Here is a 238,709-nt window from a genome sequence, read left to right as displayed (position 1 = left end):
GGAGGAAAACAGGATTCAGTTGACAGAAATTTTGTGTCTCCTTCTCAGAAATGCATTGTTGTGCAAGCAGAAGCTTGGCAGTGATTCTCCCTTTCAGCTGCAAGCTAGGGAGGGCAGGATACCTCTCAGACTGTTAGGGGAGGAAAGGCAGGAGGAAGAAATCCCATTCTGGTGTGAGCTTCCATCAGCGTTCGCCAGGTTGGGCTGCCAAGGGGGTGGAGGGAGGAGATGTGGCAGGTGTGGAACAGTGAGGAAGTCCCCTCACCTGGGCAGCTCCTGACACAAGTTGGCTGTGGGTATTGTCTGGAACCCTTTGGCCTATGGGTGGAGCTTGAACCTCATCTTCTTCCCTGAGGGCAGACAGCATGTCATAACCACCTCTGCCTACTCATGGCTGGCTTGTAGCAATATGCCAAGATGTAGTTTTACCCTATTTAGTTTGGTTTTTGCTTTAAAATTTAACATATAATAGGTTTGTAAAAGTTTTTTATTGTCAGAAAAGTGCAAACAACCATATGTACAGCCTCACAAATAATTACACAGTAAATGCTATTTTTTTATATATAAAGAAAAGTACAGAGGGGTGCCTAGGTGGCTTAGTCGGTTAGGTGTCTGACTTCGGCTCAGGTCATGATCTCGAGGTCCTGGGATTGAGTCCTGCATCCGGGCTCCCTGCTCAGCTCTCCCTCTCCCTCTCCCTCTGCCCCTCCTCCTGCTTGTGCTCAATCTCTCTCTCTCTCAAATAAATAAAATAATCTTTTTTAAAAATATAAAGAAAAGTACAGAAAAAGAAATAAATGACCCTTAAACCTTTGCCTGGACAACTTCCACTGAAATTCTATTAACATGGGGCTGAAACTCAGAACCTTAAGATCAAGAGCCACATGTTCTACCCATTGAGCCAGCCAGGCACCCCTTCACAATACATTTTATTTTATTTTTTTTAAAAGATTTTATTTATTTATTTGCGAGAGAGAGAGAGCATGTGCATGAGTGGGGGGGCAGGCAAAGGGAGAGAGGGGGAGAAGCAGACTCCCCACTGAGTGGAGAGCCCGACACAGGGCTCAATCTCGGGGCCCCGGGATCATGACCCGAGCCGAAGGCAGACACTTAACCAACTGAACCACCCAGGTGCCCCATGATACATTTTAAAAGAGGATGCAATCATGCCTCTCCTCAGATATAAAATTAATATGTGTCGAAGATTTATTTTAATCCATCAATTAAGCACTAAAATATTACAACCAATTCAAAGGAGAACTCAAAGTATCACCCATAGATATTCAGATAAGGAATGCTGAAGAGATTTTAGAAATGGATGCGAAACTAGTCAATACCCACAAGACAATAGTCAGTTGTGCTCCACCAGGCAGTCTGTATTTCTGTGAACAGGAATTGCTTGCATTCCTATCAAGCTTCTACAACTTAACTTCCATCTTTAGAGTTGAGAGCTGTCTAGTCAAAGACAACAGAAGGCAGAGAGAACCTAGGTGCGTTGGTTACTCAGGATGCCCACTCAATTTCAACATCTTTCACTGTTGTTCCCTCCACTTGTAATTGGCTCCCTACCTACATCCTTCCTAGGATTTCCTCTACCCACTACCTCTGCTACCCACTACCAGCTCACCCAACCCCTTGCCCATGTTCCAGGTGATGAGCCAGGACTGGAAGACCAAACTGAGAGAACAAACCATTGCCTGGGCTGAGCCAGCCAAGTGCTCCCAAGGCTCTAACTCTGCTTTTGTGGTGGTGGGCCCTGGAGTTGTGAGCCAGGCCAACTCAGGGTTGGCAGTCACGTTGGGCCTTGTTAAAAAATGGTTAAGGTTTTATGAAAAGGGATCAGATTAGAAAAGCTGAAAGAAAAGACTTGTGGTCCAGCACAAAAGACAAAGTGCTTGTCTAGTTCCAACCGTCTAGTTCCCAGGATGACTTTGTGCATTTGGGTTCTGTGAGAGTCCTCCTTTATGTTGGAGTCAGCTTGGGTGGGTGTCTGTTCCAATAATTCCATACCTAAGAGAATAGCTGACATGCAAGATGTATTATGACTGAGGGGCGGCAGGTAGCGTCTCAATCCTCCCTGTCTGAGGCCATTTCCCACAGAGCTTGTGGTCTGTGTTGGCACCATGGAGCATTATAGCAGCCCCAAAGGTCGGGGACAGAACAGTCCGTGATACAGTGGAAAAGAACAAATACCTGACTCACTTTGCACCCTTGGACCATCACCTCACCTCCTACGAACAAGTTTCTTTTCTCTTTTTTTTAATGTTTATTTATTTAGTAATCTCTATACCCGGTGTGGGGCTCCAACTCATGACCTTGAGATCAAGAGTCACATGCTCTTCTGACTGAGCCAGCCAAGCACCCCACAAACAAGTTTTCTTATCTTAAAAATGGGGGGCAGTGCTCCTTTCTGGCTTGCCTCCCAGGACTGCTATAGGGTTCCAGTGAGAGGGTTGGGTATAAATCTACTGCCAAGGCCAGTCATGTGGTGGGAACTGAGCCCACAGCTCTGGCAAGATGGGAGAGCTCACCCCCTCTGTGCAAAGTGCTTTGGGAGAAGAGGTTTTGTGCAAATGGCCAGTCATGATTAATTGATGGGGAGGCTCTCAGGCAAAGGATCAGATTTCACAGATAAATACACACACACATACACACACACACACACACAGAGGCACAGTTTGGCTCTCATGAGAAGAAAATGTTCATTCAGGGTAAGACAAGCATATCTAAATGAAGGTTTTGCATACCTTCAACAGGTACCTTCTCACAACCTTCATTCATGAGCACGTACTGAGCACTGTCCCAGGCACTGAGATACTGAGGTAAAGAGTTAGCTCCTGCCGTTACGGTCCTGGGAGGCAGACATACAAAAAGCTTTACCAAGGAGTGTAATAAGCACAGACAGAGGATATACTAGCAGCACCAAGGCGGGGCACCCACCCATGACCCCAGTGGCTTCAAGGATTTTCAGAGCATGTACAGAGTAAAGTCGGGTGTTGCTGGAGTGTTGAGGGAGGTGAGGGGCTGGCTGAAGTGGGCAGTGGGGCCATGGGTCATGTGGGGACTTGGGGCCTCAGAGGGAATTCCATACTTAAGAAAGTAAGTGTTATGGTCAGATATGTACAGATATAGAACAGTCACTGTGGCTGCCCATGGAGCACAGGTTGGAGGGAAACAGACTAGAGGCATAAGGACCCATCAGGAGATGGTTACAGGCATCCAAACAAGAAGCGATGACCTGAGGAAAGGAGTACAGGGAACTGATTCAAGAAATGTTTGGGCCAGGATTTAACCTGAGAAACAAGACAAAGATGACCCTCAAATTTTTAGCAAGGGTGACCGTGCGGGGAGGATGGCACCATCATAGGAGAAAGGAACCACAGGAGGAGAAGCAGGTGGGGGTGGGTGGGGCTGGACAATGTTGACTCAGTTTGAGACATGGTGAGTATGAAAGACCTATGTGCATCCAGGTGGAAGCATCCAAGGGGAAGGTGGATACATAGGTCTAAAACCTAGGGAGCAGTTTGGGCTATGAAGCTGGAGTGACTGTGGGCACAGACAGGTTTATAAGAGTGTGGCAGGGAGGAGAGAGCAGGAGAAGAAGTGGAGGAGGCACCCTTTGGCCCCAAAATGCTCTCCTGCTGAGAAGGAAGGTGGGAGGAAGGGATAAGGGCAAAGAGGGGTGTTTGGAAGCCTCCTTATGGGAAATAGGAGAGAATCTGACCCAGGCCTAGCAACACAGGGTCCCTACTGGCTTTGGAGGTGATACATCTGCATTGGCACAGATCTGTCCCCCTTAGGATTTTCTACAGGACCTAGAAGCCAGGAAAGCACGCTGGATATACTGCCTGGGCTGTGGTCTCGCTAGAAGGTGGTGGCAGAAGGAAGTAAGAGGTGTGGAGCAGAGACAGCTAACTGTTCACCAAAAAACCATCATCCTTTGCCCTTCTATAGAATAGATATGAGGGTAGGAAGGGGTTTCCCAGCAGAGACTACATTTCCCAATATACACCCCTCCCCTCACATCTGTTGCATCTGAGAGGAGTCCATTGACTTGTTCTTGCCAACAGAATGTCGATCAGGGAAGACGTGTCATTTCCAGCCCAAGATAGTTAAGCAGCAGACATACCATCTTCACCTTTTTTTCTCTTGCCTCCAGATTGAGATCCTCTTAGAAACCACATGTTGGAGGTGGCAGAGCCACAAGGTAGAAGGTTCCTTCTCCCTGACTCACCACTTAGAGGAGAGATACCAACTGAACAGGAACACCTGTTTGGGTTTAATGTGAGCAAGAAATCAACTATATTGTCTGAGCCAGTATACAGTTTGGGATTTGTTTGTTATAGCATCTAGCATTACCTTAATTAATACAGAGCTTAAGAAGATTTTTGGTTGTTCAGATGGTTCTGATGGGGCCAGGCTGGGGAAACAATTGAGGCCTCCAGGGACTTTTTGTTAAAGTCCAAGAGCAGGAGTGGAAAGAGGACTGGAAAAATCTAACAAGTAGGAGGTCAAGGCCTCTGGTAGAATTCGGGAGGCTAAGATTTCAGAGAGACTCTATCCTACTGTGTGGCAAGAGCCCAGTGGGAGAAGGTGAGGAAGAGTAAGCAGATCCAGGAATTGTGATGCTGGGGGTCAGGAATTGTGTTGGCTGGTTAGTCCACTTGGATGTCATAGTCTGTGGTGAAGCAGGACATGGGATAGAGAGGAAGCCTCAGGGGGCTGGCTATTGTCTTGCAACCAGGACACCAGGAAGGAGTGCTTTAGTAAAAAGAAAAGACTAGCAGGACTGCCATACCTCAGTCCTGTGCCATGGCTGACTGGACCTGAGCAGGGCATCTCGTCACTGCTTAGGATTTGCTCACTAGGCCACCTGAGATGCACACCTGAAAGCTGGCCCATGAAAGGAACACCTGTAAATGCTGAGCTAGGCTCATTCCATCCAGAATCAGCCTGAGTGCTAACTTCAGTTGGTAGAGCAGCTTGGCACTCTCCAAAGTGCTTATTTACATATCCTTTTGAACCTCATGGACATCCCAGGAACACCCATATGAAGACAGTGTCTCTCTGTACCAGGTAGAGTCACCAAAATGTTCAGTGAGATCCCTCAAGGTGGGGTAGAGCCAGGATCTCCTGATCCTTGGCCTGTGGTTCTGTGAAATTCCTTTTACAGACATTTACAGAAATTCCTTTTACAGACATTTGTAGACATTAACTGCCCATCATTTTAGGAAGATTTAGGCCCCGACATGCCATTGGCAGCAGGCATGACTGAGACGGTCTCCAAAGGCACTTCCAGCTAGCAATTCTTAGAAGAGTTTCTAAATGAATGGTGCCAAAACAGGAGTAGGTATAGGAGCGGCAGAATGCTAAAAATAATAGTTGTGGAAATAAGAGCAGTTTATTTCTCTTTAAAAAAAAAGTCTGAGGGGCACCTAGGTGGCTCAGTGAATGAGCATCTGCGTCTTGGTTTCGGCTCAGGTCATGATCTCAAGGTCCTGGGATCTGGGATCAAGCCCTGCATCGGGCTCCCTGCACAGCAGGGAATCTGCTTGTCTCCCTCTCCCTCTGCCCCTCCCATTGCATGCACTCTCTCTCAAACAAATAAATCTTAAAAAAAAAAGTTTGAGGGGTGCCTGGGTGGCTCAGTCATTAAGCGTCTGCCTTCGGCTCAGGTCATGATCCCAGGGTCCTGGGATCGAGCCCCGCATCGGGCTCCCTGCTCTGCAGGAAGCCTGCTTCTCCCTCTCCCACTCCCCCCACTTGTGTTCCCTCTCTCGCTGTGTCTCTCTCTGTCAAATAAATAAATAAAATCTTAAAAAAAAAAAAAGTCTGAGGTAGATCAAGGGTCAAGGGTTGCTATGGCCTTCCACAATTTCAGAGGCTAAGTCTCCTCTTTGTTGCTGTCCTGTATTGTTCCATAACAAATCACTTCAAAAGTCAGTGGCTTTAAACAACAATAAACATTTATTATCTCACACTTTCTGTGCGTCAGGAATTCAGGAGTAACTTAGCGGGGCGCTTCTGGCTTGAGAATCATGAGATTGCAGTCAGGATATCAGATGGAGCTCTGGTCATTTGAAAGCTTGACTGCGACTGCAGGTTGGTTCCAGCTGTTGACAATAAGCCTTTAGCTTCTCACCACCAGTCATCCTCCATAGGGTTGCTTGAGTGTGCTTACAGCATGGCAGCTGGCTTCTACACACCTAGAGCAAATGATTCAAAAAGGAGTAAGACAGGGGTGCCTGCGTGGTGCAGTGGGTTAAGCGTCCAACCCTTGGTTTCGGTTCAGGTTGTGATCTGGGGGTTGTGGGATCAAGCCCTGCGTCAGACTCAGCACTGACCACAGAGTTGGCTGAAGTTTCTATCTCCCTCTCCCTTTGCCCCTCCCCCTCCTCCCCACCCCACCCCCGCTTATACTTTCTTTCTCTCTCTCAAATAAATAAATAAATCATTAAAAAAAAAGGAAGACAGAAGCTGCAATGTCTTTTACGATGTAGTTTCAGAAGTCACACTGCCATTGCTGCAACATCCTATTGGTTATACAGGTCAGCCCTATTTAATATGGAACGAAACTAAGCAAAGACATGAATACAGAAGTTGAGAGTCACTGGAGGCCACCTTGGAAGTTGGGCTGCTGCATCTGCTGTCCTCAAAGTGTGACTTCAGTCTCATGTTTCAAGATGGCTGCTCTAACTCCAGCTATCACATCACCAAAGGTCTTTAGCTCTTTAGCTAGCACGAAGAAGGTAGAAAGGAAGAAGGCATGCCTTTTCCCTTCAGGATACTTTTCAGAAGTTGGATACACCATCATACTTATATCTCATCGATCAAAACTTAGCCACATAGCTGGAAAGGAGGCTAGGAAATTTCGTATCTGTGTATCTATCTATCTATCTATATTTATTTACTTACTTACTTACTTATTTATTTATTAAGTAGGCTCTGTGCCCAACTTGGGGCTTAAACTCACGATCCCAAGATCAAGAGTCTCATGCTCTACCAACTGAGCCAGCCAGACACTCCCAGTATTTATTTTTGATGGTCATGTGCTCAGATATTGCGGGGCAGTTGGCAGTTGGCAGTCTCTGCCACACTAGCAATGTTCCTGTATGTATTTCAAAGGATGGGGTGGGGGGGAGCATAGAGACCATCCCTACCTTGGGTTATTGACCTAGCTAAGGACTCGTGACCTATCTTGTCTGGTAAATAATTGTGTGTGTGTGTGTGTGTGTGTGTGTGTGTGTGTTTCAGCCATGGGGGAGGAGTGCAGATTAGTGTTTTACCCTGTAATTAGTGAATCTCAATGTAAAAAGAAAATAGTCCTTAGAAGAACTCAGGAGACAAATGAGCATTAAAAACAGACCTAGTCCTAAAACCTAGTCAAGGGTGGTCCCCAGAATGAAGATGATCCAGAAAATAAGAACATTATCACCGGAGGCATCGTGAGGGCAGCCTCATTCTGCACTCAGACCTGCAGGTTTAAATAAATTCTAGGCAGCCCGATTTACTGATCCAAATGCAGAAGCACAGATGGGCAACTCTACCAGCTGTGTTTTTAAAAGATCATATGATTCTTGATCAATGAACCGAAGAGACCAAATGCAGACATGTTTAAAGCTGAGCTGCAGATTTGCCCAGAGACCTCTTAGAGACCAGAGCCAGGGCTTGAGCAGCCAGCTGGGTGCTGACTCAAGATGGGGTGAGGGAATAGGGAGGGTGATGAGCCATCAGACAGCCAGAGAATTCTGAGGCCTGAGAGGTCCACAGAAAAGCTGCCCTGGCAGAAGTAGGGCAAGACTCTGACTTGGCCAAGTGGCCGGTGACAGGAAGCACTGTTGTCCTAGAGGAATGCAAAGTCTGAAGCAAGAAGCCTGGGGCTGAAGCACCCAAGAGGACAACTGGTACTGCTAAGGCCCTTCTGACAGGGGCTGGCTTTCTCCTTGCTACACAGCCTGCCTGGGCAGTAGGTCCTTATCCAGAGGGTGAAAGAGGTAGACTGAGGACTCTGAGGTCCTTGCTCCATGAGGGTGGATAGGGGTTTCCTACCTTTCTGGCTGGTCTCACATGACCCGCCCATGGCCCAAGCTGGAGGACATACCTGGGTCCTGAGTCCCCACCTGGCCATCTCCCGATGAGGTTGGCAGGACACCCTAGGGAGACAACATACTTGGGCCGCAACCCATGTTCTTTATTGCATGTGGGTTGTCAGTCATCACCATAATGTTGTTGTCCAAGGGTCAGTTTCCAGAACAGGGAGGGGATCACCAAAGTTCCCAGCCTTCCCCACTCTGCTTTGGCCTGAGTCCCAAGTTCAGCAAGAACTTGGGGGACCTCTACTGGCTCCTAGTTTGAGGACCCTTTCAAGAGAGACACCTCCAGGAATGGCCAACATTAGGCTCCAACCTTGGGCAGGTTCCTGGAGGCTAAGGGTGGGCTGGTGAGGGGGGTTAAAGCATCTTAAAGTGGACTTGAATTGGCTTGGGAAATCTGGGACTGTTCATCATGGCTCTGTTGCACCAGTGATTAATGAGCTCAATGGGGCAGACACTAGGCTACCCCCTGGGGACACAGAGCAGAGGAAGCTTCATATGACATCACTCCAGACACATAAATAAAGCAAAACAGAGGAGGGTGTAATGTGCAGTGATGGGTACAAGTACAAGATACAGAAATAATGGTGGAGGGGAGTGTGCTAGCAGAGCCGTCAAGGAAACCTTCACAGAAAAGGTGATACCTGCAAGAAAGAACTGGAGTTCCTCAGCTGACAGTGGGGCCAGGTGAGGAAGACCATCCAGGTGGAAGGAACAGCAGCCCCCAGAGCTCTGAATTTGAAACCGCCTGTGGTAGAAGAAGAGAATTTCCTTGCCTTTGTGTGTACCATACTCTGAAGTTTCTGGGCCCTTTCAGGGTACACTGTGGACTTGATCTCTTCCACTAAGCCACTGAAAGGAATGAGACAGAAGATGCTCCCTTTCTTCAGGATTTGTTGGCTTTTCTTTCATCTTTGAGTCCTCAGTACCTGGTCATGACAATGGAGGTACCATAATGAGGAAGGAGAGAATGCTTTTCTGATCTTGGAGAATCTACCTCAAACCCAGTCCTTTTCTATGTTAAGTCTCCAGGTGACCTTCGATGGCCCCTTAGGCATGACTGTCCCCAGTAGCCTCTGATGGGGCAGGAGGTAGGGCTGGGAGGTGTACTGGGTGGGGCATTCTGGTCTCCCCTCCTTGGTGTCAGACCTAGTCTGTCTCTCTGGGATCCTTTGGAGCCCCCAGCATTGCTGAAGTACCCATCCTGCCTCTTGCAGGTGGCCCTGAAGTATGAGAAGCATCATCTGGCTGAGGCTGGCACATCCTCATCTCTTATTTTGTGGTGTACCAGCTAGCTTTTCCTCCAGGACCCAGGAAAATGTGATATGCAGGAGAATCACCAGGTGACCCAAAACCAAACAGTTGCTCTGCAGTTCTTCTATGAAGTCAGAAAGAACTAGAGGCCCCAAGAGGTCCAGTGGGCACCATCTCCTTCCTAGGTCAAGGTGGGAAAGTGGAACAGAAACAGAGCCATGCTGGGATGCTCCCCTGTCTCCAGCTCCAGGTGGACCAGGAACCTCAGGCACAGAGCTACCAGTGCCCAGTGAGGCTATGGGAGGATTTTCAGTGCAGGTAGAGGGTGGGCCCTCTCCTAAGTATCAAGGTCCTGGCCAGCCCAGCTCATTCATTCACATGCCTCTTTCCCCTGATTATTGTTCTTCTCACTGGGATGTACAAATAGTCTCCTGGCAGCCCTGGTCTTTCTCTCACCTTTGCCAGCTCCAACCCCAAGGCCTAGCTCAGATTACATCCCTCTGGCTCAGAAATGCCTTAATTACAAACTCCTGGGTCTGGCATTCAAAGCCCTACCCACTACAGTACTAACTCACCCCTCACCCTGGATCTTGCCTTTATCTGGTCCAGATACCCCCTTGTTGCTGCTGATCTCCTGGCCCAGCTCCAGTGCTGTGTCACCTATCAAGTCTTCCTTGTCACCCTCTGCCCTCTGAACCTATGGCCTAAGGGATGGAGCTTTTTACTAGATTTGCATCTTTAATTACAGGAGTGATACATGCTTGTAAAAACATTCCCACATTATAGACACGTACACAGTAAAATGAGTGTGTGTCATTCCGACTCTCCTTTCCCTAGAACTGGCCCCAGTTAACAGTCAGGCAGGCACTTGGGTACCCATTTTACCCAGCAGGAGAGGGGCCCTTAGGGGCCTTCCATAACCACTTGACGATGGTGGCAGGGTGGGGGCGGGAATGAGCAGAACTGACCAAAGGTTTCAGAGGTGGTGATTTGGGTTGATGATGAAAGAAAATCTTCAAGATCGCCCTTGATTTCTTTCAAAGAACAGAGCCCCAGGGAGGCATTTCTAGTTCATATGGGAATATCCATTCTATTCACCCAAGAACCAGAAACTCAAGTTCAAAGGCATCCAGGCTTCTGGAGAATCCTCTTGGCCTAGCACCACTCCCACTACAAGCCCAGGCTGAGCTGAACTGGAAGTCTGACTGTGGTTTTTTACAACTGCCTAGGTGTACAAACCTCAGGGCTTTGTCCCAACAGCCAAGGGGAGTCAAAGAAAAGTTTTCAGAAGAAGAGTAACATTTTATTTTATTTTATTTTATTTATTTTATTTTTTTAAGATTTTATTTATTTATTTATCAGAGAGAGAGAGAGAGCACAAGCAAGGGGAGTGGCAGGCAGAGAGAGAAGCAGGCTCCCAACTGAGCAGGGAGCCCGATGCGGGGCTTGATACCAGGACCCTGGGATCATGACCCGAGCCGAAGGCAGGCGCTTAACTGACTGAGCCACCCAGGCACCCCAAGAGTAACATTTTATTTATTTATTTATTTTAAGATTTTATTTATTTATTTGACAGAGAGAGAGACAGTGAGAGAGGGAACACAAGCAGGGGGAGTGGGAGAGGGAGAAGCAGGCTCCCTGCCGAGCAGGGAGCCCGATGCAGGGCTCGATCTCAGGACCCTGGGATCATGACCTGAGCCGAAGGCAGATGCTTAATGACTGAGCCACCCAGGTGCACCAAGAGTAACATTTTTTTTTTTAAAGATCTTATTTATTTATTCATGAGAGACAGAGAGAGAGAGAGGCAGAGGGAGAAGCAGGCTCCCAAGGAGCAGGGAGCCCGATGCAGGACTTGATCCCAGGACCCTGAGATCATGACCTGAGCCAAAGGCAGACGCTTAACCATCTGAGCCACCCAGGCGCCCAAGAGTAACATTTTAGACACAGATCATGAGCTGGAGGTGATAAGTTTGGAGGAAGTGAATGCCTTTGAGTGAACAATAATGTTGGCCTGGACTTGGGCAGACACAGTGGGGTATGAGAAGAGGGATAATATAACACAGCAGATGAGGGTGAGCGACAGGAAGGAGACTAGCTCTGGTGCTATGGATATGGGTTTCAGATCAACAGTTCCATTTAGCAAAAAGTTGTTGACTGGATTGGACTCAGAGTGTGAGGACCTGGGCGTCCCTACACCCTTTCATAGGTAAAGAATTGAAGGAAATGATAAACCCCAATCTGGCCATCTAGATGACTAGAGAGAACTAGCCAATCAGTGCAGACCTGACTGGGCACCCAGATCTTGATTCAGGCATATCAGGTACACACAGAGGCTCCTAGACACCATAATCTTGAAGCAGACATTCCAGGTACACAGCTGACCACTTCCAGCCAACCCAATACCCCCAGTCAATCAGCAACACTCAGAAACTTTGCTTTTTGAATACAGAACACAGATAATACATTACCTACTCCATTTCTCCCCCTCCCCCAATGCTGAGCCTAGATTCTGTGCTGGAATTGTTTCTCTGCTTGGCTGTAAAACTTTTCCACTCAGCACTCAATCTTTAGTCTCTCATCCTAACTCAAGCCAGGGACTCCCACCAGCTCCCACAAAGTTGAACATACCCTATATGTTCTTTGCACAATTCTGACATTCTGCACTCTTCAGTTTGTCTTTGAGCTCTCCTGGGTCCCTGGGGGTGCAATGAATGGCCCAAGAGGAGCCAGGGGTGTTGTCTGAGACCATGAAGGTTGCAGGGTGGGGGGCGTTGAGCTGGGGTTTGGGGGGAAGAATATAGGTAGGAATCCCAAAGCTTCAGTCTGGTCTCCAACTCCCCGGATGACGTTTCTTCTCTGGGCCTGTCCCTCCTCCAGCCCCCAGGCCTTTGCACATGCTGCTCTTTCTGCCTGGAGTATTCTTCCCCTTCTTTGTCTGTTTGGCTCATCCCTCAGGTCTCTGCTCCCTCAGGGAAACTTCACTGACTTCTTGGTTCAGGTTCGATTCCTTAGTTAAATATTCCCATAGACCCCTGTTCCATTACTTCTTTCCTTTCATTAGTGGTGTTTGTTTGTTTGTTTGTTTGCTACCATCTGCCTTCCCCAGCAGACTGTGCCTTCCATGAGAGAGAGGTTCTGTCTGACTCTCTGCTATATCCCTAGCCTCTGCCAAGGGACTTGTTCAGGAGTAGGCACTGAATGAATGAATGAGTCAATCAATCAATCAGTGGACCAACAGATGGACAGATGGATAGCTTTCACCTGATAAAACAAAAGGCTCAATTGGATGAGATCTTCTCCAGCACTGATATAATTTTCTAGGCCTCTATTGTTTCATCTGTGAAATAGGAAGAATGTTCCCTGCTTGCTGCTTTACTTCTGTATCTGAAGTGACCCCAGTCAGCCTGATACAATTTGGGATGCTTTAAAAACAACTTGGATAAAGGTTCCCATTTGGCTCCAGAACCTTATTTTCTGACACCCAATAACATATATATGAACCTCAAGATAGAAATTCAGGCTGTGCCTGGAATCCCAGGCCCCACTGTCAGAGCTGGAGTTAAATGCCATATTCCATTTCTAGAATTTCTAGAAGCCCCAGCCATGCCTCCTAGAGTTAGGGCAATAAAGGCTCTTGTGTGTCCCCACGGCCAGGCAGGAGAGGGGGGTGAGTGTCACAGCTCAGAACTGGGAATTATGCCCCATGAGGGGCCCAGAGTGCTTATTCTGCTTGTCTGTCCATCTGTCTGTCTTCAGTGATGGACTGAATGCAGGAGTTTTTCTGAGGCAGAGCCGGAGGTCTGGCGTACGGCCAGGTGAGTCATCTCTCAAGAGTCTGGGCTTCACAGGAAGGCTGCCTATGCCTTCTTTTGCTTTTGCTGCTGCAGGTGGACCTCACATACTGAGGTCTGGGCCCGCCTGTAGGGTGCAAAAGGAAGAGGAGACCATATCTCCAATCTTCACCAAGGGATCTACCCAGCCATCCTCTCCCGAAGGGCCAGGAACGCTCATTCGTATTCCCCTCCAGTCTTGAGGGAACATGCTCCCCCTGGACGGGATGGCCGGCTGGACCAGAAGGATGACCTGTCCAGAGGTAGAAGTGAGACAGAGTCCCAGCCACTTAAAAAATAGCACTAAAACTTCTAAGAGCCGGGGTAGGGAGTACCATCTCCTAGCAAATCAACAAGAACATGGAAAAGCTGAGAAACCTCAGTGAGGGAAAGGAGGAGCCTTTTGATTCTGGAGGAGCTTTTTCACTGGCTTGGGAATGCAGTGCCCATTATACAGATGGGTGAACTCCTTCCCATGAGGATCCGTCCTTTTTTTTTTTTTTTTAAAGATTTTATTTATTTATTTGACAGAGAGAGACACAGCAAGAGAGGGAACACAAGCAGGGGGAGTGGGAGAGGGAGAAGCAGGCTTCCTGCCGAGCAGGGAGCCCGATGCGGGGCTCGATCCCAGGACCTGGAACCATGACCTGAGCCGAAGGCAGACGCTCAACGACTGAGCCACCCAGGCGCCCCGAGGATCCGTCCTTGATGGAGGCCTGGGAAGAGCCAAAGTATTCACTATTCTAAAAAAGGGTAGCCCCTTGACCCCACTCTTTGATGTGCCAATCTGTGCTTCCCCTTCAGTTCAGATCTCCATTCATCCTCACCAAACTGCTGGTTCCTGACCACTTTGGGATACCCTCGCTGGCCCAGGCCCTCCTTAAAGTCCCAAGGGTCCATACAATCACTACCAAAATCCCAGCAATGTGTTGTTGTTGTTGTTGTTGTTGTTTAGATATAGAAAAAAATCCATCCTAAAATTCAAATGGCATCTCACAGGGGTGCCTGATTGGCTCAGTTGGTAGAATGTGCAACTCCCAATCTTTGGGTTGTGAATTCGAGCCTCACATTGAGTGTAGAGATTACTTCAAACAAACAAACAAAATCAAATGGAATCTCACAGAATCCTGAAGAGCGAAAAGAATGATGTTAGGGGCATCTGGGTGGCTCAATCGTTAGGCTTCTGCCTTCAGCTCAGGTCATGATTGCAGGTTCTTGGGATGGAGCCCTACATCAGGCTCCCTGCTCAGCGGGGAGTCTGCTTCTCCCTCTCTTACTCCTGCTGCTTGTGTTCCCTCTCTTGCTGTCTCTCTCTGTGTCAAATAAATAAATAAAATCTTAAAAAAAATAAAATAAAAAGAATGAAGTTAGAGGTCTCATACCTCCTGAATGCAAAACTTGCTTCAAAGCTACAGTAATCAAAACAGTGTGGTACTGACATAAAAACAGACATACAGAGGCGCCTGGATGGCTCAGTTGGTTAAGTGACCGACTCTTGACTTTGGCTCATAATTTCAGGGTTCTGGGATCAAGCCCCGAGTAGAGCTCCATGCTCAGCAGAGAGTCTGCTTAAGGATTCTCTCTCTCCCTCTCTCTCTGCCCCTCCCCCATCTTGCTATCTCTCTCCCTTTCTCTCTCTGTCTCTCAAATGAATAAATAAATCTTTAAAAAAAAAACAACGGACATACAGAAAAATGAAATAGAATATGCTTGCCCAGAAGTAAATCCTCACATATATGGTTCAGTGATCTTTGACACTTGACAAGGGTGTCAAGACTATCCACTGAAGAAAGGACAGTCTTTTCAACAAGTGGTACTGGGAATACTGAGCATCTGCATGTGAAGGATGAAGTCGGATCTTCACCTCACAGCATAAACAAATATTAAAGCAAAGTAGATCAAAGACCTAAACGTGAGAGCTAAACTATAAAACTCACAGAAGAAAACATAAAGGAAAATCTTCATGACATTGGATTTGGCAATGATTAAATTAATATGATACCAAAAGCACAGGCAACAAAAGAAAAAACAGATAAATCGTCTTCATCAAAATGAAAAACCTTTGTGCATGAAAGGACACTACCAACAGAATGAAAAGGAAACCATGGAATGGAAGCAATATTTGCAAATCATATATCTAATAAGGGGTTAATGTGCAGAATATATAAAGAACCCCTATAACTCAATGACAAAAACAAAAACAAAAAAAAACCCCAAATAACCAGATTTAAAAGTGGGCAAAGGACTTGAATAGACCTTTCTTCAAAGAAGATATACAGATGGCCAGTGAACACACAAAAGAAGTACTGGACATGACTAATAGGAATAGCAAAATCAAAATCACTAGGAGAGACCACTTCACACCCATCTGGACAACTATTAATAAAAAACAAAATACATATTACACACCACACGTGCTGGCCAGGATGTGGAGAAATTGGAACTCTTGTGCATTGCCAGTGCGAATGTAAAATGGTGCAGCTGCTGTGGAAAACAAGGCCCCAAAAAACATTAAACACAGAATTACCATATGATCCAACAATTCCACTTCTGGGCATATGCGAAACCAACCGAAAGCAGGGACTTGAACAGATGTTTGTGTACTCCAAGTTCATAGCATTATTCACAACAGGCAAAAGGTGGTAACAATTCAAAGGCTCATCAGTGGGTGAATAGATAGGCCAAATGTGGTACATGCAGACAATGGAATATTATTCAGCCTTAAAAAGGAAGGAAATTCTGTCACATGCTACCACAGGATGAACCTTGAAGACATTATGCTAAGTGAAATAAACTAGACACAAAAAGATACATGCTGCATGATTCCCCTTGTATGAGGTACCTAGAGAAATCAAATTCATGAGACAGAAAGTAGAATGGTGGTTGTGGGCCAGGTGGGGAGGGAGGAATGGGGAATTATTGTTAATGGGTATAGAATTTCAGTTTGGGGATGATGAACGAGTTCTGGAGATGGATGGTGGTGATGGTTGTACAACAGTGTAGTTGTGCTTAATGCCACCGAACTGTACACTTAAAAATAGTGAAAGTGGTACATTTTATGTTAGGTATATTTTACGGTAGTAAAAAAAGAAAAAGTCACATGGGGATGGGGCACTTAAATTTGTAAGTGTTCTCCTCTGGGAGCTTACTCAGGACCCTGGGAGATATTGGGGGAGATGGCCGGGGCAGGGTCAGAGGAGGGAGGCTGCGTCCACCCCATCCCCCACCTCCCCTTATTTCTACTTCCCTAACTCCTGCCTGTCCTTCAAAGCCCAGCTCTAGTGCTCTCCCACTTCCTCTGGGAAGGAGCCTCCAGCTCTCCCTGCTTCCCCTCAGAGCTCAGTAGAGTGTCCACTCCCTCCTGCCCCAAGAGTCTGCTCTCCTTGCCCTGGGCTCTTTCCTCAGGGGACAGAAGTCTGTCTGTGGCTGGGGCAGCTTGTCTCCCTCCCAGGCTGGGGGAGGCCAGCGGTAGTTGCTCAGTGTCTTTGTGTGCAAAATGGGACTCGGAGTATCTACTTCTCGAGGTTGTTGTAAACATCCAACAAGATAATAAATATAAAGCTCTGAAGCACAGCGAAGGGTCCAATATACTATTACTACTAGGAGTATTCTTCATACTGGCCTGGAGGACTTCCCCTGTGCCTATCTAGCATTTGCTCCTCATCCTGTGAGACCCAGCTTCACTCCTGCTTCCACCACAGTCTTCCTGTCCACCTCAAGCCCCCCTGACTCCCCACAGCGCATCTTGGAAATGAAGGACAACCTGACTTCATAGGACTGTCATGAAGGTTAAATGACTTGATCCATGTAAAATGCTTATAACAGCGCCGGGCACATAAAATGTGCTCAGTAAGCAGTTAGCAGTGATGACGATGATGCCATTAATGATGGGCTGTGGTCATTTCACATGTCTGTTCTGCATGTTGTCTTGATTGTGACTGACACTCCCAAGTAGGTAGACTGAAGAGTAAAGAAAGATGACAATAAGAGGTGATAGGTGTTGGGGAGATGGATTCCAGTTTGGCAGGGATTCTTAGAGCCTTGGATGGGTTTGGCAGATCAGAAAGTCTTCCTGGTTTTAGAAGATGAGTAAGTGACAGTCTAGAGGCCAGGAAGATAGGAGCGTCATAGTGAAGCTAGGGGCATGTGGAATGAGGTCACTGTAGCTGAATGTTGCAGTATAGGTAGCAAGAGATGGCCTAGAGCCAGATGGGGCAGGGCCTTTACCCAAGAGGATCACAGCGCCCTGGAGGGTTTGCAGCAGGAGACATACCCATTTGGCTTAAATTCTGAGCTCTCTCTGGCTGCTGGGTGGAGAACGGACAGCAGGGGGCATGGATAGGATCAGCAGGCAGACAGGGAGAGGCTGCTACAGGCCTCTACAAGGCAGGAGGTGGTCGCTTGGCCTGGATGATAGCGGTAGACGTGGAGGGCTAGGGACAGTTTCTGGAGATGTTTCAGAGGAATCGAAGCTGGATTGGCCATGGGGCTGAGAGGCTCACTGCCCAGGGGGCTTGGGTGGATACGTGAATGGTAATGCCATTTCCTGAGGTCTGACCAGTGGAAAAACAGGTTGAAGGGACAAGGCTGGCACATGGTTATTGAGAGTTGAGTGATTAGTACATCTTCTCTCGCCCATCACAGTTCTTATATTCAGAAAGTTCCTTGAGTCTAGCTCTGAACTTCCAGCTGCAATGTGAGCTCAGGCCATTCTATACCATTCTTGGTGAGTTGGCTTGGTGCTGAGAGGCAATGGGACTGAGGCATGGGGCTGGGGGCCAAGGGCTTGGGTGGTGGACATGCTTCTTGTATGAACACCATCAAGCATGCCAACCTCTGGTGCCCATCAGACTCAGACCCAGAGAGCCTGTGCCAGGGTGCGTGGGCCGGAGGACCTGGTACAGAAGCCTCCTGCCCCAAGTGATTCAGGTCCACACATGCCCCTCATCCTGCCTCTGGAGGCCTCTCAGATCAGAAGTAACCCCCAGGGCCCTCAAGAAGGTCCTTCTTCATGATTCGTTCAGAGGTAGGAGGTGGAGAACAAAACCTCTGATCTTGATGCCAGACACAAACTCTAAGAAATTACTCACCAAAGGGCAAAGTTTCAGAAACCCAGGCAAGGGGCCCTGCACCATGGTCTGATGAGAATGGCTGGTCAGCAGGGGCTATGGCACTAGGGAGCTTTCAGGAGTGGGGCCAGAACCCTGCCCAGGCACAACTCCTTCCAGGCACAACCCTGCCCTACACCTCATCTTACCAAACTGCAGGTGGGGGACTTGGGAACCACATGCTGAGCACACCTTCATCCTGCCCCTCTAGGTGACCAGTTGGGACCCTCAAAGCCCCTAGACCTACTGAAGACTGGCTTGACATGTATTTGGGGTCCCATCAGCAGCTTCCTCACCCCTGATCTCCATTTTGTCCTTCTGGAAACCTGCTTCCCAACACCCTCAGGAAAGTGTCCCAGTCTTGGCCTCCCATGAGCTCCCCATCCCCAGGAGTCAGGATTGCATAACCAGCTTGCCCATGGTTCTTTCTCCTGTCCCTCCGCCTGCCACTCAGCTCTCCTGGGCCTGGCTTACACGCATGCCTGGTGCAGTCACAGGACTGCCAGAAGAGTAAGGAGATGAGCACCAGGAAGAGAGTCAGGTGACCTGGGTTCCAGCTGGCTGAGACAGAGCCAGGGAGTTGTCCCAGCAAAGGTAGCATTTTGGAAGTCATTAAATCTGGAGGGGCAGGGTGGATTAATGAGAGTAGTAGCTCTCCCTCACTCCTGAGCAGAAGCTTGTCTGGTGGAACCTTGAGAGGCCGGCCTCTAGGGGAATAGGACATTGACAGTATGTTCTGTCCCCATGACTCCTCCTGCCCTGTGCTTTTGTAGCTTGAGTGGTGAGGACACCTTCCTTATAGGAGTGGAGTCTCTTGGATTCTCAGAGCCAGGCCTGGTTCTGCCCTGAAGTCAAACAGAAACATCTTCCACAATACGCCCTCCTCACAATTCTGTGAACTCCCCCAAACCACCCTCTCCTGGCTGGGCTCCTGGATTTGCTCCAGAGGGCTGGATGGGGTGGGGGTGGCCTCACAAAGCGTGCAAAGTCCACTTCAGTCCCTGGGAGTGTAATGCGCCCCCCCCCCAACTTCCATGTCCAGATAGGGACTCTGGCCAGGGTGAGCCTTCCACCCCCTGGGAGCTCCTCAGGGCTTCCCAGGGGTCAGGCTGTTTGACTCTGTTTCTGGTACTGCCCTGTGATATGAAACCCAAATTTCCCGAGCATAGAAGATTAGGCAGTTAGGGAGAGAGGAGGAGTGAGTGGAAGGGTGCAGACCCTTTCCCCCTTGCCCCTTGTTCACACTCCTCTCTGGCCAAATGATCCTCTCACTTGACACCACAGCAGGGATCTCTGGGAAGAAAGAGACTGAAATCTCTGGGGGCTCTGGATATTTGGGTACATGGGGTCAGGGATGGCAGGATTGCTAGAAGAAACCCCCAGAAAACAGTGGTGACCTAAGAAGGAATTCCCACAGACCTGTCAGCCCATTCTAAAACTAGATGGTGGGCAACCTCCTTTGGGGACTTGAGGGACCCCCACCCTTCCAAAGGAGCCTGACCTTTGCCGAGTCCTACAGGGTCAGGCTAGCAAGAGCCTGGTACAGCCTCCCACACAGCTGTGAAAAGAGCCCTCAGGGAGTCTGCTTCTGCTGGGTCTCAGTGTCACTCTGGCCGTTTGCCAAAGCTTTGAGAGTTTCTGCCCCTCTCTGAGCCTTACTTTCTGCATCTGTAAAATGGGTATTGTCATTCCAAGAACTCAAAAGAAGTCTATTTTATTCCTAAATATCTCCCTTCTCCGCCTGTTGTTCATTCCAAAAGCCCACTCTCCTTAGCGAGTCTTGGTTAAGCATTGCCCTAGTCAGATACTCTTGAAAGGTGGGGCACACTAAGCTTCTCATCTTTGTGGGGGGAATGCATTTTTTTGATGCCACTGTGCCCTCCAACCCTTTTCTCCCAAGCTGGCTGTGCCCTCATAAATTAAAATCTCTAGACAACACTCTTGCCTGCTGTCTCTTGCTATGCCCAGATGATTCCAATCCAGTGGACTGGAGTTTTGGCAAAGATGTCAACACTACATTCCTTTGCTAATGGGAGCCTAAGCTGTCATTGGCCCAAGCAGGACTCTAACACTCAGCCACACTCTCTTTCCCCATCCTCTTTGAACCAGCACCTATTGGCTGAGCCCTTATTTTGTGCTAAGCCCCTTCATAGGCTGAGAGTCCCGGAGTGGGCAGAGAGGAAGGTTAGCCATGCCACTGCCCCCAGTGGTCTCCACAGGCCAGTGGTATCCTCATAGACACAGCGCCGAGGTTCCATCTAGCAAAATCCTCAAGGAGGGGACTTGTCCCTGTGAACCAGGTACGGAGAGCATGGAATGTTCAGCCAGGTTGCCAGGCCCCCTCACACCCTTAATGAGATGGCAGTGCCATCGGATGTCTGGTCCAGGAGGCTAACCAGAGAGCACAGTCTGCCAGTTTAATGGAAAATAGAATGTTGGGTTTACTATCAGGCTCAAAAGCGGGGAGCTGGCAATAAATCAAGAACTGAAAAGCAATGTCAGTGCTTCAAACTAAATTTCCAAGCCTGGGAAACAATTGCGCATTAAAATCCATCAGAGGAAAAAAATCTATTAAAACTTCAGGAGAAATGCTTTGCTATAAATTAGATTTTTCTGCCAACCAGGATAATTCAATAATTTCCCCTTGACATTCTCAAGATTGCTCTTTGGGGGGGATTATGATGCTTTGAAGTTGGGAACGATTTGTTTCCAAGGGAAGATGAAGAGTTCACTGGGAGTAGAGGTGAGAGGACAAGGAGGAGTCTCTTCTAGCTAAAGGCAGGGGACCCATTTGGGACTCAGAGCCACTGGACAGAGGTTTTCCATGACAGCCAGGAGGTCTGCAATACAGGGCTTTGATCAGGGGATGCCCCAGGCCATGCTATGATTCTGACAGGAAAATAGGGTGTGGGGGGCTTGGGGCCCTCCAGTATCACCTTGTAGCTGGGGCAGCCCCAGTCTTATAGCTTCCCTGATGACCATCTAAAACCTCCCCCAGGGCACCTGGGCGGCTTAGTTGGTTAAGTGTCCAACTCTTGATTTCTGCTCTGGTCATGATCTCAGGGTCCTGGGATGGAGCCCCATGTGGGGCTCTGCACTCAGCACGGAGTAGGCTTGGGATTCTCTTTCTCATTCTCACTCTGCCCCTCCCCCCCTCACTTGCTCTCTCTCTCTAATTAATTAATTAATTAGAATAAAACCTTCGCCAACCCTTATGGAACCAGAGCTGGTCTCAGGTAACAGGGTGCCTAAGGTCATTTTTAGTTCCGAATTCAGGGTGGGTGGGGGTGGCTTCCTGCCTCCCAGTCTTCCTTTCTTCCTTTGCTGTGCAAAGCTGAGCACCAGTCAAGACCCCTCCCCCATATCCTATCTCCTGTCATTTGGGGCTCTGATCCTAGTCCCTGTCTCTCTGTTCAAGGTCCAACACAGCCATGATGCCACACTGTTTCTGGTTGGCCAGGGCTGCTCTCGCTGGACAGAGCAGAGAGAGGGTGCCAGGCTAGGGCAGGGATCTTGGGGAACTGGGCACATTCTGCCTGGACACTGGGTACCAGCCTCCAAGACAACTGTTGGGGGAGGGACAAGGGACCTGAGTCAGGATTTGGGTAGGCCAGGGCTCCAGAGTAATGTGACTCCTGACTTCTCCACTGACAGCTCACCAAAGCTCTCTAAGCCTTGCTTTTGCTAACTGTAAAATGGGGTGATAACAATACCTGCCTTGTAGATAGAATGAAATGTGACAATGTTTGTGAAGCACCTAGCACCATGCTGGCCCACAGAGGCAGTATTTAGTATCTTTAGGACAGGTCCACTGACCCCAGAACACAGCCCTTCCCACTGCAGGAAACCCATCCCCAGCAGCCCCCAGTCAGGTCCCTTTCTCTCCCCCTCTTTTGCCACCCAAACTTGCCTGTCTTTGGGGACTTACTTCCTCAGAGAGAACCATAAAGAATGGTGTCTGCTTATAGAGCTGAGCTGCCCACTGGGCACCATCACAGAATCGTGTTTGGGATGACCTTACCCATGGTGGTCATTCGTTGTTGCTACAAACAGCCCTCCCAAGAAGGGTGGTTGATGTTAGAGTTCTCTCATTTTGCAGAGGCCCTGGGAGGTAAAGTGACATTGCTTAAGATCACGTATCTGGGGGAAGAGGATGGAATTGGGACGGGGCCAAAGGTCAAACCAACTCAATCACAGAAGCAGTCTCTGGTCTCCAGATTTCTCCCTCTCTCTGTCCGTGTTTCCTTCCTTCTTTGCTTCCTTCCTTACTTCCCACGAGTCAGAACCTCCCAGAGCCCATGCAATGGCCACTGAGACAGAGTCACAAACTGAGGCAGGGACATGTGGGCGTGATCTTCTTCCCAATATTCTCTGAGTCTCCAGGAGAAAGATCACGGGCCCAGAAGAAAGAGGTCAAAGGGGAAGGAAGTGGGAGAGTCTGGGAAAGTTTCTATTTAAGCGGCTTTCAGAACAAGCCATTCACTTGGACACTGCCTGACTCATAGGACAGACGAATCTGGGGTTTAAAAGGTCATCTCATCCCACCCTCTTTTTGAATCATTTCTTCCACAGGTGCTCCTCCACCCCAGATAACATGGAGCTCGCTACTTCCCAGGACAGCCCTAGGGTACAGGTTGCACTCTGCTCCTTGACTTCTTCTGGGCTCAGATCGGCTTTTTGTGGCACTGTCCTGTCCCTGACCCCATATGGGCAGGGGCCAGCCAGCGGCAGTGGGGTGGTGTGCGCCTGCGGCTTCCCACTTGGCAAGGCCCCAGGGTTGGGGGACTAATCTGTAAGCGAGGTAGGGGCTTTCTAGAGAACTGCATCTCTCCAGAGGGCAGGGCTGTGTTGGCGTGGCAGTGTTCCCTGGGGGCCCAGCCCTGTGCCCAGGAGTTTCCCTCTGAGTGGAGGTCAAAGGGAAACTCAGGGCTGGGGAATTTTGCCACCACGTGACACCAGGGTGGGAGTTCAGGAGAAACATAATCAATACCACTGGATTTGCCCCAAGATGATATTTGTATTGTGTTAGCCGCCAAACCAGGGGATGTCCTGGTTCCCTGGGAAGGCACCACCAGGGGACCCGCTAGCAACAGGAAGGACAGGAGGACATGGCACTCACAAGGGGTAAGAGGTATCTGGGGTTTTATAAACTCTGGTCCCCACCACTCAGTAGCCGTGTGGCCTTAAGCAAGGAGTTTGGCCTCTCTGAGCCTCAGTTTTCTTGTCTCTAATAGGAATAGTGGTGCCCGCTTCAGAGGCTCGTTGGAGGTAACAAAAGACATGATTCCTGCTAAGTACCTAGCACAGTGTGAGCGCTCTGAAAGTGCCAGCCTTTGTTACTATTTGCAGCAGGTGGGGAAACCCGTGGGAAATCCGGGCGCCTCTGGGAAGCTGGGGGTGCTGGGCGGGCTTTCCCGGAGCCAGGGGGCGGGGCGGGGGCGGAGCGTCGCAGGCCAGGCCCCGCCTCCCCCGTCCGGCTCCCGGGGGGCCCGCGGAGCTTCCCTGCAGCCCAAGGGAGCTGAGTCACTGCGGCCTGTTCGGCCGTTGGCCTTATCTCGACACGTCGCTACCCCCCGAAAGCCCCCAGCCTGCCCTGCTACATCTAATTTGCGCCAAGTCCCTCCGGCAGTTCTAGAAAATTTCCCAGGGGCCCAAGAGTTTTGGGGTCCCGAGGAAAGAGGGAGCCTCCTTCCGGGCTGTCTGGAGGTATCCAGGAACCCCTTGCCAGAAAACTGTCCCTGCGCCTGCCGGCTCAGTGCCTATCTTTTCACCATTAGCTAAACTTTCCTTGGGACTAAGCGTGGTCTTCTGCAGATTTCTCTTTTAAAAAGCGCATTCCCACCCAATGTTTTGAAAAAGAAACCAGAAGACTGGAGAACCGGCGCGGAGAGACCGTAGGCGCCAAGAAGGGGAGGAGGACTGAGGGGCTGGCCTAGGATTTGGCTGCCTCCTAGTCTCCCTCAGGCCCCGCCTGCCCCTCTCCCAGCCCCCAGGACTCTAGGGGAAGTGCCGGGTGGGGGAGGGGGAACAGAGCTGACAGATTCTGTAAACAGAGCCGGTTTGGGCCTCGGCCAAGGACGGGGTGTCCTGGCCCAGCCTGGGTGTGAGGCCCATCCGCGGCTCTCCAGGACACCCCGCCCTGCCCGGCTGGCCCGGGGGTGCCCGGCCCACAGCCAGCTCCAGCCAGGATGCGTCTTGAGTTTTGGGAAGTGTCCAGTACCCTCATGGGGTATGTGCCCCGGACTCGGGTCCGGGGGAGTGGGGGGCTTCTCTCTAAGAACTGTCATTGATCTTCATTCACCAAGTGCCAGACTGAGGCATGGGGACAGCCCTCTGGTCCCTGCCCATGGGAGAAGCTGGTACTGGGTTGTGGCCCCATGCCCATTTCCACCTCTGATCGTGCCCATACCCTGCTCTTCTGCTGCGTGAGGCAGAATCCCTATGGGGTAGAGAAGCTGAGAGACAGGGCTCAGGTTCTGAGAACACTTCGAAGTGCACTGCTGCACCCTTGGCTTGTTGCCAAGTGTGGCATCTCATGCCATAACCTCACAAGGACAACCCAGAGAGCAGCAAGGAATGACCTGGAAGGAGGATGGGTAGGGACAGGCATACTGAAGGATACTCGATGTTGGAAGCAATGGGCAGATGTGGATATGAGGTGGGGAGAGGGGTCTTTGGGTGTTTAAGGGAACAGGTGGCTCAGAGATGCTGGCACCCCAGCAGGTGGAGAGAGCTGTGGGCTCTGCCTTGGAGGAGAACGTGTAAGGTAGGGAGAAGAGTGCAGGCGGAGGAGAAGAGAGGTTGGCCATTGAGATTTGTAGGCTGGGCCACAAGTACCAGTTGCAGGTTCTGGACTTTATTGTTACAGTGATATGTCCCTGGATGATAGTGGGTGGGGTGGACAAAAGATCCCAAGGACAAATATATTTGGGAAACATTGTGTTCGAAAAAGCTAAACACCACTTGCTGGACTTTATCAGAGCCTTTATTTCACATGCTCATTAATAAGCATCTTTGTTTTCCAAGAGTGGGGAGAATATGGAGAAGGCCCCCTCACACCTTTAGCCCAGCCTCATGGGACTTGTGCTCTTCTGAGAACAGTGGGGTCCAAGGATTAATAAGTATGTCTTTCTTGCTAGCTCTGGCCCACATGGAATAGGTGGGCACCTGTAGGCACTAAGGAAAGTATGACTTTCTTAGAAACCCAGATTCAATGACCATCTCCTCAAAGGGAGGCCAGCCCATAGAAGGCTTTATGCATGAGTTTGGCAGGCTCAAGGTTCTGCGTCCCAGGCTCTAGGCAATGTCCTACTCCCCAAATCAGGTCCCCAGCCCAGCATCAGTACTGTGAATCAGAATACCTGACCATGTATGATACAATATAGTGATATTATCTTGTATGCAGTATGAAAGCAGGCTGAGAAGGGAGAGGTCAGTGGGAGCTGGCACCTCCAGGGGAGGGCTCCGGGATGAGGCAGGGTGTGGTAAGACTTTCCAGGTGGCTAAGTTTTAGTGGTATAGGAAGAGAGGACTGGCCTGGCCGGTCTGGCCAGCGTCAGGAGAGAATGCTGGAGAGGCCCAGAGAATCAGCTTCACCAGCTTCTCTGAGGAGCTGGATCTCAGGCTGAGGAATGTGATGTGTCTTACATGAGCCTACAGAATACATGCCCCCAAGCCCTCCCTTCCATCAAGTCTCACTTCTGCCTTCATGGCCAGATGAGCCTCCCAAGTTTTTTCCATGTATTTTCCTTTCTTCCTTGCTCACATCACTCCCTGCCACTTTTCAACATCCCACCATAGCACTGAAATGCCTTTGGTTGGCTAGGGGTCACCAGCGTCCTGACAGTCAGGTCCATTGAAATTTATTTATTTATTTATTTATTTATTTATTTATTTATTTAAATAATCTCTACACCCAACCTGGGGCGCTAACAACCCCAAGATCAAGAGTCACACACCCCTCCAACTGAGCCAGCTAGGAGCCCCTGACTTTTTTTTTAAATAAATAACTTGATTGGGATATAATTCATATACCATACAATTCATCTATTGAAAGTATAGAATTCAGGGGCGCCTGGGTGGCTCAGTCGTTAAGCGTCTGCCTTCGGCTCAGGTCATGATCCCAGAGTCCTGGGATCGAACCCTGCATCGGGCTCCCTGCTCAGCGGGAAGCCTGCTTCACCCTCTCCCACTCCCCCTGTTTGTGTTCCCTCTCTCGCTGTCTCTCTCTCTCTCTGTCAAATAAATAAAATCTTAAAAAAAAAAAAAAGTATAGAATTTAGTGGTTTTTAGTATATTCACAGTGATGTGCAATAATCACTGCAATCAGTTTTAGGACATTTCATCACCCCTCCTCCTCAAAAAATCATATTCATTAAGAGTCATTTCACTTTTCCCCCCATGCCCTACTTCCAGTCCTAGGTAACCACTAATCTGCTTTCTGTCTTTTTTTTTTTAAGTAAGCCCTATGCCCAACGTGGGGTTTGAACTCATGACCCCAAGATCAAGAGTCACACGTTCCACCAACTGAGCCAACCAGGCCCCCTTACTCTCTGTCTTTATGGATTTGCCTGTTTTGGGTATTTCATTTAAGTGGAATCACACAGTATGTGGTCTTTTGTCACTAGCTTATTTAACTTACATTTTGTTTTCAAGTTTTATCCATGTTGTAGCATGTATTAGAACTTCTTTCCTTTTTGTGGCTGGATAATATTCCATTGTACAGATATACTTCAGTTGGTTTATGCATTTATTGGTTCATGGACACTTGGATTGTTTCTACTTTGGGGGTATTATAAATAATGCTGCTATGGACATTAATGTACAAGTTTTTAAATAGACATAAGTTTTCATTTCCCTTGGGTATATCCCTAGGAGTAGAAATTCTGGATCATATGGTAACTATACATTTAATCTTTTTTTTTTTAAAGATTTTATTTATTTTTTGACAGAGAGAGAGACAGCGAGAGAGGGAACACAAGCAGGGGAGTGGGAGAGGGAGAAGCAGACTTCCCGCCGAGCAGGGAGCCCGATGCAGGGCTCGATCCCAGGACCCTGGGATCATGACCTGAGCCAAAGGCAGACACTTAACGACTGAGCCACCCAGGCGCCGCACTATATATTTAATCTTTAAGGAACTGTCAGATTATTTTACAAAGCAGTTGCACTATTTCATTTTTCCTTTCCTTTTTTTTTTTTTTTTAAGATTTTATTTATTTATTTGAGAGAGCGAGCACAAGGTGGGGAGGGGCAGAGGGAGAGAGAGAGAGGGACAAGCAGAGTCCCCACAGTGCAGGGAGCCCGATGCAGAGCTCAACCCCAGGACCCCAAGATCATGACCTGAGCTGAAGTCGGATGCTTAAGTGACTGAGCCACCCAGGCACCCCTTCACATTTCTACCAGCAGTGTATGAGGGTTCCAATTTCTCCACATCCTTGTCAACATTTGTTATTATCTGTTCTTTTAATTATAGCCGTTCTAGTGGTATAATGTAGTATCACATTATGGTTTCATTTGCTTTTCCCTGATGGCTAATGATGATGAGTATTTTTTCATGTGCTTATTGACCATTTATATATGTTCTCTGGAGAAATGTATATTCAGGTCCTTTGCCCATTTTTTAAGTGAGCATTTGTCTTTTGACTCTTTACTTTTAGCGTTCTTTATATATCTAGATAGAAGTCCCTTGTCAGGGATGCCTGGCTGGCTCAGTCAGTTAAGCACCTGCCTTCAGCTCAGGTCATGATCCAAGGGTGCTGGGATCGAGTCCCACATCAGGCTCCTTGCTCAGCAGGGAGCCTGCTTTGTTCTCTCTCTGACAAATAAATAAATAAAATCTTTAAAAAAATTCCCTTGTCAGATATATGATTTGTAAAAATTTTCAACCATCATCTAGGTTGTCTTTATACTTTCTTGATGATGCTCTCTGTAACACAAAATTTTTAATTTTGATGAAGTCCAGTTTATCTATTTCTTCTTTGGTTGCTTATGCTTTTGGTGTCATAGCTAAGAAATGATTGCCTGATCCAAATAACAAATATTTACACCTATGTTTTCTTTTAAGAGTTTTAGAGTTTTACTTCTTACATTTAGGTCTTTGATCTGTTTTGAGTTAATTTTTTTTTTTTTAAGATTTTATTTATTTGACAGAGAGACACAGTGAAGAGAGGGAACACAAGCAGGGGAAGTGAGAGAGGGAGAAGCAGGCTTCCTGCTGAGCAGGGAGCCCAATGTGGGGCTCGATCCCAGGACCCTGGGATCATGACCTGAGCCGAAGGCAGACGCTTAACAACTGAGCCACCCAGGCACCCCAGTTTTGAGTTAATTTTTACATATGGTGTGAGGTAGGGGTCCAGTACAACTTCATTCTTCTGCATGTGAATATTCAGTTGTTCCAGGACTATTTGTTGAAGATTTTTGTTTTCCCCCATTGAGTTGTCTTGATGCCCTTGTCAAAAATCAGTTGACCTTAAATGTAAGAGTTTATTTCAGAATTTTCACTTTTATTCTATTGATCTATATGTTTATTCCTTATGCCAGTATCACGTAGTCTTGATTTCCATAGTTTTGTAGTAAGTTTTGAAAGCAGGACATGTGAGTCCTCCAACTTTTTGTTTTTTACCCAGAATGTTTTGGTTGCTCTGGGTCCCTTGCATTTCCCTCATGATTTAGTATCAGTTTGTCAGTTTCTGCAAAGAAGCCCGTTGGAATCTGATGGGGATTGCATTGAATCTGAAGATTAACATCTCAACAATATTGTCTTCTGATCTATGAACATAGGATATCTTTTCCATTTATTTAGGTCTTACTTAATTCCTTTCAAAAATGCATTATAATTTTCAGTATATTGCACTTAAATTTATTCCCAAGTATTTTACTCTTTATGAATTATTTTCTTAATTCACTTTAAGAATATATTGCTGGTATATAGAACTACAACTGATTTTTTGTATATTGAGCTTGTATCCTGCAAACTTGCTGAACTTATTTATTAGTTATAATAGTTGTTTAGTTAGAATTTTCCTTATACAACATCATGTCATCTGTAAATAAGTTAGTTTTACTTTTTCCTTTCTGGTCAGGAACTTTGTTCTTCAAAAGGGATAATAAAGGGGTACCTGGGTGGCTTGGTCAGTTGAATGGCAGACTCTTGATTTCGGCTCCTGTTGTGATCTTGGGATCATGGAATCAGGACCCACATCCTGCTGAATGGTCAGCAGGGAGTCTGCTTGTCCCTCTTCCTCTGCTCCTCTTCCCACTCATGCTCTCTCTCAAGTAAATAAATAAATAAATAAAATCTTAAAAGGGATAATGAAACGATAAAACTTCTGGTGAGGCCAACAAAGAAAAAAAAGACAATGAACAAATAATAGTAAGAATGAAGAAAGGGACGTTACTAGAGATCCCATATACATCTAATAAAAGATACTAAGAAGATATTATGAACAACTTATTGCCAATTGATGTAACAAGTTTGAATGAAATGGGAAAATTCCTAGAGATAATAACTTACTGAAGGTTACTCCATGAAGAAATGAAAAACCTGAAAAGTCCATAAGTATTAAAGAAATTCTATCAGTAATTTAAAATCTTTCCACAAAGAAAATTCCAAATCCAGATAGCTTTACTTGTGAATTATATTCAAGATTCAAGGAAAAGAAAATTCCATTCATATACAAAGTTTACAAGTTTCTACTTCCAAAGAACTAAGGTTATCCTCCTCAACTCATTTCATGGAACTAATACAATAATGACCCCCAAATCTGACAGGGTCAATATAGGAAATTTGAAGGCCGATCTTGTTTTTGAACATAGAAAAACTCTAAACAAGTATTACTAAACAAAATTTATCATCACATAAAAAAGATAGTGCATCTGACCAAGTTATAATTAATCCTAGAAATTTAAGCTTTATATAACTTTCCAAAACCAGTTAATGTAATTTATCACATTAACAGATTAAAAAAATATATTATAGTTATCTCAATGGATGCAGAAAAAGCATTTGATAAAATTCAACATCCACTGAATTAAATGGATAATAATGGGTGGGGGAAACAAGCTTGAGTCAAACTGGAACTGGAAAGAAACTTCCTTAATTTTATAAAGGCTGTCTTTTAAACAATAACTAAGGCAAGCATCATACTTAGTGGTGAAACATTGGAAATTTTCCCTTTGAAAATTGGAATAAAACGAAGATATCCATTGCCACCACTTTTTTTTTTTTTTAAGATTTTATTTATTTATTTGACAGAGAGAGACACAGCGAGAGAGGGAACACAAGCAGGGGGAGTGGGAGAGGGAGAAGCAGGCTTCCCGCCAAGCAGGGATCCTGATGTGGGGCTCAATCCCAGGACCCTGGGATCATGACCTGAGCCAAAGGCAGACACTTAACGACTAAGCCACCCAGGCACCCCACCACTTTTTTTTTTTTAAGATTTATTTTTTTTATTTTAGAGAGCACATGTGCTTGAGGGCAGGAGGGGGCGGGGCAGAGAGAGCGGGGCTGAGAGTGGAGCCCAACTCGCTCTTGATCTCATAACCCTGAGATTATGACCTGAGCTGAAATCAAGAGTCAGATGCTTAACCAACTAAGCCACCCAGGTGCCCCCCATTACCACCACTCAACATTATACTGGAGATCCTAGCCAGCACAGTGAAGAAAGAAAAGGAATAAGCATTGGAAAAGGAAGAAACAAAACTTCCAGTATTTATAGATGATATGATAGTGTACAGAGGAAATTTTTAAAATGCTCTACAGGTAATTGGAATTATTAAGAGAGTTCAGCAAGTTTCTTGGACTTAAAAAAAGGAAATATGTAAAAATCAATGTATTTAACAGCAACAAAGAGAAAATTACGTTTTATTTTTTTAAAGATTTTATTTATTTATTTGAGAGAGAATGAGCGAGAGAGAAAGCATGAGTGGCAGGGGAAGAGCAGAGGGAAAGGGAGAAGCAAACTCCCTACTGAGCAGAGAGCCCAACTCGGGACTCGATCTCAGGACTCTGGGATCATGACTTGAGCCAAAGGCAGATGCTTAACCAACTAAGCCACCCAGGTGCCCTGAGAAATTTATATTTTAAAAAGATAGCATTTGTAATATCATTTTAAAATACCAAATCACTAGGAATAAAGCTAATAAACTTGATTAAGTCTCCAATGCAGAAAAATTTAAAGCATTATTGAAAGAAATTAAAGATCTTAATAAATGGAGCTATGGTGTTCATGGATTGGAAGACTAAATATTACAAATATTGTCAGTTCTTCCCAAAGTGATCTATAGATTCAATTTTATTTCTATAAAAACTCATGAGGATTTTTTGTGGAACTCAACAAGATGATTCTTAAATTTATGTGGAGATGTGGAAGGCCAAGAATAGCTAAGCCGTTCTAGAGGAAGAACAAGATTAAAGGGATTGCCATTACTATAACAGATTACTATAAAGCTATAGTAATTAAGAGAGTGTGGCATGGATTTGGAAATAGACAACTCAATGGAATAGAGATGAGATTACAGAAACAGACCTGCACACATCTAGATGCTTGATTTGTGACAGAGATGGCATGGTATAGCACTGGCAAAAAGACAGACTCTTAATAAATTTGGCTGGAACAACTGGGGATCTATCTGGGAGAAGAATGAAATTGTACCCCTACCTCACACCATACACCAAAATCAACTCCAGGTTATATGGACCTAAATAAAAAAGGCAAAATTGTAAAGTTTTAAAATAATAACATAGAAAAAATAATAATAATGTAGAAGGATATCTTCATAATCTTGGGTAAGAAAAATTATCTTAAACAAAGCACAAAAAGCAATACCACAAAGGAAAGATGGATAAAATGAAGAATTTCTATTCATCAAAAGGCAACACTAAGAGAGTGAAAAGGCAATCTACAGAGTAGCAGAAGATAATAGGAACAGATAAAACTATCAAAAGGCTTTTTTCCAGAATATATACAAGACACATAAGAATTCATAACAAAAGACAATCCAGTAGAAGACTGTGCAATCCAAACTCATCAAATTGTATACATTAAATATGTACAGCTTTTTGTATGTCAATCATACCTTAATAGATTGGTTTAAAATAAATAAGTAATAAAAAATAAAATAACTTGGGAAAAAGAAAAATGGGCAAAAGATAGGCACTTTGAAAAAGAAGAAACCCAGGTCATGATCTCAGGGTTGTGAGATAGAGCCCTGCATTGGGCTCTGCGCTGGACATGGAGCCTGCTTAAGATTCTCTCTCTCGCTCTCCCTCTGCTCCTCCCTCTCTAAAACAAAGAAACAAACAAAGGCCAATAACATAAAACATTGTTCAGCTTTTTGGGTAATCCAGGAAATGTCAACTAAAATCACAATAAGATACCACTATACACTTACCAAATTGACTAAAATTTAAAAGTCACAATACCAGATAGTAGCAAAAACATTCATCTATATAAATTTACATAAACATGTACAACCATTTTGGAAAACAGTTGTGCATTATCCAAGTAAACTGAAAATAACATACTCTGAGCCAGCAATTCCATTCCTAGGCAAATATCCTACAGAAAAGAGTGTTAATAGGGCAGGAAACATGGACAAGAATGGTCATAGGAACTCGGTCTGTCATAGCCCTGTCATAAATCTGGTTCCCAGGAAACAGATGCTGAGATGGAGTTTGGAGCACAAGATATTTATGAGGGACATTAGGGATCACCATCTATGAAAGGAAGGGAGAGGAAGCAGGATTGAGCAGAAGTCAAACTGTGATGCAGGTTCATGGACGTCTAAGCCAAGTTGGCAGGGAACTCTGGAGCAAATATTGTGCATCTGGATTGTCCTAGATTGGATTAAAATGGCCCAGCCTCTCTGTCCCTGCTTTGTTCAGTCACTGGATACAAGCTACTCTGGGAAGGGGTAAGGCAGCCCTCTGGAGCTTATGCAGACCCTGAATAAACTATCAGCTGCAGGTTTCTGCTTATCACACTCCCTGCAACTGGACAGCAAATCCTTCCTTGAGGAAGGATCTGGGTGACACATCTTTGCGTCAGCTACAAGCCCAAACTGGCAACAACTGAAATGTCTATCAACTGAAGAATGGAAGGTTTAACTGAAGGTTAAACTCTGCCTTGTTCATACAACATGCCGGTAATTCCCCAATATTTCCTCGTGCACTTTTGTGATCCATCCGTCCCAGGGCAACCACTGATCCCATCCCTGCCAGTACTTGATTTGGTCAGTCTTGTTAAATTCCAGTCATCTAGCGGGTGTGTAGTTTTAATTTATTTTTACTTCCCTAATGACAAATGATGCTTTGCACCTTCTCATGTGTTTGTTATCTCAATATCTTCTTTGGTGAAGTCTTCTTCGATTCAAATCTTTTGCCTATTTTTACATTGGGTTGTATAACATTTTTTTAAAGATTTTATTTATTTATTTGAGAGAGAGAGAGAGAGACGGAGCATGAGCGGGGGGGAGGAGCAGAGAGAGAGGGAGAAGCAGACTCCCTGCTGAGCAAGGAGCCAGATGTGGAGCTCCATCACAGGACCCTGGGATCATTACCTGAGCCGAAGGCAAGAGCTTAACCGACTGAGCCACCCAGGTGCCCCTGGGCTGTATATCATTTTTGTATAACATATGTATATGTAATTTTGGATATGGCTCATACCTACAGGCATATAATTCATATCAAGTTAATTTTTGTATACGGTATAAATGGTATATGCATGTGTCATAAATTTTACATGCAGCTATCCAATAATTCCCGCACCATTTGTTGGAAAGATTGTTTGCTCCACATTGAATTGTCTTGGTACCATTAGTTAAACATCAATCAATCGTATATGTGTGGGTCTATTTCTGTCTTTACACTAATATCACATTTTTTACACTAGCTTTTTAGGTCACTTGAATTCATTTAGTATAAGATTTAAGGTAAAGATCTGGATTTATTTTTTCTCAAATAGTTAATGAATGGTCCCTGGGGGGGGGGAAATCATACTTTTTATCGTTACTGTTTTGACGGCAAACTTTATTAGATACAGATTTATTATGCAGTATATAAGGGTCTATTTCTGGGTAATTCTTTCTTTTTTTTGTTTAAAGATTTTATTTTATTTATTTGGGAGAGAGAGAGAATCTCAAGCAGACTCCCCACTGAGCACGGAGCCCAAAGCGGGCTTGATCTCACTACCCTGAGATCATGACCTGAGCCGAAATCAACAGTCGGTCCCTTGACCGACTGAACCACCCAGGCGCTCCTGGGTAATTCTCTTTCATTGACCTGTCTGTAGTTTTAGTATCAGTTCTATGATGAGTGTTTTTTTGTTGTTTTTTGTTGTTTTTTAAGATTTTATTTATTTATTTGACAGAGAGAGACACAGCAAGAGAGGAAACACAAGCAGGGGGAGTGTGAGAGGGAGAAGCAGGCTTCCCACCAAGCAGGGAGCCCGATGCGGGGCTCAATCCCAGGACCCTGGGATCATGACCTGAGGCGAAGGCAGACGCTTAACAACTGAGCCACCCAGGCACCCCTATGATGAGTGTTTTGATTAATATTCCTACCTGGGAGTAAAGAAGGAGTCCAGGGCTCCACCTGCCCTGGGAAGACTGCTCCTCCTCAAACCTCCAGACCACCATCAGCAGGAGTGAAGGGGGCTCCTGACAGGTGCTTTCTCCTCCCACCTCCCAACGAACCCAGCCTGGCCACCACCCTCTGTCTTGGCCCCTCAGGACTGCTCTCACCAGTCCCTTTATCCCTGTTCATACCAGTCCCACGAGAGGTCCAGAATTTTCAGGGCATCCCTCACCCCAGGAGTCTCAGCCTCATGTGGCTCTGCATTACCCTTTTCTGACCTCATTGCCTACCCTACCCCATGTCTAGAAATCCTTTCACTGGTCTCTGCAACTCATGGTCTGGCATCAGTAAACTTCCCTATCCTCAACCTCATTTCAGAATGTCCCCTTTGTTTTCTTGCTCTAATGGAAAACTACCTCTCCTGTAAGGACTCCGCCTCGCCTTCAGCCTCTCAGAGGGTGGCTCTTCTCCCTCTTGTGGTCCTCGTGTTCCTGGGTTTGGGGTGGGGAGTGCCCATGGTGCTCCGCAGTGTCACAGTTTGCCCTCCTCCTTGGAGACACCCATGTCTGGGAGCCGTGTCATCAGACAAGACCACCTGTCCCCTCGCTTTTGGCAGCCACTGACAGGCCCCCTGGTTCCCGCCCCCCGCCCCTTCCCGTTCCTGAAGATTTTATCTCCTGGCCCACAGTCCCCCTCTCCAGGGGGCACTTCTGCCTTAGTTTTTAATTTTCGCATTCATGTAGATGAACAGGCTCCTCAGTCCTTTGGCCTCCTCTTCACAACCTTGGCTTCTTCACAACCTCAGCCTCTTGCTCCCACAGCCAGACATCCAACGAGTCGTCATCTGTCAGTGAAGTCCCTTCATTGACTGGTGTCCTGTGTCCCCTCTCGGTAAACACTGCCTCCCTCTCTCCAGCTCACTCCCTCTAGTGCCCCAACTCCAATAGCTCTGCATGGAGCCTACTGATCTGAGCAAATGTTCATGGTCCCTCGCCCCCTCAGTCCCCCTTCCCTCCTTACCCAGCTCAGAATCCATGGTCCGATGTTATCATCTCTCCCTCACCCCTCCTTGCAGAACAGTCACCTGGCAAAACCACAGCCCTGGTTCAACTCAGCCCTCTACCCACCCTCTACACCTGCATCCACAGGCCGCCTGAGACTAAAGAAAGATCCACAATGGGCTGCCCAGTCTCACTTTGAATTAATGAGCCCAAGCCTCCCTCAGCGGGACCTACAGGCTGCCCAGCAGTCATACTACAGCCTCAAGGGCACTTACACCCTCTCTCCCAGCCGACTGCCTCACACCTCCTCTTCTGTCTCACTCTCAGCTGACAACCTGTTCCTAGTTTGCTAAGAAAATAGAAGCCCTCACCAGAGAAGTTCCACGGGCTCACCACTATTTCCCCCACCCACTTGCATCTGTGCTCATCAACTCTGGCTTTCATCTTGCTAATATGGATGAACTGTCCATGCTCCTATTTAAGGACAGGCCTCTTTTTTATACACCAGATGCCATCCCCACCTGTCTACTCAAGGACTTCACTCCAACATTTCTCCCCTTTCTCACCTACGTCATCAAAATTCCCCTGTCTCCAGGATTATTCCCATCAGCACACAAAAATACTGTGATTTTTCCATATTACAGAAAAACCTCCCCTTGGCCTTATATGCCCCTCAAACTCTCACCCAATTTCTCTGCTCCTTTTTACGACCCAACTCCTAGAAGGAATTGTCTCTTCTTGCTGCCTCAAGTCCTCTCCCTGCTTCTTTTCTCCCACCACTACAGCAAGACTGTGTGTGTCAAGGACTCTCCGTGTTCTCAAATATCAGGCTTCACCTTCCCTGCTTCTCGATAGCATGTAAGAGTTCATCTCTCCCCGCTCGGCACCCGGATCATCACCACCCTCTCCTGATTCTCCTCCTACCTTTGTGGTTGCTCCTTCTCTGTCTCCTTTGCTGGCACCTACCTCCTCATCTCCAAGGCTCAGTCCTTGGACCTCTTTTAATCTCTTATCTTCACTTACTCCCCTGATAATCTCCTCCAGTGTCCTGGCTTTAAATAACATTCCATTGCTGACAATTTACAAATGTATATCCCTGGCCTAAGGCTTTTTCTGAATTCCAACTTATATTGTCTCCAGGCAGACTTCTGAAGCTGAATCATGGCTGCCCCCTCTCCCCCTGCCAGTCAGGTTCAAGCTCACCAACTCTCCCCCATCCATAGCTGGCCCACTTCCATGTAGACATTTGAGTTTTGAACCTAAATCTAAAGGATGAAGATTAAGACTCTCCGTCTGCACAGGCCTATGGAAGCAGGGCAGTTGGAGGGGGAGCCCATGCTCCATGCAACCGCAGGCTGCTTGATTCACTGTCCACTTTGGGCTGGCTGAGCAGCTCTGTGTGGAGCACTCCTGGCTCGCTCAAGGTGGCCACTGAGAGTGCATCTCATGGGCATACAGGTACCTGCCCCCCAACCGACACCTGGATACTCTGCCTGCCCTGTGTCTCCTTCCTGCCTTCCTCCCCAGGTGCAAGGACACAGTGACCTTCCAGGAAGGCCCAATCCTGAGGACATTGCCCATCCATCTGTGGCCTCCATGCAAGCTGGGATTATGTCTCCTCTGGACTTCATAGCTCTCTGGGACTCCTTAGAAACCAGGCCAACTGGGGCCAACTGGCCATCCTGGCTCCTTTCCCACCTTCTTGGGGCTTACTCCCCTGGAGCCATACCTGACCTGGGAACCCACCTAGGCTTTCAAAGTAGATTACATCCCCTGAGCTCAATACCCACAAATGGGTATTGAATGTGGTTCACTGAAGCAGGAGGTGTCTGTCTTCCAAGAAGCCTCCTGAGTAGGCTTCTCAGCAGCAGCTGGGATGAAGGGCAGTTTTCCCCTCCCCACACCACTCAAGGCTGCAATTTTGCAAACCAGGAATTAAAGGCTGGAATACTCAACGCCCTGTGGTCTCCCAAACTGGGAGGACCCTAAAGGAGGATCAGCTTCCCTTAGAAGTCAGGCACATTGGCAAGAAGTACTGGATAAACAAGCGATCTTGGGGCAATGCTAATCTGCTTTTTCCTCTTCTTCACAGTGTCTGACTGAGTCTAAATTGAATTATTAATCCAGTCCTGTGTGCCCGTGTCACTTTTCCAGACAACCAGTTTATTCTTGACTCGCCCACTATCAATTTCAACATGCAATTTGCAATGAAATTTGACTGATCAGCACTACCATAATTAGTTGCAAATGTCTGTGCTTGTATTTGTTTGGTGTAGGGGCTTTTTCATTAAAGTGACGGAGGCCAGTAAACGCCATGACTTTGCTCTGGGACATAGGATGAGCAGCAGTTGTGTTTTGGGCCAGGGAGAGCCTGGCTCGTAGGAGAGGGTGGGGACTTGGAGCTGCAGCACCAGGAGCTGTGTTTTCGCCTTAACACTTTTGTGTTCACAAAGAGTACTCTCAGCTGGGCAGATGATAACATGTGCAATCCACGAGGAAGAAAGGAACTGGAGTTCCCTTGCTTGGCCTCTCCCTTAAATCTCCAGAAATCTACTTGCACGCCTCCAGTCACAGGGGGCTTGCTCTCCTGTGAGGCGGCTCTACTTGTGAGAAAGTTCTCCCTTGCCTGGGCTCCCACCTGCCAGCCATAGGATTGTTCCACCCGGTCTAGGGTTCTGCTCTCAACTCAGCGACTGTCACAGCTGCACGAACTTGGGCCAGCCTCTAAGCCTCAATTTATCCATCTGAAAAAGGGGAATTACCTGGTGGTTTTGTCTCCAGGATTATGACAGTCAGAGTTTCTAGCTATGAGCAACAGAAATTGGCTCTTAACTTAAGGAAACTGACTTAATTGACTTAGGTGAAATTGATTTCAGCAGAAAAATAATAAGGCTATTGAGCAGCTCAGAGAATCTCTGGGCAGAGCAGAAAAGCAGCAGCTCTGAATACACAGCCGTGAACAGGGCCCCAGATCATCCTGCCAACTGGCTCCGTCAGGACCTCCCTGCCCTCCCTGTCACGACCACCACCATGCGCTCCGCTCTGCAGGCTGGGCTGCTGCCTTGTGCCCATGCTCTGTGCTGTCACCATCTCTACCCCCTAGCGACACTGACCTGCTGCACCCACAGTAACCACCAAGGAGAACCCTCTGTGATCCCTGCTTCTTTGGGCCACTAGCTCCTGGGTCACAGTCTGGAGCTGGTGTGTCTGATTGTCAGAGCCTCGGTCATGGGCCTTTGTCCAGCCACGGGGAGGCTGGGAAATGGATGCACATGGTACTTTCAGCCTCTGTAGTGGGAAGTGGGCTCTGCCTCAGAATGAGGGGAATTCCCCGTCACAGGAAGAGGGTTCAGATCCTAAGTAGCCAAAAAGAAGAACAAAGAATCAAGTAAGATGGTAGGTGTTAAAAGCGGTTTGAAAAGGTATCAAGCTCAACACACCTGCCAAAGATGATTATTCATTCCATTAATATCTCTGCAGATACAGAGGGGAGAAAGTTGTGATGCCTGCCCTCAAAGCACAGGACAATCAGGGAGGGAGCAGGCACGGGCCAGATGACTCCTGTTCTAGGCAGGGGTGTTCCCTGTTGAGAACTATTGTGGTTTCCCTGCTTAGTACCCATCCCTCCTCTTCTGGGAATTGCACCCCAGTTTTCATCTGAGGAACTGCTCCTCGTATCATTTTCAGCTTGGGTGCTTCAGGTGGAGTAACGCCCCGGCTTGAGAGTCTCCTGTGAACCAGGCCTGGCCGGTCAGAGTCGCAGAGTGCATTATGCCTTGTGCAGACTTACGCAATGGTTGGTTTAGGGACGGGCATGTGACATAAGCCAAGCCACGGGGTCCGATCAGAGCCAATACCAAGTATCTGAGTATCTTAGAAACAGATGTTGTCCTTTCATTTGGACTTGGAGGTGTGAGGGTGTCAGCTTGGAGCGCTGGCAGCTGTCTTGTCACCACAGTGTAAGGACAGGCCCAATCCTTAAGGAAGCAGAAATGAAAAATGGCCTGGTCCTGATGACATAGTTGAGCCCCTGGATCAAGGTGTGCCCTGAACTTTTCCATTATGTAAACCAACCAAACAAACAAGCCAATACATAGTTCTCTTTTGCTTAAGCCAGTTTGGGTGAGTTTCATATCACTTGAAGCTAAAAGAATTCTAATTGACTCTCCCGCATACACCCTGCCAAAGCATCAGCCTGGAACCAATTCCTTGGGAATGTCCACAGTGAAATCATCAGAGGGCCTTCTCTCCGGGACAGTTCTTCAGAGCCCCGTGATAAGGCAGGTCCCCCACAGTCATCCCATTTTATAGATGGGAATACAGAGGGACAACAGAACAGCAGCCTGGGGTACTCAGCATGGACCTAGAGGCCCGGTCTCTGGATGAGGGGCCTCTGGTACCATCCCCAAGCTCTCCACATCTCAGCAGTAAGTCCACAGAAGCCAATCTGGGGATGTATGGCCTAAAAACAACCTGATCATGTGGCTGATGCAGTGGTTGGTAGGATACTTAGCCAAGCACACACATTGTCTATGTAGAGCTAAAGAACCTAGCCCAGGCCTATGACAGAATTCTTCCTGGCAGCAGGGTAATAATCAAACTGGCCCAGGTCTTCTCCATCTCTAGTGCTCTCTCTCACCCCCTCCCCCACAACCTGCCTTCCCCAAGGGGGCCGTGAGTACTAGTGAAACTTCATTGCTTCCCACAATGAGCAGTAAGCTAACCATGGTGTTTGCTCTCAATGATCAGCCCTTCAAAGTGAGGGAAAGCCTCACTCAAACCTTAAGGAAGCCAAGTAAGATGCTGATGGGGGTTTTTTGCAGAGATGCGGTCAGCTCTGTCCATTCTAGGGTTTGAAGAGCTACATGAGGGCAGAATCCACCTCTAAGAAACCCTGCTTGTAGGTCTTGCTAACGGCAAGGAATCAGGGTCCCATGAACTAGAAGCTGCTCAGAAAAGAATCAGACGAGGCCCTTCCCTAGCAGGCTCTGGGAACAACCTGCCAGCGCTGCAGCAGTCCAGAGCTGCTCAGTCAGTTACACAGGTGGATGGGCCTGGGACAAGCGGAGAGCCATGTTGAGGCACCTGGGGCCTCTGCTCTACTTATAGCACCCGGGGCCTCTGCTCTACTTATAACATAGTGTGACTATGTTGGGATGCCAGATCCCACATGGAACCTTACTGTTCTTGTCCACAGTCAGAAAAGTAGGTTTCATAAGATGGTCCCGGCTTCAAATATGCTGTCCAGTTGTCAGACCCCATGTTCTGATTTCGGGTCCTGAAACTGTAGGCCCCATTGATGCCTCAACAGGACTCTTTGGCCTCCAGGCCAAGGATCTGGTACTGCAGGCCCCAGTGCCCCCCATAAGCCCAAGCTCAGCAAAATTGTTAGCAGGCTGGGGGTAGGGCCCTTGGGTATATGCTCATCATTTCTGAACCATTTTTGGAATTGGGCTGGCAAGTATTTGCAGCCCGAGAAATGTTGAGACATTACCTTTCACCAGTGATAGAAGTAGTTCTAGAAACATCCATCTGCAGTTTCAGCCTGAGCTTTGAAAAAATCATATGAAAACTGTTAGCAATAAGTATGTTTTCAAGCTAAACGTAGGCATGTCTGATAGCCCAACAATTCCACTCCTAAGTATACATACCCAGCAGAAAGTATACATACATGTCCCAAAAGACATGCGCTATTTGTAATAGCCAAGGCTGGAAACAACCCAAATTTCCATTAGCAATGGTATCAGTAAATCAGTCGTCGTGTATTTATAAAACAGAGAATAGCAATGAAACTGAGCAAACTATTTCATAGCCAGTAACATGGATGAATCTCACTGAGCAAGAGAAACCAGAAAGAAAAATAGTATGTACTATCTGATCCCATTTACATAGTTTTCAAAAACAGGCAAAACTAATCTGTGGTGACTCAGGCTACCATAGAGGTTACCCCTGGAGGCAATGACTTACAGAGGGCACCAGGGGGCTTTGGGGTTGGCGATGCTCTGTTTTTTGGTCACACAGGTGATAGTTAACACAGGCTTGTTCACGGGAGCTGTACACTTATGAGCTGTGCCCTTTTCTCCATGTATTTTGGACTTCAGTTAAAACGCCTATTTAAAAAAAATAAATAACCCCTCTGACCCAATCTACCCCAAGCAGAGTTCCAGAAAGCCTGGAAATTGAGCATCTCTTTCTGTGGTACCCTCCACTGATCCTTAGATATTTGGGTTCTCAGATGTCCTACGAACTAAGGTCACCAACCAGAGCTGTGGGGACATGGGCAGAGAGGAAGGTGGCCTAGTGGGACAACTGTGTCCGGGAGGGAGCGGAGAGGCTTCAGGGGCATGCAGGCCTCCAGAGGGCTTGCCCTAGTCTTGTACGAGAAGACCAGACAGACTAGTGCAGGGGCCGAGCTGGGGCTCCTCAAGGTCCCCACTGAGGTCAGCCCCTGCAAGCCTTCTTGCAGCCTGTGCTGCTCAGGTAAACTCCTTCCCCAGGCCTCTGAAAGAAGAAAGGGAGCACATCTTGTTGTAGGGCTAAGGCAGGGAAGGGGCAGAGGGGCCAAGTTAGGACCCACTTTAGACTTGGCATTGGGTCCAGTTTTCACTAGAGTTTCTTTCCACATTGTTCAAGCTCTCCCGGACGATCAACTGCCTGCTGGCTCAGCTGACCAGCACATAGTACATGACCTGGCACTTGTGAGGTTTCTAGTGTGTTTGTCTAAGAAGTGGAGGTCATGGAGCCAAAAGCCCTACTGCACCTTCTCTTGGAGAGGAGAGCTCCCCTCCTCATATGTCTGTGTGAAAGGGACAATTCCAATGTTGGGAGGTCCTAAGAGTACCTTGCACACAGTAGGTGCTTCCTGAGCTTTGTTGAAAAGTTGGTTAAAATAGAGTTTCCAGGCCTGGGAATAGGATCTGGGTCTGCCTTAAAGCCAGATAAGTAAGTACTTCCTCTGTGGGCTGGGCCCAGAGGGAGTAGGACCTGCCCTAGGCCACATAGAACTCTCTGGAGTGCCTGAGTTGTATCAGAGAGGACTGTGTAAGCTTGAAGCACGAGGCACTGTACTCAGAGAGAAGCAGAGCCTTCCTACCTTCACCCCACTGTACAGAAAGGCAAACTGAGTCAGAAAAACTCAGTGCCTCGTTGCTACCTGACAGCTAATCTGCTAAATCCTGGATTAGTGCTGGGCTATCAAGCCTGCTCCAGCTCTGAGTTACTTCACAGAAGCGTCACTGCCCACTCAATATACACCCGTAACCAGTCCAGCTCAGGCATCCCCACCCAGCCTGCCTCGGGAACAGGGGTCAGCAAACTGTTTGCATAAAGGGTGAAGTAGTAAATACTTGAGACTTTGCAGTCTATGGGTCTATATAGTCTCCATCACAGCTCCCCAACTCTGCCTTGTAATGTGAAAGCAGCCAGAGACGACCTGTGAGTAAGTGAACGGGCATGGCTGTGCTCCTTGGTTTATGAATGCTGAAATTTGAATTTCCTGTAATTTCCACGTGTCATGAAATATTATTCTTTAATTTTGTTTTCAACCATTAAAAAATGTAAAAACTGTTCTTAGCTCATGGGCTTTACAAAAATAGGTACAGGGCCAGATCAGGCCCTCAGGCCATAGTTTGCCAATTCCCTGTTCTAGAATGTGCTGTCCTGGGGCCCATACTCCCAGAGTCACTGAGATGATAAGTCATGTCCTCCTGAAATATGGGTAGTAATAGAGTGACCTACTGTTCTGGTTTGCCCAGGGCTGAGGGGTTTCCCAGGATGTGGGATTTTGGGTGCTAACAGCAGGACAGAGTCAAGGAAAACAGGATAGTTGGTCACCCTAGGTGGTAATCATTAACCCAAAGAGGAGACAGGCTTCAGGAGGCACCAGTCAGGGTTCTAGCATGGCCCCCTACGGCCTGCCCCACACACTGCCTAGTCCCTGCGGTTTGTGGTGGAGATTTGACCCGCTCTGCCTGGCCCGAGGCAGGGAGATGCCCCCCTCCTCCAAGCAAGAAAACCTCTGTGGTCTGGGCGCTCTCAAAAGACAGGAAGTTGAATCATCAGCTCCGGTAACGTCTCCGTCAGCCTGTGGGTCTGCCCAGGGAGCTCAGGGCTCTAGGCCCAGGGGGCTGGCTCTACGCTTTGTTTGCTGCTTTCTCTGAACAGGAAAGCTCCAGAGTGAGGTTTCCAGTGAAGCTTCTGGAGAAATGAGAGCTGTTGAGTCAGGCAGTGAGAAGAGCTGGATGGCAGGTCCACTGGGGCTCTTGGCCAGCGCTGGCCTAAGCTTGCTGTGTGGCCTTCAGTGACTCCCTCACCCTCTCTGTTTCTTGGCTTTGCCTTCTACCACAGAAATGCTGATTCTTGAAATCCCCTTGAATGGTGACCTAAGTGAGAGCATTCTTGGTCTGTGGACAACTCATTCTAGGTTCTACAACCAGAATGCTCAGACACACATCCCTGTCTCCCACTCACCTGGGAATAGGACTTGACCAGCCACCCCCATTTAGACTGCCGAGGCCTTAGGAAGGTGACAATTCTGAATTCAGGGGTCTAGAGGAAAGGAGCAAAAGAGGAGAAGGAGGTTAAAGAGGGATACCCACAGATAATGATGATAATCATACCACTTGTTTATTAAGCTCTCTCTATGTGCCAGCCCTTGGATGATCTGTTTGATCCTCACAATGACTCTTTAGGATAAGGGCTGTCATTATTTCTACTTCATAAGTGAGGCAAGTGAAGCTCAGAGAGGTTAAGTATCTTGCTTACAGTCAAACAGCTGCCAAGTGGTGGAGCAGGCATTAACCACATTGTTAGACTGTACCTTTGAAGTTCTGGGGCTCAGGAAGCCTCAGGGGGAATGGGGGAGGGATGAGCTTCCCAGAGAAGTCAAGAGTCCAGTGAGGGAGAAAGTGTTCTTCCTGGTGCTGCACAAAGACCTCCGGAGAATGGGGAGTAGTTGGTGGTTGCTGACCTTAGGGACTGTACCCCTGGAGGAGGCAGATCGTGCCCCCACAGATTCCCCAGATGGTCTCTGAGAGCCTGGTGAGGAAATAGGACACACAGCAGGATTTTGCTGCAGAGAAGGAGCTGAGCATTTACTTTCTGAGAAGAGGCAGCAGGCTCTGCTCCAAAGGTGCCCCCTGGGTGTCTCTATGCTATTCCCCGCCCTGGCATAGGTGCTATGCTCAGGGTTCAGAACGTGGGCTGCAAGGCCCATGCCACACACTGCTTGGTCTCCCGCTTCCTCTATGAGAGAGGGGATCAAGAGAATTTGGCAGGTCTAACCATGCTTAACAGAGGACCAAGCCAAAGCGGGATCAGGGGGGTGTTCCCAGGGTGGGAGGCAGCCCCCAACTTAGCCATCCTCGGTAACCCAGTAGGTAGATGATCTGGGGCAAAGAGGCCACCCCAGCTCCCCAGGCTACTGACTGGACCCCCCGCTTAGGCTCAGGCCAGGCTTGGAGATGCCTTCTCTCTAATGAGCAGCAGGTTCAGAGCAAGGCTTAGCTAAACCCCTGACCATTCCTTACCCTCTCTGGGGCACCATGAAATTCTCCACACAGCTCTTAATCTAAAAGGGGCCTTATTAATGCTTGCTACGTAAGCACTAGCTGGATAGGTAAGAGTGGGGATTTGAGAGGATTCGTTAGCCTGAGGACCTGGTAGGGGCTAGGCCTGGACTGGTGCCTTGGGGTTGAGGTAGGGGCCTGCAATCTGGGTGCAGGGGTTGAGGCTACCCTCCTGACCCCCACCTGGGCATGCACTGGACCCCAGGCCTCAGGAGCCAAACCATCTTTGCAGACATTTGGCTTCTATACCTGGCTATTTTAGGCAGCCCAAAGCTAGACTTGATTATGGCAGAACTGAAATAGCTCATTAGACGTGACTGGCTCACCCTTCCAAAGGAACCTTTTGGAACCCCTGGGATCTTGTGGTGAGCACACCCCCCCCCCCCCAATCCTATCCTCTAGTCCCTCTGGCAGGAAAGAAGGAGCAGCCCAGGCAGCCCGGCCTCACCTAGGGCCTCCATACAGAGTGTGGGCTCCATGGGCACATGTGGGGCTGAGGGCCCCTGGCAGGACAATGTCTCTGGCCAGGTCGAGACCCTGCCTTCTTCCCTGCCCCCAGCTCCTCCCCACAGGAGAAAGGATAGAACAGGACTGGCCAGTTGAGGACACTGTGGGACTGTGCCCAGGGAGTGACAGTTCTGGCCTCTCCCTGTTCCTGATGATTGCTAACATGGGTGTGGGGCCCAGGACGGAGGCCCCAGGCCTTCCCCAGTCCAAAGGCCACTAACAGCCCAGTGGCTGAGAGTCTGTCCGAGGGGCTGGGTCTTCAGGCAGGGAGGTGCAGGACAAAGGAAAGAAGGACAGGCAAGAGAGAAGGAAGAGGCTGGGCTTAGTGCATGTCCTGGGGCCTGAGTGAGTTTCTGCCTGGGCCAGGCTGGGCCTGGGGCTGCCCTCAGCTGCCGGCAGTATACAGCCTACAGCCTCTGGACAAAGCTCTGTATGATGGCCCAACTTCTTTGGGCCCTCCTGCTCCTGGGTAGCAAACCTCCTGTGGGACTTGAGTGAAATATCACCAGGCTGCTGGGCTCCCAAGGCAAGTCCCTGCCTAAGCTACTCCTGGCAGAGAGTCTCCTCTCGGGGGCATTTGCCCTCATCAGAGGTGGATGCTATCAGACTTGTTCACGGTGGAATTTCTGACCCAGGGCAGGTAGGTGAAAGAGATCTTTGGGTCCGGGGGCCCTTTGTGAGCCCCCCAAATTGCCTCAGCTGGGCAGTGCTCCCTGCAGCTCTGGTCACTGGTGGGGGGGTGGGGGCAAGTGGACTCCATGGGGCCCCGAGTGATGGATTTGGGGGGGACCTCACAACTCTCAGGGAGCTCCTAGCAGATGCAGTGTGGCTAGAGCAAGGAAGACGATCTGGCAGTTGGGGCCATTGGTGCAGAAGTCAGGGCTCTGCCTCCCCCTTCACGGGGATACCCAGGCTCAGTGAGAAGCCTGGGCAGGGATGGTGTTGAGGGAATACAGAGATGGCTGAAGGGCTAGACTCAAAGCCTCTGGCTCCCTGACCCTGGACTTGGCATGGGGCGGGGAGGACGCTGAATGGGACAGACTATGAGCCCAGAGCCTGAGCATCTCAGAAACCAGAGGAAGGCCTCTTGAAGAGGTGGGCCTGCCGAGTGAGACAGAAAAGTCATCAAGACAGGGAAGCTGGGAGCAAGTCTGGAGGTAGGAACATGCCAGCAGGTGTACGGACCAGTGAGTCACCCTGGGGGGAAATATGTACAGAGCTTGTGGGTGATGAGATGGCAGGTGGCAGAGCACTCTGGCCCTGAGCTCCAGGCCCTTCCAAGTCTTCACCCACTGTTAGGGGTTGAATTGTGTCCCACCAAAAAAAGCCCTAACCCCCCAGTACCTGTGAATGTGACCTTATTTCAAAATAGGGTATTTGCAGATGTAATCCAATTAAGATGAATCATTAGGGTGGGCCCTAATCCAATATGACTGATGTCCTTATAAGAAGAGGGGAATTTGGACATAGTCACTGGCACCCATAGAGCATGCCATTTGAAGACACACAGACACAGAAGGAAGACAGCATGAAAGATGAAAGCAGAGATTGGAACGTTGCAGCCACAAGCCAAGGAACACCTGGAGCCACCAGAAGCTACAAGAGGCAATGAAGGATCCTCCCCTTGAGGCTTCAGAAGGAGCCTGGCCCTGTCAACACCTTGAGTTTGAACTTCTAGTCCCCAAAGCTGTGAAAGAACAGTTTTCTGTTGTTTTAAGCCACTCAGCTTGTGGTACTTTGTCATGGCAGCCGGGAAACTAACAGAGCAGGCCAGTTCTGCTGTCTGGAATGGCTTTTAGCCAGCTCTGTCACTGCCGTCATGCAGGCCGTCAGGTGCGGCTTCTCTGTGAGCCCTGATGGGGAACCCTTGTCCAGTCGATTGGGAAGGTCTGCAGGCCAGCCTGCCTCCCCGACTAGACTGTAAGCTCCTTCCAGGCAGGGCCTGACCTATAGTAGGGCAGTATGATTCCTGGTACATCATGGGAGCTAAGTCAATGTGAGGTGAATGAAGACATAGTTGTGGAGTAATGAGACCCTCTCAGAGCCATCTACTCTTCCACAGCCTGTTTTAGCTTGGATGGACATAGGAGAGTCCACAGAGAGGTTATAGCGTCATCCCCACGGCACATTCCTAGCTCTTCCACTGTCCAGCTCCCGCCTGGCCCCACGTGAGCCTGAATAACTTGGGGAAATTCCTAACCTTCCCTTTCAATCTGTCCATTGGCTCTAGGAGTTTGCCACAACATAACTGCTCAGGTCCCTCCAACAAGGGGACTGTGTCTGTGGCTCGATGACTCATGCACACTGCTCCATCCCGCAGCCTTGGGCGGGACCCAGGGCTGGGGATACTGCCAGCCAGGGCAGGCTAGGAGCTGGGACATCCCATTGCACCAGCCCAGTCCCCAGGAAGGGAGTGTGCTCAAGGCTTCAGGACAAAAATCTGGAAGCAGGGAGGCAACACTCACTTGAGCTGAGATCTGAGTGACAAAAAGAAGCAGACAGAGGGTGCAGTGAGTTCAAAGGCCCTGAGGTAGGAATGAGCTTGGCATGATCAGGAACTGAAAAGAAGGCAGAGGAGGCTGGGACATGCTGAAAAGGAGGTCAGTGGTAGGACATGTGATAAAACTGAGCTCACCTGGATAATCCAGGATAATCTCTCCATCTCGAGGTCCTTGATTTAATCATGTCTGCAAAGTCCCTTTTGCCATGTAAGGTAACATATTCCAGGTTCTGGGGAGCACAGCGTAAACATCTACCCACCACAGTATCTCTCTCATCCTCTTACCTGCCCCTCTCACTCCATTGCTACATTTCTGTTTACCTATCCATCTACTTATTTGGATCTGACCATGGATCTACTAACCTCATCACCTGGCCACAGTTTATCTCTCTTACCCCTTTATCAAGTATCAACAAGTTATTTATCGATCTCTCATTCCTCCATGGCTTTCATCTTTCAATCTGATAACTGCATCATCCCTCAGCCATCGGTCTAATAAACTGATTTTTAAACTCAGTCAACCATTCAATTCTCCTCTGTCCATGATGAATTGTCAGTCATCTAGCTCCATATTTGCACATGCGTCGCATATGTAGACATTCTTTCTCAATGTCTACAAACAAATTCAATAAATATTCATGACTGCTTGTCATGTGCCCAATTCTAAGTCATGCGTGGGTGAGAAAGCTGGTTGATGACACCTCCCAGTAGCCACGCTGGGCCCTTCTTCATCATCGTCCTCATCACAGTCAATGCCATCACTGTCAATCCGTGCACACTCTCCAGTTTTGTTCTCCACATAGGGATCATTTTTATATGGACTTACGAGACAAATCCAGACTGTTCTGGTCTGCCTTTTGCTCACTAGCCATCCTGTGTATAAATAATGCAGACTCATTTTAACTTGATCTTAGATAAACTGTAGGTAGAAAACTCTATCTGCTGGGCAAGCATCTTATGCATCAAATAACAAATCCTAAAGTTAAATGGAAATTATTTTTAGGTTGTCTGGGCAAATAGCACAGAGGATGGCAACTCCAGAGACGTTGCATCAGGCAATGTTTGGGCACATGCAAACACAACACACACATACACATGCACATGGGCACACACAAATGCACACATGGGAATAATCTCTCTTTCCCCTGCCCCCACATAGTGGCTCCTTCCTGGCTCATTCACACTCTCGTGTGCATGTGCACACACGGCCAAAGTGGACAGTTCGACGCTGACTTATGCCCTACCTCATCTTGTTTCCAGTATAGGAATCTCACCCCCCCACCTGGACTGTGAGGTCCTCTAGGGCAAGGTGGTGCCTGCTCTTTCTCGGGCATACCCTTCCAGCCTGGCCAGCCAGAGGACAAGACACTTAAGAGCTGTTGGCCTTTCCTTGAACTCTGAGGGCAGCTGGGGATCAGGGAGATAAGGAGCTAGATGCCCAATGGCAGAGGCTCCCCAGGGAAGCCCCTACTGCCCAACACAGTCCCCTCTGCCCCCTGTGAATCTGCCTCTCTTGCTCCAGCCGGATGCCAGGGTAATGCATGCTTTCCTTCCTCTGTAGAACTCTCCTAAAGGAACTGTATTAGGTGGATTATCTGCCTGGAGCTGGTCTAGCTGGGGATCAGTTTGACAAGAATTCCCTTGTTTCTAAGCATCTCTGCTGCACAGGCATCCAGGCCAGTTCCTGTCCAAGCCTCTCCCCAGGGCCCTGGCTGGAGATCTAGCACATTTGGAAGCAGGTTGGCACCTACCAGAGCTGCAGGTCCTGGATGCCCACCAGTTACAGTGTCCAAGGCCAACCCAGACTCACAAGTCACTTTGTCCACAGCCCTAAGGGAGGAACAGCTTGCTCACTAGTGCCTACAGGAGGCTCCCAAGGCATCTACCTTGTACCCTGGAGCACTTCCCAGCACTGGGAGGCTGGTTAAGGCCAAGACACCATTAATGAAGCCTTGACTGGAGTGAGGCATCTCAGGGCCAGCTTCCCTTGCTGCTTCCAGTTCCACAATGAGGCTTGGTTCCATGCACATACTTGACCCCATCCAAATCCAATTTATGTCCCTCCCCCATCCTGTGGTATCCTCAGGACAGGGACCTCATCTAACATCTCTGTAACCTGAAGCCTGCCCAAACCAACCACAGGAATTGTATGCAGAACAGATCTGCACCTGTGCACAGCTCACACCAACATCCTGCACGCCCAGAGCCCAAATCCTGGCCTCAAGCAGTCTCCACATCTGCCTCCCAGCCCAGAGCCCTCACTCAGTGGGTTTCATTAACTGTTGAGAGCCCAACAGGTAATGAATTATCCCCACATTTGTTTCCTGAGGAGCCAGGCTGGGCCAGGTATCCTCAAGCCAAATGTTCTGGGAAGAAATGATACTCCACCTGTCAGAGGAGGGAGCTCCTCCAGGGGGCCAGGCTACTCAGAAACTTCTTCTCACACTGGTTCCCAATCCCAGCCTGGCCCATGTTCAAGTCCCAGCAGGCTAAAGGCCAAATGGAGCTTTTCCATGCCCCTGCTGGAGTTCAGACTCCATGGGAAGGCTCTGGAATGGACTTAGAATCCCAGGCTGGGCCAGCTGGAGAAGCCCAGAGAGATCCTGACGCTGGGGACCAGAGAGGGCCAAACAGAACCCAGGCCACCCAGGAGTCAGCAATGGGGCTAGGCTAGAGGGCAGGTTTCTTGTCCCTGCCCTCCAAGACCACACTGTAGCCCATCACTGGGCTAGGGAAACATGACACCCCCCCACACACACCGGTGCTTCCGTCCCTGGAGAATTCTAAGCCCTGTGGGGCAAGCAACACTACCCAAATGCAAAGGGCTCCTTAGGGCTCCCTCAACAACCACAGGGTTGACTCCTCCTCTTCGTCTCCACAATTCCTACCCCAACCCTTCCCAGCTTCCCTCCCTACGCTACAACACAGGCAACCGGTCACCAATTTGATGAGTCTCTTTCCAGATGCTTTGTTTTTTCTATGAAATTACATACGCCTGTGTGGCTGTGTTCAAATAAAAATGTAGGCTTTTTAAGGTATTTTTTATTTATTTATTTATTTTTAAAGATTTTATTTATTTATTTGACAGAGAGAGACACAGCGAGAGAGGGAACACAAGCAGGGGGAGGGGGAGAGGGAGAAGCAGGCTTCCCGCCGAGCAGGGAGACCGACGGCCGGGCTCGATCCCAGGACCCTAGGATCATGACCTGAGCCGAAGGCAGGCGCTCAACGACTGAGCCACCCAGGCGCCCCTTTAAGGTATTTTTTAGGTTTTTAATTTTTTAATATGAGATCATATTGCACATTGTACCCTGAAACTTGCACTTTGTTTTCAGGTATACAGCATAGTGTTTTGATATTTGCAAATCCCTAAACCTGCTTTTCACTTAACACTTTTATTAGGGCTCTTTCTACATGAAACATGCAAAACCATACAATGCTTCTTCCTTTGCTGCCTTCTTTTTTGCACTGTGGTTTATTTAGCCAGTGCTCTGGTGATGGACATTCAAGCTATTCCCAGCTTTTCTTTTTTCTTTTTTAAAGATTTTATTTTTTTAAGTAACCTCTACACCCAACATGGGGCTTGAACTCACGACCCTGAGATCAAAAGTCTCATGCTCTACCGACTGAGCCAGTCAGGCACCCCTGTAATGACATTCTTAAACAGATCTTCTTGGGCCCACATCAGAGGGTCTCTCTGGGGTGGATTCCTAGAAGTAGACTGCATGTTTTCATCTCTTTCTTTCAACTTGGGACAACTGCAGGTTCTCACCTTCCATCCTCAGGCAGCTTACGAGTATATTTTCCTGTACAAAGGGCAATTTCCTCTCAGGAAGAACCCTAAGGCCAGCTATTAACATCATATTCTGTGCCCCATTGCTCTGCTATGAACCAGACAGACACTCCTCATCTCTCTGGATGGTCCTCCCCCCTCCCATCTCATCTAAATCGCTATCTATATGCAGGTCCATCTCCAGACCCTTCTCAGACTCTGGACCATTCCACGCCACAGGCTCCCAAGACTGCTTGTTTTACCATCCTGCATATGCTTAAGGACTTGTCTTCCTCAATGGGCCAAAATCCCTTGAAGGTAAGATCTGGACCTGGAACTCAGTGCCCTAAGATAAAGCCTTGTTTACATGGATGCTTGTTAAATGCACGTTATTTCTAATAAAACCAGATTAGCTCCAGCATGGCTATGAATTCATCAGTAAATGCATGGGAAGGGTGTTCGTAAGGTTGCCAGATGAGGAGAGATTTGCTTCAGTCTATCACAAACCCTGGGGAAAAGCCAAAGGGTTTTTCTTATACTGTTCAACTTGACTTGGAGCCAGTGCCTTTGGTTCTTGGTGGTTCTTGGGTTGAGCCAGGCCCCTCCGCTCCACTCGGGGCGTCTCACACTTTGATGAGTGTCTGGTCAAGCTGGCCCCTGACTTGGCCAGAGGTACTGCCTGCTGCCAGTTTCTGGGGAAGTGTTTAGAGGCCCCAGGGATCTTCTTTGCCTTTTGCCATCTGTGGCCACTGGGCTAGGTCTGCGAGTCTGAGAAGAGACAGGTGGCCTGGCTGGCACATCATGCAGACATCTCCTAGGGCTGGTCAGTACCATCTCTAAACCAGCTCCAGAGGGGTGCTTCTCCCAGGCATGCATTTGTAGCACCACAGAAAGTGGCAAGGCTGGATCTTGCCAGGGCAGTGTCTTAAGCCACAGATGCAGCCCTGGGCAGCTTTCCTATCTGTCCCAAACCCCACCTGCAGCTCCTGCCTGGAGCTTGGGAGGCAGAGCTGCTGGATTTGTCCTCTCCTGACTGCCAAATTATATGCTTTGCAAAAGACTTGGCACAGGGTAGGCAGCCAGGAAATAGTTACTGAATGACCAACAGAGTGAATTTCTACAGATACATGATGATCCATCTCTATAAACATGCATATTACAGAAAACTCATTTTCAGGTAAAATCTTGGAACAAGCTGTAACAACTATAAATTTTCCCACTCTCTCTTAAACCCACTTAATCAAACTTCCGTTCATGCCCCTCTGTTGACATGGCTTTTATCAATATCACCAGTGAGCCCAACATGGCTGAAACTAATGATCAGTTGTCAGTCCTTATCTCACCTTACTCCCCTTGGTAGCTTTGGACATAGAGATTTCCTCCCCCCTGAAATGCTCTTACCTTGGTTTCCAGGACATTCCTCCTATCTCTCTGGATACCGCTGCTTCCTTTTTACTTTCCCCTACCCACCCCCCAATTTTTAAAAAATCATTACTACTATTTTTGAAGATTTTATTTTTAAGTAATCTCTACACCCAACATGGGGCTCAAACTTACAACCCTGAGATCAAGAGTCGCATGTTATACTAATGAGCCAGGCAGACGCCCCTCCCCCAATTTTTTTATTGTGGTGAAATACATATAACAGATTTTACTATCTTAATCATTTTTTTAAAAGATTTTATTTTATTTATTTGACAGAGAGAGAGACAGCGAGAGAGGGAACACAAGCAGGGGGAGTGGGAGAGGGAGAAGCAGGCTTCCTGCTGAGCAGGGGATTGATCCAGGACACTGGGATCATGACCTGAGCAGAAGGCAGACACTTAACCACTAAGCCACCCAGCCGCCCCTATCTTAATCATTTTTAAGTGTACAGTTCAGTGATATTAAGTACATTCACACTGTTGTGCAACCATCACCACCATTCATCTCTGGAACACTTTCATCTTGCAAAACTGAAACTGTACCCATTAAACGATGAGTCCCCATCTCCCCTCCCTACCCCAGCCCCTGGCAAACACCATTCTTCTTTCTGTCTCTGTGAATTTCACCACTCTTGACATCTACAGTATTTTGTGACTGGCTTATTTACTTAGCATAAGGACCCAAAAGTTCATCCATGTTGTAGCATGTGTCAGAGTTTCCTTCCTTTTTAAGGCTGAATAATATTCCATTAGATGTCTATACTGCATTTTGCTTACCCATTCGTCCATTCATCCATCAATGGACACTTGGGGTGCTTCCACATTTTAGCTACTGTGAATAATGCTGCTATGAACACAAGTATACAAATATCTCTTCAAGACCCTGTTTTCAATTCTTTTGAGTATATATCCAGAAATGGAATTGCTGGATCATATGGTAATTCTATTTTTAATTTTCTGAGGAATGGCCATACTGTTTTCCACAGTAGCAGTACTATTTTACATTCTCACTGACAGAGCACAACAAGGGTTCTAATTTCTCCACATCCTTGTCAACACGTGTTATTTTCTGTTTTCTAAAAATAGTAGCCATCTTGGGGCACCTGACTGGCTCAGTTGGTAGAGCATGGGACTCTTGATCTCAGGGCTGTGAGTTCAAACTCCACATTGGGTGTGGAGCCTACTTTAAAATTAAAAAAGGGGGGGGTGCTTGGGTGGCTTAGTCGGTTAAGCATTGGACTCTTGATTTTGGGTCAGGTCATGATCTCAGGGAAATGAGACTGAGCCCTGGGAAGGGCTCCACCCTCAGCATGGAGTCTGCTTGAGATTCTCTCTCTCCCTCTCCCTCTGCCCCCACCCCAGCTCATGCCCTCTCTCTCTCAAATAAATAAATATAATCTTTTTAAAAAAATAAATAAAATAAAAATATTTAAAATAGTAGCCATCCAGGGCGCCTGGGTGGCTCAGTTGGCCTTTGACTTGGGTCATGGATCCCAGGGTCCTGGGATCAAGCCCAGTGTTGGGCTCCCTGCTCAGGGGTCAGTCTGCTTCTCCTTCTCCCTCTGCCCCTCCTTGCTGCTTGTGCACGCGCACTCTCTCTTCCTCCCCCCCTCAAATAAATAAATAAAATCTTTAAAAAAATAAAATAATAAAATAAAATAGTACCCATCCTATTGGGCGTGAGATGGTACCTCATTGCAGCTTTGATCTGCATTTCCCTAATGATTAGCAACATTGAGCATCTTTTCATGTGCTTATTGGCCATTTGTATCTCTTCTTTGGAGAAATGTCTGAACACTTCCTTTTTAACAATATCTTGCTGATTCTTCTTCATCTTCCAGACCTCTTAACATTACAGTGGCCAAGGGCATCATCCTTGGACCTCTTCTCTTTCTACACTCACTTCCTTAGTGATCTCAAACAGCCTTAGATAGCTTTAAATACCAGTCACCTACAGATACCTCTCAAAAGATGTCTTCAGCCCAGAATATGCCCCTGAGGTGAGGCTGCCATTTCTAGCCGCCTACAGGATGACTGCATTTGGACATCTAGTAGGTCTCTTAAGCTTACCATGTATAACACTGAGTTCCTTACCCTGCCCCAAATCTACTCCGTCCATAGTCTCCACATCTCAGTTAATGGCAATTCTGTTTTTCCACTGGCTCAAGACAAAACTTTTGTTGTCATTCTTGACTCCTTGTTTTCTCACACCCCATCAATAAACGTCAGAGCTATCTTCATAATATATATGGAATTTGACCACTTCCACTGCTACCATTCTAGTGCACGTTAACATCATCTCTCACCTGGTCTATTACAGTGACCTTCTAACCTGTCTTCCAGCTTCAACCTTTCTGCTTTCAGGCTGTCCTCCATCTGACAGCAAACTAACCTGTAAAAACCAGTGTCAGATCATGTCATCATGTCACTCCTCTGCTCAAAAGCATCTTTATTACACCTAGCAAAAGCCAAGTTCCTAACAACACCCTATATAATCTCTTTCTTATACATTTACATAATAAGCACATTCCTGCCTCAGGACCTTTGCATTTGCTGGTCTCTCTGTGGAGACAGTGGTTTCTTTTACTTCGTACCATGGACCCTTTCGGCAGTCTGTGATGCCTGTGGATTCCTTCTGAGAATAATATCTTTAAATCCATAAAATAAGTTTCATAAATTATAAAGAAAACAAATTACATTGAAATACAACTCTCAAAATATTTTTAAAATGTGTAATACACAGTAATATATGTGTTTCTTATTAACTCATTAAATTATAAGAGCTCGCAGCATAATTAGGAAGTAGTGATAACTGTAATGATATTTTAAGATCGTTGTAACAACGATAACGTGATATGAAAATATCCGTGATTTCTAGTAGCAATGGTATCACGGGTGGTGCTAATATTACTGTGATTTGCAATCTGCATTCATTATTGAAGAACATGCTAAATGTTAATTAGTGAAAATAAAGATACAATTTTTTCCCCATCTAAAGCCAAGACCCCCCGAATTTCTATCCACAGATCTCTGGAGGGGGGGTGTCCGTGGACTCCATGTCAAGAACCCCTGGCTTAGAATGCTCGCTCTTCTCCCATAAGCCCTCACAGCTCATTCCTTCACCTCCTTTTATGCAGAAGCCACCTTCTCAGGCAGCTCTTCCCCGAGGACTCTATTTAAATTGCATGACCACATTCCCTATCCCCCTTTCCTACTTAATTTTTTCGGAATAGCATTAACTAACCTTCAAATATATTTTACTTTAAAAAGTTTTGTGTATCTCCTTCCACTAGAAAGTGAGTTCCATGAGAGTAGGCATTTTTGTCTGTCATTTTTGTGCTGTGTCCTCAGCCCCTAGAATGGTGCGTGGTATACCAGAGGCACTCAATAAATATTTGTTGACAAAAGTGAATGATTACATCTCCAAGAACTTTATGTTTCTTCTCATTTTTTTTCTGTAATAAGTTAATGATTTGTGAGGCTTTTACTAAAGACTAAGGAGTTATAATTAGCTCCATTGCTATTATTCTGTTAACATTTTCAAGGTTAACCTTAAACAGTAGCAGAGAACAGTGGGAATCCAAGAATTTTGATGGAGCTTCCAGTCCTAAACAAGAAGTGCCTTCCAAGGACTCCTTAGGGGACCTGGGTCTCACCCAAATTCAGTGAACCACCTTAGAGGCAAAGTGCTACCCACAAAATTCTTTCTTGCTATTATAGCAATCAGGCCCCCATCCTCAATCAAACCAATAATGCTATTACTTTTTATTTCTGGCAGTGGGGTAAAATGGAAAAAAATGTAGTCTTTGGGGTCGTGTGGACTAGGTGCCAATTCTACCACCACTTGCTAGCTTGTGTGACTGTTAGTAAGTCACCAAACCTTTCTCAATAGGTAAAATGGGATTTTTGTGAGGATGAAATGGAACGACTTGCATACTGCACAGCACAGAGCAGGTGCTCTATAAATGGTCATCTTCTCCCTCTTCCTTCTCTCTGGGTCATTTTATAACTGCTTGCCAAGGTTCACAGGATCCTGATGGCTAAGAGGAGGAGCCTGTCCCATCTTTTGGTGCATGTAAGCCCTCTGCAACCAGACCCAATCAGAGCGGTTTCTTTAGACTGTGCCACTGTCAATTGGTACCCCCATTCCCACTTCAGATGTGTGGTTGAGACTGCCATCTGGACCTTGACCATGAAGCCCACCACGTATCAGTTTTTTCTCCTCGCCTTCCCTTTTGCCCTAACTGGGAGATCTTGTCTAGGTCCTCATGGAGAGCAAGACAAAAATCATTGTTCTCCAGTTTTTCAGTGTTAAGAACTTTCAGGGAGCACAGTCACCCTTCCAAAATTTAAGCACCAGGGAAAGTGCTAATGTGCGCTGTGCACTCTGAGCCAGGAGTGTTTGTGTTTACACAAACAGCATGTATACCCACACACCGCTTCAGGACCCCTCCAGCCATCCTGTTCTACAGAAGAAGAAAGAGACACAGAGAGATGAATGCTCTTGTCCACATCAAGTGGCTACTCAACTGCAAAGCCAGGATTAGAATCCAGGTATTTAACCATTTTGTTTCATGTGAACAGCCTGCGTCATCTGTTTTCTGGCATTGAGCTTGGGTTTGAGAAAATCCTAACAACTGACCACTCAGAGCTGGAGTCAGGTCTAACCAGGAGGTGGTACCCCAGTGCCTCAATCTTGCCAGACAAGCCTCCCCAGACTTTGTGAATGAAGGCCAAGGAAGAAAATGTTGCAGTGACTCCCTTTGAGCTCATATTTCTTTCTTGTTGCAAAAAGTGCTTATTTCTGCATTCATCATCTCCCTTTGTTGTGTAGACAATCTACCCTGTCAGAGGATTTGTGCTGTTATTATGAGTTTGTTTATTATTAGATTTATTTCTCCTATAAGCAAATGTGTTTACAACATTCCATCGGGGGATCTTTTTAATTGTCACATAAATGTCATCTTAGGTAAATTGTATATTTATCTTTCCATAGAAGGGGGGTGGAAGGGAAAGAAAGAAAGAATAAACAACCTTCAGTCTTGGAGAGGGAAGGCGGTTCCTGTCCCCGTTCACAACTCACCCACATGCCTTCAAAGCCAAAGGTGAGTTGAAAAAAATTATTGGATTATCTCTGAGGGGCAGCCAAAAGGGAGAGGATAGGAAAAGTTGGCAACGATGCTTTGGGGATGTTGACCCAGGCTCCCAGGTCTCCCCAGCCTGAGACCAGCCCCTCCGCAGCTGGGAGCATCCGGAGAAGGTTGCAGCTTGCCCCCCACACCTCCCCACCCAGGAGGCCAGCCCAGCTCCTTCCTCGAGAGAAGGTGAGCGCGGCGGGCGCAGCGGGTTGGGTGGGTGTGGCCCGCGGCTCCGGGAACGGACCCAAGGCCCCGCCACCGCCTGCGAGCCGCCCGACAGCCCGCCTGCCTGGCGAGCGCAAGCGCTTCTTCCAGAAACTGCGAGGATCCGAGCGCACTGTTTGTGCACCACAAGGTCAAGTCGGGAAGTGGAGCCGGAGGAGGAGGGGCGAGGAGGCGAAGGGTGGGGAGAGGGGCGCCCCGCTTCCTCGCCAAATGCCAGCCTTTGGAAGTTGCCCCCTCGGTTTTTAACCCTTTAGGGGTAATGGGAAGGACGAGCTGGGGGGGGGGAAGGGGACACCGCGGGGCAAACTCCAAGTGGGACCGGGACGAGCAGCTACCCACCCACCCATCACTGCGTTCCCCACCCCCCGGAAATGCGGGGCAGAGCTGGGAACCCGGAGGCACCCGGGCGGGGGAGGGGGCGACGAACCCGAGAGGGACCCTCTCTACGGACCGCCCCTCCTTTCTTGAGGTCGCCCACAATTTCAAGTTTCCCCCGCCCGGGATGTTAGTTTCCATCTGCTGTGGGTGGGGGAGGAGGGCCGCGCCCCCTCCCCCAGACTCGCGCGCGCGCCCCTCCCCTCCGCTCCGGCCAGCACTTTCTGCTCACTTCTGGCGCTGCAAAGCGCCACGCGATTTATTCGATTCGCATTTTTAAACCAGCGATTCGGGAGCAGGGCCTAGGGCGAGGGTCTTCCAGCGCTGGAGCCCCGGGAGGCGGGGTGCTCAGTGCAAACCTCGTTCCCTCCGCGAGTGTCGCCTTCAGGCTGTTATTTGCAAAGAAACGTCTTTTTGACGCAGGGAGAAATGGCAAATTTTAAGTACGTCATTAATATGGCGCCAAAAGATTTTTTTAAGTATAAGCTTGCCTTTTTTTTTTTTTTTTTTAAGGTTGCGGGGGGCGCCGCCCGGGTCTGGGGCGCGAAGGGGGCGGAGTGTGAGCAGAAAGTGTGAGTGAGAGAGTGGAGGGGCGGGGTGTGTGTGTGAGTGTGTGAAGTGTGAGCAGACCTGATGGGACTTGCACGGGCGCAGCCGCCGCTCGGCCCGGCCCTGGGGACAGGGCGGGCTGGGGGCGCCCCAGAGCCCATGGGGAGTCTGGGCCCGAGGTGCAGGCACACGGGCGGCCCGGCAGAGCACCCTCCCCCCGAGGCCTGCAACGCTACCTGGACCCGCTGCCGAAGCCAAACAACTGGGCGGGGGGGTGGGGCGGGCGGCGGGGGGTGTCAGGAGTGGAGATCCGAGTGAATAAGAAAAAAGTGGCTACTCCCCCTCCCTCGCTCCTCCCGCCCGCCCCCACCCCACCCCCACCCCAACACATTTTTTTTTTTTCTAAAGAGATCACAAGGAAGTCTTGGTTTAAAAAGAAACAGAAACATACACAGGGGGATTGGTGAATGGTGCCGACCGCGGCCATCGCAGTTGGAGGCTATTTTTTTGGGGGGGGGGGTGAGTAGCGTCCATGGAGTTACTTTGCGCCCATTCCTAGCGGCAAGGGCTTAGGTCCAGCGGGCTGACCGTCCCCAGCAGGGGTGCGGGGCCGGGGACGCCGCAGGCCCGGCCGCCTCCCTCGCTGCGACCCCGGATGGATGCGCGCCCCCCGCCCGCCCGCGCCGGCCCCAGGAGCTCCGGGTTTCGGGAGCATCCTTCCCGCGCCGGCCCCCGCCGCGGCGCGTAGTCCAGGGCAGCGCCCCTCGGAAGGGCACCGCGGAGGAAGGTAAGATCCAGCCCCCAGCGATGGGCCCTGCGCATCTCCGCGGCGTTATTTTGTGTTTTTGCAACAGATCTGCCAGCGCTCCTCGCTCTCTCGCTCTCTCTCTCTTGCTCGCTCGCTCCCTCTCTCTCCTGCTGGCTGCCTGTTCTAGGAAGCCAGGGCGCGGGGGGGGGGGGGATGCACAGCACAGGGGAGAGAGATTGCGCATGTTGGTCAGTCGTGTTTTAAAGAGTACATTGCGGGGAGGCTGAGAGGGGCGCATGCAACAACAACTTTTGGAAGGGTGAGCTTGGCGACCTTCTTTATTAATGACTGCGGCAAAGCGCCCCCGGGCCGGTGAGGGGGCGCGGGCGGGCGGGGGCGCGCCAGGGCTGCAACTTGCCCCGCGGGCTCCGGCCGCGCGGAGGGGCTGCGGCGGGAGACAGCAGTGCTGGGGAGGTCGTTCTGCCGGGGATGGGGGTTCAGAGAACCTGGACCTATCTGCTCTCCTGTCGCCCTGAGTTTCATTTTGTTGATACGCAGCACGTCCGGCCGCCGAACCGGGCTGAGCCGGTGCACATGACTCCGCGCTGGGCTCACGTGCAGCCGGTCCGGTCCCAGACACCTTCCGGGGGCCACCGCCTCCGCCCTGTCGCCCCCTCTCTGGGCTGGGTGCACGCGGGCGCTGCACGCGGGGGCAGCATGCTCAGCTCCCCGGCGCGGAGGCTCTGCACAAATTAAACAGTTTTGGAGGGGCGGGGGACACCCTTTCCAGGTGAGTATGCCGGGTGTGCAGCCCCGGCGTACGGGGCGGGGGCTGGGGTTGTGGGTAGCCCCCCTCCGGGGCTGCGCGGGAGTCCGGCGGGGGAGAAGCGCTGGGAGAGTGGAAATGTACCGGCTGCGGCCGGAGCGGCGGGTGCGCGCCCGCGGGGCGACGGCAGGGGGCGTGGCCCTTGTTTACCTTCTCCCAACTCTGCTGGTTCGCGTCCCGCTTCGGGGACGGTACTGCAGTCCCCTGCCCTCCGCTTCCGTCCCTGCGCCCTGGGTGGTACCGGGAAGATATAGGCAAGTGGCAGTCTCAGCCTGGGACATGCACACCTGATCCTCAAATAAGTGACATTGCAGCCCCAGCCCCCACCAAGCACCGCTGCAGTCCCTCTCCCGGATCCCCGGCCGCGCCCCGCCCCCGGCAGTGGCATCTTCCCGGCCTCACCTCCTTCCTCCCTCTCTCCCTCCCTCCCTCTCCCCTCCTTCCCACCCACTCGCCTGCGCCTGCGGAGCGGCACCCGCCCGCTTCCTCCCCGCCTGGGTGCAGACTTGTGGCTGCCTCCGGTCCCTTCCCGCCTATCCCTGAGCCTGAGCCTGAGCCACTCTATTCTCCAGGCCAAGGGATGAGAAGGGGTCAGCTTGGCGATTCGTAGCTGTTACATCAGAAGACGAGGATGTCTGCGAGACAGGCAGGAAGGCTTCGCTGTGGCTTCCAGAGGCCCAGGACATCCCCCACACACCCAGTCCCCCGCCACACGTAGCTGCCCGCTTCCCAAGAGGCTCGGCTCCTCTTACCCGCTTCACCTAAAGCCCTCCCCCCCGCCCCTAGCGTTAAGTCCACCACCCCCGGCCCGAACCGCCTCTTGCCCTTCCTTCGCCTGGGCCGGAGCACCCCGCAGCCACCTCCGGCTCCTCCTCCCGGCTCCCGCGGTCGGAATCACGCCGGCGCGCCTCCAGCCTGCGGTCCCGCGGACTGCCTCCAGGGGCGGGCTGGAGGCGCGCGCCACCCCCTCCCAATCCCCTTAGCCTCCGCCGCGGGCCGGGACGCTTTTTTTTTTTTTAACCACCTTGGCTACAGGTCTAGTGCCCGGGGCTGGTGGGGGCGGGAGGGGACGTGTTTCCCTTTGCCGTGAGCCAAGGGCACACTGCACCGGGCGACTCTGGTCTCTGCAGATTTCCAGACCTTGCTCCCGCGCTCAGCACCCCTTGCTCATCCACTGCGGGACACAAAGTTTTACCCAGAGGCTGAGTTTGTAGGGGGTCATCGGGAGGCTTCGTGTCTGCACTCGGAGCGGCTCCAAAGAGGATTGGGGAGGGGCTGAGAGGGCGGGACTGGCCTGCCGCCTTGCCTTTGTTGGAAAGGGGAGGAGCCCCGAGCTTTGAGCCTAGACTGGCTGTCAGGACGTCCCCTTAACATTTCTGTTTGCAAACCGAATCGGGCCCAGGTGGTGGTACGGCCGCCTGGCCCCTCCTCCCACAGTGGCATTAACTCCCTCCCTTCACTGGTAAAATTCCCAGTAGGACATTTGGCAAAAGGGCCGTGCAAGGAGCTGCCAACCGGGCCTGGCCCTGTTTCCTGGGTTCCCAGGGTGCTGGCTTCTCCCCTACCCTGACTTCCTCTCTCACCTTAGGGCCCCAAGTGAACGCACTATCCTCCCGTCTCTTCCTCAGGCGGGTTGGGACTTGCAGAGCGATCTAACAAGCAGAGGAGGAAAATAACAACAGAATAACTGTAAGGGGAAGGAATGAGTAATAAAGCCGACCCAGGCAGGGAGGAGGGCTTTCATGTTTAAGAGACGCTATTTGCTTTTTAGGTCACAGGCTGCAAAACAGGCTTTGATCCGAAGTGGGCGAATAATTTATTGAGAAAGTTTGCATGGTAGGGAGAAAAAAGGGATGTTTGTTTGATCTGGAGTCCTCTCAGTTGTCCCAAGTGCTGTTGGGTGTTGTTTGGAGTGGAAAAGCATTTGGTTCTACAGCAAATCCCTCGCAGAGGGAAGTCCTCGCCCCAGGCAGCAGGACTTGTAGTGAATGTTGGTTTTGAAACTGTTTGGCCAAAGGTCTCCTCAGCACTTTCGGAGATGAAGTGTTTAAGGACAAAGTTGTTTGGACTTGGGATGCAGCAAATGTTTCCAGAACATTTCCCATCCAGCATGCTTTTCCTTTGCCTAAATTGCACGGCTAAATGGCCAGTAACACTAATCCAAGAGAGCTTCCACTTGGCTTTCATTGGGGGGTGAGGTGGGACTGCTGGTCCCAGTCCCCAAGGTGCACCCCAGAGTCTTGAGGGTAGGCCTTTGACACTGACTACTATCCACATCCTTGAGATGGGAGGGAGGGGGTGCAGGGTGTTCTGGTTAACTGGACTTCCAAGTAACGGGGAGGTAGTTTTTCTTATACCCAAGACTGGGTTCAGTGACTTCCGGTCCAAATTCTTCACAACTCATCCAGCAGGCTCTTCACAGACCTCACAGTTAGTTCTGCCTTTAGGTGCTCCAGGGGAAGGCCAGGATTGGCCTGCTTTGTCCTCCATCCACATAGGACCCTGACTGTGTGGCTAGAAGTTTAGGAACCCAGGGAGGTTCTCAGATAACCCATAGGAATCTGGAGTACCTCAGCCACACTCTGGGGTTGTAGGCCTGTGCGTGGTAGCCCAGCGTGCGGGGCAGGGTGCACCACCTGGAGTCAGATAGCCTGGGTTTGAATGCTATAGCTATGCAGTTACCAGCTGTGACAGTTGCTTTGTGCCTCACTTTCTTCACCTGCAAGTGGGGTTAATAACAGTCCCTACCCCATGATTGGTGTATGGATTGAGCAGTATATTGCATAAAGAAGATTAAACCCAAAGCCAGGCATGTGGTAAGCACTTGATTAGTATTGGCCATTTTTACTATTACTAATGATCTACTGAGGGCCCAAATGCAGCTTTGACCTTTGATCTCTCCCCTTTAGGCTAGGCCAGAGAGCCAGCTCCCTTCTCTGAAGAAGGGATCGGAAGAACCCTGCAGTTGCCAATGGGCAGCCATCTGTGGGAGCGAGCGGACTGAGCTTTGCCCTCTCTGAGGTGGAGGGTAGGGTAAGAAGGTGCCGAAGGACAAAGTAGACAAAACCCCTTTCATTCTTCCAGGACCCCCTAGGTATGTCCCCAGAACTGGGTCTGGGGGGGGAACGGGTGTGGGCAGCATGTTCCAAGGGAGCTGGGTACCCTCTGGGATACTTGGAATTGCAGGTGGGCCATGATGAGTGTCGGAGGAGGGCTCAGGCGCCCCTATGCTCGGAGAAGCAGGTTTGAGGATCCGTGTGTACAAAGTCATTTCTGTAATGGTGATTACTGTCCCCAAGAAGGCATTAAAGTTAATGAGAGATAGGAAAGAGCGGGGCTCTGACCCCCACTTACAGCGGTTTAAGAGCGTGCAGCTCTTGTTTTCTGAACGTCTGGCCTTCCCGACACAAGGAGGCTCTGAGGACAGGTTTTCCAGCCGAAATATCATTAAATTGTATTAGCATCTTATTACACACACGCCTAAGCGGTCTGCCTCAGACAGGGAGAGTTTTTGTTTCTCTTTGAAAGATTGTGTCTGGAATGGTAAATTGCCTGCTTGAAAGCCGCCCCCCCCCCCTTTTTTTAAGGAGGAAGACGAAGTCCTGCTGTGTGTGGTGGCGGGCAGGGCAGGCCTGGTGGCCCCCAGAGAGGAGAGGCCGGAGGCCAGGTTGGGGTGTTTTAACTGCCCAGGGAGCGGCTGCACTAGCAGAGCTGAAAGGCCCACTGTTCCCAGGGTCAGCTGGAAGAGCGTTAATGGAGGCCCAGGGTGTTTATTTGAGTTTATTTGTGGAGAGGTCTTTAAAGGGGGCTGGCATTGGGCATTGGTGTTTCAAGTCCAGACCCAAGGCCCCCACTAAGACCAATGGCTAGTGCTGCCAAGAAAACATCTGCCACCAAATTGCTGCCCTATTACTGAGTTGACATTGATCATTAGCCAGGAGCCCTACCAAATAAAGCCTCCTGGAAAATGTGTGAGGTTAAGATGGGGAAGGCAGGCTGTGAAAACAGGGTGAAATCTTGGCCTGGGGTGTTTGTTCCTGCAAGCTGCAGGCTGGCCGGCTGGGCTGTGTGCTCCCCACACTTGTACAGGGAGGGGACAAGAACTTACTCAGCACTCCCTGGGTACCAAGCCCCTATTGTGTGCTGGGGATAACTCGAGGGGCCATGGGGGCTCCCACAGAGATCAGACAGACGTGCTCCTTACTCCCCTCTCCAAGGAGGAAGACGTTCCACAAGTAGATCGACAGACAGTAACTGTGGTGGATGCTCTGCAGATGTTGACTAACGGCATTGTGGGCTCTCTTTAGATAAAGTAACTGGCATAGACCTCCTTGACATTTAAGCTGAAATGTGAAGGATAAAAAGTCAGACATGCATAGACTACATAGAACTTTCCAGGCAGAGAGCACATCCTGTGCACAGGTCCTGAAGCATGGAATATTTGGCTTATTTCAGGAGATGAAAGGAGACCAGTGTAGCCAGAAAGCAGTGAGGAAGGGGATAGTGGTCCCTGTGAACTTGCTGAGGTAGGGAGGGGCCGGATCATGTAGGATATTGTGGTCAAGAGCTTGAGTTTTGTCCTTTGATCAGCAGGAAGCCTTTGAAAGATTTTTAAAAGGGGGTATGACATGATCTGATTTATGTTTTTTAAAGGTCATTCTGGCTGCTATGTGGATTCTAGATTGGGGAGGAGCAATAGCGGGAGCTGGGAGATGAATGTGAAGTCCAGGCAAGAGATGGGACTGGTTTGGGCCGGGGTGGGACAGGGTGGTAGCAGTAGAGAGGAAGGGAAAGTGGATGCATTCAGCGTATGTTCTGGAGGGAGAGCCCACTGGACTTGCCAGGGGTTGGCTGTGGGGCAGAGATTGCACAGAGAGGCTGTGGGCTCTCCACTGAAGGAACAGTAGGACACCCACGCTCCTGAAGGAGAGCTCCTTCTCTCTGTCTCTGTGCTGAGGTGGTGTATGAGGTGCCAAGGGAAGGAAAAGGGGACCCTTTCTTTCCTAGACTCTCCTTTATAGGTAGGGCTTCAGAAACACTTTTATCCCCACAAGTAAGTGCCTTAGGACACTGGGGTGTTCTCCCAGAGCAGACCTTGCTTTGGAAGAGATTGGAGGGGCCAGTGGAGAGAGAAAACCAGAGGCTAAGACCCAAGTGTCAGCACCCACCACCACGACCTAGATTTCAACTTTGGTGAAGGAGTCCTCCCTGTCTCCTAGTTGAGTTGGAAGGGGGGTTCCGGGGACAAAGGGCTGTCCCACAGGAGAGCCCAGGCCTCCTTCAGAGCTTCATGAGCTACTGACAGTGGGGCCTCACCTGAGGCGGGGAGGCCTTTGGAACAGACTTGGTTCAAAGGAAAGAAGCTTCACTCACAAAACAGAGCTTCCCTCTGAAGCCTAGTTATTATTCCAATTAAGCCACACAAAATCTGCTCCGTTAATAACACCCTACCCAGGAGAACTCTGGGGTGTTTTCACGGAGGGCAGGTTGGACGGGGAGCTGGCTGAGGGTGGGGTGCAGGTCTGCGTGCTGGCAGGTCACCTGTGACAGGTCCCTGGGCAGCAGGAAACAGCATTACGAGAAGGACATTGGCAGTCAAGGGTCCTGTTCTGGGTGGGCTGACTTATTGTACAGGAGCCGCTCGGGTGGGCGCGGCGAGGAGGACTCCTCACCTGGCCCCAGATTTTCACAGAACGACTAGCACCTATGTGGAGAGCCAACCACCGTGCTTAGGGCTTGACGCTGCTCTCGTTATTCTCACCAGCCGATTCTGGCCCACAGATGTGTTTGGTTTGGCCCTCTCAAAGTGTTTTTACAATTCTGAAGCAGTTGCCAACATTGGAAGTTGAGGAGACTTACGTAAAAATCCAGATCGAGTCCTTGTCCTCGGGGAGGTATGTCTTTCCCAAGATCCCTGGTCTGTAGAGGGGTAGAACTAGGATTTGAACTCGACACCCCCTGAATCCCGAGCTCCTGCTTTTCTCCTTTGGGAGACACAGGCTTGGAAGTGGAGACACACGGGATCCATGGGCAGGATTGCATTTATAGCACTTCCCTCCTGCTGCTGCCCCCACCTGTGAGAGCACTGGGCTGGTAAGATGCAGGTTAGGGTCAGGGCCCTGTCAAAGTCCTCTTTGTCACACTCAGACGCTGGAGGACAGCAAGGATGGCACCTGTGGGTGGCAGAGCATTATTGCCCCATTCAGTCCACGGCCTGGGCCACGGGGCTGCTAGTACTCTGCTGCACAGAGGCAGAGAAGTCTGAAGGTCAAGGGCATGTGCTCCTGGACCAGATAAACTTCTTACAAGCACTGTGATCTTGAGCAAATCACTTAACCTCTGTGCTTCCTTTTCCTCATCTGCAAAAGGGAAGCAGCCATCCTGCCCGCTGGCTTAGAAGGGCTGCTCTGCGAGCTTCATGAGGTCCCTGTGTACCGAGGCATCCTCCTCCTTCTGCCACAATGAGTGTTTAGCAATTTACATCCGGGCACCTGTGCTGCTGGTGTCCTCAGGCTCCCTCCTGCACCTCTGCACCCTCTGGACAGAACTTTGCCTGTCCCTTTGGAGCTGGCAGCGAGCAGCCCCGGTGAATCTTTCCGTCATCCTGTTCCTGCTGTTAGGGGACACTAGAGTGGGGAGAAGGTCCTGGCTGAGGTCAAGTCTGAGGCAGGAGGCTCCTGATTGGCTCAGAGGTCTGGATGGTCACGCCCCACCTTAGAGAGCTCATGTTCCCTTGTCTCTGCGGGGCCACCGTGAGATAAGGGGAAACCCAGGGCTCGGCTTAAACAGGCTTGGAGTGGGTGGCAGTGGCAGGTGGCCCACGGGATCCCAAGCAGAGGTGGGGACCCTGGTTGGCCTGCAGCTGGGCTGGGAAGCGGGACTTTCTCTCGACTGACATTGGCTCCTTGCCCTTCGCCTCGGGCGGTGAGGCAGCCCAGGTTCCAGACTAACAAGGGACGTGGTGGAAAATGCTTTGGGTCCCGAATCCCAGATCTGTTCTCACATTAGGACTCAGCCCCTGACTAGCTGTGAGACCCAAGGCAGGTGAACAAGCCTCTTGGGGTCCTCCCCTCCAAGAGGAGACCGGAGCAAGCTCTGCCACCCTGGAGTCTGCAGGGTCCAAGGAAATAGTGGGTGGGAAAGCGCTGTCCGCAGGCAAGAGCTCACCCAGACACAAAGGCAGCTCAGTGTGGGCTCAGGGATAAGACCACGTGGATTCAAATCCCAGTTCAGCCAGTTATAGCAGGACAAGGCCCTGCGCCTCTGTAGTAAGGAAGCCAATAACTCGGAGCTTCCCGGGGTGTTAGGAACGTGAGCAGAGCCAGTGTTGGTAGAGGAAGGAGCTCAGTGTGGGGAGCTGCCCATCTTACCTTGAAGTAAAATACTGTAGTTGAGATAAAGTTGGTTTATGCTCTTATCTGGAGAAGGACATTGCAGGAGGGAGGGCAGCCCAGCTTAGGACCAGTCACCCTGGGCTGGGCGCGTCTCAGGGACCCAGCTCGGAGCCTCCCTGCTCCTACTTCTTTTCCACACTCCTCTGGCCACCACCCTTAGGATGTGCCCTCAGTGCTGTCTGAGCTCGCTTGTTTCTAAACTCAGATGGCATGGTCCCTCTGGAACAGTCAGTCTTGTTTCCCCTTTCTGCTCCTCCTCCAGGGTGGGAGTGGATTCTCTGGAGGACCTGAGTTGCCTTGAGTGGAAGCTAGGGCTGAGCAGGCCCTAATCATTGTTCTGGGGCTACTGACCCCCTTGCCCTTCCTCTGTCATCTTTGGCCAGACTCCTGGTCATCTTGAGGCTCTGGGGTCAGGAGGTGGGAGATGCAGCCCCCTGACCCACCCCCAGGGCTCCCGTGGGTGGGTGGGGAGAGAGGGTGAGGCTGGCTGGGGAGAAGGCTAGGGCAGGGCCTTGTTCTCATTCTTCCACTGCAGCAGGGTGAGTATGGGGAGGTAGGTTATCCGGCAGTTTTCTAAGAGACTGAGGATTTCCCGAGCCTCCTGTAAGTATAATGGGGCCTGCCTTTTGTTGCAGATGGAAGAGAAGAGGCGAAAATACTCCATCAGCAGCGACAACTCTGACACCACTGACAGTAAGGCCTTCCATTTGGGGCTCCTGCCGGGAAAGCATTTGAATAATTATCAGGCCCACAGGTCCAAATCGGGGGAGGCTGCCCCATGGTCTCAATGTTGATGAAAGCATAAATCAGGCCAGTTCCTTGTACTCCTAAGAAAGTCCCCACACTTCTGTGGCCTTTTGAGCCTTGCTGTCTTCTTCATCCTACTCCCCTTTCCCCCCTAGGTGTCAATCCCACATGTTTTGCTCTGGTTAGAAAAGATCATATCCTCTCTGGGTCTTTGCATTTGCTCCTCCTGTTTGCTAGGAACACATCCCTCTCCCTCTGGCCCTTATGTTAAATCAGGGCTGTGTAGAAATTCTCTACACAACAGACAGAAAACCTGTTAAGTTTTATGATAATTACCTGATATAAGTATCATTTCCTAATGAGCAGTAAGCTCCTTGATAAGAGGGGTCATGTCTGGCTGGTTGCTGTATCCCCAGCTAGATCAGGTACATAATAGGTGTTCAGTAAATGTTTGTGAAAGGAATTAACAAGGGATCTTGGCAGGAGAATCCCAGAGATAGACTTGTGTATGGGCTGGGTGTGGCAGCTAGATGTCTTGGGGGTCACAGGGATTGTCAAGGAGAAAAGGGGGCTTAGGGAACCTCTTCTCAAATGTGGGGGGAGATAAGGGAGGTTTGCAGAAGACAAGAGCTTTTCTCTGGTACCAGAAGGCAGCTCTTCCCAGATGCCATAGGAACCTGGGCCTGTGTGAGCTGGTCCAGTAAGGAGTTCCGTTCTGCCCTACATAGGAGAGGTGCGCTGCCAGGAGGATCCCGCCTAGCGGTGCACCCTGGGGGGAGCCCACACTGAGAAAGAGGCTGAACTCATTGCCAGGGAGGCTGGGCCTGGAGCCCTGCAGCTCTGCACCTCAGTTTGTTCACGTATGTGGTGAGCAGCTGGGGAGAGCCCCCAGGAGCCTGAGGACAGATGCACCAAGACGGCCAGTCAGTCCCAGCCGCTTCCCTACCTCCAGGTCTCATTCACTGCCCTTTAGGGTCTGTTTGCTCAGCTTGGCTCTGCTGTCTAACCTGGCCAGCCCTTCCTCCCTGTGGCAGGAGATCACAGCGTCCGGCCCTCTGTGGCCACAACCACACTGCCTGTGGCTTGTCTCAATAGAGCCGAGAAGAACCGCATCCTCTGCTTCTAACTTCACTCAGGCACAGGAACCCCTGAGGGCCAGGCACCTGCAAGAGCCGGCGTCTGGGCCGCTGCAGCAGAGTTGGGCCGGGCTGTGGCATACTTCCTTCCCGCCAGCCCCCACCACTGTACCCACCCGTGGCTGCAGTCCTGCAGTCCAGCCAGGGCCTCAGACTCTAGCAGTGATAGCTCATGTTTATGGAGGCCATGCTCTGGGCCGGGGACTCTGCTAAGCCTTAACAGGCATGGCGTCACTGAATTCTCATGGCTCTTTGCCCCCAGAGAGCTAAAGTCATTTGCCCAGGGTGACAAGCTGGTAAATGGGTTTACTTTAGAGCAGCATTCATCCCACTGCCCTTTCATGCCTCTGCCTATCCACTGGGCATCATCCCAGAGTGTCTCCATCTGGGGCAGGAATGAAGCGTGGCCACAGAAGGCCTCCTTCTCCAAGGAAGTAGCAGAGGACCAAAGAGGGTAAGGGACTTGTCATGGGTCACACAGTAAGCTAATTGTGAGTCCAGGTCACTGCCTTTTATTTCCTAAGCCCTTGTGCTTGGTGAGCAGGGGAAGCATTCACATCCCCACTTGTCCCTGGAGAGGTCCAGAGCAGGGACAGGTGCTCACAGAGGTTTCCACCTCCTGAACATTCAAGCCAGAGCCCTTACAGGCTTCCTGTCCTTGGACGGGGATGGGTGGGTGGGTGGTGTCCCTGGCCTTCCAGGGGCCCCTAATGGGCTGTGCTCTCTCTGCAGGTCACGCTACAACTGCATCACGATGCTCCAAACTGCCCAGCAGCACCAAGTCGGGCTGGCCCCGGCAGAACGAAAAGAAGCCCTCGGAGGTGGGTAGTGCCTAGTGTCCGGACAAAGAGGAAGTGGTGGTGGGGAAGGAAGCGACAGGAGCGGAGAGCTGTGGAGAGGAAGGGAGGGGACGCTGCAGGTGCCTGGGGGAGAGCCTTCCCGGCAGAGGGGATGGGCCCTGCAGAGCCAGGCCAGTGTGGCTAAGTGCAGTGAATGGGAGGAGGGGGTGCGCATGCCAGTGATAACCGTGTAGGTTGTTGTAAAGACGTTCCAGTTGAGCTGAGCAAGAGGAGGAGCCTTTCAAGGATTGTAAGCAGGGTAATGACAGAGTCTGACGCATTAACAAAAGGCCCCACTGGCTGCTGTGAGGAGAATGAAATATGCGGTCAAGGGCGGGAGCCAGGGGGACTCGTCTGCAGTTGTCCAGGAGAGAAGCCACGGTGGCTGAGAGCCGGGTAGTGGCAGCGGAGGAAGAAGCGGTCGGATTTGGCATGTTCTGGAGGCTAAGCCAAGGGCGCCAGGATGTGCCGATACAGGGGTGAGGGCTACGGTCCTAAGGATCATCCAGTTAAGTCATCTGCTCCTTCTGCCCATGTCCTGTGTATCTGCATCCTAAGCTTTCCTTACTTGGACCTGGGATGTTTCTTACGGCACGTAGAGGTAGGTGTTCATGACTTCTCGAGCTGTGGAGAAGAGCGTGGGGGGTGGGTAGTGTTGGACATGAAAGGACATCGTGATCCTGCTTCTTGTGGCCCCTGAGAAATCACATCCTAGGGCCACATCACTCTCAGGTCCTCAGTGCATTGCACTGGGCACAGAAGAGGCCCTTTGCACAGATGCAGCTCCAAGAGCATTGAGCCCCCAAGAAGCAGGGGGTTTGAATCTGGCCTTTGAAGGAGACGTTGTTCAGCCTAGCCAGGAGTTGGGCTGGACACTTCACTTTTTTAGTCCTTCTCAGTCCATCTCTTAAAATAAGGAAATTGAGGATCCCAGGGTTATAGAGCCAAGACCTGAAGCTGTTGAGGCCAATATTGCCAAGGGTGGGAGGGCCCAGAGTCTTGGAGCAGAGTCCTTGACACGGAGTCGGGGAGGGTATCTTTGTTCTGAGCCTGGAGCCCTCTGTCCCTGCTAACCACAGTCATGGCTCGGGGGCAATCCTGACCAGCAGTAGTTAGCCAGCCCCTTGGGGGCAGTGGGGGCATCTTCCGCAGAACCTTGCATTTGAAAAAGAACTCCCCACATCCTCCCTAGAGCTGGCCTACCCTAGGACTCTGCTTTTGTGTGTGGGGTGGGGTGGGGTGGTTGAGACCTGATGCCTCCCATCCCCATCCACCAACCTAGTGTCCTCCTTTGGCCCCATGGGGGAGGGATGGAGATGGAAGGAGATACCTCCAGGAATGCAGTAAGGACTGGGACAAAAGCTGGGAATTATGGGGGCATGGGGGTTGCTGTTTTGAGGTTCTAAGCACCCTCTTGGACCAGCCCTGCTCAGTAGGTAGATGGATGTGCTCAAGGGCGCTGGGATGCAGGAGGCAGAGTGTGCTATAGGGCTCTGGAGCCTCTGGGACCACCTCTCTGCTCCTCCACCCTCACTCCATCTTGCCTTCCTACCTTCATCTTGAGAGCCACTGAGGCTCCCCAGTTACTATGGTTGCATTAGTAAAACAGTAGCCACTTTTATGTGCCTTCCCTGTACCTAGGAGGGAGGAATTCTCTGCCCATTTTGAAGATGAGGAACCTGTCTCAGAATTCAACCTGCCCCTGCTCTCAGTGGCTATTTAGGTTGGAGAAGAGTGGGGAAGTTGGGGAACTGCTGGGGCTGGCTCGTTCCCCCCACTCTGCCTGCCCTGCTTTCTCTAAACACCAGGAGGAGGTGGGGCCATTTCTCAAGGCAGAGATCCCAGGGGCAGAGCTGCCATCTGTACCCTAGATAGGCCAGGAGCTGGGAGGAAACAGGTGTAAGTGAAGGCCAAGGGGAAAGAGTGATTTGCATGGGGCTGAAAATTCCCCTACCTCTTGGGTTTTCCAGCACAGAGCATTTGAACCTTTCTCCACCTAAAAATAGATTCACATCATTGTAGGGGTGCCAGGGCCCAGCCCTGCTGGGGACTGGTTGTGCGTGGCCCTGGGTTCGAGCCCAGGGGCCTCTGCAGGCAGCTCTGAGGCCTGCCTGAAGATACCCGCCCTCAAGTCCTGGGCTCCAGGAGGGCTGAGGAAGCCCTCCCTGTCTTGAACTGTCGCCAAGGACAAGCTTCTCCTCCCACAGCAGGCTGGAGTGTAGCCTATGAGGTTTCCCTCGTCCCCTAAGTGAGGAGGCTGAGCCATAGCCGGCATAAATTCCAAGCAGTCGTGGGGCCGAGAGGAAACCATCAATGAAAGCTTCCAAATTATTTGGCTCATGAGAAGGCGGAGATGAAAAGCAAGGATTTGGCGGCAGATAATGTTTGCACTAAATCTCCTCGCTGGGCTGTTCCCCTCTCTTTCTGTGAAAGGGTTGGGGAGGAGAGCCTTTATAGTTTGCTGGGCCTGAGGGCAGAGGGCTTTGGTCACCGTGGTGGAAGGGGATCTGTGAGTTCCATCTATCCAGTCCCTGGAGTAAGACCTCTGTGGGGTGGCTGTCAGGCTGGTCACACAGTGTGCTCCTAGTCTGACCCAGGGTCCCAGCCAGGATGCCTGTAAATTGATGAGCATGGTGTAGTCCCCTCCCTGGTGGGGAGCCCATGGTTCCCTTTGTCTCTTCATTTCCCACCGTGGACAGTGATGGCCTGGGGGATTTGATGGCCTGGAGGCCTTAGCATAGCAGCAGCACCAGCATGTAGTGGAGCCAAAAGCCACAGTAAGGGCTGGGCTTGGGTTTACGCCAGACTGGCAGCCGCCCCTGTGATGACCTGCCAGGGGCCGCCTTTCTGAGTGCACCTGAGGGTATAGATCTAGGGGCTCCCTCTGTACCGGGAGTGAGGTGCTATAGGGCAGGAAAAACAGAGCTCTGACCAGGAGTCAGGACCCTGGACAGGGCCCAGGCCATGAGGCCCAGTTTCCCTTCTGGCCTTTAACCAGTGGGTGGCCTCCCTCAGCCAATGTGAAAGGGGGTGGGGGAATCCAGGCCTCAGTACTGGAGCTGAAGGGACAGGCCCAGGGATTTCTGGGAGACTGAGTTTTTGGTAGAAGTGCACCAAGTCCAAAGTCGGCCGCAGGATCCCCTTTGGCAGTAGAGGAAAAAGATAGCGTTGACCCCAAGGACATGTGCTACTCCCTTCGAAGCCCTGCTCTGCCTGCCTGCGGGATCCCAACAAAGCTGAGATGTGTCCCTTAGGGCTTGAATCGGCAGGCAGGAAAGGGATTCGCCTGCCCTGGGAAGGTGGTGCTTGTATATAAACCATGCCGAGGCCTTGGGTTTCTGGCCTGGCTTGTCTGACCAGATGGCATAACCATTATTGGTGCTTACCACTTTGTGGGCCCTATCTCTGAGAATCTGATGGAATCACGAAGGTTATTCTTCTAAACACTAATACCAGGCCCCCATCCTACCTCACCCCCAGAAATTCTGACTTAAATGGTCTGGAGTGGGACCCCAGGTATCTATACTTTTTTTAAAGCCCCTTTTTTGGAAGCCAGGTTTAAGAACTGCGGCCACAGAGCTTTCTCCTTACTTTGCTGAGACGGGAGGTCCTGGCTTGATCCTCCCTGGAAGGACCCCGAGGTTGAAGGACGAAGGGGAGCTTTCCAGCCTGGTGCAGTGACCTGAGCAAAGGCAGGGAGTGTGGGTGAGGGCGGTCCCCCAGCTGTTCCCCCCCTACCCCCCCACTGACCAGTTTCTTCCAAACCATCAGCCTGGCCTGGGTGTGAAGGACAGTTCAGGAGGAGACCTGAGGCCGGCCCCGTGGGTTGGAGGTTGCTGTTTGAGGCCGTGTCTTCCTCAGGCCTGGGGCAGAAGGGCAGGCCAAACGTTGGGGGTTTCCCCTGGGCAGGGTTTTCAGGAAGTCTGAGTCCCCAGAAGTCAGCCAGCAGGCAGGGACATAGGTCTTCAGGACCCAAGAGCTGCTGACAGTGATTAAACTCAAAAAGCGCTTGAGGGCACCTAACAGGCCCAGCTGGGTGCGGGGGGTTGGGGGGAAGGCACAGAAGATGCAGACCCTGTCCCCAGGGAGCTGGTGCTTGGGTAGCAGGATGCAGGTGCTACACAGGGAACTGTCTGTTATGGGAGGTACGGCTAGCTTTGCCACTGAGGAGCTCTGTGACTGTTCGTCCCTGAGGCTTGTGGAGCCTGAAGGTGGAGGAAGTGAGTGGAGGTGCAAGCTGGCCTCCCTGGGATCGAAGCCTTGATAGTCCCAGAACGGGGTGGGCAGGAGTTGGGATCCAACTGTCCGTTTCGTTTGTAGGCCCTGGTGACAAATTAGTACATCCCTAGATGAGAGAATAGGGCCTCTTTGCAGTTTCCACAGGGGCCCTTCACCATGCTCAGCGTCTTGCCCTTGGGGACAGGGCCTGGGAGAAAAAGGTGATCCTTGTGAATGGGCAGTCTCTGTCACCACTGGGGTGTCCCCCAGACCCAGGGTCCATGAAAGTTCCTATATAAGTTCCCCCCTAGAAAAGGCAGCAAGTGAAGAGTGAGGATGCAGCTTATTGGCTTGACCTGTTGCTTTTAAAAAAACGGGAGCCTTCTATCCTGGGTGCAGGCATGGGGGGCCAGAATGTGTTGGGGTGCAAAACCACAGGATAAAGAGGATGCCTACCTGGAGGAGCACAGGTGCTATCCAGATGTTTGAAATAACATATTTTATATAAAAGCAGTGATGGCATATGTTGTAGGAAAAGGCAAAATGCCGACAAGCTTGAGAGATAAAATACGAGAAATCCGGAAAGGTTTTATGCTTGCCCTGTGGTTTCAAGCCATGTTTCTAGCCAACAGTGCCGCTGCTGCCCCGTGGGGTGGGTGGGCGGTGAGGGGGAGCCCTTTCACTGGGCCAAGCGCCTGCTTTCTTAGACTCCCGCTGCCTTCCTTTGGGGTGGGGGGCAGAATCCGCTTCCAGTATAGTTAGAAGCATTGCTGTTCCTGCCAGCTGGAAAGTCCTCCTGGCCTCTGGGGCTTGTCTTGCAAAAGAAATGTGTGTAATAAATTCTTTTAAAGAGCAGGAAGTGCTGTTATCCTTGTGAAAGAGAAAGAGGGTGTGTGTTTGAGAGACAGAGGGAGAAGTCCGACCAAATTAGCCTAGTGGTAGCTTGAATGGGGCTGGGCAGAGGGTGGCTATGTTCAGAGACCTTCTCTGGTGTTTTATGACTAATGTAAGTTTGCTCTTGGCTGAGATACTCTTTTTTTTTTTTTTTTTCTTTTTAAGATTTATTTATTTATTTGAGAGAGAGAGCCGGCAGGGGTGGGTGGAGGGGAGAGGAGAGAAAGAGAGAATCCCAAGCAGGCTCCGTGTTGAGCAGAGCCCAACACAGGGCTCGATCTCATGACCATAAGATCAGGACCTGAGGTGAAACCAGTAGTCGGAGCCTTAGCTGACTGTGCCACCCTGGCACCCCTGGCTGAGATACTCTTTATCAGGTTCTAGCCCAGAAGAGATGTTTTTGTTTTTGTTTTAAGATTTTATTTATTTATTTGAGAGAGAGAGTGAGTGAGAGAAAGTACGAGAGGGAGGAGGGTCAGAGGAAGAAGCAGACTGCCACTGAGGGGGGACCCCGATGTGGGGCTTGATCCCAGGACCCTGGGATCATGACCTGAGCCGAAGGCAGACGCTTAACCAACTGAGCCACCCAGGTGACCTTCCTCCCCCAGCAGAGATTTCTTAAAAGAAGAAATACCTGGCTGTTTCCCAGGCAATAATGTTGCAGTGGTTGAAATATAGTGCAGACCTCAAATAAGTGGTTTACTTCTTTGAGTCTCAGTTTCTCTATCTGTAAAATGGGGATAATACGGATTAGGTGGGGTTATATGTATATATACATGTATGTTATATATATTTAAAGCATTTAGCATAGCACCTGACTTAACAGGACAATTACTTCTCAAAATTAGCTTGTTGTTCCTAATGAGATTGAAGTGCTCAGAAAAACAATTGTGATTTAAAATGAGATATTCGGAGGGCGCCTGGGTGGCTCAGTTGGTTAAGCGACTGCCTTCGGCTCAGGTCATGATCCTGGAGTCCCGGGATCGAGTCCCACATCGGGCTCCCTGCTCGGCAGGGAGTCTGCTTCTCCCTCTGACCCTCCTCCCTCTCATGCTCTCTGTCTCTCATTCTCTCTCTCTCAAATAAATAAATAAAATCTTTAAAAAAAAAATAAAATAAAATAAAATAAAATGAGATATTCGGTAGCAGTTCCATTTGGCAGACCCCCAAACATCCTCAGGGGGATTCGGAGCAAGATGCCAGTCTTAGCTTTATGTTGGGACTCCTAGTGTGGACAGAGGTCAAGGAGAGGCTGTCTTGGCCAAAGCTGTTTTCATTGACTTTGGGACCCTGACCAAGACCAATTCCTAAAGTCCACCTGGAAGAATCTTTGGGGCCAGCCTCCTGCCTCTACTCTCCCTACTAGGCAGGACAGGAAGTTTCAGAGTTTAGTCCTACTTCAGACAAATCCTGGGGCTCATTCATTGATTTGCTGAGCACCTGCCGCATGCTAGGCACGGTGCCACAAACAGGTCCAGTGAGAAACAGGACACGTGTAGGCTCCGCTTCTCCTCAGCTGAATTACTGGAGGAGATGGACATCCAACAAATAATTACACAAATAATCCTATTTTGTAATTATGATAAGCGGTGGAGCCTTTCCTTAAGTAATTAAACTTCCTCTTGGTGTCTCTTGGTCTGAAATATGCTGTGATACAATAATTCACGCTTGAGAAAAGGAAGCAGAGACCAAGGTCCCAGGATGAGATGTTCAGGTGACATCCACAAATCTCGTGATCACGTATGAGAACTCGGTGCATGGCCCAGGGAAAGTTGCCTGTGGTCATTAGCTTTGCTTTTGGAGGTCATGTCAGACTCCGGTGATAGTTTCTGGCAGAGCCTGTTTTGGGTTGTTCCTGGGGAAATAGGTGTGGAAAACCAGACAGACTGTTCTGTGATTGTCATCTTCAGTCTCGGGAAGAGGAACTGAAGGTCAGGGCTATGCGTGTGTCCCTACGTCTGCACAGAGCAGCGTCGTCAGCTCCTTCCGGAGCTGCACTGGCTTCCCGTCACTCAGATCGGTTATTACATCTGAGTTTTAGACCTTTAAACATTCTCCATACTGTTTGAAGAAGCTACAATTAACATCTCCCAAGCAGCTCAGCAGAACTTGGTTGCTAGGCAGCAGACCTTTAAAGACAATTTGTCATTTTCTGCCATAAGAGAGAAAAAATAGTAAACACTCACGTTTTTAGAAAATTACTTGTTTTCCAACTTCCAACTTTTCTAGCCATGGTAAGGCCTCTGGTTCATCAGTGTCCGTTTTATTCTTTATTTAGTTTTCATAAATAATTCAGAGGCGTTTAGGAGAATAATTGAGCCTTTTTCAAGCTTAACCTCTGGCAGTTTAAAACAAAAAGGATGTTTGGGTGACAATTGGGTTGCCGTATTTGTGGACAGGTTTTATATAAATGTACAGAGGCTCCTTTGGAAGGTACAGAGTACCCAGCTGTACGTAGCCTTGGGCAGCAACCCAGGAAGGTGGCAGATCCGTGGAAGACTCTTGAGCCATTCAGCCTTTGTTTAGCGCCTCCCAAGTGCTAGGCCCCATGCGCACTGTTGGGCTCCAGCCTGTGGCCCAGCCGGACCTCACTGAGCTTACCTCCTCCTTGTGGTGGCTACGTGGTAAGAAACCAGGCGATTCCAATACAGGGGCGGTGGGAGGTCAGAGGAAGCCCAGAACCCAGCCTGGGATCAGGGAAGGTTTCCCAGAGCAGATGTGGACGGGACCAAGCCCTCCAAGATAAAACAGGCCGGCACCACTTTGGCAAGAGAGAAGAGCATCCCAGCAGGGTGCTCCTCTGTGCCAAGGGTCGAAAGTGCTCCACAGACTGATGTGTATCTGTGTGGCCACAGGGGCTGGCAGGCCCTGCAGCCCAGCCTGAGGGAAGATGGTGGAAAGCCACCGAAGGGCTTGAAATTTGCAAAGGCCACCATCAGATTTGCATACTCCAGCCTTTGGGGAAGCTATGTGATTTGGCTTCAGTAGGGGCATTGAGCACGTGGCCAAAAGGGGCAGGCAGGTTGTGGGGGAGAGCTGGTTGGCTCCAGAGTTTGTGGCCTGGGATCTTTTGCCACTTTCAACATGTAGGACCTGGTGTAGGCTATTTAACTAACCTTAGGTTAGAGTCCCAGAATAGGGATGATGGCAGCATCGGCCTCAGAGAGGTGGTGTAGGGACTAATACTAAATCAATTCAAGAACATCCCTTAGACTGGTACTGGATACACGGTGCTCTTTAAGTGTTGGCTGCTACCATCATGATAGTGCTCCCCTTCCTGCATTTCCATCAGTCCCCTGCCCAAAAGGGCCACCTGTGTCCAGTCTTCCACCTGCTCCCTGAGTGACCTAGGATGAAACACACACCTCTCTTGGGGCTAGACTCTTTCCCCTCTCTCTCCCTCCCTCCTTCCTTCCCTCTTTCCCTCCCTCTCCCCCTCTCTTCTTCTCCTCCTCTCTCTCCTTCCTTCCCTCCCTCTCTCCGTCTCCTTCCTAAATCTTTCTGATCCACTTGAGCCTGGGATCCCTTCCTTCCTGCTGAGTTCTCAGTGCCATGCCTGTTCCGAACTCAGGGCCACCTCTCCCCTGCTGGTGGGGCTTGACATTGTGGTCTCTCAGACTCCAGCTTGGGTAGTGCACTGGTCCTTAGGCTTCGAGCCCTGCAGACCAGAGGCTGCATGTTGCTCTAGTTAGGTCCCCGTGTTTGGGGAGCTCTACGTATATCCTCGAGGTACCTCACCTTGTTGATGGGGGTTCAGAAAAGCACTGTGGAGGAGCCAGCTGGGGGCCTCCGACTCCTTGGGTAATTTCCCAGAGAGGCCCTTTCATTCATTCATTCACTCTTTCAGTCACTATTTTCTGAGCACCTACTATGTGGCAGTGGTCATGCCAGGCACTGAGAACGTAGCAGACAACAGAATTGCTGTAGGGGGGTGGGGGGAGATGGCAAAAAAAAATAGCAACAGGTGGACACCAGTTAATTGTTGGGGTGTAAGTGCTGGGAAGTGAGGGAGGAAGACAGAGTGGAAAGGGCCTTTGTGGGACACTTGGCACTCCCTGAGTCAGGGTGATCGGGATAGCTCAGGATGAGGGAATAGCAATCACTTTCAGACTTACCTGTGCATCTCTGGAGGGGCGCTTAGTGACGGTAGTGAAGGGGTGATTTCCGGGGCAAGATGATGGGTTGTCCCAGGTGGGAGGCTTCTCGTGGCATCAGAGGGACAGGGCTTTGGTCTGGACCCCACTTGGTTTACTGGGATCAAGAGAACTTGGAGGCCCTGATGAGTCCACTGTGGGTTCAGTTCACCCCACCAGGTCCCGTCTCAGCTCCAGAAGGAAATAACCAAGTCCCAGTCCTGCTGGGCTCCTCAGGGGCATCGGCTAGGAAAGGCCCAAGCCAGGAGAGGGAGACTTGGGAAGAACAGCACAGAAGCACCCACTGCCTGAGTTCGTGTTCTTGTATCAGCCGTCTTAACCGCTTGTTAATAACATATGCAAATTATCGGGGCTGTGAAATCTTCACCGCATTTCATCTTCTGCTTAATTAGCATTTAATCGTAATCTCATTTTAATTTTTTCACACTGGCACCCTAATTAAATGTTAGGGTGTTAGTCTTAACAATTAAATTATATTGGCAAATAGAGTCTTCAGGAAACTTGAACTTTTCCAAGCTGGGGCCCTGTCTAGCCAGATGCAAATGTTAATTAGATTTCTGGAAGATGCTGCCTTGAGTCCCCTTAGTGCACCCATTTCAGTTGTTTCCTCATTGTTGTGGCCCTCGATTCAAATGAGACATACACAGCCAGTGAGTTGGGCCCCTGGCAGGCAGAGGTTAGCACTGACCGGGTTGGTCATGGGCCTCTGGAAGGCCAGTGAAGCTGGTTTTTCTGGGGAGGGAGAGATTTGTTGGAGTTTGGTCTGAGGCCTGCAGTGCTCTTGGAAGTGGTTTCTCAACTTGTGATTCTCGTTTGATAATCACTGGGAAAGTGGGTGCCTAAACAAGTCACGTAGTAATCTGGAGCTGCTACCAAGACCTGCAGCAGCCCTTTGTGGGAGGCCACAGTGAGGTCAGGCAACGGGGAGGGAGGGGCATTGCCGGTGTTGGCCGGGCTTGCAGATTGCTCCGGGGTGGGAAGACGGAGGGGGGTCGATGGGGACAGACAGAACATTGAGTTGAGCCGTTGCCTGGAAGAAAACCAGAGCATGAGGGTGCACACATTCATGGCCTGGCTCTGAGAAGATTTGGATGGGTTTGACTGAGAAAAAAAATGCAGCCCTATCCTCCTCTTACTCTCTCACACACAGAAGACGGCCCTGTGTTGCCCCGGCTGAGGAGGGGACACGGTATCCTTGTTCTTAAGGGACGCTGGGGACCCTGACCCATGGGAAGCTGTCTGTAAGCTGCGCTGGGGCCTGGCCTCTCCCTCAGCTGTTTACATAAGGTCCTGGCCTTTCCTTTGCCTAGGTTGGTGGCCTGCCCTCCTTCGCACCTCCCCTCGAGCAGGAACGTAATTCTAAACCTGTGGAAATGCCCCGAGCAGTCAGTCCCTTAATGGCAGTAATGCCTTCACAGAAGCCTTTCTACAGTCTAGTTTTTCCCCTTTTTCCCCTTCCCTCTGAGGTCCACTACCATCCGTCGTTCAAGCTCTGTCCTTTAACAGATCAGAACACAGGTGAATTCAGTTCAACACATTTACCCAACATCTCCTGTGTGCAGAGTCCTGTGCTGAGTTCAGAGAAGATGTGTCATTGTCATGATTTCCTTTGTTTCGGCTTCTTACTCCTAAGTAAGTGGGCAGAAAGCCCACTCAAGTTGCCTTTGCATCTTCCTGCCCTGGCTGTGGAGCAGACCACCCTGAGGCACTCTTTCCTCTCCTACTCCTGACAGGTTTTCCGGACAGACTTGATCACAGCCATGAAGATCCCAGACTCCTGCCAGCTCAGCCCGGATGACTACTACATCCTGGCGGACCCATGGCGACAGGAATGGGAGAAGGGCGTGCAGGTGCCCGCGGGGGCAGAGGCTATTCCAGAGCCCGTGGTGAGGTAAGCCAGGAGGCCCTAAACAGGGGAGGCCGGGGCAAGGGACCTTTGTAGCCTCTCTCTATTCCGTCTTAGATTCTTTGGTCCCATCAACCACTGAAAAATTCCAGAAATACTGGCAGTTTACCTTTGAGGCTGAGGGCCTGGGCTTGGGGCTCAGCTCTAGAGCCAGATGGCTTGGGTTCAAATTGCCTCTCCCATTCACTGGGACCTTGGGCCAGAAATGTAATCTCCCTGGGCCTCGGTTTCTTTGTCTGTGAAATGAGAGTGGTAACGATACCACCTACTTCGTATGGTGGTCGAGATGACAAGGGCAGTGACACATGGGAGACACTTGGCACAGGGCCTGGCACGCACCAGCGCTCGGTAGAAACTGGCCATGGATTAGCTTGACGTCAATCCAAATTGCATCCCGTGAGCAGATCTTATCAGGGAAATCTCCAGGCTTCTAAACAGTCTCTAAGACAGGAATAAGCCATGCTGTTGACTTCTTAAACCTTTTTAAGGAGTTCTGAGTGGGAGGCAGTTGAATGCTGGCACACAGCAGATGCTCGGGAAGCAGTGGTTGTGACCACCCTCAGGGGGGTTCCCTGCCAGGGGTCAGGGCTGGGTCAGGGTGCATCCTCTCTAGGCTTTGTAGCCTTCTGGTCTTGTGGATTGGAGAGACCCCTGGTGCATCTTGGCCATGGCCCTTGCCTCCAGTGACAGAGCTCAGCCAAGTGCTTCTTTCTGCACCCTGGGAAACCCCTAAATCTTGTCTCTGGGCTGAGGGACCTGATGTCCTGGCCTCCCTGGCCCACCAGCACACTTGGCCTTGGCAGCCCCGTGGCTCTCGGTTAGGCGCATTTTGACCAGGTCTGGGGCAAAGATTGCAGCCTTCATCACCCTTGACATTGGCACCGTTGCTTGCTGGCAGCCACACCTGTGAGTGGCTCACAGACCCCCAGTGCCCAGCTGGTGCCAGGCCTGTGCCGGGCATGGGATTACAGAGGCAAATCAGACTCTGAACCCTGCTTAGGTGTTCTGTGAGGATTGGGTGCTGGGCAGGGCTCATCTTGTGGCTCCGGAGGGCTGAGTGCCTGCCAGCTCTTGGTGTCAGGCCCTCTGAGGATCAGGGGAACTCTAGGGTTCTCTGGAAGGGAGAATATGTGGGGTTTGCAGAGGGAATGTATTCTCTAAACATGGATTAAGCTCCTAGCCAATTTCACACCTTCATCTAGGCAGACTAAAGAACTATTACTAACCTATTTGAGCCAGGTTTCTCCTCTGTAAAACGGGGCTAATAACAGTAGCTGCCCAATGGTGTAGTGGGGATTAAATGCGAATACACATGGCAAGGGCCCAGGGCAGCGAAGGGGCGGGACAGGCCAGCAGCTGGGCAGAGAGGTGAGTCCTGATGAGGCTTGATCCAGCTGTCTGTCCTCTCTCCTTGATGTCAATGTCAGGTGGTTCCGGAAACATCCAATGGCCTGGGTAATTAATTGCAGATGCTTCCACACCGGTAGCGTGGCTTCTGTCTGCCGGCGCAGTGCTTTATCTGTTGACATCAAGAGGAGAGCACGCGTTCAGACAGCTCTGGCTCAATGAGGTGCATTCCCCGCATATGCACGGCTGCTCTAAGCTGACAGGAGCCAGGCATTCCTGGCCTGTCCGTGCTCTCTGGAGAGGACAGACTAGAGGCAGGGAGGGCTTGGAGAAGGCTCCCCTGTCTCCCTCCAGCCCAGTCCCTCCATCTCTCTGGGCACCTCCCACTGCAAGCCAGTGCACCAGCCAGCACGGTCAGAATTGTTACAGCAGCTCTTCCTGAGAATTTGCTGGGCTGAGCCTGTTAACGTTCATCTTCTCATTTAATTAGCATACCGGCCCTAGAAGTACATCTTACTGTCCTGATATGATAGATGAGGAAGCTGGGAAATTCTGGGGAATTCCCTGCATGACCGCCAGGGCCTAGGGGGCTGGGCCAGGAAGTCCCAAGCCACGAGAACAAGCCCGGGTTGCCCCTGTGAGGCCCAGAGAGAGCCCGTGCCCCGATCACACTGACGCCCTCCCCCCGCTGCCACCCCAGCCCCCTCCGCCTCCCCCTTTTCCTCCAGTCTTCCCTGGCCCGTGGGCACGTCTGCCCACCTCATGGTCTGAAATTTATCTGGGTAATGAGAACCTGTCTCACCCCCTGATTGTGCATTGAGTAATGGTCTATGCTGCTCCCTCTCTGTGTGGCCAAAAGACTCAACCCAGGGCAAAACCAACCTCTGGTGTAGGTGTCATCTTTTGGAGTAGAGACCCTCCCCCAGGTCCCAGCCGAGCCATCCACTTCCTCCAGCTGACCTCTGTCCTGCTGGCTACAGTTGAGACAGAGTCCTTGGCCTAGGGTCAGGTCAGCCCACGCCTGGTAGGATAGCTTCTGCCAGAGCCAGAGCCAGAAGAGGCATCACGGATGAAGATGAGGGTCCCAGGAAGCACAGGAAATGCCTTTTCTGGTGTGAGCCCCTGAACCCTAGAGTCTCTGAGAAAGAAAGGAACGTGATCTTGGCCCAAGAGGTCTGGCCAGGGGGCAGCTGAGTGACCACACAGGTGTAGGCAGTGAGGCCGGTAGGCGGTGGGACAGAGCTTATATCCAGAACCTGACTGAGCCTACGCTGGGAGCACAAACAAAGCGGAGTCAAGACAAAATTAATCTATGTTTTTAAAAGAATGTGTTAATTCCAATAAGACCCTCAGGGGATTTTGTAGGACTAAGAGTATCAGTACTGCATCCATTTGGAATGACCTGTTTTACAGGAGGATGGAGGGAGTCACACCATTTGTCCTTACCTGAGGTCTTCCTTGATCTGGGCCTCCCACGTGGCACCAAGCACTTTCCCTCACTCCTTGCGCCCTTCAACCTCCCTCTGACCCTCCCCTCCTGGTCTGGAGGCCATTTTTGCCTCCCTGTCTCCTCCATCCTTCCTGCCCCTCTGGCTGACACGCGGGTCCGCCCTGGAGCCCGGGAGTCCTCCCATAGCTCAGCCATGTCTCTGGGCCACCCTGCCTTCCCCTCCCCAGTCTGCGCTGAGTCACAACCCCCGGCAGCCCTGCCTTTGACCCCAGGAGGCCTCTCAGGCAAGTGAGGGGCCTCTCAGGCCTGGCAGGGCTGGCCAGATGGAAGCCAGGCTCCGCAGCAATAACCATGGCAACCGGTGGGGGGTGGGAAAAGCTGGCATCGGGAACGGGCATCGGGAACTCAGGGGCAGCACACAGCTGAGCCAAGAGGGGAAACTGCCCTCCCAAGGCAAAAAGCCCTCCTATTCCATTTCTGAAGGAGCAGAGTGAGACCCAGAGGACTTAAAATACGCACTCGGACACTTACAGTGCTTACTGTGTGCCGCGCACTGCTGTCAGAGTTTACACGTATTTGTCCATTTAACCCTTACCAGCCGTAGAAGGCAAGTACTATTATCGCTAGCTTGTTTTTTTGAATGAGGTCTCAGGGCACAGAGAAGTTAAGCAGCTTGCTTAGATCGCACAATGAGAGGTAGATCAGGGGGCAGGTGCCTGGCTGGCTCAGTCGGTAGAGTATGTGACTCTTGATCTTGCGGTCACGAGTTCGAGCCCCATGTTGGGGGTAGAGTTTACTTAAAAAGAAAATAGTGGATCAGGACTTTGAGTCCACATTTTGCAGCCAGGACCCTTCCGAGCTGCCCCAGGGAGAGCCGTGGCCCAAGGGAGGGCTGAGCTGGAGTATGATCCTAGGGCTGTAGTAGGCATGTACGTCTTTATATCCAAGGTGGGAGGTCTCCATCTTGCACTGAGGGTGGGGGCAGCACGGTGAGAGACCTGACTGCTCAGGTTACATTGTATCTGGAGGGAATGATAAGGTGTGTAGGAGACACTATGTCCTCTGGGGAGGGAGACCACAGAGAATGTGGAAAGGGCCACCCTGGGCTGCAACACTGTACCCAGGTAAGACCCCTTCTCACTCCCCACCTTGCGGGGACATGGGGACAATTCCTGGCATCCCCCTGGCCTTGAGGGGAATGCTGAAGGACCTGAAGCCTTGCTGACTCTATCCCACCTGTCCCAAAGTGGCTTGCACTGAGCATTGCCCAGGAGAGCACGTGGACTGCCTCTGATAGAGCCCCAGGCAGGGCAGATCTGGATCCTGGAGCGTTAGCTAAGCCCAGATGCCCTCATGGGAGGACCAGTAGAGGTGTGCTCTGGGCAGGATGGATGTTTATGGGATGTGTAAGACAATGGGTCAGCACCCACTCCCAACCCACATTCTGCCGTTTGGTCTCCTCTCCCATAGTCCTTTGAGTCTCTGCAGGGTGGGCAGGCAGGACGAGGTAGTGTAAGGTGGTGACCTCAAAGTCGCATACCTCATTTGCCCACCAGCTCCTCAGCTGAGCTGGCCAACTCACTGGTGGCCCCCAGACCCAGTGAAGGTGGCAGGCTGAGGGTCCCTCCCCTCATGATACCCTCTCTTGATTTCCTAGGATCCTCCCGCCGCTGGAAGGCCCCCCTACCCAGGTGTCCCCTAGCAGCTCTGAACTTGGCGAGGGCTCCCAGCCTGATTGGCCTGGGGGCAGCCGCTATGACCTGGACGAGATTGATGCCTACTGGCTGGAGCTCATCAACTCGGAGCTCAAGGAGATGGGTAGGTGACCTGCCAGGCTGAGAGTGGGATGGGGGCAGGCCAGGCAGGGTTTTCTTCCGAATGCCAGCATCCTCACCCTCAGAAGGGCAGTGGCTGCGACGGGGCTTTGGCACCACGTGGATATGAGAGAAAGTCCCTACTGCATTACTGATCAGAGAACTTCTTTGATGTCTCTGTGCCTCATGTTCTGTAGCTGTCAGGTGGGGGCAATAATGACCTGTCATTTGCAGAGTTCTTGAGGATATTATTAGTAAGCCTGAGTATCACGCGAAGAGTAAGTGAACACATAAGTGAAGTTAGGATGACAAATGGGGCGCCGGGTCAGTTAGCAGGGGCCTCCTGGCTGGAGCCCACCAACACATCCTAGGAAGGTACCCCCACCCCATACATGTAGCTCAGGCAGTGAATTCCCCATGCATACAGCTGCATCCCAGAGATCCTATCATGTTATCTGCATGTACACATGTGTGTGGTCACAAGCAGGCCATCTAAAGTCAGAGCCCCGGGACCAGCCCCCAGGGGTCTGTGAGATTGAACGGTCCAGCCCATCCTGTTTCCAGATGATGGTGCTGAGGCCCATGACCGTGGGTGCATTTTCCCAGGTCACACAGCGGGTGAGTGGAGATCCGCCCCCCCCCCCCCCCGCCTCCGCCATACACCTGTCCTGACAAGCCAGGCTCCTAACACCCTCCCCTGCTATCCTCACAGAGCGGCCCGAGCTAGACGAGCTGACGCTGGAGCGTGTGCTGGAGGAGCTAGAGACCCTGTGCCACCAGAATATGGTGCGGGCCATCGAGACTCAGGAGGGCTTGGGCATCGAGTATGATGAGGACGTCGTCTGTGATGTGTGTCGCTCTCCCGAGGGTGAAGATGGCAATGAGATGGTCTTCTGTGACAAATGCAACGTCTGCGTGCACCAGGTGGGGGGCCCCACAGCCTCACCCTGCCCTCACCTGCTGCCCCGCCAGGCTGCTGCTGGCTGCTCGTCGTCTCGCCTGTAGGAAGGCCCCAGCCCTGCGGCCACAGGCCCCTGAGAAGCAGGGCAAGGGAGGAGGAAGGGAATGGAGCGAGTGCCCCAGGGCTCAGCGCTGTCCGCCAGAGTTGAGTAAATACCCCTTGGGTGGTCTTTCCATCCTTGTCCTGGGGGCCTCCCTCCGAGGCTCCCCGCTGAACACCCTGCCCCCCTGCTCCTCCTCCTCTCCGACCTGAACTTAGAAAGAGGCCGCACCATGCCGTGATGGAGAGCAAAGCCTGGAGCCAGGCTGCCTGATTTCAAATTGTGGCAGGGCACAATTTGAGTAAGAATTACCCAGTAAGAAACTGGGTAATTTCTTAACCTCTCTGGTCCTCTATTTCCTCAACTCTAAATAAAAATAAGTTGTTGGGAGGTTTCGCTTACTTCCTAGGAGTTCTTCGCTTAGAACAGTGTGTAGTACAGGCCGTAAGGATTTACCACTACTGATCTTATATACCAGGCATGTTGCCTGACATGCCCCCCCTCTTGATCTTGGGCCCCAAACCTCCCAGGTTTTGGGCATCGCTGGGCGTTGTTTACAGAAGACTTGACTGGAACCCAGTGGACCCACTCTAGCCCTGACTTTGAGCACACACACAACTTATTAGCCACTGCTGCTAGAATAGCTTCTGGGGAGCTCAGAGGCAGTGGACCCCTCGTTCATTCATATCCCTTATACCCAGTAGCTCGTAGGTCCATAAGCCTTAGGCATGATTAGGAGGAGCCTCCTTCACAAATCCCTGTGAAAAAAGGAAAACGCTCAGGGCCTTGTCCTCAAGCAGCATACAAACCCAGATTTGTGTCCAACTTCTGGACATGGACACTTCTGAAGTCCAGCACTTATTAGGAACCTCTGGCCAAAGTGACTTTCCTCCCAACAGAGGGCAGAGCTGAGCCCTCGCACAGAGGACTGGAGTCTTCGCCTTAGAATCCCTGTGGAGGCCTCCTTGCCAGAGCGTGCTCACACTGGGGCTCTGCAGCTCCTCGCTCGGGCTGGGGCCGGGGCTGTGTGCAGCTGAGTCCTGACCAGACGTCGACGGTACCCGCCCTGCTCTCTCCGCAGGCATGCTACGGGATCCTCAAGGTGCCCACGGGCAGCTGGCTGTGCCGGACATGTGCCCTGGGTGTCCAGCCAAAGTGCCTGCTCTGCCCCAAACGAGGAGGAGCCTTGAAGCCCACCAGAAGCGGCACCAAGTGGGTGCACGTCAGCTGCGCTCTGTGGATTCCTGAGGTGGGCAGATCGGGGCAGGGGGCGGCCCTGGGGAAGTGGGTCTCCATGGAGCTCAGAACTCAGGGAGCAGAGCACTGGGAAAGAAGGTGACAGGCCTCCATAAAAAGGGGTATCTCATGTGTGGCACCTAAGAAGAACTGGGGCAGCAACCCGCAGAGAGCTTTGCCTGTGGTCTTGGATAGAACTCAGGTGGTGGTTTACATGGGTAGGTGGGATTATGGGCCCCTGGGGGATCCAGGTGGTTAAGTCTGAGAGCTGAGCAGAAGTCAGGCAGCAGAGCAGAGGGGGAAGCATGCTCTGGGTCCTTCCAAATCCAGGCAGTGGTTCCAACCAACGTCAGGCTCCTTGCTTAAAACAAAAATAAGCCGCTGACCGAAAAGGAAATCAGGCAGTCAGGCAGAGAGCTAATTAGAAGTGGATGGTGGGTCTGCTACCATGGCTGTGGCTGGGATGGAGGGATTGGCCTGGGTCTGAGTCTAGGTGGAGGGGGACCATGGGTGACACACTAGGTCCACCGTGAGTTAGTGAGTCACCAGGGCGCTGGGCTCCTGGAAGGTCACCCTGTTCTATTTGAAATAGGAAATGCTGACGTTCACCAGAGTTTCTGCCCCAGGCCCGCTGTGTGCCCCAGCTGGGAACGTGGCCCCCTCCGATGCTGCCTGTGCCTGCAAGCAAGCCAGGTGGCCCTGTCAGCAGGGGCCCCTCCCCTTCGTGGGCTTCCAGTCTGAAGGTTCTTGCAGGGACCCCCATTGTAGGCTTCTGTGGTGATCATGGTTGCGTTGACAGTGGTTTCTTGCTCCCAGAGCAACCTCTTGAAAGCTGGGACTACCTCTGGGTGTTCCCTGGACTGGGCACCTCAGAGACAGAACCAGCAAAGACCCTGCCCCACCATGGGGGCCCTTTGGTTCAGGACCTCTGAACAGGAGCCCTTCTTCCATCTTCAGGCATGGGCAGTGGGGAGGCAGATGTATCCTCGGGCTGAGGGGGGGCTGTGTGCCCAGGAGACTTAGGTATGGTTGTTGGCTCCGGGACGGGCAGGGCTAAACAAAGGCACATCCCCACTGGCCAGGCAGGCCCTAGAGGAGAAGAGATGCTGCCTTGGGGCCTTTACTTGCTGCCCAGAAACATAAACTAAATAAACTCGTGTTCTCGTAAGAACTCCGAAGGTGCTAGTAACGAAGGGGTGAGGTATAGAAGACATGGGGATGCTGCATGTACTCATCTGTGTGTGCGTCTGCATGCATACACACACCCACACACACACTGAAGCCTCGCTGCCTCAAGGCCCACACCACCACGACGTACGCACACACGCACACGCACACACACACATGATCAGTTACATGGCCTGATGTACACTCTCATGCACAGTCACAAACAAGACTAGTCACAGGTGAGCAAACGCTAATGCACTCACTTCCTGGTCAGCTTGGGAGAGTCAGGAAGGTCTTGGGATGCAGGGGCTCTCCCACGGCCCTGTGTGCCCCCTACCTGCTTTCGGCAGACGGCTCCCATTTGGGGGATCCCTGGAAGCGAGCGGGGGAGGAGAGGCCTGACGCAGCTCCCTGTCTCCTGCCCAGGTCAGCATTGGGTGTCCAGAGAAGATGGAGCCCATCACCAAGATCTCGCATATCCCCGCCAGCCGCTGGGCTCTGTCCTGCAACCTCTGCAAGGAGTGCACAGGCACCTGCATCCAGGTACGAGGCCCTTCACCTCGGGGCTGCCGGGACTCATGCCAGGCTCAGCCGCAGACGGGTGCATCTGGGGCGCTGTGGAAAACAGGCAGCTGCCGCCCCACTCCCCCTGTCCCCATGGTGCTGCAGACAAAACCACCGTGGAGGCCTGGCACCATAGCCAGACTCAGGACCCCCACCGAGGGGCATTCTTCCACCCCCAGCCCCTCCAGGCACGGTGTATAGGCCCCGGGAGCAAAGGCTCACCGTGCCACCATGCCCTGGCTCTCCCCAAGAGTGACTATCTTTGGGGTTAATAAACACGCAGACCTCACTTCTGACATCAGACCTACCACGTGGGAGGGGCAGGAACCACTTCTCCTCCAGCTGAGCCCACACCGGGCAGGGCTCTAGCAGTCTGTCCATAGCGGTGGTTCCCAGATTCTGGTGTGCAGCAGGAGCACCTGGGGGGCTTGTTAAAACAGATCGCTGGGCCTATCCCCAGAGGTCTGACTCAGTAGATCTGGAATGGGCTGAGAATTTGCTTTATCAGCAGGTTCCCAGATGATGTGATGCTGCTGGTCTTTGGGTTGGAAAGTGGGGGGTCATTCTTTGTCTTCCTCATTTTTCTAGCAACAGTTGTCATTGCAAACACTAAATGTGCCTCCGCCCATTTTTAAGACTTTCAGAATGACTTGTGAGTGCAGTCTAAATATTCATTAATAGTTGGGTGGGGTATTGCTGAAACATTTATCAGCTGCCCACAGCCATCATCCAAGGCTGGGAGAGAGGAGCCGGCCCTGAGTTGGCCCCAGATGCCTGGGCAAGAGAGGGAAGGGGGTCCACTTCCAGCCCCTCTTCCCAGAGGATAGAGGCGGCGCACAACTCCCCATCTTAGATCATGTTGCAGAAGGGAGGCAGGGACCCATCACCAGCCTCTTTTGATGCCTCTTTTTCCAAAGTCATTTTGCCCACACAGTAATGCAGCTTATTCCCAAGGGTTGTCAAATCTCCTGACTGCTCATTTCCCCAGGATATATATGGTGCTGAGCCCCATTTCCTTTCAGGCTCCCCCAGAGTTCCCCCTTCCCACTTACCAGAGCTCCTCCATACCCACAGGATGTTGCGGGTCCGAACCATTGTGGGTCGGGTGTCACCGGCAGCCTGGATTCTCAGTGGAACCTCTTCCCTCCTAGCAGGGCTCCCCTCGTGCCTGACACTTCCCTCCTTTCCCTCCAGTGTTCCATGCCTTCCTGCGTCACAGCGTTCCACGTCACATGCGCCTTTGACCATGGCCTGGAAATGCGGACTATCTTAGCAGACAACGACGAGGTAAAGTTCAAGTCGTTCTGCCAGGAACACAGTGACGGGGGCCCTCGGGGGGAGCCCACTTCCGACCCCACGGAGCCCAGCCCTGCCGGCGAGGACCTGGAGAAGGTGACCGTGCGCAAGCAGCGGCTGCAGCAGCTGGAGGAAGACTTCTACGAGCTGGTCGAGCCGGCCGAGGTGGCTGAGCGGCTGGAGCTGGCCGAGGCGCTGGTTGACTTCATCTACCAGTACTGGAAGCTGAAGAGGAAAGCCAACGCCAACCAGCCCCTGCTGACCCCCAAGACCGATGAGGTGGACAACCTGGCCCAGCAGGAGCAGGATGTCCTGTACCGCCGCCTCAAGCTCTTCACACACCTGCGGCAGGACCTGGAGAGGGTGAGTGCCCCTGCCACCGCCCCACAGCAGCCACGGCTCTCCAGGACTCAGGTGGTGCGCTCTGGCCCAGGGGCTGAGGGCCTCCAGGTCTCTGACAGGGTGGGGGTATCTGATACTGTGCAGAACAGGGAAGCATCTAGCCCTTGGGTCTCCGAGCCCCTCTTGTCCCTACCCTTGTGGGGGCCTGAAGAGTGGGGGCCGTGCCAGGGTCCTGAGGCCAGAAGGCATCAGAGCTGGGGCACGACCCAGGCTTCTAGTGTCTACTGGCCTCTGTCCCCATTTGTGGCCTCCGTGGGCCATGCCTATTCCCAGCACATGAGCTTCTGCTTGGAATCAGAGGCCGAGGACGAACTGGGAATCACAGCAAGTTGGATCAACCCAACAAGCATGTGCTGGGCCAGGGCAGGGAAGACAGGTGTTAAGAGGCATGGGGGCATACAGGTGGGCCGGAGTCACAGTGGCCTGTGTGGAGTAGGAGAAAGGTTAGTGCGTGGGCCATGATGTGTGTGGAGACTGCAGAGTATTTTAAGCAGGGACTGTCCCTCTGTGGCTGCAACTTCCAAACACTCACCCTGGGAAAGGAATCACAGGGCCTACAGTGAATGGGTGACCCAAACCCCCCCAGCTCTATGCTAGGAGACAGTGGGTCTTGGCTTGGTGCAAGCGGGTAGTTCTGGGAGCTGAGTCAGATGAGGAGACACCATGGCTTTGGGGTGAGCTGTGGTGGTTGAGGGATAGTGAGAGTTGCTTTCCTGGAGCATGGAGGCCCCCCAAAGCTTCCAGTCCCTTCTACTCCCCCAGAAAAGAGGTGAGGTGGTTCCACCTCCTGTGGGGTATGCCCTCGAACTTGACTCTTCTTTCCCACTCTGTTACCTCTAGCGCAAGTTGGAGGCAACCCAAGGATGAAACAGGATGGTCTCTGAACCGGAGGTGCTGTTCTGGCCTCTCTTTGGGACATTCTGTCCAAGGGTTCCAGAGCACATGGGACCATGTCACAGTGTCCTCTGTGCGTGGCACAGACACAGCTGCCTGCCCTTACCCCAGGCCTTGTTAGGAGACAGCCCTGGGTGGACATGTTCAGGGGGCTTTGTGTGACCTGAGGCAGCTGCTTGGCTTAGGTCCATCTCTGTTGGCAAGTCTGTAAAATGGGTAGAAGAGTTTGGCAGGTGTTGTGCTGTGTTGGGAGGAACATAAGGTGGAGGCACTGAATCTGGACCCAGCTTGCCCGAGCTCCTCTACCCCGAGCCCCAGTCAAGGGGAAACGACCCCGCCGGCCTGGGAGGGAGCTTACCGGCCTGCCAGCAGGTCAGAAGGGGGAGGTGGAGAGTGGGGACGGCAGATGTCCCTGACTCCAGCCAGGCCAGAGGGCAAGGCCATCTACGTTGTAGCCGCCACTTCCTGGGCAGCCCAGCGTCCTGTCTCATGTGGCAGTGGCATCAGGTACATGAGGACATGGAGTACTTTCAGAGACCAGAGCCGCCTCCACAGTTGTCCTCAGGCCACCCTGAGTCTGCACCCTCCGGATCTCCAGCGCAAACACCCTGCTTTTACTCCTGCTCTTTCCCAAGTGACCCCTCAGGTCTGACCTCCCTAGGGTCTGTGCTGGTCTGGCTCCAGCAGGCAGTGTAGGGAGGCCGGGGGTGGGGTGACTTACTTAATCATCATCCTGCAAAAAGAGACAAAGTAGCTCCTCCTGGCCCTAATGAGCAGATGAGAAAACTAGGGCTCGGGAAGATGAGTGACAGGGAGCCTTAGAGAAATGTGTGTTTTCTAGGGTTTGACTTGAATTTGGACCTGAATGGGGGGCGGGGTTTGTCATAAGAAGGAGAGTTGTTGGCTTAATCTCCTGTTCTGTACACTTCCTGAGCAAAAGCATCCCTTCGTCGTCTCCCCAGCCTCTCGACCTCACTGTCAGCTGGTACAGCTGTGGCCGGGAGCCAAGGTCAAGGGCTAGGATGCCAGCAGGTTCCCAGGCAGCCAGAGCTGCCATGCAGACGCCTCTGGAAAGGGGACAGAGCCCTCCAAAGTCAGGTGTGAACCAGCCCACTCGTCCTCCAGCAGCCCCCGAGCTGGACTGGCGGGCATGAGCCGAGAGCAAGGCAAGGGAGTGCAGGGAGTGTGTGGCCCTGGCAGGCAGAGGAGATGACGAGCCAGCCTGACACCTTGCCAGCCTGACGCCCTCCGGGTCTCGCCTCGGGGCCTTTCACAGCCCCGTGTTGGTGGCTTGCGGGAGGGAGCAGGGCTGAGAGCTCTGCCACAGGGGAGGCTTTCTGCAAAGACCCATGACTGTTGGTGGCCCAGCCATGGCCCAGTGCCAAGGGCCGAACCGATCCAGCCTCTGCCTGGGCACCCGGCCAGCTTGGGCCGAATCCATCTGGGAGGCAGGGTCGGGGTTGAGACGGAAGCCTTGGGCAGCCTGGGTTTGCATCCAGTTCCAGCATTTCCCAGCTCTGTGCCTTCTGAGTTTCAGTTTCCTTTCTGTAAAATGGGAATAAGGAGCCAACTGACCTTGGCGTCACCGCGAAGGTGGGAGCACAGCGACCTCTGCCGTTTGTCATGGTTACTGTTGCTGCCTGCCTCTTAGAAGAGTGGGCTGCTTGGAGAGGGGCTCCACGGAGGACTGAGCGCGCAGGCCCAGGGCGAGGCCCTGGGGAGGAATCACAGGGCACCCTCCCTCACCGCCATGTCCCCCAGGGCCAGGCAGGGGTTTTGCTGAGAGAAGCAGAAGCCAGGGCCAGGCTGCCGCCACTAGCCTCAAGTCCCATTTCATGGTCAGCCTGGAAGATGTGTTTTCCTAAAATTTCAGCCGCAGGCCTTGGCCCCAGCGGGCCGCTCAGGAAGGCATGGCCACCGCCGGCTCCCAGAGTTATTCACAGCTGACACAAAAATTGCAGCGCTGATGAGCAGCCTGCCGACGCCAGGCTGGTGTCCCTTAGCAACCGTGCCGGAGGCTTGGGCTGCACGGGCCTCGATGCCTGTGGTTCCTCTGGATCTGGTTACCCGGAGTTTACTCAAGAGCATGACCTGGCTGGGGAGGGTGGGGGCAGCTCTCAGACATACACACTCCTCCCTGAGCATAGATCTGTGGGATCACCCCGAGGCCACATTTCTGACTCTCTCCCATGGAGAAGAGCCTGCCCTCCCCCACACTTGCCACCCACCCGCTTCCTTGTCAAGTGGGTCATACCCCATTTCCTCTGTCCTAAGTGCCTGGATTGTGTTCTCATTGGCCTCCCACCAAAGCCTACCTTGTCCCCGTTAGCCTTGGCCTCCAGAACTACAGCCCCTCAACCCCTCTATCTCCCATCTCTAGGACATTGACAACCCATTCGTGTCCTCACCCCACTGAAACCTGGTCACCACCTCACCCTGCTTCCTCGTCAGTAACCCTGCACCCTCAAATCCCCCTGATTGCCCACAGCCTCCTGTCTCCCTGCTCCGTTCCCCACCCCCGCCCGGCTCCCCACCCTTCACTGTCCCGTTTTCTTCAGCCCCACCCCGTGTGGCTTGCTGCCCGAGCCCTTGCCCTTGTGTGAAGGCCACGTACCTGGCAGAGCCTCACCCGGTAGCAGTCCCATTGTGCTGAGCAGCAGGTAAGCCCCACCAAGGTTCTTGTCAGCCAGCCTTGTTCTGGGATGTTCTGGACTCCCCAGCCCACTCCCTGTCTGCACCCCTGCTTCACCTCACTCAGGGCTCCTGCTTCTCAGCCCTCAACCTCACTTCCTGTGCCTCAGACCAGACCCCTCCAACTTCTGGGCGCTAGAGCCTTCTGTATCGGCTCTCTGCCCTTTCTCCCCATCCCCCTTCCCCCAGCGCACACCCTGCGTGAGCACGGGAGTCATCCTTCCCTTCAGGCCCGCTCAGTCTCCAGGATTCGAATCTGTTTCACCTTCTTCCATCTCTGAAAACACATCCTCCCTCCCCATGTCCCTCTAGTCCTGGGACCCTCTACCACCCCCATCCCCATCTCTCCTTTCCTGTCCTCCCTCTCTGCTCTTACTTCCTTGCTTCCTACTCTGGCAAGGCTCCTGCCACCACCATATTCCAGAACCATCCGCCAGGGCCACCAACAGCTTCCATCTCCCTACGTCTAGTGGCCACTTCTCCATCTTCAGCCTCTAGCCTTCTCAGCCATGGTGGCCACTGTCAAACATACCTTTGGTCTTAAAATACGTTTCTTGTGGACACTCTGACCACATCCTCCCTTAATACCCCAGTTCTCCTGCTCCCTCTGTGAGTACTCCTTGGCCCCAGGATCATCAGTTCACCACACTTGGGCTGACCTCTCAGTACTCTGCTCCACGGCTCTGCTCCACATCAGGAGGCTGGTCCAGCCCACATCTCCCTTCTGAGCTCCAGTATCTCATGCCCAGCACACCCATGTCCAAGCCTGCTCCCCCTACAACCTCCCTAGTCTGCACAGATGCCTTAACACTAGTCCAGTTTAGCTCAAGATAACTAGCCGGGAGCCCTCCCTGCCCCTCCGCTCTCCTCACCCCGTTCAGATTCACTCTATAAAACTTACTGATACCAGAACAACATCATGAAAATAGAAAGCCTGCTTTTGTGACCAATTCCTAGTTTAGGGGGACTTTGCTACTTGATTCATTTTTTTTCACTCACAATTTTTTTTAAAGATCTTATTTACTTACTTATTTATTTTTAAGATTTTATTTATTTATTTGACAGAGAGAGACACAGCGAGAGAGGGAACCCAAGCAGGGGGAGTGGGAGAGGGAGAAGCAGGCTTCCCGCTGAGCAGGGAGCCCGATGCAGGGCTCGATCCCAGGACCCTGGGACCATGACCTGAGCCGAAGGCAGAGGCTTAACGACTGAGCCACCCAGGCGCCCCTATTTATTTATTTATTAAGAGAGAGAACAGGTTGGGGGGTCAGAGGCAGAGGGAGAACAGACTCCCCGCTGAGCAGGGAGCCTCACATGGGGCTCGATCCCAGGACCCTGGGATCATGACCTGAGCTGAAGGCAGATGCTTAACCGGCTGAGCCACCCAGGTGCCCCTCACTCCGATCTTTTTTAAGAGAACTTTTTATGTTTATAATCAGAAAAAAACAATAATGACAGTGTAAGAAACCTGATAGGCTGGATGAGTTTCTACGGTGGTATCAATATTTGGTCCCCAAAAGCCATCACAGAAGAGGAATGCTACAACATTTAGTAACACGTGACTATGGAACCAACAGTCTTTTTTGAACCAACAGTCTTGAGAGAAATTAGAGAATTAGTTGATGATTCCAGGGTGAGGGGGGAGCAAGGGGTGACATCCTGACCAGTGTACCAACCACAGTATGTTGGCATTGTTGGGATTCTCAAAGGAAGAAGCATTCCCGTCTTCCATAGCAAGAGCCTCCGGATATCACTGATTGTGTAGTGTACCTTATCAGGAGAAAAATTGAGCATTTACCTGCAATATATTGTATTTTTAATCTCTCATTCATATCTACCATTGCATATTATGAAGCAGATATAATCAGAATTTCTAATAGGATCAAAAAATAAACCAGTAGAGGGGCGCCTGGCTGGCTCAGTCGATAGAGCATGTGACTCTTGATCTTGGGGTTGTGAGTTCGAGCCCCACATTGGGTGTGGAGGTCACTTAAAAATAAAATCTTGGGGCGCCTGGGTGGCTCAGTCGGTTAAGCGTCTGCCTTCGGCTCAGGTCATGATCCCAGGGTCCTGGGATCGAGCCCCGCATCGGGCTCCCTGCTCAGCGGGAAGCCTGCTTCTCCCTCTCCTACTCTTCCTGCTTGTGTTCCCTCTCTCTCTGTCTCTCTCTGTCAAATAAATAAATAAAATCTTTAAAAATAATAATAATAAAATAAAATAAAATAAAATCTTAAAATAAAAATACATACACACACACACACCAGTAGATATTTTAATGTCTTTTTCCTATACTGCAATGAACTAACTCAGTAGCCTATGCAGCTCACTTTGGAGACCCCTGGCTGAGGGCAGTAATTCTCAGATTATGTAGTGCTATATAAAATGTATATTTGAGGACCCAACCCCCAGAGACTTTGCTATTCTCCCAAGCCTGGGAATCTGTGTAGGTTTTTTGTTTGTTTGTTTGTTTTAAAGTAGGCTCCACACCCAGCATGGAGCCCAACTCGGGGCTTGAACTCACGACCCTGAGACCAACACCTGAGCTGAGATCAAGAGTCAGATACTTAACGGACTGAGCCACCCAGGCTCCCCGCTGGGAATCTGTGGGGTTTTGTTTGTTTTTAAAGATTTTATTTATCCACTTGACAGAGAGAGAGAGGGAGAAAACACAAGCAGGGAGAGCTGCAGGCAGAGAGAGAAGGAGAAGCAGGCTCCCAGCTGAGCAGGGAGCCTGACATGGGGCTCAATCGTAGGACCCCAGGATCACAACCTGAGCTGAAGGCAGACGCTTAACCAAATGAGCCACCCAGGTGCCCTGGGAATCCGTGGTTTTAACAGCTACCCAAGGGATCTTGATGCCAGTGATTCATTTGGGTTTGCCTTAAGAAACCTTTTTGTAAAGTTTCAGATGAAAGACCAAAAAAAGTCTGTATCTTAATAGGAAGTGATTAAGTATTGGTTTCTTTGAGAGGGACATTTGCAACTCTGAGCCTCAGGTCATCTTTCGAGGTTAGTGTTAGAGTTAAGTGTGAGAATGACATGTTTGGGAAATTTTTTAAAAGCCAGACCTTGACTGATCTGTTTTTTAGGTTGGACCGTGTTGAGTGGTTTGTTTTAAGGCCTCCAAAGTATCCATGAGTCTGTCCACCTCCCTTCATCCCTGCCGTCCCCATGCACACTAGGCCACGTGACTGCCAGGAGGGAAACGGACTAGGATACAGGGAGAATAATGTTGGGCTGCTTGGATGCAGCGGACAGGGAAGGCCCTTTGGAGGTGACATTTGAGCCAAGATCTAAAGGACGAGGTCCAGCCTTGGGAAGAGCCTTAAATATATACCAAGGCCCCAAGGCAGAAATAGGTTGGACACAGAAAGGACCTGTGAGACATGGGCTGTGAGACATGGGCTGGGAGGTGCCAATGGGAGGTCAGATTGGGCAAGGAAGGCTTTGGACTTGGCTCTGATTTTTTTTTTTTTAAATGTCATAGGAAGGAAGCTGTGTTCGTTTCCTAGACCTTCTGTAACAAAGCATTATAAACTTAAAGCCTTAAACAACAGAAATGTGTTTTCTTACAGTGCTAGAGGCTACAAATCCAGGATCAAGGTGTTGGCAAGGTTGATTCTGTCTAAAGGCTCTGAGGGAGGATCTGTTCCAGGCCTCTCTCCTGGCTTCTGATTCGCAGCAACGCTTAGCATTTCTTGACTTGTAGACCCCTGATTCCATCTCTGCCTCTGTTGTCATGTGGCATTCTTCCTATATGTCTTCACATGGCCTTTTATAGGGTTACCAGTCATTGGATTTGGGCTCATTCATATCTGGTATGACCTCATCTTAACTGATTATATCTGAGGTTCCACGTGGACGTGCAGTTTGGCAGGGGGCACTGTTCATCCCCGTAGGGAAACCAGCAGAGGTGTTAAGGGCAGGGGGATTTACATTTCAAGAAGACTGTCTGAGATAGCAGAGGGGTCAGGATGCCTGCCTGTCCAGGTGGAGACGATGTGCCTAGAAGTGGAGGGAGCTGATAGGAACGCTGTACGTTCCCCAGGGACTGATGGGGCACGCTGAGGGACTGGCTCTGGAGGCGAGTGAGGAGGAGCTAGGTCCTGAAGGGTGACTCCAGGGTCTCAGCACTTACATCCCATCTCGCCCCGCCCCCAGCAAAGTCCCTCCCCAGATCGTCTCGGCCTGGATCAGTCAGGCCAAGCCTGGCACGCTAGCCACAAGGCCTCGCTCTGCCTCTCCCACTCGGCCTGACTGCCCCTTTGTGCAGGAAGCCTTCTCACCACCCCAAGTGTGGGTCAGGGCTGCCTGGTCCTGTCAGTACTCGCTCTGCATCCCTCTGCCCTGCTAGGCAAGAAGCCCTCAGAAGAAAGGGATCTCCCCGATGGCACCGCGTGCCACAGAGCCCAGGGTCCAACACCACATGAGTTCCCAGAGCCACAGCTGGTGTTCAGGGATGTGTGGTTGCGAGGAGGTCCTGAGGAAGTCCAGGATTTGGGAGGAAGCAAGGGCTCTTAGGCTGGGCCAGGCGGCTGCCCCTTAGGGAGGTGTGGGCCTCGGATGGCCTGTGTCCGTGGTCTAGGCTGGTGCACACAGGAGTGTGGAGTGTGCTTAAGAGTTCCTGCAGAGCCTGGCATTCTGGGATCCCTTTCACTACTAGGCTCAGGAAGGAAGGGGAGGATGCCCATGTCTGCAGAGAGGTGTGATCACAGCTACCCCCAGGCCAGGAGAAAGGGAGGTCATGACAATAGGCAGGGGCTTTGGAACCCATTGGTCTCCCCTAGGCAGCTTAAGGACATGAAGCCTGAACTCGGCTTTGAAGGCAGAACCCAGCTGCAGACAGAGGGACTGGCCTGGTGGGACCCAGATTTCTAGCTCACAGCTTCTGGCCAGCTGTCCCTGCTTTGAGGCTCCAGCCTGAGCCGAAGACGATGCCAGAACAAGGAAATGTCTTGAGTGGGGAGGCCTGGTCTTGGCCCCAGAAGTGTGCTCCATCCTGAGAGCAGCTGTGAGGGGATGGCTAGGGAAACGTTCGAGGGGGACAGGGAGAACATGGCCCAGGTTTCCGGTTCTTCTGGAACAGCTACAGAGTGGGTCTGTGTCCCATGAGCTAAGCAAGCTTGTCTCCCAGACACTAGACACTCTTCCTAGCTGACTGAAGGGAGTCAGGGAGGCCCCTGCCCTTCCCCCTGAGGACTTCTGTCTCCTATAGGGACATAGCCATGTGGGCTAGGGGCCTTGGCCAGAGCAGGTGTGGGCTTGGCTCGGGTTCTAGTGCAGCAAGTGGACATGGCTTGGCCGCAGCAGGATCCGGCTGGGTCAGAAGCTATTCTGCTGGAGGTCTCCCTGCTCTGTGTCCCATGGCCATTTGTGTCTCAGGACAGGAGTTGGGTTTGCCATGGTGCTTATGGCTGAGGAATGTCTTTGAAAAAGAGGCCTTGGACAGGAGGTGGAGGGATGGACTTGGTGACCTTGCCAGGCCCCAGTGACCTTGGGGCACTGTGTATGTAGGGGAGGGCAGCTACATTGGAAGGGCCTGGAGGGGCACCATGGCAGCCTGGGCCCGGAAGTGAAGGCCAAGAGGAGGCGGGTGGAGTCACCAGCCTGAGCTCACCAGACGCTCTCCCTGCACACTCTGGTTCAGTGGGGGCTGCAGGATCAAGGCTGTGGCTGGCCTGTGTTTTGGACCAGAGAACTGTGGCTCCGGGCTGAGGACTCACTTGGGGCTTGGGAACTGATTCCCAGATGTCCCTGGCAGGTTAGGCAGTGGTGGCCCCCGGAGCTGGGAGGTCAGGGGTGACCGCCCATGAATAAAGTGGAAAACCTCTCCCTCGTCTCCTCAGGTTAGAAATCTATGCTACATGGTGACAAGGCGCGAGAGAACGAAGCACGCCATCTGCAAACTGCAGGAGCAGATATTCCACCTGCAGATGAAACTGATTGAACAGGATCTGTGTCGAGGTAGGCGCCTTCCCTGCGCATCACCAGCCCCCGCTCAGTGTGCATGCTGTCAAGGGGCCGGGGCCCAAGGAGGGGGTATGTTCAGGGCCTGGTGAGGGCATGTGCACGGAGCCAGGGACCACTGGCCCGTACACGGACCCTTCGTAACCCACTAGTAGACCAAGATGGGATTCCCAGGGCCCTAGTTGTGTGTTGGCTGACAAGGAGCCAGGGATAGGAATGTGGGCATCGGGCCTGTCCTGAGGGAGCTTTCTGGTCCACTGGGAACACCTACGTAGTTGCAGGGCCATCGTGGTTCGGGAGTGGATGGCATGGGAACAGTGGCTCTAGGCTGGTGTTGGGGCAGGAAGGGCCGGAAGCTGGTGAGCTTCCCTGAACCCGTGTGCCTCCATGTGGATCCTGAACCAGGCAGCTGCCTCAGAGATGGAAGAGGACCTGTGTGTTCTTTCCCTCTGACCTCAACTGAGAATTTAGATGCTGTACCAGCAGCTTTTTTCTCTGTTAAACTCTTGCCGTCACATGCACTTAACAGATCTGGAAATCAAGGGCAAAGAAGCTGCAACATTGTTCTTGTCTGTTGGTTGTGTGGATTCTGCCCGACACCAGGCCCTTCCCAGAGTGGGTGCATGTTAAGGAGGGCACTGCTTCACTCAAAAAATGGCGCTCTCGTGTTGGATGATACGTAGCTGGATGGAGAGAGATTTTGAGCCAGGAGCCGCCGCTGCCAGTTCAGCCTCCGGGTCAGGCTGGGCCTGGTGTGGAGAGGAACTGGAGCTGCTGGGCCACCCCCAGAATGAAGGACTGCATGGCTGGGATCACAACCCACTCTGTCCTAAGAAACCAGCCCTACCCAATACAGGTGTTGGTTCAGGCCGGGTCATGTCCACACAGAGGTCAGAGCTTACCGTGCCTCCCCAGGACTGGCAGCTTCCTGGCCGCCTGAGCTTTCCAGGCTCCCTCTTGTTTGTTGGTTTTTTGCAGCAAGCATTAACAGTGTAGACAGCATGCCAGGCTCTGTGCCGGGCACCGCAGGGCACACTGCCATGGACTGAATGGATAGAGTTCCTGTCCTTGTGGAGCTCACCATCTGGAAAGGTAAAGGAGAGGGTGCCCAAGGGGCTGAGGTCGGCACCAGTGCAGGGACAGAGCATCAGGGATGGCTTCGCAGCAGTGGTGATTCTGGAAACACATCGGGCTCCCTGGGACCTCACTGTGGCCGCACGTCCGTCTGCAGAAGGAGAGCCCCACGATCAGGGCAACAGAAAGTGGCAGGGCATGTGGTAGTCTCAGGTACAGAATTCCAGAAACCTGGTCAAGAGCCAGGGCCCGATCCCCGTGTGGAGCCTGGGGACTTTTGCAGCTCTTAGACCTAAGTGGCAGCAACAGGCAGCTCTTTGTTCAGAGCAGGCCATTTGGAGAGGGGACTGGTTTGCCTGTGCTGATGCCCTCGGGGTTGTGACATTCGGCCCTGGGACAGGACATGGCTACCAGCAGATTGTCAAGGCCTCTGTGGCCAGAGGGCTGGAGAAGGCTTCCCACGGCAGTGATATTGATGCTGTGAGCTAAACCAGGTGGAGGGCAGGACAGTTTGGAATCCTAGAAGCCAGAGCCTGTCTTTTTAGAGAAACGGGAAGGAGGCTGGCCTAGCAGCCACTGGGGCAAAAGGATGATGTCTCAAGTGAGGTTTGGGGGTTGATGGGGTCAGACATGCAAGGTTTTATGGCCTCAAAGAGCTCAGACTTTCCTGAGGGCAGCGGGGGAAACTTCGAAGTCTCCCTCCCAAGTATGTAGGCACAGGTCCCATGTCAGAGATGAGGCTCCCGAGGCCTGGCCTGAGGTTGCCCCGGGGATTAGCGGCAGAGCCGGGGAGACTGCATATCCCTCAGCCTTCTCATAAAGCTTCATCTGGGAAGCACGCCAGCCTCTGGCTGAAAAGCTAGGAGATTTCTGGCAGCTGGGCCTCTCCCTGCAGGTGTCCTCCCCTGTTCCAGCGTTCTCGGTGGCTCCCTAGGCCTGTATGGTCAGGGACCAAAAGGATATGAGGGCCAGGTGTGCACCCCAAGTCTGCCATCTACTGCGTGACCTCAAGAGCAGATCAGGAGACCAGGCAGGAGACTTGCTCAAGGGCCTGACTAGAACCCATGTCTCTCGACTCCTCAGTGTTTTCTCCACCTCCTCCTGCTTGGCTCCTCAGCCTGGCATTGAAGGCCCTGTCCTGGCCACTCACCTCCGCCACCCTCCCCACCCACTAGGATTCCCTCCACATCTGTAGGCATGTAGCTCAGCCTGCATTCCAGGTCCTACAGGGATGTTCTCCACCCTCTTCGTGGCCCTGTGCCCTCCCCAAGCCACTCAAGGGCAGCAGTAGACAGTGACCCCCCCTTCCCCACCAGTCCCTGACTCATAGGAGCCCCACTTACCCAGCCGCCCGTGGCTCTGAGCCTGGGGCCCGTCAGCAGGGCAAGGTGACCTGGAAGGTGAGGCGCAGGTGAGTGAGGACTCTTAGACTGGTCGGCAGTGATCTTGGTTTTGGCTGAGCTGCTTGGGCTAACCACCTCCCTCCTGCTCTCTCTTTCCCTGGCACAGAGGGGTCTGGGAGGAGAGCAAAGGGCAAGAAGAGTGACTCGAAAAGGAAAGGCCGCGAGGGCCCGAAGGGCAGCCCAGAGAAGAAAGAGAAAGTGAAGGCGGGGCCCGACTCAGTCCTGGGGCAGCTGGGTGAGTTGAGTGGCACACTGGCCGGGCAGACATGGCCAGGATCACACCATCACTCCATTTGCAGCCCCCAACCTAAGGCCAGCAGGGTCTACCGGTACCTCCATTGCACAGAGTAGGAAGCCCAAAGGACTAAGCAGGCCCTTCCATGCCCAGGTGCTCACACCTTTTAGCCTAAAGGAAACAAGGTAGGGTCTCAGAGTCCTGTCTGCATCCCAAGAAATTCCTCTTGTGTAGACCTGGAGACTGGGCCAGGGGCTCAGGAGCCTGCACACAGATTCCCCTAGCCAGAGTCCTGGATGCCAGATTTTTCTGGAGGCCCTCAAGGGACCTGTAGGCCATCTAGGCCCTTCCAGAACGAAGCCCTCTGCTGGGAGATGAGGGTCTGCCAGAATTCTCCATCCTACTCCCACCCTGCTGGAATTTCTCCAGCGAGCCCTCCCTTCAGCACCAGGGAGCCTTCCTGGAGCTACCCCGAGAGAGCCAAAGGAGTGGCCACAGGACTGGCCTAGCCCATCGTCACTCACAGAATCCTTACTGCTGCTGCATTAAGCAGAACAGCCCTTGAGGGTCCCCTGGCTTTGGGCTCTGTCTCCCAGGGTGTCACATGCTTCCCCTAGAACACTTCTCAGGGATGACTGTGGCATCTTCCAGACCTCACCTCCAGCAAGGAAGCCTCAGGTTATCTTGTATTTCCATCAGTCTCAGGAAGGGGACCACATGGGTATCAAAAGAAAAGCCCAGGATCACCTGCTGGCCCGGACCCCCAAGAGGGAATTTCTACCTAGAAGCCCTTCACTACCCTGTTCACACCTGACACACTGATCCAGCTCCTCTGCTTTGGAAGCAGCGCTCATAAAAACCCAGCGCCCCTGATGGCGTGAGGGCATTTCCTTTCATTCCTCCATCCCCTGCATCGCCGGGAAGGGGGTGGTGAGCAGAGCTGGCCTCACGGGTGTGTACTTGTGCCATCTCAAAGGGCTCTTGCTTGGTTTAGTGCTCTACTTTGTTGCCTTGAAATACCTTAATAATTTTTGAACAGGGAGCCCACGTTTTCACTTTGCATTCTGCACCACAAATCATGAAACCAGTTCTGGGAATAGGTTGATCTGGGGAAAAGGGGAATATGGTGTGGACCCCCCTCTTCGGTGGTGTTGGTGGGAGGGATCAGCAAATCAAGATGGCTCCATGGGGTCTGGCACAGAGGGAGGGAGGCAGGTGCACCATGGCCTGCTGGGGAGGGTCTGAGAGGGCTTCCTGAGAGAGGGTGGGACCCACACCTGCGAGTATCTCACTTGCGTCCTGTCTCCCCTCGGCCAGGCCTGTCCACCTCCTTCCCCATCGATGGCACCTTCTTCAACAGCTGGCTGGCTCAGTCAGTGCAGATCACGGCGGAGAACATGGCCATGAGCGAGTGGTCACTGAATAACGGGCACCGCGAAGACCCCGCTCCAGGGCTGCTGTCAGAGGAGCTGTTGCAAGATGAGGAGACACTGCTGAGCTTCATGCGGGACCCCTCGCTGCGACCTGGGGACCCTGCCAGGAAGGCCCGGGGCCGCACCCGCCTGCCTGCCAAGAAGAAGCCACCACAGGATGGGCCTGGCTCACGGACAACTCCAGACAGATCCCCCAAGAAGCCCTGGGGCCAGGATGCAGGCAGCGGCAAGGGGGGGCAAGGGCCAGTAGCCCGGAAACCAACACGGCGAACGCCTTCCCACCTGCCGTCTAGCCCTGCAGCTGGGGACTGTCCCATCCCAGCAGCCCCCGAGAGCCCCCCTCCTCTGGCCCCCGAGACCCCGGACGAGGCAGCCCCAATGGCTGCCGACTCGAATGTCCAAGTGCCTGGCCCTACAGTGAGCCCCAAGCCCTTGGGCCGGCTCCGGCTGCCCCGCGAAAACAAGGGAACCCGGAGATCGCCAGGTGCCAGGCCTGATGCTGGGACAGGACCGCCCTCTGCTGTGGCCGAGAGGCCCAAGGTCAGCCTACACTTTGACACTGAGACCGATGGTTACTTCTCTGATGGGGAGATGAGCGACTCAGATGTGGAAGCTGAGGACAGTGGGGTGCAGCGGGCTCCCCGGGAAGCAGGGGCTGAGGAGGTGGTCCGCATGGGGGTGCTGGCCTCCTAAGTCACCCCCTACCCCGTCCCAGGCCCTGCCCTGGTCCTCCCGTGAGACCTCAGCCCAGTCACAACTGCCATTTCCAATCTCTGCTGAGTGTCTCAGACCCTTGAGACTGCCACTCTGTTGTGGTTTTATTTTTAATATAGAGAGAGTTTTGAATTCCACACTGTTGTCTTTCTTCTGTGCTGGCCTAGGACAGTAGGATTCCTTCCACGGCTCTGGCCGCAGGGACTGTCGCAGGTCCTGTGCACCATCCCTGCCTGGGCAGTGCCCCGCCCTGGCCCGCGCGGCGTCGCTGGGCTCCTGGCTAGATGTAGGCAAGGTGAAGAAGAGCTCAGGCCTCCAGCCCGCTGCCACTGGGTGACACAGACCGTCGTTTGGGCATTATTTCATGGCAGATGGGCCAGCCCAGGGCCTGCCCCGCCTTGCCCCCAAATCCCACTGGGGTCCATTTGGGGGGTCCTGCTGCACTCCACTGATCCCCAAGGAAGTATGCTAAGTGATACCCAGCCAGAGTCTACTCACTGTCACAAGCACAACGAGCTTATACAAGAAAGCACTGAGGGGGCGCAGAGGGCCCGCTGGTTCCAGAGGAACCACAGCTGTTCCTGATCAACCCCCATCATCTGAGGCCTGCCCGCCCACCCCGCGACCCCCCACTCCCTTGCCGCTCCGCCCCTGCCAGTGCCCAGCCCGGCAGCTCTGAGAAGGGGTTCCTGGAATCCTTCCTGAGCTGTGCCATTTACTCAGGGGACTCCCAAACAGCCAGCCGCCAGTGCCGGTGGGAGCTGCAGGGGAGGGCCAGTGCCCGGACAGGGGCGTGGGGCTCAGACTCGCCCACTTAGAGAATTGCTCTGGGGCTCCAACTTCCTTCCTTCCTTCGGGGCCAGTCTCGGCCGAAGTCTGGTCACTCCCAGACAGCTGACCTGACCAGACCAGACCGTTTGCCTTTCCAAGTTTTCCAGTCCTGCTAAGAGACGAGCTTCTTCCTCGGTTTCCTTTTGGAAACTCCTCCTTCCAACAAGCAGTGGGATCCCGGGGCCTGGGGCAGATTTCAAGTCTTGCTGGATGTTCCTGGTTCCTCTGTCCCTGTGAGCTGTTACCCCCTCTCCTGGGTATGCCCTCCCTCCCCACCACCGACCCACCTGCCGCCTTTTCCGTCCCACCCTCTAGGTCCCAGGTAGTTGCTCTGAAGAGTTTCAGTGGAGTGGCCCCAGGGTGATAGCTCAGGGAACAAACACAAAAGGAATTCAGTGAAAACATGGGTTTTTTTCTTTCGTGAATTACTCCTGGGTCACTTCCGCCACTGGTGAAGCCAGAACTTCTCCAACGAGAACCTTGCAAAAGTCCAGTGAATCAGTCGAATCATTCTATGGATGCCAAAGAATATTTTGACCATAATACAGCACAGCCTGGACCTGACAACTTGTCACTTGGACTTTTTTTTTTTTTTTTTAAATGGAGTTCTTTAGCAACAAAGTGTAGAGACACGTTCATTGCACACACCCAAGGAGGCGAGCCCAAGCTCTTGGAAGAGGGTGCTGTTCTGCTGCTGAACTGTTAGAATCGGGAAGCGGGAACCAGCGCTGGATTTCAGATCCTGGGCTGGGCCCACTGTGAGCTTTCCCAAACTCTGAGACTCAACCGGGGGTGGGGGGGTAGAATACCGACCACAAAACCAGCATGGCGAAAGTCTTCACCATGTGGTTCCCCCCAACACAAATACACAACGCAGATCAGCGGGATGGGGAGCAGCGTGACCACCCACCCCCGACTGCAGAACTTTCAAGGTACGACAGTGGCATTGTCATCGACACTCAGTTTCGTGTGAATTTTAGCAAAACAGGAAGCAAAGACAGGACTCCGTTCAGAAGATTGGGCACATTGGTCCGGGTGGAGTGGACTCAGGGCGGGCTTCCAGGATTCTGGGCGTTGGGATGGCACAAGGCACCGTGGAGAGTTCAGTCTGCCTGCCTCCTTGGGAGTCACGGCCAGTGCAGCCTCTGCACCAGCGGCCCAACCCCCGTTCTCCGTTTACTGCCTTTGAACAGTCCTCCTTCCTTCCCCGTGCTTTGGGTCACAGTCTTGTCTGTGCTGGATTGCCCGGTCTGACCTCGCAGGAAGCCAGGGGATGCGATTAAAGAGCGACCAACTCTGCCGGGGGTGGGCGTGGGGTGCCGGGAATGGCTCAGGCCCAATAGACTCAGCCCTTGCCCCCTCACCCTTTCATGCGTCCCGAGGCAGAGTCTGGGCTCCCCGGGGGCAGGAGAGAATGCAGCCTGGCTGGCCAGGGTCTGGTCCGGGTCGTCCAGGCGGGGCAGCCAGCTCTCTTCAGGGGGCCTCTGCCCAAGTTGGCCTCTGGATTCTCTTCTGTGTTGGCTCTTGGCTTTGGACTGGACTTTCCCTGGGGCCATGTCCTGCACAGGGCCCAGGGATCTGTTCAGCCAGCTGGTGAGGGATGTGGGGGGCCTTCACTCCCAGGCCAGCCCTAGGGCTGTTTTTGCCGGGCAGCTGTCCACCTCTAGACGCCCAGCAAGGCTACACAGAGGTCAGAGATGCTGGTCCCCGCCACTGTCATTTCCTCCATTAGCCACAGCCCCTTCCCTCTCTGGTGTACTGCCCGCCGTGTAGACAGCTTTGCCACCCCTGGCATTGAGGTTGGAAACAGGGAAGAAGGCAGGAGGCCTTTTGCAGGCCCGAGGCTGAGGCAGAGCTCCTGCTTGACCACATCTGCCCCCACTCACTGGCCCTCTTCTCGGAGGGAGAAGCTGCTCTGTTACTCATTCTGTCATTCCCCATTCTCCCAGTCCTGGCTGCACAGCTCCTCCCTCCCCCTCATCACAGCAAGAAAAGGATACGGTGCACGGAAAGTATTTTTATGGATCATAAATGTATTTTAAAGTGAGTAAGGAGAAGAAAGGTAGAAGGCTTTATTTTATTAAATGAGCTCTCTGACTTTGTGACAGTGTGTGAGCGTTTGTAATGTCAGGGTCTCGATTTCCTTCGAGAAGCCACCAAGGTTCCAGACGTGGGTGCCGGACTGTAGGTGTGTGCGCCTGGGCCAGGGTGCAGGCCCTGCGTCCTTGTGCATGCGTGTCTGTGTGTTGTGTATGGGCACATTGTGGGACTGGCTGGGCAATTTCTAGGGAATCAACTGCCCACTACTAACAGACATTGGCGGCAGCTGGACTGGGCATTTCCTTGCTCACTGCCAGATATGGTTAACCTCTGCCCGTGCCCAGAGCTCTGCAGAATGGTCTGGATGCCGTAGCAAGGCCCTGGGGGAGGCCGCTTCCCACGCCCCTGGCCCAGCTGGCCACATTGGCCAAGGAGCCAGGGCTGGAGTCCGTTCTTTAAGGCACTTCCTGCCACCTTGTCCCTCAGACGCACCAACACTCTGTGCTCCACAAAGGACTCGGGGTGGGGGGATGATATGAATGTCACAGGAGGTGACACCTTCTGTCCTTGTTTCAAAGAAAGTGATGTGCCATTTGTTAATATACAAGAGAAATACTGAAAATATATTGAAAAGAGCAATTTTAAATTATTTTTGGCTTATGTTGCAATATTTATTTTCTTGTATTAGAAAAGATTCCTTTGTAGAGAAAAAAATGTATTTTTCATTAACGCAAAGACCTATTTCCCTTTTTTGTACATTGTCCACGTTCGCTCCCCTTAACGAGCAATAGAATGTACAGCCGCCTTCCTGCGGCCGGAGCCCGCGCGCCCTGCATGATTCTGTGTTGCCGCTGCCGCGTAGCTCCCACTCCCATCCTGTCCTGCTCACTCATGGGGGTTTCCGGACCCCGGCCCCCACCAGGGCCTGTGTCTCAAGGAGCCCTTTGCACTCCTCGTGTGTTGGCAAACGCAGTGAATAAAGCAATGTTTTCCGTGCCGGCTGGTGTGAGGCTCTGTTGCGCTGGGCGGGGGGAGGGGGTCCACACCCCACAGCCAGCAGGAGGCCTGGGGAGCCAGCGAGGGCTCTGCGCGTCCCGCGGGCCCTCGTGCTTCCTGCAGAGGAGTCCTCTAGCGATGCTCCTCGACAGCGCCCAGAAGGCACCGGGGGCTGTGCTCAAGGGCAGTGTTTTGTTGGCTCCTCGCTGTCCGCATCCACCGGGATTCCAAGCGGATGAGGGAGGCGCCCAGAGCCACAGCTGTGATGAGAGGAGGGGTTCCGCATCACCCGCAGGACTGCTGTGCTCGGCCCACCCCGTCGTGAGCCACCCTCCTGGGACAGTGGGAAGGTTTGCGGACAACCTTGGGCATCTGTCCCTCCATCGGGGAAGGTGCTGGCCCAGGTTTGTTTTTCATTCCCGATTGCCTGAGCACCTGCTTGGTGCCGGGCTCTGGAAGCTGTTAGGTAAGTGTAGCCACCATCCCTGCCCCAGGGCAGCTCACTGTCCAGCAGGGACTCAGACGATGAGGGGACAGGGAGTTACGGAGGCCCTGGCTGGTTTGGGGATGGGAGGCATTCAGGATGGGTTTCCTTGAGGAATGGAGACCATTCATTCATTCATTCATTCAATGAATCTCAGCTATATACCTCCTTCTGCCAGCGTGCTGGGCTGTATACCAAACGTCACCAGGATCCTGCCATCCTAGAGCTTCCAGGCAACGGAGACCTGAAGAATAAACGGTTGCTCGGTCAAGGGCAGCTGGATAGAAGGAAGGGCCAACAAGCATTCCTGAAACGGCTTGGGCATGTGCAAAGATGTATCAAACTATGCAGAGTAGGAAGGGGTCTTCAACCTCCTCTGAGAGCCCCAGGCGGGCAGTTTGGGAAGAGGGTGGAATTGGGACTCAAGGAACCTAGCTTCTGGAGCCACCGACTTAGTTGTTTGCCACCGAGAATTGCCCCATTTTGTCACTGCAATAGGCAGTAGCCCCCAAGGCTGCCTCCAGATCCAAGGTTCTGCGACCACAATGCAGAAGACATGGGAAGGGAACCTGGGGCTCCGCATTGGCCAGCCCACCTGTCAGAGGGGCCAGCTGCCCTGGGCTCACACCCCAGCACCCCAGCCTCTCGGTCCTCCCTCCGCCAGCACCACGCCACGTGCACTTGGCCACCTTGGTCCAAAAGAGTGAGGCAGGCGCCCTGCTGCCAGACCCACACCTGAAAGCTGACCTGGCTGCTACCCGTGGGGCCAGAGAGGTCAAGACACCTGTGGGTCTAAAGCAGCAGTGTTCGGTAGACATCAGGTGCGATCACACGTGTAAGTCCGGTAGCCGCAGGTTTTAAAAGTAAAAATAAACACGTAAAATGGAACTTTAACCTATCAGATCCAAATACAACCACTTAAACGTGTAATTCATATAAAACAACTACTAATGAGAGATTTTACATTCTTTTGTACTAAATCCTCACAATCCAGTGTGTATTTTATATTTATAGCACATCTCAGTTTGGACTAGCCACCTTTCGAGCTCAATAGCCAGGTGGCTAGTGCCTACTCTATTGGGCATCATAGCCCTAGAAGCCATCGGGTGTCTCCCGGTTTGCTTTGGATTGACCCAGGCTTGTGAGGGGTGAGGGACAGACAACCATGAGGAGTCCTTGGCCCTCTTCCATGGGGGAAGGCAGAGGAGTAGACCTGGCCCTAGTTCCCAGCAAGTCCCTCTGGGGTCCCTCTCGGCACCCATTCAAGTCCACATGACTGCTTCACGGCAGGGGTCTCACAGCTGGTTGGGGCTCCTAGGTCTTTGCCCCTGTGGCTGCCTCTGCTGTCTCTCCCCCGAGGGCAGGACAGGACGAGTGTGGACTGAAGTGTTCCCAGCTCCCTCGTGCCGGGCCAGTTCTCTCCCAGGATCTCCCAGGAGCGGTGCGGCATTCGTCACCCTTCTATCTTGCCTGCATTGATTCCACGCTCACTGAGCACCTGCTACTGGGCCCTGAGGACATTAGGATGACCACATGCCCCTAGGGAGAGACCAGGCCGGTGTGGGAGACACACTTTAATCATGTAATCCCAGAGCAGCGTCCATTACTAAGACCATACCGTAAGTATAAAGCTGGGTGGCAGGAGGTCTCTGAGAACTTCCTTTGTTCTCACCAAATTTCTGCAAGGGTAGGCTATGGGGTGCCATCTGCTGCCTGTCGGGCCCCAGCCCAGATGGCTCCAGCAACAAGTCTCAAGGCCCACAGGGCCAGGGCCAACCATGCAGTCCCTAGTCTCAGAACTCCAGACCTCCTTCTCCCACACCCCCCTATGCATGGCCCTTCAGCCCTTCATGAGCCAGCACAGAGAAGGAGCTTCTTGATCAGCCTTCAGGATAAGGGAGAAGAGGTCTCCTGAGAGCATAAGGCATTGGTTTAGGCCTGTGGGGTGCCCACCCTGGGTAGGGTGGGTGGACTGAGGATTTCCAGGCCCTGCTGTCTCGTAACTGCTAAAGCAAGGGAGGCGATCAATGGCGGGTTGGAGAGGGAACATTCTGTGCTCCCAGAGACGGCCTCAGTCCCTCTCATCGCACCTCTGTCTGTGCCCAGAGGCAGCAAAGGCCCTTTTTCTGGGAGAGGAGGGTTTCGGGACTCAGAGACACTGTGGACCCATGCCAGCAGGTTGCTCAAAGTGGTCTCATGCACCACTCCCCTTCACAGGAGAGAGCCCCACAGTGCAGCGTCGCCTGGCCAGGCTCTTGAGGGCATCCACAAAAGGGCTGACTCCTTCACACTCCGAAGGCCACGCCGCGGCTGCCCCTGTCTACCTCTGCCCCAGCCACACACTCTTCATTCCCCTGATGAGAAGCACAGGCAGGACATGAGGCTTCATGATCACCACTGGGGGGTTGCCTGATAAAAAAAAAAGAGATCATGAAAAATGGATTTCAGGGCAGCCTTCTGGGGTTCAGGCAGACTCACTGCCTAGTGTCAAAGAGAGCGAGGCAAGGATAGGGGTCAGTCAAGCAGGTGACTTAGGGGCAAGCTTAGTGCACCAGGATGGGGCTCGACACCCCGTGCTCCAAGCCAGGCCCGGAGTTCAGAAGCATCCATACCATCCATTCTCAGGGAACCTGGGTCGGGATGCAAAGGTCCTTGCCCTGGCTTGTGAGGGAGCCCCTCGGTGGGTTAGGAGGTAGGGTTGCCAGATTTAGCAAATAACAGTACTGGACCCACAGTGAAACTAGTACTTCAGATAAATACTGAATAATTCTTTAGTACAAGTATGTTCCGAATATTGCATCCTGGATTTTAACCTGGCAATCCTAGCGGGAGCCTCGTGTCCTCCACTGTATCGTGGCTCATGCAGAGGGGTGGCGCTAGCGAGTGATTTGCATGGTGTATAAACTGGAGCAGATCCCAGACTGTCCCCACAACCCCAAAATGCTCACCCCTGAAGTTCAAGAGCAATGGAAAGGGGGCTGCCACCAGTAGCCAGGACACACGGAACCCAGGCTGCGCCTGTCCCCATTTCATCTCACATCCCAAGCTAAGGCTGAACGGAACTCCGTCCTGGAAGGGACCCTTCTTCCTAGAGCTGTCTGAGGCGCACGGGCCATTTATTTACTGACTCAGGTGAGTGTCTAAAACACTTCTATTGGTTGTAACACTATTCACCAAAGCCAAGAAGTGGAAGCAACCCATGTGTCCATCGGTGGGTGAATGGATAAGGAAATGGCAGATCCAGGCAATAGAATATTACCCGGTCTTGAAAAGGAAGCAAATTCTGACATATGAACATTGAACACATTTTGCTAAGTGAAATAAGCAATGGCAAAAAGCCACACCCTACACCACAGCGCCTGTAGGAGGTATCTAAAGGAGTCGGACTGGTGGAAACAGGAAGTAGAGAGGGGTTGCCAGGGGCTGGGGGCAGAGGGGGTGCGAGCTGCTCAGCGGGTGTGTGAGCTAGGATGCCAAGGGGAGTTGCTTGGATCAGAGGGCTGCAAGCGCTCAGTAGAAAGGAGGAGGGGGAAGGGACGACAGCAGGGAAAGAATGTGTCTGTTTTGTAGAACAAGCTGCTCCCACCCAGGAGACGGAGGGCCAGGTGCTCCACCGGCTACCCCGCGGCGGGAGCCAGCTCAAGCCGGACTGTTGCTGAGGTCTTGCAGAGAAGCCCCCTAAATTGCCCTGAAGTTACCTTTAGCTCATTATAATTCTAAGATCTCCTATGGGGGGTGGGGGTCAGCCATTTTTGAACATAACAATGTGTGCACTAGCGCCTTGACATACTGAGCATGTGCAGTTGATCCGAAGTGCTTAAGTAACAAAATACGGGTAAGTTCCTTAATGGACCCGGCGCCCTGCCCCCGTTCTGAAGCTTACCGAATAAAAGACCCCGTCTAACCCTAAGAGGAGGCAGTGGTTTGAGAGCTATCTCCTTGTCTCCTTACTTGTGACAAGTAATAAAGACTTTGCTTTCAACACTTCCTTGGGTGGTGTTCAGTTTGAAGCACCCCAAGCAGCAGACCCCCTGAGTTCAGTTGCAGGTGCAGAGGCAGGATAGAGGATTCTGGGGATCTGGTGCACAGCAGTGAGCATATGGTTGACAGCACCGTACTTTACACTTAGAAGTTGGTATGTGGGGGCGCCTGGGTGGCTCAGTCAGTTAAGTGTCTGCCTTCAGCGGAGGTCATGATCCTGGGGTCCTGGGATCCGGCCTCACATTGTTGGGCTTCCTGCTCAGCTGGGGGTCGGCTTCGCCCTCTCCCTCTGCCCCTCCCCCCGCTGGCGCTGGTGCTCTCTCCCTCATACTCTCAAAATAAATAGATACATACATACATAAAAGAAGTTGCTATCTGTATTTTATGCTATGTGTTTTATCACCCTAGTTTAAAAAAAAAAGAATACTATGGGGGGACGGGGTCTGGAATCCCTGCCATATTCAGTAAGGTACAACTGCTTTGTTGCAAGAACAAACGTAACATTAAGCAAAAAGAAGCCATTCTAAAAAACTTTCAAAAAAAGTTCATATTGGGCCTCTGCCTTTCCTGGGGCACCCATGACTCCCGTACATCCCCCAACTCAAAGCTTAAACTCAAGGCTTCTTGCTGCAGAAATGGGGTAATTGAGAATTAAGGACTTGTATTTTGGCATTTGGGCCTCAATTTATTCATTTGTTAAATGAGGATGACAGTTCCTGCTGGGCCTCCCATGCGGGGCGGCTGAGAGGTGCTAAGGGGACATAGACATGAAGTGGGCAAAATGAGGACTCAGCGAAGGTGGAAGAAGAGGGGAAGAGGAGGTTTGGGCAGAGACCGCTCTAGGTTGAGGGGAGGAGGCCAGAGGGATTTGTTTACTAACTCACTTCCTGGAATCTGAGCTGGCAAAGCCTGGTTGTTTACAAGTTCTCATGGGCTTCCCTACCCTCAACCAGGACAACTGTGGTCTGGGGTGAGGGCTGAAATAGGGGCTGGTTGTACACCTCTGGGGGTCATCAGGGACCAGCTCATGTGATACCTGTGACAGCTGCCTGGGCCTGAGAAACCCCCAGCTTACCAATGTTCTGAGCTCCTTGGTGGCCTTCCTGTACACTTGAAACCTTGTAACCCAAGAGCTAGAGGGTAGCTGAATAGGACATCCCTCCTGCCCCCTCACCCCCCGCCCCTTTTTTGCAAAGAAGGAATGTTCCATGGCTAGGGACTGAATGTTGTGAGCAACATGAAACTCAGAAGAGCAGCTGGGGTTTGTAAGAGAAGCCAAGGCAGAAAAGTGACTCAGCAAAATAAACCTTCACCTGTGGATGTTCCAAACTCCAATTTTGGGGCTGTGGGTCATCACTGCCTGGTTCTGGTCACAAGTGCTTAGTTTCATAGCCTGGCTTCCCACATGCCAGCCATAACATTTATGCCCATTAGCTTACAGAAGGAAGCTTGGGAAGGAGGCCAGGTGGGCCTAATCGCTGCCTCATCCAATGTTAAGACTTGATAATGGGTTAATGTCAAAGAAAGAGCAGTGGGCCCTGAAGAGGCATCAGGAATCAGAAGGGATGCTCAAATCTCTGGGAAAACCGGCCCCCCCACCCCCCTGAAACCAAAGCACTTCCTTCTAGTCAAGAAAGGGTGTGGGACTGGCACCAACTTGCGCCATTAATCCTGGTTCCTGCTTGGCCTTCATCTGAGGAGCTGCATCTGGGTGATAGCACCTCCAGAGTTTGGGGGGTAGGGGGTTGTGAAACCTCATCTTGTTGCAGGTTCTTGTCTCACAAAGTTGAAGAATGAATCTCGCAGACAAATAGGTGAAGTGAGGTGAAAATGTATTAAGTGAAGGTGAGAACAGAAAGGAAAGAAAAAAAAGCTCTGTAGAGTGAGAGGGGTCCCATATGGGTTGCCACTGAGGGCTTTTATGGTCATCTTTTCTAGAAAACTGACCAGGGAACTTGGTAAATATCTCATCTATAACATTTAAGACAAACAAGGTGGATCTGTTCTGGTCCCTTCTCTCTGGTTAATATCTTGTCTATAACACTTCTCCACATCTGGGGTATCTGTGAGCCTGGTTACTGGTCCCCTATCTGTCTCTCCCTACCTAGCCTCGCCTGTCCTTTACTCAATCTTACAAAACAACTTCTTTAGAACAACCTCTGAATTTTAATGACAGAGAGACTGTCATTTTAAAAGCAATCCAGTGCTAAGTCATCGTGCTAAAAAAAAAAAAAAAAACTTCTTTAAATTCAACTATAATTGTCTCCTTGAAACTTGATGTCTCTATTCACAGGTCTTCCTGAGCCCTGGAGCCACAGAGATCATGTCCAGTCCAGTGTTCAATGGACAGCCCTTAGGCTATTTGATGAGTTAAGATATGCCCATCTGACTCTTCAAGTTGGGTACTTTCCTAGGGGATTAGAATGCAGGGTATGCCCCCCCTTATCCCTACAATTACACTTGAATTGTTTGATTGATGGAGCCACCAGATCCCCACACTTTTCAGGCAAGCCAGTCCCAGGTCAGAGGTTTGCAGAGAGAGGGGTCAGATGGGACAGATGCTGTCTCAGCTCCCCACTCTCCCAGCAGTATCCTCAGTGAGCACCCACCCACTACTGACCCCAGGGCTCAGCCAGGTGTTTTATAGGTTGGCAATCCCCGCTGTTTCAACAGCTTCAAGCTTGTCATTTAGTTTTACCTCCTATCAGGATCTTCCCCATTGTCAGCGCCACACATTCTAGTGCACATGCTCAACAGTCAGTGGCATTTTAAGAAGGACACGTCTATGCAGACGGTCCCAACTTCAAATAGCACGTCCAGATTCTGATTTGATGGTCCCAAGGGCAGAATATCCTGGTGGAGCACCAGCTCCTACCGTGGTTGGTGAACATGGTCATACATCATACAACGCTGGTTTTGGAACCGGTGTTAGAAATAACATATGTATCATTACAGGTGAGAAACAGGTAGGAGGATGGGAAAAAAAAACAAAACAGCCCTATTCTCCTGCTTCCTCCTCAGGTCAGGCTTCATGCTCTCCAGTCTTTCCCTCCACTCTTGCCTTCTCCTAGTACATTCTCTCCATAGTCCTCTTCAGGCACTGAACTCTACCAGTCCCCAAATTACAGCGTGGCCTTTATTGCCATGCCTTTGTCAGGCTACGGAACTGGCACATCCTCTCTCACTCCTCCTTCTAACCAGTTTGTACTCCTGGTGCCTGCTTTCTAGAAACCTCCTTGGTAATGTTTGGGCGCTTTTTCCTTTCACCTCCCATGGTGCCTTGGGCAGATCTTTACCCATTTTTCTGTATGTGATGCCAGTTGCCAGCAGGTGTTCAGGAAATGCCTATTGACTAAAGGAAAAGCAGACAGAAAGTGAGGCCGAGCATCCCTGAATCGAACACCAACACAGTACTTGGCAAGTGCCTGGTGACAAGTAGTAGTTCCCCATATGTAAAACTTTGTGTGTGAGAGAGGGGAAAATAAAAAAAAAGGAGAGAACCCTGGTAGGGACCCTCCTCCCTATTTTGCCCAGCCCAGCCCTGACACTTGGGGTGGTAGGCAAAGGCTGCCCAGTCATCACGTAGAACGGCCGGAGCACTGCTTCTCCGAGGAGGAAGGCAGAATGAGGCCCCAGAGAGTCCAAGAGGGGCCCCACTGCCACCCAACTACCAGAGGACTGATGATTCTGAGCTTGGCCCTATATAGAAGCTGCGGTAGAGAAAAACTCAGGCTGTTCTCTAGATAGCTTCGCGCCCCTGCCATCTGCTGCCAGGCAGTCAGGAAAGAAGGCAGCATTGCAGAGTTTCCTTCAGGAGCTGTCAGAGCTGTGTTCCTGGGCAATGGAGCCCTTAGTTACACACAAGCTCCCACCCACTTTGCTTCTCTCGACCGCCGACCCAGCCCTGCTAGCGGACGTTCTCAAAAGTGACCTCCCCGCTCTCTGCGCGCTCCCCGCCGCTCCGCCCCCGGGGCCCGAACGCCAGTCCCTCATAGGCCGGAGCCCTCCCCGTCGTCCCGCCCCCGCCGCCCGAACGCCAGTCCCTCATAGGCCGGAACGCTACCTCGGCGCTCTGCCCCGTGCTTTGGCCCCGCCCCCGCGCCCAGTTTGAAGAGTGTCCGGGGTAGGGTGGGCAAGTGGTGCTTTCTGTTGGCGGCTGAGGATCCACGCGTTTCCTCTGCCGGCGCGGCGTTCTGGAGGTAGTGGGAGGAAGACCTGGAGGCCGCGCCGGGCTCAAGGGGCAGAGAAAAGGGGGGCAAGGGTGGGCTTGCCCCCTACTGAGACCTCCAGGAGGAAGGGCAGTGGGCCGAGACCCGCACTGCTGATCTTCACTTCCCCTCAGGTGACCTGAGGCGTTTCCTTAGGTCACCCCCAATTCCTTGTCCCTAAATCAAAGCCTTAACTGCCCTGCCGGTTCCCCGCCTATTTTGGTTCACGAACTTATTTGAGACCCTTGTGCCAACTGAATCGTTTTCGCAGTAGAATTTACCAACACAGCAGAGCACAAAGCTCTGCATCAAATTTCAGAGGTTCGGGACGTTCTGACGAGTCAGGGAGCCCGTGTTAAGACCTCGCCGCCCCCAACACTTTTGCCTATTCGGGCATAAGCCAGGGGCTGTATTTTGTACATAAATGTACATTGTTATATATATATGACTACCGTTTGTTGAGGGCTTAGTACATTTTTGCGGTACATTTTCTTATCTTACCTTTCAACAATCCTTGGAGGTAAGAATTCTAATCTCCACCAAGGTTTAAAAAGCTTAAGTCATTTGTCATTGCTGAAAAAAGGGCTAAAGGAATTAAAAGCCCGATCCCACGAATAAAATTTAGGCCTTTCTTTATTCCTCCCAAACTGAGAGAGGACCACGGTTTGACCATCCTTTTTCTGCTGCAATAAGGCTGAAGAATATCAGATGGTAGCGATAATTGTGGGTCTAGAGTTGTTGATTCCGTGTGTTGTACACCTGAAACTAACGTAGCATTGTGCGTCAACTATGCTTAGTCAGTTTGAAGAACGGGACCCACTCCGAAAGCTAACAGTGGTTCATCATGCTGTTACTTTTTAATTTTTTTTAAATTTTAAAAGGATTTTATTATTTTTTTTAAAAGATTTTATTTATTTATTTGTCAGAGAGAGAGAGAGGGCCCAAGCAGAGGGAACGGCAGGCAGAGGGAGAAGCAGGCTCCTTGCTCAGCGGGGAGTCCATCCCAGGACCCTGGGATCATGACCTGAGCTGAAGGCAGACGCTTAATGACTGAGCCACCCAGGCATCCCGGTATTTTATGTATTTTAGTCAAAGATTTTATTTCTTATGCAAGAGAAGGGGAGGCGCGGGGCAGAAGCAGAGGGCGAGGGAGAGAGAAGCAGACTCCCTGCTGAGGGCAGAGCCTGATCCACGCTCAGGATCCCACGACCCTGAGATCATGACCTGAGCCAAAACCAAGAGTCAGAGGCTTCACCAGCCGGGCCACCCAAGCGCCCCAGTCACGCAGTTATTCATAAGTAGGGCACTGGTGTAGTTGAACTGGTCCTGTTACCCCGTTGTGATGGCCAAACTCCTTCCTGTGCTAAACTGTCTTAACAAAATGATGCTTCGGCTAAAGCTAAATGTTTTCTGTTTTCCTGGAAATTATACTAATTGACTTATTCTAGAGAATGCTTACAGCACAACAGTTGGCTAGAGGCAGTGCCTTCGGAGTCCAGTAATTTGTTTTTACGGAGGTGTCACAGTGTGTCTCTGAGGTGGCAGAACTTGATTTGGACCTCGAAGGTGAAAAATTTGGCTAAGGCAAGTGGGGCGTGCCAGGTGAGAGAAATGTATGCAAGAGGGCTCTTGTAGTGGGCCAGAAGCAGGGCATGAAGTGGATAAGGAGGTACAAACTTCCAGTTATAAAATAAATAAGTCACAGAGATGAAAAGTACAGCATGGGAAATGGAGTCAATAATATTGTAAGAACATTGTATGGTGACTACACGTACTGTGTTGAGCATTAAGTCTAGAATTGTCACATCAGCGTGTTGTACAGCTGAAACTAATGTAACATGTCAACTACACTTTAAAAAATTTTTTTAATTTTATTTATTCATTTATTTATATTTATCTACTTTAGAGAAAGAGCACGTGCGCGTGTGTGTGTGCAAGCAGGGGGAGGAGCAGAGGGAGAGGGAGAGAGAATCCTGAAGCACACCCCCCGCTGATTGCGGAGCCCTGTATTGGGCTCCCACCAAGGACCCCGAGATCATAACCTGAGCCGAAATCAAGAGTCGGTTTCTTCACCGACTGAGCCACCTAGGCGCCCCAACTTTTTCTTTTTTTTAAGTGAAGTCCCTAGAATAGACAAAAGTCAACTTGATTTTCTCCAGACTGCATTCAGTCTGGTAGGGCTTCCCAGTCCAGAGATAGGTTTAGACGGACTTGAACCCAAACCCAAGTGCTAGGAGAACCATAAAAGTGGTGCTGTAACTTGGTAATGTTTGTAATCTCTCTAGTTTGTGAAATTTTGCTAATCCCAGATCAAATGGGACTACAATTCCAATACTGAATTTCACCTTTAGTTGCTTTTTGCTCAAGAAAGCAGTGAACCAGAATCTCCATTTTGACCCCTGTACCACCTATACCTCGCCTCCAGTTACTTCTTCTTTTTTACTTTTAACAGCCTTGAAACCTGTTCCATGCAAAACCCTTTGACTGGAGGAATGTGTTACCCATTAACCCAAGCCCTTCCGATACAATCAAGGAAGAAAGCTCTTTTTATTTTTGCAACATAAAGAGCTTGTTTGTAGTGGCATATTGCCATCACTGAAGTTAGTGACTTTAATAAACATCTTAAATTGCTTGTTACGGCGCCCCAAATCAAAACCCACATTCCAAAGCAAGGCTTACTTTATATACTAAGTAATAGCCAGAAAATTATTGAGCCTTGATGTCAAACTTTATTTTTAAATTTTCATTCATTTATTTAAAGACTTTTAGGGGCGCCTGGGTGGCTCAGTTGGTTGGGCGACTGTCTTCGGCTCCGGTCGTGATCCTGGAGTCCCAGGATCGAGTCCCACATCAGGCTCCCTGCTTGGCGGGGAGTCTCCTTCTCCCTCTAACCCTCCCCCCCTCTCATGCTCTCTCTCTCTATCTCATTCTGTCTCTCAAATAAAATCTTTTAAAAAAACATTTTTTTATTTATTTGAGAGAGAGCACACAGGAGCTGGGGGGACGGGCAGAAGGAGAGGGAGAGTGAAAGGGAGAAGCTGACTCCACGCTAAGTGCAGAGCCTGACTTGGGGCTCCATCCCAGCACCCGGAGTTCATGACCGGAGCCGAAGTCAGATGTTTAACTGACTGGGCCACCCAGGCACCCCTAATTTTTATTTATTTTTTTAAGATTATTTAAGTAAGGTCTACCCAACATGGGGCTTGAACTCACGACCACCAAGATCAAGAGTTGCATGCTCTTCTGACTGAGCCAGCCAGGCACCCCCTTAATGTCTAACTTTAAATAAATCAAGGTTAAGAGGCTTTGTAAATAGAGGTCCTGACTTTTGTCAGTGAACTGCATCCCCAGCTGAACCCTATATAAGGGATGCCACAGAAACAGGGCCTTTTTTAGGACCTTTGTTTTGTTTTAGGACTTTCTAGTTAACAATTTTTTTTTTTTAAAGGGCAGAGAGGGAGAGAGAGAATCTTTTTCTTTTTTAATGTTTTTTATTTATTCATGAGAGTCAGAGAGAGAGAGAGAGGCAGAGGCAGAGGGAGGCTAGAGGGTCCCTAGCAGGGAGCCTGATGCGGGACTCGATCCCAGGACCCTGGGATCATGACCTGAGCCGAAGGCAGACGTTTAACCATCTGAGCCACCCAGGCGCCCCTCTAGTTAACAATTTTTAAGCAATGCCTTTCCTTTCAATGAGGAGGACAGTGGCCACCACCCAAAGGGCTTCATTTACATTTACATTGTTTCTTAGGAAGTTTCCCTATTCCGAACGAAGTGTCTTTCACATTCTGCAGGGGTTTCTGACTCTTGCATTACTTGTACCTTTGAAAATTACATAGCTAAATTCAGGAAAATGAGCTAAATAAACTGGAGATCATTTATTTCACATTATTTGTTCCTTCATTGCACTCACTATTTTTATCTTCTTGTTAGTTTCAACTCAACAAATAATGAGTCCAGAGGTAAATTTATTTGATGGACACAACTGTAATAGAATCGTGATTGCTTATGTTAAAAGAGCTAGCCCAAAGCTTGTCGTCATTCTGTACATTGTTGTGGGAAAGGTTTAAAGGAAGGAAGGGTTTAAGTCTCAAAAGTAGCTCGATAATCCTTACCAAAATGATTAATGTTTTTCTTCACTGATGAACCAATGATCATTTAGTGATATTGATGTGGGAAACAAAGGCAGAAGAGAAATTATTAAATTCCCTTACTACCTACCCCCCACTGACAAGTCCTTGGAACAGGCAGAGGGACATTCCTCTAGGGACTCAACTGCCTCCATGTTAATACTTTGCAAAGGGCAAAAGGCAATCCTAGCCCGAACCCCCTTCTCCCCGCCCAGGATCCTGTAAGTCTACTTGAACATATAAAAATTCCTTTGGAAACTTCCTTTATCTCTAACCCCCCCGCCCCAAGATACGTGTTGACAACCCCACCCCCCCAAGCGTATGGCCCACTGATATACATCTGAAGGGTCTCATGACTAAGGTTTTATTAGACGGTAATAAATGACCTTTTCCCAACAATAGCTAGCCCTCTCAAGGTCCTGGAAACTTTGCTTCCAAAATTCCTTAGAGATTTACGCTGTCCCTAATCCCCTCCCAACTTGAAAGTATATAATGGGCCACTCCTCATGAACCTGGTGCGGCTCTTTCTGCCCATGGGTCTTGTCCAAGTGCTTTAATAAAACCACCCTTTTGCACCAAAGACATCTCAAGAATTTTTTTGGTCGTTGGCTTTGAACCCTAATAACATCTTTCCTACATCAATATTAGTATTTAGTATTGTTACATCACTGTTTCTGCTAAATGAAAAATCCATGTACTCTGGCATCAGAAAAACCTGAGAAGCTTGTAAATGATTGAGATTCCTGCCCTCCACCCCCACTCCAGGTCTACTGAATCACAACCTGCGGTTGGATTATTTTTTCTTTTGTGCTTTTTAAAAAAAATCTTCCCAGGAAGGGCACCTGGCTGGCTCTGTCAGTAGAGCATGGGACTCTTGATCCCCGGGGGGTTGTGATTTTGAACCCCACATTGGGCGCAGAGTTTACATAAAATAAAATCTTCCCAGGAGATGCTGATGCATACGAACGCTAGAGAACTTTGATGTAGATAAAACCAACTGGTTGCCTTATTTTTCACATTTCAGCAGAGTCAACACTGTTGTCAGTTCTACTTCAGTTTGCCCTTAAGTTGTCCTCCAGCAAATTAGGCCTTGGTACTTAAGCAAAGATTGTTCAGAATCTTTGTACAAAAGGAAAGTTCTATTAGCTTCATAATTTCAAAGTCCAAGAAATTTCCAGTGAGCAAAATGAAAATTACAGTTGGATGATAAAAATGGATCTTGACACTAGAGTTTTTCAAAGACCATGTTAGCATTTTATTTTTCTATTCCTGACACTCGAATTCATAGGGGGTGAATGATAATAGAACATAATCAAAATAACATACAACCACAATTCAAGAACATTTAACCATCTATTGTAGCTGTTCTTTGTAAAATACATAAAGGTAAACAGAAACATCTTTATATAAATTATGCTTAATCTGTATACACTGTAAAACCATTGTTAAAATTCACACTGAGATGCTAGTGCAAGCAGTGGTGTACAAAAGTGCAAACAAGGTTAGTGCTGAAAAACTTACACTGACTTACCACTTCAGCATACCCCGCATTCAGTCAAATACTGAAGGCCTCACCACAGAAAAACACTTTGATCACTTTCAAAGTAACGTGACTACATTCACCCTGAGTGCTATCATCTCAGTATGTCAACTGATGACGAGTTCAGGTTAGAAGCAGCACCAGGGAATAGAGAAACCCATGTGAAGTTTGCCATTCCGATGTGAATCTTTATACTTGATAATGAAAACAATTCCAAAGACCACCTGTATGTCAAAAGCTATAGAACTATCACCCCCCCCTTGCCCCAAAATACTTAAAACTGAAATTAATTCGAATTCTCCCTTCCCCATTTAAAATGCATGCTGAAGAATTCATCCAGTGCAATGCAGCTTTTGCAAAAATAACTCGGTGTGAAATCACTCAAAAGGTTTTCCCATTTCTGCCCTAAAACCTATTTGGGACAAGGATGCTCCTGAAACAAAGTTTACTTTGGATAAATTTGCTTACTGTAATTACTTTTGATTCTATTTAAAAGTGTGGTCAAATCCCTGAACAATCGATCAGTGGTATTAAATGCATTAGTTACTTAATGTTCTAAATTATGAGAACAAAAATGTGTTGGTTCAGAGCTACATTTTCAATAGACTCTGTAGATTCCCTTCATACTTTTTATCCAGCTGTGGTGTGGGAGTGTGTGAGGGGGGATGGTTCAGGGATCAGGAGTGGAAACACGGGTTTAACAAAATCCCAATCACTTTGCACAGAGGCACAGTCCCATATTCCTAGGCCTGTTCGACTGTACCTTGGCGGGTGGGGGGGGTGGTGGAATTAAAAAGCACTAATTTGCATTTCCAAAGAACAGTGATGGAAGCCATCAGAAGCATCACCATGTAGCTTTGAGAATTTAGACCTTAACTGAAGATACACTGTTCTGAACTCTTAGATTTACAGCAAAAAAATGAAAGGTTTACAAAAAACCTTTAATTCACCATTAATTTTGCATTAAGGAATTTTTATTTGCTAGTCTTTTTTTTTTCATGGTTTCTTGGAGATTTTTTGAAGCTTCACCAACTTTTACATAGGTTTAAAATGATCCAAACAATATACTCTAAGTAAAATGAACACAAGATATTTTGAGAGCATTCCTTTCATATTAGCTATTCTCATTGTACTCTGGTCAAAGTTGGGCAATAAATCCTTGCAAACTTGAATCACATGACTATCAAGACTGAAATGCCACACTGAGTCACAACCCGTGCAGTTTCAGAACATGTAGACCTTTCTCCTGCAACTCTCAAATCATGTCAACTAGAATTACACTGCTTTTAATGATGGAACTTGTGAAAATGCTGTGTTTTGAATGTGGCTCATCAAATCATTTTGCAGAAGGCAAGAAGCAGTATTATCACAGCTATTACCCTATTTTAATGATTTTACAAGTAGTTTATGTGCTGGAAAGCACTAGGAAGAAGTGTGAGCCGGTTCAAAACTAAGGAAAAGAAACAACACTGTAAACCACAGTAGATGTATATATAAACATAGGCACACAAAACTAAACATTACAGCTATGCAGGCAATATCTGGATTCATACATCTTTGGCATTCAGAGATACTGGGTCAACCAAGCCAATAGTGAAGAATTATTTTCATATATTTTAGGAAATGTCTTGCCCCAATTTTAAAAAATGCTATGATCTCCATTCTAAAAATTCACTGATAAAAGACAAACTGGAATCAATTAAAAAATTATCTGAAAATATAATTAACAGCAGTCCTTGAAAGAGGTGTGGGGTTAAGGGTTTCATTAAAATGAGAAATGTGGGCTGAGACCTTGTCTTTTAGAGCTTTAGACTGAAGATTTTAACGTATCTTTTGAGCAGTGCCTGATTTATATGGAATCCAATTTTAACCTGTATACATTTTCACAACTTATGGTAAAAGGTACATAATTTTTTTTTTTAAGATTTTATTTATTTATTTGACAGATAGCACAAGTAGGCAGAGAGGCAGGGAGAGGGAGAAGCAGACTCTCCACCGAGCAGGGAGCCCGATGCGGGGCTCGATTCCAGGACCCTGGGATCATGACTTGAGCCGAAGGCAGATGCTTAACGACTGAGCCACCCAGGCGCCCCGGTAAAAGGTACATAATTAATCTATGTCCCCAGTGCTACCATTTACCCCCAAAATACTGCACAGGTGCACGCACTTGCACAAGCAGAGAGAGAGCACGTTTTCCCCATGTGCTTCTACTGTTTCTTGCCATTCTCTTAGTATGCTTCTTTTGAAGGGGAGCAGTGACTCAGTGGATGTGTTCCGAGGAGCTAGAAGAGAGAGATGGGAAACCCAATGCCTAGGGTCCATCTCCCCGGAGCTGGGGGGGAAGCCAGTTGCTGCTATGCACAGCTTCATTTCTGAATGTTCAGGCCATAAGAATCCTACATCATTGGGAAAATAGCCACAGTTTAGTTGTGGTCCACAACTGACTTTGTTTCTTTGATCCAGTGTCCGAACTAAAATGAGAATTCTGGAATGATTTATTTTGTACCAGAAAGCATTTCTCCCCTTTAGAGAAACTAGTAAGGTTTTTCCTTCACACCAATTTATGATACAAATAATTTCTCAATATCACAATATAAGGAAGTACTTGAAAGAAAATGCATGTCCCTGTAGGTATTCAAGACAGATATCAACAAGAGGCAGTTACTTTTAATAAGGCGCAGTTCTGTTTAGTAAGGATATTAGAAGAAGTACTTGTTTTAGTTTTATTTATTTAAGTAATCTCTACACCCAATGTGGGGCTTGAACTCACAACCCCAAGATCAAGAGTCACATGCTCCACAAAATGAGCCAGTCAGGTGCCCCTAGACTAGTGAGTACTTGAATTACCCGTGGCAGGATAAGCCAACAGGTTGGTATGTCATTTCCTCCTTTTCCCATGATGCTACTGATGATTCTAAGCAGGGAAGAAGCTCTTTTATTTGAAAGGAAGGTTAAAGTGAAACAGAAAAGCCCTATTACTAAAACCAGAGGTCATGTTGAAATGACCTTGTTGGTTTAGCTAACTGGTATTTCCTTTCAGTCATATCCCTTAATCCTTATCTGTCTCAGATGTTCCATTATTAATGACAGAACTAGAGTAACTGATTTGGAAAAAAGCTAAAGAAAACACTAATTCTGATATTAAAATTATTCTTGAGGGAACTGGAAAATCTATTCTCAATGGAATTGGTGAAATACACTATAAAATCCTGGTTTATAACCAAGAGAGAACTCTCTTAAGTTTGAGTCTTTAAAAATACATATTTGGCACTTCCTTTCAGCTTATTTTAGTAATTATGGGAATCTCAGAACCTCATGGAAAAAAACAAACAAACTCAATTTCTTAGAAAATTAAAGTGCTTTAAAACCTACCTAAAATGTTAGTCTATCAGTGAGGCTTGCAGACACTATCACATGGAAGGCATTACTTCTAAAAACAAAAGCCTTTGTGCTTAAAAGTAAGAGCTGAGAGCAATTAAGAAAAAGGAAAATCAAACACAAGCATTCATTTATTTCTACTGAGAAATAAAATATGCCAAACAATGCAAAAAAGCTATAGGACAGGACCAGAATCCCCATGCAGCTCAGAAGGCAGAAGAGGCTTCCTTTCTCACATATATACAGGCCTCCACAATGAAACTACGCACAAGGTGCTACTTGTTGCTTGCCCTGGGAGTACCATTATGTAAAAGGGAGTGGGGAGTACCTCTAAATGTGGGGATACTGGTGCCTGTCACTACTTCTGGTGAAAAGGCACAAATAACCGAACTGGGCACCAGTAAGTTTGGAACACTTCAGAATCAGACAACTGGAATGGAGCTATAGGGCCTATCAAACCCCAGATTAACCTTGTGTTGTACCAGATGTGCTTTTCTTCAAAAGACCAATCCCACGGAAACTAGGAGGTGGACCCCATCAGCACTAATAATGGTAGCATTACTGTTACAAACACATGTGATTCAGAGATAAATGTGGTACAAGGTGGAACTAAACACAGCTTGTCTCCTGGAAAATGCAAAAGCCTCTAGAGACTTATACATTATCCTAAAAATTCTGAAGTGGTCTCCTTTCCCCACAACCCCCTCATATGTATGTTATTAAATACTCAAAATGTCGGAGCATACTAGCTAGATAAGACACATTAAATGAAACATCTGTCCAACAAAAATGCCAAACATCAGGGTGTGTTTTATTGCATGACGTTTGCATAAGAAAAAATATTATTGAAAACTGTAAGGCATCATGCAATCATCAATAAGCTAATTATTAACTGTACACTTAAGACAGGTGGACATATAATCTAAAATTTAAAAACTAGTTCCAAAATAGTACATAAAAATTTAACATGATGAGCTTTCAAACATGGTTTATATTTGTAGCTTCACGTTGTTAAAAAGTGCTTCAAATGTACTGCTGGAAAGTTGTTCTTTATAAATGGTGCTGGGGATAATGTCAGATTATAAACTGTATAAACTATTTTTATGGAATTAGAAAGCTAACATTGTGATACTCAAACTTACTTGAATCAGTTTTCAATTTGCACTCAAATTAAGTTGATAAAATATTAATAATCTAAAAAACATGTTTTCTAACCAACAAAAGTCTATTGAATTCAAGTTATGCATGTTGAGTGGATCAAATCTCTGAGTAGGCCTGAATGGTGAGACCTGGAACCGATGCAGGTGGTTGTTAATCAATGTATTGTGCCATCCAACGGAAACCTTCTCCGTAGCCTTGCCTTTTGAGCACGCTGCACATGAAAACTTCTAAGGGTCGGGCATTCAGTTCTTTCAGAGATACATTGCCCTAGAAGGGAAGACAGACATTATATTATGATGGATGACCCCTTTATGAAATAAAAGCTCCACTTTACAGCTGAATTGCAGCTTCTACATCTCAGAACAAAGGGTGACTGTGCTAAGCCTTGGGTGTTGGGCGGACAACAAGTCCCTTAGACACACAGGAAACCTCCTTCTCTCAGTGGGAAAGAGGGGAGTTTCTGAGGCACAAAAGAATGAAAATAATCTTTGACTTGGAAAAATTTAAGTTACCCAAGCCAGCTTCACTAATATTAAAGACAAACCTTTTTGAGTAGGTTTATGACTCAACAAGGCATTTCCTAAAAATGGGGAGTTGACTTATAGAAGACACAGAAGACAGACTAAAGTCTACCCTAACATCAGAGTCTCCTTCCAAAGAATGCAATATTTCTCTACTCTGAAAATATGTGTGTGTGTATATATATATATATACATATATATATATGCACACACACACACACAAACCAAGGAAATTTTGTTTGTAAACTCTGATATTTTTCAATACCAAGGTCTCTCCCTCAAACAAATACTAGTAAAAATGATTGCAAAAATAATGCATTTTGAAGCTTATTATAAAGTATTATGTTCAGGGATGCCTGGGTGGCTCAGTCGGTTAAGCATCTGCCTTAGGCTCAGGTCATGATCTCAGGGTCTTGGGGTCCAGCCCCGCTTCGGGCTCCCTCCTCAGTGGGGAGTCTGCTTCTCCCTCTCGCTCCCCCTACCCCTCATGCTCACTCTCTTTATCTCATATAAAATCTTAAAAAAAGTATTATGTTCAGAAAATCCCCAAACACTGTTCAAATTTACATTTTATTTTTATTTCTGATGAACTTAGGGCCTAAATACATTACTGGAATGCTTAAACCTTTAAGTATATTATTTGGTGGCTAATTCTGAAAAACTAAGAAGAATAAACTTTGAAAGCTTTCATTCAGTTTCCCACAAGCATGAGCTTTAACATTTTTGTTATCCCTAAGAAAAGGTTTCATTCACTGGTAGAAAGAAAACACATGAAGACTAATTTAAAAAGACCCAAATGTACAAATGACAGTTTTTAAGAAAAAATAATAATAATGGGCATAGTAGTTGGACAATAGTAATTTAAAGTAATTGGACAGTAGTAATTTAAAAAGACATTTGGTTGTACACTTGAAACTAATGTTACGTGTCAGTTATACCTCAATTTAAAAAAAGGCAGACCACCAATTGGACTAATCACCATGATTACTGTTAGTGCTAGTACTGGAATAAACTATTTCAGAAGATAAAAACAAATAAGGTATTAAATTAAAAGACCCTTACACTGTCAAATGAAATATTCACACTAGTAAAAAAAAAAAAAAAATTGTTTTATTTACCTTTCCTGTTGTCTGACCATATAAACCAAACATCTCTCGTAACCTCTCTTCACTGATGGCTTCAGGTCTGTCAATCTTGTTCCCAAGAATTAGTATAGGCACATTAGCAATGGTTTCATCTGTCATTAGTGACTGAAACAAAACAAAATGAAAGACAAGATGTTGATATGAAACTATCTGAAGAGCTCCTTATGATAAGATACCAGTGAGTATCAAGGACTCATTCTCTATCATAGCACGTCAGTATTGCCAAATTTCTTTGACAAACTTTTCGTACATTTTAAAGCAAGCTCTGGGGCGCCTGGCTGGCTCAGTTAGTAGAACATGCAATCCTTGATCTGGGGGTTAAGTGTGAGCTCCAAGCTGGGTGGAGAGAGGAGTTAAAAAAAAAAAAACAAAAAAAACCTAAAAAACAAAACAAAACAAAAAAGAGTGAGCTCAAAGAAACTGTAAGCTCAATTCTTCTGTTTCCCTATAGCTCCTTCTGTAACTGCTCAACTCTGCTCACTCTGTGAATCACTAAGGGACTCTAAAACAAATACCTTGAAGGTGAGCAGACCTGGTTTCAATTCTAGTTCTACTGTTTATGAATTATGAGATCTTGGACAAATAAGCCTCAATGAAGTTCAAAGAGAATTTGGAATAGTAGCACCTACCTTATGGAGTTGATTTGAGAATTAAATGAGTTAATATACCCGTGCCTGGCACAAAGTAGGTAGTTAGGAATTCCCTGACCTTGTTCCATGACCACAGAACCTACCTGGACTTTGCCACATGAACAGTTATTTGCCTGCTCTGGGCAGAGGCACGGTCAAGGTCAAATCATTGCTTTCTCTGTGGTCCCAGATCTAGCCCTGGCCTTCCCAGCTGATCCTGAGCCACTTTACGAAGCATCTGACCTGGAAGAGGGGGAGGAGAAGTGGCTACAAATGCCCCTACTCACTCCTGGAAGTGGTGACTAAGATAATATGTTATACCATTTCCAGGTTCCAGCCAACTCCTGAAGAAAATGGCATCTAGGATGACCAGGGACTCAAGACCAAGCCACTCCAGGTATGCCACAGACATGAAATATACTAGAAAGGCATGCTGCACAGAGTGAGCTTAGGTCTTCAGGAAGAAAGTCTGTGTTAGTATGTCCTCAATAGCTACAATTACTCCAAGCTACTGTCTCTGCATTCTAAGTGGAGTAACCACTGAGCTCCATAAATTGCCAGGAGTTATATCAGAGACTGCAGAAAAGCTGCACTCTGATACCTAGATCTCCAACCTATTTCCTCAAGCTTACCACAGTGATTCAGCTATGTTTAGTTTTAGTTAACTTACATCAAGTTCTTCTTTTGATTCTAACAGCCTTTCATGGTCTGCACAATCCACCAGAAATACAATGCCATTGATAGCAGGAAGGTAGTTTTTCCACACTCTTCGAGCTAACAAAAACAATCAGGAGTTAGATTTTATTTGCTGGTCAAACCTAGCAGATGGTTTGATGGAAGAGTCCAACAAGATATCAAGTATAATTATCCCTTAGCTGCTACCACTTCACTATATACTCAAGTTAATCTTTAACCCAGGGTTGCCAAATCTTTCCAGAGGACCGAGGAAGGCTTTCCTTGATGTGAGCAAGTCAAATATTTTACTCTGCCCCAATTCTCCCAAGTTAGAAGTGGAATTATTATTTGCTACCAATGGACAATGATGCACATTAAGTTCATTGGATGACTGCCACTATTTTTAAATTTTATTTATTTATATGCAGTATTCATTTTTTTGACATTTTATCAGTTTTTTTGCCACTGATAAATTCGGAGTCAGTGAAAGAAGGAAATTTGTGGGTACAGATTTGTTACATTAAAATAATAAAAGCAAACTGTTATAACAGAAATTAAAGTCGATGAAACCTTTAGGGTAATTTTTTTCCATGACATTGTTTTTAGAAAAGTTTTAGGGGTGCCTTAGGGGTAAGCAACTTTTTTCTGACTTCAGTTTTATGATATATCTTAAAAACAACACAGAAATTAAGTCTCAGACAAACTCCATTAGGTTCCAATTCTCTCTAACCATTATATTCTGGAAAATACTTCATATATATTTCAAATAATTATTATGTCTCAAATGTGCATTCACTAGCCACAACCAATCAAAATCTTTTCAACTATTTGTCTTAGGAGCTTTCAGAATGCCCACCAACTTTGTAATATTCACTATTTATGAATTACCATGTGCTGGGCACTGCCATGTCTTTTGGGGGACATAAGAAATAGACTTTAGTTCCGGAAAGTTTAGTAGAGGAGATAAGAGTCTTTTCCAAACTTGTAGACATTTACACAAATGCACTAAGCACCATGGAAGTATAATTAAGAGCACTCCCAGGTGAGAGTGGCTTCTCAGGGGAGGTAGCCATACTTACACTGACTGGTCCCTGAAGGTGGGTTACTTGTGTGCAGATGGGGATGGCATGAGCAAAAGCACAGAGGGGGAGAACATCAAGAGGGTTTTGTTTAGTTGGAGTACAGAGAATAGGAAAGGGAATAGAGGAAAATAAAGACTCAAAAAATAAGCTGGGATCAGATTACAGAGATCCCAAATGCCAGGTTAATGAGTTTGGCTTCCATTTTGTAGGTCAGCCATTGAAGGTTTTTAATACAGAGCAGTAACATCATAACATGATTATGACAATCAGTGAGATGTGAACTGGAGCAGAGGACAGAGGCTAAATTTAGGTTCATGCTTTACACCTAAAGCAATTCAGACTTAAATTGACCAGGAGTATCATGAAAATCACTTTGGTTTAAAGCTTATCTGGTGGTAATAATTCTTAAATTTTAAGTCTACTCTGGCCTTTCTTGAACAGAATGAGACTTCATGCACTGGAAAATAATGGCCACATTTTTATTAAAATAAAATAAAGCAACTGTAAGAGTAATAGAATCTTACCTTGAACATGTCCACCCAAATCAAAAGTTGTAAAGGTCATGCCAGCAATGGTTAGTTCTTCTGAAGCTAAATAATAATACAAAATATTTTTACAACAAGAAAATCAGATATCCATTCATGGTATATATTGCTACTTAATGTTTGATTAACTGCAAATAAGTTCAAATCAGACATTTAGGAACTAATAAAAGAATCTGTTGTAATTAGATATACTTCAATTTATATTGACAACATAACACAAGTAATGGTAATATTCTACTATTCACTACCTTCCACAAATCCAACATTTTTTTTCCTTCTTTCTTTCTCCTGCTGAAAATATTAACTATTCAGATAATTATGTGTTGTGAAATCAAGTAACTGCTCCAACCTTATATTCCTGTAATTCATCTTAGATGACACCGGGGAAATAATTTTCTCTCATGGCTCTCATATTAGCAAGTGATAGTCTTTAATGATAAACACAGTTGCAAAAAAAAATTTCGCCATGATGTCTTCAAATTTTTTTCTGCTCCCTCCCTCCTTCTTCTAGGACTTCAAGTATAGGTTGGCTAGACTGCTTCGTATTATCCCACAGGTCACTGAGTATCTGTTCATTTTCTTTTCATTTTTCTCTCTGTGCTTCATTTTATATAGTTTCTATTATGTTGACTTAAGTTCACTGGTCTTTGCTATTTTGTTGTTAATCCTATGTAGTGAAAATTTCAGTTATTGTATTTTTCATTTCTAGGAGTTCCACTTGGTTCTGTCTTGTATCTTCCATTTCTTTCCTCATTCTTTTCATGTTTTCCTTCAGTCCTTGAGCACATTCATCACAGCTCCTTTGGGATCCTCATCTGCTAATTCCATCATCTTAGTCACTTCTGGGCCTGTCACTACTGATTGATTTTTCTCCTGGTTGTGGGTCACACTTTCCTGCTTCTTTGCATGTCTAGTCATTTTTCACTGGATGCTGGATTTCGTTGTATTCTTTTGAAGTAAGATGGACTTTGTTATGGCAGGCAGTTAAACTGCTTGCAGATCAGTTTTTAATTTTGTTGGGTTATCGTAGTCTTTACAGGTACTTCAGCCCCATTAATAAGGTATGATCCTTCTGGAGTCTCTCCTGAATGCCACATCTCTCCCTTCTGGCTGGTGGGAACATGAATGATTCCTGGGCCCATGTGAGCTCTGAGAATTATTTGGTTAACAGCTCTGCTACAATTATTCTTTCTCCAGAAATTGTTCTTTGTTTGGCCATGGGGAGTTTTACCCTATGCACACAGATTGGTATTTAGCCATGAACATTTCTGCAGTTCTCTGTCTGCAGAGCTCCTTCTCTGGTACTATGCCAAGCAAATTCTTGTCACCCCAGTTTCCCCATATTCTAGTCTCTCTCTCCTCAACTCAGCAAGACTACTGGGTCATGTTTGGGTTTCTTCTTCCTGCACCATGGTCTGAAGATTATCTCTGTGATAAAAGCCTGAATAAAGAAAGGTTTGTTTTCCTTCTCTCAGGAATCACAGTCCTGTGCTAAATACTGTCCAGTTCTGAAAACAGTTGTAGTATATATGGTTGTCCAGTTTTCTAGCAGCTTACAATGGGAGGATAATTCCAGATGCTCTTACTGCCCATAGCAAAAGCAGAAGTCCCCTACAATTATAATGAAAGGTTCAGTGTAATTTTAACTATTCATTACAATTGCTGAGGCCCCAGAGGAGTTTCTTGTTAAAAAATTCTTTATATAGACTCCCAACTGAATGAACCAATACAATTTGTGTTCAAAGTGTGTTCCTTTCCATAAGGAAAATATAACGCTTGGATGTGGTTGGGAAACTACCTTTATGGTTACAATCCCTAGTACACTCCCTACTTTATAAAAAGTCCCAGTTTGATTAAGACACAGAAAACTATCAATATCCCAAGGAGTATGCCCCTTCCCAGTCACTGTACACTCCCAGAAGTAATCTGAATTCTATCACTACAGGTTTGTTGTGCCTGTTCTAGAATTTCATATAAATGATACCATACAGTATGAAACTTTTTGTGACCAGTTTCTTCCAAGCATCGTAATATATATTGTGTATGTAACAGTTATTCCTCTTTTTTATTGAAAAGAATTTCATTGTTTATCTTTTCTTTCTTTCTTTTTTTTGGATGGGTATCTGAGCTGTTTCCAGTTTGGGGCTATTACAAAGAAAGCTGGTATAAACATTCTTGTACAAGGATTTTGGTGAACATATGTTTTCATTTCTCCTTGATAAATACTTAGCAATGGAATTGTCAGATCATAGGGTAGATATAGATTACCTTTTCCACATACGCTCTTTTTTTAAATTATTTTTTTATTTGGGAGAGAGAGAATGAGAGAGAGAGAGGGAGGAGGGTCAGAGGGAGAAGCAGACTCCCTGCCGAGCAGGGAGCCCGATGCAGGACTCGATCCTGGGACTCCAGGATCATGACCTGAGCTGAAGGCAGTCACTTAACTAACTGAGCCACCCGGGTGCCCCACATATGCTCTTAATAATGAAAAATGTAAGATAAAATGAACGCGAGCTGCAGGAGAGTTGAGATGGCAACTGTTTTGTGCCTTTTACTCCTCGTACTTAGAACAATGTGTGACATAAAGTAGGTGCTCAATAAATATTTGATGAATAAATAAAAGAGAGCAACATCAAAAATATGAAAATGGATGGGGCACCTGGGTGGCTCAGTTGGTTGCGTGACTGCCTTCGGCTCAGGTCATGATCCTGGAGCCCCAGGATTGAGTCCCTTATCGGGCTCCCTGCTCAGCAGGGAGTCTGCTTCTCCCTCTGACCCTCCCCCTCTCATGTGCTCTCTCTCTCTCATTCTCTCTCTCTCAAATAAATAAGTAAAATCTTAAAAAAATATATGAAAATGTGGGTGCCTGGATGGCTCAGGTGGTAGAGCATGCAACTCTTGATCTCAGGGTTATACAGTGGAGCCCCATGTTGGATGTAGAGATTACTAAAAATAAAATCTTAAAAAAATTTTTTAAAAATTGACTTACACCTAATATAATACCACACCACTCTGTAGTCTCTTTCAACTGTTCTTGCATACAATTTAAATACTCAATTTCACAATGATCATTTTTTAATTGTATTGTTCTTGTATCAGAATCTATCTGCCAAGCCCCACTCTTGTCCTAATATAAAACAAAGATTTATCAATTTTATAAAATCTTCCTTTTCCAACTTCACTGAGTTTTATTGATAAAACAGTACTTTGTTTTTGTTGTTCTCCTTCCTTGTTCTCTGAATATTTACTGAATTAAATAACTATCATATTATTATCTACTTTTTGGTCCAGTGCTCCATTTTATACTCATTATTAAGTCCACACTCATTATTTCATAATTAATCTGTGGATTAGCTTGTTTTTAAACTCTATGTCTAAAAAAAATAAAAATAAAAAAACAAAACTTTATGTCTTTTTGATTCATAGTCTTTTCAAGTGACAGTAAGGTCACAGGTATTTATGAGTTAGGCTTCTGTTCTAATAATTTTGTCACTTTAACATTAACTTCACTTTCTCAAATAGTATCATGACATAACCTTATATGCTGGACGGTATGTATTAGTGATTTACAGAGTCATTGTTAATGTCTTTTAGGCAGTCTTTCTTAAAGAAACCACAGTAAATTATCTTTCAAATTGTTCTAAAACTTTCTGTAAATGTATCCATACGTGCCCTGTTTCTTGGAATAATTCTATGGTCTTTATATTAGATACTGTTGAGGTTTCTCAGAGTAGAAAAATAACTGGTTAATAAATGGAGAGTCACTAGCAAAATATAAGACTATAAGCTGTCCACTGAATAATGATTAAAAGTACAGTTTTAAAACTTGAAAGAAATTTAAGTTATCTCAACAAGGTAATGGTGACTATTTATAGCCTAAGCAATATCTCGTTGGATAGACCTCAATCATGTTATAATCCCTGAGACAGTAACTTTAATTCCTCTAGCTGGAGAAGGGTGTACTAACTGAAAAGAAGATATGTGTATTATTTTAAGATTTAAATATACTTCTTGGGAGTGGAGTGGGTTAGCTATGATTTATTATACTATTTTAAGAATAGGTCATATCACCTGATCATAATTTATCTACCAAAAAAACACCAAAAGGGGCGCCTGGGTGGCTCAGTCGGTTAAGCGACTGACTTCGGCTCGGGTCATGATCCCAGGGTCCTGGGATCGAGCCCCGCATCAGGCTCCCTGCTCCACGGGAGGCCTGCTTCTCCCTCTCCCACTCCCTCTGCTTGTGTTCCCTCTCTCACTGTGTCTCTCTCTGTCAAATAAATAAATAAAAATCTTAAAAAAAAAAAAAACCACCACCAAAAGACAAAATTTTTGGTTAGTACCTATGAACTGGTATCACTTGATAAAGTAACATGTCGTATATGGGAATATACTTACTGGGATGTAACGTTGGGACATGTTGTCCAAGCCTGTCATCTTTTAGCATGTGTAGCAATGTTGTTTTTCCTGCATTATCCAATCCAAGAAATACCAATTTACCGGTTTTCTTATATAATCCTGCAGAGTAAGAGCTATGATTAGTCAAAATTCTGACATAGATTATCCAAACAAAAGACTTTAAATAAAACTATAATATAACATTTACAGTTTAGTTATTTGTATACTTTTCCTAATTAGATTTTTTTTTATAAAGAAACACCTATTAACCTTTTGAACTTGTAAGATTTTATAAACTGGCTTGAATAAGCTTGAATTTCTAGTCTATTTTTAGTTTTGATTTGTAAATTCAAGTCATTTTTTTTTTTAAGATTTTATTCATTCATTTGACAGAGAGAGAGAGAGAGAGCAAGAGAGAGCACAAGTGGGGAAATAGCAGGCAGAGGGATCTGACCAGGATCATGACCTGAGCTGAAGGCAGATGCTCAACGGACTGAGACACCCAGGCGCCCCTCAAATCATTTTAAAACTAAACTCTGTCCCAGTCATTGAAATGTGTTACCTAAACTTGTCTCAATACCACAACGCTGATCCCCTTGACAATTTAGGAATAAATATCAATGTCATCTACTAGAGAAACAATCATAACACACTTGACATCACCTATTTGTGAAGCTGGACCAAAAGGAAAATTAAAGGGGCGCCTGGGTGGCTCAGTTGTTAAGCGTCTGCCTTCAGCTCAGGTCATGATCCCAGAGTCCTGGGATCGAGCCCTGCATCGGGCTCCCTGCTCTGCGGGAGGCCTGCTTCTCCCTCTCCCCCTCCCCCTGCTTGTGGTCCCTCTCTCGCTGTGTCTCTGTCAAATGAATAAATAAAAATCTTAAAAAAAGGAAAAAGAAATTTTTCATGGATGAAAATAAGTTAAGCACTTCTGACAATAATAATCATAGTGAGTTTTTTCAATAAAAAGTTTGGGTCACTGTCAAATTTCCCTGAGAATACAGTTAAACTATTCACAGGTTTACATAAAACTAAAGCAAAACAAAAAAACCAAGCACATAATTTACATGTATCAACTAATACTGATAGAGGAAGTGAGAGAAAAAAGAGCGCTGACCAATTTATAAGAGATTGACATTTACTGCAAAATTAAAAATTGAGCTTTATTTTTCTTAAAGGCTTTTTTTCAGAGCAGTTTTAGGTTTACAACAAAACTGACAGTTTTAATATAAACTGACAAAACCCCCTGTCCCCACACATATATAGCCTCCCCCATTATCAACATCACTCACCCAATGATGAATCTACACTGATACATCATAATCACCCAGAGTTACCTTAGGGCTCACTCTTAGTGTTGTATATTCTGTATTTTGAAAACATATAAGAACATATATCCATCATTATAATATCATACAAAGTGTTTTCACTGCCCTAAAAATCCTGTAACCTCTGCCTGTTCATCCCACCTTACCCCCACTGCCTGGCAACCACTCATCTTTTTATTGTCTCCATTATTTCTGCCTTTTTGCCTTGCCAGAATGTCATATAGTTGTCATCAGACAGTATGTAGCCTTCTAAGGTTGGCTTCTTCCACTTAGTAATATGCATTTCAGCTTCCTCCATGTCTTTTCATGGCTTGATAGCTCATTTCTTTTTAGTGCTGAATACTCCATTGTCTAGATGAACCAGTTTATTTCTCCATTCACCTACTGAAGGATATCTTGGTTGCTTCCAAGTTTTGGCAATTATAAATGAAGCTGCTATAAAACATCAGTGTGCAGGTTCACATTGTTTTCAGCTCCTTTGGGTAAATACCAAGGAGCACAACTGCTGGACTGTATGGTAAGAGTATGTCTAGTTTTGTAAGAAATCACCCAATCTTCCAAAGCGTCTGTACCATTTTGCATTCCCAGGAGTGAATGAAAGTTCTTGCTGCTCCACATCCTTGTCAGCATCTGGTGTTGTCAATGTCCAGCTTTTGAACATTCTAATAGGTATGTAGTAATATTGAACTTTATGTTTCATGTGTTTAATTGACACCCATGGAATTACATGAAGACCAGGGACATAGTAGCCATTCCAAAAATATTTACTCAATCAATAAATGAACTTTGAAAGACATTAGGCATTGTAATTCAGGCTACCCATTTAATAAGTTCATGCCAAAATAACACCCAATTCTTTATCCACATTGAAGCTTAAGAAGTAAATTGTTTGAAGACCTAAACTTTTGATAACCCAGTGACCAACAATTCTGATCCTAAGGAGAAGACGGTCTTCCATATTTACTTGAGCTGGGTACTAAATTTCTCACTTAATCATGAATTATGACTAATAAATTTTTATACATTTGTATTTTTTTTTTTTAAGATTTTATTTATTAGAGAGAAAGCAAAAGCAGAGGGAGAGGGAGAAGCAGACTCCAAACTAAGCAGGGAGCCCGATGTGGGGCTTGATCCCAGGACCCTGAGATCATGACCTGAGCCAAAGGCAGACGCTTAACAGACTGAGCTATCCAGGCACCCCTACATTTCTATTTCTTTTTTTTTTTTTTAAGATTTTATTTATTTATTTGGCAGAGAGAGAGACACAGCGGGAGAGGGAACACAAGCAGGGGGAGTGGGAGAGGGAGAAGCAGGCTTCCCGCCGAGCACGGAGCCCGATGCGGGGCTTGATCCCAGGACCCTGGGATCATGACCTGAGCCGAAGGCAGATGCCTAACGACTGAGCCACCCAGGCGCCCCACATTTCTATTTCTTAAAACGTTTCTACATCGATTGTTTCTAACCAGTGCAATCACAATCAATCTTACCATACTTTTAAGTAGTAAAAGTGCACTGGATAAGATTCCAAAAGGGAACACCTAGAACGTTTAAACTTTAATCTTTAAAGTAGGCTGGACTAAATCCTTATTTTGTGATAGGCACTATTAAGCAAACTGTTACACATTATTTAATCTTCAAAATAACTCTTGGAGGGTGCCTGGGTGGCTCAGTTGGTTAAGCGACTGCCTTCGGCTCAGGTCATGATCCCGGGGTCCCAGGATCGAGTCCCACATCAGGCTCCCTGCTCAGCGGGGAGTCTGCTTCTCCCTCTGACCCTACCCCCTCTCTTGTGCTCTCTCTTTCTCACTCTCTCAAATAAATAAAATTAAAAAAACAAAAAATAACTCTTTGAAGTAAACATTATTATCCTCTTTTTTACAGAGGGGAACAAAGGCTCAAAGTTAACTTGCTCAAATGCTGAAGTCAGATATGAGATTTGAAACCATGCCTGAAGCCTAAGCTTTGGTTCATTTCATTTCTCTACACTGCCTCCTACTGTTAGCCCTATTAACCTCTTGCTCCTGCTTATGAGGCAATTTATTTTGCTTTTTCAACACAGTTCACCATAGATTAATTTTTCTATAAACTGAGATACAGATACCAACCTGTTACAACCCGGGTTATCCCAGTATAATGAAGTTTAAAATGTTTATTTCTGACCCAGTTGTTAAAAATTGTAATAAAATATTTCAGTCTGATAAAAATATTTAAGAATTCTTGAGGAGGTAATATAGAGAGATCTGATATTTGACCTGTAGTAGAGTGACAGTATAAAATGTGAAGAATTTTATTTTAAAAAGGAAAAAGAAAACCTTAATTTTTAAAAATGTGCAAACATTGAGGTTCAAATACGAAATAAAAATAGACTGACAAAATTTGATCTTACATTTTTATCCTTTTAATATATAGTAGTCAAACAAAATGTGTATTTTCCAAACAAAATTTATTTCCTTTGTTAAAATTATGTTTGTGGAAAAAGAGCCATTTATATAGGAGATAGTAATTCATAAGTATGGTTGTGGCCAGTTAGGAATTATGTTGACAACTCTGTAATTACATGAAATGCTTCTCTTTGTTCCAGTTCAAGATGATGATTACATGGAGACTAAACTTAGGGCATGATTTGAAAATAAGAGACCAGAAATATCTTCATTAATTACTATAATAAATTGTGTATGTCGTAACATAAAAGTTAATCAAAAGCTTGTTTCGCTGGAAAATGTGAGAAGTTAAGAGTGTCAATAAGAGAATGAGATGCTAAAATTTTTCCTCTTTTTAAAATCTATAGAAGAGAGGAAAATCACTAGTGAGATTTGCTGCGTAAACAAGTCTCATTTAGCAGACTATACACTGCCAGTTATGATATACAAGGCACTTTATGGAACGTGTATTTTATAGTAACAAAAATAATGCAGAGAATTCCTGTGAGGATTAAATGAGATAAAGTATCTAAAGCACTTAGGTAAACTGGCTAATCAAAGGTAGCTATTCCTGTAAATAATATTCCTATCAACAATCTTAAGGGGTAGGACTTATTTTTAATTTACAGATAAGGAAACTAAGGTTAAGGTGGAGAAAGTAATTTGCCCAAGACCACATAATTTATAAGAGATATAATGAGTAACTGAACATGTTTGTATGATTTCAAAGCCCACATTCGCAACTACTGGGTTATATATAAAGAGGCTCTAGACAAATAAGCACTTTTATTTAAGTAGGATTAAATGGGATAACAATAGAGAACAAAGAACCAACATACCTAAAAACTGTAGCACACTGCTGAAACCACTGTAAATCCAGTCAAATATGAAGGACATATCCAAATCTTATATAGAGTCTGAAAAAGAAAGTGTTTTGAATTCAGTAGTCAACATTTAACAACATTAAAGAGGAACTCTGAGTAAATAATCCTACAACAACCTTACTATAAGGAGTTAGCCATTCTTACCAGGGTGGTCTAATCTGATCTATACTGATGCATAAAAAACAAAATGCCATTAAAATACCAACTAGTGAGGTGCCTGGCTGGCTTAACTGGTAGAACATTCAACTCTTGATCTCAGGGTAGGGAGTTCAAGCCCCATGCTGGGTGTACAGCTTACTTTAAAAAAAAAGGGGGGGGGGAACGCCTGGGTGGCTCAGTTGGTTAAGCGTCTGTGTTTGGCTTGGGTCATGATCCCAGGGTCCTGGAATCGAGTTCCGCATCGGGCTCCTTGCTCATTGGGGAGCCTACTTCTCCCTCTGCCTGCTTCTCCCCCTGCTTGTATCCTCTCTGTCTCTGACAAATAAATAATTAAAATCTTAAAAAAAAAAAAAAAGGGAGGGGTGCCTGGGTGGCTCAGTGGTTAAGCGTCTGCCTTCGGCTCAGGTCATGGTCCCAGGGTCCTGGGATCGAGCCCCGCATCAGGCCCCCTGCTCAGCGGGGAGTCTGCTTCTCCCTCTCCCACTCTTCCTGCTTGTGTTTCTGCTCTCGCTAACTTTCTCTCTGTAAAATAAATAAATAAAATCTTTAAAAAAAAAAAAAGGAAAAAAAGTGAAAGCCCTCTTTCCATTTTTAAAAAACCAAAAAAATTTTAATTAAAAAACAAACTAGAGACCATTATTTGCCAATCAGAGTGGCAAACACGAAAATGAATTGTAACAGCCAGAACTGGAAAAGATGTCGTAAGAGAGGCAGTTAATAGCAGTATAAATTGATGCAAATCTTTTTAATAACTAATTCGCCAGTAATATATGTTATACTGTTTGACCCAAGAATTCTACTTACTTACTTACTTATTTTTTTTTTTTTTTAAAGATTTTATTTATTTGACAGAGAGAGACACAGCGAGAGAGGGAACACAAGCAGGGGGAGTGGGAGAGGGAGAAGCAGACTTTCCGCAGAGCAGGGAGCCCGATGTGGGGCTCGATCCCAGGACCCTGGAATCATGACCTGAGCCGAAGGCAGACGCCTAACGACTGAGCCACCCAGGCGCCCTTACTTACTTATTTATTTAAGGTATGCTTTAACTCACAACCCTGAGATCAAGACCTGAGCTGAGATGAAGAGTCGGATGCTTAACCAAGTGACCACCCAAACAACCCCCCAAGAATTCTACTTTTAGAAATTGTCCTAAATATGGACAATCTTTATGTATACAGATGTGCATCAAAGCATTATGTAAGAAAAATTTTGGAAATAATCTATATTCAACAGTAAGTTAAATGAAGTATATATGGTCTATGAAATAGGTACCAAAACCTTAGAGTAGGGGAAGGAAGAGCAAGGAGAAAGAGATGAAAAAAGGAAATTTATGATAGTAAGTTTCCGAGTCTGATTATAGCTACGTGGAGTAAAAACCCTCTTTCTGTTACTTTTGGTCTTTTGTAGTAAATGGTAACAGGTGGTAAATTTCTGGGTCTGTCATCTTTCGGCATTTTTCAAATTTTAATCATATTACTGAATGTTAAAAAACATTTTCTTAAATCACAGTAGAACATGCAGAGTATAGTTCCGTATAGCATTTACTTGACATGGGCTTGATAACTAATAAAGCTAATATGGAAAGAAGAGGAAAAAAATCCTGGAGAAATGAAAGATCACATATACAAAAATACACTTTCAGATCAACAAAGTTCATTTTCTAGAGCTAAACAAAACCCAGGCCCAAAACTTGGGCCAAGTCCAAACAATTTGAAAGGTTCTGCTATCTTTGACATTCTTTAGACAAAGTGTGACACACAACACTGCTTTCTTTAACCACCTCTCAGTCAGTGGGCTGCCAACCTGATCCAGACAGGCCCACCAAACTCAGAATTGCTAGAGGATAAGGTGTTAAGAGATTACACTGCCTTGAAAATGAGAGACGAAAGAGACACCTACCTCCAGTTTAGAAGGTCTAGCAGTATTTACTAGGCGATTCCCTGGATCCAGGCAACAGCCTCTCCCTTCTTCCATCCCCTTACTTGAACTTGCCAGAGCAAAATTTTGCTCTTGCAACCAGTCCATTCCTGACTGAGAATGACTCACAAATTATAAAGTTTCATATGTCAGTAGCACAAGAATGAGAACTAGAAGAGCCACATATATATATATACAAAAATCCAGGGACGCCTGGGTGGTTCAGTTGGTTAAGCGTCTGCCTTCAGCTCAGGTCATGATCCCAGGGTCCTGGGATCAAGTCCCACATCGGGCTCCTTGCTCAGTGGGGAGCCTGCTTCTCCCTCTACCTCTGCCCCTTCCCCTGCTTGTGCGTGCTCTCTCTCTCTCTGACATAACAAATAAATAAAATCTTTAAAAAAGACTCTCTCCCTCTGCCTCTCACTGCTCACTCTCTCTCTCTAAAATAAATAAATCTTAAAAAAAATCCAGTACCTTAGAAGTTCTTATTTTACTCAAGTTGAAAATTATATCTCATTCTATTATTATTCTAGGTCATGTAGAAATTGAAACTTGTAGTCACAGAATTATATACAAGTGGCTTATCTTTTCTGAAGATTTTTAGGTAAGATGTATGTTTTTCAAACAGAATCATAATTTTCACTCTAGGGAATCAAATAAAGCAGTGGTGTATTGAGACATTTTATTTAATTCAATAATGATTACCAAGTTCATATTATGTCCAAGGTCCTAAGCTAAGACACCATGGGGGATACAAATACTGATGATAAACATGGCTCTTTCTCTTGAAAAGGTTAAAGTCTAGAGAGGTAAGTTAGCTACACAAATGTAATTCAACTGAAAAATGTTAAAACTGAATAGGATATTATCTAGGATGGTAACAACTTACCCTATAGAATTTCCAAACTTATACAAACACAAAGAAAAAGACTGCCCATATTGTAAATGATAAGCTATTAGGGAATGAATGATCATAACAGTGTAAAATCAGAATAAAGAGAAGTAATGCAGTAGGAAGGGGTATGGTATGCTCACAAATGTACTTTATGCTCTGTATAGAAAAAGAAAACCAGTCCTCCTTGTCTCTACATCCAGAGTCCTATTTCCACAGTTCTACAGAGACAACAAGTTGTAGCTAAGGAAAGGTTTGGTTTGTTTGTTTGTTTGTTTAAGATTTATTTATTTGACAGACAGAGAGAGAGACAGCGAGAAAGGGAACACAAACGGGGGAGTATGAGAGGGAGAAGCAGGCTTCTGGCTGAGCAGGGAGCCTGATGCGATGTGGGGCTTGAATCATGACCTGAGCCAAAGGCTGACCCTTAACGACTAAGCCACTCAGGTGTCCCTAAGGAAAGGTTTCTTGGATGATGTTCAGCCTGAATCTTGAAGATTAAATAAGAGTTTGCTAAGTGGTTTTTATACTATGTGGAGAGGTGTGAAACTAAGTGGGGACAGCAAAAAGTCAGGTACTGTGAAATGATGGGACAGGTTAGGGGGCTGCAAACTTAGCATCAGTCAACAGGTGCTCACAAGTGAGGCATAAGTCTGAGAAACAAATCTGATACTAAATTTAGGCATTTGGTCTTCATGCTTGCTACCCATAACATATTGACATAGGAAACAATACTGAATCAGTCTTTCAATCTAATAAAGCAAAGCTAACAAGAAATAGCAGCTACCCCCATGAGCATTATGATTTGTTGAAAGGTTAAGAACAAGAACTACGGGGTCACGTGGGTGGCTTAGTCATTAAGCGTCTGCCTTCGGCTCAGGTCATGATCCCAGGGTCCTGGGATTGAGCCCCATGTCTGGCTTCCCGCTCAGCGGGAAGCCTGCTTCTTCCTCTCCCACTCCTCCTGCTTGTGTTCCCTCTCTTGCTATCTCTCTCTCTGTCAAAAATAAATAAAATCTTAAAACAAAAACAAAAACAAGAACTACGGAGCCAGGATTTTACCACCAACCTTAGGCAAGTTACTTCAGTTTCCTTACCTGTAAACTGGGAATAACAGTAGCTACCTGAGATGGTTGTGAAGATTAAATCCATTACTATACACAAAGCACTTAGCATCTGGCATGGAGGAAGCATTCAGCATTAGCTGCTCTTATTTCTTCTACCATGTGGCCCAGAGGACTAGGCACTTTGTGAATGTCACCGCTAAACACCCCAACAACCTTTCAAAGTAAATATATTAGTATTATTTTTTTTTTTTTTAAATAGGCTCCATGCCCAATGTGGGGCTTGAACTGAGGACCCCGAGATCAAGAGTCGCGCATGCTCTATTGACTGGGCCCCCAAGTAAATACATTACTGTTCCCATTTTACAGAAGAAGAAACTGAAGTTACAATAGCTAAGACTCAAGTATTAGGGATTGGCACATCCAAGTTTTAAACACGGGTCTTTCTGACTTCCAAGTCCGTTCCCTTTCTTTTACACTGCAGTGGCTTTATAACAAAGTTTTAAAGGCTAAATTTGTTTAAATGGTTACGTACCATTTTTTGAATCACTCCAGCTTATGACTTTGACATGTAATTCCTCCTTCTCCCTCACATCACACATCCAGTTAGTTATTCCCCAGCTCTATCAATTTCTGCAGTCTCAAGCTTTCTTTGATTCCTACAGGAACCAGTTAGTGAAGAACCTTAAATCACATTCCCAAACTACCATCTTAACTTCAAATTTTGTTTGTACCACTCTGTACACACCCTCCAGAGTGGCTTCATCAAAATGTCATCTTAGACTTGATTTATTGCATGGTCAGGGTGACTATAACTCCCAGCTTGCTGGGGACAGTCTCAGCAAAGTTAGCTCAGTACAATTATTCATAGTGCTTCCTTTCACTCTCAAAAGCATCCTGATTAGGTGTGAAATTATATGGCCACCCTATACCCATGGATAGAGAGCCACTGGAGGTCTGTGGGCTGAGAAATGATTCAAACTCCTCATCCAATATTCCAGAACTTCCACTATCTATCTTTTGGTCACCTTTACAAGCTTAAATCTTCCCTTACTTGTAGCTTTCCCTGGGCCAAAGTAAACCACTTGCCATTCACTGCCGGTGACCTATACTTTACCATCTTAAAACCTCTGCCCATTCTCCATCCCAACGAACAAATGAATTTCTCCCACCAATTCTGCCTAAAGGCCTCCTGCCTCAAGCACCAGCCAAATGCTATGGAAGAAATGAGTTTTCACTTGAGATGATCTTTAAGGGACAAAAGAGTGGAAGAACCAACAGAACCCAGCAAGGATAGAACTAGAAGAGGGGCGCCTGGGTGGCTCAGTCAGTTGAGCATCTGCCTTCAGCTCAGGTCATGATCGCGGGGTCCTGGGATCGAGCCCCACATCGGGCTCCCTGCTCTGAGGGGAGTCTGCTTCTCCCTCTCCCTCTGCCCTTCCACCCCCTTGTGCTCTCTCTCTTGTTCACTCTCTCAAATAAATAAAATCTTAAAGAAACAAAAACAAAAAACCAAGAAGAGACAGTGGCAGAAGTGGAAAGAAGTTAGCCCCATTAGTACCGCTGCAGAGATGTCACAGCTTGCTTTGTGACTAGGAGACAACCGCTGAGAGCATGAGTCACCCACAGCAGAGCGGAAGTCCAGGAGAGCCCAAGGCTAGTACTTAAAGCACAGCAGAGCTGGGTCTCCAAGAGTCATTAACTGTGTGACCTTAGAACAAGCTACAGTTTCTTTTGCAAACTCTCTCAGGGTGTTGTAAAGATCAAGTTGAGATAAAATGCACAAAATAAGTACTTAATACCTGGTTGCTGTTATTATGGAGAAGGAGTAGGACAGAAGGTCAATAGCTGGAGGCAGTAAGGAAGGAGTCCTCTTTCAAAGAGTTTGAAATAGAATGACAGAAGGATTTTCTTCTTAAGGAAGGGTAAGTATGTTGATAAGAAGGAGCTAGCAGAAAGGGAGAGGTTAAAGATGAGCGAGAAAGGTAAGGAAGGAATTGCAAAAGGGGCACAGTCTCAAGAGGAGCCAGGGCTGAGAGCACTTCTCCTCTAAGATTAGAAGGAAGGAGGGCCAGGGAACATACAGTGGAGGTAGCAGGAATCAGACTCCAAAAGTGAAGAAGGGGTACCGAGAATTTTCTGAGGAGCAGAGTGAAGATTCGAATAGCTACTGTGGGGAAAAGATCAAGTTAAAAGACTGCTAAAAAGAGCTGAGTGCTTGGCTGGGGCAGAAAAACATTCACAGCATTGTCCATCTGCATGGATTTCCAACCTCCCCCTCTCCCTGCCACCCCCTCCAGCAAGGATCAGCTTTACAGAACATGGAGTGAACAGGGATTAGGAACTGAAAAAAGACAAGGGGAACACTAGTGAGAGGCTGAAGTGATACGATCAAAAGTTCAGGCTGTGTGAATAAATGTATAAAGGCAGCTAGTACCTGGGGATAAACTGGGCAGCAAAGGCAGGCTTCTCACAGAAGAGAACTAAGAGAACAGGGGGAAAAGCTCTGGTCGAAAAGCAACTGTAGACATACATAATCATAGTAAAAGGGCAAGAAAAGTGAAAGGTGGAGCAGAATTGTGTCAGCAAACTGGAGGAGAATGTGGGGTTCAAAAATTCAAGAGGATCAGGTCTGGGTGGTGGCAAGTTCCAAGGCCCAGCTCTGGCACAGACAGATGAAAAAAGCTGGGGTGAAAGAAAGGGGAAGCCAGGCTACATGGTATACTGTCCACGCTGACAGCAGAATCACCAGGAAGAACGCGGGGCTAGAGAGAGCAAGACTGTGAATCAAGTGACAAAGTCCTCATTGAAGGGGTGCCTGGCTGGTTCAGTTAGTGGAGCATGTGACTCTTGATCTCGGGGTCATGAGTTCGAATCCCACGTTGAGGACAGAGTTTACTAAAAAAAGAAGTCCTCACTGAAGATGACTGTTAGTAGGTGAAAGCTATGAGACTGACAGAGAGTGGAATGGGGTAAGCCTTGAAGGAAAAACGATTTTTTGCATAAAGATGGTCCAAATTTGCTGTTGTAAAATTTGTCCCTAGAGAAATAATTAACATATATGGGAAACTCTGCTTTAGAAGATAATGAGATATTTATATTTCAATAAAGCTGTGGTTTCTAAGAACCTTAAAACAAGGTAGGAAGCATTAGTCATTTTAAAGTAGAAATAAAAATGCCCAACTAAGACTAAAAGTTACTTAGCCACAAACAGATACCTGAGCCCTGAGAACAGGTTACACAACACCATGAACTCACTATTAGACATGTGAAGAGCAAAGGTCAAGAATAAGGAAACATATACACGTCAGCAGATTTATTTATTGCATGAACAACAAACAGGAAAAGTGCCTATGCCGATTAGAAAAGTGATCTACCCCAGTAACATGAAAATCAGTACAAAAGAGTAGAATGGAACAGAACCGCTCAGATTACAAATAACTGCTTAAAGCCTTCTCCCATTAAACTTACATGAATGATTCCATTTACATGAAATGTCCTGAACATTAAGTTCTCAGAGTAAGTTAGTGGTTGTCAGATAAGGGAGGTAAGGGGAAACTGGGAGTGACTGCTAATAGGTACTGGGTTTCTTTTTGGGTGATGAAAATGTTCTGGAATAGATAGTGGTGATGGCTGCATAACACTGTGACTATACTAAAAACACTAAATTGTATACTTTAAGAGGATAAATTTTATGGTATGTGAACTATCATATTTCAATAAAGCGATTATTAAAAAATAAAGAAATAAAAAGTTCCAATAGTCTAAAAAGGCAAATATAACACCAGAGTAGCATTATAGAAACAATACATTATTAACTCTGGGACGCAAAGGATGGTAGAGCCATGGTGAAAGTTGAGTACCTATCCTAGAATTTTATTTATTTTTTTAAAAAAGATTTTATTTATTTGTTTGTTTGTTTGACAGAGAGAGACACAGCGAGAGAGGGAACACAAGCAGTAGGAGTGGGAGAGGGAGAAGCAGGCTTCCTCGGGGCTTGATCCCAGGACCCTGGGATCATGACCTGAGCCGAAGGCAGACGCTCAATGACTGAGCCACCCAGGTGCCCCTATCCTAGAATTTTAAAAATCAGGATTTAATATGCATCTTTTAAATACTATTATTTCATTCTAAAGCCAGTCTTTCTAAGCTCCAATTTCTTCTTACTTATAATAGGAATACTATTTGCCTCACAGAGTTTTAAGAATGATTAATTATGTGGGGCGCCTGGGTGGCTCAGTCAGTTGGGCATCTGCCTTTGGCTCAGGTCATGCTCCCAGACAGGGTCCTGGGATGGAGCCCTGCAGCAGGCTCCTTGCTCAGCGGGATCCTGCTTCTCTCTCTCCTTCTGCCCTTCCCCCTTTTCGTGTTTGTTCTTTCTCAAATAAAATCTTAAAAAAAAAATGATTAATTATGATAATGTACCTGAAAATATTTTGTATACTACACAACGTAAAGTGGTATTAACTCATTCCAACTAAATTAACTGAAATTCAAAACACAAACTTTATTTTTATTTTTAATGATTTTATTTTATTTTTTAAGTAATCTCTACACACCCAGCATTGGGTTTGAACTCACAACCCTGAGATCAAGAGTTGTACACTCTACCAACTGAACCAGGTGCCTTCTCAAAAGCACAAACTCTAAATGCCAATTTTCAAGTTAACTTCAATATTAACAAGAATATTGAAAGGGGGGACGCCTGGGTGGCTCAGTCGGTTAAGCAGCTGCCTTCGGCTCAGGTCATGATCTCGGGGTCCTGGGATCGAGTCCCATATCGGGCTCCCTGCTCAGTGGGGAGGCCTGCTTCTCCCTCTCCCTCTGCCCTTCCTCCCACCACCCCACTTGTGCTCTCTAATAAATAAAATAAATCTTAAAAAAAAAAATAATATTGAAAGGGGCGCCTGGGTGGCTCAGTCGTTAAGCGTCTGCCTTCAGCTCAGGTCATGATCCCAGGGTCCTGGGATCAAGCCCCACATCGGGCTCCCTGCTCCGCGGGAGGCCTGCTTCTCCCTCTCCCACTCCCCCTGCTGTGTTCCCTCTCTCGCTGTGTCTCTCTCTGTGTCTCTCTCTGTCAAATAAATAAAATCTTTAAAAAAAAATACTGAAAGATTTCAGTATTTTAATATGAAAAAAAATTTTTTTAGAGAGAGATGGGGAGAGAGAGAAAGAGGGAGGGGGAGAGGGAGAAAGAGAATCTTAAGCAGGCTCCATACCCAGAGCTGAGCCCAACTCGGGGCTCTATTTCACAACCCGAGCCGAAATCAACAGTCAGATGCTTAACCGACTGAGCCACCCAGGCACCCCAATATGAAGAAGTTTTTAATGATATTTTTCATGAATGTCTTTATTTATTAATATTTTATTTATTTATCAGAGAGAGAGAGAGGGCACAAGCAGGGGGAGCAGCAGAGGAAGAGGGAAAAGGGAGCAGGGAGCCCAATGTGGGACTCGATCCCGGGACCCTGGGATCATGACCTGAGCTGAAGACAGACACCCAATGAACTGAGCCACCCAGGCGTCCCATGAATGTCTTTAAGTATTAACGACACTGTCACTGACCGTCACCAGAAAAGGTACTAGAATAGTTTCCTTCAACTCTAGGTAAAGATATTTACTAGAAAAGATTAATCATAATTTTCTACCCATCTTCATCAGGTTTATGATAAAAATGTGTATAAATTCCGTAAGATCAGTAAACTACCTGATTTAGAAATTATGCTCATTTAGAAATTATGCACACTTCTCTTTCAAATTCAAATAGTACTAGAAATATGAGACCAAACTCTGCTTGACCATGTTTTATAGAATTTCAGCAAGGCCCTGTGTATTACCAAGGATGGAAAGTAATAATGTTAAATGTTTCAAGACAGTGCTGACTTTATATTCTCCCCTAAAATTCTTAGATTTTCTTTCTATAGCCTTTAAAATTTTGAAATAGTGATGCAAATACAAAACTCAAAAAAACATTTTATGATTAAATGCATAGCAATCATAGTAATGGGATTAGACCTTTGGGTTCATGTAATCAACCAAAAGTACAAACTCAAGTTTCCTTTAGGGAAAAATGACACTCGATTGAAAGGTTAAATCTGTGACAAATATAAAAAGGATTTTTTTAAGAGTAAGAGAAGGGGGAAGAATGCTATATTATGAATAAGGTTGTTGTGAGTCTGAGTACTGAACTTGCCTATACTGAATTAAATGAAAATCGAGGGGCGCCTGGGTGGCTCAGTCTTTAAGCGTCTGCCTTTGGCTCAGGTCATGATCCCAGGGTCCTGGGATAGAGCCCCACATCAGGCTCCCTGCTCAGCAGGAAGCCTGCTTCTTCCTCTCCCACTCCCCCACTCCCCCTGCTTGTGTTCCTGCTCTCGCTGTCTCTCTCTCAAATAAATAAATAAAATCTAAAAAAAAAAAAAACACCTGAAAATTGATATAAGCAGTGACAAATTCAATCCTTAAAATACTTTTTTTAAAAAGCTCTAGGCCCAACATGGGGCTTGAACTCATGACCCCAAGATCAAGAGTGGCATTCCCCCACTGAGCAAGCCAGAAGCCCCCTTAAAAAAATTTTTTTTTTTAAGATTTTATTTATTTGACAGAGAGAGACACAGCGAGAGAGGGAACACAAACGGGGGGAGAAGGAGAAGCAGACTCCCGGCTGAGCAGGGAGCCCGATGTGGGGCTCGATCCCAGGACCCTGAGATCATGACCTGAGCTGAAGGCAGATGCTTAACGACTGAGCCACCCAGGCGCCCCCTCCCCCTTAAAATACTCTTAATTGAAATTGTTTTAAAAGCTACACACAACAAAGAGAAAGTTTTCTTTTTTTTCAAATTTTTATTTAAATTCTAGTTAACATACAGTGCATATTGGTTTCAGGAGAAGAATTCAGTGGTTCATCACTTACAAGAGAAATTTTTCAAATGCATGATTTTAAAGGTGTTTGCTTAGTAATGTTTTGCAGAGAAATCATTTAAATGAGTATCAACCAAGTATACTCAAAGAAGAGGGTGGAGAAATAGTCATTATACAGAATTCTGATTTATAAACTTCAAATGATGTGGCAGTGATTTTCATTTCTGATAGCCTAATCTTTTGTCTCAATTCCTGCTTGAAGTGCAAGGAAAGGATGGTTAAAATGTACTTTTTTCAACTGCTCATCTTTGTAATTATTAACAACGCTTCTCTAACATTTCTAAAATAAAGTCAAAACATTCCTTTTCTGCAAACTCAGAAAATGCCACTGAACTATAAGATTAGTTTTTAAAGTTCCAAATATTTTGGTAATGAATGTAAATCCTCAAAACAGTATTAGATACACACATTGCTTTGCTATGTCAGCAACACTAATTACTGACAAATTATAAGTCTCCCCTTATTCCCCATCTGTAAAATAGAGATGATACCATTACCTTCCTTAATGAATTGTTGTGCGAATAGCTAGCACCTCACACATAGGAGACAGTAAGTATTTCCTTTTCTTTCATACCTTTTTTTTTTTTAAGATTTTATTTATTTATTTAAGAGAGAGAGCGCGCACAAGCCAGGGGGAGAGGCAGAGGGAAAAGCCGACTCCCCGCTGAGCAGGACCCTGGGATCATGACCTGAGCCAAAGGCCGATGCTTAACCGACTGAGCCACCCAGGCGCCCCTTCTTTCATACCCTTAGCTGGTATTTTAACACTGAACTTAGGATATTCTTCAGAGTAAGACACGTGGTAATACTGAGCTTGACAGGTAAATATGCAAATAATACTAGGTTTAATTTTTCAAGTTAAAAGGATTCCCTCACCTCGTTTTGCCCAATGCACCAAATACCTTACGTTCCTAATGAGTTTGGTTCTTCGGGCCAATGAGGTCAGAGTTTCAGCTGTTGTCAAAACAAATTTCTATGTTGTTCAAAAATCTTGGAACAATTTATAAATCATTTCAGTTTTCCCCCAACCTGTTTATCCTTTCTCCCACTCAGCTGGGACTTGGGCTATGGCCAAACGTTAACTTCTACTAGTAAGGAAGCTCACTTTGCCGCCACACTAATTGGGAGAACTGAAAACACCGCGTCACAGGGTCTTGAACTGTCAATGATCCCCGCCGCCTTCACCTGATCAGGTGAGGAAACTGAGGCTGAGGGGAAGGAAGAGCTTATCTACGCCTTACAGTCAGTTCATTCTTTTCTGAAATGACACCGTTTGACAGCAGCAGGTGTACTATCCAGAGGACTCTAACAGCGACCACCGCAGAGCAGGAAAGGAACCCGTTCCTCTTAGTGCCGCCTGACTCCAGAGAGGAAAACAGGGACCCCTTCCTCGCCTGGTCACAAGCAGGGGCCCCGGTGGGCTCAGGCCCGAAAAGTGCACCTTCCCTGGGATCCACAGCTGCCGCCTGCCGGTTCTACCCGGAGAAGAGACCGCCACTCACCTGCGAATGGAGAGAGCGCAATTCCTCACCTGGCGACCGCCCTACACCCGTCTAGTTCGAACTGGAAAGCGCGATGGCTGCCGATGTCCCAGCTCCCGTCAGCTCCTTCCGGGCCGGGAGGCGGGGTGGGGGGTGGAGGGGTGCTTCCCTCCTGGCGGTCCGCAGGGCCACAGTTCCACGAGCCCAAAGTTCCGCCTCCCCGCGGTTCCGCCGCCAAACCCCAGGCTGAGCGCGCTTGCTGGCTGCAGCCAGCCTTCCAGCAACCTGGTCTTCCCACATCCGCGGGAAAGGGCTTCAGGGACCCGAGGGCGTAGGCAGAGAAGGAAACGCGAGTCTGTAGCTTGGGAAAATTATCTATGACATCCGTTTTTAGAAATGCACTTTATTATTATTATTTTTTTTTTTTGAAGATTTTATTTGAGAGAGAGAGAGAGAGCACATGGGAGGGCCAGAGGGAGAAGCAGACTCCCCGCAGAGCAGGGAGCCCAATGCGGGACTCCATACTGGGACTCCAAGATCATGACCTGAGCCGAAAGCAGTCACTTAACCAACTGAGCCACCTAGGCGCCCTAAAAATGCATTTATTTTATTTTATTAAAGATTTTATTTATTTGACAGAGACACAGCGAGAGAGGGAACACAAGCAGGGGGAGTGGGAGAGGGAGAAGCAGGCTCCCAGCTGAGCAGGGAGCCCAAAGCGGGGCTCGATCCCAGGACCCTGGAATCATGACCTGAGCAGAAGGCAGACGCTTAACGACTGAGCCACCCAGGCGCCCCTAAAAATGCATTTAAAAAAATATATTTTCAAAGTATACCTGTTTCTTGAATTCATAAGTAATTTACAAGACGTAATTATGTGCCAGATAATGGGTTGGATGCTAGGTTTTGAGCTTTATTTTTTATTTTTTATTATTTATTTATTTGACAGAGAGACAGCAAGAGAGGGAACACAAGCAGGGGGAGTGGGAGAGGGAGAAGTAGGCTTCCTGCTAAGCAGAGAGCCTGATGTGGGGCTCTATCCCAGGACCCTGGGATCATGACCTGGGCCAAAGGCAGACGTTTAACCAACTGAGCCACCCAGGCACTCCCCTTAAATGTGTTTAAATAAGAATATTTGGGTGCCTTGAATGGAAGTGTGATGCTCTCAGGATTGCTCTCAAGCCAAGTTTCTAGGTCACAGGGACAGAAGGAGGAGCTGTTTGGGGGTTAAAGAATGGATTATTCAATAGAAGAAAAACCTATAACTTGCTCTGCTGGATCTCCCTCTTTCTGCTGCAGCCTCAGAAAATGCCTTAGCCCATGTGTCTTCCCTTCATATTTGCCATTTCTTCTGCCAGAACAAATTTTCTAAACCTCTCCTCTTCACCTCCCTATGTCATATACACTCCTCAGGTCTCAGCATAGATAGCCCTCTTTCATCAAAACCTCTCTCCCAGGGGTGCCTGGGCGGCTCAGTCCTTTAAGCTTCCCACTCTTGATTTCAGCTCAGGTCAAAATCTCAGGGTTTTGAGGGTACCTGGGTGGCTCAGTCGTTGGGTGTCTGCCTTTGGCTCCGGCCACGGTCCCAGGGTCCTGGGATCGAGCCCGGCATCGGGCTCCCTGCTCCGTGGAAGCCTGCTTCTCCCTCTCCCACTCCCCCTGCTTGTGTTCCCTCTCTCACTGTGTCTCTCTGTTAAATAAATAAAATCTTAAAAAAAACCTAAAACTCAGGGTTTTGAGATCCAGCCCCACGTAGAGTTCCATGCTTAGTGGGGAGTCTGCTTGAGATTCTCTCCCTCCCTCTCTACCCCCCTTCCCCCCTCCCTCTCTCTCAAATAAATAAATAAATAAAATCTTTAAAAAAACAAAACATAAACAAAACTCCCTCCCAAACTTGGGTTTCTCCAGCAACTGTACAATTAGCGTATTATGATTCAAGTTACCTTATAATTGTCCAAGTAAATATGTGATTATTTGTGTAGAGTCTCCCCCAATAGACATTCTGTAAGCCTCCTGAGGTCAGGAACCATATCTGTCTTTTCTTCTCTTGAACCTATTTTCAGTGCTTGGCATATAATAGGTGCTCAATATGTATGAGCAAGTGATCCATTCATAAATGAAGGACTCCTACGTATTTTTAAAATTATTTTATGTATTTATTTGTCAGACAGAGAGAGCACAAGCAGGGGGAGTGGCAGGCAGAGGAGAAGGAGGCTCTCTGCTGAGCAAGGAGCCTAATGTGGGACTCGATCCCAGGACTCTGGGATCATGACCTGAGCCAAAGGCTGATGCTTAACCAACTGAGCCACCCAGGTGCCCCTCCTATGTACCTTTTAAAAGATTTTATTATTTGACAGAGAGAGAACAAGACAGCACAAGCAGGGAGCCTGATGTGGGGCTCAATCCCGGATTATGACCTGAACGGAAGGCAGACACTTAACCGACTGAGCCACCCAGGCACCCCTCCTAAATACAGTTTTGTCCTGAAGGGATTGAAGAATTTCACTAGAGTCCATTGATCTGAGTTAGAGGAACTTGTTTTTCCAGTCTGGGTTCCCCTCTACTCTCTTTCCCACTTACCTACTCTTGAATCCAGTTTGGTTTCTTAAAATTAATAAAAGGAAATCTCATTTAAAATGGAGTCAGGAGGGGTGCCTGGCTGGCTCAGTCCGTGGAGGATGGGACTCTTGTTCTTGGGATCATGAGTTGGAGCCCAATGTTGGGTATAGAATTTACTTAAATACATATATATATATATATATATATATATATATATATATATATAGTAAAATGGAGTCGGGAGCCAGAAGTGGGAGCTCTTATACCCTACCACTCTTCCTTCATTGCAGACCCCAACAGGAATAGACTTACCTTGCATTCCCCATAGGAAAAAGACTATTTTACTACCATAGCAGGAGGAAAGAATTTCTTTATCCAGCAGCAGCCCAGCCAATGAGAAACTGTCACAACTCAGCCAGTGAAAAGCCACTACACTTAGAACTCCCAGTTTATTCCAATGGGCGTTTTGTTTATAACAAAGGCCTCTCAACTTAGGCATTCCTCTATAAAGTGTGGTCCTCACCTTTGTTCTCTAGACTTGCCGAGCCCTAGCTTGTGTGTCTGGAAATGCAATTCTCTGCTATTTCAGAATAGACCTTTTTTTTTCTAGTAAAATAACAGACAGTTTTATTTTTAAGGTTAACAGGTTTAAAAAAAAATTTTTTTTTTTAAGTTGTAGAGAGACAAAGGGAGCATGCAAGCGGGGAGGGGCAAAGGGAGAAGGAGAGGGAGAATTCCAAGCAGGCGCCACGCTCCAGTGTGCAGCCCAACATGGGGCTTGATCCCATGACCCTGAAATCAAGAGTCTGATGCTCAACCCACTGAACCACCCAGGCACCCCTGAGGTTAACAGGTTTAACCATCGCTTTTAAGTAGTCAAAGGACTACTTCACTGGACTCCTCAAAATTATAGCTCTTATCCTGGATAGCCTTTTTTTTCCTGATGTTGCTGGCATTTTAGTCAGCCTTAAAAAGTCTAAACTCCTGGCTTCAGCAACAAATTGTAAAATGGCTAGGAATGGAGGGTTGTGACAATAAGCAAGACATAGCGTCTTTACTCAAGGACCTTTCAGTTTGGCAGGGAAATGTGTTAAGTCACACCTAACTCTCAAAGAAGGTAGGGGAAGAGAGGATAATAATGTACAAAATGGTGGTGGTGGTGGTGAGGGAGTGAAGAGGCCGGTGATGCCAGTGTTTGAGGAGAGTCTTAAAGGCTACATAGCATATTTCCCCCCATTTTTTTTGGTGATTGTTGTTATAAAAGTAATACATATTAACTGTAAAAAGTTTGGGAAATCCAGAAAAATACCTCATGCAAACAAAAATCACCCCCAGTCTCACCTTACAGATAAACCACTTTTATTAGATTATAATCATACTATACATGGTTTTATAAAACATTTAAAATTCAAAACATTTGTTATAGATGCTTTACCATGTAATTAAGTATTCTAAATTCTGAATTTTAATGGATGCATTTTTACTAAAATATAACAGATAAGAGCACAACCTCTAGCCACAGACTATGCTTTTTTTTTTTTTTAAGATTTTATTTATTTAACAGAGAGAGACACAGCGAGAGAGGGAATATAAGCAGGGGGAGTGGGAGAGGGAGAAGCAGGCTCCCCGCAGAGCAGGGAGCCCAATGTGGGGCTCGATCCCAGGACCCTGGGATCATGACCTGAGCTGAAGGCAGACGCTTAACGACTGAGCCACACAGGCACCCCCACAGGCTATGCTTCTAATATCACTAGCCACTTAGAGTTCCTGTGTAGGTAAAATGGGGATTAATATCCAGTAGGGATGGTATAAGAGAGAATAATACACACAAAGGGAGAGAGATGGGAAAAGCACCATACAAGTATTATGATTTGACTGGGTAGGTTTGGGCTGGACTGCTGGGGACCTTGGCTCCTAAACTATAGAGCCTCTTGAGGGTTTCAGGTAGACCGGAACATGTTCAGTGTAGTTTTTGAAAGTTTGCTCTGGCCACAGTGTGTGGGTTGTACTGGAACAGCTTGACTGAAAATCAAGATCAGAAATGAAGCTGCTCCAGTCATGCAGGTGAATGGTAACATAGGCCTGGGTTGGGTCAGTGGGAACAGGGAAATACGGAGTTGTGTGTGAGAAACTATAAACATTGGAACCTATAAGATGTCATGATTGATGGCATGTTAGTAGCAAAAATAAAGGAGATATCAAAGTCCAGAATTTTAACTTGGATTACTTTTATTTCCACTATAACAACCTCACTGCAGATTACTGGCATCGCTGGCCTGGTTTACTGCAACAACTCCATTCTTCTCCCTGCAATCAATTATCATCACAGCTGTTGGATTCTTTTTTTTTTTTAAGTAAGCTTTAGGCCCAACGTGGGGCTCAAAGTCACCACCCCAAAATCAAGAGTTGCATGCTCCACCCACTGAGCCAGGCACCCCAGATTTTTTTATTTTCTTTAAAGATTTTATTTATTTATTTGAGAGAGTGAGTGAGAGAGAGAGAGAGCAAGAGCACACACAAGCTAGGGAAGAGGCAGAGGGAGGGAGAAGCAGACTCCCCACTGAGCAGGGAGCCCCTGGGATCATGACCTGAGTCGAAGGCAGACACTTAACCAACTGAGCCATCCAGGTGCCCCCCAGATTTTTTTTAACAGGCATTCATCTTAAAGCATGAATTGGATCAAATTACTCCCTTCTTTACAACTCTTCAACTGCTTCCCAAGGCCTAACTCCTTACAATGCCTTATAAGACTTATTGCTCTGGCCTCCTCTACTTCTCCAATCTTATCTCTTGCCATTCTGCCTTGCTCACTAAAGCAAGCTCATTCCTGCGTCTGCATTTTGTAGGTGCTGTTCCCTTTGGCTAGAGCCCTTCTTCTTCCCATTTTCTCTCTCTGTATAGCAGCTTTCTCATCCTTTGGATTACAACTTAAATGTCACCTCTTGTCCTGACCATCCTAACCAAATCAGGCTCTTACTTGCTATTCTCTGTCTCAGTACCAATACTTCAATAGCACTGACCAAATTTTAAACTTAAAAATATATATTTATATACATTTTTCTTTTCTGTTTCCTCCACTGTAAAATTCACAGTAGGAAGAGACCTTGTCTGTCCTGTTCTGTTTTTGCTGGTGCTTAGCAAGTACCTGGCATAAGGAAGGCATTTGATATTTGTTGAATAAATTAATTAATCAACAAACGAAGGAACTGGTGAGGTCATTCAGCAGAAAATATGATGAAAAGATGGGTTTTAGAGTAGAAGGTGCATCTCTGATACTGTGATGCTAGGGTGTTTGTAGAGGGTGTAGGGACAGAGGGAGGTATTTGGGGTTAGAAAAGGAAAATGAATTGGCATTTGATTTTGTACTTTCAGGCAGATGGGGCCTGACAAATTACACTATTAGGTCTATATCAGATGGGATACAATGTAGCATAATAGTTAAGAACCTAAAAGAATTAGGGGCGCCTGGATGGCTCAGTTGGTTAAGCATCGGCCTTCGGCTCAGGTCATGATCCCAGAGTCCTGGGATCGAGCTCCCTGCTCAGTGGGGAGCCTGCTTCTCCCTCTCCCTCTGCTACCTCCTCTCCCCCCACTTGTGCTCGCTCTGTCAAATAAATTTTTAAAAATCTTTTTTTTTAAAGATTTATTTATTTATTTATTTGACAGAGAGAGACACAGCGAGAGAGGGAACACAAGCAGGGGGAGCAGAAGAGGGAGAAGCAGACTCCATGCAGAGCAGGGAGCCCGATGCGGGGCTCGATCCCAGGGTCCTGGAATCATGACCTGAGCTGAAGGCAGACGCTTAACGACTGAGCCACCCAGGCACCCCTAAAAAAATCTTAAAAAAAAAAGAACCTAAAAGAATTAAAGACATAATTTAGAAACAAGTGCTAGTAATGTGGCTTAGCTATACTTGAAATATGAACTTGTAGTAGTGAGTTGATGAGAGGCAAAATAGAAGATGGGAAAAGATGACACTTTAAATTCATTCATTCAAAAACATTTAACGAACACCTGTTAAAGGTGAGGCCCCAAGTCAAGCGCTGAGAATACAGATGTGAAAAGGACACATCCTTGGTCTCTACTCTCTGACAGTCTAAACAATGAGACACATATGAAATAAAAAAAAATACCTTAGAATGGGCAGGATATGTATAGAATTTTATCCCACTGAAGAAAGGTAAACATAGCCCTAAGCACTTAACAATTATGAGAAGTGCTATGAAAAAAAATAATAAGCAAGATAAGAGGGTTAGAGTGAGCAGGGAGGGTAAGCTATTGTATGGGGTGTTCAGAGAAGGGGTAAACAATAAGTTAACCTGAATAAAGGCTGAAGGGGTGAGAGATTGAGCCACCTGCGTATCTTGGGGAAGAGCACTGAGGGATAAGAAGTAAGCAAGCGTAAACGGCAGGCTTGTGGTTAGGTAGGTAGACAAACAGCAAGTGTGTGTGCAGTGGAGTGAGTGAGAGAGTGTGGAAGATGAAGAGAGGTAGTAGGGCTAGGTCATGTGGGACTTCAAAGGTTGAGTAGGACTTTGGATTTTACTCAGTGCGAGATGAGAAAAGCCATGCAGAGAAACTTGATGGAACAGGCACAGGGAGCAATTACAGGTGTTGGGGTAAAGGAAAATAAAGACAGAATAAGTATTTAGGAGCTCAGTTCAACATGTAGGATGGATTGGAGAGAGGCAAACCAGAAAGGCTATCCCAGGAGTTCCACTGCAAGATGATGAAAATTAACCAGTGGGCGGTGAGAATGGCAAGAACTACATAAAGATGAAAAGTTTTCAAAGAAAACATGGTATTTGCTGGCTTGGTGTGAGAGGAGTGTTCTTGTGATGTAGCTTTGGAGCTACTGACCTTAGATACAAACAGATGTCCTGCCAGAGGCAAATGAGGCCTAAGGAACTGTTCTTAAAATGGAGTCACAAGAGTTTCAGAACAAACCTGTTGTTTGTAATTGAAACCATTTTTTTTTTTTTTTTGGTTTGAAATAGAACACATTTTTATTTATTTTTATTTATTTATTTATTTTTTAAAGATTTTATTTATTTGACAGAGAGAGACACAGAGAGAGAGGGAACACAGGCAGGGAGAGTGGGAGAGGGAGAAGCAGGCTTCCCGCCGAGCAGGGAGCCCGATGCAGGGCTTGATCCCAGGACCCTGGGATCATGACCTGAGCCAAAGGCAGACACCTAATGACTGAGCCACCCAGGCGCCCCTAGAACACATTTTTAAATGATTAAAGGACCTAAAATAATTCCCCCATTCTGAAAAGTAAACAGAATTGTTCCAGTTTATCAGCTGACAATTCAACAGTGATGAGCAGGCAGGCAAAGGGGCCCTAGTGTGTGAGCCTGAGTCTACTTCTGCATGTCAGCAAATATTATTAGGAATGCCTGTCTACCTCTTTGGGTCTAAAATAAATAATCAACTTTAATGGACCATTCTTTGTATAGTGCTGTCTCCTTGTTGAGACTCTGGAGTGTCATTTGTTTTTTTGTTTGTTTATCATCTTAAGTAGGGTTGAAGGCTTTGAAAATAATGTACAGAAAATCTGATACATACACATATGAAGGGTGTATCTGTGGCAGAAGGGTCCTGTTGTTCTGGAAAACAAGGATAAAAAGGTAGAATATATTATTGACATTAGTTTAGAAAATGTAGGATAGATACAGGTAGTTAACTAAAAAAGATCAATACCTTTAACAACTGGTAATAGCACTAATAATTTTTCCTTGATAGGTAGTCACACTTCAAGAAGTCAGAGGATTTGACAATGTGTGGATGACACTTAAAAAGACAATTAAGTTTTTAACTATGCTGTCTCACCTCAATTCCTTAAACTTAATTTCCTATTGTCTCTGAGGGTGGGCAGATGACAAATGCTGCTTTTCTCCTCAATATTTTAAAACTATGTTGAAAATGTAAAAAACACCTGAAAAGACTTAACCATAGTTTTTTGTGGAATAATAACAACACCTGGGGTGGGGGAGGGGGGAGGGGACAAATTTTATAAAAAGCAGTATTTACTTACTAGCATATTATGTTTATTTAACCTTATTTATTTTTTTAAAGAAAGTTTTTGTTTTCTTTTTAAAGATTTTATTTATTTGACAGAGAGACAGCCAGAGAGAGAACACAAGCAGGGGGAGCGAAAGAGGGAGAAGTAGGCTTCCTGCAGAGCAGGGAGCTGGACACGGGGCTCGATCCCAGCCAGGACCACGGGATCTGGATCATGACCTGAGCCGAAGGCAGACGCTTAACCATCTGAGCCACCCAGGCACCCCTATTTAACCTTATTTAACCAACCATGATTTATGTTTTTTTCTTTTTAAGATTTTATTTATTTATTCATAAGAGACAGAGAGAGAGGCAGAGGGATGCGGGACTCCATCCCAGGACCCCAGGATCATGACCTGAGCCGAAGGCAGACGCGTAACCATCTGAGCCACCCAGGCACCCCATGATTTATGTTTTAAAATGGCTAATCCTATTAGTTTTTTTTCCCTCTGAACACACAGATATTGCTTCAACAGAACAAAGTCCAAAGAAAGCTTGATTTAACCAAATCAAACTCCTGTGCCAAGGTCAATAAACCAATTAAGGAGTTGCATTAAAAAAAAAAAAAAATTAAACTACGGCAAGTTTGAGACCAGGTCTAAGCATCTTCCCCTTTGAAGAGTGACAGTGATTTTCTGTCTGACCTCAGGAAGTTAGTTTCTTTCTGAGGTCTGTTTTCTTTTAAAACATTTAGAGGCTTGTGTTGCTTATATTTTTAAGTGTTCCTGGGATATATGATTTGGGATTTTGTTATAGGGAAACAGTTTGACTAAAAGTATCATCTTTCAGGGGCACCTGGGTGGCTCAGTTGCTAAGCGTTTGCCTTCGGCTCAGGTCATGATCCCAGCGTCCTGGGATCGGGCCCCACATTGGGCTCCCTGCTCCGCGGGAAGCCTGCTTCTCCCTCTCCCACTCCCCCTGCTTGTGTTCCCTCCCTCACTGTGTCTCTCTCTGTCAAATAAATAAAATCTTCAAAAAAAAAAAAGTATCATCTTCATCCTAAAGAAACCTTCGTACTTGTATCTTGTGCAAAGGAGTTTAATTGTTTAACACCAAAAGGGCAAATACATTTTCAGTAAGGTTCTGAGGCAAATGATAAAAACAGGGTTAGGATAAAATTTAACCCTTAGTTATTTGAATTTTTACTGTTTGCTTTTCAGGTCTGACACAGTGGTTTAACTCTTGCTCTAATGATTATGTAATATAACATTATACAGTATAAATACAGTATTTCATAGTAGGTATTTGATATTAAATGAATTAAGATCTACTTCACCCTTCACCAGTTGCAAAACCTTTCCCATGACATTTTTTAAAAAAGATTTGTTTACTTCAGAGAGAGAGAGAAAACACAAGTAGGGAGGAGAGGCAGAGGGAGAGGGAGAAGCAGACTCCCCCTTGAGCAGGGAGTCCGATATGGAGCTCAATCCCAGGACCTTGGGATCATGACTTGAGCCAAAGGCAGACACTTAACTGACTGAGCAACCCAGGCACCCTTGGCATGATGTTTTAATCAACAGAACAAATCTTCAGTTTAAAGAAGAACTTTGTCATCAGCTCAGGGCAGGAAAAACCTAAGTAGAATGAAGGTAGCTAAAATGGTTAAGGAGATCATCAATTAACTGTATTATCCTATCACTCCGGTTTCTACCTCCCCTTGGCCTCAAAAGTAAAAAAAGAAGTCTACTTGGAAAAAAAAAAGTCTACTTGCCCAGAAAGGAAGTTTGAATGTTTTACCTTACTGTAAACTCTTAGAAGAGGAACTAAAACTGCCATTTAAACCTGCTGTTCAACGTGATGTTAATGAACTTTCGCGTGACTATGCTATGAATCAGCGAGTTTCAAATTTAAAATTAGTTCTGAGTCGTCCAGTCAAAAAACAAAGGCTTCCTCCTCGATATGATTACACTTTTAACACACGTACATAATAACCGCTTTAAAAAAAAAAAAACCCTACAGTTTACACCTGGAATATGATGAAATGTGAAATGAAATACTGCGATGAATATTCATCAGTTCGGCTACCAGAGGTATAGTCTCAAGAGAGGACGATGACGTCTGTCGTCTCAGGTAATCTTCACAAACGCCAGGAGCGGAACTGTCAGTCCCACCCCCTCGAAAGCGGCTACTGAAGCCCTGCCTGCCCTCAGATTCTGGCCCTGCCCGCGAAATGACGTTCACTACGGCGGGGATTTCCGTAGCAGTGACACACGCCACTTCCGGCCGACGGTAAGACTCAGTGACGTGGCAGGCGAGGTCGAGCACGGTCCTTTGGACTGGGACACCCGGAGCTGTCAGGTGGCCTCTGGGCCGCCCCGAGGGGAGAAGAGAGCGTCGCGACCGCGGGAGCGGCGGCGAGCCCGGAGCCGGAAGTGCCACGTGTCCTGATTGCGCCTGCGCGGCCAGCGGCTGACAGGCACTTCCGGCCGGGGCCTCTCTTCTCTCTGGTTAGGCTGCCGCCGTCCAGCCCGGCGTTCTCGGCCCCACCGGTCCGACTTCCAAGCCTCAGCTCCCAAGCCAAGCCGTGGCCGCTCGCGGGCTGGGAAGAATGCCGCGCCATGCCTAGGGCATGATGCGCCGCCCTCTCTCCTCCTCGCCTCAGTCCTGAGTCGGTGGTTCCTTCCCTCCGCTTCTAGCAGTCGTCTCTCAGCTCTTCGTTTGGCGCTGTCGCAGACCCCGACCATCCCCTTCCAACCCCGACGCGCACCGTCGTCATGTCCCAGCCGGGGATACCGGCCTCCGGCGGCGCCCCAGCCGGCCTGCAGGCCCAGAACGGGGCCTCCTCGGCCTCGGGGTCTCTCTACACCAACGGTAAGTACCTCCCGGGGGCGGGCGGCTGGCGTGGCCTGGGCCGGGCTCAGGCTGACCTTTGGTTATTGCCATTGCCTGTGGCGACAGGAGAGGGTGAACTCCCGGCCGGGCAAATGAGCGGGTGGTGGTGGGCGCCTGGGCCAAGGAGACCGCCGCGAATATGCAGCCGCAACTCCGAGCTCGTCTTAAGTGTCTCATATTTATTTATTCATGGGTTCAGTGAACAATTAATGAGCGCTTGCTGAATATGACACGCTGGGTATACATGGGTGAAAGATACAGATTCGGTGCATACCTCAGTACTCGCATGCAAGACTCATAGTGCCTGTTTATGTGCTTTCCCCCTCCTTGCCACTTCACCCTGTCTTCCGGAGAGCAGAGCTCAGGGACTGATTGATTTCAGTTCCACAGGGCCTGAGGTGGGGTGGGGTGGGGTGGGGGCGTACCCAGTCTGAATTTGTGGAAATAAATGAATGATTGTGCTTTTGGCAGTCCCCTTTAAGGCCTGCTCGTGTCTCCCAGAACCTTACGCGAATTGTACTTAGGCCACCTGTTCAGTTTTTCACCTTTGAAGAACCAAATAATAGGGGACGATCTCCTGTTTGATTTCCAGAGGTCTTTACTCACTTGGAAAAGTGGTTGGATACAGCTCTGAACCTCCGTCGAGAGTGTACATGTGGCACTACACTTTCTCACTTGGTGTGAGAGTTTTATGCCTCTTCTAGGAGTCTTTAAATTGTCCTACGTTGCGATTTGCTAAACTTACTATAATTGTTATATTAGAGAAAGATTTTTCCCAATATCTTGCCAGATTACTGATTTACCAATAAATCTTTGGCTCATCGAAACAAAACTAGTAGAATAAGACTAATATACTTAAATTGCCCATTGTAATCTAAGATTTTTGTGAAGTTCGGGAAACTAGCCAGTGACTCAAATACCTAATTTACATTGTTTTTAGAGAAGACTAGTGTTTTCTTTACAAAGAAGGCTCTAAAAGACTTTTAAAAATGTCTGAGTAGGCAGGTATGTAGGCAGAAGCAAGAATAAGTGTCAGCACAGTAATGGTGTTAAGTCGAATGAATTGTTCTTTCTCATATTTGTTTTTTTTTTTTTAAAGATTTTATTTATTTATTTGAGAGAGAGAGACACAGCGAGAGAGGGAACACAAGCAGGGGGAGTGGGAGAGGGAGAGGGAGAAGCAGGCTTCCTGTGGAGCAGGGAGACCGATGTGGGGCTCAACCCCAGGACCCTGGGATCATGATCTGAGCTGAAGGCAGACGCTTAACGACTGAGTCACCCAGGCACCCCTCTTTTTCATATTTGTGGTAACAGATTATGTAAACTTTATTTGATTCTAGACTATTTAGTAACATTTACACTGAGGATGAAATGATTATAAGACTTTCACTTTAAGGCAAAAAAAACCCTTAAGATGTCATATGGTTGCAGACAGCCTCTCCTCCTGTCCTGCCTGCTGCTCTCTTGCAGTGTATTCAATAAACTTCTGTATCCTTAGGAAAAAAAAAAAAGTCATATGGCTATGGCTTTTTCTTATAATCTATAAATTGCAATTTTACATGAGCTTTAAATGGCAAATCCTGCAAATATGCTTGTAAGTTTATATATAAGTGTAGTTGTGATAATTTTGAAATACTAAAGGAAGTTAGCCACTGCTATGTAGTATAAAAAAATTTGTCACTCTGTTGATTTGATCCTGTCCAACAGACATTTGTTGCACACTTTCTAAATTGTGTCCTTGGGAATGTAAAAGAAAACAGTCCCTGTATACACGTTGCCCAGAGCCAATTGAGGATTCACTTAGAAAAGGAAATCCTAAGACTACAAATAGCCTTTTGAAGATACAATTTTGAAAGTCTTTATAATCCCTATTTCTAAAGCTTTTATAGAATTAGTCTCAGTAAAATGGCTGATGGCCTGTACTGGGTTTCTTTGTTGTTCATCCCACTAATAATAAAAACAGTAGGGATGCGGTGGAAAATTGGAGAGGGTATTTTTCTAGAAGGTGAAAAAAAAAGTTCAGTGCTGAAATCTGATTTTATTGGTTAACTCTTTCAGGGCAGTTATTGCTCCTTACGTACTCATACTGTAGATTTAATGTAGCTTTTTGTTTTTATTTTTTTAACATTTATTTATTTATTTTGGGGAGGGAGGGAGAGAGTGAGTGAGTGAGCTTGCGCAAGTGCACCTGAGTGTGAGCCAGGGGAAGGACAGAGGAAGAGGGGTAGAGAGAATCTCCAGCAGACTTCCAGGTGAGCACAGAGTCCTGCGAGGGGCTCCATCTCGTGACCCTGAGATCATGACTGGAGCTGAAATCAAGAGTTAGATGCTTAACTGACTGAGACACCCAGGCACTTGTTTATGTAGCTTTTTAAAATTGTAGTTGACACAATGTTAAATTAATTTCGGGTATACAACAGTACTGATTGGACTTCTCTACTTGCTGTTCTTACTGCAAGTGTAGCTACCATCTGTCACCATACAACCCTATTACAACACCATTGACTATATTTCCTAGGCTGTACCTTTCATCTGTATGACTTACTCATTCCATAACTGGAAGCCTGTACCTTCCAATGTGGCTTTCTTAAATTACATACTACGGTTCAGTTGAATATTCAGATATTTTTTAGGTAATCAAAAGACTGAATAGTTACCCTTTCCATTTTTCTGTAACTTCCTATGGTATTTTATGGTGTCATTATATTAGTAATTTCTGACACACCAAGACATATTTTTCTGTGGTAGATTGTTATATTGCATTACAATCTAAAGGTTGTCTAGGCAGGTTTTTCTAAGTCTGTATAGATTTGTGTACACATATTTTCTTTGCAAAAATTGACAGTGAAACTGCAAGACTATTTAAACTGGCATATCTTGGGCGCCTGGGTGGCTCAGTTGGTTAGGCGACTGCCTTTGGCTCGGGTCACGATCCTGGAGTCCTGGGATCAAGTTCCGCATCGAGTCCGCATCGGGCTCCCTGCTCAGTGGGGAGTCTGCTTCTCCCTCTGACCCAACCCCCTCTCATGCTCTCTCTCATTCTCTCTTCTCTCAAATAAATAAATAAAATCTTAAAAAAAAAATAAACTGGCATATCTTCATCTCATTAGTATGTAATAAGGCTAAAGGCAAATCATGACTCCCACTTTTTTTTGCTAAAGATTTAATTTTTTTTTTTTAGTAATCTCTATACCCAGTGTGGGGCTCAAATTCACAACCCCAGGATTAAGAGTCCCATGCTCTACTGACTGAGCTAGGCTGGTGCTCCTCATGACTGCCACTTTTTAAAAAAATTTTATTTATTAGAGAGAGTGTGTGTGTGCGCATGCTCTGGCAGGGGGCGGAGGGAGAGGGACAAGCAGACTCCACGCTGAGGGCAGAGCCCAACATGGGGCTCCATCCCACGACCCTGAGATCATGACCTGAGCCGAAAGTCGGCTGTTAAACCAGCTGAGCCATCCAGGCGCCCCATGACTCCCACTTTTAATTAGTTGTGTTTTTTGATCATTTGGATCAGTTTGCCAAGGCATTTAGAAACTGTAGTTTTACTAATTTTATTTTTGGTAATATTTTTGTAATGTTCACTTTTTCCCAAATAGAGATCAGAAGGATATTTGTCACCCTCTCTCCGACCCAGATATCCCTGGTTTAATGTATGTAAATTTTTTTTTAAAATTTTTTTATTGTTATGTTAATCCCCATACATTACATCATTAGTTTTAGATATAGTGTTCCATGATTCATTGTTTGTGCATAACACCCAGTGCTCCATGCAGAACGTGCCCTCCTCAATACCCATCACCAGGCTAACCCATCCTCCCACCCTAATGTATGTAATTTTTAAATTTTTATTTATTTTTTTATTTTTTAAAGATTTTATTTATTTGAGACAGAGCAAGCGAGTACACGAGCAGGTGGAGGGGCAGAGGGAGAGGGTGAAGCAGACTCCTCACTGAACAGGGAGACCGATGTGGGGCTTAATCCCAGGACCCTGGGATTGTGACCTGAGCTGAAGGCAGACACTTAACCGTTAGCTGAGCCACCCAAGTGCCCCTAATGTATGTAATTTTATAAAATAATATCTTTCTGCCCTCTAGACTGTAAATCCTGTAAGAGCAAGGATATCTGCTTTTGCACATCATCCTCTCTCCAACTTTCCACATGGTGTTAGGCACATTTTAGGAGTTACCAGTTTCATGGAATGGAAGTTTTAGAATTGGGTGTTTTGCAATTTAAGTCACTAAACATGTATTCACTTAATACAAGATTAAAGCTCATTTCCAACTCCTTTTTTTTCTGATGAATTTTTCAGTGTATTTTTTTTTTTTTTACAATATTAGCTAAAATAATAGAATATATTGGGGGGTGTTTTTTGGTCATCAATTTAAATGCTAGACTTGTGGGGCGCCTGGGTGGCTCAGTCATTAAATGTTTGCCTTCAGCTCAGGTCATGAACCCAGGGTCCTGGGATTGAGCCCCATGTTGGGCTTCCTGCTCAGCGGGAAGCCTGCTTCTCCCTCTCCCATTCCCCCTGCTTGTGTTCCCTCTCTCGCTGTGTCTCTGTCAAATAAATGAAATCTTTAAAAAAAAAAAAATGCTAGACTTGTGTGATCTATTGTAGGCATGACAGAAATGTAGGTCTTTTTTATTTTCACTATGATGTAAACGATGTTTATGATTGTGTATTTGATATAGGAAGTCTCTAGTCATGATCAAAGCATACTATGAATAAAATTGGCATGTGGTCTATAGTAATGGTTGTTGTGGTCTTTTAATGTTTTCAATAGGGGCAGTAACTTTGGACTTCCATAAACTCTTTGTGTATGTCTATGAGAACTTAGGGTGTTGAGCTTCTTGTTTGTCTCTGCTGATAGACTGGAAGTTCCTGAAAGACAGATATAGTAACCAAGAACTAACATTTATTGTTTAAATATTCCATGCCCAGTGCTAGGTTGCATTATACGCATCATCTCATTTAATCCTCACAAGACTGTGGAGTAAGAGCTGTTAAGTACCGATAAGGAAATTGATGAGTGGACAAGGAACTAGTTCAAGGTCACACAGCTAATAAGTTGTGGAACCTAGATTCAAACCTAGGCAGTCTTAACCACTGTTACTCAGTTTATCTGGTTGTTACCTCTGAATCTCAGGACCTAGCACCGTGAATTAGACCCTGAATCAAGGATCAGAGCCTTCTCTTTGGTTTCTTTGTGTAGGTGGATGCAAATAATTACAGTAAGTTTACATTTTTCAAAACTGCCTCCTGGCTTATTCTCTTTTGGATTGTAATGAATATATGACCTGACCCTCACTTTTTTTAGTATTTAGTCAATTTCTTTGCTATTTCAACATCACATTTCATGAACACCTTCCAGATCCTGTAATTGCCCCTACCCCAAGATTCCTTGCATTTGCTTTTCTCTTTGCATTGCTTTCTGAAAGCTGTTATTTTTTAGTGACTGACCCACAAGTTGTACTCATACAGTGGCATCCATTTGTTGTACTTAAAGTTTCATTTGGTCAGCTCTCTTAGTGATCAGAATATATTTAATGTGTGGAGTGAGGTGCTGAATCAAAAAAAATTTTTCCCAGTAGTTAATTTATCCTTTAGATCTGTTGTATTTAAAAACACATACACAAAAAGAAGGAACTTTTCTTTTTCTTTTTTTTTTTTTTTAAAGATTTTATTTATTTATTTGACAGAAAGAGGCACAGCGAGAGAGGGAACACAAGCAGGGGGGGTGGGAGAGGGAGAAGCAGGCTTCCCGCTGAGCAGGGAGCCCGATGTGGGGCTTGATCCCAGGACCCTGAGATCATGACCTGAGCCAAAGGCAGACACCCAATAACTGAGCCACCCAGGCGCCCTAAGAAGGAACTTTTCAAAGTTTAAGGAACATACTGCTGTCTCAAATGTGATATTTTTGAATATTTGGTTACTTTTCTCTTTTATTTATACTTCCATGTATGGCACTATAATTAATAGAACCATACTCTGGAGAGCCTTGAATTAATTTAAATTGGTCATTCAGTTGGATTCATGTATGATAGATGGAAAATGTAAACTGTCCCTGGCAAATAGTAGCTCAATATATATTTACTGAATGGATTGATGAATGAGTTACTTAAGAATGCAATCATAGGTCTTTTTCTTGCTTGAAATTTTAGGGGAAACCATTCTGGGCGACATCTTTTCCCCTTAGTGTTAAATTTGCATGAAAGGGGTAGTTAATGCATTGTGCTTTCGTGACTGTCCAGTAGGCTTTCTTGAAGAAACTTGTAAAATTAAAATTTATTTTGGGGGCACCTGGGTGGCTTAGATGGTTAAGTGTCTGCCTTCAGCTCAGGTCATGATCTCCAGGTCCTGGGATCAAGCCCGGCATCAGGTTCCCAGCTCAGCGGGGAGTCTGCTTCTCCCTCACCCTCTCCCCCTGCTTGTGCTCTCTCTGTCTCTCTCTCAAATGAATAAATAAAATCTTTAAAAAAATTAAAATTTATTTTTTATTCATTGGGATAGTATACAGAAGTATTTTTTAATTTTTGCATGCTAGATTTCACCATATATCAATCATTTTGACACATCAGTGGTTTCTTGGTAAAGTTTCTTCTGATGTACATGAGAACCCCTAGTATATGACACTTTTACAAATGGAGATTCTGGGATCCCATTGAGTGCTATAGAATAGGAATTTACAAAGGTAGAACCTATATCTCTTTGATTCTGAAGCTGCTGTTTGAGTAATTAAGTAGCAATCATCTACTTTTATTTTAAAGATTTTATTTACTTATTTATTTTGAGAAAGAGAGGGTGGAGGAGCAGAGGGAGAGGGAGAAGCAGAGTGCAGAGCGGGTCGCAGGGCTTGATCTCATGATCCCAAGACTGAGACCTGAGCTGAAATCAAGTCAGACTGTCAACCTACTGAACCACCCAGGTGCCGCCATCTGCTTTTATTTTAATCTCTTGGTTGCTTCTTTGCCTCTTTACTCTCCCTAAATTTGGTTTCTATTTCCACACATCCCCTAAAACAGCCCTAAATAAGGCCACAGATGACTTTTTAGTTATTAAATACAAAAAATATTTTTTATTTCTCATATTTTTCAAGCAGCATCTGATGTCCTTTATCACTACTTGTTTCGGTTTAAGACCCTGCTGGTTTGGTTGCTATTTCTCAACAGCAGTATTCTCAATATTTCTACCTTTTTTTGATTGTCTTTTTTCTTCTCTCTCTTTTTTTATTGTATTTTATTTTATTTATTTATTTGTCAGAGAGAGAGAGAGCATGAGCAGGGAGGAGGGGCAGAGGCAGAGGGAGGAGCAAGCTTCTCGCTGAGCAGGGACTCGATCCTCGGACCCTGGGATCATGACCTGAGCTGAAGGCAGACACTTAACTGAGCCACCCAGGTGTCCCTTCTTTTTCTTAAATGTTGGTGTTTCTCAGGTTCTGACCTGGTTCTCTTCTTTTTCTTTCTTTCTTAAAGAAAAAAAAAAAAAGGTAATAACAATAGGGGTGCCTAGCTGGCTCTGTCAGTACAGCATGTGACTCTTGGTCTCAGGGTTGTGAGTTTGAGCCCCATGTTGGGTGTAGAGATTACTTAAAAATAAAATCTTTAGGGTTTCCTAGCGAGCTTGGTCAGTAGAGCACGGGCTTTTGTGAGTTCGAGCCCCACATTGGCTATAGAGATTGTACTAAAAAAACAAACAGACAAAAAAACTTCAAAAAAAAAAAAGCAATAAATATTTTTTCACATCATTTCTGTGGCTGGGTTTCTTCTTACTCTATACTTACTCCCTGGGTATCATTAATCCCCATACTATCAAATGTTGTACTTATGCCAGTGATTCCCAAAGTTATATCATAAGCTGAAACCCATCTCTTTGGCTGCAGATAGATGTCTTTCTGTTGTACATCTGTACTTGGATTTCTTGGTGGCACCTGAAAGTGTGTTTAAAATAATTCTTCATTCCCTCCTCCCTTTGCTATTTTCTGCCTTCCCCAATTCTTTTCTTCTCCTTCTATCCAGTGAATGGCACTGCTATCCACTGAGTTGTTCAACTCAGAATCTGGGGAGTTATCCCTGATTGCTTCCTCTATTCACTTCCACATGAATTCACATATTCAGTTCCATATCAAGTCCCATCAGTTGTGTTTCTTCAGTCAGTTTTTTAAACTTAAGTAATGTATGGGTGTTATATTTCTTTGCAACCCCAATGTTAAATTATTTTTTATAAAATGTATATACAAACAAAGCTAGGCATAAACTTCATCTGTTTATAGCTTCTGTACAATGTAAAACAGATTAAAATAAAAACATCTATAAAAGCAGTACAGTTCAAAGTTAAAACATTAAATAATGTGATGGATTATGTTTGGCTGAAGCCAAAATGATTGGATTGTTTTAATTTTGAACATGTTGGAACATCATTTGGGGGATTATCATGGTCATTGTTCTTTTTTTATTTTTTTATTTTTATTTTTATTTATTTATTTTTTTTAAAGATTTTTTATTTATTTATTTGAGAGAGAGAGAATGAGAGAGAGCAAGCACATGAGAGGGGGGAGGGTTAGAGGGAGAAGCAGACTCCCTGCCGAGCAGGGAGCCCGATGCGGGACTCGATCCAGGGACTCCAGGATCATGACCTGAGCCGAAGGCAGTCGCTTAACCAACTGAGCCACCCAGGCGCCCATTGTTCTTTTTTTAAAGACAAGGTTTGCCTGGGTGGCTCAGTGGGTTGAGCGTCTGACTCGATCTCAGCTCAGGTCTTGATCTCAAGGCTGTGAGTTTGAGCCCCATGTTGGGCTCCATGCTGCTCATGGATCCTCCTTAAAAAATGGGGGGTACCTGGGTGGCTCAGTTGGTAAGTTGGTAAAGCGTCTGACTTTGGCTCAGGTCGTGGTCTCGGGTCCTGGGATGGAGCCCTGCATCGGGCTCCACACTCAGTGGGAGTCTGTTTCTTCCTCTCCCTCTGCCCCATCCCCACTCATTCTTCCTCTCTCTCTCACTCTCTCTCTCTCTCAAATAAATAAAATCTTTTAAAAAATTGAAAGAAATAAAGATGAAACTTCTTTTCAGTTGTTGGGGAAGAACTTTTTCTACACTGTTAGATTTGGTGTTTGGGGGCCTGTGAATTAAACTGGCAAGAGACAGATCAGTAAGAGAGAAGATATAATTTTTTTTAAGTAGTATGAGAGTTTAAAAAAATGTGACTCAAAGAGACAGATAGAATTTGGGACTTGGGTACCATCTTTTTTTTTTTTTTTTAAGATTTTATTTATTTATTTGACAGAGAGCGAGACCACAAGCAGGGGGAGCGGGAGAGGGAGAAGTGGGTTCCCTGCTGAGCAGGGAGCCGATGTGGGGCTCGATCCCAGGACCCTGGGATCATGACCTGAGCCGAAGGCAGACGCTTAACGACTGAACTGCCAGGCACCCCTTAGGTACCATCTTAATAGGGGAAGGGGAGAGAGAGAAGGGCACTTAGGGAAGACAAAATGATTTTTACGAAAAATAAATGGGCCTTTAATAGAATAGATGGGAGATTTGAAAGGTTTGTGGCAATGTATGTTTAGGTGTGGTGTGGAGACTTCTCATCTCAGATGATAGGAGTCAGTTATTTCTGGTTGTTCCTGGGCTGGAGATTTATGATAATTGAATTTTTTGGCGTTCTTTTGGGAGGCTCTGCTTTTGGGTAGGTAAGAGATTTCAGGAACTCATGCCCTGTGCTCAAAATAACTTGTATGCCACAGTGGTGTGTTCTGGACCCACTATAATTTCTAATCTATAATTTTGATGGGCTACTTAATTTATTAATGACTTCAGAATAAAAAATATTAAAATCATTTTAAATAAGCTCTAAGCCCAGCATGGGGCTTGAACTCATGATCCTGAGATCAAGAGTCACATGCTCAGTTGGTTAAGAGTCTGACTTCAGCTCAGGTCATGATCTTAGGGTCCTGGGATTGAGCCCCGTGTTGGGCTCCCTACTCATCGGGGAGTCTGCTTGTCCCTCTCCCTCTTCCCCTCCCCCCCCCACTCGTGTGTGCACGCTCACTCTCTTTCTCTTTCAAATAAATAAATAAAATCTTTTTTTTTTTAAAGTCATATGCTCTACTGACAGAGCCAGCCAGGCGCCCCCTTATTTTGTGCATTTTTAAAAAAGATATTATTTATTTGAGAGAGTGCGTGTTGGGGAGGGGGAGAGAGAGAAAGGGAGAGAAAATCTTAAGCAGACTTTGTGCTGAGCGTGGAGCCTGATGTGGGGCTCAGTCCCAGGACCCTGAGATCATGACCTGAGCAGAAACCAAGAATTGGATTAACCTACTGTATCACCCAGGTGCCCCTATTTTGTGCATTTTGATGATGCTTGGCTTTCCCTTGACTGCACCTGGCTTGAAGGCCTTTTTTGCATTTAGCCTATGATAAAACAGTAAATAAAAATACAAGCGTGCCTGAAATCTTGTAATAAGACTAGGCTGTGAGATGTCTGTTTTTATCCACATGACCCACAATATGCTTATCAATTAACTTTTGATAAATGTTTTAATTTTTTTATTTTTGACAAATGTTTTTATTGATTCAAACATCTCTGTATTCCCACTGCTGCTATTTAGTCAATGGTTTCTTGCTTGAACTACAGCTATAGACTTCTTTCAGTCTCTAGTCTTTCCTCTAATCCCCAAGAGGTTCTTTTATGTGCAAATTTAAAATGTCTCACAGGTAGCCTTTCCAAGCCTCCCATTGTTCTTAGGATGAAATCCAGACTTTTTTTTTTTTTTTTTTAATGAGAGAGGAAGAGAGTTGCCGGCACACATTCAGGGGGAAGAGCAGAAGTTGAGGAACAAGGAGACTCTGCGCTGAACGTGGAGCCGGACTCAGGGCTCCATCCCAGGACCTTGAGATCACAACCCAAGGCAGAATCAAGAGTTGGATGCTTAAGCGACAGAGCCACCCAGGTGCCCCTGAAATCCAGACTCTTTAAGCGAATAATTCTGAACTTTTGTTGCACTTCAGACATTTGCTCAGTCACTTGACTTTTGTTCTATTATAATGAAGTTTTCTCACAATGCCTTTTTATAACCACAGGCTGTTTCACATGTTGCTCCCTTTTCTGGAAAGAGTCTTGATACTCCTTTCCTGGAATAACTCCGATTATCTCTTAAGATCTTAATTGAAACTTCCCTTTCTCAGGAAGCCATCTTTGCTACCTTTCTGCCTTCCCTTTAGCCTAAGTGTTACTTTCTTGGTGCTCTCATAGTGCCCTGAGTTGCCACTGTCACATCACTCTCTGTTGTCCTGCCTGGTTCTTTGTCTTCCAGTCTGGACCGTGATGAGCTACTTGAGGGCAGTCAGTGTTGGAGTGGACCTTACTCACCTTTGTTTCCTTTGATGATATTTGGTAAATGTGTCTTTCAATGAGGGAATGAATAGAATGTTCTTATCCATTTGGAATAAAATGAATAATTAGGCTAAATACAGGATTAGTCTTTAAATGAAAGACTAGAAAGAAAATGACTAGTTCAGATGAAATTATTTGGTTTACTGATAAATAGACTTAGGTGAATGCTGCACAAGTACATGTTTCTTAGGTGAAGACAGCAAACATATTTATTGAGTACTGTGAGAAACATCACTGTAAGTGTTTCATATAAATCTCATTCCCCCTTTTTTTTTTAAGATTTAATTTATTTATTTGACAGCAGGAGAGGGAACACAAGCAGGGGGAGTGGGAGATGGAGAAGCAGGCTTCCTGCTGAGCAGGGAGCCTGATGCAGGGATTGATCCTAGGACCCTGGGAACATGACCTGAGCCGAAGGCAGACACTTAACGACTGAGCCACCCAGGCGCCCCCCCATAAATCTCATTCTTAAAATTTATTAGTTTTTATTGCTGCTGTACCAAATTACCACACGTTTGGTGGCTTAAAACAACACAAAATTGTCATTTTTAAAAGTTGGGGAGGTCAGAAGTCTGAAATAGGTCATCGGGGCTGCATTCCTTATCCAAAGCTCCAGCAAAGAAAGTTTTGCCTTTCTAGCTTTTGGAGGCTAGCCTTGTTCCTTGACTCATGCCCCCTATCATCTTCAAAGCCACAAATGTCCTGTCAAGTCTTTTTCACATAGTATCATTCTTTTTTTTTTTTTTTTTTTAATATTTTTTTTTTTTAATTTATTTGACAGAGAGACACAGCGAGAAAGGGAATACAAGCAGGGGGAGTGGGAGAGGGAGAAGCAGACTCCCCGCGGAGCAGGGGGCCCGATGTGGGGCTCGATCCCAGGACTCCGGGATCATGACCTGAGCTGAAGACAGGCGCTTAACGACTGAGCCACTCAGGTGCCCCCACGTAGTATCATTCTGACCCTGCCTCCTGCCTCCTCCCTCTTTCACCTTTGTGATTACATTGGGCCCACCCTAATAGTCTAAAATAATCTTCCTATCTCAAGGTCACTTGATTAGCAACCTTAAATTCCATTTGCTACCTTAAATTCTTTTTTGCCGTGTAACCTAATGTATTTACATGTCTTAGGGATTAGGATATGGACATATTTGGGGGGTATTTTTTCTGCCTACCATACACATTAACGCTGTAATTTAGGTACTTTTACTATACCTGCTTTATAGATGAGGAAACTAGGTTAAATATCTTGCTCAAGGACAGTTCCTAAAAGTCAAGGCCAGAATTTGATTGAATGTTCTAGTCTGTGCTCTTAGTTACTACTATGTAATGCCTGTTTCCATATACACTTCCTATGGAGTGACCTTGTACTCTCAGGAAGGTGATTGTATAGGAGTTACAACATTTCTTTAGATAGTTTTCATATCTCAGATTGAATATACACTGTGGAATAGTAGACTATATAGAGAATGACTAGGGATTGAGTGAATTATGTTGACTTCTGGTGCTATTTGGGACAAGTTGCTTAGCTGCTCTAGGCCTGAAGTTTTTTAGGGTACCAGAATCTTGAGAGTCCTTTGGAATATGCACATTCAGAAATTCATCTATTAGTGTTTGATAAATCATGCATACGTAAGCAAAGTATTCTTACTTTCCCAGACATACCTCTCTGATTTGATGTTTTGGAGATCAGCCAGAGATATGCTTTTCTCTCCTCCCTTACCCCATGAGTTGTTCAAGAAGCATTCAGGATGGCTATATAAATGGGTTATATGAACATCGAGGGGATAACATTTAGAAAAAGTGAAACCTTTTGAAACCTGTGTATGTTGTCAGATAGTCACCCTGTTTAGCTGCTTTCCATGTATATTTAGCATTCCCATTGGTGACTTCTCATTGGTGGTGCCATTGAATAGTGTGGACTTTCCCCTCTGGCCAGTTTTTTTTTTTTTTTGTCTTATCTTAAAATGGTTCTAGGTCTAAAGGTCACAATTTGAATACTTTAAATACTTTTCCATTGGATTATCCTGGCATATAAACATTTATAAATGGATTGCTTTTTTTTGGTGTCTTTAGACAGCAATCAGTTAAAAAAAAAAAACAAAACCCTAAATGAAAATAGAAAGGTCCAGAAATTAACCCAAAATGTTCTCAGTGGAGACAGTGCACTTGGTAAGAGCCAGAACTGAGTGGATTTATTTAACTGTTCCTCTGGTCCCAGTATTTTTGTTTGTTTTATTTTCTTGTTTTGAAAAGATATGTATGATTGTGGCAGTTTTTTATTTTTTGACCTGTAATGCCCTAATTTTTAATTTGGCAGTTAAGTAAGAAGGAACCAAATCAAATATTTGAGCCAGAATGGTGCCAGCCTCTGTGGGGGAGACGAATTTTGTTTTGTGCCCAAAGAAGTTAAGATGATATTTTGGTGTCCTGTGGGATGAAATACTATATATGCTTAAATATAAAGTGACCCCCCCCCAAGTCATTTCTCCATTTCCCAGTGAAAAGATTTTCCCTCACGTGGATCTTTAAACTTTGTATTTAAAAGATGTATGTGAGGAAAAATTAAATACTATGTATTAGAAATATTAATTTTCTACTTTTGTACTTATGAAATCATTTTATTTAAACTCTTTAATGGGGGTGCCTGGGTGGCTCAGTTGGTTAAGCGGCTGCCTTCAGCTCAGGTCATGATCCCAGGTGCTGGGATCGAGCCCCGTGTCAGGCTCCTTCCTCAGCGGGGAGCCTCCTTCTCCCTGTCACTCTGCCTGACACTCTGCCTACTTGTGTTCTCTATCTCTGTCAAATAAAGAAATAAAATATAAAAAAATAATAATAATAAAAAAATAAACTCTTTAATGCACTTTTTAATTTTATTTTTATTTTTAATTTATTATTATTATTTTTAAAGATTTTATTTATTTATTTGACAGAGAGAGAGGGAACACAGCGAGAGAGGGAACACAAGCAGGGGTAGTGGCAGAGGGAGAAGCAGGCTTCCCAAGGAGCAGGGAGCCCGATGTGGGGCTTGATCCCAGGACCCTGGGATCATGACCTGAGCCGAAGACAGGTGCCCAACGACTGAGCCACGCAGGCACCCCAATTTCTTTTTTTTTTTTTTTAAAGATTTATGTATTTACCTTAGAGAGTGCACTTGAGGTGGGTGGAGGGGCAGAGGGTGAGGGAGAGAGAAACCCAAGCCGACGATGGTGAGTGTGGAGCCAGACGCAGGACTCCGTCTCACCATCCTGAGATCATGACCTGAGCAGAAACCAAGAGTCAGATGCTCAAGCCACTGTGCCACCCAGGCCACCCCATCGATGTTTAATATTTTTAGAAACTGCTAAGCTTTTTCAAAGTGACTGCAGCATTTTACATCCCCACTAGCAATGTATAGAGTTCCCAATTTCTCCACACCTTTGTCAACCCTTGTTATTGTCAGTCTTTGATTAGATACAGTCATTCTAGTAGGTTTGAAATTACGGTTTTTCACATTCACCTTTGACATCAGTGTTGTTATTATTACAACAGCTTTCCAGAAAAACAAGTAAATTTTACTTGTTTTTAAGTTCTTTGATATACCACATGTTGAGTCTGGGTAAGATGCTGTCATTGGAAATTTTACCGTAAGCCACTAAGTTCTTACTAGCCTTTCTCATTTATTGAGGAGGTGCGTGCTTTTTGTAATCTCTACAATATAACTAACTACTTAGTGTTGCTTTAAACATTTTATTTTGGAACAGTAAATTCATAGACAAGGACATTACAATAAACTTTTTTTCCTGAACCATTTGGGAGTAAGTTGCTGACATGATGTCCCATCACTTCCAGATATTTTAGTTTGTTTATATTTCCTAAATAAAGTTTTCCTAAATAACCATAACACAACTATCAAAATTAGGAAATTAACATTAATGCATTGTTATTAATCCTCAGACCCCATTCAAGTTTCACCAGTTGTCCCAGTAAAACCTTTTCTAGCAAAAGAATCCATCCAGAATCACATTTAGCATTTAACTGTTGTGCCTCATTAGTGCTCTTCACTTTGGAACAGTTCCTCAGTCTTTCATTGACTTTTCATGACCCAGATGCTTTCGAAAATTACAAGCCAGTTATTTTGTAGAATGTCACTCAGTTTAGGTTTGTCTGCTATTTCATCATGATTAGATTCAGATTATGCACTGTAGCAGGAGTATTAAAGTAGAGATGATGTATTCTCATTGCATCCTATCGTGTGGTACATGATTCCATTTTTTCTCATTATTGATAATGTTCACTTTGATCACTTGATTAAGGTGGTGTCTGTCAAGCTTCTCCATAGTGAAGTTGCTCTTCTTCATTTTGTAATTAGTAAGTATTATGTGGAGATGTACTTTGAGACTATTTAGAGGCATTTGGGTGGCTCAGTCAGTTAAGCATCTGACTTTTTTTTTTAAGATTTTATTTATTTATTTGAGAGAGAGAGCACAAGTGGGGTAGGTGTAGGGAGAGGGACAAGCAGACTCCCCACTGACCAGGGAGTCCGATGCAGGGCTCGATCCCAGGACCCTGGGATCATGACCTGAGCTGAAGACAGACATTTAACCAACTCAGCCACCCAGGTGCCCCAGGCATCTGACTCTTGATCTCAGCTCAGGTCTTTTTTTAATTTTTATTTTATTATTTTTTATTTTTTTTTAAAGATTTTGTTTATTTATTTGACAGAGAGAGACACAGCAAGAGAGGGAACACAAGCAGGGGGAGGGGGAGAAGGAGAAGCAGGCTTCCCGCAGAGCAGGGAGCCTGATGCGGGGCTCGATCCCAGGACCCTGGGATCATGACCCGAGCCGAAGGCAGATGCTTAATGACTGAGCCACCCAGGCACCTCTATTTATTTGTTCATCAGAGAGAGAGAGAGCACAGCAGGGGGAGCGGCAGGCAGAGGCAGAAGGAGAAGCAGGCTCCGCACCGAGCAAAGAGCTCGATGTGGGAGTCAATTCCAGGATCCTGGGATCATGACCTGAGCCGAAGGCAGACACCTAACTAACTGAGCCACCCAGGCATCCCTCAGCTCAGGTCTTGATCTCAGGGTTGTGAGTTTGAGCCCTGTGTTGGTCTCCACGCTGGGCATGGAACCTACTTTAAAAAAAAAAATCACTGGGGCGCCCGGGTGGCTCAGTCGTTAAGCGTCTGCCTTCGGCTCAGGCATGGTCCCAGGGTCCTGGGATCGAGCCCTGCATCGGGCTCCCTGCTCGCAGGAAGCCTGCTTCTCCCTCTCCCACTCCCCCTGCTTGTGTTCCCTCTCTTGCTGTGTCTCTCTCTGTCAAATAAATAAATAAAATCTTAAAAAAAAAAAAATCACTGATAGAGATTATATAAATATTTCATTCCTTGTTAGACTTTTAATTTATTCATTTATTTATATTGGTATGGACTGTTTATTCAGTGAATTATAATCCACTATTACTACTATTTATTTTGTATTTATGTTATCTCAGATTTGGCCTTTGGGTGCCCTTCAAGCTGTCTTCTCTGTTTTCTTCTATTATCGTTCTTGGGCACTTTGACTTCTGGCACAATAAGATATTGCAGGCTCATCTTGTACTTTCTAAGCTCAGAGATCAGCCATGATTTCTTTTAGTGGAGAGAAAAGTATTTAGAAACCAAGATATTGTACTAGATGTGATCAGAGCTATTGGAATATCTCTGCTACTTGTCTCAGCAGACAGAATTAGGGAAACTACCTATCTATATATATTGAAATCCATGAATTTCAGTTTTAACTTCCAGTGCAGACCCACCATCATTAGGTTCATTCTAGTTTTCCCCTTTCCATGTTTGTGACTCCCTTCTCAGAGAGTGAGAGATCTTGCTTCTCACTCATCCTGTATGTATTTATTTGATCAGTTCTCCTGTGTGTAACCATTCTCCCATTGCTGGTGCTGCCCTCTCATTCTATTCCAGCTTCCCTCCGGTGTGGATGCTTACACCTCCTCCCCACCTCCATGTCTTTAGGACTAAAGTTTTCAGGAAAGGGACTACTTTGCTTTTTAGCTTATTTATTTATTTAGATTTTATTTATTAATTTATTTAGAGTGCGAGCAAGGGGAGGGGCAGAAGGAGAGAGAGAGAATCTTAAGCAGGCTCCGAGTGTAGAGCCTGCTCATTCTCATGACCCTGAGGTCATGACCTGAGCCGAAATCAAGAGTGGACTGCTTAACTGACTGAGCTACACAGGCTACCCTGTTAAGTCAGACGCTTAACAACCGAGCCTGGGTCCCTTGGTGCCATTATCATGGAATAATTTTTTTACCTTTAAGGGATCCCATCAGGTGAATACTGTAGCATTTGGAACTAGCCTTTATTACAGTTGATTCTCACATTTCTCCAAATAAAGTCCCTATCTTCATGGACCGTATATTATAGTGAGGTGGAGAGACTATAAATAAATAACGTAGTGTCATTAAAAAAAAATTTTTTTTTAAAGATTTTATTTATTTGACAGAGAGACAGTGAGAGAGGAAACACAGGCAGAGGGAGTTGGAGAGGGAGAAGCAGCCTCCTTGCTGATGCAAGACTTGATCCCACGACCCTGAGATCATGACCTGAGCCGAAGGCAGATGCTTAACAACTGAGCCACCCAGGTGTCCCACGTAGTGTCATTTTAACACTAGAAATAAAAATAAAGTAGGGTCAGAGGTGAAGAGAATGAAAGAGGTGGTATTTGAATTACGGTAGTGAATCAGGTAGTGCTTCTTTGAGATTATTTGAAGAGAGACCTGAGTAAAGACATTGAGTGAGATTATCTGGGGGAAGAGCATTCTTGGCAGAGTAGAAAGTGTAGAACCCTGTGGTAGGAGCATATTTAAGCTTGTGGAAGAAACATTCAGGTGGGTGGGACTGGAGCTGAGCAGAGAGGAAAAGGAGTAGGAAATTGAATAACTTGTTTATGAAGGTCTTTGGCCATTAAATGGAATTTCTGATGTCAGTTGACAGTGACTTTACCATATGCATTTATTAAACTCAAAGATGAGGGTCTTCATTATACATAAATATTTAAAGAGGTGCTGGGGCGCCTGGGTGGCTTAGTCAGTTAAGCGTCCAACTCTTTGATTTCTGCTTAGGTCATGATCTCAGGGTCATGAGATTGGGCCCAAGTACGGCTCCAAGCTCAACATGGAATCTGTCCTTCTCCATCAGCTCTTCCTTGTTCTCCCTCTCTCAGGTAAATAAATAAATAAAATCTTAAAAAAAAAAAATAGTTGCACACTCTACTGACTGAGCCACCCAGGTGCCCCTGAGTGCTTTTTTTTTTTTTAAAGATTTTATTTATTTATTTGACAGAGAGAGACAGCGAGAGAGGGAACACAAGCAGGGGGAGTGGGAGAAGGAGAAGCAGGCTTCCTGCGGAGTAGGGAGCCCGATGCTGGGCTCGATCCCAGGACCCTGGGATCATGACCTGAGCCGAAGGCAGACGCTTAATGACTGAGCCACCCAGGCGCCCTCAGAGTGCTATCTTTTTAAAAAATATTTATCTTGGGTCGTCTGCCTGGCTCAGTCTGTTAAGCATTTGCCTTTGGCTCAGGTCATGATCTCAGGGTCCTGGGTCCTGGCTTGAGCCCCACATGGGGCTCCCTGCTAAATAGGGAGTCTGCTTCTCCTTCTCCCTCTACCCCTCTCCCCCTGCTTATGCTCGCGCTTGCTCTCTCTCAAATAAATAAAATCTTTTAAAAAAGTATCTATTTCCTTTTATTGTCTAATTTTAGCAACAGAAATAACAGTATATTCCTGAGTAGAAGTGGTAGTTCTAGGGATTTTTTTTTTTTTAATAACAGCTTTAAAGTGTACAATTCAGTGATTTTTAGTGTATTCACAGAGTTTTGCAACCATCACTACTATCAATTTTATAATATTTTTATAATCCCCAAAAGAAACCCTATTCCCATTGGCAGTTACTCCCCATTCTCTCCTCGTCCCAGCCCCTGCAACCACAGATCTACCTCTGTGTCTGTAGATTTTGCTGTTCTGGATATTTCATATAAATGAATCATACAGTGTATGCTCTTTTGTGACCAGCATCTCTCACTCAGCATAATGTTTTCAAGGTTTATCTATGTTGTAAAATGTCGTCAATATTTCATTCCTTTTTATGACCAAATAATATCCCATTGTATAGATACACCCTTTTGTTTATCTCTGTTCATCAGTTGATGGACATTTCGGTTATTTGTAATTTTTGGCAATTACGAATAATATTATGAACATTTGTGCACGACTTTTATGCAGGGTAAGAGTGGAATTACTGAATTATATGATAACTATGTTTAATACTTTGAGGAACTGCCAAACTGTTTTCCATTGTAGTTGCACCATTTTACACTTCTATTAGCAATGTGTAAGGGTTCCAGTTTCTCCACATTCCTTTTTTTTTTTAAGATTTCAACTATTTATTCGAGAGAAAGAGCCCAAGGGGGGGGCGGGAGGGGCAGAGGGAGAGGGAGAAGCAGACTCCCGACTGAGCCGGGAGCCTGACATGGGGCTCAATCCCAGGATCCCAAGATCATGACCTGAGCTGAAGGCAGATGCCCAACCAACTGAGCCACCCAGGTGCCCCATCCGCATTCTTGTTAACACTAAAATGTTTATTGACTTTTACATTTTAGTCATCCTACTTGGTGTGAGTGCCACCTCACTGTGGTTTTGATTTGTATTTCTCTAATGACTAATAATGTTGAGTGTTTTTGCATGTGCTTATTGGCCATTTGTGTATCTCTATGGAAATATATTTGAATGTCTGAATCTTTTGTTCATTTTTAAATTGGGTTATTTGTTTTTTTATTGTTTAATTGTAAGAGTACCATATGTTCTACTGTATTTCTTAAAAGTATTTTTATTACTTTGTTTGGAAGACTAATTTTTCCTCCTCTTATTGGAAGGTCCTGTCCAAAATGCACTGATGTCTTCACAAGTGTCAGTGAACGAAGGATATAATTCTCAGCTTCCAGGATCCTACCCTCATCTAATACCAGCAAAGACATTGAATCCAGTCTCTGGACAGTCTAACTATGGTGGTTCTCAGACTGTTTCTCCGTTAAGTATTTATCAGGGACCTGGGCAGACTCTTTATAGACCACCTGTGGCTTCTAATCCAGTGACACCTTCACTTCACAGTGGTCCTGTTCCCCGAATGCCACTACCTACTTCTCAGAACCCAGCTGCTACACCAATGCCTTCTGGTAGCTTTCTTCCTGGAGCCAATGTACAACCACCTTTGAATTGGCAGTATAACTATCCATCCACAGGATCACAGACAAACCATTGTCCTCGTGTATCATCCCAACCAGCTGTATCTGGGAATACAAATTTGACAAGTCATCAATATGTTTCTTCTGGAGATCCTTCACTTCAAAACAACTTCATAAAATCAGGTAGCGTTCATAATAGGAGTGCTTACTATGTAGAAGTGGGAAAATTTTGCCTGTTTAGATGTTATAATTAATATTTCAAGACTTAAAACCAAATGGAGGACTGTTGGTTTTCTAAATCATTGTTAATCTTTAAATAAATTACTTCTCTAACCTTGCGTTAACTTAAAATCATGGGTTTGCTTCTTACCTGTGAAGGTATCCTCTGTGTTTCTTTGAGTCACCCATGATATTTCAGGGAATCAGGTATGCATGCAGAACCACTTCCTTAAGGACTTGCCATTATTTTTATTAACTGGGTTCCATCTTAAGCTCAATCCCTATGGTCTCTTTTTTTGGTCTTGATCTGAGGCTTGGGTTATCTTTTTGTTATGGCTTAGACTGTTTTGGTCCCCAGAAACTGTAGGATCCTGGAGGGGCAGGTCAGAGCAGACAATAACTTTTGTAGTGAGGAGTGAGTGTTATTAGCAGAACCACAGTCAGAAAGCAGTGGGCAGAGATTTATATTTATTTTTTCTTGTAAGAGTTTTATAGTTTTAGCTCTCCTATTTAGGTCTTTGATCAGTTTGGAATTAATTTTTGTGTATAGTGTGAGGTAGGGGTTAAACTTCATTCTTGTGCATGTGGGTATACATTTGTCCCAGGACTATTTGATGGAAAGACTGTTCTTTCTTTTATTGAATGGTGTTGGCACCCTTATTGAAAATCAACTGATCATAAATGTAAGGGTTTATTTCGGGACTCTGAATTCTTTTCTATTGATCTATAACTATCTTTATACCAGTACCAAACAACTTGATTACTGTAGGTTTGTAGTAAGCCTTGAATTTGGGAAGTATGAGTCCTCCAACTTTTTTTTTTTTTTAAGATTTTATTTATTTGGGAGAGAGACACAGAGAGCACGAGCGGGGGGAGGGGCAGTGGGAGAGTGAGAAGCAGACTCCCCTCTGAGCAGGGAGCCCCTCGCAGGGCTCATCCCAGGACCCCGAGATCATGACCTGAGCTGAAATCAGATGCTTAACAGTACTAAGTCACCCAGGTGCCCCTTCAACTTTGTTTTTCTTTTTCAAGTTTGTTGTGGCTGTTCTGGGTCCCTTGGCATTTCCATAAGAATTTTAGGATTAGCTTGTCAGTTTTTGCAAAGAAGGCACCTGGGATTTTGATTGGGATTGTGTGGATTTTGTACATCAGTTTGTATATCAAAGTTTGGTTGTATCTGGTTCACAAGTAAGTTCATTGAACCATTTCACTGTTCCTATTTAGCTCTTAAAATTAGTGTCTTGTACACTTAACAAAATTAATAGTGTTACTTTGAAAAGCATTTAAAATTCTGTATTGAGATCTGCATGTTGATTCTGTTGTGCCAACATCCTCAAGGAAATGAACTAGTAAAAACTTTCAAATGAAATAGTAGTATCAATAATTACCTTGTATCTGTATTCCTGTATACTACATATATTTCAACTGCTGAAACTATTTTTCTTAGCCTCTGATCAGTGATTGGCTCCAGTGAATACATCTTGCATTTTGGCCTATAAAGGTTATAGTTGCTTCTAGAAAACTGGTTTCTTTGTAGAAATCTTCTGATCTGCAGTTGTTCAAACTGAAATCCATCTGGTTACTTTTATTCTTATTCTGCACCATGGTGAGCATCAATCACTTGAAATTAATGAATTTTCATCTCATTATTGATAATTATAGGTAACATTTACTGAATGTTTTTATTTTCCAGCACTTTGCCAAACTTTTATATGTGGTATCTTATTTAATCTTCACAACAGTTTCTTTTACAGATAAGAAATGAGGCTTGACTACTTTGCCCAAAGCCACAAGAAAATAGTTTGGGAAAAGCTACTATTTAAAAACTGTTTAAGAGTAGGTGTAGCTTCTCATTAAAAAGCACATCATCAATAATCTGAAATGTTTTTGGCTGTCACAAGCCCTCAGGTAGAGGGCTACACCAGAGATGTGGTGAAAGAGACATAAGTGAGTGACAAAACTTAGGAGGTTTCTTATATAAAAGAAGGGGGAAGAAAGATACATAAACTAAGAAAATGAACCTTAAATAAATATATGAGTACCCTGCTTTTTTCTTAGATACTTCTAAAAAAATTCCTCATTATTTATTTATTTATTTATTTATTATTTGAGAGAAAGAGAGAGCATAAGCAGGGGGAGCATCAGGCAGAGGGAGAGTGAGAAGCAGGCTCCCCGCTGAACAAGGAGCCTGATGTGGGGCTCGATCCCAGGACCCTGGGATCATGACCTGAGCCGAAGGCAGACGCTTAACGACTGAGCCACCCAGGCACCCCAAATTCCTCATTTTTTAACACTTCATTGGTAGTTATTGCCTGATTATCTGATCTCAAAACTGTATCTATGTTATACTAAGTCTCGAGTCCACATATTAAATTTCTCTTACTTTTTTCCTTTTTTTTTTTTTTTTTAAGATTTTGTTTATTTCAGAGAGAGAGCATGAAAGCATGAGCGGTGGGGGAGGGCGTCAGAGGGAAAAGCAGACTCCCCACTGATCCAAGGGGGCTTGATCCCAGGACCCTGGGATCAGGACCTGAGCCGAAGGCAGACTCTTAACCGACTGAGCCACCCAGGCTCCCGATCTGACTTTTTTTTCCTAATCAGTCTTTTAACATCCTTACATTAGCTTTAGGGATCTGGAGGGCAGGTTCTAAAACTCTAGCTATTAATGTTACAAATAAGAATTATGCAACTTGAGGGGTGCCTGGGTGACTCAGTTGGTTAAGTGTCTGACTCTTGGTCTGAGCTTAGGTCTTGATCTCACGATCATGAGTTCAAGCTCTTTTAGGCTTCACACTGGGTTTGTAGCCTACTTAAAAAAGAAAAAAAATTACTCAGCTTGAAAAAATGTCTATGAAATGTAGCATGTTGTGGTTTCAAATTTTTTTTTCTTAAACCTGTGAAAAATCTCTATAAGCTCACTTGTATTTTGTTAAACATTAGGTTGTTACACCTTTGTGGCCAGATGTATCATACATTCTTGCTCATGCTGAGTTGGTAGTGTACCTTGTCCTTTTGTTCTTTTGACTTGTCTGTATTGCCATGGATATGTGTCAGTGCTTCCTTGATAAGGGAGTTATATGGCAGTAATCTGATTATTGTCTTCAGTTGTCAATAGGGCACTGATTTGTCTTGTTGGGAACTATAAGGTTCAGTAATAACGATCATTTTTCATTTTGACCCTGGAAAATTGAACAGTATTGAAGAAACATTGAAAATTTTCATATCTGGGTATCTTTATCCCCTTACTTTTAAAAATCACAAGGTTTTACAAATACAGGTAGAATATAAATAAAATCCATTTATTATCTATTTCACTTAAAAATTCAGAAGATTAAGAAAAGTCCTGGAATGAAAAATTAAATCACATTCTTATCAGTAGTATTTTATCTACTTTGTAGACTTTGTTCCTCCTCTTTGACAAATGAGAAGGTGGGAACAACGTTGTTGACTTGAATGAGCAGGTGGTGTGGGTTTTGGAACTTTTGATATCACAGAGAGGAATTTCCCCAAAAGTAACTGATAATGTTTTTACACTCATCAGCACTTACTGTCCTGATAGAAAACTGGTGAAATCAAGGCAGCGAGATACTGGTAGATACAAGTATAAATACCGTGTCATTCTTAGTTTAGTTTGATGAGTAGTGTTAAACTTCTCAGATATCAGTGTTTTATAAAGTATATACATTAACTTTGTATCATTTCCTGATTTTTAAGCCTAGGGAGTGTTCTTTTCCTTCTTCCTTCCTTCCTTCCTTCCTTCCTTCCTTCCTTTTTTTTTGATTAATTTTTGTGAGATTAATAATTGTGAGCAGGGGAGAGGGACAGAGGAAGAGGGAGAGAACCTTAAGCCGGCTCCAAAGCTCATCGTAGACCCCCACGTGGGGCTTGATTCCAAGACCCTGAGATTATGACCCAAGCCGAAATCAGGAGTCGGTCACTTCAACTGACTGAGCCACCCAGGAGCCCCTAGTTTGTAACTTTAGAAAGCTGTCAACCTAATTAATGTTAATTGAATGGACTACATTAATAGGACATTAATAACATTTTATTCATGTTAATTTCTATTGGAATATTTGACGTGGCCTTGTTGAACCTCTGTGACCAGTTAATAAAAATTAATCAATAAACAGGGCATTGTATCTACCCTATAAGTGATTTGATGCTGCTTTAATAATTGACAAATAAGAAGCATGTAAAAGAGATTGTAAATGTTTAAAGCATGCCTATAAATTAAAAAGTCATAAACCTGAGCAGGTAACATATTTCTGGTAATTTGTTAGTGATTTTAATTAAAATGTAAATTTGGAAGTTACTCATATTTGGTAAAAGGCTGTTTTGTCCTTTTTCTTAGTTCTTAAGTGATTTGTGAAAAACTGATGTTTCTATAGGTTCTGCACCCCCCTTAGTGAACCCACCTCTGCCTACCACTTTCCAACCAGGAGCTCCTATTGGGCCCCCTCCAACTGGAGGACCACCTCCAGTGAGGGCACTCACGCCTCAGAAATCATCACATAGAGCTGTGCCCCAGCCCTCGTTTAATTCAGCTGTCAACCAAGAAGGTAAGCAAGGCAAAACCAAGTCAAATCTAAAGTTTTGACTTGGGGTGGAAGGATGAATATTACTTGAATTCTTTGCATTCAGATAATATTTTTTCCAGAAATTCAGTTGTTTCAGTTAAGGAAGGCCTTCAGGAATACAGAGTTTAAAAAAAAGCTCCTTAGAATTCTAATACCCTGTATTGGGCCTAGCATTGGGGAACTACTGCTGTTATCTTTTTTTGTTGCTGGGCAGATTTTAACAATCATGGCTCTAAAGTTAGGTGCCTTTTGGCAGAGGAAGGTGAGAGGAGAATTTCTGCTTTAGAACTGTCCTTTTGTTCTGTGTTAGAACTGTCCTTTTAATACCTTGGCTCTTTTCCATGGAAGCAGTATTTTGTTTTCTGCTATTATTGTAAATATTAACAAATATTTATCAACCTAAATAAAAAGTAAAATATGCAAGCATTTTGAAGTTGTATATAAACAACATTTTTTTTTTTTTAAGATTTTATTTATTTGACAGAGAGAGAGCGAGAGAGGGAACACAGCATGGGGAGTGGGAAAGGGAGAAGCAGGCTTCCTGCTGAGTGGGGAGCCCGATGCGGGGCTCGATCCTAGGACCCTGGGATCATGACCTGAGCCGAAGGCAGACGCTTAACGACTGAGCCACCCAGGCACTGCTAAACAATAAAATGTTTTAAAGCATTGTCTTCAGATACAACTTTAAAATATAAGTTTATTAGTTTCAACACTATATTTTGTCAAGTAGGAAATTGATTTTAGCAATAACCTAATGCTGGGTTATGCAGCAAATGCAGCAAAATGTGGAAATAGGAAAACAGAGGGGGGAAAAACTGCTGTCCATATCCTACTACTGAATACAATCAATATTATTTTTGTTTTTTCTTCTATCATTTCCTTTTTTTAATATTATATAAGTAGGGAAAAGAGCGACCTGTGAATATTTTGAAAAGAATGGTGTTAACAATGAGTAACAAAATGATAATGTCCCTCTGTTTGCCACATTATAACTTTGAAAATCAAGCTACAATAAATACTTGCATTTTTATTTTTTTAATTTTTATTTTTTTAGATATTTTATTTATTTATTTGACAGAGAGAGACAGCCAGAGAGAGAACACAAGCAGGGTAAGTGGGAGAGAGAGAAGCAGGCTTCCCGCTGAGCAGGGAGCCAGACGTGGGGCTCAATCCCAGGACCCTGGGATCATGACCGGAGCTGAAGGCAGACGCTTAACGACTGAGCCACCCAGGCGCCCCAATACTTGCATTTTTAACCAACTAAAAATATGCCCAATGTTTTTGTTTACTTTCTCACTGTGTCTCTCTCTGTCAAATAAGTAAATAAAATCTTAAAAAAAAAATAAAAGCAGTTTTATTAAGGTTTTCTGTATCAACTCATGGTTAAAGTCATGGTGGTCTTGAGAACTGGAAAGAAATTAACTGATTTTATCAACTATTAAACTTATCTATTTGGTGTTAAAATGACTATTAAAGTTAGCACCTTGGTACTTAGAAGCTAGAGGTTGATGCTATTCACTAATTTTAGTTTCTTCTATACCTGACTTAGATCTCATAAATAGTAGAGGTACCTAGAAATAGATTTTAATTCTTCGTAAGCAGATGTTCCTGGCATTTATCTTTAAATCTTTAAATTGGGGGGAAAGCAAGTTAAGATTTTTATTTTTAGTAGTTGTTCCCTAGAATAAAGCAATCATTCTATTAACTTATATCACCTTCAGATTAATTCTAGATTCCACTCTTTTCCTTGTTTTGAAAAAAAAAAAAGTGTTTTTATCCTCATAATTTATTTTCTCTTTAAATAGTACTGATTTTGATGACTTTTTTTTCAATGTGTACTGTTCTTTAGTGGTTTTTAATGCTGCTCTCAACTGCTGAAATCTTTCAGATAGTATGTAATTTTATAAACTGAACAAAGGACCATCTGTTCTAGAAGTTTGTAAAATTATTTAAAACTTTTATATATTTTGTATATTTAAAAACATGCATTATTTGAAATTTTTATTTCAACATTTGACATTTTTCCTGGGCTGTGGGTTAAAGTATTTGGAAAGTTATCTTAAATTTTAGACATTAGTGCTCAAATCTTTCAGAAATTGTAATAATTGTTCTAGTTTATATTGTAATAAACTTCCTTTTTAGGTATTACATCAAATACCAATAATGGATCTAATGTGGTTCACAATAGTTATGATGAAATTGAAGGCGGTGGCTTCTTGGGTGAGATGCTATGAAAGTTGTTTTTTGTTTTTGTGTGTGTGTGTGTTTTTGTTTTGTTTTAGTATGTGTTCATTATAGGAAACAGTGAAGAAAACTTCATAATCATGTCACACAGCAATAACTCATGGTAGCATTTTTTATCTCCATACGTTTAGATTTTTGTTAGTTTTTTTTTTTTTCCTTTAATTGGGATCATGGGCTTTATTATTATGTTCTGGCTTATAGAGTATTTTTATGAATTAAATCTATTTAAGTATATTTAATGAGTTGAACATTAATATGCTTTCATTGACGTTTTGAATTAGAATTTTAGTCTGAATATAAAGTTTAGTAAATGATACAAAAGTAAATTAACCATACCAAGCTTATTTTTGTTCATACAAGCTTATTTTTATGTGTTTTTGGTTATAGTCTATGTTAACTAGATTTTAATCATTGCTATTACTTTGTTAGTAGTGTTTGTCTTATGTTGCAAATTTGATAAATGAAAGTATTAAATTACCCAAGGGATTTTAGCGTTATAATTCAATGGATGTATATGTTTATTTAAAGTATTCCGGAATATAAAATAGAACTTAAAAGTTACCTTGTTTCTAGCAACACCACAGCATGCTAACAAGAATCCCACTATGAGCCGAAGTGTTGGGTATTCATATCCTTCCTTACCACCTGGTTATCAGAACACAGCACCACCTAGTACAACTGGAATGCCACCCTCTTCCTTGAATTACTCAAGTGGGCCACAGGGCTTTACTCAGGTAAACTTTTTTTTTTAACCAATTTTCCATCTTTTGATTTAAACTGTGTAGACATAAAAGTTTTAGGAAGCTGTAATGAATACTTTTAACCAATTAAAATAATGGATATTTCATAAGACTTGTTTTATTACATATCCCCAGAACCAAAAAAAATTGACCAGGAAATCTAGATTAGTTTTGTTATTTAGAGAAAAATTAAGTAACCAAGTCCATATATACTTCTGTTTTCAACTGAAAACATAAAGGCTACTTACTTTGAAATTATGTATCTCTAGACTCCCTTAGGTGCTAATCATTTAACTGCAAGCATGAGTGGATTAAGTCTACATCCAGAGGGGCTAAGAGTTATCAATCTTCTTCAAGAAAGAAATATGCTTCCAGCAACATCTTTGCAGCCTCCTGTTCCAAATTTGCATGAAGATATCCAGAAACTCAATTGTAACCCAGAGTAAGGCTTCAAATAGCATTTCTTATTCACTATGACATTTTATTCTAGAAGTTTTGTATTTTTTTGGGAACCATGCTATTATGAACAAGCAGTACAAACATTAATTTATGAAAATAGTTTTGCATGCAGGAAAAAGATCTTTGTTAATTGCTTACTTGATATTTGAAATATTCTAACTCAAGAAATAGGGTTGTAACTTCTAGGCTGATGACTGCTCTTATCAGCTCTAATGGGACTATGACACTCAATATCACTGTGGTGAATACATTATTTTTTTTAAAGTCCAACATATGGGGATTTGATTCTACATAATCCTTTATTTGCTCTCATTTTAAATTATTTTTCATAACAAATGTAATACTCTTTTGTCCCTTAAAATGGATCATTAATTTAAATGTATGTGGTGATAACTTTCTGATAAATTGAATTTTGTTATTTTTAAATGGTCTTTTTAGAACCTTCAACAAAACTGATCTTTTCATTAATAAACTTAAGCTTGCATTTGTACATTTGTGTCATCACCTTTTAATTCCATTGTAATCTAAATTTATATAAAGAAAAATAAGGGGCGCCTGGGTGGCTCAGTCATTAAGCGTCTGCCTTCGGCTCAGGTCATGTCCCAGGGTCCTGGAATCAAACCCCACATTGGGCTCCCTGCTCAGCGGGAAGCCTCCTTCTCCCTCTCCCACTACCCCTGCTTGTGTTCCCTCTCTTGCTGTGTCTTTCTGTCAAATAAATAAATAAAATCTTTAAAAAAAAAAAAAAGAAAAATAAGTCATTTGTTAGTCTGGGCTGCTTATGCACAAGCCAAGCCAAGAAGAGACTATTTTAATTATATAATACTGGGTTGTAACTATCCAGCCTCTCTTTCTGAATAGGACTTAAATATTTAATGGGATAAAATTTGAGAGGGCCTATTGAAAAGTTTCTTTGTAATTTGATCCACTGTTAAAATGTGTACCTTCCAAATCTTTTTTTTTTTTTTTTTGCCCAAAAATAATTATAGCAACAATTGACACATAATTCTTTTTTTATGATACATGGTTTTTACTTTGGTATAGGTTATTTCGATGCACGCTGACTAGCATTCCTCAGACTCAGGCCTTACTGAATAAAGCCAAACTTCCTTTGGGACTACTGCTTCATCCTTTCAAAGACCTAGTGGTATGTTTCACTAATGAAAGTAAATGTCTAATAGAAAATTATCTTGGTGATGAGGAATTTTCTACATTAGTGCAAGAATCACATGTGGAATTTATCTGAGCTATCTTTAGGAATTTGACCATTGACAGGTTCCTTTATTTGTAATTCAGCCATCATTTTTATTACCAAACACTTCAAAATGAGGTAAAATAAGCCTATTTTTGAAAAATTCAAGAGATACTGAAAGGAAATAAATAAATGAACCATGGTATTTTAAAAGTTGTAAATTATTTGCCCATTTAAAATACCCAGTCTCCCAGTTCTGCCATTCTTGGAGTAAATTTGTTGCTTTCAGAAGCTGTTCCCTCTGCTGTTTCCCTCCGGGGAAAAACAAAGAAGCCCTTCCACTTTTGTCATAAGGCTCTGGGACCTTGACATACTCTTGGGGGGATCAGTACATAAGTGAAGTGACTATCCCAAAACAAATTTATATTAAGACTTTAGAACTTCTAGTATGTAGGATAAACTTTAAATAGATGCATAATTGCAGAGTTTAATTGAATACTTAAATATAATATACCTTTACCTTACTTTATGACTTTTCATGAGAATTTAGTAAGCCTCTTAATGTAACATGAAGAAAATTCCCAATTTACTTGGTCATTTCATTGGCCATTTACCATCCATCTCAAAAATACATTGGATATTTACCATGTTGGTTTTATAATATAAATGTTTAATGAGAAAATAAATACTTTTTAAGAGGCAGGATTTAATGAGAATGTTCATGGAGAAAAGTAGTAGTTTTTAAAATCAATACATTTTAGCTATGTAGTATTTTTGTGTGACAGTTTGGACACCTTTTTTAACCCTTGGTTTTTTTCTCCAAAACTATAGTATCCCAGAAGTTACTTGAAAGGTATGGATTAGTATTTGGCCTTTAGATGTGATGATCATTGCCTTTAAAAAATTAGTTCTGTTTTTTTAGCAATTGCCTGTGGTTACCTCCAGTACAATTGTGAGATGCCGCTCATGCAGGACATACATCAACCCTTTTGTCAGCTTTCTGGATCAAAGGAGATGGAAGTGTAACTTATGTTACCGAGTCAATGATGGTATGTTTTTTTTTTTTTTAAACATTTACAAATTTCAGTTTATGTTGTAGGGAAAGCAGATAATATGAAGTTTAAAGAAAAAAACAAAACAAAACCCAATACCCTGTCTTACTTACCTGTAATCCTTCTACTCAAAGATAACTTCTGTTAACTTTTTCTACACATTTATACTTACATACATATATATGTATGTGTGTGTGTGTGTGTGTGTGTGTATATACTTTTTGAACAGAAAATGTGGTATTATTCTGATACCACTTTTTTACATTTATTATATTGGGTATATAATAAATGGCATATTTCATGGTATTATTTAAGCCTATAATTTAAGAAATATTTTTATTTAGAAATTGTCCCATGCCTTTTCTCTAGGGTGAAAGAAAATAAGTCCACAGAATAGCTGCCATTAGATACATTCACTGCTGTATGAAGGGTGGTGGGCAGTGCTAGAAGGTTAGTTGAATGTAGTTTTTTCAGTAATTGAGGAAGAGGAGATCTCTTTCAGAAGTTGCTTACAGTCTATGTTTAAGGAATATCATCTAACCTAAATAAAATCTTTAAAAAAAAAGGGGGGGGTGCCTTGGTGGCTCAGTCGTTAGGTGTCTGCCTTTGGATCAGGTCATGATCCCAGGGTCCTGGGATCAAGCCCTGCATCGGGCTCCCTGCTCCACAGGAAGCCTGCTTCTCCCTCCCCCACTCCCCCTGCTTGTGTTCCCTCTCTCGCTGTGTCTCTCTCTGTCAAATAAATAAAATCTTTAAAACAGACAAACCTTATAAGGAATATCATCTAACCAATAACACTTTATTAGGATTAGAGAAGAAAAAGGGTATGCTGATATCCATATTGAAATTTAGGTCTCCGGGATACCTGGCTAGCTCAGTCGGAGCATGTGACTCTTGTTTTTGGGGTAGTGAGTTCAAGCCCCATGTTGGGCGTAGAGCTTACTTAAAAAAAAAAAAAATTAAAATTAAGAAAAACGAAAACTGGGTCTCCTGTTTGAAAGGAAATTTCATTAAGCATTGGGAAATGGGGAATTTAAGACCTTTTTAAAAACCATTCTTATGTTTTTTAGGAGTAAAGTGAGCATAGAGTAAGAACATAATTTTTACTCTCTAATAATTTAGAAAATGTATGTATAGTGTTTGGTATGCCTTTAAAATCTTATGTATATGTGCTTCAGTACGTGAAATAAATTTATAAATAAAGGTAGAAGTCACTTTAGTATGCAGCCCAGACCATTTCATGAACTATGGCTTACTCTTTAACATATGTAGGAATTTGAATTTCTAAACAGTTAATGGGAAGACAGGTGCAATGCTAATTTAGAAAATATTCTTTGAGCACTAGTATATTATAAGTGGTAGGTAACTGATGTTCCATAAAGGCATCATTAATTAATGGAAGTCACGGAACTGTTAGTCTTTAGCTTGTAAAGTATTTTTACCATAGCTTTGTAGGGTCAGCCAGAGTCTATACATTTTGTGTCAAATGTTAATATTTGTGTACCATTATGAAATTTAAGACAAAATTTAGTGTCACATTTAAGATAATAATTGGTATTTAATGAATTTTTATCATCCTTTCAAGCTGTTTTAGGAAAGCAATTTTAGCAAGAATTAAGACAAAGAGTATATTAGAAGGTAGGAAGAGAAAAATCACTGTGATTGTGGCTGTAAAAGCAGGACATACTTAGTGCCATTGAGTGTGGGGGAAACTTGAACTCAAAAACAAAGTATATTTATCTTTTAATATTTAGTCTATATTGGCTTATCTATAAATCCTCAAAATAAGAAAACTGCTAAATGCAAGATATATCACACTTAATCCTTTCAGTTTTATCATTGCATGTTGTTGACTTATAGTTCCTGAGGAATTCATGTACAACCCTTTGACTAGAGTTTATGGAGAACCTCACAGAAGACCTGAAGTTCAGAATGCTACTATTGAGTTTATGGCTCCTTCAGAATACATGGTAAGCTTTCATTTTTTATGTAGCATATTTATTAAACACTGGGCTTTAAATAAAACATTGTAGCATCCTTTAACAAAATTTTATGTTTTTAAATTTTATAAGTTATACTTGTTCATTATAAATATAGTTAATTAGTATATAAGGGTAAATTTGAAAAGTAAAAATATATGTAAAATTTCACCTATATTTCTTGTGCATCAATTGAGAAATTTGTACTATAATACCAGGATCATACTTACTTTTAAGTCACTTCCAATTTTTTTCTAATAATGCCGTGATAAACATTCTCTTGCAAGTACTATTACACACTTATATGAGAATCTGAGGTCTTGCATTTTTAAAATAATAATTATGCCTAATGTTTCATTAGCACTTTACATTTTACAAAGCACTTACATATTTTTGATCATTACAAACAACTGTCTGAATTAAGCTAGGTGAATGCTGTTAATCCTGTTTTACAGATGTGAAAAGAGTTAGGTGACTTGCCAAATATCCTTTAAGTAAATGGGAGACCTTGCATAAAAATCCATGCCTTTTGATTTGGTTACTCTTTCACCATGCCATAATTGCCTCTAAATAAAGGGAATATGAAGATAAGACTTAACATCTAACTTTTTATATTTTATTTTACCTTGTTATGTTTTTGTGGGGTAATCTCTGGGCAATGGGAAATAGAAATTATGAGAGTTCATTTTCTTTTCACCACAGAAAAGTGCAATGTAGAAGACAGTTTTGTGACACTTAAATGGTTGGTAATAGTTTTCCCTAGTGTCTCTTTGTTGAATTAAAGCCAAAAAATCAGAAGAAGCATCTCTTCTTTTGTATTGGCCTCCTGGGGTGTTTTTTATCTCCCAGGATTTGCAAAACTGACTTCCTTTAAATTTGTAAACTTACCTTACCTATATTGCAAGCTGTTTTGCTCCTTCTCCGCTTATCTCTTAGGTGACATATGCTATGAATCTGGCAAGTGATCTGTGCAAAAAAATATAAGTTAGTACACTCCAAAAAAAAAAAAAAGTTAGTATACTACATGCACAGTTCTCATTGTGGTTATTTGATGCTTTTTATTGAATTGAGAACAAATCTTTGAGTTTGGAATTTTAAAATATAGTTGTACATTTTTATGGATCTTGACTAAAATGTGTTGGTTAAGGAACCAGCTCAGGCTAACTTGATTTGTCATTTTCACAATTGTAATTTCCCTAAATTGTGAAATATAGTGTACATATGGAAAAGTCTATAAAACATGTGTAGGTCACCAAGTAATTATAAACACCCGTGTTAGCACCGTGCAGGTCGGAAATTGAACATTGCCAATACTCCCAGAAGCCTTCTGACTACATTTTCTCTCCTTGTCCTAGAGAAAAACTCTTCTGACTTAGGGCAATCACATCTTCATTTTTCTTTTTTTTTTTTTTTTTTAAAGATTTTATTTATTTATTTGAGACAGAGAGAATGAGAGAGAGAGAGAGAGAGCACATGAGAGGGGGGAGGGTCAGAGGGAGAAGCAGGCTCCCTGCCGAGCAGGGAGCCCGATGTGGGACTCGATCCAGGGACTCCAGGATCATGACCTGAGCCGAAGGCAGTCGCTTAACCAACTGAGCCACCCAGGCACCCTTCATTTTTCTTTTTTTAACTTTGCATCTGAAAACGATATAATATGGTTTGCCTATTTTTAAAACTCCTGTTATTTCTATATATATATATATATATTTTTTTTTTTTTTTTTTTTCTTTAAGATTTTATTATTTGAGAGAGTGAGAGAGAACATGAGCACGGGGAGGGAGAGAGGGAGAAGCAGACTTCCCACTGAGCAGGGAGCCCGATGCGGAACTCGATCCCAGGCCCCTGAGATCATGACCTGAGCCGAAGGCAGACCCCCAACCGACTGAGCCACTCAGGCGTCCCTCTATATTATTTTCTTAATCCATTATTGTTTATTAGTGTCTCCATTTAATCTGTAAATAATATTTATGGTTTTGTTGTAGGTGGATTGGACAGATGGTAAGTTTAGATTTAATCCTGTTAAATGTCTTTAATGAGATCTTTCTTTTCTTCAGTTACGACCACCTCAACCTCCAGTGTACCTCTTTGTATTTGATGTATCTCATAATGCAGTTGAAACTGGATACTTGAATTCAGTTTGCCAGAGTTTGTTGGACAATCTGGATTTGTAAGTATCTTAATTCAGCTTAAATTTGAAACTAGCAGTGTTTGCAAAATGAATAGTTTCAAAATACAAAAAAATGCTATATATAATTATGTTCTAAATGTCCATTTAAACTCATTTGTTAATTTCAGGCCTCACTCTCTCTGAGGATCATAAATTTATCTAATCCTCCCATACACAAACACTTTTTTCCCCCTTGAGTATTTTCACTCAAATCTCTGTCAGCATATCTTCTTACCTATAAATAATGGCAATTATTATTATTATTTTTAAAGATTTTATTTATTTGAGAGAGAAGGAGAATGAGAGAGAGAGAGCACAAGATGGGGGAGGGTTCAGAGGGAGAAGCACACTCCCTGCTGAGCAGGGAGCCAGATGTGGGACTCGATCCTGGGACTCCAGGATCATGACCTGAGCCGAAGGCAGTCGCTTCACCAACTGAGTCACCCAGGTGCCCAATTGCAATTATTTTTAACCTTAAGATACAAGTATCACAGCAAACAAAATTAGCATTAAATCCATAATATGATTTAATACCTGGTTCAGTTTTTGGTTTTGGTTGTGTCAGAAATGCCTTTATTGTAGGTTTGTTGAAATAAGAGTCCAAACAGTGTATACATGTTACATTTAGTTGTCATATCTATTAAGTCTCTTAAAATATCTGTACTTTTTTTTTTTTTTAAGATTTTTAAAAAATTTATTTGTCAGAGAGAGAATACAAGCAGGGGGAGCGGCAGGCTGAGCAAGGAGCCCGATGCGAGCGAGACTCGATCCCAGGATCCTGGGATCGTGATCTGAGCCAAAGGCAGACGTTTAACCGACTGAGCCACCCATGCGTCCCAAAATATCTGTACTTTAAAATGGTTTCTTAGATACTTAGTGTAACCTATAAAAGCTAGTATGACTTTTCACTGTAATGAAATACAGTGTTCTTGTGTGGTATGGAAGAATGTGAAGGACCAGATCTTATCAGAAATGGACTAAGTCCCTCACCTGGGCGAAAGGAGCCTCCTTGTTCTTGCCAGCATTTGTATTTTTAATGAGCAACAAGAATGAAAACTAGCTTGTCTAAGAAACTGAGGGTCCACATATTTAAGACAAATACTTTTGCTGCTCTTAAGATGAACAATGTAAGAAGAGATTTGGGTAAACTTTTTAAAAGATGTGCAGTATATTAATTTATATTATATTTTAGGGGCTCATGGGTGGCTCAGTTGGTTAAATGTCCAACTCCTGATCTCAGCTCAGGTGTTGATCTCAGGATCTTAATTAAGTTCAAGCCCTATATTGGGCTCCATGCCCAACTTAAAAATATATAATGTGTGCGTATATATGTATATGCATATGTGTATATACATACACACATATATACATACACATATATTTTAGAATTGCTAAATGGTAATTTTTTGAACTATTTTTGTTAAAATCATCTACAAAGTTCACTATAAGAACATGAAAAGGTTTGTATATACTCTCAATATTTTTTTATATACCATTTCCTATGTGATTTATATAACTTTATATAGGTGTAGTGAGTTTTGGATTGCTGTATTATTGCAGGGTTTTGTTGATTGTTTGGGTTATGCATAATGTTTTCACTTTGAGTCGAGTCTGTTTTCATGCTAATTAAACATTGGGTGGATTAAGCATTTATTTCGGGACAATTTCCATAACACAAAAGTAGTTCTTTGTATTTTAACTCTTCACAGATATTTTTATATATGTATGAATATGGAAAAACTTGATGCAATACTCTTCTGAATTTGTTTGTAGGCTTCCTGGCAACACTAGGACAAAAATTGGCTTCATTACATTTGATAGTACAATCCACTTCTACAGTCTTCAAGAAGGTCTCGCTCAACCTCAGATGCTAATCGTTTCAGATATTGAAGGTATATAGTATATACTTAAAATTATTGAAACGCCTTAGGAGTTTTCAGTTTTATAAATATATCATGAATATTTGACATTATGTATGTATGTTTGGTGTGTATGATATGACTGTACTATATTGAGGAAAAAGACCTTGAGTATAAAATCATAAGCTTATTGGAATTATAAGAGTCCTTTAGTCCAATCCCTCATTTTACAGAAGAGACAACAGTAATAGAGGTAAAGTGAATTCTGAGGCAAGAAAAACAAGCTAATGTTCAAACTCAGATTAAATGTAGGTTTCTTTTTCCCTTCTTTCTTTCTTTTTTTTTTTTTTAAAGATTACATTTATTTATTTGACAGAGAGACCCAGTGAGAGAGGGAACACAAGCAGGCAAGCAGGAGGAGTGGGAGAGGGAGAAGCAGGCCTCCCGCCAAGCAGGGAGCCTGATGCAGGGCTCGATCCCAGGGCCCTGGGATCATGACCTGAGCCAAAGGCAGACGCCCAATGACTGAGGCACCCAGGCACCCCTCCCTTCTCATTCATTTATTCAAAAAGTACTTGAGGAGAGACATATAAGAGAAATGGAATAGAATAGAGGGCCCAGGAATAAACCCTCACATATATGCTGAACTGATTTTTTTTTTTTTTAAGATTTTATTTATTGGGTGCCTGGGTGGCTCAGTTGGTTGAGCAACTGCCTTCGGCTCAGGTCATGATCCTGGAGTTCCAGGATTGAGTCCCGCATCGGGCTCCCTGCTCAGCGGGGAGTCTGCTTCTCCCTCTGACCCTCCCCGCTCTTGTGTTCTCTCTCTTTCATTCTCTCTCTCAAATGAATAAATAAAATCTTTAAAAAAAAAAAAGAAAAGAAGATTTTATTTATTTGACAGAGAGAGAGAGCACAAGTAGGCAGAGCAGGAGGGAGAGGGAGAAGCAGGCTCCCCACTGAGCAGAGAGCCCAACATGGGGCTTGATCCCAGGACCTCAGGATCATGACCCGAGTCAAAGGGTTGGTTCTTTAACCGACTGAGCCATCCAGGTGCCCTTGAATTTTTTTTTTTTTTATTGAGAGAGGAAGAGAGGGAGCATGCGGGCACAAGTCCGGGGGAGGGGGCAGAGGGAGAGAGAGAGAATCCCAAGCAGTCTCCACGCCCAGTGTGGGGCCCAACATGGGGCTCGAGCCCACGACCCTGAGATCATGACCTGAGCTGAAATCAAGAGTTGGGCGCTTAACCGACTGAGCCACCACAAGTCCCTATGCTGAACTGATTTTTTACAAGGATACCAAGACTGTTCAATGGGGAGAAGACAGTCTTTTTAACAAATCGTTCTGGGAAAAGTAAACATGCGAAAGAATGAAGTTGGACCCTCCTTACCGTAAAGCATATTAAAAAGGAGGGAGGGGCACCTTGCTGGCTCATTCAGTTGAGTGTCTGTCTTTGGCTCAGGTCATGATCCCAGGGTCCTGGGATCAAGCCCTACGTCAGGGAGCCTGCTTCTCCCTCTGCCTCTCCCCGCCCATGTTTGCTTGCTCTCTCTCATAAAAATTTTTTTTGAAAAATCTTTAAAAAAAAATAAAGAGGGGAGGCCTGTGGGGCTCAGGCCCCATACTGGGCATAGAGCTTACTTAAAAACAAACAAACTGAAAAATGGTTAAGGTGATAAATTTTCTGTATTATGTATACTTTACCACAGTTAAGAAAAATTAACTCAAAATGGATCATAGACTGGAGTGTGAGATTAAAACTGTTAGAAGAAAGCAGCAGTAAATCTTTGTGACCTTGGATTAGGTTGTAATTTCTTAGATATAACACCGAAAGCACAAATAGCAAAATAAAAAATAGCTGCACCTGACTGGCTCAGTTGGTAGAGCATCTGACTCTTGATCTCAGGGTCATGAATTTGAGCCCCACACTGGGTGTAGAGATTACTTTTAAAAAAGCAGGGGGGAATAGATAAATTTGACTTCTTTAAAATTAAAAAATAATTTTTTAAAATATTTATTTTAGAGACAGAGCACACAGTAGGGGGAGGGTCAGAGAACAGGGAGAGAATCTCAAGCTGACTCTCCACTGAGCACGGAGTCCGACGTGGGGCTCGATTTCACAACCCTGAGATCATGACATGAGCCTAAATCAAGAGTTGGCTGCTTAATCAACTGAGCCGCCCCAGGTGCCCCCTAAATTAAAAACTTTTGTGCTTCACCATCAAGAATGTAAAAAGACAACCCACAGAATGAGAGAAAATATTTGCAAATCATATATCTGATCATGAATTTATATCTAGGGGCATCACACCTGGGTGGGTCAGTCAGTTGAGCTGCCTTTGGCTCAGGTCATGATCCCAGGGTCCTGGGATCAAGGCCTGCATTGGGCTCCTTGCTCAGTGGGGAGCCTGCTTCTCCCTCTCCCTCTGCCTATTGCTTTTCCTGCTTGTGCACGTGCACTCTCTCTCTCTTTCTATTTTTCTCTCTTTGTCAAGTAAATAAATAAAATCCTTATTTATTTGAGAGAGAGACAGAAGAGAGAGAGAGAGCACAAGCAGGGTTAGGGGCAGAGGGAGAAGCAGACTCCCCACTGAGCGGGGAGCCCAGTGTGGGGCTCGATCCCCGGTCTCTGAGATCATAACCTGAGCCGAAAGCAGACACTTAACCAACTAAGTCACACAGGTGCCCCAATAAATAAAAATCTTTTAAAAAAAGTGTAGGAGGGCGCCTGGGTGGCTCAGTTGGTTAAGCAACTGCCTTCGGCTCAGGTCATGATCCTGGAGTCCTGGGATCGAGTCCCGCATCGGGCTCCCTGCTCAGCGGGGAGTCTGCTTCTCCCTCTGACCCTCCCCCCTCTCATGCTCTCTCTATCTCATTCTCTCAAATAAATAAATAAAATCTTTAAAAAAAAAAAGAGTATGAATTTATATCTAGATTATATAAAGAACTTCTACAACTAAACAAGAAAAAGACAATTTAAAAAGTGGGTAAATGATTTGAATAGATGTGTCTCTATTCAGTTCACGGTATTCAATATTTTCTATAAACAGTTGGCTGATAAGCACTTGAAAATGTGCTCTATATCAGAAGTTATCAGGGAAATACAAATGAAAACCACAATGAGACTAATAGAAAATCTCAGATTCAAAATTCAAATTGTTTTGGTGCTCTGAGCATGTCTGTGAATGTCCATAGAAGCAGCATGAGTATTGGTTTTGGGGTTACAAATAAATTTTAGTGAGTAGGGGTGCCTGGGTGGCTCACTTGGTTAGGCGTCTGCCTTCAGCTCAGGTCATGATCCCAGGGTGCTGGCATTGAGTCCCACGTCAGGCTCTATGCTCAAAGGGGAGCCTGCTTCTCTCTCCCCTGCTCTCTCTGCTTGTGCTCTTTCTCTCTGTCTCTCTGTCAAATAAATAAATAAAGTCTTTAAAAAAAATTTTTTTAGTGAGTAGGCAAATTTGCAAATATAGAATCCACAAATAGTGAGGATTCACTATACACCTTTAAAGGGCAGTAGTTGAGGAGAGTCCCCTTTTGTCTTGGTTGTTTTAAATCTCACAACAAACCAGCCAGGTTATTCATTCATTCCCCAACCTATTCACCCAGATACTTATTTTGCATGAAATAAAATCACTGAACAGGTGATTCTGAAGATGGGCCAAATTGTGAATTCACTGATAAGGTCCAGCCTCTCAGTTTTATACATAAGCTGATAGATGGAGTGTCCCTTGCTGGATGTCACATAGCGGAGGTTAAAAAAAAGACAGTAATAAGTAAAGTATTTGCAAGGAAGTGGAGAAATTGGAACCCTCATACGCTGCCACTCCCCCTGCTCGTGCTTTCTTTCTCTGTATCTCTGTGTCTCGAATGAATAAATAAGATCTTTAAAAAAAAAAAAGAATTCCTCTACCCTAGTTAGAGAATAGAAGTCTGCTGTGCCCATCTTGAGGATGATCCTAAGCAGAAAATATAGTCAGCCTTTAAAAAAAAAAAAAAGAAAAAGGGCACCTGGGTGGCTCAGATGGTTGGTCGTCTGCCTTCGGCTCAGGTCATGATCCCAGGGTCCTGGGATCGAGCCCCACGTCCGGCTCCTGGCTCAGCGGGGAGCCTGCTTCTCCCTCTGCCTCTCCCCCTGCTCATGCTCTCTCTCTCTGTATCTCTGTGTCTTGAATGAATGAATAAAATCTTAAAAAAAAAAAAAAATCCCTCTACCCTAGTTAGAGAATAGAAGTCTGCTGTGCCCATCTCGAGGATGATCCTAAGCAGAAAATATAGTCAGCCTTTTAAAAAAAAAAAAAAAAGCTAGTTGGAATGGAAAATGTTGCAGCCACTATGGAAAACAGTCTGCCACTTGCTCCAAAAGTTAAACATAGAGTTAAACCATATGACCTAGCAATTCTACTCAATATGTATATATTCAAGAAAAGTAAGAAAATATGCACATGGATGTTCATAGCAACACAGCCAAAAAGTGGAAACAACCTTAATGCCTATTATCTGATGAATGGATAAACAAAAAGTATATCCATACAATGAAATATTATTTGTCAACAAAAAAGAATAAAATACTGATAGGTGCTGCAACATGAGTGAACCTTGAAAACATTATGCAGAGTATCAGAAGCCAGTGACAAAGTACTTCATACTGTGACTATTTTTATTTTAAGAGCTTATTTATTTTAGAGAGAGAGAAAGTGTGTGTGCGCATACATGGGGTGTGGGGGATGGGGCATTGGGGGGAGGAGCAGAGGGAGAGAGAATTCCAAGCAGACTGCCCACTGAGTGTGGAGTATGACGTAGGGCTTGATCTCACAACCCTGAGATCATGACCCTGGGACCATATTCTGAGCCAAAATCAAGAGTCGGTTAGGCATTGGACTGTTGGTTTCTCCTAGGATCATGTTGGGCATAGAGTCTGCTTGGGATTCTCTGCCTCTCCCTTTCCCTCTGCCCCTCACCCCTCACCCCTATCATTAGCTCGCTCTCTCTCAAATAAATAAATAAAATATTTTTAAAAATATGAAATGTCCAGGATAAGGCAAATCCAGAGACAGACTGGTGGCTTCCTAGAGCTCTGGGAGTTGGCAGGGACATGAAGAATGACTGTTAATTAATGTGGGGTTTCATTTTGCCATGACATAATACAGTGAGAGTCCTGAGCCACCCGGGCGCCCTATTAAACATTTTTTAAGGGGCACCTGAGTGGCTTAGTCAGTTGAACGTCTGTCTGCCTTCAGCTCAGGTCATGATCCCGGGGTCCTGGGATCGAGCCCTGCATCGGGCTCCCTGATCAGTGGGGAGTCTGTTTCTCCCTCTCCCTCTGCCCCTCTCACTCATGCTTTCTCTCTCAAATAAATAAATAAAATCTTAAAAAAATTTTTTTTTAATTTAATTTTTAAAAGATTTATTTGTTTGAGAGAGAGCTAGAGAGCACATGAGGGGGAGGGGCAGAGGGAAAGAGAGTCTTAGGCAGCCTCCATGCTAAGTGTGGAGCCCAACATGGGGCTTGAGATCACGACCTGAGTGGAAACCAAGAATCAGACGCCTAACCAACTGTGTCACCCAGGAGCCCCAACACGTTTTTTAATTTTAAAGAAAAAAGAGAAAATCTAGTCAACTGTAGAATTTTTTTAAAAGCTATTATTTATTTGAGAGAGAGAGAGAGAGAGGTGGGGAAGAGGAAAGGGAGAGGGGAGAGAGAGAGAGAGAAGCATACTCCCTGCTGAGCAGGAAGCCCCATATGGGGCTCAGTCCCAGGACCTCTGCAGAGATCATGACCGGAGCTGAAGGTAGACGCTTGACCAACTGAGCCACCCAGGTGCCCCGATTAAAGAATTTTTATGTGACAGCTAAAGTAAACATTTAATGTTACAAATCAGTTTTGGGGTTTTTTTTGTTTTTTTTGTTTTTTTTTAAGATTTTACTTATTTATTTGACAGAGAGAAAGAGTACAAGCAGGGGAAGCAGCAGGTAGAGGGAGCAGGGAGCTGGATGCAGGGCTCGATCCCAGGACCCTGGGATCATGACCAGAGCTGTAGGCAGTCACTTAACTGACTGAGCCACCTAGGTGCCCCTTTTGGTATAATTTTTTACAAATATTATAATAAGCCTTTAAAAAAAAAAAAAAAAGTACCATAATGTAGAAAGTAAGACTTCTTGTAATCCTTTACCACCACCCACAGTTTGCTTCCTTTTAAAGGAAGAGAATTTAATTCCTAAGTAAGAATAAATTTGAATCCTGAGGAGCTCATCTGAAGTGGTCAGTTAGCATACCTTCTGATTTACTTGATTTTGTAGTCCCATAAGTATAGGCTCTAGTGGGGACCTGCTTTATGAGACAGTATGTGCTTTTTGTATGACAGAGCTGTTGTTGGGCTATATTACTTTTTTGTAAAGACATAGCAGTCTTGTGTGTCATCTTAGTCAACATTTTTTTTTTTAATGCCAAGACCACTGGTTTCGAGGGCTAAGCAAGAATGTAAAGTAAGTAGGATTCTAAACTGTTGTCTTAAACTTAAGAAGCAGAGCACTTGTGCAAAGCTGTACTGAGTGTTTACAGATCAATATTTTCTAATTAGGAGGCTGTTTACCTTTTACATGGTAATAGATAAGTTGCAATAAATACCTAAATCAGTGCTTCTTTGGTGGCTTTTGAACATACGTAGACAGTGCTATATATAATAGAGGAGGTCGCTTTTCTTTAAATTATGGTGGTGGTTAATTTTTTTTTTAAGATTTTATTTTTTTGTCAGAGAGAGAGAGAGCACAAGCCAGGGGAGAGGCAGGCAGAGGGAGAAGCAGGCTCCCTGCTGAGCAAGGAGCCTGATGCTGGACTTGATCCCAGGATTCTGGGATTGTGACCTGAGCCGAAGGCAGACGCTTAACCGACTGAGCCACCCAGGCATCCCTGGGGGTGGTTAATTATATCAGTGTTAAGTGTTTAGAACATCTTTAACAATTAATTTTGTTTAAAAGAAATACTTATTTATTTTTTCAGATGTTTTTATACCTATGCCAGAGAACTTATTAGTAAATTTAAATGAAAGTAAAGAGGTAAGTTATATTTTCTTATCTGACACATTTTTTTGAAATATTGAAGGAACGTATTTTCAAAATGAACTTTAAGTAAAGTTTTGTTTCTTTCTGAGGCATTTCTAAGATGTGTAACATTTTATATTTGCTGTTAGTTAAAATTCATCAGATGAATAGATCTTGAGTTTACCCTTGAACTGATGGCTTTTAAGTCTAATGTAGCAAGATACTTGTAATAGGGTAGACGATAAGCCTATTTCATAAAGGAAAACCTGAAGGAAACCTGCCTTGCCACCATTTGGGAAATTGGGAGGGTTGCTCAGATAAGCTTCTGGTCACTACTTAGAAGCACTTTAGCTAGGCTGCTTTCAGTGCCCTTTGCTTTTCTGATTCACAGAGTGTCATTGGGGTCAGTTCAGAAGAAACTTATTACCTGCCTGGAAATTGCCATGACATAATACAGTGAGAGGTGAACAGAATGTGTCTGAAGGGGGGATGTTGTCTACCCTGTACATGCATATATGCCGTAGGGGTAACATTTTAACTAGCAAGTCTATGGTCTCAGTTGTTGGCAACAGTGACTTCACCATAGTGTGAAGTACTTTTTTTCCCTTTAACTCTCTTTATTTGTACAACCTAACCTGAATAGGTAGTTGTTTTTCATTTTGTTTTTCTTTTGTAGTAGTATTACTAGTTGGAAAATTTACTGGCTATCTTAGACTTTTCAATAGGGAAGAGTTAAATCACTTTGGAACTGAAAAGAATAAAGTGTGTAGAGGTGATTGAGAAGGCCATGTTTGATGGCATTATAAAAGAAATCAAATCTAAACTGTGATGGTTCTTTTGGATACATTTTGGACTTATAGTCTTGCTGGACTACTGCATGTGCAAGAACTGTAAGGCCCCAATTTTGATTTGTCTTGCTTGCCAGTTTATAATGTTGACTTAAAATGGCTTTCTTGTCATTTGACCAACTTCATTGTTTACTGTGTGTAGATTCTCTGACCATCATCATGACTCAGTGTCTTGTCTACTGTATTAGTTACTGACTTTTTGTGGAAGAAGTTTTTAATTGTTAACATCTTTGAGTTTTCTTGCTTTATTTTATAAGCTCGTTCAAGATTTACTGAAAACATTGCCACAAATGTTCACCAAGACCCTGGAAACCCAGAGTGCCTTGGGTCCTGCACTTCAGGCTGCCTTTAAGCTGATGTCCCCAACTGGTGGTCGAATGTCCGTCTTTCAAACACAACTTCCTACTCTTGGAGTGGGAGCCCTGAGGCCACGAGAGGAGCCCAACCAAAGGTCATCTGCTAAGGTTAGAAAGTCATCAAATGTATGTTACCATATATGCTGGTGCTCTGCTCTGTCCCTTTGACCACAAAATCTGTTTTTCATTTATTTTTCAGTTCTGGAGAGGAGGGAGTATAAGGAAATAGACAAAGCATTTCTCTTTTATGCCAAAATTTCTGTTTTGTTACACTTACCACCTGATTCACTCTTACCCTTATTTTTGGATCTTCAGCAGGCTGCTAGCAGTGCAGCCTGCCTGCCTTTGATGAGAAAGTCTTGCAGTTTAAAGAATATGCCTTTTAGGAACAAAATAGAATGTGAATGACCACTAAAAAGTAGTCTGCCGTATTGAGTGTCATGGATTGCTTTTGAGCACTTTGTGTATATAAACTTGGTTTGAGATGTGTATTTTTCAAGAGATGATGAGAGTTGCTGTATACTATAACGATGATGGTGTCAGTCCTGGGGTCAGTCTGTCTAAATTCTGCTTTTTATTTTGTTTTATTTTATTTTTTTAAGATTTTATTTATTTGTCAGAGAGAGAGAGCACAAGCAGGGGATGCGGCAGACAGGAGAAACAGGCTCCTTGCTGATCAGGGAGCCCGATGTGGGGTTCGATCCCAGGACCTTGGGATCATGACCTTAGCCAAAGGCAGATGCTTAACGACTGAGCCACCCAGGCATCCCTCTCCTGCTTTTTAGATGTACAAGCTTAAAGAGTTAGTTAATTTCTTTGCCCTCCTGTTTCCTTATGTTTATTTATAAAGTGAAAATAATTATAGTACCTGCTTCTTATCATAGTTCAAAGGACCACATAGATAGTACACATGAATTGTTTAAAACAGTTTCCAGCATTCTAAGCATTTAATAGATTATTGAAATTAGCATAATAGATGTATTTCTTTTTAAAAGTAGAAAATAGAAAATTCTTAAGCAGTATATGTTTTTTTACCGAGAAAACGAAGAACCAAAAAGAAAGGATTTTTAGAATGCCCAAGGATAATTGTTAACATCTTGGTATATATAGATAGGTTTTAAAATTTTATGATAATTTAATAATTAAAAATTTGTTTCTTCATGTAATTTATTATTAATAGGAAATTCACTTGACACCATCCACTGACTTTTACAAGAAATTAGCCTTGGATTGTTCTGGTCAGCAGGTAGCCGTGGACTTATTCCTTCTCAGTGGACAGTATTCTGACTTGGCTTCTCTGGGTGAGTTCTTACTCATGGTTATTTTTCTCAAGTGAATGTGAAAATGGTATTTATATGATGATATTCTAAATAGAGGACAAAATGAAGGAATTTTTATTCCTCTGGGAGAATTAATGAGTCTATTATAAATCTTTTCGTCTTCTAAACGCCTATTTATATATTTCTAAATATTTATAATAGAGACATTTTTATACTACTATTTGAAGGGATGAGATACTCTTTTTTGATAATACTTTGGGAGGCTAAGGCAAGATTGATTCAAACACCAGTAGTTTTTTTCATGCAGTAATAGTTAATTACAGAATTTTAAAAAGTGGGTGTTTTCTTCCAGGTTGTATTTCTCGGTATTCAGCAGGTAGTGTGTATTACTATCCTTCTTACCACCATCAGCAGAATCCAGTACAAGTACAGAAATTACAGAAGGAACTACAGAGATACCTCACTCGAAAGATTGGCTTTGAGGCAGTCATGAGGATTCGGTGCACGAAAGGTGGGGGGCACTTTTCTTTTCACACTTACATAGATGTGTTGCTTTTGATACCAGTAAATATACATTTTCAGCTAGTCTTACTTCATAAGGTTCGCTCTTCTAAGATTTTACTTACACTGATGGAATATGAAATTAAGAATAGGGAAGGAGAGGTATCTTGCTGGCTCAGTTGCTGGAGCATGCAACTCTTGATCTCAGGGTCTGGAGTTCACGTCCCACGTTGGGTGTGGAGCCTACTTAAAAAAAAAAAAAGAATAGAGAAGAAACATTATAAAAGAAAATAGGGACTATTTTGAATGTACTGAAAGCCACTGCATAGTACACTGTATATGTGATTTTTATGGTATTTGAATTATCTCTCATTTAAAAAAAAAGTATCTCCCTCCACCCCCACATCCAAATAAGCATGGATTTTTATTCCATTTATTGACAGTAGTAACGAAAGGTCTTTTTTTTAAACAGTTATTTTTTTATTGTGGTAAAATATACTTAACATAAAATTTACCACTTTAACCATTTTTAAGTATACAGTTGAATAGCATTAAGTATATTCTCATTGTTGTACAACCATCCCCACCATTCATTTCTAGAAGTAGCAGGTCTTTTAATTTGTGCTCTTCTCAGTCTGCCCTGCTACTAACAGCTTGCCTCAGTGTTGCTTTGAAAATAGTCTGACAGTTCCAGAATGCTTTAATCCATTTTGTTTTGCAGGATAAATGCCTGTAGCTGCTAAATGATACTTTCTTAGGAAAACAGGAAATAATTCTTGATATTTTATGCCTTCACATTATCAACCTGGTTCTAATCTTTTATTCAGATTTTAAAATAATGTTTTTCTGGGACACCTGGGTGGCTCAGTCAGTTAAGCATCTGCCTTTGGCTCAGGTCATGACCCCATGACCCCATGACCCCACATCAGGCTCCCTGCTAAGCTTCTCCCTCTGCCTGCTGTTCCCCTTGTTTGTGCTCTCTCTCTCTCTCTCTGACAAATAAGTAAAATCTTTAAAAATAAATAAATTAATTAAATAATGTTCTTTAAGAGGTGTGAAGCAATCATTTTTTGAAGTGGAAAGATTATATGAAATAGCCAAAAAAAAGATATCAAATGATAAGGAACCACGGACCTGTCCACTAGATAGATGTTGAAATCTTTTGGGCAAACCATGTGCCAAATGAAGTTCTCTATTATCTGTCACTGTAATAAAAAGAAAAAATGGTTGAGTAAAACAACTGACAACGCCTTTGTAATATCTTATGTAAGGTATCAAACACTTCTATAACATTGCCACATCTCCAAACAACTCAGGTAGTAGTGTCACTCATAACCAAGTAGTTACCACAGTAGCTTTCTGCTTCTGTTTCTTTTTGTGCTCTGATTGGCTGGCTGTAGATTGGAGGTTCCTACTACCCCCTCTTTGGGTTCAAGTAATTTGCCAGAGCAGCTTACAGAACTCAGAGAATCATTTTACTTTCTAGATTACTGGTTTATTATAAAAGGATATAACTCAGGAATAGTCAGATGGAAGAGATGTATAGAGCAAGGTATAGAGAAAGGGAAAGGGCATGGAGCTTCTGCAGCTTCCATGTTCTCTCTGAGCGCTCCACTCTCCCCAAATCTCCATGTGTTCACCAGTCTGGAAGCTTTCCAAAGTACCCCATCCTATTGGGTTTTTTTTTTTTTTTTTTTTAAAGATTTTATTTATTTATTTGAGAGAGAGAGCACATGAGAGGGGGGAGGGTAGAGGGAGAAGCAGACTCCCCGCCGAGCAGGGAGCCCGATGCGGGACTCGATCCCGGGACTCCAGGATCATGACCTGAGCCGAAGGCAGCCGCTTAACCAACTGACCCACCCAGGTGCCCTCCTATTGGGTTTTTATGAAGGCTTCTTTATATAGTCATGGCTGATTTAGTTATCGGCCATTGATGATGGGCTCAACCTCCAGTTCCTCTCCCCTCCCCGAAGAATGTTGGTGGGGGACAGGTTGGACTGTAATTTCCAACCTTTTTTTTTTTTTTTTAAATATTTTATTTATTTATTTGACAGAGAGAGACACAGCGAGAGAGGGAACACAAGCAGGGGGAGTGGGAGAGGAAGAAGCAGGCTTCCCACCAAGCAGGGAGCCCGATGTGGGGCAATTTCCAACCTTCTAATTACATGGTTCGGTCCTCTGGTAATCAGCCCCCATCCTTTGGTTACATAGGTGCTTACCAAAAGTCACTCCATCAACAGTAGAAGACACCTTTGTGAATTTCATTACTTAGATCATCCTAAGAGTTTAGGAGTTCTGTGCTAGAAATGAGTGAAGATCAAGTACATATTTCTTACTATAAATCACAATGTCACATCTAAACTTTTTTTTTTTAAGTAGTCTACACACCCAGCATGGGGCCCAGTGAGGGGCTTGAACTCAGAACTCTAAGATCAAGAGCTGAGCTGAGATTAAGAGTCGGATACTTGGGCGCCTTGTTAAGCGTCTGCCTTCGGCTCGGGTCATGATCCCAGGGTTCTGGGATCGAGCTCCGCATCGGGCTTCCCGCTCCATGGGAAGCCTGCTTCTCCCTCTCCCACTCCTCCTGCTTGTGTTCTTTCTCTCGCTGTGTCTCTCTCTCTCAAATAAATAAGATCTTTAAAAAAAAAAAGAGTGAGATACTTAACCGACTGAGCCACCCAGGTGCCCCTCACATCTAAACTTTTTTTTTTTTAAGATTTTATTTGAGAGAGAGCAAGAGCGAGAGGGAGAACACGCACAGAGGGAAAGGGAGAAGCAGACTTCCCGCTGAACAGGGAACCCAACACGGGGCTTGATCTCAGGACTCTGAGATCATCACCTCAGCTGAAGGCAGACCCTTAACCAACTGAGCCAACCAGGCGCCCCACATCTAAACTTTTAAATTTACTGTCAGTCTGATAAGTGACAAGGATAAAATGTAAATGTGTGTATATTGGTGTATGTAAATCATTTTGATAATTTTTCTCTTCTAGGTCTTTCCATTCATACTTTCCATGGGAACTTCTTTGTTAGGTCAACAGACTTACTGTCTTTGCCTAATGTAAACCCAGATGCTGGGTATGCAGTACAGATGTCTGTGGAGGAGAGTCTTACGGACACTCAGTTGGTTTCCTTTCAGTCTGCACTCTTGTATACATCCAGCAAAGGTAAGTTGGGTTTGTTTGTTTGTTTGTTTGTTTTTATTGTGGCGAAGACACATACATGAGATTACACTTTTAACAGATTTTTAAGTTTACAATCCAGTACTGGTAACTATAAATACAGTGTGTTGTGGCAAAGGTAAGTTTTTTGATTTGGTCATGTATTCTTTGTCTTATAATGAATGCCCTCTCTTGTGGAGATACTCATTTCTATTACACCAAAAGAGTATTTCTCATCTTAAGAGCTTTGTTGCTATTCCTGGTAAAGCCAAGATGTGTTGTATTTATTTTTCTTAGCCATTGTTTTTAACAGATATTTACTGAGAGTCTACTTAGTATCAGGCTGTTTAGAAAAATCTTAGTATTGTCAGATTGCTTTTCAGAAAGATTTCACCAGTTCATGGTCCCATCAAGTGCCCTTTCCATTTCAGCCTCTGATTGTGTGTGTGTGTGTCTGTGTGTGTCTGCCTGCATCTCTCTCTGTCTCTCTGTGTGTTTAGTTGTTGCCGATAGGCTAATCATTGTATCTGTTTTCTTTTAGCTCTCTGTTGTTGTCTAGAATAGAAAGTCTAAAGAGTGTTACCCTTTTTTGCAGATACTATTTCTTTTTAAAAGTAATTTGTAGGGGCGCCTGGGTGGCTCAGATGGTTAAGCGACTGCCTTCAGCTCAGGTCATGATCCCAGGGTCCTGGGATCAAGCCCCGCATCGGGCTCCCTGCTTGGCAGGAAGCCTGCTTCTCCCTCTCCCACGCCCCCTGCTTGTGTTCCCTCTCTTGCTGTCTCTCTCTCTCTGTCAACTAAATAAATAAATAAAAATCTTTAAAAATAAATAAATAAAAGTAATTTGTATGAGCTCCTCATATGTACATTTTCATCAGTCTTTATGTATCAGTACAGGATGTGGTATGAATATCATCTGTAGGTCTTTTTTTTTTTTTTTTTTTTAAAGATTTTATTTATTTATTCATGAGAGAGAGAGAGAGGCAGAGGGAGAAGCAGGCTCCCAAGGAGCAGGGAGCCCGATGTGGGACTCGATCCCAGGACCCTGAGATCATGACCTGAGCCGAAGGCAGACGCTTAACCATCTGAGCCACCCAGGCGCCCCATCTGTAGGTTTTCTTTACTTGTTCTTTTTCATTGGTATTCAAGGTCTTGCTGGTTAGAAATTTTTAAAAAGTTGAGGGGCGCCTGGGTGGCTCAGATGGTTAAACGTCTGCCTTCGGCTCAGGTCATGATCCCAGGGTCCTGGGATTGAGCCCCACATGGGGCTCCCTGCTCCGCAGGAAGCCTGCTTCTCCCTCTCCCACGCCCCCTGCTTGTGTTCCCTCTCTTGCTGTCTCTCTCTCTCTGTCAACTAAATAAATAAATAAAAATCTTTAAAAATAAATAAATAAAAGTAATTTGTATGAGCTCCTCATATGTACATTTTCATCAGTCTTTATGTATCAGTACAGGTTGTGGTATGAATATCATCTGTAGGTCTTTTTTTTTTTTTTTTTTTAAAGATTTTATTTATTTATTCATGAGAGAGAGAGAGAGGCAGAGGGAGAAGCAGGCTCCCAAGGAGCAGGGAGCCCGATGTGGGACTCGATCCCAGGACCCTGAGATCATGACCTGAGCCGAAGGCAGACGCTTAACCATCTGAGCCACCCAGGCGCCCCATCTGTAGGTTTTCTTTACTTGTTCTTTTTCATTGGTATTCAAGGTCTTGCTGGTTAGAAATTTTTAAAAAGTTGAGGGGCGCCTGGGTGGCTCAGATGGTTAAACGTCTGCCTTCGGCTCAGGTCATGATCCCAGGGTCCTGGGATTGAGCCCCACATGGGGCTCCCTGCTCCGCAGGAAGCCTGCTTCTCCCTCTCCCACGCCCCCTGCTTGTGTTCCCTCTCTTGCTGTCTCTCTCTCTCTGTCAACTAAATAAATAAATAAAAATCTTTAAAAATAAATAAATAAAAGTAATTTGTATGAGCTCCTCATATGTACATTTTCATCAGTCTTTATGTATCAGTACAGGTTGTGGTATGAATATCATCTGTAGGTCTTTTTTTTTTTTTTTTTTTAAAGATTTTATTTATTTATTCATGAGAGAGAGAGAGAGGCAGAGGGAGAAGCAGGCTCCCAAGGAGCAGGGAGCCCGATGTGGGACTCGATCCCAGGACCCTGAGATCATGACCTGAGCCGAAGGCAGACGCTTAACCATCTGAGCCACCCAGGCGCCCCATCTGTAGGTTTTCTTTACTTGTTCTTTTTCATTGGTATTCAAGGTCTTGCTGGTTAGAAATTTTTAAAAAGTTGAGGGGCGCCTGGGTGGCTCAGATGGTTAAACGTCTGCCTTCGGCTCAGGTCATGATCCCAGGGTCCTGGGATAGAGCCCCACGTCGGGCTCCTGGCTCAGCGGGGAGCCTGCTTCTCCCTCTGCCTCTCTCCCTGCTCATGCTCTCTCTCTCTCTGTATCTCTGTGTCTCAAATGAATAAATAAAATCTTTAAAAAAAAAAAAAAAGACTTCTTAAAAAGTTGATATAATATTTGATATTTGATGGTTATCAAAAAGTTTTCATTTTTGTTTCTATATTAATTTTTGTTATTGTGGGTAATTACTAAAGAGAAAATATTGTATTAATTGATTTCTTTAAAAAGTTTTTTCTGTGATTAAAGAGGAAAATATAAAATTTCTTTGGACTTTAAATGTCAAAACAGACTCTAGAACACATGTGGAAGTAGTGTTGTCATAATGTATGTATATTAATTCAAAATTTGTATTAGCAAAAAAGATAAAGTAACCAAAAGGTTCAGAAAAGAGTTTTTTTTTTTAAGATTATTTATTTGACAGAGAGAGATACAGAGAGAGAGGGAACACAAGCAGGGGGAGTGGGAGAGGGGGAGTGGGAGAGGGAGAAGCAGACTCCCCGCTGAGCAGGGAGCCTGATGCGGGGCTCAATCCCAGGACCCTGGGATCATGACCCGAGGCAAAGGCAGATGCTTAACGACTGAGCCACCCAGGCGCCCCCAAAAAAGAGATTTTTAAGCTAGCATGTTACTATTATTTGATTATGATCCCTTTTCAGTACTAACTTGAACAAAAAGAATTTTTTAAAAAATTTTATTTATCTGAGAGAGAGAGAGAGAGAGCACACGAGGGAGCACAAGTGGGGGGAGGGGGCAGAGGGAGATGGAGAAGCACACTCCGCGCTGAGCAGGAAGCCTGAACCGGGCTTGATCCCAGGACCCCAGGATCATGACCCAGAGCCTCATGATCCCAGGGCAGATGCTTAACCGACTGAGCCACTCAGATGCCCCAAACAAAAAGATTTTTTTTTTTTTTAAGTTTTATTCATTCATTTGAGACACAGAGAGAGAGAGAGAGAGAGCATGAGCAGAGGGAGAGGCAGAGGGAGAGGGAGAAGCAGGCTCCCCGCCAAGCCAGGAGCCCGATATGGGGCTCGATCCCAGGACCCTGGGATCATGACCTGAGCTGAAGGCAGATGCTTAACCATCTGAGCCACCCAGGCGCCCCCAAAAAGATTTTTTTTTTAAAGATTTTATTTATTTATTTGACAGAGAGACACACATTGAGAGAAGGAACACAAGCAGGGGTAGTGGGAGAGGGAGAAGCAGGCATCCTGCCGAGTAGGGAGCCCAACTCGGAGCTCGATCCCAGGACCCCGGGATCATGACCTGAGCCGAAGGCAGACGCTTAATCGACCGAGCCACCCAGGCGCCCCTACAAATAGAATTTTGTAATAAAAAAATAAGAGGGTGCCTGGGTGGCTCAGTCGGTTAAGCGTCTGCCTTTGGCTCAGGTCATGATCCTGGGGTCCTGGGATCGAGTCCTACATCGGGCTCCTTGCTAAGTGAGGAGTCTGCTTCTTCCTCTACCCTTCCCCCCTGCTCGTGATCTCTCTCTCTCTAATAAATAAATAAAATCATTAAAAAGAAAAATAAAAGAGATAAACTTAGGAGTTTTATTCATTAAAGTTTTGATATTATTTCTTCATACTGAATAACCCTTTTTGGTTCTAAATTGAAAAGAAGTGATTTTGGGGCACCTGGGTGGCTCAGTCGTTAAGCATCTGCCTACGGCTCAGGTCATGATCCTAGGGTCCTGGGATCGAGCCCCGCATCAGGCTCCCTGATTGGCGGAGAGTCTGCTTCTCCCTCTCCCACTCCCCCTGATTGTGTTCCCTCTCTCGCTGTCTCTCTCTCCGTCAAATAAATAAATAAAATCTTAAAAAAAAAAAGATTTTTCTAAGAGACTTTAATATAAATTTTTTAATATAGTTGTGCCTTACTATCATTTATGTGTTTTCCCCAAAGGTGAAAGAAGAATTCGTGTTCATACTTTGTGTTTGCCTGTAGTTTCAACTCTGAATGAAGTCTTTCTTGGAGCTGATGTTCAAGCAATTTCAGGGTTATTGGCCAATATGGGTAAGGATTGTTATCAGCTATTGTAAATATTTCACAAATAATAACATTAGAAACATTAGAAAAATCCACATAGTTTTATTTTCCTTTAAATAAGTAGCTTTAAAGGTTTCAGTGTTTTAAATCTTCTGTATGCCTCCTAAGTAACTACTTGAATGAAAGGCTCTGTTGCAGTTTACCTGATTTTTAAAAAAAATTTTTAAGAGCTTTATTGGGGTATAATTTATGTACTACTTCGCATAACCCATTTTAAGTATACAACCCTACTATTTATAGTATATTTACAGAATTGTGTGGCCATCATCTCAATCTGATTTTAGAACTTTTATCACCCCTAAAAGAACCTCATGCCCATCAGTCGTTACTGCCCATTACTCTCTCCTTCCCTCACTGGTTTTCGGCAGCTACTAAACTGCTTTCTTTCTCATAATCTGCCTATGATGGACTTAAATACCATATTTTACTTAATGTTCAATACTACTGGTTAATGGCTTTTTAATGAGCTCTGTAACTTGGATTACAAGAGACTTTGAACTGTAAAGATCTTTAGACTTGGGAGTCTTGGAATTCAGGATTAAAAACCAGTTTACTCTCACAGATAAGTTTGCAGCCTTGGCCAGATCACATGAGCTAGGAGAAAATTTACTGATACCTTCACTTCTTTACTTCCATATCAGATATAGTTGCCTCCTTGAAGTTTTTTTGGTCCTTTTTCAAATACATAGAGCTTAACATCATTTTGGTTCTTGCTTTTTTTCTCCTTCAGGAAAGATGCCATTGCGTCCATTTGCTTCACACTCAGATCTGTCTATATTAGGAATAATTACTCATTTTCTTGCATTTCCTATTGGGAAATTTTTTTCTTTAAGGAAGCCTGATAAAGAATCCAACGCTATTTTAGTCTCATATGCTGTTGAAAGTTAAAGATTGTGACCTACGAATTTGAGGGTCACTACCTTTATATTTTGTTGAACTAACACATTTAGTAATCATACGATTATTCTTATCTTTATTATCATCAACAAGAACTATATTTCAGGCATTATTTGTAGATTTAAAAAATTTTTCACAATTTGCCTCACAAATACTAATTTTGTTACTAAATTTGATTTATTCCAGTATGCACATTTTTTCACATTTTATCAAAATCTTAAATCAAGGGGCGCCTGGATGGCTCAGTCATTAAGTGTCTGCCTTCGGCTCAGGTCATGTCCTGGGATTGAGCCCTGCATCGGGCTCCCAGCTCTGCGGGAAGCCTGCTTCTCCCTCTCCCACTCCTCCTGCTTGTGTTGCTTCTCTTGCTGTGTCTCTGTCAAATAAATAAATAAAATCTAAAAAAAAAAAAAATCTTAAATCAAGAAGTCTTCAATTGAAGTCTTAAGAGTTACTGTTGGGGGGCGCCTGGGTGGCTCAGTTGGTTAAGTGACTGCCTTCGGCTCAGGTCATGATCCTGGAGTCCCGGGATCGAGTCCCGCATCGGGCTCCCTGCTTGGCAGGGAGTCTGCTTCTCCCTCTGACCCTCCTTCTCATGCTCTGTGTCTCTCATTCTCTCTCTCTCTCAAATAAATAAATAAAATCTTTAAAAAAAAAAAAAAAAAAAAAGAGTTACTGTTGGGGCACCTGGGTGGGGGTCAGTCTGTTAAGCATCCATCTCTTGGTCTCAGCACAGGTCTTGATCACAGGGTCATGAGTTCAAGCCCCGTGTTGGACTCCACGCTGGGCGTGGGGCCTACTTAAAAAAAAAAAAAAAAAAGAATTGCTGTTGACCAGGTAACAGTGGTCTTCTTTCTTGGCTATATACAAATTTGGTTATAGCAGTTAATATCATCACTTTATGGATTGTATTTTTGAGACCACATGAGTTGAATTTAGTTCTAGTTTGAGAAGTCTTCAAAACAATAATAGCGCTTTTAGTGTTTAAATTTTTTTTGAGTGTGCAGAAATGCACATAAACAGTGGCATGACAGGTGATAAGAATCATCTAAGTAGCTCTCCAAGAGCTCTTTCTTTTTTTTCTTTTAAAGATTTTATTTATTTATTTGACGGAGAGAGCGAGCGAGAGAGGGAACACAAGCAGGGGGGAATGGGAGAGGGAGAAGCAGGCTCTCCACTGAGCAGGACCCTGGGATCATGACCTGAGACGAAGGCAGATGCTCAACTACTGAGCCACCCAGGCGCCCTAGAGCTCTTCCAATAAATATAAAATTCTCTGTGAAGAAAGCATGTGTGTTTAGTTATAGAGTTTTTTCTTTCCCTATGGTGTATAACATAAGATGGTGGATTATAATTAATAACACCTTAGATCCAACAAGATAGAGTTTTCCCATTTTACAGATAAGGAAACAAGCTCATGAAGGTTAGATTCCTTGCCATATTGTCATATGACTAAGAAATAGAGACCCATTTCAGGAGAATGGTTTGATTTGGTTTGATTCTTCAAACTATGTGCTTTTAACTGCTTTACTTGGCTCCTTCTGTGTGTAACAAATTGGAGAGAGAATTTGTATACTAGAAAAAAAATTACATCTCTTGTATCTTTAACAGTGGGGTAGCTAAACTTCTCTCTTTTCTCTTGTTTGTCCCCACCTCCATCTCTGTTAGCTGTTGACAGGTCAGTGACTGCCAGTCTGAGTGATGCTCGGGATGCCCTGGTGAATGCTGTCATAGACTCTCTTTCAGCTTATCGTTCTTCAGTCCTAAGTAACCAACAGCCTGGACTCATGGTTCCTTTTTCTTTGCGGCTTTTCCCACTCTTTGTGTTGGCTCTCCTTAAACAGGTAAGAGAATCAAAACCAGAAACTAAAATAGTGAAAATGTCAGTAGCCCAAATTTTTATCCTGTGAACCAATAAACACTTGTATGTATTACTTAAAGCCATTTAAGTTTTCTGAGGACAGTGACTTTGACTCTTACTTGAACCTTGAACGAATTTGTAACCCAATAAAGTTACAAGATACTGATTTAAAGCACGTGCCTTATTTGTAAAAGAGATGTTCACCAAGTATTCACTGACATTATCAGAGATGTCAGTGATGATCGGTTTTCCAGTTTTCCAGAACAAGAGCTGTATATTTTATTGCTCATGCAAGAAGTCACACATGAAACTCTTTTGGCTTTTTCCTGCTCTCCCCAGTATTTCAGCCACATACTACTAGTTAATCTTAGATATGCCCTCTCATACCTGTGCACCTATTTCCATGACCTGCATTGTACTTTCCTATTCCTGTGTTTGAGCTCAAATGTTCTCTCTCTGGCAGTTGCCTTTCCATCTATGGTCTTTTAGAGCTTTTTATTTGATATTTATTACTTGTTTGTCTCTCCTGCCTGCCCTTTGCCCCTACCACTGGCAGGTAGAGGAGGCTTATTTTTCTAGTATCCAAAATAAAATGTCCAAGCTTGTATACTTAGGGTATAAAGTTTATTAATTTTAAATATATATTATAAATTTTATTAAATTTATAAATTTATTAAATTTTATTAAAAAGCTCATGTCAATAAATCACCTGGGAGAGCATCCCAGATTCCAAAATTGATGAAAACTACTCTGATCTTGTCAATTTGTATATTTTTCTGAACTCCAGGATTGACTGTCTGGTGTATGTCATCTCTTCTAGGAGAGAAGAGCAACCCACTCATACTAATAGGATGGCTTTTGGATCAACTTCTAGTTTCTTTAACTCAAATTGTGTATTTCCACTTCTGAATATAATGTTAAATGCAGATAAATTATATAAATAGTTAAATTTTAACTTAAAAATCTGAGCTTTTCCCTCTTTAGGTCTTTCCTTAAATGCTGTCCTTTCGCTGAGGCCTGATCTCCTCATTTAGTGTGCAATGTTCCCTAGCCACCCTAACCTACATTCTTTACTTCTCTTCCCTCCCTTATTTTTCTCCATAGTATTTAACACTGACATATCAATATTTTGCTTGTTTATTATTTACTTTTCCCTTACTAGGATTTTTTGTCCCTTAGGGCAAGGATTTTTATCTTTTTTGAAGAGTTACCATTTTGTTCCAGCACCTAGAACAATTCTTAGTACATAATGGGCTCTCGGTAAATAGTTACTGAATGATTAAATAAACTTTCCTTCTTCCATTTCCCATAATATTCTTTCTTCTTTCTTAGTGACTATTAACATACTAATTTAAAAGAGTGGGGCACCTGGCTGGCTTAGTTGGTAGAGCATGTGACTATCTTGGGGTCATGGGTTTGAGCCCCATGTTGAGCGCAGAGCTTACTTAAAAAGAAATTTTAAGAGCCTTCGGGCCTCAGGCTGGCTCCTTCAATAGAGCATGCAACTCTTGATCTCTGGGTTATGAGTTCAAGCCCCACCCACGTTGGATGTAGAGATTATTTAAAAAAAAAAATCTTAAGAGCCTTTTCTAATCTTTATTTATAATCTCATTGCTGCTAGCTCTCTGCCTGTTTCTACTACTTTCCATCAGTAGGGATGTTTACAACTTTTTTAAGATTTTTGTAAGTAATCTCTACACCCAGTGTGGGGCTGGAACTCACAACCTCAAGATCAAGAGTTGCATGCCCTACCAACTGAGCCAGCCAGGAGCCCCAGGAATGCTTAAAATCCTACCCCAAAACTTTTAATATTCTCCATAAGCTAATATACCAGTTAAAACTCAGTACTTAAACACCAGTAAAACTTATTATTTACTACTTTTATTCTGCTAGGTAACTATCCTCATTTGTATTAATTTTTCTGGTTGATTTTTAAGCTTTATTGTGGTGTTCAATTTCTCTAACTATGGGAGAAACAAGGATAGTTAACCATTAGTCATCACCTAGCATTTATGAAACACAGATCTTTAGTCCTTCGTTTGTGTTTTCATTTTATCATCTGCGGTGTAACTTTATCCTTCTCATGGTATTATTTAGATTTTTATATCATTATCCCTCTATGGCAGATAGAATGTTTAGATCTATTTCACTGATTAGGAAACACCAGAGAGACCTAATGACTTTGCCATGGTCAGGTAATTAGCTTCTTTCAGGTGGCAATATAGCCATAATTTAATAGATGTGTGACTTCTTAAAAGATACTTAACAGAATTAATTAAAAAATAATTAACAAGAAATTTGCTAATTCTGTCTGAAGATATTCTTTTAACATCTGATATTTGCAAAGCTTTGTTTATATTTATTAAGTACCCCCCCCTTTTTATGGGGCGTGGTGTTTTGTTACAGAAATCGTTTCAGACTGGGACAAATGCACGTCTAGATGAACGCATTTTTGCCATGTGTCAAGTGAAAAATCAGCCCTTGGTTTACCTTATGCTCACAACTCATCCCAGTTTGTATAGAGTTGACAATCTTTCAGATGAGGTAAGATTGATTACTTTTTCAGTGGCTATTTCTTGGAGATTTATAAACCTAATTATACTGGTCCATTGTAGAATGAGGAAAGTTTTGTTGTTGTTGTTTTTAAGATTTATTTATTCATTTTACAGAGAGAGAGAGAGCACACATGGGGATGAGGGGGTGGGCAGAGGGAGAAGCAGGCTCCCCACTGAGCAGGGGGCTGGATGCAGGACTCCATCCCAGGACCCTGGGATCATGACCTGAGCCGGAAGCAGACGCATAACAACTGAGCTACCCAGGCGCCCCAAAGAAAAAAATATTTAAGTTGTAACATTATTTGCCCCTTTATGTCCTCATTCTTTCATATGGATCTTCTCTAGGAGAGTAGGAAACAGAGCCACTAATGGCTCTTCTTTCCCACCAGAGAAAGACAAGATTTTTTTCTTTCACATTAGAACACCTCTAGGGGAAATTTCTGAATGGCTATATTGAGTCAGTGCATGTTCTTTGTGCTGCTCCCCACATGCCCTAAGGTGAGAGGTCTTAAGGTAATGTGATTAATACTCCCTCTTAAAGCTAAAGCCTCATGCTGGAGGGGGCATACCGCTTGGTAGAGCAGTATTTTATTTACTTCCTCCTTTAGGTAAGGTTTAATCAAGCACCTAAGTTCAAGTATTCCAAATTTTTTTGGTCAAAAATTAATAGTTATGAATATTCAAAGGTGTGTGTGTGTTTTCAGAGAACAGTATTATTGTCCATTATAAATGAGAAATTTACATTTCTGGCCTTAATAAATTAATGTCAAACTGAATAGAACTATTAAAATCTCATTTGCATTGGGCTTTTATTCCTCCCTCACATGTACATATAACCTAAGCCATACAATCAGCCATTATTATTAAATAAATTCCAGACTTCATTTGGTTCTCATTGAAGTCATTTATTTGTTCAGGATACATGGGTATTGGTTGCATTTATTTTTTTTTTTTAAGATTTTTTTTTTTAACAGATTTTTATTTATTTGACAGAGAGACACAGCGAGAGAGGGAACACAAGCAGGGGGAGTGAGAGAGGGAGAAGCAGGCTTCCCTCTGAGCAGGGAGCCCAATGTGGGGCTCGATCCCAGGACCCTGGGATCATGACCTGAGCTGAAGGCAGACGCTTAACGACTGAGCCACCCAGGCGCCCCCCATTTATTGTATTTTTTAAATAATAGTTAAGATCAGAAGTTAATTTGGCTTTATTGGGATTCACAATGGGTTTGTCTAGGTAAGAGATAAATATTTCATCTTCTTTATATTTAAATATGAATAACTGTGATTTACCTAAGTTTCAAAGTCTCAAAGGTAACATTAAAAAATTTTTTTTTTAATTGTGACTACATATTACCATGTCAACAAAAATTCTTGGAATGCAAAGATTTGGTCAGAGGCAAAGGAAAGCTTTAGTGCTGTAGAGTTTGCAAACCAGAAGTCTGCTCTGAAGGGGAAGGTTTCAGCTCAGGGTTGAATAGGCAAAAATTGCAAGTTCTGTGTCATTAGGGGTTGTTCAGCCTGAGGTCCCAAACTGCAACTTTAGGAGCAGAGTGACAAACTGGATACAATTCAGTATTTCTCATAGCAGCTTCAGGATTTGGCAGTAGCTGCAGAGCCTGATAAGATGTGTGGCAGGGGTCTGCAAATTTTGCTGAATTTTGTGTGGGCTTGCCACCTCAGGCTGTGTTACCTGGTTTTGTTCCCCATGGGCATTTGGTCTGATAAAAAGTTTAGTTTTTCTCCCTTGACATGAGGGAACCCATCTTATCAGCTGTTGCTGTCTAATTATTGGGGTATTTTATTCTTACTTGCATCAAAAAGCTGTAACTTTGGGGGCACCTGGCTGGCTCAGTCGGTTAAGTGTCTGACTCTTGATTTCGATCAGGTCATGGGATCGAGCCCCACGTTGTGCTCCACCCTCAGTGGGGAGGGAGTCTGCTTGAGATTCTCTGTCCCTTTCCCTCTGCCCCTCCTCTCTCTCTCTCTCAAGTAAAGTCTAAAAGTTTAATTTTTTTTGCTTAATTCCTCAGGGAGCACTCAACATCAACGATCGCACCATACCTCAGCCACCTATTCTTCAGCTTTCCGTGGAGAAGCTGAGCAGGGATGGAGCTTTCCTCATGGATGCAGGCTCTGTGAGTAGTCTGGCTGATCTGGGTCGTTACCTCTGCATACTATTATACCTTCATTCCCTTTAATATCTCTTTTCCTGAACAGGTTATATGCTATTTAATCTATGTATTTTATTATGAGCCACCTTCTCCCTCCATAGCCTCTTTTCATGATAAGCATAAATGTCTCATCATGGTAAAAAGTAATTATTATTAGTTCAGTTGAAGATTGTATAATCTTACTAAACATACTTACCAATTTTATCTTTTAAAACATACTCAGTGGTAAAGGTGAGTCAGCAGCTCACTGTTACACATGTCTCAAAATGATTTTCTTCCTGTCCCCAGGTACTGATGCTTTGGGTTGGAAAAAATTGTGGACAAAATTTTCTCAGCCAAGTTCTAGGAGTTCAAAACTATGCATTAATTCCACAGATTATGGTAAGACTGTCTTAACATGATTGTGATTGTGGTAGACTTACAGGACCATTTCATTGGTCTATGTATGGCAGGGTCCTTTTTTTTTTTTTTTAAGATTTTATTTTTATTTATTTGTCAGAGAGAGAGCACAAACCAGGGGGAATGGCAGGCAGAGAGGGAGAAGCAGACTCCCCGCTGAGCAGGGAGCCCAATGTGGGACTTGATCCCAGGACCCCAGGATCACAACCTGAACTGAAGGCAGATGCTTAACGACTGAGCCACCCAAGGTGTCCCTATGGCAGGGTCCTTTTAACTGCTGCTTTGGAGTAAGAACTGATCTAATTGCCACATAAGCAAATGACTTGTGATCGGTGTCAGTTGGATTAATATATATGATTGAAGAAAGTAATAATGAACTCTGTCACCAGTTCTGTAACCATGGACAAGTCACTAACTGCCTCATTTGTAAATTAAGATTGTTCTTGCTTATGGAGGAGTAACTGAAATGATCCACGAGAAAGCATTTGTTTAGCTCTATAGCATTTGTTTGGATAATTTTCGATTTTAAAGTTAGAATTAGGTAGGGGAGCCTGGGTGGCTCAGTTAAGATCTCTAGGTGATTCATATACATGATAAAGTTTGAGAAGCACTGTAAATGATGCCTTAGATATGTGATTCAAGTAAGTTGGATATTGCTGGTTTTTGTTCAATAGACAGACCTTCCAGAACTTGATACACCAGAATCTGCCAGAATAATAGCATTCATCTCTTGGCTTAGAGAGCAGAGACCATTTTTCCCCATACTTTATGTAATAAGGTAAGTTGAATTTTTCATATGCTAATAATGAAATAATTTGTTTAGCTTTACAAGGACCTATTTTGAGTCATATGTGACTATTGCTTAACCAAACCCTTCAGAAAAAAAAAAAAACGAAGTTTCAATAAATATTACTCAATTATGCTTTATATGCAATTACTAGTAAAGAGTATGTTAAAAGCCTCATGACAAATCCACTTTATTTTACTATTATATTTTATCTAATGTATATATTTTTGTCTCTTATTCCTCAGGGATGAGAGTCCAATGAAAGCAAACTTCCTTCAAAACATGGTAGAAGACAGAACAGAATCTGCATTATCATATTATGAATTCCTCTTGCATATACAACAACAAGTGAACAAATGAAGATATTTGACTTAAAGTCATGATAATGCAGTACACCTGAGAATGTGTAATACTTTCCTTTTCTATTAAGTTTGTGGACTAATGTGATGATTGTATGTTCTCACTGTGATTTCAACAAACTATAGCAAATAAAGGACCACAGCAGAGAATCAAACATGCTACTCTGAAATACTGTATTTTTCAAATCAAAATATATCTACGTACATTTGATTGGATACTTTTTTCCTTTGCTGCCAATAATGTTTGAGTTGTTATGGATTGAAATAGGATGAGACAATATTGCAGAGGCAAAGTACATTTTGTAAAATAAAGACTTCTGTGTTTCAAATGTATTATTTCTCATTTTTTCCTGAAATTTTGGCTGCTACATCTACAACCTCACAAGACTAAGTGTCGCAGGGATGTTACAAATCCATTGATAAATGATCTTTTTAAAATCCAAAAAATTTCAGAAGTAAATAGTATGTAGAAAGGCTAGAACCCATCCCCCACACCTGTTTTTTTTTTTTTAAGGAAGAAAAAGGATCATCATGTTAACTAAAACTAGAGTAAACTAACTCTAGACTAGTTTGAGAAGAATATGAATAATACAGTTGAGCTTTAAAATCTGTCAGTATTCTCTATACTTGAAGAACAAAGTCACTTTGATTTGAAGTGAAAACTAATTAAGTGGTTTTCTGATTTGACTGCAGACTTGGTTGGACCCAGTATCATATTCTGCAGTGAAAAGAATCAGCTGTCCTCATAAATACATTGGGACTGGCAATGATAATAGGGAGATGAGAAACTTTGGTTATCTTGATCCTTGAAGTGGGCTTTGGTTCATTTCTGCTCTGTGATGTATAATAAAAGTGTTATATTGGTGAATTGATAAATTAAAGAAATTAAAGGTTTTTAAAATTCTGTCTCAAATGCGTCAGTAACATTTTTCTAAGGAATTTAATAATTGGAAGCCGCTCATAAGATATTTATTCTTGGATATTAAACTTATTAAAGCATGAATGCTGCTGTTTGATTTGGTGGATATTAAGATTACACAAATCCAATATATTGAAGTTATGGTAGAAATGTGATTTCTGAACATGCTCAAGAGACTGCTTTTTTGATTGAGCCAGAGAAATATTATAGTCAAAACCATTGAGTGGATTTTGTTTACAAATAGGTAAATTATACATTTGTATATTTTAAGTGCTGAGATAGGATATCTTTAAAAGAGTTTGGCCCATTTTTCACAGATTCACCTTGTCTTGTATGAACTTCTTAACGTAAAAGTTGTTCATGTGTAATACTTGATGAACAGATTTTTGTTTCTTTGTTTTAATGGGTTAGAAAAATGTGTTTACAATCTTGGTCTCATACGATCACCAATGAAATAGTAACTTTCAGGTTTACATCAGTATGAGCTGACTTTAACTGAGTTGTTTGGGGATAGGGAAGAATCAGGTCCCATTAGAGTATACACTACTGCTTGCCTGCTGGATCACACTAATTGTTTGGGTTTTATAGGAATATCATCTCCCTTAAGCAGTATTAAGGTTTATCTTCAGTATGCGAGTGGTACATTGAACTGGACATTTTCTTGAAAGTTGCTTCATTATTATTAGGAAGCAATTTTCAAGTTGTAGCAAATTAAAATAAATTTATATTTTCCCCTCTTTTAAAGAAACAGTCATCCTTGTGCACTGATGTTTCTTAAAATAACTGAAATACTCTTCTTAATGTGAATTGTAAATGTTGATATTTGTAGGTCCTTTCTTAATAGTAAAGAAGAACCTTTCAGAGGGAAAAATTTGTGCTTCTAGGGACAGTGATCTTCCTTGTGCCTCACTTCAGAACTCTAAGTGGGTATGACTCTTGTTATTGCCACATGCTTTGTTAGTGTATTTCACAAATTTACTTTTAAAATTTCACTTTAAAAATTATTTTAGATAGTGTGTAACATGTGCAATCCAGAATAATTTTATAATAGGTCATAAAAAAACATAATTTTAGTTAAGATTCATAATATTTGTTCTCTGGGTAATGAGAGAATGAATGAACCTTTTGGAGATACTGATATTAAGCAATTATTTTTTGCAATACTGAATGTGTTTTTAGTTTTTTTTTTTTTTTTTTTTTTTGCAGTAGGGCACTACCTATCTCATCTTGTATTACTTTTTGATGTAAAGCAACTAATATTTACACTATGCCATATTTTTTTTATTGTAGTTGTAAATTATGAACGATCCTCGAATTTTCTACAGATCTACAACTACTAAAGTAACAGACAAGGGCAATCTTGGTATTTAAATCTGAGCATGGCAATTCTACCATAAAAAGTACTCTATTTTTCTAATTTCTAGGATTTTTAAAATAACATTTCTGTACGTCTGACATTAATATTCACTCAAGCTGTGTACCATTTTAGTTTGCATATACTTCATTGTTTTAATTTAATGTAATGTATTGAGTCTAACAGACTTTTACGATAATTAGAACAAAGGATTTATTTCTTCTAATCAAAGATGCATAACAGCTATTATCTAGGGGACCATCAAATGTGATTTCAAGATTTTGTTAACTACTTCAAATATAATCCTTACATAGAAATTTTAATTTTGTAAAGTAGTGTATAATATTGTAACATTAAATTCTTGTTTCAAATTCAAATATGTATTGATCTTCAATGTGCTGTGTTAAATCTTGCTTCTCTTAAATATTAGAGACAAGATTTGTCTTCCTTTTTACAGTTTGTAATTTTCACTGTTTTATTCCTGTAAAAAAAAAGTCATTTGTAACCCATGCAAATAATCGCTTGAACTGTGCTAACTTATCAATTTGGCTATTCAATAAAGTTATTGAAAGAGCTTACATATAGTGACCTGTTATTTAAAGGGGTATGGATAACCTGCCAGTCACTGAATTGTGCCATGTTGTACACCCAAGTTAAGTCAATGGAAGGCTTTGGCTGAAAGCGCTTTGCATCTAAGCTGGTGTCTGGGAGGTCATAAACCGAATTCTTTTTTTTTTTTTTTTAAGATTTTATTTATTAATTTGAGACAGAGAGAATGAGAGAGAGCACATGAGAGGGGGGAGGGTCCGAGGGAGAAGCAGACTCCCTGCCGAGCAGGGAGCCCGATGCGGGACTCAATCCAGGGACTCCAGGATCATGACCTGAGCCGAAGGCAGTCGTTTAACCAACTGAGCCACCCAGGCGCCCCATAAACCGAATTCTTGATGCTCACTCCTCAAGGATTGCAGGATTTAAAATTCTAGATTGAAAGTTTTTTTTTTTTTAATTCTCGACGTGTTTAAGATAGTACTCCATTGTCTTCTGGACCCTTTGGTTATTGATAGGATGCCTACTGTCAATCTAAATGTTACTTTGAAGGTTATCTGTTAGCTTTCAAGATTTTTTTTTATCCAGGGCGCCTGGGTGGTTCAGTCGTTAAGCATCTGCCTTCGGTTCAGGTCCTGATCAGCCCCCATCGGCCTCCCTGCTCAGTGGGGAGCCTGCTTCTCCCTCGCCCACTCCCCCTGCTTGTATTCCCTCTCCTGCTGTCTCTCTGTCAAATACATAAAAATCTTAAAAAAAAAAAAGATTTTTTTTAAAATCCTTAATATTCGGGCACCTGGGTGGCTCAGTTGGTTAAGCGACTGCCTTCGGCTCAGGTCATGATCCTGGAGTCCCAGGATCGAGTCCCGCATCGGGCTCCCTGCTCAGCGGGGAGTCTGCTTCTCCCTCTGGCCCTCCCCCTCTCATGTGCTCTCTCTCTCTCTCAAATAAATAAATAAAATCTTAAAAAAAAAAAAATAAAAATAAAATAAAATCCTTAATATTCTATAGTTTGGCTACTCTGAGTTTATAGTTTATCTTGCTTGTTTTTCAGAGCACATTTTAATCTCAAAATCCTCGTGTATCTTGAATTATGGAAAATTCTCAGCCATTATTTTAAAGATTTTATTTATTTATTTGAGAGAGAGCATGGGGAGGGGAGAGGGTCAGAGGGAGAAGCAGACTCCCCCGGCCAAGCAGGGAGCCCGACGGGGGACTCAATACCGGGACTCCAGGACCATGACCTGAGCAGAAGGCGGTCGCCCAACCAACTGAGTCACCCAGGTGCCCACCATTTATTTTTTTATTTTTTATTTTTTTTTAAAGATTTTATTTATTTATTTGACAGAGAGCAAGCACAAGCAGGGGGAGATGCAGGCAGAGTGAGAGGGAGAAGCAAGCTCCCCGCTGAGCAGGGTGCCTGATGCGGGACTCGATTCCAGGACCCTGGGATCATGACCTGAGCTGAAGGCAGACACTTAACCAACTGAGCCACCCAGGCGCCCCTCTATGGGTTTTTAGTTGCATTTTCTAGCCCCTTCCCCAAAACTAGGGCTCATAGTGGTGTTTTAGGGTTCCCATCCTGCAGTGATTTGGGGATATCACCATTTCAGTCACCAGCAGTGGGAAGACTAGTTTCTGCCTTCTTTTCTGCCTCCCAACTTAAAAGCTGAAGCCCAAGGCTATGTGGGTCAATAGCAAATGATATCTTGAATATTTTTGGAGGGAGGGAAAACCTCAAGCAGTAAGTTTAGCCTCTGTGTCCCTGTGTGTTGTGTGATGCACTTTTAGTGCTTTTTAGCCCATAGAATGTGCTATCATTACCTGCTTCTGGACCTGCAGCCCAATAGGCACCTGACTTTAGCTCTGCAGTGCTGTTTCGGATACTTTCTATCTGCTAAGATGTTTCTCTTGTTTTTGAGTCTTGCTATTTCTTTTCCTCCCTTCATATTTTTAGCTGTTGTTATTTCTGTGTTGAGTAAAGAGGGGTCCAAGCATGAACTTACTGCCTAAATTTAACCCCAGAAATTGAATTCTAGTTTCATCACTTATGGCTCAATCTTTTCAGCTTTGTAGCTACACTTTATCAATAAAGTATTATTACTAGCCTGCCTGAACAACGCTACATAAAAGTTAAAAAAATAGGGGCACCTGGGTGGCTCAGTTAAGTGTCTGCCTTTGGCTCAGGTCATGATCTCCAGGTTCTGGGATTGAGCCCCACATCAGGCTCCCTGCTCAGCAGGGAGTCTGCTTCTCCCTCTCCCTGTGCCTCCCCCCTTGCTTGTGCGCTCTCTCCCTCTCACTTTCTTTCTCCCTCTCTCAAATGAATAAAATATATTTTTTAAAGATTTTATTTATTTGACAGAGAGAGACAGCGAGAGAGGGAAGAAAAGCAGGGGGAGTGGGAGAAGGAGAAGCAGGCTTCCCGCTGAGCAGGGAGCCCGATGCGGGGCTCGATCCCTGGACCCTGGGATCATGACCTGAGCCGAAGGCAGATGCTTAACAACTGAGCCACCCAGGCGCCCCTAAATAAAGTATTTTTTAAAATTATACATGAGACTAATTGAAAATGCCATATTTTGATACCTCCTCTAAAAGAAAAATTTCTTTGGGGTGTCTGAGTGGCTCAGGCGGTTAAGCATCTGACTCTTGATTTCAGCTCAGGCCTTGATCTCAGGGTTGTGAGTTCAAGCCCCGCCTTGGGTTCCAAGCTGGGTGTGGAGCCTACTTAATAAAACAAAAATTAAAACTGAAAGAGGGGCGCCTGGGTGGCTCAGTTGGTTAAGCGTTTGACTCTTGATTTTGGCTCAGGTCATGATCTCAGGGTCATGGAATCAAGCTCTGCATCTGGCTCTCCGCTCAGCACGAGAGTCTGCTTGTCCCTCTCCCTCTGCTCTTCCCCCTGCTCGTGCTCTCTCTCTCTCTCTCTCAAATAAATAAATAAAATCTTTAAAAATATAATAATAAATAAAAGAAAAATTTCTGCAACTATTCACAAAAGTTTAATCTAGTGCTGTCAGTGCTAGGTTTGGGCAAAGTGGTAAATTTTATTTTATTTTATTTTAAAGATTTTTATTTATTCATTTGAGACACAGAGATACAGAGAGAGAGAGAGAGCATGAGCAGGGAGAGAGGCAGAGGGAGAAGCAGGCTCCCCGCTGAGCCAGGAGCCCGACATGGGGCTCGATCCCAGGACCCTGGGATCATGACCTGAGCCGAAGGCAGACGTTTAACCATCTGAGCCACCCAGGCACCCCAAAGTGGTAAATTTTTAAAAAATGAGTGGGTTCGCCCTCGTAAAGTCCATAGCGAGGGAGATAGTAATTAATAATCTTAAGTATGCACATCATTTATCAAAGAATCACTTATTGAGAAGTACTAGGGAGTTTAATCAATAAACTACAGAAACCCCACAGGGAAATGGTTCCCCAGAGATAAGTAAGCATATAACATGAAATCTTCACACTTTAATTCTTACCAAACTAAAGGAGCTATCATGCACCTAAGCAGATAAAATTTAAATTTGGATTCTATAGGCTCTCTTTTTTTTTTTTTTTTTTAAAGATTTTATTTATTTATTTGAGAGAGAGAATGGGAGACAGAGAGCATGAGAGGGGGAGGATCAGAGGGAGAAGCAGACTCCCCGCTGAGCGGGGAGCCCGATGTGGGACTCGATCCCAGGACTCCAGGATCATGACCTGAGCCGAAGGCAGTTGCTTAACCAACTGAGCCACCCAGGCGCCTCTATAGGCTCTCTTAAGTGAAAAAAATATTGTTTATTCTGGAATTGTATTTGGTTTTGGTTCATCGGAACTATACGTCATTAAGTTCTGCACATTTATTATACTTAACAATTATTTCAGTTTTAGAAGTTTTTTTTTAAGACACAACTATGTAGGTCTGTACACATAGGCAGGGCAACCTTTTCTAATGCTTTGTCATTAAGTAGGGCATGTCCTTGGGATTTAGCTTTTACCCAATCAAGGGAGAAAATCCGTGTTTATACCTTGGCTCCTCTTGTTACTGAAGCCAAAAGATAAATTGTTGTTAGATTTTTTTACACTTTTTTCCTCAAAATTTTCTGTCTGTACAGGGTAAGGGGACTAACAGTTAAATATAGTATTTTGTTACCTTCTGTTTAGGCCGGTTTCACTTGCTCCCTGATTTTGAGCATGATTGTGTAGCAGGCTTCATTGCAGGAGACCCACTAGATTGCTTCACCCTCTGCAGCCTCAGGTGTCAAGTGGTCACGGCGCCCTCTCACAAAGGGTTGACGGATGAATTCAATCATTCTTTTATTTATTCACTTCGTCTTTATGACGAATAGTTGCATAGCAAATGCAGGGCTGCCTTATGACTTTCATGTACGCTACGCACTTTGCTTTAGTGGGCCCCTT

General features: G+C 45.5%; 3 protein-coding genes, 2 long non-coding RNA genes and 1 other non-coding gene across 20 annotated transcripts; 3 read left to right on the top strand and 3 right to left on the bottom strand.

The window, feature by feature from the left end:
- Positions 1 to 51,526: 51,526 nt before the first annotated feature.
- Positions 51,527 to 58,913, top strand: LOC144381140 (uncharacterized). Its single transcript, XR_013445836.1, has 5 exons — positions 51,527 to 51,690; positions 52,398 to 52,522; positions 56,655 to 58,182; positions 58,625 to 58,733; positions 58,870 to 58,913. It is a non-coding gene; the product is annotated as an uncharacterized LOC144381140 (long non-coding RNA).
- TRNAK-UUU (transfer RNA lysine (anticodon UUU)) lies at positions 52,001 to 52,073 on the bottom strand. Its single transcript has one exon. It is a non-coding gene; the product is annotated as a tRNA-Lys (tRNA).
- Positions 58,914 to 59,015: 102 nt separating the features above from the next.
- On the top strand, positions 59,016 to 111,332 carry JADE2 (jade family PHD finger 2). Of its 11 annotated transcripts, XM_078067505.1 has the most exons (14): positions 61,318 to 61,453; positions 64,399 to 64,583; positions 67,254 to 67,383; positions 69,519 to 69,576; positions 71,499 to 71,587; positions 82,605 to 82,762; positions 87,232 to 87,392; positions 88,101 to 88,312; positions 89,471 to 89,638; positions 91,219 to 91,335; positions 92,551 to 93,015; positions 102,486 to 102,603; positions 105,190 to 105,318; positions 106,636 to 111,332. In XM_078067505.1, the coding sequence occupies exons 4-14, from the start codon at positions 69,519 to 69,521 to the stop codon at positions 107,442 to 107,444; spliced, it is 2,484 nt and encodes an 827-aa protein (XP_077923631.1). In that variant the 5' UTR covers positions 61,318 to 61,453; positions 64,399 to 64,583; positions 67,254 to 67,383; the 3' UTR covers positions 107,445 to 111,332. The 11 variants fall into 11 exon arrangements, with proteins under 11 accessions (XP_035979821.1, XP_035979829.1, XP_035979831.1 ...); XM_036123928.2 differs by lacking the exons at positions 61,318 to 61,453; positions 67,254 to 67,383 and adding an exon at positions 59,016 to 59,121; XM_036123931.2 differs by lacking the exons at positions 61,318 to 61,453; positions 67,254 to 67,383 and adding an exon at positions 59,149 to 60,702.
- Positions 60,973 to 62,421, bottom strand: LOC118555692 (uncharacterized). Its single transcript, XR_013445835.1, has 4 exons — positions 62,314 to 62,421; positions 61,945 to 62,124; positions 61,640 to 61,719; positions 60,973 to 61,406 (listed from the first exon to the last, which is right to left on the bottom strand). It is a non-coding gene; the product is annotated as an uncharacterized LOC118555692 (long non-coding RNA).
- Positions 111,333 to 125,363: 14,031 nt separating the features above from the next.
- On the bottom strand, positions 125,364 to 156,423 carry SAR1B (secretion associated Ras related GTPase 1B). 3 transcript variants are annotated; one of them, XM_078067502.1, is made up of 8 exons: positions 156,294 to 156,413; positions 155,668 to 155,745; positions 143,794 to 143,871; positions 139,207 to 139,326; positions 134,788 to 134,853; positions 133,177 to 133,280; positions 131,851 to 131,982; positions 125,364 to 130,478 (listed from the first exon to the last, which is right to left on the bottom strand). In XM_078067502.1, the coding sequence occupies exons 3-8, from the start codon at positions 143,849 to 143,851 to the stop codon at positions 130,362 to 130,364; spliced, it is 597 nt and encodes a 198-aa protein (XP_077923628.1). In that variant the 5' UTR covers positions 143,852 to 143,871; positions 155,668 to 155,745; positions 156,294 to 156,413; the 3' UTR covers positions 125,364 to 130,361. The 3 variants fall into 3 exon arrangements, with proteins under 3 accessions (XP_077923628.1, XP_077923627.1, XP_077923629.1); XM_078067501.1 differs by lacking the exon at positions 155,668 to 155,745 and having other exon boundaries at positions 156,294 to 156,423; XM_078067503.1 differs by lacking the exon at positions 155,668 to 155,745 and having other exon boundaries at positions 156,323 to 156,410.
- Positions 156,424 to 167,177: 10,754 nt separating this feature from the next.
- Positions 167,178 to 234,347, top strand: SEC24A (SEC24 homolog A, COPII component). 3 transcript variants are annotated; one of them, XM_078067498.1, is made up of 23 exons: positions 167,179 to 167,705; positions 188,031 to 188,522; positions 192,947 to 193,117; positions 195,278 to 195,355; positions 195,953 to 196,113; positions 196,389 to 196,561; positions 197,623 to 197,725; positions 198,693 to 198,819; positions 200,683 to 200,792; positions 202,856 to 202,968; positions 204,742 to 204,860; positions 211,825 to 211,880; positions 212,971 to 213,177; positions 214,250 to 214,370; positions 214,702 to 214,860; positions 217,844 to 218,017; positions 222,324 to 222,434; positions 225,033 to 225,208; positions 227,632 to 227,769; positions 229,811 to 229,915; positions 230,240 to 230,332; positions 231,025 to 231,128; positions 231,383 to 234,347. In XM_078067498.1, the coding sequence occupies exons 1-23, from the start codon at positions 167,609 to 167,611 to the stop codon at positions 231,495 to 231,497; spliced, it is 3,303 nt and encodes a 1,100-aa protein (XP_077923624.1). In that variant the 5' UTR covers positions 167,179 to 167,608; the 3' UTR covers positions 231,498 to 234,347. The 3 variants fall into 3 exon arrangements, with proteins under 3 accessions (XP_077923626.1, XP_077923624.1, XP_077923625.1); XM_078067499.1 differs by lacking the exon at positions 195,278 to 195,355; XM_078067500.1 differs by lacking the exons at positions 192,947 to 193,117; positions 195,278 to 195,355 and having other exon boundaries at positions 167,178 to 167,705.
- The last annotated feature ends 4,362 nt before the right edge of the window (positions 234,348 to 238,709 follow it).

Source organism: Halichoerus grypus, chromosome 2 (assembly GCF_964656455.1).
Source record: "Halichoerus grypus chromosome 2, mHalGry1.hap1.1, whole genome shotgun sequence".
Classification (NCBI taxonomy): domain Eukaryota; kingdom Metazoa; phylum Chordata; class Mammalia; order Carnivora; family Phocidae; genus Halichoerus; species Halichoerus grypus.
Note: the sequence above shows the minus strand (reverse complement) of the source record. Positions and strands in the feature narration are given on the sequence as shown.

What these genes read in the sequence shown, in the direction of transcription:
- SEC24A (XM_078067498.1), top strand. Translation starts at nt 167,609, where the DNA reads ATGTCCCAGCCGGGGATACCGGCCTCCGGCGGCGCCCCAGCCGGCCTG. An exon ending in TTCAGCTGTCAACCAAGAAG is followed by an intron (nt 193,118 to 195,277) that starts GTAAGCAAGGCA and finishes CTTCCTTTTTAG; the next exon opens with GTATTACATCAAATACCAAT. An exon ending in TCCTCATGGATGCAGGCTCT is followed by an intron (nt 229,916 to 230,239) that starts GTGAGTAGTCTG and finishes TCCTGTCCCCAG; the next exon opens with GTACTGATGCTTTGGGTTGG.
- JADE2 (XM_036123928.2), top strand. Translation starts at nt 69,519, where the DNA reads ATGGAAGAGAAGAGGCGAAAATACTCCATCAGCAGCGACAACTCTGAC. An exon ending in CAACTCTGACACCACTGACA is followed by an intron (nt 69,577 to 71,498) that starts GTAAGGCCTTCC and finishes CTCTCTCTGCAG; the next exon opens with GTCACGCTACAACTGCATCA. An exon ending in CTCGGAGCTCAAGGAGATGG is followed by an intron (nt 87,393 to 88,100) that starts GTAGGTGACCTG and finishes CTATCCTCACAG; the next exon opens with AGCGGCCCGAGCTAGACGAG.
- SAR1B (XM_078067501.1), bottom strand. Translation starts at nt 143,851, where the DNA reads ATGTCCTTCATATTTGACTGGATTTACAGTGGTTTCAGCAGTGTGCTA. An exon ending in TTTGGGTGGACATGTTCAAG is followed by an intron (nt 133,281 to 134,787) that starts GTAAGATTCTAT and finishes TGTTTTTGTTAG; the next exon opens with CTCGAAGAGTGTGGAAAAAC. An exon ending in AATCAAAAGAAGAACTTGAT is followed by an intron (nt 131,983 to 133,176) that starts GTAAGTTAACTA and finishes GTTTTGTTTCAG; the next exon opens with TCACTAATGACAGATGAAAC.